Source organism: Tenrec ecaudatus, chromosome 2, assembly GCF_050624435.1.
Source record: "Tenrec ecaudatus isolate mTenEca1 chromosome 2, mTenEca1.hap1, whole genome shotgun sequence".
Taxonomy (NCBI): Eukaryota; Metazoa; Chordata; class Mammalia; order Afrosoricida; family Tenrecidae; genus Tenrec; species Tenrec ecaudatus.
In genome coordinates, this window is record NC_134531.1 from 13,171,450 (window position 1) to 13,458,464 (window position 287,015).

The 287,015-nt window shown below is 50.9% G+C and overlaps 2 protein-coding genes and 1 non-coding gene across 9 annotated transcripts; 1 reads left to right on the top strand and 2 right to left on the bottom strand.

Annotated features, from left to right (window-relative positions):
- The first annotated feature begins 17,329 nt into the window (after window positions 1-17,329).
- Window positions 17,330-65,634, top strand: OTULIN (OTU deubiquitinase with linear linkage specificity). 7 transcript variants are annotated; one of them, XR_012782817.1, is made up of 10 exons: window positions 17,330-17,564; window positions 27,825-27,901; window positions 30,555-30,649; window positions 33,271-33,435; window positions 45,728-45,853; window positions 47,862-48,131; window positions 49,247-49,417; window positions 56,942-58,300; window positions 63,691-63,829; window positions 64,532-65,634. XR_012782817.1 is itself a non-coding variant. In XM_075540876.1 (8 exons), the coding sequence occupies exons 1-8, from the start codon at window positions 17,434-17,436 to the stop codon at window positions 56,996-56,998; spliced, it is 1,092 nt and encodes a 363-aa protein (XP_075396991.1). In that variant the 5' UTR covers window positions 17,330-17,433; the 3' UTR covers window positions 56,999-59,497. The 7 variants fall into 7 exon arrangements, 6 of the variants coding, with proteins under 6 accessions (XP_075396991.1, XP_075396989.1, XP_075396990.1 ...); XM_075540876.1 differs by lacking the exons at window positions 63,691-63,829; window positions 64,532-65,634 and having other exon boundaries at window positions 56,942-59,497; XM_075540874.1 differs by lacking the exons at window positions 56,942-58,300; window positions 63,691-63,829; window positions 64,532-65,634 and adding an exon at window positions 56,671-56,931.
- A 412-nt stretch (window positions 65,635-66,046) lies between these two features.
- ANKH (ANKH inorganic pyrophosphate transport regulator) lies at window positions 66,047-173,686 on the bottom strand. The gene is made up of 12 exons (XM_075540873.1): window positions 173,215-173,686; window positions 103,445-103,661; window positions 94,876-94,994; window positions 90,073-90,156; window positions 85,715-85,885; window positions 84,300-84,434; window positions 82,037-82,129; window positions 79,997-80,092; window positions 70,179-70,308; window positions 68,780-68,903; window positions 67,423-67,522; window positions 66,047-67,222 (listed from the first exon to the last, which is right to left on the bottom strand). The coding sequence occupies exons 1-12, from the start codon at window positions 173,308-173,310 to the stop codon at window positions 67,109-67,111; spliced, it is 1,479 nt and encodes a 492-aa protein (XP_075396988.1). The 5' UTR covers window positions 173,311-173,686; the 3' UTR covers window positions 66,047-67,108.
- Window positions 173,687-276,746: 103,060 nt separating this feature from the next.
- Window positions 276,747-276,910, bottom strand: LOC142441853 (U1 spliceosomal RNA). The gene has a single exon (XR_012783166.1). It is a non-coding gene; the product is annotated as a U1 spliceosomal RNA (small nuclear RNA).
- Between the last annotated feature and the right edge of the window lie 10,105 nt (window positions 276,911-287,015).

Consider the following 287,015-nt stretch of genomic DNA (forward strand, 5'->3'; position numbering starts at 1 on the left):
CCTCAGGGGATGATGCCCTGACCTCGGTCTATGTGTCCCTTCTTGCAGGAGCTTAGCACACTCCTTCCTCCCTGCGCCTCCATCACCAACCAAGTACTGCCTGACCCCTCCTGTCTGCCCTGAACCCACATCTGAGAGGTCTCTCAGCCTTCCCCTGTCCTCACCTCCCGTCACTTACACACCTTTTGATCTCTCCAACTGTCACCCCCCACACTGGGGCATACTCCGGCCCTTCCTTCCACCTCTTCGCCAGCTCCCTGGCATTTACCATGAAGTCAGTCAATCAACAGGCATCACATGCAGGCTCACAGCACCACCGTTCAGATGAGTCAAAAAGTGGAAACAACGCAGATGTCCACAAATAAAGCAACGGGTACTCAGAAGGTGGTCCGTCCATATCGTGAGGTCATCTCTGGCCATGAAAGGGAATGAGATACTGACGCCTGAGACACCTGGGGTGAACCTCCAACACACTGAGAACAAAGGGCCACAGAGCACAGGTTCTGCTGAGAGGAAACGTCCAAGGGAGAACATAGAAAGTGAAACTTTATTTGTGTTAAACCTAATCTTCCACATTATGTGCATAAGAAAGTAAATGTGGAACAAGAAACAAAATCGCCCAACTGACAAAGGAATTCCTGCACCCCACCCCCCTCAATAAGGGGCAGGAACCGTCTGGGCTGTGAAAATGCCAGCCTTGTGTGCTCTCCTTGGGGGGGGGGGGGGGAGGCGTTGTGAGGCTCCGCCTCCAGAGAGGATTCTGGGAGAGAGGATGGAGGGAGGTCGGGACAGGGTTCTGAAGACAAGGCTGGTGTGTGATCTGCAGCTGAGGGGGGACGTGGATCTGAGGTGGATTCCGGAAGGATCTCTCTGCTGCTGGCGCTGGAGTGGGCTGTGCAGGGAGATCTCCAGGCGAGTCTGGGAATGGCTCCTGACGGGATGTCCTGCCTGGGGAAGCAGGAGGAGAAGAGTTCACTCGCACGCTGTCCTTTTCTTGTGACTTTCCAAAGGACAGCAGGGTCTCCCGGCCACAAGCCCAACCCCAAGAGCTCCTCCCCAGGGACTTTCCCAGTCCACACTCCACGTGCCCGTAGGAGGTCTGCGGTCCCTCTGAGCTCAGCCCACAGCAGCGTCCGGTCCCTGTGTCCCTGTGCAGCCCAGCCATGCCCAGCACTCGGGCTCACGTGCACCCACCCAGTCCTCTCACCCTCTGACTCTGGCGCCCTAGGCTCCGGGTGCTCCAGCCGGGAGAGGAGCTGTCTGGCTTGGTGTGCCAGATGGGAGGCTGGTCTGTTCAGCCACACCCAGGTGGTCAGCACCTTCAGGGAGATGAAGCCTGGAGGGCCCTGGACACCCTCCCAGTCCTTCTCTAACCAGATGGCCAGGATGTAGGTGGTGGCCTGAGGTGGGCGAGAGCACAGCAGCAGGAGGGGTCTGCCCTTCCTTCCACACTGCCCACCACAGCCCCCCTGCAGAGATTGGGCCTCTCTGCCTGCCCTACACTTCTGGGGGTCAAACCCCTACCACCCTAGCCTTCCCTGGCTGCCCTGCACCTCTGGGGGCTAACCTCCCCTCCTGCCCTAGCCTTCTCTGTCTGCCCTGTACTTGTGGGGGCCAACCTCCCCCCCACTACCCTAGCCTTCTCTGGCTGCCCTGGCTGGAGCAAGGTGGTCACCCAGCAGTAGGCCAGCAGGTAGCTTTCATCCAAGGAACTTGCCTTCAATGGTCTGACCAGTGCCATAACCAGGAATACTTGCCCAGCTGAATGCCCTTCCCTTCCCACTGGAAAGAAATCCCTGGGCAGGGACAGATGTGTGTGTGTGTGTGTGTGTGTGTGTGTGTGTGTATGTTCACTGCAGGGCTGGCACACAGTAGGTGCTCTGTGGATTACTGACAGGAGTCAAGTGGAACCTGGAGGGCACTTTGAGAGATGGGTTCTTTTCAGAGTAGTTCTTAAGCTCCAGCCCCCCCCCCCCCAAGCAGAAAGATTTCTCCCAAGTCTTCTCCCACAAATATATGTTAGACTTAGGCCACTGCTTCCAGCTAATGGTAAATGATTGTCAAGTTACCTCCCTGGAGTCAGTCAATTGCCAGACTACTGTCTGGTCCACCACAAGGACAATGGGCTACTTCTCCCTAAAGGCTTGCTGCCATCAGTTTGGTCCCTGGAGGGTGGGTTTTCACCCTACTGATAATGGTCTTTATAGTGAGCCAGAGAACAGGTCAAACCGGCTCAGTGACATCCAAAGTTAGGCTGCCAGCCTGAATCTAGGATCCACCCATCTTGCCACATGTATACCCCCATCCCCTCCTATTACATGGATACCGCTAGATCATCCCTCCCATTACTGTATTACCTATAGCACAACCCTTGCCTTTGATGTATTGGGGGGCTTGCATGTCCCCAGAGAATATAAAAGCCTTGGTTAGCAATAAATCAATCTCTCTCTCTCTCTCTCTCTCTCTCTCTCTCTCTCTCTCTCTCTCTCTCTCTCTCTCTCTCTCTCCATGTGGACCACCAAGTGAGGCTGAGGTGAGCATGCTACCATGAAATGTGTCTGACTCCATTATTTCAATCTCTTCTCTCTCTCATGCTCTTTATGACTCTACTATAATCTTTACACTTGTGCCTACCGGACCCATGATGATGTGTTAAGGGCTGACTTCCTTCACACACCCCAAGTCCCCTCTGCTCCCCAGGACATCCAAGTTCTCTCTGGCTGCATCTAAGCTCTCTCTGCCTTCTTCTCTCCTTCCTGGGGAAGCCCTGAATTCCTTCCTCCAGGGAGAATGAGTGTGGGGAGATGGCGGTTGGCCTGCCCCTCCTGACCAAAGTCCCTGTGACTGTCCCCCCCCCCACCCCATCTACGGAGGCAAGAGCCCTCCTTCTCTAACAAAGCCTGCTCACTCACTCTTTCAGCTGGTCCTGGGCTCCAGAGACACACCCCCCCCCCCCAGCATAGGGAAGGATGCAGACACACGTAGAGGAGGCAGGAGGGCGTCACGTCGAATGTGGGGACCCTGCTCACTCCCCTGTCCGCTGTTTCTTTCTGGCTGCAGGCCCAGGAGGTCAGGGGCTGTGTTCGCTGTGTTCACTGAATGACATTAGTTCTTAGAAAGAACGCTATGTCTACGTGCCAGTCCTCCTAGGATCAGATGTGCCTCCTTCCACGGTCCTGCTCCCTACCCCCCAAGGTCACTCTCTCTCATCCTAACAGCGCTTGTCCCCATCATTTCTGTCCTCCTTCCTCCCTGACCCACACTGGGCCCCACGAGGACCTGGTACTGGATGAGGGTGAGCAGTGCTTGAACACAGATCCTTTGGGGCTTGGCCTCAACCCACCTCCCTGGCCCCCCCTGTATTACCTTCTGGTTCTTTTTGTCAAATGGTGGCCAGAGTCTTCAGGGTGCAGGGCTACACCGTGTTCTGACAATTTTTTGAAAGGGAGAGGGTCCTGGATTTCTGAGACAACACACAAACATCCTTTACATTGAGGGTATCTGTCCTAGCGAGCCTGGTATAGGATGCGGGTACCTGGTAACAAGGGTTCCATGTTCTGTTGTAGCCGTAGCCAAGGACGTGAGGTCACGTCCTGTGACCCCTGACCTCAGTCCCTTCCTCGGGTCACATTTCAAAGCTCCCTCTGGTTTGCTGAATGCTCACCTCTCCACCATGCCATCTGCAAAGGGGGACACACTGAGCCTGCGATGCTTTGGTTCTGTGTAAAAAGTGCCGTCCCTTCTCCTGATCCTGACTCTCAGCCCCTGATCCGCCTGCCTCCTCTTGTAGAAGTCAGCACCAGGCCCTGGGGTTCATACTCGATCCCAGACTACAAGCTGACAGAGGACTCAAAGGAGGACACCTGAGATCTCACAGCCTGTTGGTGTGGGGGCCCCACCTAGTCTTCAGGGTCTCGCTCGCAGAGCTGTCACACTGAGGACACCTACTGGGCCCAGAGGAAGCGAAGGGCCACTAGCCCAGAGTAGGATGAGCTCAGGTGGGGTCCTGGCCTCAGCCAGGTGTGGGGTTTCAGGGAGCCTTCTTGCGGCCAATGTCACCACAGGGCTCCACCTGTGGTGACTGCTGTGCGCAGGCAAAATGGCTCCAGGTGTCTTTGAGAAGGCATCGGAGGTCAAGTTTTATGATGATCTGAGGCTGAGGTTGCCAGCGATGCTCAGTGATGGTCAGTAGAGAATTCTGGAGCTGGATCTTCATTGGCCCTTCGAGCATGTTCCACGGGTGATGAGTAACTTGAACCTGGGGCCCAACTTGATGACCCACAGACCGTGAGCCAAATAAATGGCCGTTTTCTCTAAACCACTTTTTGTAAGCTTTTGGCTTACAAGTCAATGTAAAGAAAGCCCAGATCCTCACAAGCGGACAGCTAGGGGGACATCATGGGAAACAGAAAAGCTTGAAGTTGTTAAGGATTTCAACTTGCTTGGATCCACAAGCGGTGCTCATGGAAGCTGCAGTCAAGAGACCAAAAGATGTGTTGCATTAGGAAAATCTACTGCACAGGAGCTCCTTAACGTGCTGAAAAGCAAGGATATGGTTTCGGAGACTAAGGAATGCCTGGCATAGGTATGAGTATCTTCAGCCACCTCATGTGCATGTGAGCGTTGGGTATTAAATAAGGAAGACAAAGAGAATGGATGCATTCGATTTGTGTGCTGGAGAAGACTATTCAAAGTACCAGGGGCTGCCGAAAGAACCAGCAAACCTGTCTCGGAGCAAGCACAACGGAAAGCTCCTTAGAGGCCAGGATGGTGAGACTTCGTCTCGTATGCTTTGGCCACGTTATCAGGAGAGACTAGTCCTTGGAGAAAGGCTGCTCAGTAGCGGATCCTCATAGATGGGGAAGGCTCTCAGGAGATGAGCTGGCAGATTGGCTGCAGCAGTGGACTCCAGAAGCATTGTGAGCATGGTACATAAGAGGTGGGGTTTCTTCGTGTCCCCCCACAGCCCATCAAGTGTTCAGTGTGTCAAATCTGCCCCTGGGGTATCTCAGAATTTAGGTGGGATAGACTCCAGGTTGACTTTTGGCTCTCGTGGACTTGTTCTTTGTTTTGGACAGGGATCATGCTTTTATATTACTTTTTCTGTAACAAGAAAAATCTCCTTTGAGATTTTTTTTTATCATTTTTCTTCTTCTTTTTCTTAAAAAACAAAAGGCACCCAGAACTTTGCCACAGACCCAAAGCATGAAGCTGGTGTCGGGTAAGTGGTGCTGGCTGGTCCCCTCCTGATGCTCTCTGGCCCAGCCCCACAGCCTGCCCCTGCAGGCACCCAGGCTGCTGACGGCCCCCCGAGGCTCTCCTGTCGGACCTCCAGTGGGGTGCCAGCAGAGGAGCACTCCTCAGAATGGAAGCCTCTAGCAGCCCGACAGGGGGTGGGGGGGACAGGCAGCTATCCCAAAGGTTCTCATTCGCAAGGGGGGAAGGGGAGACAAAAGCCAGCTTTTGTGAGTCCCAGAGGGCGGCAGGCACCTGACCCCAAAGTCAAGAGTACAGAGGTCACCTGGTGTCTTCTCCAGGGGACGGATGGACAGAGGGACGGGGCAGAGGGTGAGCTTGTTGCAGACACTTCCGGCTGAGGACGAGGCATTTGTCCATGGGAACGGGTGCATGTGTGTGCTCCAGGACGGCCAGGAGGGACTCAGGATAGCAGGAGGCGTGTGCGTGTAGCAGCGCCCGCGAGTGTCTGGGTAGCGACCCGCTGCAGGAGGGGGCGGGTGTGTTCAGCCTGCATCTGTAGGGACGCCCCTGGGTGCAGCACCCGTACATCTGATGGCATCTGTGAGGGTCGCCAACAAAGGGCTCCCCAAGCACGTGGCTCACTGCAGAGGAGTCCTGCGGTCCTCTGTCCTGGGTCAGATCCATGTCATCTTGTCACTATCTCGATCATCTTCCTCCTCCTCCTCTTGTTTTCATTTGCTTTATCCTGAACTTACCAATGAGCACTGGGTGGTCTGTTCCGCAGCCAGCCCGTGGCCTGGTTTCAGTTGCTGATATGGAGCTCCTCCCCCTGTCTCCCCACAGATGTCGTCCGTTTCACTCTGGATAGTCCATCTTAGACGTCCTGTGTGTAGCCAGCTTTTTTGTTGTTGAATATGGTATTATCAGTGAATGGATCGTTGGTTTTGAAAAATTCGATCACTGGATATCCAACTTCACTCCTCTCACCAAGACCTTATTTTCAAACTATTGTTTCTATTTTGGCATTCCAGCCGACAATCATTATCGATCCTTGTCTGGAATTCCCATTTTTCTCAATGTTATCCGTAACCTGCTATCGTTCCCATAGTTGAAGGTCATTGCATAGTCAACAAAGCACACATAAACATCTTACTTTCAGCCACGATCCATCTGACGTCACTTGCTCCACGTCCTCTTCTGAGTCGGAGAGCTCAGGACAGAGCCATAGAAGGAACGGCAGGCTTGAGAGCCAGTGAGGGCTTCCGTTTGAGGCATGATGAGATGCCACTGGGAATGCCCAGTCCAGAACCCGATGAAGAGGATGGAGTTGACGGCTGACATTTGAAAGCATGACCACTTAGAAGAGCAACTTTCTCATCAAAAGGATGTCATGCACAGCGTCCACACAAGGTGGTGAAGGTCACCATTCGCTGTGACCTGTTAGGACTTCTGTCCATTAGAACCGTCTTCTTCATGATCGGCCTCCAGTCCCTGCATTTGTGGGTAAGGCTTTAAAGCCTTAACGAAGCTCGTGCAACAGGGCCTAAGCCATGCACACCAGCGCTCCCCATCTAGTCTCTCGAAGTCTCCAGGTTAGTTCAGAAGTGAGAAGTTAACGTGCACACTCTCAGTCCTCTGAATGGCCTTCAGAGTGTCTGCTGAGCAGCTCTACCCTTCCACAAGCCACTTGAAACTACGGCTTCCCAGCCCAGAGCGCCTGCACACACCTCTGGCATCATCAACTCTGAGAGTAGCAATGGAGGCGGCAGGAATAGGTGATTTGGAATCTCAGGAGATCTGCAGTGGAAACAAGATGTCCCGCAGTTCAATATTTGAGACTCTTAGCAAGCAGCCACAAGTTCCTTGTTATGGACTGGGAACTAACAGAGTGCATGCATTTTCTTTCTTTATGATGCAAGGATGCAATAGACTCCTCGCCACCTTCGGGCCGTTCCCAATGTCGCGCTTAGTGATACATTGCGTGGAAATGATAAACTCTCCCCCGATGTGATTGCCACGGTGAGTAAGTATTGGGCTCTCACTCTTCCCACAGTGACTGGATAGGTCTTACACGTCACGATGGGGGGACATGACTGACGTTGTCAAGGGTGTCCTGCAGCTTGAGTCTGCAATCAGGTCGACTGTGGCACTTAGTCAATGCTCACTCAAGCCATGGTCTTTTCCGTAGTTTCAGATACATGAAAAACATACATGGGCAGTGCATAATGAAACTGAAGGAGAATCGATGCCTGTGAGTTATGGTATTGGCGAAGGATGTTGACTCTACCGTGGACCACCAGAAGAATAAACAAATCTCTCTTGGAGGAAGTACAGCCAGACTACTTCTCAGGAATGAGGAGGGTGAGACTTTGAACATTTTCCAGGTTTCCAGTTCCTGGAGAAAGACATCTTGTGCTGGTGAAGTAGCGGGTCAACCCCAGAGGCAGACCCTCAATCAGATCACGGTGCTGACAGTGAGCCCAGCAACGGCTCAGACACAGGGTGACGGCAAGGAGGGCACGGGACTGGACCCTGCTTTGTTCTGTTTACACAGGGGTCACCAGGAGTCCGACTGGCTCGATGGCACCTCATCACCAGTAGGTCTTGTTAGAAAAATAAACAATAGCATCATCCAACCACTTGATTTCAAAAGCAGATCAGAGTCTCAGTGACACTGTGTATGTAGTGACAGTGAAAGCTGAACCAGTGGGTCTTTGAAATCATACTTGTCATAGGCCATCGTGCTTGGTCCAGTAGAGTCCGTGAAGAAGAGGACGGTCTTCATCAAGATGGATGGACACAGGGGCCCTCCACAATGGGCTCAAATTTAGCAACGACAGGAGGATGGGCAGGACCGGCAGTGCTTTCTTCTACTGCACGCAGGGTTGCTTTCTGTCAGACCAGCTTGACGGTGCCCAACAGCGACAAGAACAAGATTCACAGTAAATCACCTGTTGAGGTTCCGGTGTGGATGAATGCGGTTAATTGGTTATTCAAGAATTTCCAGTGCTTATGTGGCTGCTAAAATATAGGCTCTCGGTAGGCTTTTTTGGTTCTGTTCTTTCAGGAAATATCGCAGAGACCAGTCCCTGGAGAAGGACTTCATGCTCGGTGATGGAGAGGCACAGCCAGAGAGGAAGGCCCTGGAGGAGAGGGATTGACACAGTGGCTGCAACAATAGAGTCAAGCAGAGGAACAATTGTGCGGATGGAGCAGGACCCGCCGCGGCTCCTTTGACGAGCAGGGCAGACTGATGACGTCTGTACTGGTTGGTGCCTCACTGCTGAACTTGGGTGGAACTTCACACCATTTTCAGGAGACTGCGGCTGCCCTCGTGGCCACTGGAGACTTGAGGTTGTCACCCTTGGGTGGGAGTGAGTTATCCGGCCTTCAGGTGAAGGAACAGGAAGGAGAGGTCAGAAGGAGTCGGTCGGGCAGGCGGAGTCTTCTCCCAGAGTAGTCTCAAACGCAGTTCCTTGTTGGGTCCCGCCCCGCTGGAGAAGTCCTACACACCAGGCAACACACCCGGCTGGGTGGCGTTTGGTGGGTTTGTCTTTGGAAAGGATAAAGAAGCGATCCTATGACCTACAACCCATGGTCCTTAAGTTCAGTCCTACTCAGAGAGGCGAGAAGGCAGAGCAGACCTGCCCCCATGGCGTTTCCAAGGCTGTCCCCTTTACTGAAGAAGCCCTGGAGGCCTGCGGATTAGGGGTTGAGACAGGGGGTGCCAAACTGCAAGGTCAGCTGTTCAACCCTCCGAGCCACTTCATAATAGAAGGAGGAGGCTGCTGCTCCCATTAAGATTTACAGTCTCAGAAACCCTCCCTGGGCCTGCTCTGGCTCAGAACGGGTTGAGGGTTGTTTTCATCTGTACAGACGCAGACAGCCACATCCTTCTCCCACCGAGAAGTTTGTGGGTTTGAACCTCTGACCTTTCCTTCAGTTATGAGTCAGGCGCTATCACCTTCTTTCTTCACCAGTAAAATGGGGCTAAATAATAAATCTTGGGGTGACGTTTTGAACCCTGGTGGCGTATCGACTGCTAATCACAGACTCAACTGTTCAAAACCACACCTGTGCTCTGTGGGGACTAGACAAGGCTAATGCCACGAAGAGTGACAGTCTAGGAAACCCACAGGGACGGTCCGGCCCCATCCTATAGGGTCGCTATGTGCGGGCATCTACTCAATTAAGGTGAGTTTGGTTTGAGTTGATCTTGTCTCAGAAACCCACGGGGCAGCTCTACCCTGTCCTGTCGGGCTCCTATGAGTTGGAATCAATTTGATGAGTTTGAAGGTTTTGGGTTTTTTGTTTGTTTGGATGGGGATAGTCATTGTTTTGTGGAGTGGTTTTGAGGCAGAAATAACACTATAGACTACTGTTTTATCTTCCCCACCCCCACCATTGAGGGTCAAGGGATCCACCTTTGTTTCATGGGCATAGGTGAGTACAGGACCCTTGATAGGGTTCACAGCCAGGGCCTCGCCCCAGCGACGGCTTTCCCCACCCATTTCCCCCGGAAGCAGGTCCATCAGTCTCCTCTTCCTTGGCCCCACCTTCTCTGAACGTGAAACGCTCCCAAGGGCCCAGTGCTCCCGTCTCTCCACACCATCTGTGGGCATCTCCTCTCAACCTCCTCTCCTCAGTCCTGTTGAATTTCTTCTCAGCAGTCTGTTCAAGCGGTAAGACCTAGGTCCTGACTCCATTGGCCTCTTCCCTCCAATAACCCCAATTCACCCACTCGTTCTCTCACCCTCGGCCTGGGTACCTTGAATTCTCTCACAGACGCGGGGGCCTGGATAAAGGCTGCAGGAAAGTGGACTAGCAAGAGAATGGAATATTTGCCCAAGAACTTTGTGAGATGCCCCTTGTGAGTGGGAGGTGTCAGTAATAAAACTAAAAGCTACAGTGAGCCCTGACAGGGCTGCCTCGCCTCCCAGGAGCCCAGAACTTCCTGCTTTGACAGGGTGCGGTCTTACCCCTTCTCTAACTCTAGTTTTGGAATATTTTCCAAAATATTCGAGCTTTCCTTCTTCTCTGCCAGGTTTCTACCTTACACAGGTTCATGAGTTCCAGCTTGGGAGGGTTTTACTGTACTTCAAAAGGCCTATCTCTTTTTTTAAAATCATTTTATTGGGGGCTCTTACAATTCTTACACAATCCATACATACATCCATAGTGTCAAGAACATATGTACATTTGTTGCCATCATCATTCTCAAAACATTTGCCTTCTACTTGAGCCTTAATATCTGCTGCTCATTTTCCCCTCCGTCCCCACTCCCCTCTACCTCATGAACCCTTCATCATTCATAAATTATTATTGTTTTGTTATATATTACACTGTCTGACATCTCCCCCTGCCCTCTTCTCTGCTGTCCCTCCCCCAGGGAGGAGGCTATATGTAGATTCTTGTAATCAGTCCCCCCTTTCCACCCTACATTCTCTCCACCCTCCAGGCATCGCCACTCTCACCACTGGTTCTGAAGGAGTCATCTGTCCTGGATTCCCTGTGTTTCTATTTGCTATCTATACCAATGTACATCCTCTGATCTAGTCAGATTTGTAAGGTAGAATTGGGATCATGGTAGTAGGGGGCGGAGGAAGCATTTAAGAACTAGAGGAAGTTATATGTTTCTTCGTTGCTACCCTGCACCCTGCCTGGTTCATCTCCTCCCCACAACTCTTCAGTAAGGGGTGTCCCGTTGGCTACTGATGGGCTTTGAGTCTCCACTCTGCACTCACCCACCTTTTCAATGCAAAAGGCCTCTTTCCAATTATGACCTCATCTCATTTTCTTGGTGATGTTCTTGCCCCAAACATGATGCCGTCAAGTGGATCCCACCTTAAAGCAACCCCCTAGGACTGAGTCGAACTGCCCCAGGGGTTTCTGAGACTGTAAACCTGAAGCAGACTGTCACGTCAGTCTCCCTCAGAGCGGCTGGTGGATTCGAACCACCAGCCCTGGGATGAGCAGTCCAATGCTTTAACTGAGGCTTGCTTGTGATGTCTCTGTGGACGGAGTGGTTGATAAGTGTGCAGGCTTCCACAGCTGCTGGGAGTCAATCCAGGTGTCCTCTGCCCCACAGGGCTCTGCTTTGCCCATGCAGGTGTCTGGACTGGTCCAAAGTGGGGGCTGCGAGAGGTGACACAGAGGACAAGGGATGGGGGGGGCGTTGTAAGTCTTGGCAGGGTAGCAATTTCTTCTTGTAAGCGGCCTAGGTAACAGGGGAACGTGACTCTAGAGAAAGGCACCTGTGTTAGATAGATGCTCCTTTGTCAGTTTGAGGATTAAGAGTGTGGTGGGGGGGAATCTAGCTTGTCAATCAGAGAGAGCCAATGAGATCTCTGTGTGGGCATGGCCTTCTCCTGGGAATTCTGGGAAATCCGGTAATTCCTTCGTGGAGGTAAGAGACATGATCTTTCTCAGTTCACTCCCTTGGAGGTTCTCTCTGCTACTCTCTGGGAGACATTGCAGAAGACAAGCCACATGGACGCAACCAGACCTCGGAAGCCGGAGAAGCCACAGAGAGACCCCTGTCAGCACTGAGGTGCTTACAAGGCCACTGGACCCAAAGACTTTCTACCCACTGGCTTGTGATCGTCCTGCATTTGGCTTCATTGCATGTGTTTCGTGAGTCTGAAGAGGACTTTATAGATTGGCATCGGACATATGGACTAATATCAGACTTATGGACTTGCTCTGGACTGGGTTGGGATGTTTTCTCAATGTTCTATTCCTCTTGTATAGAAATCTTTCTTATACACCTATGTGTGTCCGTGGATTTGTTTCTCTAGTCCACCCAGACTAACGCAACACCTAATGAGCAGGTGGGAAGTGGGGGAGCGAAGGCAGAGTCCATGTCGACTCACAGCAACCCTGTAGGGCAGGGTGGAGCTGCCTCCCGGGGTCTCTGACTCTGACTCTTCTTGCCCCATCTTTCTCCCACGGAGCGGCTGGTGGTTTTGAGCTGCTGGCTCTGAAGTTAACAGACCACCGTGGAGCCACTATGCCCCCAGGGCTCTCTGAAATTGATGCACACATGGGGAGAAGGGACGGGAGAGGACTGTGACCAAGGATGCCCATGGGGCTCCTTCGTGGGTGAGAACAAGGCCTAGAGTGTAGCCACTGGTTGTGCTCAGTTGTAGCCGAGCAGCAGTGATGGGTCTCAGCTGGCCTTTCCAAGCAGGTGGAGAAAGAGCTAGACCTGGTGCCAAGCCCCTTACAAGTATCTGACAGCGATCTTGAAACTGGTAGAGAGTCAGGGAAGCAGAGAGGCCCGGAGCCTCCTAGGAAACAAGGCATCTGAAAGTGGCCAGGGCCTTGTTGTTTTTCCAACTGGCATGAGGCCGTTTTCACACAACTTGCCTGGTCTTCCCAGCAGGCTGCTGAAAGGCACACAGGATAGAGCATGGACAGACAGGCCTCCCTCCTCAGGGCAGGCTCAGTGTCTGCTGTAGCTTTGCTTTGGGTCAGGTGAAAGGGGGGGTCTCTACATTAGCGGGCAAGGCAGAGCCCTGTCGGGGAGAGGACAGCTGGACTGACTCACGGCTTCCAGCCGGGGAAGCCTGAGCCAGGGAAGCAGGCACCTGTGCCTTATCCTGGATGTTGGGCTAGAGCACAGGAGGATTTCATGGTCAGGGGCACGGAGTAATTTATTTTCTGCAGGGGTGGGGGTGGTAGGCCACACAAGTGTGGGAACCTGTGCTGCACATCACAGAAGCCCAGCCCCTTAAAAGGAACCAGGTTTTGTGGAGTTCACAGGCAGATTGCGTGCTAAAAACCGTGAGACTGGGAAAGGTGCCAAGTGCTTTGGGCCAGTCAGGAGAGGTTCTTCCGGTGCCACCTAGTGTCCACCGTTGGACTGACTTTTCTCCAAAACTGGCTGAAGCCAGTCTGGGGCGAAAATCATGTATTTAAGGAATAACAAGTCACTGATACATTTTGCCACAGAACTGTTTAAACACTTAATTATTTCCCCCTGGAAGTCACATTTCTTAACCTTGCCTCTTAATTACACCGTTGTCGTTAGGAGCGGCTCAGAGCGGGCCTATATAAAGCCAAAAGACATCCTGGGCCATCCTCACAACCTTGTCAATCCGTCTGCTTGAGGGCCTGCCTCTCGTGCCACCCCTCCCCCAAGCATGGTGCCCCTCTCCGGGAACTGGTCCCTCCTGATACCGTGTCCAAAGGACACCTTGCACGGGGCTCATTTCATGAACAGTTCCTGGGGACAAACCAGGCCTTTGGACCTCATGAACTCCAAGGTCATAGAAGAAGGGATGCGCCCTGGAAGGTCTTAGGTCACGTGCGTAGCGACAGGATCCCACGAGGCTTGTTGCCCGAGGTGTCTGAGGAGCCGGGTCTTGGCTGAACGATGTGGCAGGTGCAAAGGTGTGCCGTGCGCTCTAGAGAGCTATGCCAACGTGTTAGCTGTAACTATTTTGATTGCACAAGCACTAAGCCAGGCTGGGAGCCAGGCTGGCACAATGTTCTAAGCGGTCAGCTCCTAACCAACAGGTGGTCAATTTGGACTCTCCTTCCAGGGAAGAAAAGACCGTATTAAAGTAAATATCTTGGAAACGGACGGACCCCTGGTTGGTGGTGTAGTGGTTATGTGGTGGGCTGCTACCCATACAGTCAACAGTTCAAAACCACCAGTGGCTCTGAGAGAGAAAGGTGAGGTATTCTGCTTCCGTAAAGAGTTTCAGTCTTAGAAAAGCACAGGGGAAGTTCTACTCTGCTTACAGGGCTGTTGTTAGAATCGGCTCAACGGCAGAGTGTGGGGTTTGGGCCTTGGAAACCCTGAGGCAGCTTTCCTCCATCCTATAATATCTCTGGGAGTCGGAGCAGGCACATAACTGCTGTCACGCCAGAGCCTGCCGACCCCCTTTCTAATCCACAAGCCAGGACGCCAAGTGTTACAATCTCTGGTGTACATGTGGGGAAACAGAGGCTCAGCGAGGTGAAATGACTTCCCCCTGGTCACATACCCGGCTTTCTGTCTACATCGTACATTGCCACGGTAACACTGGTGTGAGAAATTGCTATTCTATCACCCAGTCAGAGGCAGCAGGGACCAGTGCGTGCCAGCCATTGGATGACGGAAGGCCTGCGCCCTGATTAGGGGTTTGCCGTTTGGTAAAGAAGGGTGAAGGCTGGTAAGTTACAATCCTACCAGCTGAGATGGTTAGCTGTGCAAAGAGCCACACCCTCCTCCTCTCTGCCTGGAGTTGACTTTGACCTTCTAGGTTAGAGTAGAACTACCCTGTGGGATGCCAAGGCTGTAGACCTTTACCGGAGCAGAACGCCTCATCTTTCTCCCAGCCTCCTCCCAAGTGGTCGCTCCGTCATGTTACCTGCAGTACCTATGCTGCCATGGATTCTGGACTGTAACTCTCTACTTGAAGCGCTAAGATGTGGTGCTAGTTATATAATCTGATGTGCCAACTTGAGACTATTAAGAAGGGGTGGAGTTTAGCCTGTCAATCAGGTCACAGCTTGATGACCTCATTTAGAGCCTCTATGGAGATAAATAGCTCGCTGGAAGCAGGACACACTCTCTGCTTGACATTCCTGCTGACAAGACGCGTGGAGCTACACTGATGGCAGCCAGAGCCTTGGAGCTGGAAAGCTACGTGGAGACCCCTGCCAGAGCTGAGATGCTTCTACCACCACTAGATCCACAAGGCTTTCCACCAACTGGCCTGTGATCTTCCTGCACTTTAATGCTTTTCCACACCCCGCTCAACTCCACTGTCATGATCCCAATTCTACCTTACAAATCCAGCTAAACCAGAGGATGTACACTGGTACAGATAGGAACTGAAAACACAGGGAATCCAGGACAGATGATCCCTTCAGCACCAGTGGTGAGAGTGGTGATACCGGGAGGGTGCAGTGGAAAGGGGGAACAGATTACAAGGGTCTATATATAACCTCCTCCCTGGGGGGCAGACAACAGAAAAGTGGGTGAAGAGAGACATCTGGCAATGTAAGATATGACAAAATAATTTATAAATTATCAAGGGTTAATGAGGGAAGGGGAGCAGGGAGGCAGGGGAAAATGAGGAGCTGATATCAAGGGCTCAAGTAGAAAGCAAATGTTTTGAGAATGATGAGGTCAACAAAGGTACAGATGTGCTTTACACAATTGATGTATGTATGGATTGTGATAAGAGTTGTATGAGCCCCCAATAAGATGAATTTTTTTTTAAAAGAGTGGGCTGGTAACCACAAGGTCAGCATTTGAAACAAACAGTTGCTCTCCAGGAGAAAGATGAGGCTCTCTGCCCTCATAAAGATTTACAGCCTAGGAACCCACACAGGGAGTTCTGCTCGTCTTTGGCTGGATATGCGTTAGGATCGACTTAATGGCAGTGAGATTCCTAAACGTGCTTTAATACAACTTCCATGCGGCATGGTTCAACCACAGTAGATTCGGTAGGACACACATATTACAAATTTTATTACAGGTAATCAATTTATGTGATTGTGGGGGCTGGCCAGGAAAGTCATACCTCCACATAATACATCCTTCAAACAGTCATACTGATCAATCTCCTCAGAGCTGCAAAGTCCTTGTATGATATTATTCCTCAGCCTTTAATATCCTGCAGCTTAAATTTTAAGATATAATGTTAGCAATTATTCACACGTCCTATGTGCAATAGGGATTAAGAAAGAAAAAGAAACTTTGGTTAATATAAACCACAGGATCAGTGCATTGTTTAATGTGGCTTTTCTAGCAGAATCTCCCAGTTCCCACCAAATGATCTTTTCCTGCGTGAGTTTGGGTAAGAAAGTGGGTGGGAAGACACTGATGGGATTCACCTGCGAGTATTTGGCCATCCTGCTGTCTATTAAACTAGTCCTCTGAGAAGCCGGAGGAGGGAAATCTCACTACCAGCAAGAGCCAGCAGTGGTAGTGCATCTTCTGGACCCCAAGATCCCTACACAGTGAACCTCCAAGATCCATGAGACAGTTGTGAAATCAGAGGTGCAACTGCAGCAGAACCAAGAGACAGAGCAGGAAACAGAGTGGTAGGATTCCAGCCCACAGAGCAAGGACACTCTACTGCTTTGGGGCAGGAGGCGAGCTTGTGACACATAACTGGGGAAGCTGGGCTTGCTGATCCATGTAGTGGAGCTGAATATCTGCAGGCTAAGGCTTACTGGAGTGGGGAGCCTCTGGGCACTTCATTCAGGGAGCTGTGCTCCCTGTCCCATGGAACTTAAAACTAAATGAATGCCTTTCGCTTGAGGGTTTCAGCAGAGTGGCATGCTTTTTGTGCATTTGTTAGCAGCCCTGAAATAACTTTTTAACATGTTCAGATGAACAACGGTATATATGCTGAGCATTTCTTACTTCCATTGTAACTGCCTTAATACACTCTTTAATCATGAATATTATGATTTCTATGTGGCCATTGCAATCAGTTGTCGAATCTATATTAAAAAGGCAGCGTGCACTCGCTCTGTACGTTGGGTCCTCGTGATCTGGTCTCCACATTGCTCTTCCACTTTCACCTCTCAACGCCTTGCTACTTGCAACAATAGGCTCAAACATAGGAAGTCGTGTGAGGAGGGTGCAGGACGGGTAGGGGTTCATTCCTTCGTAGTGTTGCTGAGTCAAGGGCACCGACCTGAACCCCTGCCGGTGCCATCACCTGCAACCCGTGCCTGCAAGTGCCATTTTGAACTACTTGCAGGTTCCCGAACTGGCACCTTGCCAACTCATTCCTCCTTTCGTTCCTAGCTTGAGGCACGTCCTCTTCATCCACCAATCACTATCTTTAGAGCGTCACGTCCAGAGACAAATTATTTCTCCTTCTGATCTCTGATGTTTCTTCAAATTCCCCCTTCACATTTGCTCTACTAAACCATTGCAGGCTCCGAGAGAGGAACCATCAGCCCTCTCCCGCCGCTGCGCGTACATCCCGGCCGGCGCCGGGCCTGTCTGCAAAGTTCAGGAGAGAGCGCGCGCGCGCGGGCGGCGGTGCCGGGCGGAGCATGCGCAGTGGAGGGCGGCTCTACCGCGCAGGCGTTGGCGCCGCGCCGCGGCTTCGCTGCCCCCTGGCTCCGCCCCCTGGGTCGGGCCCGGCGCGCCGCGGTGACGTACGCGGAAGCGCCCTGCGGACGTCGGGAAGGCACTGGGAGCCTAGTGGTGGCTGCCGGTGACGGGCGCGGGGCAGGAGGGCTGGGACCGCTCGGAGCCCGTGCGGCGGCGGCCGCATGAGTCGGGGGGCCATGCCTCAGCCCGGAGCGTGGCCGGGCACAAGCTGCGCCGAGAAGTCGGCGCGGGAGGCGGGCGCCGTGGCAGCCAGCGGGCAACCCCGGCCCGCGACGCGGTGCCCGGCGGAGCAGTGAGTGCCCGGGGCGGGAGGGCGGCGAGCGGGGTCCCCTGGAGACCTGGGGCGGGCGACCACCGAGGACCGCAGGGGTGGGGCGCCTCGGTCCCGGGCATCCTCAGGTTCAAGTTCCGTCGTCCACGACTCAGAGAAGGTGGAAGACACATAGCAGAACTCGGGTACTAACGTCTTCCGGAGGGCCCCTCAGTTCGGGGGACACAGTGACATCTGCCCATCTGTGAAGTTACAGAACGCCCCGGACAAACCCGAGAGAGGAGCGTTTTAGTTCAACGCTTACTCCCAGTCGAGCTATCCCCCAAACCAGTTTGGGAAGAAAATAGGGTCGCCTCTGTGGCAGTCACATGAAAACTGAGCCACATACGTAGCGCTGGTTCTGGGAAGGCAAGTCAGTGCATGATGACAGCCCCCACCTGTCAGAGACTTCACATCCTCCAACCCCCTGTAATTTTTAAATAGGAACGTCCGTGCTGGCTAAGTCAATGGACTGGGTGGGTGGGGGAAGGGTGGATTGTAGAAAGCTGGAGCTGTGGGAATTCCCCTGAGGCGCCAGGCACACTTAGAATACCAAGATAGACAAGATCGCTTATAAGCAGCTTGACTCCAAAATCAAGTCAAACTCACCGCCCCTGTGGGTTCTTGACAGGAGTAGAAAGCTGCACCACTCTCCTGCACTGCTGGTGGTTTTGAACTCACATTGCGCTTAGCTGCCCCGTGCATAACCACTACACCGCCAGGACTCCTTAAATGGCTTGACAGGTGCCTTCGAGTGAAAATTGGCTTGTAAGGCATGTTCCATATCCCAAGGAGGAGTTTAGAGGCCTCAGATACAGTTTTATTTCATAACAGATACAATGTAGTAACCCTTGTGTGCGTAGTTCTTTTGTAGTTGCCTTTTATTGAAGATGGTATTGTTCACAGGGGGTGGGCTAACAGTCACCTGGAGAGTGAGGCAGGTCATCTCTGAGTGCAGCTGGGTGGGAGTGGTGGGGGGTGGGGGTAGGGGCTGAATAGAGCTTGTGCCCCTGTAGTCCAGCCTGTCTTTGCTAGAGCTTCAATATTTAAATAATCCAGATATCTCAACTTTGTATACTGTCACCAGTCGTTTAAATAACCACAAAACAGCACCCCAAGGACAGTTGTTGTTGATTCCATTCAGTGTTGGGACCCCATGGGCATCTGAGGAGAACTTAGCACCACAGGGTGTTCAAGGCAGTGACCTTTGGGAAGGAGATCACCGGGACTTTGTTCTTAGGAGGTGGGTTCTAACCTGAGACCTACCCCAGCCCCTTGTCTGGACTAAGTTGGAGAGTCTGCACTTCCGCCCCAGCCACACGCTGATTGCTGGCATCTTCCTCTAGCCTTGGTGGTTGGTGATGACCCTGTCTGTCCATGCCTGCTTCCTCACTCCCTGCATACCCTACACCCCCCCCCCCCCTTAGATGCTGTCCCTGTGCCTTGGCTGAACAGTGCCAAGAGAGGCAGAAACATTGACACCAAACTGTGCTTCCAGAAGCCTGCAGGTGGAATCATGGCAAACTTTGCTACTCGTTTTGCTTCCAGGGGAGAGCCCGGTGGTATAGTGGGTTATGCATTGGGCTGCTAACCCAAAGGTCAGTGGTTCAAAACCATGAGCCGTTCTGTGGGAGAAAGGTGAGGTTTTTACTCTGGCAAAGATTTGTAGCCTCAGAAACTCACAGGGGCAGGTTTACCCTCTCCTATAGGGTTGGTATGAGTCGGGATCGACTTGGCGGCAGTGTTTTTGGTTTGATGCTTCCCAGAGTCAGAGCTCTTGGGGATGTGGGACCAGGTGGGAAGGAGCGCTCTTTCCTGATGAAGTTTGTGTGGCAGTAAAACTATAGACTTAGATCTGAGAGGGTTGAAAACTCCCACCCAGCTGCTCGTCCTCCACACCCAACAACTCTTAAGCTCATGAGTACAGCCCCATGCCCTGTGGTCTGCAGGGAGTCTTCACCGGCCCCTCTCGCTTCCTCAGCCATACTACTTAGGATCATGCTTTTTCATGAGGACAAACGTCACGCGTTTGTCCCCCTGCCCTCCCCCCCATAGATACTTGAGTTTGTGGTGTATTTAAATAGCAGCCCCATGCCTTTTTCTTCCTGCCTTTGTTGCCTTTGGTTATCTCATTCCCTGCTGAGCTCCTAAAGTGGGTGAAACCAGACAAGAACAGTGAGAACAGATCCGATACTGACGGATCGCTTTGTGCATCAATCTTTGACCTTGGATTTTCTCATCTATTATCTCCATTTTTCCTGGCTCAGCAGCATGTGGGCCGTGAAGCGTGTTCACTTTGTGATTTTTTTCTCGGTGCTGTACTTCCCTGTGGAAACATTGCTGGCATCGTCTCAGTGTAATGCATGCATGACCCTTCCATGTCAGTCTGTGCAGTCTCATGCCCCCACGAACACCTCTTCTACGGTCACTGAGTCAATCCCTACTCATAGCGGCCCTATAGGGCGGAGCAGAGCTGCCCCTGTGTATTCCTGAGATTGCAGCTCTTTATGAGAGTAGACCGCTTCATCTTTCTCCTGTGGGACAGCTAGTGAATTTGAACCGCTGATCTTGCAGTTAGTAGCCATCCCTTTACCCGAAAGTGCTGCCTGAATTCCAAAACAGCCTAACAGGTAAGAGTAAATTCAGATACTAATGTCATCCCTCAGCTGAGGCCTTAGCGCACTGCTTCATCTTTTTGTTTCTGCTGTTGGCATCAAGGCCCTCCTTCCCACCCAGAGAGCTGTGTTTGTCTCAGGTGGGAGTTGAATGAAGTACACAGGGGAGTTTGTAAAGAAATTCCATGATCTCGTAGTCCCTTTTTTTCCAGAAACTCTTCGAAGCCCCCATTGTATTTGTGCCTGGAAATAGGCAGCACTGTACGATTGAGACATTTTATTCCAAGGAGTCATCTTTAATTCCGTGGGCAGTGACCGGCATTGGGATCAGAGCCAGCTTTTCAGCCGGTTTGCATTTTGGGATGCGGCTCTTTGTTTGAAGGGTGAGGTGATGGGTATGGGAAGGGATGGCTCATTTCCTAGGGAGTACAATAAGAGCCTGGGTGACGCAGTGGGTTACACTCAGTTTGAACCCACCGGTTGCTCTGAAGGAGAAAAATGAGACTGTCTGCTGCCTTAAAGGTATGCGGGCTCAGACTGTGCACCCCTCCCCCCAGGGAGCAGTTCTACTCTGTCTTATAAGGCTGATATGAGTCAGAAACAACGTGATGGCAGTCAGTTTGATTTGGACAATCAGAGGCTAGTTCTTTGGGACTCAGCTCACCCCATTTTCTTGAGGAAGAAAGCTGGGGGGAAGAGAGCCATAAACATCACACAGACACGCTGCTTTCTAAATCTCCTGAGGATACCAGCCTCCTTTGGACAGCCCTGAGGATGACTCATAAAGTGACTTAGGGTTCCCTTTGAAGAAATCTTAGGTCAGATGTAATTGACTCTGCTTAACACGCTGTCCTGGCAGGAGGTCTACACTGTCGGTCCCTGTCCACCCTGCCCCAACGTGTGACACGTGTGCTGTGCTCGCATCTTGCTGTCAGCTCAGCTAATTCTTACTGAGCCCCTTGAGGACCAAGATAATCCTCCTCTGCCATTGGTGTCCTGACCAGAAATCTTAGTGACGAGAACCTACCCCTTGGTCCTTCCCGTGTGTCCGATGGTGGGGCAGGGCTTGGATCTAGGGTCCAGGACAAAGCTTGAGTGTGAGCATATGTCTCTGAGCCCCTTTGAAATTGAAGGCAGCCTCGTTGTTACTTTTGTTTAGAGATGAATTTCTGATAAAAGCTGTGGCTTCTCACAGTGCCTGTGAATAAAAATTCTGGCACCTTCTTCCTGGACGTTGCTGTCCCACTGCACATCACGAGGTGCCTGGAGGATGCGGTGAAGGATGCTGGATGTGAGAGTAGTAGCTGGTCCCTCCAGAGGAGCTGGAGAGCCTGTTCCCGAGGTCTTGAGACTCTGACCTCATTGTTGCAGGTGACTAGATTGTCCCCAGGGACCTCTGGAAGACACACATCATAGCAAGAGTCAGTCATGGGGAAGAAGGGTGGAATTTTGGCCAGCATGCTGGTACTTTCCCACCTCTGGTGTGTTGTTCACCCATCTCCACGACCGCTGAGTGGTGGAGGAACGTGGAGCTGAGTGCCCTCTGCCCTTCCTGTGGCTGTGTGGGCAGGTCCATTGGTGTCACCCCACTTGGCACTGCCTTGCCACTCTTTAGGCCGTAGTTTTTCCGGACAGGCCAAGTCTGAATGGCAGGATTTAAATCACGGAGCTAAACAAAACCATTATCCGTTTAGCTTGTTAGGGGACTAAGGGGAGTTTGGATAAGCCCTGGTGGTTAGTAGTGGTTACTCATTGGGCTGTTAGCCACAAGTCAGCAGTTTGAAACCACCAGTTGCTCCAAAGGAGAAAGACGAGGCTTCCAATGGAAACTCACAGTGAGTCAATTCCAACACACAGTGACGCCATTAGAACAGGGTAGAACTGCCCCTGTGACTTTCTGAGACTGGAACTACTCTATGGGGATAGAAAGCCTTTGGAGATAATTAGTGGTCATTGAAATGGGAAAGTTAGAACCAAGCATGAAACAAACAAAATCTGCCATTATGTCAATTCTGACTCATCGTGACCCTGTTGTAGGACAGAGTAGAACTGCACCTTTGAGTTTCTGAGACTAACTACAGGAGTAGTAGGCCTCAACTTTCTCCTATGGAGCAGCTGTGGTTTTTAACTGATGACCTTGTGGGTTGCAGCTTAACTTGTAACCAACCACACCACCGGGACACCAAACCAAGATTTGGTAGTTGGAAATTACAGCCTTGGTGATAGCAACAACGTTAGCTAATGCATGAAAGAACTTTTGTAAAGCCAGTGACTCGGTCACTGGATATACTCGGGGAACTTGCTAGATAGAATACCCAGTCTTACATCTGTAGGAAGAGAGGATGGAGAGGTTCAGTATTACCAGTCAGAACAAGGCCACAGACTGATTATGGAACAGAACATCAATGTTCATGTAAGTTCAAGTTGGATCTGAAGAAAGTTCAGACAGATCCCTGAGAGGCAAGTGTGGCCTGCAGCCTATCCCACTTGAATTTAGAGACTATCTGAAGAATGGAGCGGCTGCGTCAAACAGTAACGATTGAAGACCAGATGAATTGTAGGAAGACATCACAGGTAAAGAAAGAAAAAGGTTAAAAAAAAAGACAAGGAAAGTAAAGATCAATATGTATGTCAAGAGAACCTGAAACTTGCTGTTGAATGTAGAGTAAGCAAGCCAAGTGGAAGACGTGACGTAAAACAGCTGCACAGAAGATTTTGAAGGGCAACTTGAGAAGACAACTTTTATGATGAAATGGGCACACCTGGAGTCAGCAGATCAGAAGGGAAGAACACACTTAGTGTTTCTCCAGCTGCAAGAACCGAGGCATAAGCCAAGTCTCTAGCTGCAATACTGGGAGATTCTGTACACAAACTATTGATACAGGAAGGGTCAAAAGGAAATAGGAGAAGTACACAGTCATGGTACCAAAATAACTGATTGATGTGCAAGCATTTTGGGAGGTAGCATTTAGTCAAGAACCAGTAGTGTCGAAGGAAGAAATCTAAGCTGCATTAAGTCATTCGTGGAAAAGAAGACTGGGAATTGACAGGATATCCCCTGAGCTGTGTTCATAAGCATACAGTGCTGAAAGTGCTCACTGGTCAAAGCTGAGGAACTTGTAAGACAACTATCCAGCCAGTCAGATCCATATTCATGCCCTTTCTAACAGGATATGTAAATTATGGGATGATATAAAAATATCACATGCAAGTAACTGATGTTGACGATAATCGAGAAGCTTTTGCAGCAGTACATGCAGGACCTGTGCATGGGCCAAGGGGCAGTTGTGTGGACTGAACAAGGGCACACTGTTTGGCTTAAAATCAGGAAAGGTGTGCATCCGGCTTGTCTCCTCTCACCACTCTTAGTCTGTGTGCTGTGCGCATAATCTGAGAGCTGGGCTACACGAAGAAGGTGGCATCAGAATTCAAGGAGGACTCATTAACAACGTAACGATGTGCAGATGACACAGCCTTGCTTGCTGAAGGCCAGGAGGACTTGAAACACTTCAAATACTGTAGTATTCAGTAGGCAGGACGTCTCACAATGAAGAAAATGAAAATCTTCATAACTGGTCCAGTCAGCAACTTCATGAGAATCAGATCCACAACCAGCAACACCCGGGGAAGCGGCCGTCAAGGGGATCAAAGGCCACGTTACATCAGGCAAATCTGTTGTAAAAGATCTCGTTAGAGTTTGTTTTTAAAGATACCCAAGCACGATATTTGCCGTCACTTCATATGTACGCAACAGCTGGTGAATGAACAAGGAAGACGGGAGAAGAGTGGATGCGTGTGCAGGAGGCGGTTGATGAAGAACACTGAGTGTGCCACAGACGGCCAGAAGATTGACCACACCTGCCACGGAAGAAGTACCCCCCCAAGTGTTCCTTAGAAGTGTGGCTGGCAAGACTTTATCTCACTTGCTTTGAACATGTTATCAGGTAAAGACCTACCTGTGGAAGGACAAGGACCTCAGATTTGGGAAATCATGCGGTCAGTGAGAGAGGAAGGACCTCAGCGAGTGGGTTGACCCAGTGGCTGCCACTCAGCTGAACGTGGCAGTGGTGAGGATGGCACAGAGTGGGCAGTGGCCTATCTGTTGTACAAGGGCTGCCGGACAGCAGACATTTGCTGTGTCGGTCTTCGGAGCAGATAGTATCCGCTGTAATTTAGTGTGTGCATCACATAACTCATTTAGCCTCATGTGTGACCTGCTTAAAGAAGAAGGAAGGACTTGCTAGCTGAAGAGTAAAGGAGTGAATCTTGTTTGTGAGAATTCTTAAATGGATATTTTGAAACAAATTGTCCTAAATTTACTTATTTTTCCTAAGGTGTTAGCATTGCTTGCGTTCTTCATTCTGTTTCAAGCCTCCTTTACTGTTTGTGGAAGGACATTTTGCTTTGAAGAGCAGCAAGACTGTGGACCTCTGATGTGCCGGAGTGGACATGCCCCCCGCCCCCCTTGTCCAGTGCCTGGATGGCTCAGTGAGGGTGGCTTTCCCTTATCATGGGAATATCCCCTTTACCCTGTGTGCTCCACTGCCTCCCTTTCCGTAAACATCCTGAGCCTGTAATTCTTTCTGAGCCTTAACCGTACATGTCATTTCATTCAGTCTTTTCAGCTTTCTTGATAATATTTATCGCTGTGTCTTCTGACACGCAAAATGCTAACTCAAAAGTTGATTGGGGAAATCGTTTGGGAAGAATTGCATCATTTTGTGTCCCCCCCCTTTTTTTCTCTTAAAAACTGCCCATGTGCGCGCATACACCTGAGTGTGTGTGTGAGTGCTTGCCTTTTGGTTAGCTGCATCTTCGGGTTGTTTAGCGGCTTCCTGTGCAATCAGACTGCCTGACCTTCCTTCACCTCTTAAAGACTTCTCACCGGGGTTGTTCTCAGAGTGGCCTTGCAAGGCCAGAGGACAATGTCCGCTGGTGTCTGTTGACCAAGGCAGTTAGTTGGTGGATACTCTTGCCCAAATCTGAGCAGAGACTGTATGTGGCCCCCATTGCTGGGACCTGCTCGGGGCTTTGGTCAGGTTCCATTTGGTGTGCTCTGAGCGCTACTCTTTGTGTCTGATCATCTCCCCTCTGCCGAGCTCTGCTGTTGGTTCTGCTGATTTCTTTCCTTTTTGCCTCCTGTCCTTCTGCCATTTGCTGAAATGGGTGGCTGTACCGAGAGCCTGCTCAACGTGAAAGATTAGGACATTAGAACCCTGTGTGGGTGGGGCAACCTTGGAGTCTCCCGAAGGGCCTCTATAAGAACATAGATTGGTGGACGGCTGGATCCCACAATTGGAAGGGGAACCACATAGGTCACATCCATCTTCTCCACTGTGACTCCAAAGACACAGGCTGGAAGGGTGAGGGGGGTGGAGTTGCTTGCCTGGAGACTTGCTTCTGATCAGCATGTTAGGGAAGGCGGGCTCCATTGACAAGTCTGTGGGGGAGGCATTGGACTCGCCCTCTTGCTCTGAGCTGGGCTTGGGGAGGCAGACTGAGTACAAGGTGGCAGGGCGATATCACTAAGCTGGCCAGGAGGAACTGCCATGCACGCCAGTCACCCTTTATTTTAGGTATCTGAGCCATGGCTGCTGTGAATCGGGTTTCTGTATGTTTCAGCCCTGGCACTGTGCCCAGGTGACATCACACCTTTTACTTGCAATCTCCCTGGAGTCAGGGCCCGCAGAAAGTCCGGCTCCCTGAGGTTGTCCCTTCATACCCTGGTGCTCACACCCTCTGGGGCAGCGGGAGAGGCTGCACATCGGGTGGACCGGGGCATTTGAGACCGGCAGTGCGGACAATACCTGCCTTGAGTGCTGTGTCCCATGGGTGTGAGTGCCCTGGAATGAACGCTTTTGCTAGCCTTTTTATGGGGGCGGGAGGTGTCAGTACTTTAGCTCCGAGGCCCCAGTCCAGTTGGTCAGGGCTGAGTGGAGGAGAGGGATAGCTGAGCCCAGCTCTCGCCGTCACACCAGCCACACCTGTGCAGGGTTGTGCAGGCAGCGTGCCGCGTTCAGGTTAGGTGTGAGCAGGCTGGGCCTGAGCTGTCCGGGCAGAGGGCATGGCCAGCTGCAGGGTTGGGTTCTGCACTGTTGGGTGATGTGGGGAAAACCGGTGGTGGTCCGGCTGGTGCTGTGGGCGACGGCCTGGGCTAGGCTCCTGCCCAGTCTGACTGTCCGCACCCCGCTTCCCCAAACCCTGCTGTGTGCGTCCTACACCAGTTGCTAGTGGGACGTGTCCTGTTCCATGTTCTCAGTCTGGCACCTTCTCTTTGTGGTCCTGCATCTGGAGCCCCAAGGCCTGACGGGGTGGGGTGGAAGGTGGTACGGGATGGGCGCATCATGGGAACTGCGACTGCGTAGCCAGTTCCTTGTGTTCAGCTCTGCTCTGCATGTAATCTGTGATGGCAGAGAGCGTCCAGCCCCTGAACTTTTCTGGAGCTTGTCTTCCAGTTTATCTCCCCGTCCCCATTGTGGGGCCCATCCTGCTCCTCCCGCCCCCTCCCTCGGTTGGCGCTCTGTGGCAGGCACAGCGCAGCAGCAAGAGCTGGTGTTTTTGTCCCTGTCGTTGTCATCATGGGAGAAGGGGGCCATCCTATTTTCCACCTTGGCTGCATCCAGCCCGTTCTCACGCACAGTGACCCTAGAAGTAGAACTGCTCCTTCAGGTTTCCTTAAGGTTTCCGAGTGGACATCTTTCTTCCGATGAGCAGTTGGTAGGTGTGAACCATTGACCTCGCTCACAGTTAGCCGCCCACTGCTTAACCCACCACACCACCAGGGCTCCTTTGGCACCTAGGGGTCCAAATTCGTTTGAGGCAGGGACAGAGCGCTGCTCCAGAGACAAGCCTGTGGAATATGAAAAGCAACGGTGACTTCGACATCTATAACCCGTTTGCTGTCTGCTGGCCAGCCCTCCCCCAGCTCCCCCAACAGCCCTGGGTAACTGCTTGTCTCTGCTTCTGCTTGCTGGCTCACCAACCAACCACAGACAAAGTGCTCCCCGACAGGAGAATGGGCTCAGCCACTGAGTAAGAACGCACGGGGCCGCATGTCTACACAATAGAGTCCTTCCTTGTGCTCTAACCTGCTTAGTGTTGGCAGTTCCTTCAGAGCAACTCTGCTAACATTTCCACCCCTAGTTATTTATCTTAATACTTGAGAGTTAATACATATATCATTCCATAGATCCCATTCCCATCTTTAGATGGCTCTTGTAATGAGTGAGAGCCATGAGCAGCCGTGGCAGCTGTTGAAACTGCTGGACGTGTGGGGTGGGGGGTCCAGTGTGACTTGGAAAAACTGGTGATCTCCTGGCCTGTTACCTCCAGTCGTTGCTATGAAATGGGCTTCTGGCCACACAGAGGGCTGGCAGGCGCCTGCGTCCCCAGGGAGCGTGTAGTGGACTGTGTGTCCCTGGGGACCTGTTCAGGAGGTGGCAGTAGACCTGGGAAAGAGGCCATGGGACTGAGTCAAGTTGAAGTCATAGACAGGCTCACTTAGGGAGACCCTGGAAGTGGAAAAGAGCCACAGACAGCCGGCGTGTCTCATAAATCCCATCTGTGGTGGGAGGAGGGATGGCAGTGCGGTGCGCTGTCGACTTGTCTGATTTCGGTGTGATTTCAGCGAGGAGGACCTGTACCGAGCTGCGGATGAAATCGAGAAGGAGAAGGAACTACTCATCCATGAAAGCGGGCCGTCAGGTACGTTCGGCAGTTTCATTGATAGCGCCTTTACTGGTTACTGTGGCCACTGCTCTTCCACCGGGGTGCACTTCCCAGAGCTCCTTAAGCAGCTGGTCCTCCTCGCCCAGCTGGGCCCTGTCACCGGAGTCTGCTGGGGGACAGAGGGGTGTCCTGAGGTTCTGGAACCTTCCTGCCACTCTTCTCCCACCTTCTTCCTGTCCACCTCTCGTCTGCAGCTGTGAGGGGGTTCTGTGTGGTGTCTGGGTACCACCCTTCTCCATGTGGACTTCCTTCTCTGCTCAGAGCCAGCGGTGGTGCTTGAAGCCCATCTCATTTCCGACTGAAGGGCTTGTTGAGAAACTGGCTTGCACCTCCGTGTGCTGATGGCCACAGGGCTCCCATGACAAGAAAGAGTGAGACCTTGTGCTCAGGGACACTTGTTTGTTCCCTCTCGGTTTCCTGACCCAGGGTCTGTGTTCTTCTCCCCACCCACCACGCCCTGTCACACACGGTTTGCCTGGCCTCATGCAGGAGCCAGGTCGGGCTGTCCCAATTTGGAGTTGATTTTGTACTGTGGAGTCGATGCCCATTCATAGCCACCTCAACAGGTGGAGAAGAGCTCTCCTGTAGGATTTCTCAGACTGCAGTCTCTATAGACATGAGCCCTGGTGCCCTTGTGGGTTAAGTGTTGGGCTTTGAAATGCAAGGTTGGCAGTTCAAGCCCCCTGGCCTTGCAAACCCCTGTGGAGTGGTTTGACTCTGCCCGGTAGGGTTGCTATGGGTGGAAATTGACTCAGTGACTTAAGTGACTCCTTTGGTGTTTTGGCTTCCTCTTTACAGAGGTTGAATTCTAGGTCTTTCTCCTCCCGAGCTGCTGGGTGGGTCTGAATTGCCAGCCTCTCAGTCGGCCGGGTCGGCCTTCGTGATGGGTGTGGCTGCTGTCCCTGAGAAGCCGCTCTGTTCCCTTTCCTATGACTCTGACCGTGCTGCCAGGTGCTCAGCCGGCTCTTTGGAGATTGCTGCCTGTCTGTGTTTTCCTCTCCTTTCTATCCATTCAGAGGGTCTATTTTCCCTCCAGATTGGCCTGGCCTTTTTTGTGGCTGTGAATTGCTAGGATCCTGGTGGCACAGTGGCTGAGGCTCTTGGCAGCCGAGAGAGGTGGGCAGTTCTTACTCACCACGACTCTGGCAGAGAGCAGAGGCTGTCTGCTTCCATAGGGTGCACAGCCGTGCCGGTGGGACAGTTCAGCGTCCTACAGGGTCCCTGCAAGTTGGAGTGGGGCTTTTCCTTGGATCTTCCTCTTCTGCAGGGGTGACCCCAGGCTGATAGGACGTGTGCTTGTTTACTAATCTATAGCGAACAGGTTCTATCTGCTGATCTTCCTAACCTACAAAGAGGGGTCTCTGTGTGCCCTGCCCCTCAGCTGCCGCTGCTGCTGCCTCCTCCTCCAGCCATTGCCAGAGCCACTAAGGACAGACCATGCCCCCTGTCTCAGCTGCGAGTCCCCAGCCTCCAGTTCATCAGCTGGCACCGATTAGCCATTCAGTAATGCTTGTTGAATGTGCTTAAAGATAACATTTTCCTTTTATGAACCTCTTCCTCAGTAATAAATCATCGTATGTTATTTCTGTGTGTCTAGTTTAATTTCCGGGCGGCCATATACATCTTTTGGAAAAGGAAGTCAGGCTGGGTCCACTAGTTCACCCCACTCTCTTCCTAAAACTCATGTGCTCCTTTTCACATGCCCTAGCTAGCGCGCATGCAAGTGCACACACACGCACACACACACACTTCATGGCTGTGCATGCGACTCAGCCTTGCTCCTCACCTCCAACCTTGCAGGTTCAGCAGGCACAACCTGGCAGCCCCTCTTCACTGTGTCCTTTGTCTGGTCATACGTCGACTCTGATTTCGAGGATGTGTGACTAGTTGAATGACTGGCTAGCGCTCCAAGCATTTCATTCACAGGTAGTGCCCTGTGGGACCGGGGCTGGATAGACAGGTGTTGTCTTTGTGTAATGGAGGCACAAAATCTTAAATGTGTTTTCTCGTACCTTAGACGATTCCGTCTTTGATTAGGTAAAGGAAGTTTTCACAGACACCTGTAGGCCGGGCACTTGTAAGTAGCTGAGAGTAGCCAAACAAGCCCCTGCCCTCAAGGAGCTGAAGCCTCACTGAGGGGTGGAGGGTGAAGGGAGCACTGTAGATGAGAAACAGAGATAAGCTCTAAGAAGAAAACCAAGGCATCGCGAGGGGAACAGAGAATGCAGGCCTGTGTGCACGTGAGATGTTAGGATCGAGGGCTTGGGAACTCGGGCAGAGACCCGCTCGGAGTGAGGGAGCAGCCCTCCGGGGAAGGCCTGGGAGGGCTCCGGGTGGGGCTGGAGCAGTGTCAGTCCCCGTGTGGGCAGTCCCCGTGTGGAAGCTGAGGCCAGGCGGGCCTTGTAGGTGAGGACCTCACTCCGTGCCTGGGCATGATGGAGGTAGCTGACCTGTGGGGTCATTCCTCTCCCATGGGATCCAGGACAGAGGCGGTGGTGTCCGGCCCAGGGTGTGGTTGGTGGGCGAGTCTGCCTTGGCGGCAGTGAGGCAGGAAGGGAGATCCGGGGAAGCTGGGCTGGTGTCCTGGCGGTGCTTTACGTTCCTGTCTTTCGTTTGGATTCCTTGGCAGAGCTCCGGCCGAGTGTGGCTCCAGAAATGGCCATCATGGACTACTGCCAGAAAGAATGGAGGGGAAAGACGCAGAAAGCGACCTGCATGAAAAAGGTACTGCAAGTGCGTCCGCACACATGTCAGACGCCTGTCCTCTGCTCTTTCAGAAGCTAGCTAAGATGGCCGTCACTAGACGACTTAAGTGTTGCTGTTCTAACTTTAGACATGAGGCAACAGACCCCACGGGTAAGGGACTTGTTTCGAGTCCCAGTGCTGGCAGTCCTGGGTGTAGGATGGGCTTGCATTCGGATGGCTGTGTCGTGAGTCATTTCCTACTTAACCTGAGCATGTGTGCGTACACCTACTCCTCACTTATCTATCTGATATCTGATATGTCAGACTTACAACAGTAGTGGGGGAAATCCAACTATTGAGAGCATTGACGATGGATGGCTGGCAGAAACGCCAAGCCACAAGGTTGGAGTGACTTTGACTGTGATGGTTACATGTCACCTTGTCTGGGCTTTAAGTCCCAGCAGTCTGGCACTTACATAATGAAGCATGTCGGCAGTCGTGTACTGGTAATGGTCTTCCTCCATTTTTGTATAGCACTGATATTTGCATAACAAAACCTGGTCTTTGGAACCATGTGGATAAGTGGGAAGTAGCTGTGTGTGGCGTGTGTCCATTATTAATGCCTTTTATTTCCAGTATCATCTTTGAACATCTGAGAATGTCACCTCAGCAAATGACACGCTGCCACGTAGTACACACTTACTACGAGACATACCACCTACAACAGCTGGTCAGAGTGTGGCTGGCCACAGCTCAGAAAGCAGCACCCTGTAAGTGGGGCCGGCCTGTACTGATGGTCAGCATAAGTTAGTGGGAGCTGAAGTTCCGTGTGCCATGGGCATGACTCCCCGTCTGCACTGGGCTAGCTGTTGCTCCTCTTGACCTGCTGTCAGCAGAACCACAGGGCAGCAGGGGCGGGCCGAGTCATCCTCCACTGTCCCACTGTCCCTCCGGGTTTGGGTTTTAGCCCTTGAGTCCTAGGGGCCTTCCTAACCCGCACCCCGTGACATACACTGGGCCTCCTGCACTGTGGTGCTGCTGTACTCGTTGGGGCCGATGGGGCCAGTCCCCATGCTTAAGCCAACTCCCGGACCAGCCTGCTCAGACCGCAGGCCTCCCAGTGCCCCACAGGTGTGTGTCCTGCCCTCATTCCTCAGTGTAGGGTCAGTGTGGCACGCTGCTGCTGGCTTTCCAGCCTTCTACTTGGCCGTGTTTGGGAACAGCTAAACCATATCTTTGGTTCACTCCCCTGTTGGAATTATTTAAAGTTTGAATTTACTTGTACCTGTCATTTTGAGAGAAATATTTTCAGCCTTTGTTTTTAAGTGTTTGTTAATATTTACAATCCCCGCCCCCTTTCCATGTTTGAATGCACTTGCCCATGTTTACCAAAACTGGTGCATGCTTCAGCAGGGGTCTCGCATCCTCATGCCTGTGTGGAACGCCACTGGCTTGCCACCTTCATGGCTCTGAGAGCAGGTGGCAACTCAGACCCTGAAGGTCTGGGGGGCAGGCATGCTGTGCCAGGCTGCCCCCATAGGGACTCAGCATGAAGAATGTGGGCCTCTCCTTCTCCAGAGCACTCTCTTGCCGTGGCCATGTGCTGACTGTGCCGGCCAACCTCTCTGTCGGCTGGGCCTGCCTCATGTCGCTCTCCTGGCAGATAACCTGGAAGCCAGCGTCTCAGCTGTGCTTCCTCGGCCGTGTCCTCAGCAAGTTCACTGCCTCGGCCTCCCTGGTGGATGGCTTTTAGCCAGCAGACTCTTGAAAACTGTCCCTCAGGATGTCTTCTGGGCCATCCCACCCTTCCACACGCAGGCACCTGTGCTAACACCAGGTTCCGCTCTGTCGGTTTCGCTCCAGGACAGGCCTGACTGCAGGCCCGTCTGCAAAGTGTCCCTTTGTGCCTCCTCCCACCTGCCCCTGTGGGGGCCAGTGCTGATGACAGCTGCGGGTGCGGGTGGGGTTAAAAGGCCATGCTTGTCTACAAGCAGACCTTGGATTTGGGGCAGTCTTTGAAAAGTCAGTGTATAAACCCTGATTTACTTCTCAAAGTTGACTCTCCCCAGTTTGGGGAAATGCTGTGTCCAAGGTCCTCTGGGCTGGGGGCATCTTGGGGAAGCGTGCACCTGGTGGGTGGGGTGGGCCCACGTATGCTCAGGGCTGGACATGCCCTGCTGGAGAAGTTAGCCCATCAGTGCCTGGGCACCAGCCACGGGGGTTCCCGTGGTCTTTCTCTGCGTGCTTCAGAACCGTCCAGGGGGAGGGCGGTCTCCTGTGATGGCATGTGTCACAGCCCATGTTCAATTCTCCATCTCACCTCCAGCCTGAGCAAAAATGGCACCCAGTCTCCCTGTCTTAGGGTTAACAGCCCCCACACGCAGACATCCTTTAAGTACCTAGCACCCTGGCCTTTGACCTGCCTCCTTAGGACGGAGGTAGGAAGGAGTATGTCCTCCGTCCCTCTGCCTCTTCATTACAGAGGAGGGTCGGCAAGCCCTCAGTGTTACCTTGCTCAGTGAGTGGTGGTAATGATTGCTTTGAAGTGGCTGCAGTGCCCCACGCGCACGGCCTGGCCATTCTCCCCACAGGACAGCCACGCGTCCCTGCATCTGCAGGCAACAGTGACCCACTGTGGACTCTCTGACACTCTCCCTCAGGGCTACGAGGAAGTCGCTCAGAAATTCACCTCCATCCGGCGTGTCCGTGGTGATAATTACTGTGCACTGAGGGCGACACTGTTCCAGGCTATGAGCCAGCCGGCCGAGCTGCCCCCCTGGCTGCAGGACCCCGAGCTCACACTGGTACGTGAGCTGCCGCCGCAGGTTTGAGTCTGAGTATCTCATGTGGCTGTGTGAAAGACGTGCCCGTCTTGTCTGTGCTGCTGCTGGGGGGTCCTGGGACCTGGTGCTGGTGACTGCCCTGGGCTGTGAGGGGCCGGGATGGCTCAGTGCAGGGGGCCTGCATCCCAGAGCAGGAAGGGATCCACAGAGAGGCTCTGCCTCGTGTGGCCTAGCCACGTTACGGTTGTGTGACTTCAAGTGGGTGATAGGTTTTAGGCTCCAGACCCTGCCGGGGTTAGAAAGCATGTGTCTTACTGGGTCCAGGAAATGAGTAGACCCCTCTGCCAAGTCTGGCTTTGGGGGCAACTGAGCTGCCACTCTGGAGGAGGTATAGTCATGTGACCTCGGGAGGTGGCCCTTGTTGGCTCTGGCAGTCTGAGCCCTGTGGGGGAGGGTGGCTATCAGTCAGCAGTGTGCCCATGCTGCAGGTCACCAGGGTCCCATCACACCAGGCGGCGGTGGCACCCCACAGCTGATTCTGGACTGGCTGTGCAGAACGGGCAATGCGACAGTAACTAGAGGAAAATCTGTAGTCTCTGCTTAGTTAAAGGCAAGAATTGGCTTAACTTTCCATGCTGCTAAAGCAGCAGTTCTCAACCTGTGGGTCATGACCTCTTTGGGGGGGGGGTGTGTGTCGAACGACTCTTTCACAGGGGTCGCATAAAATCATCAAACACCATAAATAATTCACAATATATATTTACATATTATTTTGTGATTAATCACTATGCTTTAATTACCGTATATACTTGAATATAAGCTGACCCGAGTATAAGCCAAGGTACCTAATTATTACCTGAGAAACCAGAAAAACTGATTGACTCGAGTGTAAGCCTAGGGTGGAAAATGCAGAAGATATTGGTGAGTTTCAATAATCAAAACAAATGAAAATAAAATTACTAAAACTTGAGACATCAGTGGGATAATGTATTTAAATATTTATTTTAAATAAAAAACAGAAGTAAAAGGACAAGTCATTTAACTTTAGTAAACCAGCACAGTAAGTGTAAAATAGGTTCAACAAAAGCAATAAAGTATCAACAATGGGGGGGAGTGGGGAGGGAGCGGAAAAAAGAGGACTTGATGCAAAGGGCTTAAGTGAAGAGCAAACACTTTGAAAATGATTAGGGCAAAGAATGTACAGATATGTTTTACACAATTGATGTATGTATATGTATGGATTGTGATAAGAGTTGTATGAGCCCCTAATAAAATGTTAAAAAAAGTAATAAGTACTAAACTTTGAATAAAAGAGCCATAAATGAAAAAAAAGGTATCAACAATGATATTTTTTTATTAGGGGCTCATACATCTCTTATCACAATCCATACATATACATACATCAATTGTATAAAGCACATCTGTACATTCTTTGCCCTAATCATTTTCAAAGCTTTTCCTCTCCACTTAAGCCCTTTGCATCAGGTCCTCTTTTTTCCCCTCCCTCCCTGCTCCCCCTTCCCTCATGAGCCCTTGATAATTTATAATTTATTATTTTGTCATATCTTGCCCTATCCGGAGTCTCCCTTCAACCCCTTTCTGTTGTCCGTCTCCTAGGGAGGAGGTCACATGTAGATCCTTGTAATTGGCTCCCCCTTTCCAACCCACTCACCCTTCTACTCTCCCAGTATCGCCCCTCACACCCTTGGTCCTGAAGGGATCATCCACCCTGGATTCCCTGTGCCTCCAGCTCCTATATGCACCAGTGTACAACCTCTGCTCTATCTAGTCTTGCAAGGTAGAATTCGGATCATGGTAGTTGGGGGGGAGGAAGCATCCAGGATCTGGGGGAAAGCTATATTCTTCGTCGGTGCTACATCGCACCCTGACTGACTCATCTCCTCCCCTAGACCCCTCTGTGAGGGGATCTCCAGTGGCCGACAAATGAGCTTTGGGTCTCCACCCTGCACTTCCCCCTTCATTCACTATGGTATTTTTTTTTTTTTTGGATGATGCCTTATACCCGGTGCCTTTGGCACCTCGTGATCGCACAGGCTGGTGTGCTTCTTGCATGTGGGCTTTGTTGCTTTTGAGCTAGATGGCCGCTTGTTCACCTTCAAGCTTTTAAGACCCCAGACACTATATTGATAGCCAGGCACCATCAGCTTTCTTCACCACATTTGCTTATGCACCCATTTGTCTTCGGCGATTGTATCATGGAGGTGTGCAGCCAATGATATGATTTTTTGTTCTTTGATGACTGATAACTGATCCCTTCGGGACCACTCGATCACACAGGCTGGTGTGTTCTTCCATGTGGGCTTTGTTGCTTCTGAGCTAGATGGCCGCTTGTTTATCTTCAAGCCTTTAAGACCCCAGACACTATATCTTTTGATAGCCGGGCACCATCAGCTTTCTTCACCACATTTACTTGTTCACCCACTTTGGCTTCAGCAGTTGTGTCGGGAAGGTGAGCATCGTAGAGTGCCAATATAATAAAAGAAAATATTCATGCACTGAGGGAGTGCTTGAGTAGAGGCCCAAGGTCCTTCCGCCACCTTAATACTAAACCTATAAATATAGACACATAGATCTATTTCCCCATCCTCATATATATATTTGCATGTACATGTCTTTGTCTAGGCCTCTATAAATGCCCTTTGACTCCTAGCTCTTTCCTCCATCTCCCTTGACTTTCCTCCTGCCCTACTATCATGCTCCGTCCCCATCTGGGTTACAGCTGTACCTCTTCTTTACGTTACCTTACCCTTGATCATTCCCTATCAGGCCTGCCACTCCCCCCTCACCACCAATTTAGGTCCCATGTTGTTCCCTTATCCCTGGGTTTGTTAACACCACTTCCTTACCCCCTCCCCCTCCCCCACCCCAAGTCCCCCCAGAACGGTTGGTCCCGTTGTTTTTCCTCCAGATAGTTCAACCAACCTGTCTTAAATTTAGACCCGTGGAGATAATAACATGCACGAAAACAAGACAGAGGAAAACAAAGCAACAGTAAACAACCAGACAACAAAACAACAAAAAACCACTGACAAAAGAACAAAACAAAACACATCAAGAAAGAAAAGCTTGTAGCTAGTTCAAGGATCGTTTGTTGGCCCTTAGGAGCATTTTCCAGTCCAGTCTGTTGGGGCACCACACCCTGGCCCCAAAGTCCACTTTCAGCATTCCCTGGGGACCTTGCCACTTCATTCCCTTGCTGTTCTGCTGCACTCCCCCAGTGATTTGCCTCGGTGTGGTGGGATCAGGTCAGGTGCAATTCCCACACTGTCTCCGGTGCTGTCCCCTGTATCGCCCTTAGTCACTGATTGGCATCATTTCTCATAGTGGGGCCAGCCATGTTGTTCTCTCTGTGGACTGGTTGCTCTACTCAGGAACATCATCCTCACGGCCTTGTGGGCCAGGCTGTGCTCCACTCTCTCCTCCTGCCCCTTCATCTGCTCCCGTGTGCTCTGATCAGATATGTCCCTCTCCCGGAGCTGTAGAATCAATGTCGTCCTTTGAAACAAATTTTTCTCGGGGGAGGGGCAGGAATCTACTTAATTTTTGGTGCTGGGGCCAGCCTCCCAGACCTCTCCACTGGTTCCCTACACCTTGCGGCACTGGGTTGAAGTCTGGTCCCACTTTCCCTGTGGAGATATAAACAATACCCTCCCCTTGGGTGGATTAGTGCCCCATGCCCCCACTCCCCTTTTCTTCCTTATATTCATCCTTTTATTTTCCTTTCCTCACCTCCTCCACCATTGTCTACCATGTGCATCCCTGGTTTTGATCTGGTCTCTGCCATACTACACAGTCTTCACCCCAAAAATGTTTGTATACAGTAGCTTTTTCCCCTATGCCACTTTTGCTTTTTAAAAAAATTTTTAATTCTTACCTCAGCGGGCTCATGTTGTACTTGTCCTTTTGTGCCTGACTTACCTCGCTTAGCATGATTTCCTCCAGTTCTTCCCATGCCGCTATGTGCCTCATACGTTCATCACTGCTTTTTAGTGATGCGTAGTACTCCATTGTATGTATATACCACAGTTTTTTAATCCACTCGTCAGTTGATGGAAATTTGGGTTGCTTCCAGCTCCTTGCAGTTGTGAACTGTGCCACAATGAACATTGGAGCACAGATGTCTGGTCTTGGTTTGTTTCTTGCCTCTTCTGGGTATATGCCCAGTAGGGGGATTGCTGGGTCATATGGTAACTATTTCCATCTGTTTTAGGTGTCGCCAGATTGATTTCCATAGTGGCTGTACGTACTTACAGTCCCACCAGGAGTGGATGAGAGCTCCTGTCTCCCCACAGCCCCTCCAACACTTGTTGCTGTCTGATTTTTTGAATTGGGCTACCTTTGAGGGTGTCAGGTGGTACCTCATTGTTGTTTTAATTTGCATTTCTCTTATGGCTAAAGATCGGGAACATTTTCTCATATGTCTGTTGGCCATTCGGATTTCTGCCCCTGTGAAACTTCTGTTCAAGTCCTTTGCCCACCTCTCAAGTGGGCTATTAGTTTTTTTCTTTTTGGAAGCTAGCAGAGTACTGGAGATTTTAGTAATAAGGCCTTTGTCTGATGTGTCATTGCTAAAGATGTTTTCCCATCCCTTATTACTCTCTTGGTGACTCTCTTATTACTCTCTTGGTGAATTATTTAGATGTACACAAGTGTTTTATCTTCAGTATATCCCATTTGTCAATTTGTGCCTCCTCTGTGTTTGTGTCCTTCCCTATTTCTGATAGACTGTGTATTCCCTGCGCCAAAGTTCTCAAGTTGGTCCCAATTCCCTCATTGATGGCCCTGATAGTTTGGGGTTTAACTTCAAGGTCTGTGATCCACCTTGAGTTTATTCTTGTGCATGGAGTGAGATAAGGGTTGTGCTTCATTTTTCTGCATGTTGATATCCATTTTTTCCTGCACCACTTGTTAAAGAGGGCATATACTTCCCATTGGATATTTTTGGGGCCCTTATCAAAGATCAGCTGTCTGTATGCTGATGCCTTTATTTCTGGGTTTTTCAGTTCTTTTCCATTGGTCTGAGTATCTGTCATTGTACCAATACCATGCAGTTTTGAGAACTGTGGCTGCATAGTATGAGCCAAAGTCAGGTAAGCAAGCCCTCCCACGGTGTCCTTCTTCTTGAGGAGTTCTCTGCTAATTCTGGGCTTCTTCCCTCTCCATATGAAGTTGGTAATCAGTTTTTCCATTTCTTTGAAGAAAGATGATGGAAATTGTTTCAGGATGGCATTAAACTTATATAGTGCTTTTGGCAGAACTGACATCTTAACTATATTAAGTCTTCCAATCCAAGAGCATGGGATATTCTTCCATTTGTTGAGGTTGCTCTTGGTTTCTTGTAATAGTGTTCTGTAATTTTCCCTATATAGATCTTTTGTTTTTTCAGTCAGGTGTATCCCTAGATATTTCAGTTTGTGTTTGGCTATTGTGAAGGGTACCACCTTTTTGATCTCTTCTTCTGTGGTCTTATCTGATGTGTATAACAGTCTGATGGACTTCTGTTCAACAATGATATCATAAGAGTACTATTCCCTGAGCTCAATCAGCAACCAAGCTAAAATGTAGAGTTAAAATCCTTCAAAACTGGATTCCTCATCATCATCCGTAACCCAATGCAGAGCTTCAGCTGGTGTGAGGTCATCATAGACGCTGTCCTCACTGAGATCGCCGTCATCACCATCACTGCTGTCATTTTCATACAAAGCGCAGTCTTCACTGCCATCCATAGCATTACTAATACTATATTTCTGGACGGCCCGTCGCACCATGTCTTCTGGAATGCCTTCCCATGGATCTCGAACCCACTTTGCTATTAACTCTATGTCAGGCTTCATGAGATTTCCTCCTTTTGTCAGCCGGCCTTGACCAGATGACATCCATTCATGCCACATCCTTCGCACACGGTCTTTAAATGGCTTATTCAAAGATACATGTCATAGGACGGCTCTGATTGGTTAGATGTGAGTAAACAAACATTCAAAGCCCTGCAGTGTCAGTGGGGCTTTGTATGAACAGCGGAGAAATGGCAATCACCCACGAGATAACGGGCGCTCGTCCTATAACTTTGGGGGGAGGGTCCCCAGTGAGATGTTACACCTCGCTGGGGTACCACTGACCCGTGTATAAGCCGAACTCCAGTTTTCCAGCACATTTTTGTGCTGAAAACCTCGGCATATACACGAGTATATATGGTATATTTAATTATGTTCAATTTGGAACAATGAAAATACGCCCTGCATAGCAGATATTTACATTACGATTCATAACAGTAGAGAAATTACAGTGATGAAGTAGCAATGAAAATAATTTATGATTTGGGGTCCCCACCACAGGAGGAACTATATGAAAGGGCCACGGCCTTGGGAAGGCTGAGAACCGCTGTGCTAAAGGAAAACTAGTGTTGCCGGGGAGAGCGCTGTCCTACCAGCCCTTCACACCGGAAACCGGCCCTAGGGCAGTCTGGGACCCCAGCCTGCAGTGAGGTGCTTCCATGCAAACGGATCGCGAAGGCCCAGCAGGAGCCGTCCGGGTGCAAGCAGGACAGGCTGAGCCCAGCTCCCTGCCTGGGCTCTTCGCTAGTAGCTGGGCCTGGGAGAAGCATAACCAAGGTGCTTTAGCCAGTCATAGCAGTAGTTCAAACAGCAGGGGGTGTTTGCCCCGGAACAAGATGACTTGGAGAGGAAATCTCTCAGTGTAGGGAGACTCCCTTAGCCCCAGGAGGCACAGCGGGGCCAGTGGGACACCAGTTGTTTGTCCGATGGTTAACCAGTTGACAAAGCCGTAGAAAAGCATCCGCTCCTCGCCTGAGAGCTGCTCCATTCCCAGCAATGACTGTGCAAAGCTCCAGGGACAGCATGCCGTCTGTCTCTAGAGTAGAAGCGGTCGCTGCTCCAGGCTCGTGCACACCACGGCATTCTTAGTAATGGCGCATGGCTAGGCAGTCAGTGACCCAGCGCCGTGGGCCTGAGGGCTGAGAAGCCTGCCAGTTGCTGCCATTGCAGTGTTCCCACCTGCACACAGACAGCATCCCTCACTGGCTGGCCTGTAGCAGACAGCCCTTCTTTGGGAGGGCAGGCATTGCCGCCGAGCCTTCCTGCTGAGGAGCTATTCACGTGCACTTGGGTGGTATCCCAAAGTAAAATTTCTATGCTTTCCCAGAAACTCTAGGTAAGCACTCCTAAGGGAAGACACAGGTGATATTTCCCATGGGCAGGAAGCACGGCGCCCTTCTTTTCCACAGTCGGGACACATTTGGGGACAACTGCCTGCTGATGAATAACATGACAAATCCAGTCTGGCCGCCGTAGGAACGTGTTGTGCACAGATTGCCTGCCTGCCCGGCCAATATGCGAATGAGGTTGACTTTCCCAGGGGTGCCTTCTAACTCCTTCCCTGTTCTCTGCGTATTAGGCAATAGCCACTTCTTCTTAGGGGGCTCAGACGTCCTGGTCTCAGTTATTTTGGGTCATCTAAACATTCCTGAAGGCCAAGAGGCCCAGGAAGATGCTTCAGACCTGTGTTAGTTACATAATCTCATGTCGACTTGATCAATAGAGTGAAGGGGTAGAGTTAGCCTATCAATCAGGTCACAGCCTGATGTTGCCTCCTGGTGGGCATGACCTTCTCATGAGAATTCTGGGGACCTCCTCTCTTTCTCACTGGGTGAAGGTCGTGCTCTCTCTGCCTCACCTTCCTGTGGAGGAGCCACGTGGGGACCCACGCCAGTGCTGAGATGCTTCCTCCGCCACTGGATCCACAAGACTCTCCACCCACTGGCCTGTGATCTTCCTGCATTATTGCATGTGCTGCGTGGGTCTGAGGGATCTATGGACTCGTATTGGACATGTGGGCTAATATCGGATTTGAGGACTTGATCTGGACTGGGCTGGAATGTTTTCTCAACATCTAATTGCTCTTTGATATAAAGCTCTTTATACATAATTGAGTGTCCCTGGTCTCTAGTAAACAAGGTCTGACACAAGACCTGCTTGTGAGTTCCACCTTTAAGTACATAGAACTGGTTTGGCCACATGTCAGCTGAAGAAGCCACTTGGCTCTTTACTGTCTCATCCAACAGATGACTTGGTCCCTTGCCTTTCCATCCCCACCATGTGCCATGAACGACTCACTAGGGGAAGATTCATCAGTAATCTGCTGAAGATGAAGAGGACTTGAACCACTTCCTCATGCAGGTCAAACCTCAACATAAAACAAAAGCAAAAATCCTCACATCTGGTCTGATAATATCATGATAAATGGAGAAAAAATGTGGTATGCCTGAGTTTTCTAGAGAAACCAAACCAGACATACTCATGTCGGTGTGAAAGAAAACCCCGTGTCAAGACAGCAGTTTCTGTCTAAGAAGCTGACACACAGCTGCTGGCCGAGGGAGGAAGCCGGAAGCTGGAAGATCACAGTCACGTGGATCCAAGGTCTGTAGGAACATGGCGGGACTCCTAGGGTTGGCAGGCCACATGGACCACCAGCCCCAGAGCGAGACACATAATCGAAACCAGGAGGGCAAAGGGGGCAGGAGAGGAGGCAGCTCTCAGTGTCTTATAAAAAGGCTTCTCCCCCAAGTAGGCATCATCAGGCTGTGGCGTGATTGACAGGCCGGACTCCACCCCTACCCTCCCACAGGTACAAGTTGCCATAAACCCTATCACATGATTGAAGTCGGGGTTTCATTTTACTAGGACCTGCAGTCTTTGTTCAAGGAAGCAGCAATCATGGAAAGAAAATAATGTATTGCACTTGGCAAATCTGCAAAAGATCTCTTTAAAATATCGAAGAGTAAACATGGCACTTTGGGGACGAGAGTAGACCTGACCCAAACCATGATATTTTCATTTGCCTTGTATGCATGCCAACGCTGGACACGAGTGACAAGTTGGAAGACCACAGACTGATGGCTTTGAATTGTGCTGGCAAAGAATACTGACTGTACCAGAGTCGCTGGAAAAGCAAACAAAGCCTGTCTCAGACGAAACAGAGCCAGAGTGCTCCCTGGAAGCAAGGGTGGTGATATTTGGTCTCCCGTACTTTGGACGTGTTATCAGGAGAAACCAGTACCTAACAAAAGACATCGTGCTGGGTAAAGTTAGGGGGGCAGCGAAACTGAGGACCCTCAAGGAGATGGTGACACCCTAGCTACAGCACCGGGTGCCAACGCAGCAGCAATTGTAAGGATGGCGCCAGACACCAGTCAGTGTGTTGCTTTCTCCGACGTAGGGTCGCTGTGGTCTGGTAGCAGATTCCCCGGGTGCTTTGCATTCAAGGCCCCTGCACCAAACTCCCCACCTCCCTCTTGCTCTCCCTTAGATGTCCCTCCCGTCTTCCCCTCATAGTGTGCTCTTTGGAAGAGGAGCGGCATGGTGGGTGGGTGGGCGGGATCCTGTGGTGGGTGCAGTGCCTGGTCCCCTGTCCTCTGAGGGAGGGAAACCCTATCTCCAGCTATAACCTAGAAATGCAAGAGCGCTTCAGAAGGGTTATGGGAACTTTCCATGATCTCTTCCCTCCACTTTCCACGAGCTTTTAGAAGCCCCTCGTGGGGCTTCAGGCGCATTGTTCAGATGGGCAGTCTCAGGAACTGTTGCTATGGTAATGGTCCTCTCGGAGTTCACCTACAAGGCTTGTGCCCCTCCTGCCTGTCTCCCTGGTGCGCCGGAATCCTTGTGCCCTGGCAATTACTTATGTTAAAGCAAGGGTCTACTTGCCGTTATAAAAGCTTGAAGCCAAACGCCAGCCTAAACCTGCTGCTGTCGAGCTGATGCTTGCCGGTGGTGGCCGCGTGGTTGCCCAGTGGAGCCGCTCCAGGGGGTGTTCCTGGGGGCCTTCTTTGCAGAAGTGGATTGACAGGTCTTTCTTCCGTGGGTTCCCCAGGGGTCTCACAGGCCCACAGCAGCCCTCCTGGGAATGGATCTGTGCCCGTTGACCTTGTTCCTTGGCCCTAAGGCAATGGTGATGGCCTCCTTTACCACCGTCCCAGGTCCCCAGGCATCCTAGGTCCCGGTCGAGGGATAGGTGTGCTGTAGGAGCCATGGAAAGGCCACAGTCAGAGGTGGATGGAGGGAATAGAGGTTCCAACCCAGTCCTGTGCAGCTCTGGGAACCGACAGGTTATGGGGGGTCCAAGGGAGTTGGGGCTCTGTAGACCCAGGGGCAGCCTTGGCCTGCTGTACTGGCCAGACGCGGCTGGGCGGCCCAGAGCAGCCATGCTTGTCTCTGGTGTGCAGCAGGTGCCCTGGGGTAGCTGCACCTGCTTCCCTTGGCAGGTTGGGAGGTGAGGCCATCTCTGCTGTCAGAGAATGCCCCTTTCAATGGGAACCGATGGGAGAGCCCCACCCCCGCCCCCGAGTCCCTCTGTGGCTGCCCAGCCCTGGCCTTCCTTCAGAGGGTTCATCTGCCACCTCCCCTCCTACCGTGGTCTTTCTGGCATCTGTGTCTGCTGGCTGGGCTCACCGGAGACACATGGTCTGACTGGCCCTCACTGGACCTCTGCTTCCTGCGAGGGTGATGTGTGAGCAGGCCCCTGTGCGCACATGCATGCACATAGTGTGTAGGATGTGGTTTCTTACGAGGGAGCAGACACCTTACTTGTCAGTGCTGTGTTCGCAGTGGTGGGTTCAAGAGCGATGGGTATTTGCTAGAGAAAGCAGACTGCTGTCATTCTGTCACAAATGAAGTTACTCTAAAATGACGGCTTTAGCTTGAAGTCCGTCCTATAGAAAATGAGTGCCTTGTTTCTCGCATAGGGCCCTGGGTGACTCTGTAGGCTGCTGTGGGGCTGCTCCCCACAAAGTCAGTAGTTCAAAACCACCAGCCACTCCCAAGGAGATGGCTGCAGTCGGGCACCCTGTGGGGCAGCTCTTCTTGGGCCAAGAGACTTGCTGTGAGTTCAGATCCCCTCGGTAGCCACAAGTCTATGTTGTGGCTCCTGAAAGCATTTCAAGGTATATTTGTAACTTCAGCACCCCGGCTCTCTCCTGATGGTTTGTTTTTTGATTCCTTATTTCCCAAAGACAGGCCACCAGCACCATGTGACCCAGAGGCAGCAAGGTTCCTGTGCCCCCAGAGTCCACTGCGGGCCGCCTGCTTCCTGACCTCCCCTCCCCTGCGCCCCTGGGGCTGCCTTTCTGCTCACTGTGGGACTTTGTACAGCTGTGACTCCCAAGCACTGCCACCTGTGGGCATGCGAGGGGCTGCTGGTGGCCCTGGGACCTGGGTCAGGCTTTGAAGCTTCTATGGTACTGTGACAAGCCGGACAGTGTGGTGGCCTGCCAGCCCCATGCTCTGGGCTTGGCCATCGTCCCCCTAAAGTGAGCCATGGGCCACTGGAAATTGTCCTGAGCAGCCCTGCTGGGGCTCAGGGTTGGTGCATAGCCAAAGCTCCTTCCCTTTTCCAATACTACTTTAGCAGGACCTGAGAGATCTGCAGTGGCTGCCACGGAATTCAGCACCCCCAGCAGTGCGAGGACCCAGCCCAGGACTGTTGGCAGTTCAGCCAGCTCAGCTGTGCCCCTGACGCTGGTAGAGTTACTGATGGTCCTTGATGGACTTTCCACCTGGAGGTGGATGGCTTTCTCTGCATTTCCCAACAGTCAAGTCACCTGCCGCCCAGCCTGGCAGGGGGATTGTGCTCCTGAAAGCCTCATTGCTGTGCCGTCATGCTCAAGTTCCGTTTTGGCTTGTGTTTCCCAGCCCCATGCCCTGGCTCCACTGACAATTAGGGGAAGACAAAGCAGGAAAAATCACTAGAAACCAGAAACAGCCTGCGCTCAGCTGTTCTCTGAGCGCGTCTCCCCACTGCCCGGCTCTCAGGCTCAGCTGTCTGTCCCACTCTGCTTGCTGCCACTGCGTCACTGAAGATGGGTTGGTATTTCCAGAGATTGTCTCTACTTTGATTTGAAAGTGTGGGTGTGTTTCAGTCAGAAGTTGTGTTTTCCCTTTACCTGGGACCTTCTCCCAGGCCGCCACTGGCGGCCAGAGTCGGGCTGTAGGTCACACGCCGTGATGGTGGTGGGATGTGGATGTAAAGATGGTGTGCCAGTGTGGCCTCAGTTTATAGTCTCGCGGTGCTGGTGGGTGTCTGACTGTGGACGGGGTGTCCCATAGTAGTTAGTTCCTGTGGATCTCAGCTAGAAACCTCTGCTCACTCCAGCAGCCCCCCTCAGAGTCTGAGCTTCTGATGGCCCAGTTCAGCCCCCCCACCTCTGGAAAGGGGGCAGGTGTGGCAGGTCACTGTGTGTTGGGTTCTGCGGTGGGCTTCCTGGAATTCTAACACCCGTCTTTCTCTCTGTGTCCTGCCACGACAGTTACCTGAGAAACTCCTCAGCAGGCACAGCTGGATCCAGCAGTGGAAGCTTGGTCTGCAGTTTGCTGGGCGGCGCGAGGACCTGGCTGAGAGGATTAAGGAGTCCCTCACTCTGCTCAGGAAGAAGGTCTGGTCCTGTGGAGGGTCTGCCCAGTGGGAGCGCCCCCCAGACTGGTTCTTGGGCTCGGCCCAGCCACAGAGCCTCGCTCTGAGCCAGGTTCTAGGCACATGGTTTAAAATGAGCGCAGTCTATGGTCACGTGGACAGCGGCACTGTGTGTCTTCTTGTCATGCTAGGAGATGGTGAAACAGCGACCTAGTTCTGGAACGGAGCCTCAGCACTTAGAGTCTTGGTTTTAAGCAACATTTAAAAGACTCCAGTATGTTTCTTACAGCCTCATCAAGTGGGCTGTGATCCTTAAGGTCAGTGGTTTGAAACCACCAGCAGCTTCAAGGAAAAAAGATGGAGCTTTCTATTTCTGTAAAGAGTTATAGTCTCGGAAACCCTGTCCAGTACAGTTGTTAAAGCTGGTATCGGTGCCATGGCAGTGAATGTGGTGTTTTGGTACCATATTGAATATTCCTGATCATGTTTATGTCAAGAATCCATATTTATTGGCTGTCTTTTCCTTAGGGTGTCCTGGAGACAAAGTGAGTGACGTGTACCATGAGAACCTTCAGGAGGATTTCTCAGGAACAAGTGGAGGGAGGATTGGTTCTGCTAGCTCACGTGGGTGTGAGTGTAGCAGCAAGAGTGTTGCTCTCCTGGGTGTTCCCTCCTGTGGTGCCTTGGACCCACCCTGGCCCTGGGGGCTTACCTCAACAGCTGCCAGAGCCTGCATTGAGGACTGGGCGATTGTGCCAGACTGGGCAGAGGGCAAGTAAGGAGGTATCAGCCCTGCCTTTCAGGGTTCCGTCCCTGCACTCCCCATTCAACGTCCATCTCCACAGGCCCCGGCCTGCTGATTCCGGCACCCCCAGAGCTGGCCATGGTGGGAGTCAGCAGGTTGATGGCCAAGTGCAGGCTCATGGCCCCTGGGCCCCTGGACGTCCGGTTTGTGTACAGGCTTTTCTCCTGTCCCATATGGAGAGAAGACAGAGAGACGAGGTGGAAGCAGGCTGTGGGGTACAGACAGGCCCCGGGCTCTTGCACTCAGTCCAGTGATTGTCCCCCCAGCCCCTTGCCTCCCTCCGAAGGGCTTGTGAAGCGGCTTATGTGGATGTGTGTGTTGGAACAAGCCTCTCGTCTGGGGCAGTGTCCCCATTCTGCCAGATTTGCACAGCGTTGAAGCAGTAGTTCATCCTCAGAGCGGCCGGACACGGCACTTCCTGGGACGTGGTTCTCTCTGAGCTGCTGGGCTTATCCCCGGTGCACAGACGGGGAAGTGAGACTCGGAGCTGAGTCCGTGCCCCACAGGAGCCACAGCTCCTCCGGGCTGCAGGCATGAGCCTGTCCAGCCTGGTCTCCTTCAGACACGCCCAGTGATGCCAGCCGGCTCCAGCTCCCCACCTGCCGGGGCTCCTGGGGGGAGGCCCGTGGCCAGGAGCTGCTCCTTCACACTTGTTTGTGAGCAGCGCCCTTAGTGGCCATTCGTAACGGCGTGTGTGTACCGTCACGCAGGAGCATGTACTGGGCAGGGCTCTCTGGGTCAGGTGAAGAGCGCCCATCTGGCATGCATAAGCATGTCCTCAGGGGATGTATTTGCTTGGCGCTCATGCATGTGCCTGAGAGGTTAGAGGGATACGCTCAGTAGACTTCCTCTTCAGGAAACCTCAGCAGCCTCCTGGCCCGTCACCCCTTCGATGGTGGGCTTTGTTTTCGGGAAGTTGCGGCTCCTGGAAGCCCTTGGCGGGGGAAGAGGCCTTTTAACATCCCTTTTTAAAAAAACATAGCACAGGGGCCTTGCCCCAGCCCGTGGTGCTTCCAGGGGACTGGCAGTGACTGTGATGTCGGGGCGGACAAGGTCCTGACCTCTGATCCCAGTGCTTCTCTGCAGTGCAGTGCACTTTTCTTTCAAATGACGGAGCAGAGAAAGCAGTGCCATTAAGCTAACACTTAGAATGTAAGCGTGTTGGCCAGGATCGTGTGGATCCAAAGAACAAAATGGTAACGCCGATGCCCCTCTGTCACCGCAGTGGGCAGGCTTGGTGGAAATGCGAACCGCGGAAGCGAGGCAGATGGCTTGTGATGAGCTGTTCAGCAGTCAGGAGGAGGAGTACGGCCTCTACGAGGCGGTCAAATTCCTCATGCTCAACAGAGCCATCGAGCTCTATGAAGACAGAGAGAAGGGGCGGGACGTCCCGTTCTTCGCGGTGCTCCTGTTTGCCAGGGACACATCCCGCGACCCCGGACAGCTGCTGCAGAACCACCTAAACCAAGTCGGACACACCGGTGGCCTTGAACAGGTAAAGTGTGCCTTAGCGGGCGCTTTTTTGTCCAGACCATTTTCTTACCCCCAGCGGGAATGCTGTGCCTGCTAACCGTCACCCTAACCCTAGACAGCCACTTTCTGTCTCTGGTTAGATGTTGTTAGCATCTGTTGCAGCTCCTGGTGATGTGCCGGGCCCTCCACCACACTCGCCATCTCTCCTGTGTTGGTGCTCCATGCGGTAGCTGCTGAGTCAGCCCATCTGGTGAGGGCCTTACGCTCTCTCAGTGACACTCCTGCCGTACCACGCACCGTGACCTTTCCCAGGGGCTGGTCTCTCCTGATGGCATGTCCCAACACGGAAGACAAAAGTCTAGCTGTCCATTCTTCCCAGGAGCATCCTGTCTGTGCTTCCTCCAAGACAGATTTGCTCCTCCTCGGGGCATTCCGTGGGGCAGTGCATCTCCGCCGACCCTGGAGTTGAGAGACATCAGATCTGTGGTCTTCCTGGTCGATCGCCCAGCTTCCACGTGCGCCTGAGGCTTTGTTTGTAGATTCTGGATATTTCATATTCTGGATAATCCATATTTCTGAATATTTCATATTCTGGATAATCCATATTTCTGGATATGGATTTATTATCATATGGGTGGTCTTTGGGACTGCTTTAGCATTAGCTTGGGACCCATGCAGATGCTTTTAACTTGGGTCAGCACCTTCTGTCTTTCTGTGTTATTACCAATATCCCACTGTGTACTGACTCGTGTCGTTCACCCTTTCACGTGGGGCTGTGGTCGTGTCCACTTTTTGAGTAATGGAACGGTGTGCCTGTGTGGGCGGACAGGTGTCGGGTCAGAGTGTACTGCCCGAGAGTAGAATTGCTACATGGAATGACAGCTCGTTGCGAAGCGCTGACAACTGTCCCGCTCCTCCCAGCGCACCGCCAGTCTCCATCCACAGCAGTGCAGGAGAGGCCCGCTTCCCCACTGCCTCTTTTAAAAATGGACATGGAATTCACCGTCAGTGTGAAGTTCACAGTTCAGTGGCATGAAGCACACTCCCTCCAGCCGCCATTGGGGAGCCTCTCCTCGTCACCCTGCCTCTTCACCGCAGCCTCGGTCCCCGAATGCCCGTGTGCTCCTCTCCCCGCAGGTTGAGATGTTCCTCCTTGCCTATGCTGTGCGTCACACCATCCGGGTGTACCGGCTCTCCAAGTACAACACGGAGGAGTTCATCACCGTCTACCCCACCGACGCCCCCGAGGACTGGCCAGTGGTGACGCTGATCGCCGAGGATGACCGGCACTACAACGTCCCTGTCAGGGTATGTGAGGAGACGAGCGTGTGAGCGCCACAGCGCCTGGACGCCTGGCAGGCCCGTGGAGGCACAGCGCTTCCTTGGCTTGGACTCGCTGCTCGTCAGGGTCTCTTCGACTATCCGAGAACTCTCCACATCCTTCCAGAATGGGCCCTGGGTCTCCTGCCTCTCTCTCAGCCAGGCTGCACTGGGACGAGCTGAGGACTGTTTAATCTAAGACTTTCCCAGTCCTCCGCCCTCCTGTACCGCCAGAGATCTCGCTAGGACTGCTGAGCTCACCGTGGGCGGCCAACTTCGTTTTTTCCACAGAGCTCCTGCTTCCTGCCAAAGGGGCCGCCCCCTGAAGAGAAGTAGGCTTTTTCTTTCTCGAGCTAAGCTCTCTCGGGTGGTAAACTGGCTGTGTAAATTTTTAAAGGCAGTATTTCAGAAGGCCCTGGGTCTCTGACATGGCGGTCCCTGGTCGTCGGCTGCAGTGTGTCACCCAGGAATCGCGGGTGCAGTCAGCCCCTTCCCCAGTCCTCGCGCCCGCTGTCTCCTGTGGAGGGAAGAGCAGGGGGGCGACACCGAGCATCTCAGAAGGTTCCGAGCAGGGCCCACCGTGGGTCATTGAAGGCATCTGGGGAGACTGGAAAAGGGGCTGTGGACCAGGGGCTGTGAACAGCGGCAATGCTTGCTCTCGGCGGCAGGGCGGGCCTGCTGTCCCCATGGAATCTGGGGTTGGCCGTCAGAGACGTTATTCCGATGTCCACAGATTGGTTTTGCAGCTGGAAGGGAGTTTTTAGCCATCTGTTGTGTTGGTTTTTGTGTTTGTTTGGGGGTTTTTTTGAGGATACTGAGGGGAAAGATTTCAGTTCCCTGCCCAGGCCAAGTTGGGGCTGCAGCCTGGGCCTCCTGATCTCTCGTCACGCTGTTCCAGGGCGTTTCTGTTACCACAGCCGCGTTCCTCACCTGGTGGCAGGGGCTCAAAAGCAGCAAGCTGAAATTTCATGAATAAGTTCAAGCACAAAGGCAGACTGCGTACAACGGTTAAGGTTCACTGTGCGGCCCAGCCCCTTGACTTGGTTTGGGAAGCCTGAATTCCCTCTGCTTCAGCTTGGACTTTTCCCAGGACCAGGGTCACCCCACCCCCACCCCCCAGTGCTCCCAGGACATCCAAGTGGGTACCGCGCTTGTGAAGGTGCCGGTTCCCTGGGTCCCCAGCTTGATTTCACCATCCTTGAGACCTGTATTTGGTCCCATCAAGTATAGTCTATTAAGCTACCTGTTGTTTGGGGCGGGCAAAGGGGAACCGTTGGGGAAAAGGTTAAGTTTGGCTTTTAAAAATGAAATCCTTAGTTAAGAGAGCAGAGAGGATGCTCAGAACTATGCAAACTGTTACCTCCTTCTCCGGTTACCTCATCAGTGCTGCTGGGCCCCATGGCTGGCTGGACGCTCCAGGTGGGCTCATTTGGGCCCCGGGCCGCCCTGCAGGTGCGTGAAGTCTTGGGAGAGGCTGGCCTTTTTCACTGTGAGATGCAGCGGTGCCTTGGAAATGGAGGTGCTCAAAAGCCAAATTAAAGTCATAATGAATTCCTTTTGCCTTTGATGTTTCATTTCCGGCTTTGTAATTGTCCACCAGGAAATGCCCCCACGTCAGTCTGCCCTGTGTGCCGAGCACAGCTCTGCGTGGGAAAGACAGTGGGGAGCAGGGTCCCCACTGCGAACAGACGCTCTGGACTCGAATAGCTGTCATGAGCGTATCCTTTTGCTGTGCGAGATGTCTGTCACTGAAGTCAGCCTGGACTCAGAGCAGCCGAATGACTTGCACCCTGTGCATTGGTCCTGCTCCTCTGTGACCAGGCATGGCACCTCCCCCATGCTGCTTGCCGGAGCCCACGGGCTGCGTCTCGTTTGGGTGGCTTTGCGTCTCCAGCCTTGTCAGACTCCGAGTTCAGACTGCTGCTCAGCTTGGCAGTGCAGGAACCCTCTGACCAACTGACCCACGGGCGTTTCTTTTTCGGAGTGTGCAGCCTCACTGGCACAGATGGAATCTCCTTGCTTCTTCCCGGGCTTGAGTCTGTCGGGTGACGCCAGCAGGAGCGAAACTGGAGTGAGAGCAGAATGGAGACAGGCTGATGACCCGGGTCCAGCGAGCCCAGTGTTAGTTGCTGTGGTGCTGACAGGAAAGCCACTCCTCAAGCAGACTAACCTTTGAGGGACCTTGACACCGGGAGGGATCTGCTGCAGCACTTCCTTTCTGCTGAATTGCGATCGCTCTTGAGAGCATTTCCTGGGCTCCCGTGCACCTACCTGCACTACGCTCAGTAACCATGCACACACGCCGCTGCTTCCGCTCATGCACGAGGATCACGAAGTGAGTCTGCAGCCAGGGGTCCTCAGACTTTTTAAACTGGGCCAGTTCACTGTCCCTCAGACCCGTTGGAGGGCCGGAGTAATAGTTTTCTTAAAAAAAACTATGAACAAATTCCTATGCACACTGTGCATATCTTATTTTGAAGTGAAAAAACAAACGGGGCAAAAACACCCGGCGGCTGGATGAATGTCCTCTGCAGGCCATATGTGGCCCGCGGGCCGTAGTCTGAGGACGCCTGTACAGCCTTTCACTTTGGATCTAGAGATGTGATCTGGAAATGTCGACAGCTCCTCTTCTTTCCCCTTTACTGCAGAATGCTTTAAATGCACCGACCAGCATTGAACTTTATGCATCAACTCCTTACTTTATCATCGACATGGTTAGGTTCCAGAGACCAGGTTGACAAATGAAATCATGTAAAACTAGAGGATGACCACAAATTGGAAGATGGCTGTATCAACATATAACTGCCAAATTAATACATAACTGTTAAACTACTAAGAACCTTGGCCCAACCTAGCCCTCACAGCTAGCAAACTCTCGCCTGGCTGTTTTTCTCTTATGATCAGACGTCTGTCGTTAGATCGTAAATGAGAAACGTTGGCTAACAGTCACCGGTGAGCAGGTAGATAGCCATGGACATTGGTGCACTAGTGAAGATTCAGTCCACGGTTTGAGGGCTTCCAGGCCTGACTGAGTGCTCTATCCGCACAGCTCCTCCCTGCTTCCCTCTCCACATGACTCCAGGTGGCCTCCCCTCTGCCTTTGCTTAAGAGCCTCTTTGCTACACGCCCCTAAGAAAGCCGGAAATGATTTTCAGAAGCAAAAACCATGCGGGATGCTTGCCTGTGAAACTCAAACCCTGGCTGCCCTGGAGCCAGCTTCCACTCTCAGTAACCCTGTGGGTTTCTGTGCCCACTTAGAAGACGAAAAGTCTCGCTGTGACAGGACTCTGGGATGTGTGAAGCATCTGAATTCCTCAAATAGTTTCAGAAAGACCTGGTCCGGTATCAGTTTTATCTAGTAACTTGATAATGATGTATCAGGCTGTCTAATAACCTAAACACGGTGTAAGACTGAGTGAACGTAGGAACACAGACTGCTTTGATGTCAGAGTCTCAGGTGGCCTTAAATCCAGGCAGCAGACACTGTGCCTGGGCCTCGCTTCTGAACGAAGGGCTCAATGAGTGGAAGGTCTTCAGTCTGCAAATTCATGTTTCTAAAACTCCATCCTCAGCCCACCTAGGGGCTCCCCCACTTGTGGAGTCCATTCCAAGTCCGAGCAGCCCTGTATGGACAGTGGATGTGCCCCAGCAGGGGTTTTCCAGGCTCTAAGCTTCCCTTGAGTGGCCAGCAACAGCTGTGCCCCACAGAGCAGCTGGCGGGCTGAAACTGCTGCTCTCCCCTGGCGGCTTTCGCAGAATTCTAATACTTAAAGCTGAACAGTTTGGAAAATGTCCTGAGCCAGCCCTTGTCAGGGGCAAGAGGCCAGAGACTCCGCTGACAGATATGTGCAGTGAATGATATGTGCCTGATGTAGCTTATAACTTAGAGTCATGGAAACACACAAACCAAGAATCCTGGTTCAACCTGGGCCCTTTCCCCTGGACGTCAGGGCCATGACTCGAGACTGGGCTCTGTGTGTGTCCATGAAAGTGGGCAGTGGAGGGGGTTAGTTGGAGGGATTTCTTAAGCTTTCACAATGGACTTAGCAAAATCCCATTTGATTGATTTTTTTATGATAAATTGGAATTTATTACTGGGAGTGGGGTAGTAAATACAGTATAATTTATGCGAATCATCATTTTATATAAATTATAGGGTGACTATGGAGTCCAAACACATTGTGCTGAAATGAAGCGTCAAGAAACCATTTCCTCTGCATGCCTGTACCCAGACCTTGAGTAAACACCTGCTGATTCACTGCCCTGGAGTCAATGTCTACTCATGGTGGCCCTGGAGAACAGAGTGGAACTGCTCTGGGTTGCCGAGACTAACTCTTCACAGGAGTAGAAAGCCCTGTCTTTCTCCCGAGGCATGCAGGTGGTTTCAGATCGCTGACCTTGCGGATCGTGGGCCCGGTGCGGAACCACTGTGCCACCGGGGCTCCTCCACGCTTGCTTGAGCAAGCGCTGTACTCATCGGTAGTCAGGGCCATTATTCCATCAGATAACCTATTAATTTCTTGGGTGTTAATTTGGACCTGGGTAACAGAAGAACAGGAAGGGATGAGGGGCTTAGGGTTCGGTTTCCCAGGAACTTGGGTGGGGGTAGGAGCTTGAGCTTAATTCTGAACGCCCAAATCATTATTTTGTTACTAATTTTAGGAACCTTCTTAGGTATCACTGAAAACTCGGAATCCGTTTGCACATACATGATGCTTGGAATCTAGTACTTCTCTTTTTGGCCCTGGCAGTATAAACCATTGACACATTTGGCTGCTAACAGGAAGTCTGAGTCTACCCAGAGGAAAGGCCTGGCAATCTGCATCCCCAAAATTGGTCCCCCCAATGAAGGTATAACGTAATAGTGGGGCAAAATAGAGGAAAGAACTAAGAGGAAAATGGGCATTTATAGAGGTCTAAATATAGGCATGTACGTATGTAAATGTATGCAATAGGGAAATATTTCTATGCCTATTTATATGTTGGGTATTAAGGTAGCAGACGGACACTGGGTCTCTACTCAAGTACTCCCTCAATGCAGGAACACTTTGTTCTACTAACCGGGCATTCTGTGATGCTCACCTTCCCGGTAAGATCGCTGAAGATAAAATGGGTGCATAGGCAAATGTGGCAAAGAAAGCTGACGGTGCCCAGCTATCAAAAGATACAGTGTCTGTGATCTTAAAGGCTTGAAGATACACTAGAGGCCATCTAGCGGAGAAGCAACAAAGTCTATATGGAAGATGCACACCAGCCTGTGTGATCATGAGGTGTCGGGATCAGGCATCAGGCATCAAAGACCCAGAACAAAAGAGTCCTATCAATGTGAATGAGAGGTAGTGTGAAGTGGAGACCCAAAGCCCATCTGTAGACAATTGGACATTCCTTACAGAAGGGTCACAAGGAAGAGACGAGCCAGTCAGGGTGCAGTATAGCACGGATGAAACATAAAACTTCCCTCTAGTTCTTTAATGCCCCCCCCCACCATTGTGACCCCAATTCTACCTTACAAATCTGGCTAGATCGTAGCATGTACACAGTTTAGATAAGAACTGGAAACAGAATTCGGGAAAGATAGAGCCCTCAGGACCAATAATGAGAGTAGCAATACCAGGAGGGGAAGGGGAAGGTGGGTGGAGAAAGGGAACTGATCACAATGATCTACATATAACCCTCTCCCAGGGAGACAGATAACAGAAAAGTGGGTGAAGGTCAGTGTAGGACATGAAAAAAGGTGATAAATTGTCAAGGGTTCATGACTGCCGGGGTGGGAGGAGGGAGAAAAAGGGATGAGGAGCAGACGCCAAGGGCTCAGGTAGAAAGTGTTTTGAAAACGATGATGGCAACAAATGTACAAATGTGCGATACGAGCTGTAAGAGCCCCCAGTGAAATGATTTTTATAAAAACCCCTAAAACCCTTCTGAGCACTGCTTTACTCTGATGCGCGCGGGGTTGCCTTGAGTTGTGGTCATCTGGAGCCCAGGACTGGCTTCCTGGCTTATTCAGTTTCAGGAAGTGCCGCCATCACAGAAACGTTGGTCATTTGAGTATGATGGGGTGAGAACAAAGCTGAAGTGAGTGCTTTCCCTGCGCTCCCCGCCTATTTCTGCTACTTTCGTTTGGTGCTGCCCCTGCGTCTTAGCCCATCTCTTCTTGCTGTGAACTGGGCCTTGGCCAAGGAGGTTCTGTCTTCCCGGGAGGAAGGCTGTGGGGGGAGTGGGGGCATGGGGTGACAAGCTCTGTGAATCGGACCAGCTCCTTTCGGTTCGTTCAGCAAGGACCCGTCTACAAGGCAGGATATTGGCATTTGTCCAAAAGTCCACCTGCTCTGTAGAACATGTCCCGGGACTCCCAGCCGCTGGGACCTTGCTTTCAACTTTGCCACAGACCGAGCTGTTTCCAGTGCCCGCTGCTGCGGCTGTTCATCAGACACCTGGCTGTGGGTGACTTAATAAGAACATGGGAAAACAAACTCCGAGGCTGGGACTCAGAAGCCTGGCTGTGGCTACATGCCTGCGATTGGAGGACTGCAAGTGGATTTGAGTTGGTTGCATCCTCTCCCACCAGCACTCCCAAGGCAGGCCCTCGGAGCCTGCCTCCCCATGCCTGCTCGGACTGAAAACCCAGGATGGGAGGCAGTGCCCAAGAGTGAGAGCACCCAGGAAGCAACGCACTTGAACCTGGACCAAAGCAAGGGCTCTGAGAGCTAAACCTACCGCCATTTTCCATGAGGGTTTCCCACGGAAAGACAATTAACTTACTCGCCAAGCCTACCTCCCCAAATGGGGGTAGAAGCTTAGAAATGTTAAGTGCTTTAGCCCTGGGGGAGTAGTGGTTACGAGTTGGGCTGCAGTCCACATGGTCAGCAGTTTGAAACCATGCGGGAGAAAGACTGGGCTTTCTGCTCCAGTAAAGTTTCAGCCTCAGAAACCCCCTGGGAGGGGTGCCCCAAGTCAGCATTGACTGGATCGCAGTGAGTTTGGTGTTTTGGTGTTGTGACCCTCAGGCTGATACACTGCCCAGGTCGGCATCGGCCTCTCAGGTGTTTGCGCTCAGCCTCACAGCCTGGGTTCAGCCAGCGACCGGAGGGGGTGGTGGCTCAGGACTGTGCAGACTCAAGGCTCCTGATTAGGGGTGGGGCCAAGCCTGTCTGCTGACACCATGGAGGTGTGCCGTTTTGTAGGAGAGGGAGGGGCTCTGGGAGGGACTGCCTCTCCCACTTCACCTTTCTCCTCCCCAGGACTTCACTGAGACTGTCTGCCCCCAGAATGGTCTCCTGGGCCACCCACCCGAGAGCTATCGGCGCCCTGCCATGCTTACAGGACCTTTGGATCCAAGGGACTGCCACCTCCAGGCCTGTGATCGCCGGTCCCCGCTCCACCCACTGGGAAGAGGGACTTGAGTTGGGCTGGGCTGCCTTCTTGATAGCTAGAAAGCTCTCACACAAACTGTCACTGGATCTGTTTCTCTAGACCACTGAGCCTGACACAGAGGGTCTTCCTCTTTTCCAGACTTTCCACCAAGCATGCTGGCCTTCTGATAACATAGCTCATCATCCTGACCTCTAAGGCGTGTCCTCGCCGATAGCCCCCAGACAGCCCGCAGTCTCCCCAGCATCACGCTTTGAAGACGAAGCCCTTCCTCATCCGCCATCCTCGTTCCTAAGCTGTCGGGGTGACGGGGAATGCCGCGGCTTGAGCCCCCTGCTCCTCCAAGGACATCCTCGCTTTTGGTAACACTTGGAGTTAGTCTGAGCATTTGATGTGCCGGCAGACCCGCCGCCCCAGTCCCGCTGGCCTGGTTCCAGTGGGAGGTGCTGGAGGCCCACCGCGAACCAGGGGCCTCCTTCGGATGTGGGTGTCAGCTCTACCCCACCCTCCGTCACTGTCACCAGGGCTCCCTCTGGGGAGCAGTGGCCGCCCTGCAAGCCACCCTCTCCCACGAGGGCCCCTCAAAGTGCGGTACTGCGCACAAACCAGAGAAGGTGCCGAGAGCGGGTCCTGGGTGCAAACACGAAGGTCGTGCCGGCAGAGATCTGCCAGCCTGAGATACTACCCCCCCCCCCCCCCGCGCAGAGACTGCGCATGTGCGTGTGCACCCCCAACTGGGAAGGGGCCTAAGGGCAATCTAGGGATGAACCCCATGACAGACCAGTCCTTCCTGCGTCACATGCGCGTGTGAAGAAACCACCCTCTGCCTCAGTGGCCGCCCCCTCTGCCTCAGTGGCCGCCCAGTGGCTGACTCCCTGGCTACGAACCGCAAGGTCGGCAGTTCGGATCCACCCCAGGCTCCGCGGTAGAAAGAGGAGGCTGACCGCTCCCGGAAATATGACCATGTTAGAACCCCCTAAGGCAGCTTTCTGCGCCTCCCTATGAGGTCACTGGGAATCACCAACTCACAGGGACCCTAGAGGACAGGGTAAGCAGGGGTTCTCAACATGTGGGTGGTGACCCCTTTGAGGGTCAAATGACCCTTTCACAGGGGTCACCCGATTCATAACAGTAGCAAATTTATAGTTATGAAGTAGCAACGAAAATCATTCTATGGTTGGGAGGTCACCACGACATGAGGAACTGTATGAAAGGGTCTTGGCGTCAGGAAGGCTGAGAACCGCTGGTTTACCGGGAAGAGGGCCGTGAACAAGAAGAAAGCCTGCATCGAGACGGACGCGCAGGGGCCGTAACAATGGGCTCGGGCACAGGAACAATTGTGAGGTCGGCACCAGACGGGCAGTGTGTCCTTCTGCTGTATGTAGGTCGGCCACGATGAGTTGGACCCGACTCGATGGCACTGAACAACTCTTCACAGGAGTAGAAGGCCTCATCTTTCTCCAGTGGGGTCACTGGTGGATTCGAACTACTGACCTTGCGGTAAGCAGCCCAGTGTGAAACCCACCATGCCACTAGGGCTCCTGGTTCGCTTTGGGGTGGGATCGCTTCTGTGCGCTCCCACACACCAGCTCCAGCTTGCTTTAGGCATTCCGCCTGCAGTTTCTAGACATGGCTGCCCCCTCCCCATCTTGGCTTTGCTCCAAGTGGCCCCAACAAAGGCGCTTCAGATTTTCTGGGTCTCAAAGTTGATTCCAGACGTCCAGCCCTGGTGGGAACCTGGAGAGGCGGGCTGGATTTGGGGGAAACCTTAGGTGATGTAGATGCATCCTAGGGACTCATAGTGACCCTGTGCACAATCGAACAAGACACCGCCCGGACCTGTGCCACTCTCAACGGTTCTAAGTTTGAGCCCATTGCTGCAGCTACTGTCCACTCATGTCCAGGGCCTTCGCCCCTCCACCAAGCGTGATGTCTTTCTCTGGGGACTGGTCTCTCCCAATATCATGTTCAAAGTACATGAGATGACGTCTCGCCATCCTTGAGCCTGTAGAGCCTGGCCTCCAGGGTGGGAGCAAGGGGAGGGAGACATCTGTCCTGCTGACTCCTGCTCAGAGCAGCCCACCTGAGCAGGGCTGTTTGCCAGACAGGGCTCCCAGGCCTTCTGTGGCGGCACCCCTGGGTGGTTTGGCCACCAGCCTTTCAGCTAGTGTGTGAGAGCTTCATGGGAGCCCCAGCCACAGACCCCCGAGGCGAGGTGAGGGGCAGAGCAGGTACGCTGGACAGCCACTGGGCTGAGCCAGCCACTCCCGGCCTGGCCTCGGCCCACAGAGCTGTCGTTCTCTCCCGGACGCCCTTCCTCTTGTGAGGGCCTCTCATGGACCCCTAGAGGAGAGGCAGGGCCTGCTTGGAAACAAGGGGGCTCACCAAACCACATGTTCAAGGATAATTTATGCAGCATATCAGGTGGTACTGGTGCTGGGGATAGCTGTGAGGGTTGGGCCCTGCAGACTGAAGGAGGTCACACTGAGGCTGTGGTTCGCATGGGAGGCTTCTCTAGCAGCCAGGCCCAGGGCGACCAGGCGCATGGTCCTAAGGGAGCAAGGAGCGGATACGCTGATGGAGAGGAGAAAGTGGACAGGTGTGCGTGGGAGAGAGGAGGTGGGTGAGAGACAGAGGTGGGTGTGAGCTGAACAAAGAGGTGGGCATGAAGGTGGATGGGCCTTAACAGGGTGGGTGTGAGGGGGGCAGTGGGCGTGAGATGGAGGCGTGGTAGAACAGATGAGATCAGCGACATTGTGATAGTGGAGATGGGTCCGGAGACAGTGGAGGAGGGGGGGAAGAGTGTCACCACTCAGAGGGCTGAGTCCACAGTTGGAAGGGGACTGGAGATTGGCCTGAAGCTGAGGACAAGTCTGCACTGGTCAGACCATGGGGCCACTGGTGCTATTTGGAGCTGGGGGCAGGCCCGATGAGGTCACCGGGAGCATATAGACCAGGAGCACCTGGCCTGGGAGGAGGTGGAGTTGGGCCATACTGGGAAGCGCAGTGGCAGGTGAGAAAGGCTGCTGGAATGCCAGAGGAAGCAGCCAGTGGGGGAGGCTGCGGTGCTGTAGGAGGTCCTGCTGGGCCTGGGAGGCAGAGGAGGGTGGAGCGACCCAACCAGCAATCCTCAGCCCTTGTCCTCTGCAGCCAGACCCAATGGATGGCAGGGCTGGCAGGGGACCTGGGATTGCTAACCGAACGGTTGTCAGTTCAAAACCATCCAGGGGCTGTGCAGGAAAAAGACTGGGTAGTCTGCTCCCATAAAGATCCCAGAATCCCAACTCCCTGCCTTCGAGTGGATTCTGACACGTAGTGACCCTACAGGACGGGGGCGAACCGCCCCTGTGGGTTTCCAAGACTGTAACCCGTTTTTGTTTACTAATGGTTTTATTGGGGGCTCTTATGGATATAACAATCCATCATTCAATTAGATCCAGCATTATTTTACAGTTGCTTTCACCATCATTTTCAAAACACATTCTTTATTCTTGAACTCTTTGATATCGACTGCTCTTTATTCCCCCCATCCCTTATTATATTATATTATATATAAAACTCTTTTTGAAAATAAATAATTTTATTGGGGGCTCTTACAGCTCTTAGAACAACCCATACATCAATTGTGTCAAGCACATTTGTACTTATGTTGCCACTGTCATTTTCAAAACTTTCTACTTGAACCTTGGTATCCGCTCCTCTTTTCCCCTCCCCTCCATGCTCATGAACCCTTGATAAATTATAAATTATTTTCATATTTTACACCATCTGCTATTTTCCTTCACCCACGTTTGTTGTTTGTCCCTCTCAGGGGAGTGAGTGGGTTATATATCAATCATTGTGATCGGTTCACCCTTTCTCCCCCATCTCCCTCACCTCTCCCCTATCCTCATGGTATCTCTACTCCCATTATAGTTCCTGAGGGGTTTGTCTGTCCTGGGTTCTGTGTGTCAGGAACTCTTATCTGTTCCAGTGTACATGCCCTGGCCTAGTCGGATTTGTAAGGTGGAACTGGGGTCATGATAGTGGTGGGGAGGAAACATTCAAGAACTAGAGGAATGTTGTGTGTTTCATTTGTACTATACTGCACCCTGGCTGGCTAGGCCCTTCCTTGTGACCCTTCTGTGTGGGGATGTTTAATTATCTACAGAAGGGCTTTGGGTCTCCACTCCGACCCCCTTTGTTCACATAGGTATGATTTTGGGGGTCTTCTGGTGCCTGATACCTGATCCCATTGACACCTGTGAGCACACAGGTTGATGTGCTTCTTCGCCCTGCAAGATGGCCACTTTGTAACTTCAAGCCTTTAAGATCCCAGATGCTATATCTTGGAATAACCAGGCACCATCAGTTTTTCTTCACCATGTTTGCTTATGCACTCATTTTGTCTTCAGCAATATTGTTGGGAAGGTGAGCCTCATAGAATCCCAGGTTATTAGAGCAAAGTGTTCTTGCATTGAAAGAGTACTTGAGTAGAGGCCCAGTGTCCATCTGCTACCTTCATAGACCTATATCCCTATCATTATATATTAGTATATTTCCATATATGCATGCCTATATTTATACATCTATGTATGTCCTTTGCCTCCTAGTTCTTTCCTCTATTTCCTTCTACTTTCCTGTTGTCCCACTATCATGTTCAACTTCTTTTGGCTCTCAGTGATTCCTCTCATACATTGCACTTGATTATATGTCTTTATGGGATGAAAAAACCTTGTCTTCCTTTCCCAGAGTGGCTGGTGGTTTTGAACGGCTAACCTTGTGGTTAGCAGCCCAGTGCATAAGCACCGTGTGGCCAAGGCTTCTCATGGTGGAAAATGCAGTAAAGCCATCGCACCATGGTCGAAACCAGTGTTTCCCAAAGTGGGTGACACCCGTGGAGGGGCGGGGTGCTGGGCTCATCCGGGGCCTGCCATAGCAGACACTAACACTGTCCTTGACTACGTGTACGTACCTGGGACCCATGTTCCCTCTCTCTGGAGAAGGGGAAGCAGACCAAGTCAATTTGGGAACCTATGACCGAAACCCCGGACCCTCCAGGGAACATTAGACCAGGAAGATGGTGGGCAGTGAACAGCCTCCTCCTCTCATTGGGGGAAGCTGGAGGGGGATGGGCGACTTGTGGGAGCCTGGTGTGGACCCCAGGCTTCTAGCTGAGAAGGGCTCTTCAGAGAAGGAGCAGAGGCATGCTCTCTGCAGGCTGCTCTGTCCCATGGTTTTCCCCTTGGCCTAATAGCAGCTTCCATCATTCAGCAAACGCACCCCTCCTCCCCCCCGAATCCAAGGAGCAAGGTCCTCGCTGGCTGCATCAGCCTGGGATCTGCAGTACTTCTGGGGGAGCCGCTATGGAGGGCAGAGAGTCCCTGTGACCAGTGAGCGGGGACATGGGTAGCCTTGCTGCGCCACACTGCAGCGTGGGTAAGGTTAAAATTGAGCACCTAATCTTCTGTCTCTTCTGACCCAGCTTAAGTTTATCCTAGCTTTTATTATTGTGTGTTTTGTATTGAGGTTTTTCCGGGTTTTATTTTGTTGGTTTTATTTTATTTTTGAAATATATGTATGTGAAATTCAGGACAGATAAGTCAATTGAGCAGCGGTTCTCAACTTGTGGGTCACAAACCCTCTGGGGGTCAAGCAACCCTTTCACAGGGGCCGTCCAATTCATAACAGTAGCAACATTTCAGTTATGAAGTAGCAGTGAAATAATTTTATGGTTGGAGGGTCGCCACTGTATTGAAGGGTCACGGCATTAGGAAGGCTGAGAATCAACCACTCAACCCTGTCACATAGAGGCTAGTCATTTCTTAGGGTTATGGCTGGGGAAGTTTGGGGGAGATGGGGAGCTAGTTACATTGAATATATGATGAATAAATTATCTAAAATTAATGTGGTGATGGTGTCACAACTCTTTTCATATGTTTAATCCACTGAATTGTATGATGTGAATTATATGTCAATAAAAACATCAAAATTAAAATCAGTTTTATAAAGGCAGGCAAGAGGGCTTCATCTTAAAGTTCTTCTTCTGACATCCTGTTTTGTGTGTGGTTGGGTCAGCTGATGTTTTGCTGCTTCGCAGGCCAGAAATAGAGATCCAAAATAACCACAGAAGCCAGACAGGGGCCCCTCAGTTCTGTGCTGCTCACACGCCTGCAGGGATGGTGGCTGTCGACAGAATGAGCCGGGAGTTGGGAGTGGGCTGTCTCCAAGGCACTGGGTCTCCACCTCACACAGAGCCCCGGTCATGTCCTGCACCATCACACTGGCTAAAATAGGCAATCTATGTAACTGCCAGGAGAGACATGGCTCTGGAAAAGACCATCATGGTTGATAAGGTAGAGGGGCAGCCAAAAAGGGGCAGGCCCTCGGTGCGATGGACCAACAGTGGCCGCAGCAGTGGGCTCAAACTTAGAAGCAGTAGTGAGGGCAGTGAGACTGGGCAGGGTTTCCTTCTGTCGTGCTGTGGGTCACCTGTAACACCCGATCCTCCCATCTCTTTTCACACTCAAAATTTGTTCCAGTTAAAAAAATACTTTCTACTTTCTTTTCTATTGAGGTTTTAATTTTAATTTGTTATCATTGGTGTTTTTGGTATGCTTTTCTATATATGAATTCCAAGATAGGGCAATCTATAGAGATGGTAACTGGATGAAGCGTCCATCCGTGGGGCATGGCAGGGGAGGCTGGGGAAAATGGGGAGCAAGTAACAGGGCAAGGAAGAGTAACATTTTCTAAAATTGATTGTGGTGATGGTACAATTCTCTTTAATATGCTCGAACTATTGAATTGTATATATGAATCAAATGCTAATGAGTGTTAAATATATTTTAAGTATTTATTTATAATAGCACTGTGTAGATATTTGTGTGTTTATATATATATATTCTCAGCACATCAAGGAGCCTTCGTTGCCATGTCCAGGCTGGACGGAGGAGGTTTAGAGATCATCTTGCGGGCAAAGAAACAGACCAGAATCTCAGCGAATTGGTACTGACCAGCACACACTGGCCTGCTGGAAAGCTCCCTCAGGTAGAACGACTTGGTTGTTAATTTATTTTTAAGAGCGACTTCTAAATCCCCGAAAACATGTCTCCAGGTGATAGAATGGCAACGTAGAAATACTCCCGTTTTTCAACACAGGTCTCCCCTCCCCTCCTCCATTCTCTTTGGCAGGAAGTGCGTGGGGAGAAAGTGCAACTAGGGAGTCTCTAAGTCATGGAGTTGCTGGGGACCAAGGGTGTGACAGGAGTCCCTCTGACCCCTGAGCCCCGCCCTGCAGTGGGAAATGATGGAGAGGGGAACATTGATGCTCCCCATCCTTGACTGTCCCCTCGCACCGCCATTGAGTTGGACAGGGTACTGGGCAGGGTAGACGGCCCTTGTGGGCTTCTGAGACCAACTGTTTAAAGAGAAGCCTTACCTTTCCTCTGTGGGGCAGCTGGTGGTTTTGATTGTTGGCCTTGTGGTGAGCCACTTAATGAGTTGCCACCAGGGCTCTGCAGCTTACTTTCCAAACAACCCCAAACCACTCACGGCCAGTCCGTGACTCGAGAGCAGGGTAGAACTGCCCGTGAGCTTCTGAGACTGCACCTCCCCACGGGAGCCGAGCGCCTGGCTCTCCAGGAACAGCTGCTGGGGGTGCCCACCTGCTGACCGTGCATCTGCAGTGCGATGAATAGTCATCATGTTCAGTGACCTTGGTGATGTCAGGAACCACGACTGTCCTTACAGGCCTGGGTAGTGCCGTGTGTCAAGCACTGGGCCCCTGAGATGTTGGATGGAGCTGCCCAGAAGCGACCAGCTTCCTAAAGACCTCAGCCCAGCACCATTAGACTGCAGCCTGGATGTCCAGGAGCCGGAATTGACTCAGTACCAGTTGGCTGACGGATGAACGAGGCTTCTGGGATCTGGCAAGGCGGATGGTGGGACCCCGCGTGGTTATGTGTTGACTATGAACTGTAGGGTCAGTTCCAACTGCCCAGCCCCGAGGTAGGAAGAAGAGGATTTCTACCCTGGTCAAGCACTAGCCTCGGAAACCCACAGGGGCAGTTCTACCCAGTCCTAGAGGGTGGCCGAGTCGTAATCGACTCTGGCAGTGTGTTTTCTGGCTCAGGGAGCCCTGAGCTTGTCTTGGTGGGAAGAGGCGCCTCATTGACCTTCCTTCCCCATGGACCTCATCCGACCTGCTCCTGAGGTCACCGTGAGGGGTACGGGGCAGGGAATCAAGTGCTCCCCTTCTGGCCCTTCCTGACATGTCCTAAAGCATCAGAGACGAATGGGTCCCTTTCTGAGGGGCGTGGTGCTCACAGCTTCAACCCTGCCCACCGTGTCCCCTCTAGGCAGGGGTGGACTGCCCACTACTGGAGCCCCCAAGGAACCTGGAGAAGAGATGCTGGGCCTAAGCCTGGGCAGGGGACACGCTCACAGGCAGCTGTACCCTTTACTGTGGGTCTGACCTCCCCCATGCCCAGAGGCCCCTTGAGACATGCCAACCAGCTAGCCCACTGTCCAGGAAAAGCCATGCTGGGGATGCTGGGGGTGAGGGCCATCTTTCTGGATGGCAATCCCTCCTGGCCCCAGGGTGGGAGGGGATGTGTGCTTCAGGAGGGAGGGCAGGAAAGGCGGTTTCAAGGGCAGAAGTCCGAGTAGTCTGCTGGGGTCTGCCTCAGTGCCCCCGCCCCCAGGTCTCTGGAGCCATGATTCCCCAGACCTCTCCTCCAGGTAGAGGGCGCTTTAAACACCCACCCCACAAGCACCAGATAGCCACACAAGTTAGAAAATACGGCTGTTTAATTTTCTGTTCGTGAACTTTGAAAAAGCCAACACAATTAGATTCTCTCCCCTGCCCCCCCCCCCCCCCCCCCCCCCCCGCATCTGTGGAAGAAGAGCTGCGAGGGAGCCGGGGTGCAGGCCTGGGGCAGGCACGCCCGGCCCCGGGGGCACATGGGACCCTGTTAGGACCACCGCCGGCTCAGGGCTGCCCAGTCTGTAGCCGGTGGGCTGACAAGGAGGCTTACTGGGTCTCTTCTTGGCCTTCCAGCGTATAATCCACCCCTTGGCCTTCGACACCCGCTGACCAGTAGGGCTCCAAGGGGGGAGGGGCTCGTGTCACCTGTGGGCCAGCTGAGCGCATCAGCACCCACCCATATCGTAGAGACATTTTATTGAAAATGTGAAGATAGGAAATGTGTTGTCTCTTAAAATAAATTACATAACATACATAGTATATATCTTTAAAATATCTTCTTTTTAAAAATGTGTGTTTAGGTTTTCTCAGTGTAGGAATTTTGGCTAAGTCAAGAATTCCGTGACCTGTATCCATCATTTTTAAGGGGGGAGGGGGACAAGACATAAAGAAAACCCAACCAAACCAAGAAGCAAACCTAGCCAACCAAAAATCCCACTTCCCAAAACATAGAAAAATAGACCACACTGAATGGATTTCCAATGCTTCATTGCTAGGGACTATCACATAGTGACTTCAATACCGCTTATAAAATCTCTTTATTATCGTGTGACGTTGAGACCGCTCCTGGAAGTTAGGGCACGGAGGGGCGGAGCCAGGAGGTGAAGCGACTTGGGCAGCGACAGGCCGCAGCCTGGCATTAGAGGGCGACATCGGGGCTCAAAGCTTCGTCCATTTGACCAGGGCGTCTGCGACCCTGGCTCCGTCCGGCGCCCCCGCCCCGCCCGCCCGCCCGGCAGGCCTGGGGAAAGGCACACCGCGGGGCCGCGCCGGCATGGGGCTGCAGGTTAGCTCAAGCTTGCAGCGGGGAGGCGCGGCGGGGGCTCGCGCATCTTCCCCAGTGGAAAATGAAAAACGCGAAGTTGACCTTTGATCACCAGCCAGCGACCCCCCCCCCGTGGGCCCCCGGGCTTGCAGGTGTTGGCAGGGGGCGGGATGGCAGGCCCCAGGCCTCCCTGTCTGGACAGCCACGTGGTCACAGCCGCGGCCATCCAGCCATCCCGACTGGCAGCGATGCCCCCGCGCAGAGCAGAGCTGCTCCTCGGGGCACTGGGGGGGGGGACGGGGGGGGGCTGCACCCCCCACCAGCGTAACCGGCCTGGGTCCCGGCGCCGGTTGCACGAGGAGGGGCGAGGTGGCGGGAGGCGGGGCGTCGGTGGGCTCCCAGAAGCGGGCGGAGTTGTGGGAGGGCTTGTTTCGCAGAGCCGCCCCCTGGCTCTCAGTCTGTGAGCACACCCGGGATGCCAGGGCTCCCACGAGGCCCAAACGAAACCAAAGCCCAAACCAAAGGAGAGCAGGGCTGGAGCCCAGGGCTGTCCTGTCCCGCGGTCACCGCAGGCGCCTCACTCGCTCTCTTCTCGCATCTCCACAATGTCCGTCACCTCCTCCGCCGGCGGCATGTCCGTCATGGCCGAGTCCTCTCCCTCCACGCCCGACTCGTTCTCCATCTTCTTTTTCTAGAACGGGCACGCCCTGTCAGCGGGGGCTGTGGCCGGGGCGCGGCACAGCGGGGCGAGGGCATGGGGAGTCGCCTGGGTGCGGCGGTGGTGGTGTCACTGCAGACTCGGGTGCCCTGGCTCCATTCCAGATCACCCTGCCACCCTCCGCGGCGCCCATATGCGCACCACGGGCAACGTGCCAGGGGCCCTGGCCTCACCTGTTTCCGGTAGACGTAGCAGGCGGCGATGGCGACCATGGTGGACTCGCCCACGAAGCCTGCGAGCAGGGACCCCACGCCCAGGGTGGCCCCGTGGACCCTGGGGATGAGAAGGGGAGTGATCATCAGCCACGCAGTCAGTCGCCCTAAAGCCTGACTGCTCCACTCTGCGTGGTCTCGCTCCTCTGGCTCGGCAGGCAGCTGCACCTGACACCCCCTCCCCAGCACTTGTGGGGTGGGGTTCTCTCTCCAGGACTAGAGGCTGGTGCCCCCACCCAACCCCATCTCAGCTCCGCCCCTCTTTTCATGGATCTGGGCTTATGTCCATGATGATTCAAGTGCATTACAAAGAGAGTTCACGGAGTAGAATTTGATGCTTGGTCAATTGACCTCCCTCCTGACCCAACTTAAATTTTTAGGCTTAAATATTTCTTCTTGCTTGTTTTATGAGAAATTTCTTCTCTGGATTTTAAAATATTGGTGGTGGTCTTTTATTTTTTACTCTTTATTGTAATCTTTATAGCAGTGTTTTTTTTAAAAATTGTTTGGTAGGTCTCCCAGTTCATGAAGCAGAGACAGCTGGTGCTCTGGTTCCCTAGGGAGAGGGCGTGGGGAGGGGCGCTAACAGTGAATGCCGGTGGGAGGATGGAGCACCAGGACTGAGTGTGAGGGTGTATGTAACAACTCTTCTTCAAAGTGGGTTTTTGTGTCAAGAAAAGTACTAAAAAAAAAAAATACCAAACCCCAATCAAAGTTGACCCGTGGCCACCTTAGGCGAAGCAGGAAGAATCTTTGTGGCACTGAGTTGATGCTCATGGTGGTGGTATAATTTGGAAAAGGATGATCAACAATGGCTGCACAACACAGCATAAGCAATGGCACTGGATTATTCACGTAGAAGGTACTGAATTTCAGGGTGTTCTGTTGTGTCTGCTTTTGCCACAATTAAAACAATGCCCTGGTAACAACAGGCACAAGGACAAGCTGGGTGGTATTACATGTGGAAGTGCCAATAAAACTGTTAACGCAGACACATGCCATTAATTATAAATTCTACTTTTCCGTTGCAGAAGCGCCGCTGCTGGCTCTCGAATTGGCACACCCACTGGTTTTGCTCTCAGAGCTTGCCCCCTGCTCTCCCCGCCCCCTGGACTGTGAGAATGGCGCATGCCCCCCCCCTTCCCGGGCCTCCCTCGTGGGTGCTGGGTGGGGTTCAAAGTCAGTGTCCAGGGTCCTGCAGGCCCCTGACAGCCACTGCGAATTTCCGACTACACACGCTTGGGGGTTGGACCGGAAGTGCATTTATTCCAGCCGGGGTCCTTCAGCGGCCAGGCCACAGCCCCGCCGGCCGACTTACCCCATGTAGGGCAGGACCAGGAGGCTGGTGATGAGGACGATGATGCGCAGCACGGAGCTGGGGGCCAGCACGAAGGTCTTCTTCAGCGTCATCAGCCACCCAGTCAGGTGGGCCCTCACCGTGACTGGGCGGGGGGGGGGAGGTGGGGTGAGGGGGGAGAAGCAGACACATGTGTAATGCAGCCCGACTCCCTCTTCAGCTTCCCTGCTTCTGGATCAGGGGGTCTTCACGGCCATATTCAGCCAGCCATTTCCTGGCCCCCACAGCACTCCCACTGTAGCCCAGCCTCAAATTCTGGCCCTTCACATCTAAAGGGGCACGGAGGCTCAGAGAGAGCCAATATAGTGGGCCTGTGTTGGGAGAGCGCCCCGTGGTAGTGTGTGGGCCATGTGTCGGGCTGCTACCTGCAAGGTCAGCAGTTTGAAACCAGCAGCCGCTCCACAGGGGAAAGATGAAGCTTTCTAGTCCTAGAACGAGTTAGTGTCAGAAAGCCATGGGACCCTAGAGTCACCCTGAGTCACAACTGGCTCAAGACAGGGAGTTTGGAGTTTGCTGCTGGCCGAGTAGAAGAGCCAGAACCATCTCCTAGCCCCAGCCCGAAGCAGCTCCCCAGGCATAGTCATTTGGGGGGTACAGGGGCCTTTTGGCAATCAATTTCCAAACAGGTCAGTAAATCATGCCCTTGGTAAGTTTAAAGGGTACAAAAGTAGAAGAGCTTCTTTGTACCAGGTCCCCCTTTGCACCTTTAAAATCTCAAGTGGAGGCCACCATCCTTTCTGGTTTCAGAAGCTCCTTCGAGAGATGGGGTGCAGATGGAAGCCCTCAGCACACACGCACTAGTGCGCAGGTGCAGGCGCATCGGCTCTACAAGCGGCAGCATGCTGGTTAACCGGCCTGCACGCTGCCTCTCTCTCATTCACCGAAAGCCGCCTCCTCCTTGTGGCCACGGGCATCCTCTGGGGATTCCCCACCCGGCGTGGAGCCCGGCTGTTAGCGTCTCGGGGCTGCTCCCGGATTCGCTTTCCCAGCAGCCCCCTCCGTGTGTGTCTCCAGGAGGGAGCCCGAAGCCGCTCTGCCCTTGGCCTGCGCGCACTGAGTTGTGTCGCTGCCCCCATCACAGGCGACTGCTGTTCAAACTCCCGGGCCTATTGATCTCCCTTTGATTCAATGTTCCTTCCACTACGCCTGACACCTCGGCACTTAGGAACCAAAACCCCCACCGCCGCCCCAAGGATTCCAGTTGAAGCATTCATTCCTGGGCCGGTCAACCACTTGGGGACTGTGGCTAATCCTTTTGCACGAGCTTACTTTGGGGTAGGTGTTCAGGAAGCGGGGTGAGCTGGCTGGGCGGGAGGGCTGCTCGGAATGGCCCCTTGGCCCTCTTCTCGCTCCTCCTTACCTGGGACGGGGAAGAAGGAGAAGATCCGCAGGGGGATGACGCAGAGCTCGGCGAAGGCGAAGTCCACGCCAATGATGTCGATCAGGATTTTCTCGGAGACGTTGGGGGTCCAGAACATCACAAAACAGAGCTGGGCGGGTGGGAAACAGACCCTGATTGAGACCGCCAGCAAAGGGCTGAAAGGATCGTGATGGATGCCACGAGACGGGCACTCTGCAGAGCGCTTCAACAGGGTGCCCCTCAGTCCAGAGCTGCCCCTGCGGCTCGGCTCACCCGCCAGCTGAAGCCCAGGCACAGGGCCGTTTGCACACCGGCCTCCATAAAGCCAGCATGCTCCTAACAGTGCCAGGTACCCAGAGAGAGGACTCTGGCAAAGGACCTGAACCTTGCTCAGTACAGCGTCAACGCAAAAGAGGAAGTACTTCAAGGAGCGAGGCTGATACAGCGGCGCGGAATTGGCGCAAACATCACAATCGTGAAGACGGCACAGGGCCGGGCAGCATTTTCTTGTTGTACACGGGATTGTGGTCAGTCGGAACCACCACCACAACCACCATGATGCTGAGAACAAGCCAGAGGCATTCCAGATACAAGCAGGGCGACCCCTGGGGGGCAGGTTCCAGCAGAACTCCCACAGGAAGACAGATGAGGAAGGCTTGCCCACTGGCTTCCAGAAACTAGCCAACAAACACAAAGTTGCCAGAGACGTCCACTCAGGGGATCAGCCCTGGAGGCCATCCTGTTTAGTAAAGCGGAGGGTCAGCAAAGATGAGGGAAACCTCAAAGAGAGGGCCTGCTGGCCTCAACCATCCGATGGCCACGGAGATAGTGCAGACTGGGCACCGTTTCCTTCTGCCTCACTAGGGGGCCATCTCGAGGAAGAGCTGACTGGACAGCAACGACAGCACACAAGCTACAACCGGCAACGGCACCCTGTTCCCTGGTTTGTTGGAACCACGGCTCCAAAAGGGCCCATCCCCGGTTCAATTCCCCGCTGAGCATGTGCCAGTTATACTGATTCAGGTTAGTTTAACAAGATCCCTAGGCGATCTTGTACGAATCCCCTGAGGGTCTGGGAAGGAGCCCCTGAGCACTGTGGGTTAGGTTGCTAAGCCTACGGAGGACGGTTCAAACCCACTCCTGGTGAGAACGAAGGGGTGGGGCTCCTGCAAGAAGTCACACACAGAATCCTTTACAGGGTTGGAGTTGGAATCAATTTGATGACAGGGGCCTTTTGTTATTTGGGATCTTGAAAGGACGGCAAAGGAGGGAGGATTTGGGGGTGGAGAGGGGATGGCCTCGGCAGTGGCAGACAAGCAGGCAGTTTTCCTGCAGGCCTCTGTAGGAACCGTGCTTCCCTGAAGCCCCCGTCTCGTAGGAGGGCATGATGACTGGGATCCTTTAATAGTCACCAAAGAATGAATACAATTAAAATTGAAGGGAGGTGGGGGCGAGCTCTCACAGCCTTAAAAGCCCCCCGGAACCTTACACATCAGAACTGAGCCGTTAACACTGGTCTTAGCGGCAGTAAAAGGAAAGTAATGTGGAGGCTGACTTAAAGTCCTTTGTGACACACAGCTAGTTTTAAAAAACACCCTTTGACACATCTGCAGTATAAGCTCCAAGCTTCGTTTATCTGGTTCAAGGCACCACAACCTTGAGTCAGCTGTGGCCAGAACCTCGGGTGGAGGGTCTTCCCTACGACCTGCTTCCTCACCCACTGGGGTGGGCCTGGGGCCTTGTCCAAGTCTCCCAATCCCAACCGGAGTTGCATGAGGGCAGGTCCCTGACTGGCACTGGGATAAATAACTCGTCTCCCTCCAAGAATCTGGAGCTGGGCTTGGGAGAAGGCAGTGGTGTCTACTGGCTGCTGAACTCAAAACCCTGGAGTGTTCTGCAGAGTTCTGGATGACCCCGCTCGGCGGAGTTTATTTCCATACGCCGTTGACCTTGCTTTTGAGGAACTCGCTGTCGTTCTCCACCAGCCTGATGAGGGCTGGCAGGTGAGAGTGCTCACGGAGAGGAAACCACCCGCAGCTGTTTGGAATCAGAACGGAAGCGGGCAAAGCAACCTGTCAAAGGCACAGTAGGAGAAAGCCCGGTCTGTCTGCCGAGGGGCAGCTGGTGGTTTTGAACGGCTGACCTTGAGGTCCGTCCCTGACACTCGATGAGCAGCTGTGGTCCTGCAGGAAGGTGCTGTGGAGAGAGGCAGATGCCAGCCACAGCCACAAGCAGAACCTTCATTGGTGAACATGTATGACCATGTCCACCCCCGAGTAGTGAGTCAGCACAGGTCAGCCCCTGCTCACCTTGCTTCTTGGGTGGCCCGGCAGGGATGGGGGTGGGGGTGGGGGTGGGGGTGGTTGTGTAGGGTCAGGCAGGCTCCTTCTCTCTCTGGGTGTGGGATGAAGGGCAGGAATGACAGCATTGCAACAGAACCCGGCTGGGTTTTCTGTGGACCAGAGAGCTTGGGCAAGCCTCTACGTGGGGCTCACTCACCGCCAGTTATTATCACACCTCCATCAAGTCGTCCCCTAAGAGACCATTGAACTACCACTGTTCTAACAAAAACCAAAAAAACATTTTTTTTAAGGTCGTTTAAATCTGGGGCCTTTTTAAAACTAAAAAAAAACAAAAACATGAAAGCACACTCATTCATTCCTGCTATCAGATGAATTCCCACGAAACGACACCACAAACACACATACCTCCTGAGGGAGCATCTTTCAGGTCTCAGCAGAGTGACTTCTCAGTGGGGTGCAAACGGTCAATTGAGGGCAGGAAAAGCGATCACCCACTATCACTCCCGACAGCAGGGGGCGCCATGCACCCGGGCGTTTAATTTGTGTAATTCATTCCTGGGTCTGAGGATGGCTTAGAAAGCCCCACCCTCCTGCCTCCTGCTCTGTGTAGCTCTGGCTTCTCCTTGGGCCGGAGGAGCGAATTTGTACTGGCTGGTGCCCCTAACCCAGCCAACCACCTCCCCAATGGAAGCATGCCAGCAAGGTCCTCAGGAGTGAGCCCCAGCTTCTGGGGAGGGGGCTGGAAGGCGGCAGAGGTCCAGGGGGAAGGAGCTGCCGCTTCCCCAGGTCCCTCCTCGCAGTCCCAGATGGAGGCGTGGGGACACCAGAGGGCTGGGGCCTTTCCCAGGCACCTTCTCCTGAAAGGCCTACTGTTAGTCCTGGAGCTGGTGTGCACCCCAGAACAGAGCGCTTGCTGCCTGGGCCTGCGGCCAACTCTGGCCATACTTGAGCCCTGTGGTGTAGCCAGAGGGGCTTCCTTTCTTCAAGGGGGGAGCCCGGATCTCACCTCAGGCCTGGGAGGCCTCCCTCTCTCCATATTTCCACGGTGCCTTAAGCGGCTGAATTGTCTCGGCCCTCTGGTACCCAGCACTTTGGTTCTGCGAGGGCCACAAATCAGAGAGTTTTGAATTTGGTGTATTTACCTTTGTGCCCCCCTAGACAAGAGAGTCATTTTCTTCCACTGGCTGAGGGGAACAATGAGCCAGTAGTCTCCACCTCCTGGAGCGGGGGTGGGGGAACCCCAACCCAGCCCGAAACAAAGCCTCAAACAGGCTGTCCTTGTTCTGAGACAAAGGGCTAACATGGTACCACGGCTGGAGGCAGGATGACAGTGATGGATTGTGGGTAAGTTTAGCAACAGGAAGGTGAGACTGGGTCATTCTTATGAACTGAACTTTTAACTCTGAAAACATGGGTGACCGGACAGGCCCTACTCATTATATATAGATAGCACTTAACATAAATGGAGTACACATTAGGAACTACTTGCTACAGAAGGTGCCCTGGTGGTGTAGTGGTCAAGTGCTGGGCTGCGATCCACAGAGGCAGCAGCTTCTCGTGAGAAAGCCAAGTCTCTGAAACCCCCAGCAGGTTGCTGTGCGTCAGGCACTGACTCCATGGAGATGCTGCCGGGTGAGTGTTAAGAGTGATAACCACAAGGTCAGCAGTTCAAGCCCAGCAACTTCTCTGTGAGAGAAAGCAGAGGCTATCTGCTCCTGTCAAGGTTTACAGCCTTGGAAACACTGTACAGGGTTGTTATGAGTTGGAGATGACGATGTCGGTGAGGTTCCTTCCATGTGGATAATTTATAATGGTGGATGCATAGCATGAAGGAGCCCTGGCAGCGCTAAGCATTGAACTGCTAAGCTAGTGGAAAAGTTGGCAGTTCAAGCCCACCAGCTGCTGTGAAGGAGAAAGCTGAGGCTGTCTGCTTCGGTGAAGATTTACATCCTTGGAAACACTACACAGCTTGAAACCCTCGGCCTCGGCTTGGCGGCCAGGGGCACACAGTGTAATGTACAGGGCATCTATTACACATTGCGATAGAAGTATAGATCAGGCACACGTGTTCTAGGTGGACATGTATAACGTTATCATCATCTCATAGCGATCCCACAGGGCAGAGTAGGACTGAGACAGTAACTCTCTATGGGAGCAGAAAGCCTGTCCGGTGGTAAACAGCCCAATGTGCAACCCACTGACTGGCTGGCAGTGCAGCTGTGACATTATGTGGAGTGGATCTGCCGGACAGTTTGTTAAGTAAGGACAGTGTATCCATTATATGGGTACTGCGTGCCTAGATGCTGCTCGTGATCTATGGAGAGTGGATAATGCTGCACGTACATCTTGTTAGTAGCACGCGTCATTATGCAAGCGGGCTTCAAGAAGCTGCTGGAAAAAATTCCGTGTGTCCTCAACTTTTTGGTGGTCCCACATATACGGATGGGCAACATGAGCAAACGGCAGCAGAGCGCATCTTAATCTTCATGGTGGAAAATGGGCCCCTTGATTCTGGAGCAAACCCTCGCGCTGAGGAAACGGCTGAGTGAGGTAGAGGGGGCACCAATCAGGTCTGGAGTCTGGCTGCCTCTGCCCTCATCTGTCAGCGTGCCCTAGACCTTCATGGGGAACAGGTGTGGCGGCCTCAGGGATTAAGGGCGCTATAAATACCAGAAACCTTGCTTTGCTGTCCCCTTCCCCGGAAAGGCAGGCCAGTGGGGGGGGGGTATGCTGCTCCCCCTTAATCTGGGGGTTTGGCGGACTGATCTAGGGGCCATAGCACAAGCAGCCTTTGTAGTTGAGCTTCATGTGTCACCTGTTGAGGGGTGAGTGGCCAGGGCGGATCTTCCCTGCACAGCAGCATGGCCTCTGGCTCTCCCTTTCTCTCCTGGGACTGTCTCTGGGCTGGAGTTCTGAAGCTTCAGGGTTGAGAGTTTAAACACCAGTACCTGAGCTTATACTTACAGGGGCCTCCCTCCACTCCTGGGTGACCTCGGGACACTGTCTGGAAGGCTCTGGAAGGTGACCAAGTGTCTCAGAAAGTAACCAAGCACGGGTGCAGCCCAGCCTGGATTTCTCCAGAAGTGGATGGCTGGGGAGGGGCGGCACTCAGCAGATCTCCTGGTCACCTGCTTCTCTCAGCAGGCTCTAGCTCCACCCAACCCCCCAACTGTCCTGAAACACAGGCACTGTCACCGCCTAGCCCAGGAGGCAGGGAGCTGACCAAACAGCTGACTCACTGGATAAAATTATAAAATTCTGACAGCCATGAGGACGCCCCTGTGGGAGAACGCGAACAGCCACCTGAGTTCACAGTTAAAGGAAAGGACAACACAAAGGGGGTGAGGAGTTGGGGGAGTGGTGCCCTCGTCACCCACTGCCAGGTCTCCTGCCCGCCAGCGCTGGAGCTCCTTCCGAGAACAGCCACCCGCACAGAGAATCAACAATGGGCACGCAGTGAGCTGGCCATGGGCAGCACGGGCAGGATGCTGGTGTGTGGGCTGCACCTGCGCAGAGCAGCACCTCCCAGCAGCCAGGAGGCGTGGCTGCGGGGCGAGGGGCGGGGCGGAGAAGCACCAGCGGGTTCTTTCTGGGCAGGTTGAGTTGCCGGAGCCCATGGGAAGCCAGTCGGCGGTCAGATGGCCAGGCCTGACGCTGGGGGCGACCTGGGTCAGATCGTGGTCTGGACACCGGCCCAGGATGGCGACAGGAGCCCAAGACCACCAGTGAGCCGAGCACGGAAGGCGGGCAGTGCGGGCCACGCACAAGACACAGGCTCAGCAGAGCGGCGCCTACGCACACTGTGCCACCCACGTGGCCTTTGCCCGGGTGACAACCTCCGTTTCATTAATTTCCCAACATTGGATATTTTATAAGTTCTCCAAAATAAAACAAAACCCCAAACTCAATGCCACCGACTTGACACCGAGTTGACACCGACTCACAGCGACCCTGTAGGAGAGGGCAGAACTGCCTCTGAGTTTCTGAGACAGCGATGCTTCACGGGAGTAGAAAGCTGTCTCTCCCTCTGAGTGGCTGGTGGTTTCCAACTGTTGACCTTGTAATTAGTGACCCAGTATGTAACCACGCTGCTGCCAGGACTCCTATTTAAGAGGTTAAATAAAGAAAGCAGACCTAAGGGTCCAGCCCCCCTCCTTAGCAGCTTGCCACGTGGGATCAACACAAAGGTGAAGCCCGTCCCTCTGAGGGGTGGGCCGGGTCTTCTCTGACCTTCACCTCAGAGTTAAGTCTCGGGCGTCGGAGAAAGTTACTGCCTCGTTCAGGTACCAAGCAGCGGCTAGGCTCTGTGGTACAGAGGCCCATGCCAGGTCTGCCCTGCCCTGGCAGAACCACAGAGGAGAAATGGGTGCTAAGGAGCGACTGAGTATGTGCTATAAAGAGGCGCGTCCCAGCTTTCGGGTGAAGCGTGCGGAAAAGACCGCGCACAGCCTCAGGAGGACCAATCACCGTCAGAGAACGCAACTGAGTGCTCCCTGGAGTCGAGGAGCCGCCTCGACCAGGAAGGGCCTGCCCATGGCTGGCCGCGGCTCGTGTACTCAGTACAGTACCACGAAACGACACTCTGCCCGGCACAGGACGCAGGCAGCCCGGCGATCAGGGAGCGAGGGCAGGACCAGGGGATGCTTTCTCAGACCTACGCACGAGACCCAACTCAACTAGTGACACTGTTGTCGTGAGGCGAGTTCCAACATTTCCATGTTGAAAAGAATCCCACGACTCTGGGTCGGTCTTTTCTTAAAGTGGCCAGCCCTTCAGCCTGGCTGAACAGTACAGACCAGAACCGACGGGAGGCGTGCACAAGCCGTGTGCCCTGATGGTGCTGAGGGCGAAGCACCCCGCTGCGAACTTTAGGGCCAGAGGGTCAAACGCAGCAGCTGCTCCACGGGAGAAAGAAGACGGTGTCTGCCCCAGTGAAGACGTACAGGCTCCACCGCCCTAAGGATCAGCTCGGCTCTGTCCTACAGGGTCACCGGGGTCAAAATGAACCTGGTGGTGGCGGCTGTGTACTAGGTACAGGTACCAGGTATCTGTCTTGGCTGTCTGGAAATGGCGTGGCCCAGAACAAAGGGCACCAGAGAGTGAGGCCAGCGTGCCGGGGACCAGCTGGTTCTACCACCTGTTACTTGGAAGTTACCTGGCCCCTCCCGTTATTTCCTTTACTGAAAAACTGTGTTCTGTGCCTGGCTCCTCTCCAAGGCCCTCTCTAATAAGGGTCGCTGGGCCTCCCAGGGGAGCCCCTACCAGAACCCTTCTTTTTAGAGATGGTTTTACCTCTCATCACTGATAAAATCTCAACACGAGCAAACGAGGCATTTTCCAGGCCTCCAGCTGTTACTGCTCCAAAACCTGTTGCCGACAGACCGCCAAGCGGACAGAAATAGCTGCCGGCACACCGAGGAGGTTAGGAACGTCCTGCCCCGCGCCCCCCACCCCACCCCACCGGGCAGGCCAGGCCTCCACATGGGCAGATGCCTGACGGGGCTGAGAAGATGGGGTGAGTTCTCTAAGGAGGGCGGAGCAGCTTCCTGCGTGGCGGAACCTGGCATCCACCTGCAGGCCTGTCACACAGGCTCCAAGAGCTGAGGTCTGTTCCTGGAATGGACCCCGTCTCTGACGGGGGGTCACGGTGGCCCCCGGGTTGTTAGTGTTTTAGGAAGCCTGGGAAAAGCTTGTACAGGAGGACGGAGGAGTGGGGTGCGGGTTAGCCTGGGGCAGCCTGTCCCGGCTCACACAGTGGCAGCGGCGGCCCCACCCTTCAGCCAGAGGCAGGGTGGGGAGGGGGGCCTCCGTGGGCAGGGGAATCGATGGGCCGAATGTGAAGCTCTGGGATGGAAAGAAAACAGCCATCCAAGGCTGATCTCACTGAGTGCTCACCAAGTGGCAGGGCCCCTCCTTTGATGGAGGTCAGACAGACAGGCAGAGGGGCCCCGTCATTGGCAGAGCTCGATTCTGGAGGAGGCTGCACCCCAGGCACTGCTGCCACAGCCGGGCGTCCTCCTGCAGCAGTGCAGACTTTCCGAGGCGCAGGCGGGAGTATCAGACCACACAGAGCCAGCTGGGCTGACCCCTGTACCACCTTCCAAGCAGGGTGCACCCCAACTCAAAGCCTGGAGGGTTGAGGGCACCCACGGGTGCTCAGAAGTAAGCCTGGACAACCCACACCCCTCGGAGACAAGTTCTCGAGCGTGTACAGAGACACACAGAGATGCAGACACACACACACAGAGTTGCCAGGAGTCAAAGTCCACTGGATGGCAGTGGGCTGGCATAAAGGCTATGCTTTCTGCTGTAAGCCCACCTCAGCTGTGCACCGGGTGCCATGGATGAGAGATGGGGTGGAGGAAGGATGGGAGGGCATAGGTTGGTGGCTGTGCAGAGCCGCTGACAGGCGCTAGGACTCTCCAGGCTGGTTCCCTGCTGTGCCCGGGGAGCATGGTGGTTGCTAGGTGCTGGCGGGCCGGTTCCGACTCATAGCAGCCCTGTACCACAGAAGAGAGCAGAGCTGGGCCTGGGCCGCCCTCACAATCCTTCTACGGGGACCCCCCCTTCTACTTTGCTGCCCCTCCACTTTACTGGGCCTGGCGACCTTCTCCAGGGACTGGTCTCTCCCGACAACAGGTCCAAAGTACGTGAGACAAAGTCTCATCACCCTGGCCTCTAAGGAGCCCGCTGGCTGTATTTCTTCCTAGATTTGTTTGTCCTTTTAGCATTCCACGGGGCTTTCAAAAGCAGGGTTAATCCCTGTACACGTGAGTCAGTCACGAAGGAACATTTCAATAGGGAAACAGATATGAAGCCAGTCACACGGGCAAAATGGACACAGAAGATAGTGGGTGTCTGAAATGGGCTGGGGATTCGTCAGCCAGATAAGGTGGCGATTCACCCACTGGCAGCCTGCCTGCCGTCAGCATGTAAATCCTGAGAACGGTCTGAAGGCGGGGCTTTGTTCCAAATGACAACCGTTCCTATTTTGGGAAGGAAATGTTTTGAGGAAGTTGTTGATGAATTTAAAATCACATCATGTTACAGAATACGAGATTGCTCCTATTTAGAATAAAACTTAAAAATCATAGACGTGACCAGGCTTATGCGTCACCCCCGGGCCCACAGCCCTCAGTCTCTTCAAGTCTGGAAGGGAACCCATCCCCATGGCTCAATTGTCAGCCCAACGATAGGCTGGTGTCTGAGAGGCAAGAGGACCCTGGAGAGGTGGACACGCCTGGCGTAACCCCCCTGTCGGAGGCCCAAGGGCAGCTCTCCCCCAAGGACGCAGCTCTGAAGGGTTTGGAAAGGAGGCAGTGAGGAAGGGCTGTGACGAGGAGGGATTGCCACGACGATGGGAAGGAAACATGGACGAGGGGACAAGCGAGGACCTGGTCTGTCAACAGTCAATGCACAATAAAAACTTGACCCATAGGTCATAAAACACCTCTGGATGTTAAAAAACAATCTCCTCTCAAGCAGTCAAACAGCAGCCCCACCCCGTGTCCTTACCGTCAGCGACAAGGCCATGCAGACGAAAGTGAACTTCTTGATGTGGGCGGCCGTGACCGTGTTGCTGGCGCTCACCATCTTGTTGCTGGGGTTGTTCTGGGGAGGAGAAGACAGTGTGAGTGGGATGTTCAGGGAGGAGAGAGGGCAGATGTTCTGGAATGAAAGGCCTGTTACGACAGCGAGGACACCCCTGGCCCTTGGAAGGCAGAGTTCCTATGCAGGTGACTGCTCACCAGAGGGGACTCGGTACTGAATGAATGCCTGGAAGCTGGTACAGCTGCTCTCATGGGGGCCAAGTGGTTTTGGGGAGAAGCCCCTCCACACCATGGCCCTGCCAGTGATCTCGGGCCTTGCCTCTCTTCCTATGACCGAGCCTGCTGCTAGGCACTCAGGCCTGCCTCACTCTCCTGTCATTGTGCTCCGCCCCACCAGTCCCTGCCACACAGCCATCATGCTGCTTCTTGGGGCATGCTGGGTCCCCTGCTGGGTCTGGCACCTCATACCACCTCTCCTCCACACCTACCTGGTCAGTGTCCCTGACCTCGGAGGCCAGGCATCCCCCCCCCTGCATTCAGTAGGCTCCGAGTGTTGTGTCTTCAGTCCTGAAAACACAGCCTTCTTCTGGGGACCTGGAGGGATGCTAAGCAGTAACTGCCCATGGGCGAGGGGTCTCTGTGTCTCCCACAGGCTGTGTGCTGCTCTCTGGGCTGGAGCGTTCTAGGTTCTGGCAGTGGGTTTAGGAGCCTACGGCTACCCGGCCAGCTCCTTCCCTGACCAGTGCCGCTGGCTCAGACTTCTGAATGAGCCCATTTCTCCTTAACTTAATAAGATTCATCCCCATCCATGAACCTTGGGAAGAACATTTGAACAGGGCAACCGGGGTGGTCAGAAAGGAGTCTTCAACCCTAGTCTCTAGGGCAGAGAGGGGTCCTGGTGGCACAGTGGGTAACTCTTGGGGCTGCTAGCCACACACATGGTCAGCAGTTCGAAACACCAGACAGGGGCTTTCCACTCCTGTGAAGAGTTACAGTCTTGGGAATCCACGCTGTCCTACAGGGTCACAGCGAGTCAGGATGACTCGACGGCAGGGAGTGCTGGCTTGGTAGTTGTCCAAACCGGTGGCCCAGGAGGGTCTAACGCTTCCAAATCCACGTATTTTCTGTGTTTTACTATGTAGGCAGTCCCTGGTTACGCACGTCTGACTTGCCAACAGCCCCAACCCCATGGGGCCGACGTCAAGGAACATGTACGGTGGCTCTAGCCACCACCAGCCTGGCTTCGTGACACTCATCACACTGGGTGGCTGTTGTCCGTCGTATGACTGTGCGCACCCGGAGTGCTCTCCGTATCAAGTCCTGAGACACGTCAGACTGACATTCGCGGGGAGCAGACCTGGCTGTTCAGAGCTACACCCCACCAGGGCTGCAGGGGGATGGAACCTGCTCGTGCCCCCAGGACTGCCTACACCTCCACCCTTCGAAAGCTGAACTGAAATCTACCAGGAAAACCCATATCCGACCAGATTTCCCAGGGTTCTCTTCAATCCTCATGGGCCGGGCGGGATGCCGTGGTGCCCAGCCTGCTGGCCAGACAAGCTGTGTGAGCTCGCACCCCCAGGACCCCGCGTCAGGGCACATGGCCCTCACCAACAGCATTAGGCATGAAGCCGGTACACTAGATGGCCCCTTTAAGGTCCACCCGCACCCCCAAAACCAAGCTCACTGCCGTAGAGTCAGCTCCGACTCAGCGACCCCGCAGGACAGGGAAGAACTGCCTCTGTGGGTTGACGGAAGTAGAAAGCTTCGTCTTGCTCCCGAGGAGCAGCTGGTGGTTTCAAACTGCTGACCTTATGGCCACCAGGGCTCCCCACGGACACAAAGCCCAACATCCATTAAAGGCCATGTTTTGCGGGGGCACCCTGAAAGACGCGAGGGCAACATTGAATTTATCTCTGGGGGCAAACAGCCAGCTTCTACCTCCACAGCGGTCGAGGGAACGACACGGTGCCCCTGGAGCCGTCACCGCACACGGGCTGCTCACCTTGTCGAAAGCAGGATAGACGGCGCGGATTTCTGTCAGCCAGCCGTACGGCATGTGGCCCACGGGGTACGTCGCTGTCAGGATCGCCACCGCCTGCAACAGGAAGCAGCCAGGGAGTCAGTGGTGGGGGCGGTGGGCGGCAGGCCCCTCACTAGCTGCCAGACAGCCAGGGTCCCTGGGTGTAGCCACGGCTGACAGCTCCGAGCCTGGGTACCAGCAGGCCAGTCCCAGGATGGGTGGCAGCTGGGTGGACCTCAGAGGAGGGAGGACAGGTCTTGCTTTATAAGAAGGCAACGAGAAGTAGGCTCAGAAACGAAGACATCCACCAGGTCCACCGGACCCCAGCGTCCTGCTCCTTCCACGGAGCAGACCCCAGATGTCCAGCCTCAAAGTCAGCCCTGGAGTCCTCTCCACTCTGTGGGTGCTTGGCCCAGGGCCCACCTCCCCACAACTACATCCTGTCCCCAGGCTTCGGGGTGCTCCCAACCCAACTCCCTTCCAAATGGTCCCAGCAGAACAGCCCACTGACTTTTAAGTGAAGACAATGAAATATTTCTTCCAGGCAGATATTTAGGGCTCCACCCCGACCCCCATGGAAATCAGGAGTTTCTTTTCTTATGTGAATGAAAACAACCGAAACTTCAAAGTTCCACTTCAGCAGCAATCAGCTCTGTCACTAGTTAAGAAAGGGGGGCCGGTGGCCTTGCTGATTTTAATTAGCATGACGGTGCTGCCCGTTGGTGCCAGGAACGTGGTGAGGTGAGTCAGCAGCTGGGTGGAGAACTGGCTGGCGTGGTGCGGTACAGTATGGCGGGACAGGGTGTGGGGTGAAGAGAGGAGAGGTGGGGTGTGGTGTGGCCTGCTGGAGGAGAGAGGGCGGTGGAACCAGGCTGGGTTCAAACCTCCCCCCAGCCCTTCCTAAGTGTGTGAGCGTGACACATGGTGGAGGGGGAAGAGAACCAACAGCGCCCACAGGAAGGAGTTGTTGGGCGCGTGCGTGCACCTGGCCACAGGAGGAGGCCATCCCTCCAAGCCGGCTGGCTCGCCCCAACATGCCTCTGCCCTGAGCTCGCCCAGGAAGCTGCTTTAGCGGACAAGGCACACCAGCTTTTGCACTCTTTGTGGGGTCAGGACGGAATCCCAGCGCAGACAACATGGCCACACATTCCTTCAACTCAAGTCCCCCGGGAAAGCAGTGCCGGGCTGCAGAAGCCACCCAAGATGACATCCAGAGTCAAAACCCCAAACCCAGGCAAGAGCCAGCCTTCTGCTTCTGATGTGTGCACTTCTCCTTCCACACGGGTGTTCGAGGCTTCCCGGGACACGGTCACTGGCAGGGGACCCAGGGGGAGCTGAGGGGCGGGGCGGCCACGGCTCCTGGCTGCTCCTCCGCAGAGCGCCATGGAGACAGAAGGCCGAGCGAGCTGGACCAGCCATTGCAGGCACAGGGACCCCTCCAGTGGATGGGCGGGAGGTGGCAGAGGGAGGCCATCCCGCCTGTCCCTGCCCCACTGTATGTAGGGAAGAGCCGATCCGGCTGGCCGGCTTTCGGAGAGGCGCCTTGTGCTTGCAGGGGGAGAAGTGAGGGAGAGTTCTCCCGGATGAAGGCCGGCTGCGACGGTGCAGGTGAAGTCTCGGTGGGTCAGGGCGGTGTGCACAAGGTGTGTGGAGGGGTCTGGCCCAGCCCTCCAACTGCTGGGTGTTTCTATCCTGTCTCCTGCCCAGCGGTGTGGCTGACTGCCCCCGTAACTGCTGTCTGGTGGTGACAGGCTGAGCCCATGGACACAGTGCAGGGTTAGGACTGGGTGGGAGTCAGACGACCTGGAGCCTCACGTTAGCTCAGCTTCTAGCCAGTCTTGGCTTCGTCGGGTAAATAACGTGGGACAGCTAACTGGGAGGTCGGTGGTTCAACCCCCTCAGCTGCTCGGAAGGAGAAAGATGAGGCTCACTGATCCCTCAATAGGAATGTCTTGGACACTGTGTGGGGGGTTGCCGTGAGTCAGGATCCACTTGAAAGCTGTGGGCTTGGTAGCTGTGGTTTGACTTTGTTCTACCTCAGCTTCCCTTCTGACCAGTTATTTCTGAACGAACGTCTAAGTTATGTACGAGACACTGAGGCACTCTGTGAGAGCCACATGTACTTTACATCATGGAACGACCGGAACTCTAAGACGAACTGGAAACCCGTTTGTGAAGCCTGTACCCCCGACCCCCACCCCTCCAAGTGACTACAAAACGCCCGCGCCCCCAGAAGCCCCCCTACCTCTGTGGCTGCGGAGCTGCCACCAAGGTCACGGGACACGAAGAGATTGACGATGGGCCTGCTGATCCTCTGTGTGGCCAGGATGAGGGCCAGGGGCCACCAGAAGCTCAGCATCTTCCTGATGGTGGCGTCTCCCTGCACCAAGGAGGGTCGTGTGGGCGCATGCCAACTCGCGAGGCAGCGTAGGGGGAACGGCCCACACAGTGAGCCAATGCCTCCCTCCTCTTGTCAACCGCTACCGGCCCTCAAAGAAATCTAAGGAACAGCTCTATACATGGGCTGAGCGGACCCGAACTGTCGGCCGGTCTCGCTACAAACAGACACTGGCAGCCCTGGCGGCCGGCGGACGACCTCGACATCCAAATAGAGTGGCTTGATGATCCACATGCTGATCAATGGGTCTTGGTTTAAATATCAGGGGCGCCCATGCTCATTTGGTCCCCTTTTCAGGAATAAAAACACTACTCAGTGCCCCTGGCAGTGAACCACTGCTGTGATGCAGCCCATCGTCCACAAAGGGCGGCCCCTGCGTCCGCAGCACTCTGGGGCCTGCAGTGAGGCCGGCACCACCTGCTTACATCGTCACACTGTGAGGCCACTAGGCCTGAAGCGACCCCGGGGCTCAGGGGAGGGAGCCAACACGGGCGCACACAGCACACCAGCAGAGGGAACACCATGCCAAGGGGCTCGCTTATCCGGAGGGGAAGCCCCTCCTGGTGGTTCACTCAGCCTCCGAGGACCAATCTTGGCCCCTCCTCCGGGCAGCCCCCTAAGACTGCAGTGGACAGTGGCGCCTGCGCTCTCTCACCGGCAGCACGCGTCCCCACTGCACAGGACGAGCGGTCTCGCGCTCTCCCCGTGGCCTTGGTCTGAGGTGTCTGCCGAGACTGGGAACTGCGCGGAGGGCGGGTCTGTGTGCTCCCAGGACACGGAATGTGCTCTTGACTCGGCGCTCTGAAGGCACCTGAGTAAGGGCTCAGGTTGCACAGGACACCACTGCAAACTAACGCTCTGCCACTGGGTCGATGCTGCCTCTTAACGACCCTGCAGCACAGGCTAGAACTGCCCCCTGGGATTCCGAGCCTGTAACTCTTCATGGGAATAGAAAGCCTGGTCTTTCTCCTGTGGAGTGGCTGGTGGATTCAAACTGCCGACCTCACGGCTAGCAGCCCAATGCATAACTCACTACGCCACCAGGGCTCCTTGCAAATCTAGTGTAAAGCACCTAAAACATAAACTACATCAGGGGTAGGGTCCTGAGGTCTTTGATAGCAACAGAAGCGCTTTCTCTGGAGCAGAGAGGCAGCGGCCTTCCCTGACTGCTTGGCCTGGTGTCACGCACCATCTGAGCCTCCTCCCCTGAGGATCTGGAAGCCGAACGGGAACCTTGGCCCGGCCCCCTGGCGCAGACGTACCCCGAGCTCCGGGCCGCTGTGGTCGGGGATGATGTCGTGGATGTTCCTGTAGTACCCCAGGCACAGGGTGGTGCAGCGCACAAGGGCGCCCATGTACAGCGACAGGATGGGGATGAGCAGGGGCTCCCTGCACTCCAGGTGACTGTGCAGCAAGATGGCCACGAACACAACCTGCGGACGAGACAGGGACAGGTCACAGGGCCGCGGGGAGGGGAGAAGGCTGCTGTTCGCAACCCCGACTCAAATGCAGAGAGGACCCCGCCCATCATACAGGTCAGACGAACGTCACACGAGGCCCCGACGCGGGGAGCCCGACGGAGACGACAGGGGCATGCCCGGCGCGTGTGAGGCAGGACCCCTCGTCTTGTCAGACTCGCCCTCACGAATCTTCTCAGGTGACTGCCGTCTGGGAAAGGCATCCCTGAAGAAGTAGACTCCCCTCCACCCAAAATGTGGGAGAGCTGTGTTCTATCCAGGCCATTGAGGTGCTCCTGTATTCGCCCCCGAGGACAAACATCACTTTTCATCAAGAAAAAAAATCAGTGCTGACCAAGGATGACAGAAAATACCGGACAGCTGCGATGCTAAGGTCCACTTTCTAGAGAGGTCACGTGCACCCCAACATCACTAGAGTCCAGCCGGAGTCGCAATGTAAACCCACGAAAGGGTCATTTGCTGGAATAACCAGCTAACACCGGGAGAGGCTGAGATGGTGATCAAGGTCAGTCTCTCTGGTCTAGGGCGTGACACCAGGTAGAATGGTTCCGGGCTGAAGGCCCTACACACCATGCCCCCAAACGTGCCCACAAGGCGGGCAGTGATTCTCAGGTATGTGACCCCTCCCTATCATGCGCTCTGATGGGAAAAGCCCGCTGGCTGTTAGAGAAGGTGGGTGGGACACAGCCCTGACCTGACAAAAGGGGTGTGGCAGGGGCACTTTAATCCTACAGCTAAGGGAGCGGAGAACAGGGACCTGCCACCACCCAGAAAGACGAGCTCTGTCTCTGAACCCGGGGCTCCTGTAGGGGGACCCCCTAGAACCAGGAGACAGGGTGCACCTTCCCCTGGAGGTGGGGCTCTGGATTTGGACCTCGGACCTGTGAGAGCCTGCTGCTTACGGGGCAGGCCAGCTACCTGAGCTCCTTGTTGCTCCTCGGGAGGAAGATGAGGCCGTCTTACCCCCAGGGAGAGTTTCACAAGGGTAGTTCTACCCGGTTCCGTGGGTGGATTGGAGTTGGAATTGCTCGCGGGCATTGAGTTGTGCTGCTTTTTTAACAGTGAAGATGAATTTCTGTTCGTGAAAACCGGCCTCTTGTGGGGACTTGTTGCCGGCATAAATTGACGCTTGGGCCCAGTGAGCCTGACCTGGACGGCCAGCGAGGCAGCTTTGCTGAGCGGGCACAAGGCTGCCAGAAGCAAAGTGCAGCGAGAGGACACTCTCCGGCCAACGCACACCTCCTACCAGGCTTGCTGCCGTGCAGAGGAATCACCAGGTATCCGTCAACTCTAAGTGGCAAGGTCACTGGGGGCTGGCCGGCCGAGCAGGAGCGGCAGACCGAGGCTTCTGTGACAGGGTCCAGCCAGCCCGTCCCACTCAGGGGAGGCTCCGAGCATGTGTGTCTGCAGCGGGCATGACAGCCCCCAGACACAGGCGGACCACGAAAGGCTAAGGCGGCCACGGGGAGGGACTGCACTCTAGCCGTGTGGGAAATGAACCCGAGGTTCCAGCTGGGGCCCTGGAGTGGCGGCCTGACTGGCAGACCAGGAGGGGAACTGGGGCCTGAGGGGCGTGGGAGGCGCAGACACAGGGCATTCGGAGATGATGAGACAAAGGCCGGAGAACAGAGCAAACCCTCCTGCTGCTGCCGGCACCATCCTCACAACTGTTACGCTTGAGCCCATCACTGTGGGCACTGTGTGGTCCAGCTTGTTGAAAGTCCTTGTCGCTGCCCCCTCCACTTTACCACGCTCTTCTGATCACACACGTGAGACCAAGTCTTGCCACCCTTGTCTCTAAGGCTGTACTTCTTCCCAGACAGATCTGCTGGCTCTGTTGGCAGTCCATGGCACTTTCAATATTCTCCTGCAGCACTGCAATTCGAGTGTGTTGATGCTTCTGTCTTCTTCATTCAGTGCCCGACTTTCGCCTGCACAGAGGGTGAATGAAACACTATGGCCGGGGTCGCTGCACCTCAGTCCTCAAAGAAGTACCACGTCAAAGAGGTCCTGTGCAGCAGATTGGCTGCAGACAGCATGGCGTGCGGATTTATAACGGCACCAGGGCACCCGCGCTCCAATCCAGAGTTAGGATTTCGAATCTGACATCACTGTGGCAAATAGGCTGGATTCTTTTCTGAAGGAACCTCCCGTATTGGGGTTTTCCCAGTGAGCCGGGGATGGGCCAGGCTCCGTCCCAGGTAGTAGCGATTCCATGAGCAGCAGTCGACTCCAACTCCATGTGCTTGGTGCTGGGAGTCATGAAGGAGGCGGAAGTGCCCATCAAACCAATGACAGTTACGTGTGTATGTGTGTGTGTGTGTGTGTATGGGTATGTGTGTCATGGTGGCCCTCAAAAAGCCATGCCCAAACCCTCGCCCCCAGAACCTGGGGATGGGATCTTATTTGGAAAAGGTGGTCTCTACAGAGGCAAAGAAGGATCTTGAGGTTTGGTTCCCCAGATTTGGGCCGGCCCTAAATTCAGCAGAAGGCGCCCTTGGATGAGCACGGCAGAGGGCGGGTGGAGACACCGGCACACAGGGAGGCAGCCATTCGAAGACGGAGGCTAAGGCACCTGTGACCCGAGCTCAGCTCGGGCCTGTCTGTGCTCCTCCTCCCTCTGCAGGGAACACTCCACGTGCTCCCATGACACTAGGATTGTACTCGCAGGACTGCCTCTCTGCCCCGCCCACGGCACCTTCCTCCAGGTCAAAGCCTCATTTCACGTCTACTCTCCCTGGCGGCACGGAGAGCCCGGCGGGCAAGGGACGCGCGGCTCCCTTGTGCTGACTTTCTCATCTGAAGTGCATTCTTTCACCTGGGCTTCATTGCGTCCTTGACTCTGCTCCCTAGCAGTTTGCGTGCACTTCCCTTGCTTGTTGGACCTGTGCCTGATCAGAGTCCTGGTCAACAGCCCCAGCCTGGCCTCCAGAGGTTCAAGGCATTGGAAACGATTTCCCATCTTCTGTCGATGGCCGTGTTGCCGCTCAGGCCCCGGCCGCTGACCCACTTACTATTAGTGACAAACAGGTGCTCCCAGGCACACAGGTGCGTGGCAGAGATAACCACCAACTGAGTGACGGCAGGCGAATGCACAGTGGCGATTACAGAACCGAGCCGACCGGAGCTCGGTGGAGAGAAAGGGTGAAGAAGGAGAAGACGAACAGAATGTCTACCCCCACCAAACTGTGGAGGGGAGTCCAGTGATGTGGGTTTAAAATATCCGCTCCGCCAGCAACAGCCAGAGGCAGATGGCACGAGAAGCCTCCACTAACTCGGTCTACTTATTTTGAGGCCGCAGGCAGGGCCAGGCGTGGTCTTCAGCGGAGCAGGGAGGTGGCTGCGGCGCCCTGGCATCAGCGGTCGGTTTCAGCAGGATGTGCTTGCTCCTACCCCAGGGTGCCTATTATCTTTCTCTTCGGCACAGCTCTCTCCTTTTCCCTTGTTAGAGCACACATCCACACACGCTTCCTGGCTCAGCGATGGCGAGCTTCTCCGCAATCAAGGTGCACAGATGTGGCACAAGGCCATGTGCCACGGCCACCTTTCATGTCCAAGTCAGTACATTCATCCTGCTGCAGACACCGCCTGAGACCCGTGAAAGCAGCCCCTTGGCTTAGCCACTGTGACCCCAGAATGGAGTGCCAGGCTGCCGAGGGGGAGGGCGCTGGCCCAAAACACGTGAGGTATGACTACAGGCCGCCAGTCCACATGCAGGTCTTTAAGAACTAAGGCTAGACTCTCCGATAGATTTAAATCCATCTAACTCTCCTTCCAGAGGAGCCTGGTGACATAGTGGGCTCCCCACTGGGCTGCTGACCACAGGCTGAGCCACTCTGCCGCTCTTCACAGGAAGATGAGGCTCCTGACTTCCAGGAAGAGTCATTCTCCGAAACGGGGCGGTTCCACCGGGCCCACAGGGTGGGCAGCGACTTGGTGGCAGTGAGTGAACTCCCATCCAGCAAGATGAGCCGTACTTTGATGGGGTCTCGTGGGCTCACTCGATCAGCAGACGGTCACAATAATCTGAAACGATCTGGGAAGGCCAGGGAGGCCGGGCGCACGGGGCAGGGGGAAAGAGGTGGGAAGGCATGTTCGAAGTGCTGTCTGGAGGGGGGCTCTGCCCGCCCCTGCCCCCTTACCTGAGCTATGACGTCCGAAATGGAGGCACACCCCACCAGGAAACTGTATTTGTGTTTCAGCAGGATGCCAGCGTGGGTCCACGCCTGCCGGAGAGAAGAGTCAGGGTGAGAGCTGGTACTTTTCTGGTTTCTGTCGTTTCTGGGTGGTGGGGAGGTCCTGAGCACGTTTTATACAGCACCCGTCCCCACACTCCCCGCCCCAGCACAGCAGGGGCAGATCTGGTGAGCCTTTGGCTGATAAATGCCTGCTCTAGGCTCACTATCTGAGTGGCCGGGTCCCTACTTGGGCTTAGTTAGCAGCAATTACAGGCAGGAGGCAGGTGCAAGTCCGCGTGAGGTCTGTATATCTGGCAGTAAAGGTGGGTGAAAACCCAGAGTGGGGCTGGTCAGCAGGCAAATGAGGCTGCCCCATGAGGGCGCTCAGCTTCTTCAGAGCGACGAGCACCATTAAGCGTACTAAGTTACAGACGGTGCTTCTGCTCGTGTCTGGTCTGAGCTAGAGCAGGATGGAATCTGACACCTGCTGTCTCTCTGAGTGGAAGGTGAGGCTGGAGTGGGTCTAATCATCATGGTAACAGCTTCTCTCTCTCTCTCTCTTTTTTCCCAGGACAATCAAATTTATTCAGATAATTTAGTATGCTCACATTTTGTTTTAGGAGCAAATGAGAAGAGAGGGGGTCGGTAAAAAAATGAATAAATTTCCTACTGGGTAGTTCAACTGAGTAGGTCATTATCGTTTATGTGATACCTATCAGGATTTGAGATTACAATCTTCACCTCGCTTTCTCCTTAGGAAAGGCATTGGCGTTGAGGAGGATGTAAGTCAGGCGTGGCATCTGTACTCACTAGCACTTCACAGTCATCATCAGCTTGATTCATTTGGTTTCAGCCTCAATTTTTATCTTTTTTGAAAAATCAACTGGGCTTTAGGAGCCACAGCAGCACATCATTCCATATTTCAATCTCGTCAGGTAGAATGCTTCAGTTGTTACTACAATCGGTTTCCAACCATTTCCACATGGACTCCTTGACATTGTCTCCCTTTACCCCACTGCCACTCCGGTACCCCCTCCTCCCGAAACCCTTATCCTGCCTGCTGTCCCCGTAGGCTCATCAATCCTGGGCTTTATATACCGAAAAACAGGAAAGCATAGAACACGTTTACAGAGGGTGACTTTCAATGACTTAACATCATATCTCTGAGATACACCCCAATATGAACAAACAAAACAAACAAAACTACAATTCTGGAAACCAGATCAAGTCCAGCTAAAGTTTTAACTGTCCAGGTCAGACGTATGCCTTTGATCTTCAAGAGTACTTCCCCTCCCCCAAGCACTCTATTTAATGAATCACTTTCCTCCCACCCCTGGAGTCTGGTTTCCTATGTAGACCCACAAATGGATCCTGAGCTCCCACTGCAAGAAGGCTCTGGTCCTGATCCCTCCTTCGACTTCGGGATCATGGGTCCTTCGATGACCGATGATGGGGTGCCTTTTCCACGTGGACCTGGCTGACTTTTCACTTAGGTGACTGCTTGTGTGGAGACAAGCCTTTCAGACCCCAGGCGCTATTTTCTCTGCTAACCGTCTAAACTCCGGAGCATGCCGGGTGCCCCAAGGATCTGGGATTCAGTGTCCCAGTGTTCCATAGCACCCAGCCTGGGTTCCTGGCATGCCCCGATGGCAGAGTTCATTGTTGCCTACCCACTACATGCCACTAAAGAGACTCCCTACCCATAAAGAGACTCCCTACCCAATGTCCCCCAAAGCATCCTCAGTCACTGCCCCATCACCCCCGGAGGTCAGCCCGCCCCTCCCCACAGTCGTCTCTTTTGTAAAACCTCTGAAGATCTCACATAAGAAATAAGAGGGGGCTTCAAAAAATGAAAAGATGGAAATTCTCCATGAACTTTCTAGAACCCCCTAGTAACTGTTAATCTAAGCAAGATATAATTACACAAGTACCATTTACTGCCCTGTCTCAGAGAAATCACACGATCCCCCCCCCCCCCCCGTGGAATAAAGCGAGTACCACAATCGAGTGAGGCGTGCCGCGTTTGGGGTTTCCTAGTGCCCCTGCAAGCTTATACTGCACTGACCTTCTCGTGCTCACCGCCCACGCCGTCCTTCTCCAGGAGCATGCTCCTCCGGACAGCATGCCTGAAGGAGGCACGACATCTCCCCGTCCACACCTTCAAGGAGCATTCTGGCTGTACTTCTTCCAAGACAGAGGTGGTTTGTTTTTCTGGCAACCCACAACATGTTCAGCATTCTTCTCCAGCACCGGAGCTCAAGTGCATGGATTCTTCTTTGGTCTTCCTTATTCCATGTCCAGCTTTCTCGTGCATAAGAGGTGAATGCACACACCATGGAGCTTGGGTCAGGTGCGTCTTGGTAACATCCTGGCTTTGCAACCCATTTAAAGAGTTCTTATGCAGCACATTTACCCAGTGCAACGCCTCGCTTGATCCCTTAACTGCTGCTTCTCCCATGGGTCCTGACTGTGGATCCAAGCAAACACAATACTTGACCTTCTTCAATCTTTTCTCTGTTGGTCATCATGCTCCTTACGGCTTCTCTCATGAGAACTCTGGTCTTCTTCACACTGAGCTGCCATCCTCACCGACGGCTGCAACCCTCCATCTTCACCAGCAAGTGCTTCAAGCCCCCCATACTTTACGCAAGGACAGCTGTCCCAGCTGCGATCTCAGGTTGTTAATCCGCCTTCCTCCCATCACTGGTGATCTCACTGCCGACGACTGAAGGCGTGAGACCATTTCCGAAGCTGAGCCCCAAATATTTCTGCCTTGCCTCACTCCTCCAGGGAGTTGAGGCTGCTTGACTCGACTTGGACTTACATGTCTACTGACCTACTGTGACTAACGCTGACACCACTTGGGCCTACAGGGTGTAAAATACTGCACAGGCCCCTCCCTAACTGCGACTCAAGACAAAACCAGGCAGCTGCGGAACATGGCAAGTAAGAGTAAGCGTCTCGGGAGACTGGAGGTGGTCAAAGGGGGCACTGCAAGGCCGATCTTGCGGACCCTGTGCTGAAGCGTGCAGGAGCATCCTGGCCGGCGCGGTGTGCATGCGGTGGCTTCCACACCGGGCTCGACCGCAAGGACTGAGGGCTGGTGCAGTTGCATGCAGGGTCGTGGTGGGTCAGAGCCGCTGGACGGCACCCAACCACAGCCCGATGAAAAAGTTTGCAACAGGTCGCACGGACAGGAAGTGAGCATGTGCTGTTGGAAAAAAAGGCCAGGTCGATACGACGTTTCCGTTCGTTAATAAAACAGAACACAACACCAAAATCTCCTGGCAACATCTGCAATAAAAAACAGAGCACACCCTGCCCACGGCCACGGAGTCCGAGTGGGCTCTGACTCACAGGGGCCCTGTGCACGGCTCTCCAGGATTTGTCCGGCTCTGCTGGAGCAGCCAGCCGCCTTTTGCCTGTGCAGTGGCTGGTGGGTTTGAACTGCTGGCCAGGCCAAAAATGAGGCGTGCTTGCCTTCCCTCGACCATGCATGGTGGAGCTTTGTCCACCACGTTTCCCTTATGGGCCCACGGTGCCGTGTTAGAATGTGAGAAGGAACACAAACCGCAGATACTGTGTGCGCACGGTGGCCTGCAGACTGCCCTTTGCTGGTGGGAAGCCATCACCATGGCAGGTCTTTAGGGAGCCTTTAGATGAAAGACGGACAGGGGACCAGCCACACATGTGATGTTTAGGGGAATCGATATTGCAGGAGGGGAGCAGAGCAGAGTGGGGGTGCCTAGTCTATGATTCACTCTTACTACAAGTTGCAAGCAAACCCCAAACCCCAACTAGACCCACTTGTAGAGAGTCCGTTCCGACGCATCTCAGCCGCACAGGACTGAGTGGATCGGCCTCCACAGGGCTTCCGGGGGTAGCACCTTCACGGGAACAGATGGCCTGGCCGCAGCTTGCCGGCCCCCCTGCCCCCCGGCCCCGGGGTGGCTGGTGGGTTTGAATCGCTGACCTTACCCAGGGCGTGCCCAGCTGCACTAGCAGGGCTCCTTGAAAGGGCTGAAACCACCAAACCCACTGGCATCGAGTCAAGTCTGACTCCTTGCAACCCAGGCAGGACAGCGTGGAACTGCGACTGTAGGGTTTCTGAGGCCTGAGGGGGCCAGTTCCACCCGGTCCCGTAGGGTCGTGATGAGGGCGGATGAACTTGATGGCAGTGAGTTTGGCTTGGTTGGTTTGGCGGCAACCTGGGTGGAGTCACAGGGCTGCTAACTGCAGGGTTGCCGTGGAAACCACCACTACTCCCAAGGCCACCTGCTCCCGTAAAGATGTAGTCTCGGAAACCCTAGAACCCACCAGCTGGTGGGTGGTCATCATTAGGAGGATCCCACTCCCGCAAACAGTCTCAATCCCACCGAGGCAGTTCTGCCCTGTTGCACAGGGTCACTGTGAGTCGGCATTGACACGATGGGTAAGGAGCTCTCTAAGTAGAAAGACCAGAACACCGATCAAAAGACAACAGTACTTGCTGAGCAGCTCTGAGCTACGGCAGCAAAGCTAGTTCCGAGAGTAATACAATCCTATCAGGACATTCTGGAAAGCCATGGCTCTACCGCAGAAGCAATGCACGTATGGAGAAAAAGCCTGATCCCGATCCCTTGATCCTGAATGGATTAGAAAGGCCTTTCTCTGTGAATCACATTTTTTTTTAAGACAGGTCCTCAGGCCGCCCGCCAGACCCTTGGCAAACTGGGACAAATCTCAGACGCTCGCCATGCACGGTGCCCTGCGGCCGGCCCCGCTCACCATGGCGTCCATGAAGGGGAAGGCAGCAAGATACAGGAAGGCCTTTCTCGTTTTGCTCCCCACAGACTCGTCCACGTGGTGCAGTTTGTTGATGATGTAGTAGCCGAGGTCGCTGTAAGCTGCGGAGAGAAGACAATTACACATGGGATCTCTTTATGGGCTGTCACAGCGGATGTTTAACAATTTAAAAGGCAGTCCTTGGATGTGGGAAGTGCTGGTAGCTCAGCAGGTTTCCGGGTTGGGCTTTGAACCAGAAGTCAACAGTTAGAAATCACCAGGCTCTCCAAGGGAGAAAGGCCAGCTTTCCGCTCTCAGAACCCCCTGGGGGCACTTCTATCCTGCCCTATGCGGTCTCTCTGAGTCGGCATCCACTGGAAGGCAGGGAGTTTGGCTTCTGGTTGGGGTCCTCCTAAGTGTACAGCCCGCTGTCCCCAGGGGTGTCACGGTAGAACCATGCTCAGCAGGCCTTTTCCCCAGCAGGATCTCACCCAACCTCACGGTGGGCAGAGGAGCGGTCAGCCATCTGCCCAGCAGGGGCTCCGTCTAGCACGCGGTGCTCTGCTTCGTGACGCTCTCTCAGGAGGCTTCTACACCTGGATGGCTGCCTACACTTCTCATTATTGTACATGTAGGCGGCTTCGATTATTCTGATGTTACATTAAAGAGCCTTTCACAAGCAGGTCTGAAGCTTAATGGTCACATATACTTTTAGTTACTTGCAGGGTCGCAATAAGCAGCGTCAACTCGATGGCGGTGAGTTTATTTTTGGGTTGACTGGGAGGAAAATCTTAGGTTCTAAGATGCCTCTTACCGCCAGCAAGGCGAGGCGACTCGTAAGGACCCGTGGGCCAGGGCAGGAGTGCTCTGGAGGGCTTCCGAGCCTGTGACTCTTCAAGGGACAACAAAGCCCGTCTCTCTCCCAGGGACAGCCTGGTGGTTTCTAACTGCTGACCTGGTGGGTTATCTGCTGGCGTGTGCCTCACTACCACCAGGCCGCTTAGTTCATAAGACTCTTCAACCTCGCTCGGTTTGCCCCATTTGTCATTCCTTCTTTTCTGCGGAGGTGGGGGAGCTGCTGGAACCCCCCCAAAGAAAAGCACACACGCCCGGATGCCAGGGGCAGTCACCCTCCCAGACTGGCCGGATGAGTAGGGGGGCACAGAGAGAAGAGGCGACCCAGCCGCCGCCACCAGCAAGAATGAATACAATCGCAAGCCAAGCTCCACCCCCTTGGTGGGTCCTTGAGGGAGCCTTAAAAACTTCTTGGAAAAGTGGAATGAAAAGACAAGGGATTCTGAGGTGCCCCCTTGAGGATGAAATCAGCGCTTCCTGAGTTCCTCACCCTGGTCTTAGGGGCTTCGGCCGTGAGTGGTCCCTGTTCTGCACTCGACAACCATGAGCACCAGGAAGTCAGGCAGGAGTTGGGGGGTCTCACTACAGGAGAAATCTTCCCCATCCCATCTTTTGGTATTCTAGGGGTGACCTGTTACCATACCAACTGGTGACGAGGAGTGAGCCCCATGCTTGGTGGGGCAAGTCGGACTGTGGGAGGCAGGTCTTGGGCGACATCAAGGATGATGCCATGCACCGCGCCCAGGGTTGCTCAAACAGGTGATACAGGAGCAAGGGTTTCAGCCTGTCCCAAAGGGTGCCACCAGGGGTGGAGGGGCCTTCAGAGCCCGGGAAGGTGGGATTAGTTACGGGATGGGTTGGGGTGGGTGGGTCTCTGGGAGTTCCGGTATCCTCTGGTTGTGACCCGAAGCCTGCCGAGATGCAAAGTGGACTCGAGAGGCAGAGTGGACCCTAGAGGCAGAGGGAGAGTCACCGTGCACTCACTAGGGTCCTAGGCATCCAGACTGAAGGCGCAAGGCCAGGGCCTGGGGTGGCTGACTCAGGGCCCTTTATGGACTTGCAGTCACGACGGGTTCCCCGTGCTGGGGTGGCATGGAGCTGTTGGCACAGGTGGCCAGGCGGGCAGGGACCTGGTGGGCAACAGTCACCAGCAAGAACGCATGGTGGCCACTGGGATGAGGGAGGTCCCCAAGCACTAGATCACTAGATCAGAGTGGCAGAAAGGGATCGTGGGAGGCTGGGACCAGGCGGTCATGCAGTGAGGACAAAGCAGCCTCAGGTTAGACGCTTGGGCCCTTGTGAGAAGGCTGGACGGACATGGTGTTCCAGCCTTCAAGAGTGGGGTATGCAGGGTTGCTGTGGATTGAATTTTGACCCGTGCCCCTCATTTAAAGAAATAGTTGATACGCTAACCTCTGGTGGTGCTGTCAGGTAAGTGTTCGGCTGCTGAGCACAAGGTCAGCAGGTCGAACCTGCCAGCTGCTTGCTCCACAGGAGAAAGATGAGGCTGTTTCTGCAAGACTTAGTCTTGGAAACCAACAGGGGGCGCTGGCCTTCGGGTGCTTTTACCACGGCACTGGGTTTTTGGGGCCTCTTCTTGAAAGCAGTCCGTGTATGAGACACCAAGACCATGCAGAAGTGTCAAGGTCAACGGACCCTTTGCTGATAGATCTCCTGATGGCAGTGCTTTCAACGGAAACCTAACAAACTGACCTTGAGAAAGTCGGAGGGTCAGAAGGACATGGAGTTGGCTTTCTGGTGGTGAAACTGGACATACCCTCTCCCTTTGCCCTCCTCTAGAGCTGGCTCTTGCCGCTGCCAGCCACCCATGTCCCTCGCTTGCCTTGGTTTACCTCAAGCTTTCTTACTTGCTGAGAAGAGGGGGAGGGGGCAGAATCTGGTGGTAATTCAGGGAGCTCCTTTCTGCCCTGCTGGGTGTGGGACCCAGCAGTCTCCCCTCCCCCATGCCCAAGAGCTATTCCTAGCTGGGGCTGGAGGCTGGGCCTAATTTGTTTAAAGTGCTTTGCGTGGAGTCCGTAATTACCTGGCTAGCTGCCTTAACAACATTCTGTAACCTTCCCTGGATCCAAATTGCAGCACCAAGACTGGTCTGAAACAGCTTGTGTTCCTGAAGAGCGGATTTCTTTTTTCACGTGAGCAGTAAACGTGGTTTCGGCAGATGCTCCTGGAATCCAGGAGGGAGGGATGGGATGAAGGGGCACGCCCATGGCCAACCTCACCGGCTGTTTTGGAGCAGGCTCTTAGACCTGCTTCCAGGCAGGCACTGACCTCCAGTGCTAAGCACTGCGGCACCACTGGGGTTCAGCCCTAGGGGCACTGCTTCCTGAACCAGGGCTTCTCAACCCTCCCAGCCTGGCCACCAGCAGGGGAGGGCCTGCTGCACACTGCCCTGAGGGGCTAATGGAGCCGGTCCTATAGACGTGTGTTTGCATGAGGTCCGAGGAAAGGTTTCGTTTTCCTTTTACGGGCATTTCAGAAATGGACAACCTGTGTGTCCCTACAAGGCATCTTGGACAGACTTTATTTCAAGGAGCCCTGGGTGGCACAAATGGTTAGCGTGCGGCCGCTAATCAAGTGAAGTCCAAGTCCACCCACAGTGCCTCAGCAGAAAGACCTGGCAGTCTGCTGGTGATAACTGGGCCCCTGGCGCATACGCCCCTTCTGATGCACATGGGTCACCCTGAGTCAGCATCAGCTCCACAGTAACTTGTTCATTTAGTGACTGGCTTTATTCTAACGAAAATTCCCAAGCTGCCGGTGCCTGAAGGTCCCAAACAAACAGGACTTCCTGGCTGAGCTGTAATTGGTTAAGATGGCCCCTCTAGCAGTAGTTCAAGTCCCCTAGGTGATGTATTTTGCATTCAGGCTTCCTGTCATTTTTGAGCACCCTCTGTGATGGAAATTGACAGGATTAAGGTGGGGTTAAATTCATTGGTAGAAGTGAACCCAGTCTGGGAAAGACAAACCCCACCCCCATCAAAGTCATTCCTCGGTGTATAGGAATCATCTCAGAAACACGGAGGACTCCCGGGACCATCAGAAGGAGAGCCAGGTGGTAGAGAGTGTCTGAAGTGGTGGAGGCTGAGAGCAGGGCCACCAGAGGCAGCGAGCAGCAGGGAGACCACGGGACAGGGTTACTGGCTGAGGAGAGGTGTTGCTGTGGACTAGTGACTATCCTTACTGATCGATCCCCACAACTGCCGGTGCGTTCGGTGTGGTCACTGCAATGACTTATCACACCCGCCACAGAAGCAGAGCGGGGTCTGGACAGACAGAGGTAGAGGCAGGTCTGACCTCTGCCTCGTGGTGAAGGAGAAGCCAGGAGGTCAGCTCTGTCCAGCTCCATCGTGGCTTCCTCACTGATCCATTCTACTGTCTCTCAGATTTTCCACACAAGCAGATCATGCCACACCAGGAAATGAACCCGTTCCCAAGCATGTGTGCTTACATGGGGCTGAGAGGTCAGGATTCATTCACTTCTGCAAATATGTGTGGGATGGCATCAGGCAGTGTGGCAGTGAGCCCCACAGGGGGCAGGGGCACGGACTCATGCTGCCACTCAGCTGCACTGCGCATCTAGCCTCTGTCGGCTGGACTCTCCCGGGAAGGGCTGTGGCACACAAGGCTCCCAGCCCGCAGACATGTGCGGGAGAAGATGTGTGACGAACCCCCACAGGAGTGCAAATCCAGCCCTTGCAGGCGGGGGGTGTGTGTGAGGGGGTTACTGGTAATGTTTCACTGCCTGTTACCTGCTTCTCACAGGGGCACGCAGTCACGCTGGAGCACCAGGCCCAGCTGGCAGGGGTGCTCTCGGCGTTGACCGAATTCCCTGCTGCAGCCACCCGGGCGGACTGGTCTTCCTTCCTCCCTGCTCTCTAACTGCCCCTCCAAGCAGGAGTGGGCATCTCTTTCTGTTCTCTGGAAGCCAGCTGGCCGCTGATTTGTTTTGGTCAGTGGTGTGTGCGGAACTGCTGGTGGACCACTGAGAACTCAGACTCCTCCACTGTCTTTGCTGGGCGGGCACAGCGTTACGAGATGGATGAGAGGATGAGAGACTGTGGGGAAGGGATGGGAGCGGGGCTCGGTGGTGCTGGCCATGCCAGGGCTGCCCAGCTAGCCAGGTAAGCACGGGCTGCTCTGTGCTTCCGTACCAATGTGTGTAGGAGACCCTTTCACATGCCTGGAAGATGTGGTGAAAAAAGTGAGACTGTTCATTATAATTAGGTAAGGAAGCAGAAGCAACCTGTGCTTACCTGCTTTACTGGGGTCTCTGCCTGTCAAGAGATTGTAAGTGTGAAAAGAGGCTGGAAGAGAGACAGACCTCGAGATGGAATCTTTGATGTAATGGGAAAATGGAAATGGTTCACTCCGGGTTAGCAAGCACAAGTAAGCCCGTGCTTACCTTGCTGACTGGGTAATCTCATCTGGGCAATGGCCAAACAGACCAGCCTACAGTCAGCCGACAGCAGCCACCAAGAGCCCTCCAAGATTGGCACAACCACCTCCTGATCCCCAGCTGACCCCACAGTCAGGAACCCGGCCAATTTCCACAGAGGCACCCGGCTGGCCCCTGATGTGGTGCAAAAGAAATGCCTGTTGTCTGAAATCACCAGTCCTGGGGGGCTTTCTTACCCAGCAACAAGCTGAGATTATACTGGAAAGCTGCCTCTTCGTGGCCTACATCCTTGTTGGTTTAAATTCTATCCAATGAAGGGTGCTTTGTCATCCGTGAATAATGGAAACGTTTGTTGAGGAGAGTGGCAAACAGAAAAACTCCAGTGATGACTTCTACTGTGCCCTCTAAGCGCTTGGGAACCCACAAAAGGTTTGTGTGCTGGGCCCTGTGGGTGGACGGCCAGCCTGCTGACGGACAGGGAAGGGTGTTGGAGATGACTGGCTCGTGGAAATGTAAAGTCCACAGCTATGGTTTCAGTACCTGAGAAGATGCCCTGGGGCCACACCTGAGCAACTTGGGATCCATTGGGGAGAAGAGAAGACATTTCTTGGCCAGGCAAGGCCTTTGCCATCAGGCAGCACATGCCACCTTTCTTGACCTCCCTCGACACGCTACTTTTTCTGCTGGGTTTCCTATTTCATTGCAAGGGCTACACAGAACTCACAGATCATGTTTAAGGTGATGGGGGTTTAGGAGGGAAGGTAGCAGATCAGTAAGGACACTGTCGTCTCCTTGGCCATAACCAACTCTCTCTCCAGCCCTCAGCCTGCCTCTGGGTCTCTGCCTCTGGGTCTCAGCATCCGCGCCCCCACCCCCCCATCCTGTAGAGGCACACACACAGACACGCTCTCTCTCTCTCTCTCAGTGCAGCCATTGGTTTTGCTCCTCTGCTGACCGGGGCTAAGGTAACGGGACACACACAATGGACGAGACCAGCACATAGGGCACGCACACCCCAAGCAAACCTGCTGCCATTGAGTCGACCCCCACAGAGGGGACCCCATCGGTGACAGGGTAGAAATGCCTCTCGGGGTCCGTATGGAAGCAGCGAGGCAGGCCTTTCTTGGGTAGGTTTGGACTGTGAATCATTACACTAGTGGTTGAGTGCAACCTGCCTGCATCACCCAGGGACTTCAGACAAGCTCCCAGGGCAGATTGGGGGCCGGGAGTCCACACGAGACAACAGGCGCCAGAAAGCAAGAAAGGGTTAAAGAGCAGTGGAAAATGGAAAAGACATCGACAAATGCTTAGAGGAGAATTACTAAAATTTTAGTTTTCCATGCTCAACAGAAAGGGTACGTGCTTTTTCTGTAATTGTAGGGGAATTAAAAAAAAAACCCCAAATACCCAAAAACCTTTTTACGGGAACTATAGAAGAAAAGACAATATAATGAAAGAAATGTAAAAATGGATCAAAACTGTGTGTGTGTGTGTGTGTGTGTGTGTGTGTGTCTATAGATCAAAATCTAGCTGGGTAGTAAAACCTTTGTGGAGAAAAATGAGATTGCTCTTGTGAGATGATGATGGATTCTGGCTGAGCAGCCCTTTCCTCACGACAGGCTCAAGGACACAGGATACTCGGCTTGTCTCATGTGATGACCAGCCGCCCGGGATCGGGTATAATCTCAAAGCCGCAATCCAGCACAGCTGAGATGGGGAACGCCGGATGGGTGTGGAAGTCCAGAAACATAGGGAAACTCATTTACCTATCTAGACGAGCCCCTAGTTTTACACATATGAGATGTGTGTGTGTATAAATATCAAATCTATATTAAGTGTACAACTAACATATCGTATGTATATAACATGTTATATAGTATACATGCTATATTCATAATACATACATGCACACAGACAATATATATGGCATTTTCTCTCTTTGAAAATGGCCCAAATCAAACCCAGTCGCAGAAGTTTCCTTCAAATAGTGGCTACTTTCACAGACCTCGGTCCCTAAGTTACCACTCAGGGCAGATACCCAGGGCAGGGCTGGCATCTCTCCCCGATCCCTGCCCTCATCCCCACTCCCTTCAGAAGGTCTCAGCACCAATTAAATGATCAATACTCACACTTGGGTGGAGTATGTGGCTATCGGAAAGCACGGTCCAGCCCACAGTGTCCTTGGCACAGAATTCCATGCTACATGAAAAGGCTGAACCGCAAAGGCCATGCCCTGTTGACTTTTGGATTGCGCTGGGTAAGCACACGCAGGCTGGCATTGGCTGGCAGGCAGCCAGGGTGACGCTGTCTGTGGGCTCCGGTCCTCACCCAGGACATTCAGGGGCCCCACAGACAGCGTCACTCTTAGGTGGGGTTTGCAGTGTTCCGCATCACTAGGGTGGGCAGAACTGAGCCCCCTTATAATGCCCGGGAGGCAGAGCCAAGGAAAGCAGGCTCTGGGGTTTTTCTCCCCCTCAGGAAGGTGGAGGCCCGACAGAGACTAGCAGGGACGTGCTTCTGTAAGGCTCCTACCCGCTAGCCTGCAGCTCTGGCACCCAAGACTGACAGGCCCCTGCTGTTCCCTGGAAATCCCGTCACAGCAAGGTCTCCTCTCGGGATGAATTGTGACACTGAGGCCTTGGGGAGAGGGAAAGCGCCAAAGGCAAGGGTTTGGCTACAAACCGGAAGGTGGGTGGGTGTGAACCCACCGAGAGGGGCCTCAGGAGGCCGGATGGCATAATGGATTAGGAGTTGGGCTTCAAGGCCAGCAGTTCATGGGCCACCCCGAGAGAAAACAATGAGGTGCTCTACTCCTGTAAAGAGTCACCACCTCATAAACCCGCAGGGGCAGTTCTGCCCTGTCCCCGAGGGTCGTTGAGTCAGCATGGCCTCGATGGCAGTGGGCTTGCATATTTTGCAAGGGGGTCCCTGGTGATCTGCTCTGAAAGGTCCCAGCCATGAAAACCCTGGGGTCTCATCCGCACGCACATCTGGAGTCTCAGGTACTGAACTAGCTCTGTTCCAGCTGAGCTCCCTGGAAGTGACTGAATGCAAACCCCATTGCTCGTTAATGAAACCAGCCCCTTGGGCATCTGCGACACTGTGCTCCAGCTGCCCAGAGGGTTTTCTTGAGTGAGGACCCCAAAGTCCCTGCTTTCCATCCAGAGCTTTCGTGGGGGATGTCTGATAGTGATGAACAACCCACACACTGAGGGGGCTTTGAGAAGTGTGTGCAAACGGTTCGTGATCTTTCTACTCCCCTGGTGCGGTAAGCAAGCTGCAGGCACGTGCCGGCCTCACCTATCAGTGTGTGGAAGACTGCGGCGATGGCTCCGGCCACCACCATGCACAGCACGGCCTTGGTCCTGTCGCGCTTGCTGTTCACGAACACCAGGCCCACGTTCTTAAAGTCGCTCATGGGCCCCGTGAAGAACTTCATCAGGGAGTAGGCCAGCCCATAGCTGGCCAGCATCTCCACGGCATCTTCCTTTACAGCAGCAATGCCCCGGTTCAAGGCCTGCGGAGGGAGAAAGACACAGCGTCAGACAGGCCAGGTCACTTCAGGGGACGTCGCACACCTCGGCTACGGGGCATATTTCCACAGAAACGCTAAGCAGCGTACTAGGGAATTATCCCCATGACTTGATGAAAGGTACTGGTTTCCATTTTCAACCCTATTAGCTTCCCAAGAGATCACCTGTGTGTTGGGGGCTTAAAGTAACAGGAAAACAAAAACAAGCAGGCGTCTTATGTTACAAAACATCTTTCTCTGGCAGAGCGGCTAGTGGTTTTGAACTGCTGACCTTGCAGTGAGCAGCCCAACGTGTAACCACTATACCACCAAACCAAAAATTCCCAAACTCACTGCTATGGAGTTGATGCCGACCTACAGGGACCCTGTGAGTTTCTAAGACTTTAACTCTTTATGTATAGAAAACCCCATCTTTCTCCTATGGAGCAGCTGGCGGCTTTGAACTACTGACCTTGCAGGTCACAGCCGAATGAGTAACCACTATCTACCAGAGCTCCTACTAAGCATGCCATCAGGGCTCCTGAATCCACATAAGGATAGCAGGCATTCTAGAAAGGAGAGAATGCTGGGGTGAGAAAAGGTTAAAAGTCATGTATGCATGTGTGTGCAAACACACGCATCCTTCCTTACTGTGTATGGTAGGGTGTGTGTGTGTGTGTGTGTGTTTGTGTGTATGTGTGCGCATGAGCGGTGTATAAGACTATGTTGTATGCTATGGAAGGAACTTCTACCCCAAAGCTTGTGGAGAAGGTACCCAAGGATACGACACACCCAATTCTTACTGTATTTAAACTAGAACCACACTCCAGAGCGCTGTGCAGGCAACCAAGAAAATGCTTACATCAGATGCAACCCTTTCAGAGGGGGCTTGCTTCAGGAAGACACGGCCATCGGTGGTCTCACACTTTAACCATCTGCCGAGAGAGACCGAGAACCCTGCAAATGCCTGGCTGGCACTGCCAAAGGAGCCGTCCCACCTACTCTGACCCTAATACATGGCCTCTGGAAAGGTTAACCTGGGGCCGCCTCAGTCTTAAGGCTGCGGTGTTGGATGACTGCTAACTGCAAGGTCAGTGGTTCGAGCTACTCCAGGGGAGAAAGTTGAAGAGTCTGCACCCATAAATATATACAGCCTGGAGAAGTGATACTAGAGAAACACTTGCATTTTTAAAGATACTCCGCCCACACATACAGCCTGAGCTCCCACATCTTAGAGAAGAAAGGCGTTTTCTGCAAGCAGAGGTCTTGTAGCCCCTGGCTGTGACTAGTGAGGGCGGATCTGAACAACCCTACCGTTCACTGGGCGCCGGGTAAGAATGACCAAGGAAGAATCGATCACTTGAACTCTGGTCTGGTGAAGAGTATTACAATGACATGATCTGTCCAAAGAGCCAGCAAATCTGTCTTGGAAAAAGTACAGCCGCAAGGATGGCAAGACTCTGGGGCAAGTATTTCAAATATACCATCATGGGAGACCAGTCCCGTGGAGGAGTACTGAAAAGACTCTTGATGAAACGGGACATGGGGGCTGCAGCAATGGGCTCAGAAATGACAATTGTGAGGACGGCACAGGCCCTGGCGGTGTTTGGTTCTGGTCCTGTTGTGCACAAGGTCACTATGAGCCAGAACGGACGTGAGGGCACCTAACCACAGAACCAGCTCTGGTAGGTACTGTGGAGGGGCGGAGGGACGTTAGGCTGCGAACCACCAAGGTAAACCAAGAAGAAAACCCAAACCCGCTGCCATGAGTTGACTCCGACTCTCACAGAGCCCAGCGGAGCTGCCCGCCCCTGTGGGTTTTCCAAGAGTATCAATTTCTGCGGTGCAGACAGCCTCGTCTTTCCCCTCAGGAGCGGATAATGATTTCAAACCGTTAAACAGAGTGCTGGTTAGCAGCCTAAGTTCAAACACTCCAGCAGGCAAAGATGAGGCTGCCTGCTCCCCTCGGGATTTAGCCTCAGACACTCTGGATAGGGTCCCTGTGAGTCAGCACTGAGGTAAAGGTAGTGGGTTTAGTTGTGGTTGCTGCCTCTGACTCTGGGTTGGTTAAGCACGGCCTCTCCCTATAGGTGACACATGGCAGTGAGAGACTGCACCAGCTCCCTCACCAGTTTGGGCCTGCACCCACGCCGAGGCTCCCCGTGGCATCTGTGGATGTCCAGCAGTGACCAGCATCTCTATTGGCCTGCTCCACCTCCCTCCCCCTCCCGCAGGCTCTCCCTGGGTCCAGCAGACTTGGACTTCCCGTTGGATTCTCTGTTTGAACGGGCATCTACAGGCTCCCCACCCGAGCACCTTGGAGGGTGCCTGGTCATCCTCCAGACCCCAACCCTCCCTCAGCCACTGTGGAAACGTGTGTGGGGTCAGGGCACCAGGCCCTCGCCAGTCTGCCCCACTCGTCAGATCACAAAGACAGAAGGAGCCCAAACCTCCTCAGGATAGACCCATGTGCGGCCCTTCAGGAAAAGTCCAGACCAGGGCCCCCATCGCCGTCACCCTCAGCAACCAGAAGGCTGCCTGGCTCTAGGCCAGCTGGCAGTCAGGGACGGTTCGGGGCGCTGCTGCACACACCCTTTGTGGGTGGTCCCAGCTCTGCCTCTGCTCTCTGCTCCTCTCCTGGTACTCTCTGTCCTGTGGGCCCAGAGCAGCCCGGTTCTCCGGACAGGCCACGCTCCCTCTCACCCAAGCTCTTTCCTCCTCCTGGAACTACCCTGATGCCATCCCCACCCTATACGTGTGCCCCATTACCACCCTGCCCTGCAGCAGCCTGCATGGACCCATGACCGCCTGCTTCCACTGTCCACCTCTGTTAATCTGCTAAGCCCTGGAAGCAGCACTTGGACTGACCGGCCACAGGCGCTCCTACATCTGCTGCTCAGGTTCCCTGACACACCTGGCTAAGTACGGGACCCAAGGACGAGTCAATATGTATGTGTGGGCGTCCCCACAGCTCTAACTGCAGGGTGGTGTCCTAGGCAGACTCTGCTCTCTACATAGGTGCCCATCTACAAAGCAGCGATGAGCACAGGAAGCACTTCTCTCATGGGAAGAGTAGGAGGAAATTGTGCTAAGTGAAGTTAGCCAAGCACAAAAGGACCAGTACAATACGAGTCCACTGAGGTAAGTCCAAAACAGCACAATGGGCAGAGGAAATGCTACTTCATGTATAATTTCTGGGTTGAGGTCCAAGCACCTGGCAGACCTAACCCAGGGATGCATAGGGTATCCATCTAAAAAGGAGAAAAACAACACAAAACAATAAGAAGATGATGCAGATAGCATCGGGGTTGAGGGACATCTTTCCCACCTCTCCCAGGCCGTTAAGGACCACAGAGGGAGGAGGGCTGGGAAAAAAAGACAATGGTAGTGGGGGAACACGCCACAAATCCACCCACAGGGAAGGTACTGTCCCTGTCTCCACAGGAAAGGGAGAGACCAGACCTCACTGTGGTGCGCCAAGCCTGGAGGGCAACACACCCATACAGAGCGGCGCATTAATAGAGAGGACTGCAGGAAACAGAGTGGACTGCAGGGCCACGCTGATCTGAGCTATGTAGACCCCTCCCGAGGAGGAGGGGGAGGAGGGAGAGGGGGAGGGGGAGGAGGAGGAGGAAAGAGAGCGAGCTCGCTCCTCATTCTGGCCCACCAAGGCTCGAGGACGCCATTCCTGCTCAGAGAAGCCAATGCAGAGAGGACCGAAGGTATGGTCCCAACACAAGACATGGTATCCCCTTACTGGCTCATAGAGCTCCGAGGGACAACACTGGAGACAAGTGCGGGAATTCTGTCTGGCCTGACACACAACACCTCCTGCCCCCATGGGTTGAATCACGCAGGGAGTGCAACAGAGCAGCAAAGGGAGCAGAGTCACAAAGTCCCCGAGGAACCCTGAAAATAGACTTCCGGCTTGGGGCGCGGTACTTAGTAGGCCCATTATCACACCTGGCTGGGGAACATTCATAAAAGTCAGCAGAACACTTTGTTCTAATAACCTGGCACTGTGTAACACTCAACTTCCTGACAGGATATGGGTGCATGAGCAAATGTGGTGAAGAAAGATTATGGTGTCTGGCTATTAAAAGAGAGTGTCTGGGGAGTTAAAGGTTTGAAGTTAAACAAGTGGCCATCCGGGAGGAAAGCAACAAAGGCCATAGGGAGGTAGCACACTAACCTGTGTGATCACAAGGTGTTGACGGGATCAGGTATCAGAATATCAAAAACAATTATTTTGATGTGAAGGAAAGGGGTCAGAGTGGAGATGCAGAACCCATCTGTAGACAATTGGATATCCCCTCACAGAAGGGTCACGTGGGAGGCACGAGTCATCCAGGGTGCGTTCCTCTGGTTGTTTAATGCCCCCCCCCCACTCCCACGGCAACATCATGACCGCAGTTCTACCTTACAAATCCTGTGATATCAGAATATGTACATTGGGACAAATAAGTGCTTTTGACACACGATTCCACGACAGATAAACCCCTCAGAAAGAATAACAAGAGTAGTGATACCATGAGGGTAGGGAGAGGGTGGAGGAGGGAGAGAAGAAAAGGGGAACTGACAGCAATGATGTACCCCCCGCCCCGGCCAGGAACAGAAATAACAGAAATGTAGGTAAAGGGATACAGCAGACGGTATAAGGTATGAGCATATATATAAATATATATATAATTTATTAAGGGTTCACGAGGGTGGGAGGGAGGGAAAAGAGAGGAGCTGATATCAAGGGGCTTAAGAAGAAAGATAATGCTTTGAAAATAATGAAGGCACCATATGTAAAGTTTGCTTGATGTAACTGATTTAAGGATTGTTATAATTTCTGTAAGAACCCCTAATAAAATGATTTCAAAAAATCCTTATTGTGCTGAACTGAGTGTCACTCTGTTGCTGATATTTCTTCTCTGCCACATGCTGTGGGGGCAAGGACATAAATAGAACTCAGCACCGAGCCACCCCATTCGCCTTGTGCAGGTAGGGCGCGGGCGGAGACTCCAACTCCCTTGTTTCCATCGCTTCCTTTAGATGCTAACTCTGGATACAGGACACACTGTCCTGCAGGACTCTCGTAACAGAAGGCAGCTGCTTCAAGGAAAAGGCTAAGAGGTCTTCTCTGACCAGACGCTGGAGGAACCAAGAGAGCCCTGTTGAGAACCAAGGAGGAGTCCACTGACAAAGAGGCAGGCAGGCTCCCGATTCTGAGAGATGGGCCCTGGGAATGGCCATGGGGCGGGCAGACGAAGGCGGTCAGGTTCTGATGGCCTCACTGCCAGTCACTCCATGTGAATGGAAGGTGGATTTCTCAATGCTTCCAGCACAAAGTGCTGAGCTGAACACCGGTCCTGTTCCCTGAGACAGCAAGAGATTCCTACATGAAATTTTGGGGAAATCTATTGTTACTTTTTTTTTTTTTTTTTTTGCCTTTTAGTAAGATGAATACTTCTTTCACCTGCCTCACCCAGGATTAGAAGCCCCAGTGGCATGAAAGGGCTATGGGATCATTTGTTATCTGATTCTTATGATGAAAGAACTCGGCACACAGCTGCGAGGACGGCGGAGGCAGAACAAATGGAGTTGAGAAATCTGTCTGTAACCTCGGGTCCCAAGAAGGTCTCCAGCTGTGGAAAGGCCAAGACGCCTGCCTGCCTGCCTGTCCGTGGCACAGCCACCTCCACTGGAGGGAGCGGCATCTTGCAGCAACACGTCTGATCCCCACGTTCAGATTTCCATCACCGTCCCGGCTGTCTGGGCTCCTGTAATTTTCCACTGTTGTTGTTCTGTGTGTGTGTCCGTCACAAAGTGGCGTGTGTTAAATTAGATCCTTTGCCTTCCCGGTAGTTTTCCAGCTGTGTTTTTTTTCCCCCCTAAGGATCCACGCCCCTTGAAGGGGCCCCTTCGCTCACCCGCCTCACACCCACACACGAGGTCATTGCTTTGGGGGAGCATCACGGAGGTGAAGCTGGTCTCCGTGGGGGTCAAGCCACTGCCAGGCGCAGAGCTGTTTGCATTTAGAACTTTCTGAGATGGCCAAGGCTGCTCAGGTCTTTCCCTGTCACTCCGGAAGTGCCTGGCGAGGAACTTCTATTGCAGCCTGGGGGCAGATGAGCAGACGGAACTGGGAAGCCAGCTGGCTGCCCTAGGATTTTCTCTGTGGGTCCCTTCAAGAGGCCGGAGGAGTTCACTCCCTCATCCAGGACTGCGTTAGCTCATTAAGGGCTGCACCCTAGGGTCCAAGTACCATCCTCAAATCCTCCTGGTCTTGACTTCCACCTGATGCTTAGCCCTTCGGCTGAATCTGTCAAGGTCAGGGAAGACTTGACAGGGAGAGAGATGACTCTGCAGACGTGAATATGTGTTGTAACCCAAGGCTTTCCCACAACCCACTGTCTTCAACAACGATGAAAACTGGCTCTGGAGCTCCTTGGATAAATCACCCACGAGACCCTGATGGCCGCCAATTACCTCAAGACCCAGCCAGGGCTGGGAAATGAGACTCACCAGATGGAAACGGCCAGGTCTCCGGCACACTGTGAAGGAGGAGGGCAACCTGTGTCGAAGTGGCTGCACCAGAACCTAAATGCTATCCAGACCCACCCCGGAAACCCAATAAAGTCTGACTCAAAGAAGCTCCCAGAGCCCACGGGCCACTGGCCAAACCTGAGCCTGACCTGGTCAGGGCGCTCGGTCTTTACTTTCACAGACCCCCCTGCCCCGACCATGGTTCCCTTGTTCGTACAAAGACACAGGATCACAGAATGGCAGGTACTCCCGGGGTAGTGTCTGATGCTCACCCTGCTTCAGAACCAAGTTTACAGTGATGTTCCATTGAAAGGCGTGTGCGCTCCAGAGCCACAGTGGATGGACCCTCTGCCCCGAGGGCGGCTGGGAAGATCCACGGGGCTGCACAAGCTTTATCCAGGATGATGGGCTAGACTACAAAGGTTGCTAATTGCCGGGGGGTGGGGGAAGGGGAGCTCTGAGTACTCTCACCCGCCATATCCCCCTGGAAAAGGAGGTGGCAGGCCACGTAAGTGTGGGGTCGTATGATTGAGAATAACAGATGAACTCTGGAGTCCTGGGTGCTGCTTCACAGTTCTGTTCCAGCACATGAACGTGGCTCAGAAGGGCCATTCCTCTCCAGACGCGCCGCCTACTGCCTCCACGGACACTCACTCAAGGGCGGGTGCCAGCAGAAGGAGCCCTGTGCTCATGTGCGAGGGGGCCCGAGGGAGTCCACTGGCCGCTCACAGTTACTGAGTAGTATTCCCAGAGACGCATCGGGGATACCAGCTCTTGACGTCTCTGAGGGACATGGAGTGGGGAGAGGCCAGACGGTTTGCCCACGGTGACCCAGAAAAGCTGGTGGCCTTGCCTGTCACTCAATTACACAGAAACCCAGCCCACCTTTCATGCTGAATTGGGCGTTGCGGGTGGCCAGTGGCCCTTTATGTTAAAGGGTGAGACATGCTGATCAGATCAGAAAGCACTTTGGGCTAAAGACGGTTCTTTTTAAAAAAATTTCTCAGAAAAAAAAATTTCTCGGACCACGACAAGTAGAGCTTCCCTTTTTTAAACAGGCATGTTAGCGGAGCACCATCACGCAGATGTGCAGAACGGCCTGAGCACATGAGTGAGGCGGCTGCAGACACCTCATTTCTGAGCCAAGAAAATAGGGATCACAGAAAGCAGGTCAGTAGATCCTACAGGTATGACAACAAGCCAACCACCCATAGCCTGGGACCTTGGGGTCAGGCTGGACGATGTCCTGGAAACCTCAGGCGCCTGCTCAGCCATCACCAGCTTGGCTCCCACGATGCTAATACACTTCGTGCTCGGCTGCCTCCAGAGCAGCTGGAACATTCAGGAGCGCACCGGCGCACTCACTGCCTGTGTGCGAATCCCAGACGGTGGAAGCATCGTTTATTTCTGCGTGGGGCTCAGGTGGGAATCACTGCTGGTCTTTCCGGGGCTGGCACACGGAGTGAGTGGTTTCCAAGGGTCTGGGGCTTTTGCTCTGCTTGTTTACAGGTGTTTGAGGGAGGTGGGGTTACAATCAGCCACCGTGCAAATGACTCCCTTCAGCCCGCCCGGGAGCCAGGTTGCTCGGTTGCTAAGGAAGAAGGGGCACAGAGATAGGGCATCACAAAACAATACCATGTGTTTACACACGCATACATCTACACACCCACGCACGAATGTACGCAGAGCCAGGAATCTCACCAAATCCCATGCGGACAATATTCAATTGTGGCAAAGCTGTCATCAGTGTTTGCTTTGCTGGGTGCACCCCAACAGTTCAGAAAATGATTGACCCAAGTTATAGTAATTTAGGCTGAGTAAAAGGAGCCCTAGTAGATCGTGGGTTAAGTGTGGGTTTGCTCACCAAAACGTTGGGGGTTCGAATCCGCCACAAGAGAAAGATGAAGCTGTTTGCCTTCTATAAAGACTTACCGCCTCTGGAACGCTAAGGAGCCCTGCACCCCTGACCGACAGGGTGTGGCCGGACTCACTTTGCCGAATAAAACTGCTTATAGGGCAGCACACGAGAGAACAAAGATTCCCCCTGGGGTGTGGATTTAGGAAGGGGATCCTGAGAGGGGTCTGACTTTACAACCATGACCATGGTTGATGCCTCTGGTTTTCCCCCTACGAAGAGTGACAGGAGAGAGGAATATGCTAGGAACAGGCTGGGGAGACCCAAGTGCCTTAATCGCTGGACTTCGGAGAGAGGCACGAGCCCGTCTTCTTCAGACTTGCGGTGTCCTTTGTCCGTAGACTCGGCAGCCAGGAGGAGCAGGAGCCGGTGCTGCGTTCTGCAGACACAGGCTCAGGGAGACTCGGGCTCAGGGCAGCCCGGTGAGCAACACTCACCTCCACGGGCAAGGGGACAGCGGGGGCCTGGTGAAAGGGGACAGCTGAGTGGGGGCTTCTCTGAGCCCTGGCAGGATGTGGCTACACAGAAGGCACACTTGCTGGAGAACAATGGATACATTCAGGACACAGCCCCTGTACCATCAGATACAGAACCACCCCTCACTCTACGCAGGCAGCCCTGCAGAATCAGAAACGTGCCTTTGCACGCTGTCCTGCTCGTGTGAGCCAACAACACTACAAGGGCTGGGTAGGTGGGGCTCACTGAGGTCTTGGTATGGTTCTCTGACTTGCCCAAGGTTAATATAGGGTGTCAGCCCGCTGGCAGTTGGCTCTGTCTCCTCCCTCGAGCGCTACCTGATGATGGCGGGGACCGGGTTGTGAGGGAAGGGCCGGGTGAACACCAATCACCATCTGATAACAGGGCAGACTTTGAGGACATGCCCAGACACTGAAAGAGTCGCCAGAAAGTGCTGATGATCAGGTAAGGGCTGCCGAGTGGAGGGGCGGTGTGCGCTTATGGAAACACACTGAGCCTGAGCTTGGGAGGCCATTCCCCGGGCTGCGAGTAAGGGGCTGACCCACAGCATTGGACGCTGCTGCTGCTGTACCTGTGAAGTGAGGACAGGCCTGCTCGAGACTCTGCGGATCTGGGCAGCAGAAGGTGCTCAGGAAAGCTTCCAGAGAGGTGACCGAAACGATTTAAATTGTCTGTCACTCCCGTCTTTCTCCTAATTCTCTCCGACCTACAGTGGGGGAAGGGGTCGCTGGAGAGGGCCATCGGCTCAGGGGAGCACAACCTGATCAAAGGGCATCGTGATTCCAAAGTAGTGGCATGGGGACTCTGCAATCACCCGAGCCTTTTGTGGACACGCCCATGTCGGTCTTCATCACCCCAGAGCTGCTTCGGTGGACCCAGAATGCCACATTAAACGTCTGGAGGCTCCAAGTCCCTCTTTGTGTACCGTTCAATTTTCCGACAGTTGAAGGCGACTCTTGGTCTCAACAGAGAGCAGGCAGTAATGCTCACAAAATGCCCAGACGAGGTCATTCAAGGCTGACAATCCCTTCAACTTGAAGCCCTTCCCGGGGAAGCTCCAAGACAGCAGCCTTGGATGGATGACAGCTCAGTGTCAAGAAAGCAGAAGCCCTCCCACCTGGACCAATAGACAGGCAAGCTAGTGATCAATGGAGACTGGAGCGGAGGGGGGTTCCATTCCCCAATCAACTCCATGGCAGCAGCAGTCAGGGAATCCCACTACAGGTCACACCACGCAAATCCGCAGCACAGACCTCCTGAGTGAAGTTGTTCGTTTGAGGACACGTGCCCCTCACTCAAGTGCCAGGGTTTTCAGCAGCGTCATAAGCCTGTGTAAGTTAGTCGATTAAAAAAGGGCAGGCTGGAGAGGCAATTAGTCACTTGAATTATGGTACAGACGAAGGGTGCGAAATATACCCCGGGTTCCGCCAGCATCAGAATGCTCCTTGGAAGTGAGGACGGGCAGACGTCTCACCTACTTTAAACATTATCACCGGGCGGGACCAGTCCCCGGAGCAGGACATTTTTAAAGAGGCAGAGGCCTTCGATGAGGCAGATTGACACACTAGCTGCATCCACAGGCTCAACGGAGCAGTGACTGGTAGGATTGCGAAGGAGCAGGCAGTGCTTCCTGCTATTGAAGATGAGTTCGAATCAACTTGAAGCCACCAATTCCGGAGGTTTCCACGCAGAATAGAGACCTCAAAGAAAAAGGCTGTATCACACCAGAAGTCCTACATCTCATCAGCACGTCAAAGCACCAACTCACTACACCTGAGCCCATGCCAACTCACAGGGACTGTCCAGGGGAAGGGAGGCTCCCCAATGGTTCCTCACTTCTGATCTTGTGTCACCACTGGGCCACCAGAGCTCCTGGTATGTAGAACAGGAAGGACTACATTCTATCAGAAATTTTACCTTGAGGCATTATTTAAGAAAATGCTAACACAAGTGTGTTAAGAAAAAAGGAATCATTCTCTTGGTCTTCTCATAAAATTTCTTAGTAGGAGAGGGCTCCAGAAAGAAAGTCTCTGGGGAATCACATGATCTTTTGATTCCATCTTTCCACGAACTTCCTAAAGCCCCTTCATATGAATTTATGATTTCAAAGTAGCCTGAGACAAGGAAAGAAAGAAAAACCTGTTCTCATGGTCTCTGAAGACACAGTCTGACTTGTGCTACAGTCTCTAAACTGCCTCTCTCCGTGATAATGAGACAGGACTGTAAAATTCCTGGGCATAAATCCAGCAAGAAGTATAATGATTAGGTGACAAAGGCCGTAGGATTTTACTGACGTTCATAAAACCCGAACTGAACAAACGAAGAGGCAAACTTGAGGAATGACAGACTGTCACAAGCACATCAGTGATCTTTCTGAATTCACTGGTAACTTAATCGAGTTCCCATCAGCATCTCAGTGCTTTAGGTCTTCAGCTGGATCTGGGCAAGTGATTTTAAACTTCCCGTGGAAGAACAGACTGAGACAACTTTGACAAGGAGAGCCTGCTCCACCAGAGGGGAAGGCCGCCCTTAGAGACAGGCCAAGCAGAAGAAGCACGCAGGAGAAGGCACTCTACTCTCTAGGAGACAGGAAAATAACAATGCAAACACTGAGAGTCCCACTGGGCTAGCGACATGAAAACAAAGGATACAATCCAGAACTGGTGAGGGTCAGGGGCAAGGGGAAATCCCGCACAGTGCTGGGCAAGAGTCTTGGGGAAAGGAATTCACAAGTAGGTGTTGAAAGGATATGTTCACCAGACCCGCCCTGGGTCTACCCTTTTAGAAATATAGCCACCGCCCGCCCAATTAAAGAAGTAGCACTTACCAAAGAAATGTTCATTAAAGCATTCTTTGTACCTGCAGAGACACCCAGGGCCAGAATGATGGGAGAGGGACGCTGACAGCACAGCCGCACAGGGCGATGTCACACAGCAACCTCAGAGTGCCGCGTGGAACCAAATTCGCTGAAGTAGCACCTGGACGCCCAGCAGAGTGAGTAGCACGTAGGGACGCGGCAGCGCACGGCACAGAGCATGTTTTGAAAGCAAGGGAGGGTGGAAGAATACGGGCATTGAAGTTCTAATTGTTATTTCAAAGCTCCAATTAGAAACATGCCCATATACAATCCATGCACATGGGAAAGAAGGAAAAGGAAACAAAATGAAATGGCATAAAATAGAACAGTGTCTGTACATCTGCGTGAGCAGAGGGGAAGAAGGTGACATCGAGGAGGGGCTTCATTCAAAACCTTGTGGATTTGGAACTCATTGTGGTAGTGATTGCACGATTCTGTCTGCTGAGCGTGAACTATGGAATGATTTGATATATGGATTGACGCCCCATTAATAATAATTTTTTACTCCCCACCCCCACAGTTTCTGAAGCCCCATTATGTATAGCACACTATTCTGACACACAGAAGCCCTAAAGGACAGCAGAGAACTGCCCCATAGGGTTTCCAAAGCATCGAATTGCTACAGAATTACAATTCACATCTTTCTTCCATGAAGCAGCCAGTAGGTTTGAACCACTGGCCTTTTGATTAGCAGCTGTGAACTTCAACCACCACGCTACCAGTACTCCTTGAAGCAGAGGGAAATCGAACCAAACCCACTGCAGTGACTGAGGTGATGGCCACTCACGTCTGCACTATAGAGGCCCACTGAGGCTGCAAATACGGCAGCAGATAGCGTCATCTTCCTCCTGAGGAAGGGCTAGTAGGTTCGAACTGCTGACCTTGCAGTTCGCAGCACAGCGTGTAAGCTGCTATGCCACTAGGGCTCCCCCAAAAAATACAAAATACAAAAACCCAACTCGCTGCCATTTGGTTGATTCCGACTCATAGTAAAATTATAGGATCACGCAGAACTGCCCCCGTGGGTTTCCAAGACTTTTCCAGGAGTAGGACGCCTATCTTTCTCCCTTGGAGCTGCTGGTGGTTTCCAACGGTTGGCCTTGAGTTAGCAGCCCCAGGAGTGACCCACTAGAACAGCCCCAGGACTCCTCGAGAGCTCCTTAGGAAGGTGAAAGCCATGAACTCTTCCTTTACACACATTGTTTTAATCACTACCAGCTGTGCGGGTTACGGTGACAGTCTTGTGGCAGTCTTGTAGCCTTCACGGCGACCCTGTGTCCAACAGAATGAAATAGTTGGGTCTTGCACCATCCTCACAATCGCAGCCCCTGTGTCGATCCATTTTGCCCAAGGGCTTTCTTTCCTCTCTTTTCACCATGGCCTGCACTTCAGCCAGCATGATGACCGTCTCCAGGGACTGGTCGCTCCTGAGAACATGTGAGATGGAGGCTTGCCAGCCTTGCTTCCCAGGAGCATCCTGTCTGCAGTTCTTCTAGGACGGATCTGTTTTCTCACTTGACAGTCTGTGGGAGTGGCACGATGCTTCTCCAGCAGCATCATTCAGATGCACCGACTCTTCTCCGGTCCTCCTTATTCCATGTCTGACTTTCACGTGCATCTGAGGCGACTGAAAACATCATGGCTGGGATCGGGTGCCCCTCAGTCCTCCGAGTGACATCCTGGTACAGCAGATGTTGGCTAGCAGCTGAGCACGCTGACCACCGCATTCCCAGGATACTCACGTTAGGTAGAATGCAGCCAGACCACGCCATCGAGTGAATCCAATTAAAGTTAAAAAGCCAGCTGACCCCTCACAAGCCAGTGCTGAGATGTACTTGGCAAGCTCTCTAGCGATCACCCCGGAAGGACACCTCTCAACACTACAGCCTGTAATCTGTCTCTAGAAAAGCCTCGTACTTTCCAGTAGTTTCAGACTACTTATGTGGTGAAGAGACAGCTGTGAGGCCCCAAGACCTGGCCCCAATCCTGCTGGCACTCCTTTTGGGCCTTCATGAAGGGTTTCTACCTTGCCACACCCACCCACCCCCTTTATTTGACGTCACTCTGAATCCCTGGTGGCATTGGGCTGCTAACCAGCGGCCCCTCTCGGAGACAGAGGAGGCTTTGTGCTTCTGTCAACCACTGCAGCCTCAGCCCCCCCTCCCGCCCCCATGGCGAGCGGTTCTGCTCTGTGCTACAGGGTGGCTATGTGTTGAAACTCAGTGGCAGTGGGCACGACGAGCTTGGGGTTCGATTTCCACACCTGACTTGTGATGTGTTGCCCAACAGGTCAAAGGGCAATGGTAGCAGAGTCTGTGCAGAGCAAGAGGGCACTGAGGCTGGTCTGTCTTCGCAACAAGATGACGGAGGGTGAGGGCAGGCTCACAGCGCTGAGAAGACCCATCTCAGGGTGGTGACTTGGAACAGATGTCAACACGGGAAAACAGTGGAGTCTAGGCACGCAGAGCAGGGACAAGCAGGATGCACAGAAAAGGGGGTTCAGAGCAAAAACTCAACTCACGGGCACGTCAACGCTGACGCAGAGCCACCCTACCCTACGGGACGGGGAGAACTGGCCCTGTGGGTTTCCCAGACTGTAACTCTCTGTGGGAATAGAAGTCTTTCTCCCACTGTTCATAGTACAGAGAGAAAAGACATTTTAAAGTTACCAAGACTTTCAATTTGCTTGTATCTACAATCAATGTTCATGGAAGCAGAGGTCAAGAAATGAGACGACGCATTGCACTGGGCAAATCTGTGACTTGGAGGACTGCGGTGCTCTGAACCCGGGCCGTAGTACTCTCTATCACCTCACACACAGGTTAAAGGTGGGCAGAGAGTGATTCAGGCGCCTCACGGGCTGTCAGAGTGTCACAAACACCACGGACAGCCATAAGAACAAACACATCTGTCTTAGGAGAACGTCCTTCTCTCCTAAGACACCTGCAGTACCAGAATGCTCCTTAGAAGCAAGTATGGTGAGACTTCAAGCACTTCAGCCAAGTCATCAAGAAAGACCAGTCCCTGGAAGAAGACATGCTTGGTAAAGGAGAGGGTCAGCGGAGAGGAAGGCCCTCGACCAGATGGACTGACACAAGGCTATAATCATGAGCTCAAACACTGCAACAGTTGTGAGGATGGCCCCAGACCGGGAAACGTTGTTCTATGATACACAGGGGTGCTAGGATTCAGAACCAACTCCCAGCACCTAACACGCCAGCTGCCTCATTGCAAATCTCAAGGTCAGAATGGTCCTCACCAAGTCTCATCCCTGCGCTCACTAACAAATGGGGCTCAGAGCGTGCATGCACCACCCGCTGTACGCCAGGTCTAGTCCACTGACCTCCACTCATCTTGGCCTGTTGGCATGGAGGTGGTGAAAAGACTGAGTTCTCTGCACACACTGGCTCATCGAGAAATCTTTGGAAGTCACCCCGAGTTGGACTCGGTAGCCTCTCCTTAGCAGGAAGGAATAAATCAAAATAAACAGTTCGCCTTATGGGTACAAGGGGCTTTCCAAAGGTACATGTTAACTGTCAAAATGTCCAAGTGCGGCTGACTCTTCTTGGATGTTAGGATGTATAAACCCTGGTAATTGGAGCCTGTGAGGCACTAACAGAATACCTCCTTGTGTAAAATCCATAGCGGACAGCATCTTTTACTCTGCTTTAAACTTTCAGTTCCTCCACACAGAACACGAGGTTCCCTCCCAAGTTTAAATAGAGGTGTAAAATAACAACGGGGGGAAAATGAAGACGTTGAAAGGCATTTTGGGATGGATTACTCCTCTCCACCCCACCCCCAAGTCTTTCTAAAGGAACTAAAAGCCCTGCTCTGCTCATTACTGGCCTTCCCTGAAGATGAACGTTTACTAGACAGGTAAGTGAAATACAACACAAAATATTATGTAAACTCGGCGCTTCTGGGCCTCCGGTGCACACAGGACTCGGAACCAGCCCCTACTGCATGTTTGCTCGGTTTATGTAAAAACTGAGGAATTCAAAGAGAGAAAACACAGATGAGGGAAAAACAGGAAGTCCCAATTTCGAGAAAACACTGGATCTGTCTTCTCCACAAACCACAGAGAGATTAGAGGAATGAGGTGTTTGTTGACCCTGGCTGCTTGCTTTGAAAAGGGACAGAGTCTTAAAACATCACTGGAACGAGACGCCAATCATTTGTTCGTAGGGCCCCTTTTGATTGGGGGGTGGGGGTGGCAGAGAGGAAACAGATCAACCAAGTAGAAACATAGTTATTTACCCCCTCACCCCACCCATACAAGGAGGCAACGTTGCGTGAGGGCATTTCCACGTGGTGCCCCGGGAGGGTCTGCTCTTGAGAAAGATGGGGAGAAGGAGGCTCACCGGGGATGGTTTCCCCGGGTTTGGAACACTGCTGGGTGGCAGGGTGCAGCTCTGGTCTTGACATAAGCAAGGTGAAGCTGCAAAGCAGGAGGCCTGCTGGTGTGGACTTGGTCCCAACAGCAAGGCTGAGTCCGCTCTCTCTCCAGTTGGGCATATTTTAGGACCAGCTGAGATCGGGTGTGCGTGCGCACGTGTGTGTGTGTGTGTGTGTGTGTGTGTGAGAGAGAGAGAGGGGGTGGGGGTAGGTCAGTCCCATGAACCCTCCTTCCAGCAGGCGCACTGGACATGGGCAGTGGGAGGGAGCCCCAAAATGAAACCAGAAGGGCAAACCAGAAACCTACTGATCTCCCGGTGCTGAATACTAGCCCTGAGGAGGGCCTCTAACAAGCCCAAGAGTGAGCACTCTAGAACTCATTGCCTTTGGGAGATGGCCTGTGGGTAGACTCAGGCCCCAAATGGCTTTCTGGATCAACCAGGGTTCTCGGTGTGGTCTGTCTGGTGAGGGATACAGGCTACCACACACGTCGCTGGCAGGTTGACCCTGACTCAGAGAAGCAACTAGAATCCCTCGGCGGCACTGAGTCTCTGGCAGCACATTGTCACAGATGGGTCTGCAGGCCCTTTTTCTGAGTCACCTCTGGGCAGACTTGAACCTCTGACCTTCCAGTTCTCGGTCAAACGGGTTAACCATATGCACCGCCCGGGACTCACTCTGGGGGGACTGGTGAGCTCTGCCTTCCAGGCTTGCCTGACCCTGGCTGAACATCAGGGATACAGGTGTGGGGGGGGGGGGGGCGGTAGGGGGCATCTCTACAGTGTTGTGATGACTCGCGTGGCAGCACATCTAGCAATTATTTTTCGGTCCGGGGTGGACAGATCAGTCTTCAGGGGCCTCGAAAGGATGAAAAGAAGACAGCGAGAACATGCTATAAATGGCTGCTGCCGGCCCCAGAGAAGTGCCGACCCTGTTGGGGGCACCCAGGGCTGAGGAACCGGCGTACTCCACTTGGAGCAGACTCGTGGATTCTCTGAGTTCAAGCAGGGCCGCCTCGCAGGCCTAGTCTGAATCTCGCTCTTTCTCTGATACCAGTGGCCCTGGGCTATTGGCATGCCTTACACTGACTGCTGTCTCCCTTCACCCACTTTTCTGTTGTCCACCCCCCTTAGAGGGGGTTATATGTAGATCACTGTGATTGGCTCCCCCTTGCCCTCCCCCAGAATCTTCCCCTTACCCTCCTGGTATTGCTACTCTCATTACTGGTCCTGAGGAGTTTCTCTGTCCTGTATTCCCTGTGTTTTCAGCTCTCATCTGCAGCAGTGTGCATGTACATGCTCTGGAAGTACTAAAGAACTAGAGGAAAGTTGTATGTTTCATCAGTGCTATACTGCATCGACTGACTCATCTCCTCCTTGTGACCCTTCTGTAAGCTTATGTCCAATTTTCTATAGATGGACTTTGGGTCTCCACTCTGTTCTCCCACCCCCGCCCCCCATTCACATTGGTATGATTTTGTTCTGGGTCTTTGATGTCTGATACCTGATCCCATTGACACCTCATGATCGCACAGGCTGCTGTGCTTCTTCCATGTGGGCTTTGTTGCTTCTCAGCTAGATGGCTACTTGCTTATCTTCAAGCCTTTAAAACCCCAGATGCTATATCATTTTAATACCCGGGCACCATCAGCTTTCTTCACCACATTTGCTTGTGCACCTGCTTTTGTCTTCAAGCTATCTATCATCGGGAAGCTCATGAGCACCACACAATGCATCCAGGCCTTTCTGACTCACAGTGACCCGGCAGGGCTGTGTACAGCGGCCTCTGTGGGTCTCCGGGACTGTGAGTCCTCATGGGAGGAGAAAGCCTCACTTTCCTCCCTGGAGCGGCTGGAAGGTTCTAACTGCTGACCCAGCTCATAACCACTGTGTCACCAGGGCTCCTCGTGGCACAGATCACCAACATCCGACATGTTGTCCGCAAGGATTTCCGAGGCCGTGAACCTTTACAGAAAGCAGAGTGCCACCTTTCTCCTCTGGAGTGCCAGCAAGCACTTTCCCACTGCACCACTATTACCCTGTGCATGCCAGTAAGGTGGCACACGCCAGAGGAGGTGCTTTGAGGGGAAGTGCATGAACCCCCCAGCCGGCTGACTTCTCCCTGACAACAGCCCTCTGTGGAGTGTGCCATGTAGCCCTCCCGAGCAGTGAGGTACCCCTTCCCGAGTTCCCCAGACCATCTGGGCTGAGGCCAGAGACCACCAGAATGGGACTGGGCCAAAGAAAACGCCAGACCTGCAGGAAGTGGGTGACTCAGGAGGACGCCTGCCTCTGAGTCAGCCGGGGAGTGGGCGCTGGACTCCCAACGCCCAAACCCAGTGAAGGATCTGAAACCAAGAGTCTCTCTCATCAAGAAGCCTCCACAGGAAGCGAGTGCCTGGCTGCCGTTCAGCTTCCAGCCACAGACAGGGATGGACTCGGGCTACTTCCTGCTTGGGTGGCAGCAGGGTCCCAGGGCTGAATCCCAGGCCAAGGAAGGGCCTGCTCAGGGTTGAGGACAGCAAGGCTTGTGGAAGCAGGAAGATGGTGAACTTTCCAAGGGTCACGTGCAAGGATAGTCACGCTTGTTAGCAGTTGTCCTGACATGTCACTCTGGGATGAACCGTCACTGATTCAGGTCTAAAGGAATCAAATGAAGAAAACGAACGAAAGGAACTGTGGCCTTGGAGCCTGTCTTTCCCCAGTTTCAGGCATCTCTCCTAAGGGGAAGAAACTACAGAGACCACACAAAACAAAACGCCTATCACTCCTTGAAAGGAAAGCCCATCTTTTTTCTCTGTGACCCTGCCCCCTGATTCACACAAAAAGTTAAAGGGAAGAAACTAGACACCTGCCTGCTTAACTTCTTCCCACCCCTCAGAAGCTATTAGCCCTCTTTAGCCCCCTGGTGGTTATCCCACAATGGATTCTGAATTTGAAAATTTGCAACAGGGAAAAAAACTGAAACATGAGTGGTCCGGCCACGCCACGGGTCTTTGTCAAGGTGAGGGGTTCTAATCTCTTCTCTCCCCGCCCTCGCCCACCTGTCCTCACTGCTGCATTTCTAAATTCCAGAGTTGGAGCTCTCGTTTCCATAGCGACAAGATGCCACCTTACAGGGAATTATGATTTCACTAGGGCATGGCGGGGTGAGGAAGGTAGGAGGGAAATAAATGAACTATAAAAAACAGGAGATAAATCCTGTCTGCAAGCACGGCTCTGGATCCTTCTGGAACAGCCCCCACTGCCCCGAGCACATGTGAACATTTCACAGTGCAGCGAGAAGGGGAAAGAGAGGCTGTCTTCTCCCATAAAGAGTGACAGCTCAGAGAAACCCTTCATAAGGCCACTGAGTCAGGGTCGACTTGGTGGCAGTGGGGTTTGGTAGCAAAATGGCCACTCTTGACTTTTGAGTCTTGGCTCTGCCAGCAGAGCTAACTCCTCTCCCCCAACTCACAATCCATGAGACAAAGTCAAGGCTGAGCGAGCACCATGATGCCAAGACCCAGAAACCTGGGCAGGCGCACCCTGTGCATTTCTGAGATTAGAAGTCTGCGGGAGCAGAAAGCTTCCTCTGGATGGGCTGGCGGTATCACACTCAGACTTTAAGGATTGAAGCCCAGTGCGTCACTGAGATAGTTTACTGTGCCAGCCTGGCTGATAAACACACGTGGGATTAATTGAAGGGCGGAGAGAGAAATGGATTGGAATCTACATCTCTTGAGGTGGGGACTGACAGTTGGTGACCTGCCTTGCTGTTTGCTGCCTGTGCCGGGATAGCCTAGCTCTGTCTACAGAGGACTACCTGGCGGCTCTCAAGACTTGAAGGACGGCGAGTGTCTCACAACTCTCTCACAGGAGTGAGTTGCACTGAGCTATTTCTACTGCTTTATAATTTAACTGTTCATTTCTTGTATTATCTATGTATCTATCTGTATATAATTTAACAGTTCATTTCTTGTGTTATATATCTATCTTTATAGATAGATAGATATAAAATTATCAGCAATCTGGTTTTATCTCTCTGGATAACCCTGTCTAACACAGTCACCTCTACGCCACCAGACAAGGGAAGGGGCCAGAGAAGGGAGGCCGGTGTGTCTGAGGTGCTGGGACACTGCGGGGACGGCTCCTCTGCCATGTGTGCAGCCGGTGGGAGGTGGGGCTGCTGATCAGGCTCCATGGCTGTGGAATTGCCTCGTGGGCGGGCGCACGGCTGGAACTACGGCTGAGGAGCATTCTGCGTCCATTGTCCTCCCCATTGGGACAAACCATCTGACTTGTGTGGTTGAGGCTGCAACAAACAGGGCTGACAGAAACTGCCCGACCTGCAGGGCTTGTCCTTGACTATGGTTTTCAGCCCCTGAGATGCAACTGTCCCTTCCGTGGTGGTGGGGTGGGGGTGGTGGTGGGGGTGAGGGAATTCTAGGGCTAAAAAGGAACACTCCTTATTCACCCAAGTCCTCATTTTTGAGCCAGTTCTTGATAGCTATTAACCCCTTTCCATGACCAGCAGGGCCCTTGGAGCCCCCTCCCCTTCAGGTTGAACACAGACCATCAGCTTCTTCTGTCCCCTCTGTGGCACCCTCATGGACCATCTCCCTGGGTGGTCAGCAGGGCTCCAGAAAATGCCGCACTAGATCCTTTTCGTCAGTTGGGGCCCCCAAGGGAGTGTTTGGCTTGTTAAACTAAAGCATAGAAAACCGGCAAAGTCAGAGAACATCTCACAATAGAACTGTAATGGGGCAGTCACTGGCTTCCCAAATGTTAGTTACATGGTCACATCTGGGGACAATGTTTCTCACGTGACCTATGCTTTCCAGACCCTGCAGCCTCTGTCCACTCAGATGCGGTGTCCCTCAACTGTCACACTGGGTCTCTCATGGTGCTTCCTGTCACCGAGACATCCCAGAGACTCGGACATACATGCACACACCACACAACGCTTCCCTGTGCCTTCCCGACTTAACACATCGGACAAAAAGTCTGAGGGTTCTTTGAGGAAGGGTTCTTTGATGAAGTCCAGTGCAGTCTCCACCCCGAAGTCATGGGCCAGCTAAATATGGAAACAGACCGATCTGGCCAACCTCAGCCTGGGCCGGCGGAACGAAGCCAGTGCTGTGTGCAGGGCAGCTCGGGGTGGGCGCTCAGCATTAGTGCTCAGTGGACCCCTCCTTCACACCCGGCTCGAAGAAATACAACCAGCATGCTCTTGAGCACCGAGGCTGGCGAGACACTGGTAGGACGAGGAGGGCTGGTCCCTAGGAAGAGCATCGTGACTTGGTAAAGCAGAGGGCCAGTGAAAAAGAGGAAGATAGTTAGTCTGGGTGGACTAGAGAAACAAATGCGGATATTCATATGTGTATGGGGAAGAGCTTTATATAAAGAGTAATTGTATATTAAGAAAACATTCCAAGTGGAGAGCAAATGCCTTGAGAATGATTGTGGCAGGGAATGTATGGATGTGCTTTATACAATTGATGTATGTATATGTATGGATGGTGATAAGAGTTGTATGAGTCCCTAATAAAATGTAAAAAAAGAAAAGAGGAGAAAAAAATGATTAGGGCAAAGACTGTACAGATGTGCTTTATACAATTGATGTATGAATATGTATGAACTGTGATAAGAATTGTATGAGCCCCTAATAAATTGTTAAAATTAAAAAAAAACATTCCAGTCCAGTTCAGATCAAGTCCATAAGTCCAATATTAGCCCATATGCCTGATACTAGTCTGTAAATTCCTCTTCCAACTCATGCAACACATGCAATGACACCAAATGCAGGAAGATCGCAGGCCAATGGGTGGAAGGTCTTGTGCATCCAGTGGCAGTGGAAGCATCTCCACGCTGGTGTGGGTCTCCACGTGGCTCCTTCAGCTCCAGGGCTCTGGCTGCATCAGTGTAGCTCCATCTGGCTAGTCGTCAGTAATGTCTCCCAGGGAGTAAGCGAGTGTCCCACCTCCAGTGAGCTATTTAACTCCTTAGCACCTCCAAATGAGGTCATCAAGCTGCGGCCTGATTGACAGTAAACCCCACCCCCTCACTCTTCATCCCTGACAAGGGATTATGTGAAGATCAGAGGGAGCTCAGTGAGATGAAGGGCATGAGCTCCAGCAGCACTGAGGATGGGTTCATTCGGTTGCTCACAGGATTGCTATGAGTCAGAACAGCAGCAAACCTGCCCGTATGTAAACCCCCCACCCCACTGCCCCGCCCAACCCACTGCCATCCAGCTGACTCAGTAAGCTTCATTCTTATCCAGTGGGGAGGCCGGTAGGTTAGAGCTGCTGATCTTCTTGTTACCAGCCTAACACACAACTCACCACACCAGCAGGGTGTCTGGTTAGACAGGAGTCCTGGTGGTGCTGTCACTCAGGCTTCTGACTGCTCCCTAAAGCTAAGTGGTTCAGGCCCACCAGCCACTTGGCAGGAGAAAGAAGAAGCTGTTTGGTCCCTGTATAAATTTGCAGCCTCAGAAACCCCGAACAGAGTTGTTCTGCGTCAGAATCTACTCGACGGCAGGGGATATATAGGTCAGTATCAACTTAACCCACTTTTCAGAACATGGGAAGGTTTTGAAGTATTACGGGATGCTATTGTTAAAAATAGGTCCATTGAAGCTCAGAGGGGGCAATAACCCTGAACCGATGAGTGGCTGAAACAGTCAGGTATTGGAGTTCCCCAGGGAAATGTAAAGACCAGGTGTACTTTGGCCAACATGTAAATTCAGAAGAATCCCAAGAGAAAAAGGGTCAACATAGTAAATGACAATGTGTCACCGTGGAACCTTGGAAAAAGACATCGTGCTTGTCAAAGTGGAAGGGCGACAAAAACGAGGAAACCCTTGGATGGATAGACTGGCATCGTGACTGCAACAGTGGGCTCAGCCACAGCAACAATCGGAGGATGGGGCAGGACCGGGTGGTGTTGTACTCGGGTTGGGTCCCCGAGTTGGAACTGATTCAACAGCACCGAACCACTACCGCGGCAAGGTACCTCCTGAAGGTTATTCTCCATGGCTCTGTCTTGTCAGCATGCGGGGGCGGGCAGGGCATCTGCACTGTAGCCATCTCAACAGGTACCACTCCCAGAGATGACCACAAAATGGTGAATGACCTCGAGGCCCTACAGAATTGTTAGGAAACACACACACACACACACACACACACACACACTCCTACAGTTCCCTAGAGACCAACTTGTTCTTTATTTCTTATGGATAGGCCACTTTTCCGGGAGGAAAAGGTCTTCCAAGGGGACTGGGAGAGCCTCGCTCTGTGAACAGTCCACCCACCTGCCACTCCACTCTGAAGCTTGGCCTGCTCAGCCTCTTCGGGTCAAAAAGGGCTCTGGCCAGTGGGCCAGCCATGACCCCAGGGGAAGGGCCGCCTCTGCATCCTGCATTTTCCGGCTGGGGGCCCAATCACGCCCAGGCCCCTCAGTAGGGCAAGCTGGTGACTGAGTTTGCCGAGACGTGCCTGGTCTTCTCAGCACCCCTGGTTGTCACTGTGATGTGGACAACACGCTGTGCGCCACATGTCTCTCGAGCATTTTCTGTTACTTGGTCACCCGAGAGCCGCTGAAGAAACGAGGGTGTTGGTCGCGGGGAGGACATTGCGCTTTTGGAGTGCCGCATCGCCCAGCCATCCTCCTCCGGCCTCAGTTTCCTCATACACGGGGGACAGGCGGGCTGCTCTCAGAACTCTTCTCTCCCTGGCCTTCACTTAACTGCTCCGGAAGCTCAACAGCTGAGAGTGCTTCCCCTTCACAACGTCACCCCCGCTACCGCGTCAGCATCTGAGAGCCGCTGGGCGGGAGGGGAAGACGATGGTCCAGCTCAGAAGCACTCAGACTTGCTCTGAGACTAGATCCGGCCCCGAGAGGGCCACGGCCGGCAGGAGAACAAAGAGATCGGTCTAGAGAGAAGTATGGACAGAACGTTCCCTGGAAATGCGAATGGTGTGTACCCTGGGATGTGTTCTCGGGAGAGACCTGTCCTGAGAAAAGACATGCTTGGTAGAGTAGGTGGGCAGCCAGGACGACGGAGACCCTCTGTGAGATGTACAGGCAGGGCTCTCAGTTTCTGTTGTTTATGCCAGCAGGCAGAGGGTGTGTCATGTGTGATCAGTCTCCGGCTGGGCACCACTGGGGAGAAAAGTTAATCAAGGTGTGCTGCTTCCCCGGTGATCTCAGAGGCTGTCTGTCCATCTGTCTGTCTGTCTGCCTGTGACACTAAACCCGAGGGAAGGGGAAGGTGGATGCCAACATGGGTGGGCACTGGTGAGGTGGGAGGAAGACAGGAAGAAGGGCTGAGGCAAGAGGGGAGGATACAACCATTGTTCAGAGAACATTTCTGAGGGACCAGGGGCTGGCATGCCCCAGCTCTTTCTCACAGTCACTCATACAAGTACTTAGTACTGGCCGCCATGACCCTTCCTCCCCAAGTCCAAGTGCTGTGTGTGTGCAGCAGACTGCCCGGCCATCTTCCCCCTTACTCCCCCAACTTTCTAGCCAGATGGGTCGCCTCCGGTTACACACGTTCCAGTGCAGGGCAGCTCTGACATCCAGGTGGAGGTGGGCTGCCCTCAGAAGCCCAGGCCTGCTCACTGTGGCCACGGAGCTGAGGGTTTGGAAGTCAGATTTTGATAATCTTTTGTCGTGTGTTTCCAGTGAGCATTTACACAGGACTCCCACTGGACGAGCGCTGCACATGCTGACTGCGGCCGATGTTACGCTCGCTATCAGGTGCTGGCGTGCCCCTGACGGTGTCCCTGCCTGTTTCCTTTCTAGCCTTCTAGCTTCCCGGCCCCTCTCTCCTCATCTCTGCTGTGGGTTAACTGCTGACCCTTTCTGGACACCCACCACTGCCGTCTGAACGCACAGGCTTCCTGGGCCCTGGTGGCACAGCAGTGAAGTGTGCTTCTGCCCTCCCGCAACGTCGAACCCACCAGCCGTGCCGCTCCGCTGGCACCCACCAGTCGGTTCCTGTCTCGGCTGCTGGCCTGGAAAGCCCTCTGGGGCAGCTCCACTCGGTCTCGGGATCCACATGAGTGCCACGGCTTTAGTTCTTGCCACATGTGGACGGGTCCTGCCGCAGGCTAGATGGTGGACTTCCACAGCACGCAGGGCTGTGTAAAGAGCCGGGCGTGGTAAGGACGCTGGCAGATACGTCCCAATGTGAACTCCAAAAGCCCAAGCACCTACTATGCCCCCTCGAGGGTGAAAACAAACCAAATCTGCCCTCTCTCTGCCCATCAACAGCAATCAACTCCAAAGGCCACACGCGGCTTTTTACAAGCAAGGACCACCTGGCTTGACCCTCGCTGGATTTACAACCAACGCAACCAAACAAGCTGGCATCGCGCCCACTCGGACTCTGAACGGCCCCATCCGACAGGGTCGAACTGCGCCTATGGGTTTCCGAGGCTCTGACTCTTTATGGGAGTAGAAAGCCTCCTCTTTCTCCCGCAGAGCTAGGTGGTGGCTTTGAACTGCTGACTGCGAAGGAACCACGACGCCAGCAGGGCTCCCTGACAACGGCAGGCGTCGACACGCGAGCGAAGAAGGAGCACTTTCCATGACGTTCTCTGGTGCTCGCTCGCTGACGGTTTCTTCTGTTGTTGCTGGTCTCCCCCCCTCCCCACCCCCCTGAAGTGTAGTGGACTCTGTGTATGGAGCCCGACTTGACCCGGGAAAAGCAGCGACTTGGAAGAAGTTCCCGTTTTCCACGACGGCCAACGTTTTCCTTTTCAAGAACTGCGGTGCAGCTCTGCAAGGGAGCAGACATTCGCCAGGGTCCTCCTCTCCTTTCCATCTGAGGCGTCCATCAGACCAGGAGCGGAGCGGGCGGATCTGGCTTTTCCCGCTCGCCACCCCTTGATTCTGAAGGGCCACCGTGCACTCAGAAACCCTTGACTGGCTCCGTTATTGAGGTTCCCGCGTGCCCAGGGCCAGGCCCTGGCTGCAGCAGCGTGGATCAGTGCGCTGCATGGGCCCAAGGGCCTCTAAGTACAGCTGCAGCAGCATCAGGCTCCGACCTTACTGAGCGGTTTGAACGTGGCAAGTCTGAACTGCGACCTGCTCTACGGCTCGAGACAGCACACGGCGACAGAAGCACTCCCTCATGCACAGTTCTGTTGGGCGCACGCTCCAACGCCAGCCCCCCACACTGGGTGAAGTGAAATTCTCCTGCTTGTTTACCCTTGTTTAGTTATGCCCTTCCCCCCAGGCTACGAGAGCACTCACAAGTGCGTCTGTGGCGAGCGCGCTGTGTACTGGACAGCTACACGCTTCCAACATAGCGCGCGACGATGACCACGGCCGGCCCACTGCTTGCCGGCGTCCTTTCTCAGGGCGCCCTCCCGCGTTCAGAAGCAATGGCACCGGAGAAGCCTGCCAGAGAACAAAATGCTCACGCACAGGAGACACATGAAACCCATTTTGCCCTGTGTGGGTCCGTCCTCTAAGGAGCAGCCATGGGTTCTAAACAAATCCTGTCCTGTGCGGTCATGGGGCTGGCAGATACTAAACACAGCACTGAGTACTCCCGGCCAGTGTCCACCTCCACCTCTGACACCAGCTAGACCTATCCCGAGGGGCGAGGAAGCCACACTACGTGCATGTGTGTGAAGAGGAGCGTCTTTCGGGGACAGATGCTGCTTCTGAGATGAACCATGCGCCCGCACGCTGACAGGGGGTTGCGCGGTCCACTGTGGGCAGGGGGAGCCTGACCGGACAACAGGGCAGAGGATGGCCTCTGAGAGCCGGCTGCTGATCAAGGCCGACAAACACTTGGCTGCACAGCCTCTGACGTACCCAAAGCCGGAGTCATCGCCACATTTAAACCCGTTCTTCCTGTGCCACTCCTGCCCAGAAAAACAGGCCGCAGACAGAAACCCACCGAACGAGTAGGTGGTGTGCAAGAATATCGGCGTGTCTGCGGCCCTCAGACAGTCCTGGCAGACGGGAAGAATAGAGCCGGACACTCTCCTCGCCACAAATAGAAAGGCAGGCTCTGCTTCCTGCAGGACCGCCCTCTCGTGAGAGAGGGGAGCAGTCAAGTCGGAAGCATTTTAAATGTGATGAAAAGCTAGAAAGCTGGTGTGTGTGTGTGTGTGTGAGTGTGTGTGTGTGTGTGTGTGTGTGTGTGTGTTTAAGAGAGAGAGAGAGAGAGAATGCTAGCTAGCTTGTCGGTTGCACAGAAGCCAATTCCTATTTGCAAATCAAAACCAGAACTGGGCTGGGGCCCTAGCAGGCAAGAAGGCCTTTCAAAAGGGGCAGAACCAGCTCTTTCTTCTTAAATGGTAAGGCTGAGCTGCAGTGGATGACAGGGGAATGACAACAGCGACTGCTCGGAGCATCCCAACTCACAGGGCCCCATAGCTAGAGCAGATGTGCTCCTAGGGACCCCCAGGCTGTTACCTGGAGGGGAGCAGACAGCCCCACCTTTCTCTGACAAAGCAGCTGATGGGCTAGAACTCCCAACCTTTTGTCTGCACTACAGGGCTCCTCAGTGCGCTGTGGACCCAGACATGGCCCTCAACAACAACAGCTCGTGGGATGAGCTTAACACCACTAGTCACTCCCACAGTGCAAGCTAATACGCACAGGGAAACCCACGGATGAGACTGGGGAGCCTGGATCCTGGTGTGCCACGAATGGTTCCTGGACTGCAAGGACATGGCCCCTAAGTCCCATGTCCCCTCCTACTGAATGACCCAGTGACTCAAGGAGTCGGCTCTGGCTGCTCCCCATTTCTGCCTTGGCCCCACCCCTACCTCAGCTCTGCAGCTCTATGGTTTCAGACCTAACCACTTCATAAAGGGGGAGAGTCACTTTCGGAACCTACTCACGGAGTGACCTTGAAGAACACATGCCCGAATGAACAGTTTAACCTTACATAGTAAACATGTTTTGAGATCCAGGGTGGAAGCAACTAGCTAGGTGGTGGACTACGCTAGGTGCTGAGCTGCTAACTGCAAGGCCAGCAGTTCAAACCCACCAGCTCTGCTCTGGCAAAGGATGTGGCTGTCAGTCCCAAGTAAAGATTGACGGTGTGGGGAACCCTCAGGAGCAGTTCTACACTGGATTACAGGGCTATTTTTATGAGTCTGAACTGAGTCACGGGCATGGTTGTACGGTTAGTTTGGGGGAGTGAGGGCAGAGGTGGGGGCTGGTAAAGGTAGAGGTATGACCCTGCCCGGTGCCTCTGTAAGAGGAAGGAAGACCGGAGACCTGTCTCCATCGGATCACAGCCCAGGAAATGTGCTGGAGCTGTTCTCCGTGGGCGGCACACGCATGGGACTGCCATGAGCCAGCATCACTGGATGGTGTTGAACAACCAACCAGAAGCAATGGAGAGTCAGGTGGCCTGCCGGTAGTTTCTCAGGTTTTTCTAAAAGCAGAACAAAGAAGAAGCGGGGCCTCCATGCCAAATATTTAGGCCGAGGCGCTTTCTTCCTCACCCTGCTGCCTGCTCTGGACACTTTCCAAGAACAGAGGAGGCCACAACTCCCAAAGTGTCCAAGTGGATCTGCTGGCACACAGAAATGCTGACCACTCAGCAATTCTGCAGCCCATCAAGCCCCATTGTCCAATTGCACATCTGCTCTGCTGCCGTGCTAGCTGACATCTGTTTGGGCTACCGAGAGCGTGCCCCAGGCTCCCCAGTGGCACCAGAAAATCCAGAGCTGACAGAGACGGGAAGGAGCTGACTGCCCTCACCTGATCCCACAGAAGCCAGCCATCAGTCACAGATAACCCACAGTCGTCCTTCCCCGAGACGGGTATACGCCAGAGACAGGCACACATCCGAGATGTCGATAGCTTCTACGGATCCTAGCCCACTCAGGGGAGGTGAAGGCACGGTGGGAGTTTTCAGATGAAGGCTGTTGTGTATGTCTGGCTAACCTAATGAAAACCTCAGCCTGGCCGGCCAACCAAATAAAGTCAATCCAAGGATAAACTGGTGTGTGTTCTTTCCAGCCCAGGAACATTAGGCTTCTCTTGGCAACCCACCCAGCGGGCGATATATTAGGGGGTGCTGCAGCAGGTACTGGGGCACCCTGTATATTCTGTTACATGTGTGGACTGGTTCTTCTGAACTAGACAAACAGTTAGGGCTCTGAATTCTCTCTCCCAGAGTCTGTCCAGTTATGGAACTGCAAATCCTGTCTGTGATCCTTCACCACCCCGGGGCTGTTCAGGCGGATTAATGACTCCTCTGTAATCCTTTTTCCGTTAATTCAGCAAATGACTATCATTTGGGTACCTGCCTTACAAGGGCTGCGGTGGGAATTAAATAAATGTTTCATTGTATTAAATAAGATTAAAAGAAACCAAGGGCTTAAGTAGACAGAAAATGTCTTGAAAATGACGATGGCAACAAAAGTACAAATGTGCTTGACACAATGGATGGGTGTATGCATTGTGATGAGTTGTATGAGCTCCCAATAAAATGATTTTAAAAAAAAGATTAACAAAGAAACAAAGTACTTAGTATTTTGGTACTACATGCTCCACATATGCTAGCTTTGTCTTTTTCTGAACTAATAATGTGCCTGAACTGCCACATGAACACTAGAATTTGAGTGCTGCATGCCATAAAGCCCATTTTAATATTTATTCTTAAACAAAAAAAACATGTTCGATGCATAATCAAACCAGAAACTAAAGTCCAAATCACTCATTTGTACTTTCGCTGCCACACAGCACTCAGACCCACTGCTACGGAGTTAATTCTGGCTCACAGTGACCCGAGAAGACAGGAAGACCTGCTCCTGGAGCTTTCTGAGACTGTACCGCTTGTCTTTCTGCCGTGGAGGGTTGATGGTTTGAACGGTTGATTTGGCAGTTGGGAGCCCAAAGCGTAACCCATGAAGGCACCAGGGTTCCTTGGCACACAATTAGAACTCCCCAATATCTTGGATCTCTTCTACTTCCGTCACAATCAACACCCGAGCAGTGGGTTTGGGCCTCCTCTTCTTGGGTACACAGCTGAACTACATTTCCCAGGTGCCCCTGGAGTTAGGTAGAATCATGTGACTGATTCTGGCCAATGAAATGTGGGGGAATGCTGGGTGCCATTTCGGGTCTGACCATTAAGAACTCCTGAACAAAATTTCTTTTTCCTCACCTGCCTGCCAGGTGCCAAAAACCCAGTGAGAACATGAAGGGCAGCAGGGCCTGTGCTGTGGCCCAGGCAAGGACCATTGTGCCAGGTGGCTGGGGTGTTGGCCCCACTGCTCCCTAGGTGATGCGGCTTTGGTGCATTTAGGACCAAGAACAAATCCCTCCGTCACATGCAGGCATTGCTCTAAATAGTCTCTCAACAAATAGACATTTTATACTCGCTGTTCAGAGGAGCAAACTCTGGAGTAAAGAGCTTAACGTGTCCACGCCGAGGCCATCTGATGACACAGGAGAAAGACTGGGTTTTCTGTTCCCCTAACCAGGGTTCTCAACCTTCCCAACGCCGCGGGGCCCTTCCCTACAGCTCAGGTGGTGGTGACCCCCAACCATAAAATGATTTTCGTTGCTACTCATCACTGTCCTTTTGCTACTGTTATGAATCGTCATGTAAAGATCTGATATGCAGGATGTATTTTCATTGTTACAAATTGAACATAAATATAACTACAGTATAGTGATGAATATGAAACAATATATGTAATTCTATACTGTGAAATATTCATGTGTTTTCCAATGGTCTTAGGTGTCCCCCCCCAAAGGGGTCATTTGACCCCCCCAAAGGGGTCACGACTCACAGGCTGAGAACTGCTGCCCTAAGCATTTAGTCTCGGAAACCCACAGGTGGTCACTACGAGTCAGCATGGACTGCTGGCAGTGAGTCAGCTGGTGGATGAAGTGGGGTGCACACTGCCACCTAGCTCTTGGCATTCTCAGCCTTTCACCTATCCGCACCACGACCGTGGAGTCCATCTGGACTCGTGGCGGGCCTTTAGGGCTGAGTAGAACTCCAGTAGGTTTCTGAGGCTGTCAGTCTTCAGCCTCGTCTTTCTCCCTCACCTACTGTATGTTGCTGTATGGGTGCCATCGAGTGGGTGCCAACTCTGCACAACAGAACGAAACACTGCTGGGTGTTGCGCCACCCTCCCAATGGCCGTCCTATTCGAGCTTTTGTTGCAACCACTGGGTCAATCCACCTTGTCTAGGGTCTTCCTCCTTCTCACTGCCTCTTTACCAGGCATGTAGTTTTCTAGGGGCTGTGCTGTCTGATCACATGTCCAAAGTATGTGAGGCAAGGTCTCCCCCTCTAATGAGCTTTGTGGCTGTACTTCTTCCTAGACAGATGTGTTTGTTCTTTTGGCAGTCCATGGTACTTTCACTATTCTTTGCCAGAGCCATAATTCAAATGCATCGATTTTTCTGTCTTCCTTATTCAAAGTCCAACTTCCACATGCATGAGGCAAGTGGAAATATAATGGCTTGGGCAGGCACACCTCAGTCCATAAAGTAACACCCTTGCTTCTCCATACTTTAAAGAGGTCTTGTGCATCAGATGACCCAATGCAATACATCTTTTGATTTCCAAAGCAGTGATTGTGAATCCAAGCAGCAGGGGCAGTTCTACCCTGTGAACTGTCACCTATATGGCCTTCTAAATAGAGGCGCGCACACGTATCGTTACCCAGGTTTCTGTGGGATCATTAACATGAGAAGTCTGTAAGGCTAGACCAGGCACAGTTGGGAAGAAGGCATCCCAACATCCCCTGGGGCTTCCCAGGGCTCCTGACTGAAGCATCTTTCCTGGGGTGGCATTAAGGGACCTGGACCTGTGTGGGATCCTTCTGGGTATCAAAACATTCCTGGCCTGGACCTACTTTTCTTGGGATTCTCTTCAATCAGAGCTGGCTGCCTGGTAATTTGAGACACTGCACCAATAGTCTCTTCTCTGATGATCTGTTTTCTACCCCAATAGAAGAAGACTACCCAGTAAGCTCCAAAGGTGATTTTGTTTGCTAGTGGTTGTCAACCCTGCCAGGAAGATGTACTGGCTAGAGGAGTATTTGGACATGAGCTACAGACAAACTACAGAACACATGGCACTTGCTCCTAGGCTTAGTGAGGCTGTAACTTCCTTCAACCATACCCTGTCCATCACGCCACGCCACGCAGGGAAAGTAGCCATAGTAACCCCAGCATCCAATTAGACACAGGAGCTGCCTGGTAAGCTCGGGTACCACCCAAGTGCATACTTCACCATTAAACACAAGCTTGCCTTTACCCTCAATGAGGTCTGTGGACCCAGGCTCTAGACCCACCATCAGTAATATGTCTTCTAGTGAGGTTGTTGTACAAAAATACAGGAGGTTGAGGCCAACTATTCCCGTAAAGAGTTATAGTCACAGAAACCCACAAGGGCAGTTCTACTCTGGCCTAAGTCGCAATCAACTCCATGGCGGTGAGTTATATGAAAATCCACTTGCGAAATCGTTTCCTGGCCTGGCCTCTGCATGTGGAAGAATGAAGCACCCGCCTATCAACAGCCCCCTGGGACGTAAAAGAAGGTGATGATAAGTGACTCCACCCAAGCCAAATAGGTATCACTGATGGGCCAGGGATCCCAGAGACGCAACGTCAGAGCGTGGGCCCTCTGACCACCGCTTGAGCTAGCGGATGCTGCTGGGAGCTTGCTGTCCGTGACAATAAAAGGGAAACAGTACGGTGCCAAAGGACTCCTTTCGTGCCAGGCTCTGTGCTAAGCATGCCACACACTTGATGTGATCAAACGGTCACAAATACCTGCGTCCCCTTGACGACAAAGAAGGGGACCGGCCAGAAGAAAGGAAGCTACCTGCCTGAGCCACGTGGCCAGTAAGCGGCAAAGCTAGAACTTAACCGCTGGTTAAATCTTCAGTGTCATCTGTCACAGGCACACTGTGCTTACCCAAACCCATTGCCCTTGGGTCAATTCCGACCCACAGTGACTTTACGGGATGAGGGGCGAGGGGGTGCTGCCCAGGGTTTCCCGGGCTGCCAACCACAGTGAGCAGTTTGAAAGCACCAGCTGCTGGGTGGGCGAAAGGTGTGGCCCTCTACTCCCATCAAGAGGACCGTCCGGAAACCCAGGGGCCGTCAGTCAGAGCACACTCCATGGCAGGGAGCTTAGTCTTGGTTGAAAATCTTTCGGGGGGCAGATTGCCGCATCATTCTCTAGCTAGTGGGTTCGCACTGCCGGCCTGTCAGCAGTGCTCAACCCGAGTCACCAAGGCTCCTGGTATAGAACCAGAAACGCATCCTTCTCATTGGCCCCACTGGTGCTGGAGGGCCGTTTCCCTCCCTCTCTTCCTCCCTGTGGTCACCTTTTCAGAAGCAATCCAATCAACCCATCAGTCAAAAGCTGAACATACTTTGCAGCTAGCAGATGGTTTCTACAGAGAAGACAGGCTCCTCTCCGAGATAGGGAAGAAGTGTCGAGTCCTATTTTATAAATAAACTACCACATGCTTAGGAAGTCTGTGCGCCGACACGCTGCCTGTCCTTGTGCCGCCAGCCACAGGGATGCCCGCCATGGGCGCAGACCCCTCGCTGCCAGGCTCGTGCGCCAGGCCCTCACACAGCACACCCTCCTGCCGCCCCAGTCCGTCTCTGCTGAAACCTCCTCCTCTGCCAACCACGCCCAGAGAACAGCCCACATGCTGCCGGGCTGCAGAAGAAACTCGGACTCGCGGAAGCCAGCCTGCCAGAGCGGCCGCCCCTCCCTCAACAGGCCCCGCCTTTGTGCAGGGTCCAGCCCCCAGACGACTCTGAAGGAATCCTGATCCCAGCCCGGGCCATCAGCCAGCCCGAGCCTCGTGCTCTTTCGAGAGCCCTCCGTACGGGGCAAACTGACAGTGGCCCCTTGGAAGAGTGCTCCCATGGCATGGAACTGGGCACGGAGGCCCTCTTGGACCCGCGTGTCTTGCTCTGTGCGTCCTCAACAACAACAACACACACACACACACACAGAACTACCAATTGGTAGACAGAGCTGTCTTATAGCAGTGCAATGGGTTATGTGAGGGGCAGCTAACCACTGGGCCACACTACTCTCTACTCCGGTGAAGAGTTACAGTTTCGAACACTCATAGGGGGTTTTGGAGTGTGTGATTATTCGCAGTTCATGCCGTGACAAGGAATAATTAAAGAATCCACAGAGACAGGAACCAGACCGACAGTTTCTTTGGGTTACAGCAAGGGAGGTTGGGGGCTAATGGTGAGCTAATAACAGGGGGTGCAAGAATGAGGGAAATGCTCTAACATGGATCGACAACTCTTTTTAATAGATTTAATCCACTGAATTGCATGTGAGTGAATTATACGTCAAGGACACGGGTTGTTACGATAAAGCTGGTGTGGAGCTGGTGGTCTCGAACCACAGTTGGGAGTTTCTGGATTTGGGTAGAGCCAGAGAGAGCACCTCTGCTGACCTGTGAGATGGCTGAAGAGAGAGTTCAGAATTACCAGTGGGGCCACGGCTCCTTAAAGCCTGTGGCAGCAGAGGAGTATGTACCTAAGGATTACTACTGAGCAGGGTTCTTAACAGAGGTTCAAACCAGAGGTCTGGTGGCGCAGTTCTTGTGCACCAACTGCCAACTGCAAAGTTGGCCGTTCAAAGTCACCAGCCGGCTGCTCCGCCCATGTCTGGGAAGATGTCAGCCTCAGACTCCCTGTAGGTAGCTCTCCTCTGTCCCACAGGGTCGCTGTGAGGCAGACTGACTCAAGGGCCAGGGGTGGTGAGCAGAATTGCCATCCGTAAGTTGTCCTGTGCTTTGGATGTCCATAGAGTGGGGTCTCTCTCCCACGCCAGGGCATCCTGATAGAGCCCCCATTTACAACCTCCCGTCCCCGACGCACACACCCACGCGGGCCAGAACAACCAAAGGCGGGCAGGCATGAATGGGAATGTGGGGAGAGGCTGCCCTCGGAAACACAGAGGTGGCCAAAGCCAACAAACCTCAGGCCTGGGCGGGGAAGGAAGTGGCCTTCAGGGGGCATTTAAATGATGTGGCCTGGAGAGAGGCAGGAGTGTGTCTCCCTGTCTGTGTGAGCAAAACATACTCGGACAAACAGCGGGTCCTAAGTGAAAAGTCAGGGAAAGGGCAAGCCCAAACCCATTAGCAGAGCAGACTAGAACTGAGGCCGTCAGCCTGATGCCCCAGTGCCTCTCCCTGTGACCTCCCCAGCAGAGCCGGGGATGCCCTCCTGCCCAGGGCTGCACTTGCTTCCCCAGTCTCAAGTGCCTCTGGGGGGCACTGGGTGTTGGGAGGCCCCCAGCTCCAAGCTCACAGCTGGGCCTCTCCTCGGTGCCCTATTGAAGACAGGCAGTGTGGAACCCACTCCTCGGGAGGCCTCCCCTAGTGGGGAGGCTGCAATCATTCTCGCTCCTTCTTAAAACAGACAGGCCTTTTACGTCAGGGGTTGTCCGTCTTCCTACGGACAAAAACCAATCCATATGGAAGCCGTAACTTCGAAGGACTCTCCCTCCTGTATGAGAGGTCCAGGTTCGATCCCTGGCCAGCACACTCCCTGTGCAGTCTCCACCCACCAGCCTGTTGGTGGAGGCTTGCTTGCTGCTGGTGATGCGGAGCAGATTTCAAGACTTTTAAGATAGACTAGGAAGAAGAGCCTGGTGATTTACTCTTGAAAACCGGCCAAGGAAAGTCCTGTGGGCCACAGGTCCCCCCGTTCAGGGGTATGGGGTATTAGTTGGGGGGTAACTAACACAATCACCATTTGAAGTACGTTCAAAAGCACTATTCTTTGCATTCAAAGGTGCACAAACTTTTATACACCGGTGCTTTGCCTGTACTCTCCCCATGGAGTGGTAACTTAGGGAGCTTTGGGGCCAGGGCATGGCGCCCTGTGGAACCTGGCCCCGAGGGGAGAAGAGGGAAAGTACAGTCTCTTACCACCACCGAGACCATGTGACCCTATAGGAAGGGGCAGAACTGCCCCTAGGGGGTTCCGAGACCGTAACTCTTTACCAGAGCAGATGGCCCCCTCTTTCACTGCAGAGACTGATGGTTTCCAACTGCTGACTTGCCGGCAAGCAGCCCAACCCATGAGGCGTACACCGGCCCACTCTTACCAACCGGTGGGTGCCAGCATCCCTGCTCCTCCCCATCTACTTCCTTCTGTGTTTCCTTTCGCGACCAGCACCAGTGGTAAATCACAGGCCCCCACTCCCATGTGGCAGGACCTGACGCAACCAAACGCCTGGGTCTCCCAGGAGCAGCAGCAGCAGACGGTCGGAAGCTTCCTACGCTGCCACAGCGCCACCACCCAGGCCGGGAGACCCGAAGCCCCGAGAGCTTGCGGACTCTGAAGTCATGCTGGAGCAAGGCCTTGCCCGCTCACAGACGAAGGGTCAGGCAGGGACTTGTCCTCAGTGATCTGTAAATGCTGAAGACACCGAAAACCTGTTTGAAGCTGCTCGTACCTACGCTGAGTTTTAGCACAAGGTGCGTCCCCTAGAGTTGGCTGGACAGGGGCAGGGACAGACATGACTTCCCCTAGAGGTGCCGTGGGGCCTACTTCCGAGACATTGGAAAGACAGGGCTGATCGGCGACACAGAACCACAACCCCACTGTGTGTTGTCACACTTTGCTATTTATTCAATCCTGTTGAAACAGCGCTGCCACAGACTCTAAAGAGCTGCCTAAAGCAGGGGTGGCAATGTTAGGAGCCCGTGTCGGCTCCGTGCACGACAGGTAGAAACTCTGCCAGGGCCTGGGCCGTGCTCACGTGGAGGGCCCTTTTGTAGCCGCTGACTTTAACATCAAGTCTGCGGGTGAGACCTGGGCACAAGCCCCAGAGGGTGCTCCGAGTTGCAGAGGGATGTATTCTGGAAGACATTTAACGTCTGCCACGGGAGCAAGTGGCACCTTGGAACGGCCATGGATGGGCCCTCGGAGTGTGTGTTGCCACTGAAGGAGGGAATTGGCCAACAGGGAAGTTGCTGTGTGTGAAAATCAGCTTAAACTTTAACTGACTGCCATCGAGTTGATTCCGGCTCGCAGAGAGACCCTACAGGACAGGACAGAAATGCCCCTGTTTGCTCCCCTAATGAACCCCCCTAGTCACGGGTCCTGCCTGTGTTCTGTGTGGGCAGTGCACAGGGCCAGCCAGCCCAGCAGAAGAGCAGAGCACCGGGGAGGATCGGCTGCTGTCACGCTGAGGCATAGCCGACCTGTCTTCTGACCATCGGCTGTGGGCTGGTGTGGCGATGGATTGACCACCTCCCTACGGAAGCTTAGGGAGGTCATAGGTGGTCTCCAAGCCAGTTTCTCAACCCCCATGTAAAGATGTGGCCCTGGGGACTTGCTGCACGGCCCCCAGCACAGACGCCAAGTGCAGGGAGCAGCCGTTGACCTTGCACGGGAAGCTGGGGGTCATCCAGCCCACGGCCATCTCTCTGGACCTGGCTAACTGAGCGTCTGAAAACGGCCAGGCCATCTGTGAGGGGGCACCGATTCCTTACGCGGACTGCTATTGCCTTGTCTCCCCCAGATCAGAAGCGATTCAGGTTTTCCATGGAGTGGCCTGTTCCCGCAGCGCTGTGGTGCTCACCCAGCCTGTGGCTGCCTGGGGGACACACACACACAGGGCTGCAGATGCAACCATGAAAAATGGAAAACACAAACGGATCTAAGCTTTCTTTGTGGGGGAGGGGGTAGGTAATGGGGGAGGGACATGATGCTTGTAAAGTTGACCCACTGCCTCGAATTATGACTCACAGGAACCCCACAGAGGGTTTCCGAGGTGGTCAATCTTTGGGGAGCAGACAGCCTCAGTGTTCTTTCTTATAGCAGCTAGTAGGTTTGAACCGCCAGTCTTGCAGTTAGCAGCCCAACGCTTACCTGGCAGAGCCAACCTGACTCCTGGCAAAGGCGAGGGTCTGTGAACCAGAAGCCCCTCAAAGATTCCCTGCCTTCCAGTATTATTATTTTTGCCTCTCTTAAATCAGTTACCAAGTGGCTATGAAAAATGCCACTCCTTGCTGCTCAGGTCTGGGTACCCTGGTGTGGCCGGGGTGATCTCTGACAGAGGCACTGAGGGTTGTTGACCAAGATGGGCACGGGCCACCAACATACTGCTGCTCACCATGAAAAGAAAAAACAAAAACCTGGACGATTTGTTTACCCACACGGCTGAGCCTTTGAGGGCCAAAGGGTAAATAGGATGGGATGTCGGAGGCCAGCAGGAGATGCCTGGTCCCTCTGGGAGAGCAGTCCTACCAGGCCACTGGTCCCTGAAGTCAACTCCACAGCAGTGTTATTGTTATTACTAAGACCCTGAAGAACACACCAGGAGCTAATCTTTCTCAGAAGTAGAAATTTAACTAGTCAACAACTGACTTGCAGCTGATAATTAAAACATGTTACTTAAGCACCTTAGCGACTGTGAGCAGGAACATAGAAGACACAGGCGCTATATATAGCACAGTGTGGTGAAGAATCTAGATGGTGCCCGGCTGTTGGATAAAACGGCACCTGGGGTCTGAAAGGCTTGTCTCCACACAGGCAGCCATCTAAGTGAGATGTCAACCAAGTCCACCTGGAAGAAGCACACCATCATCAGTCACCGAAGGATTGTGATCTACATAACCCGAAGTTGAAGGAGGGGCCGGTGTCAGAGGTTAACTTGTGCGAGAATCCGGTGTGCAGAAGGCGATGGATGACAGTGGGAGGCCAAGATTCATTTGAGAAAGCAAGCCTCTGGAGAACTCCCCCATCTACAACAGCGAGATGGAGGAAAGCGGCCACTGGACAGCGTGCTTGGGAGAGACACGTATCGAAACCAGAGGCTTAAATCTGACTTGAAGAGTCAAAACTTTGTCAGTAGATCACCTCTATGATGCAGGCTGGACCTGATCTGCATTCCAAACTTTCCTATATTTTTGGTTTGTATTGCTTTGCTTGTTCACATTAAGGTGCATCTCAGAGGTGTTAAGTCATTGAACGTCACCCTGTTGGAGTTGTGCTATATACTTATAGGGGCAGCAAGCAGAATAAGGGTTTTGGGGGTGGGGGTGGGGTACAGTGGTGGCAGTGGAATAAACGGGAGATGATGTTAAGTAGTCTGTGTAGAAAAAGAATGTCTGGAAACGGTGGTAGCAATTGTACAATTCTATTTGATGCAACTGAACAATGGAATGGTGTCTGTATTAAATCCCAATCAATAAAATAAATAAATAAGAAAGTGTGAGTAGCCAGAGACCATTTCTGTTGTTTAATTTGTTTTTCTGGGGCTCTGGGGGTGTTGTGGGTTACTTGCTGGGCTAATTGCAAGGCCGGCAGTTTGAACCCACCAGTTGCTCTGTAGGGAAAAGATGAGGCAGTCTGCTCCCAGGAGGATTGACAGCCTTGAACCCACCCCCCATCCCCGTGGTAGCTCCTCGGTCCTACAGGGTCACTGTGAGACAGAGTCAACGCGATGGCAGTTGGTCTGCTGGGTTTTGTAATTTGTTCTCAACCTCTTGCAGCAACGGCAGTGCTTCTTTGGAAGGCCATAAGCTTGCCCGGCTCCACTTTTGGGGGCTCTGCCCGCTTGCCTATCATTCCTGCTGCCTCAGATGCACCAAGGAGACAGCGGGAAGAGCTCGTTAGAGTTTGAGACGGATGTCACCCTGGCAGATGTTCCAGAGGCAAGACAACGCTCCATCTGTGTGCACGGCATCGCACGGCCATACGTGTCAGAAGTTCTACCTGAGAATTACCACGTGCGGCCAGTTCAGTCAGTGTCTACCTCAAAGGACTGAGAGCCCTGCCAAAGACAGAGACGCGTATCCTGCTGCTCACGTCTGTGTTCACAGCAGCCGGAAGATGGAAACCACCTTATGGCCCGCCAGCAGATGAATACACCAAACTCAGTGCACACACCAGGAAAGTCATCAGCCGGCTAGGGAGAGAGGAGAGAGAGAAGACAAGGCTCTCTACTCCCGCAGACAGTTTCAATTCCAGAAGCCCACGAGGCAGTTCTGCCCTCTCCTACGGGGTTGCTCTGAGCAAAAACTGACCCAGTGGCAGTGCCAGGGAGAGGAGGGGAGGGAGAGAGCAAGAGGAAGAGGGGGAGAGAGAGCACTAAGTCCTGATACCTGCCAAAACACAGCGGACCTTAGACATCACACAGAGGGGCTAAGCCATTCACAAAAGGTCAAATATTCTATCTGTGGTAATAATTTCTTTCATAAGAAATCCAACACTTGCAAGATGAGGGTGTGTAGTGTATTCCGTCCCGTCCCTGGGTTCTTCAAATCTGCTGTATCCCACAGAACTCACCAAAGTTTGAGGAAATGTCTCACTCGGTGGTGGGTACAGTTCAGTCCAAAGTTCGAAGGTCAGACAGGGGTAAGGCATATGCTGGGACCAGAGCATAGGCTACACTCCAGGCTCTGGCTGGTAATCAGATCACAGCCCCTGCTTCTCAGAGGGCTCATTTGATATGCAGCAGGATGGCACTGCAGGGAATCCTGTCCACAGTATCTTCCCCTACCTTCTTGCCAGACGCATGCAGATAAAGGTCATTTGGTGGGTATTGCATGGTGCATTCAAATTTCACTAAAATATAATAATCTACTCCCCACCCCTGACTGTTATCATATTTATGCACATAAGACCTGCGGGCTCTTAGATGTTTCCAGTAGGCGTTGGTCTCCTATTAATCAATCAGGTAGGCTTCTTCTCAGTCCACTCCTAAAACAGTTTTCTTTCTCCTCTCAGCTGTAGCACATAATTCCTTAAACCCATTATCAATAGCAATAACCAGGATAACCATCAACGAAAGAGAGTGGTCCAATCCATACCCTCTACTAAGAGCAGATCTTAATCTCATCCTATTCCTGATTGTTAGCAGACAATGTCCTCCACAATGGGACTGTAGCCACAAGTGTATGACATCTAGAATTACGCATCACCTAAGAGGTTATGGCTACAAGGGCACTCCTAATTGAGTACAACTTGGTCTCCTTTCACGTACATGAAATACCTACATCAGTGTGCAGACCTAAGTTTAGTGGGACTGACAAAAGAACACACCTCTGTCTTGGAAGAAGTCCAGTCAAAATGTTCCCTAGCGGCAAGGAAGGTGCCTCACAGACTTTGGACATGTTACTAGGAGAGACCAGCCCCTGGACAAGGACATGCTTGGTGAAGTGGAAGGGCAGCAAAGAGTAAGGTCCTCGGCCTGACACATTGACATGGTGATCACGACAATGGGCTGGGGCATAGGAACTGTGGTGACGGCCCGGGACTTAGCGGTGTTTCCTTCTACTGTCCACAGTGTCACTAAGAGTTGGACCCAACTTGACAGCGGCACGGGTGGACAGGAAGGTCCCCTGCTTAGGGGGCAGAGACTCTGAGGCTGACATGTGGTTTTGGAGGCAGAGGGTGGTGCCAGTTTAACAACACGGACGTGATGCCAGGGGAGTGCACACATGTAGAGTGTAGACAAAGCAATGGTTCTGTGACATGTGCTGTGATTTACCCCAGAGTAACAGCTGCTTCAAAAGCGCTGAGTTGACACCCTCACGCCCTGAGCTCTCTGAAGCTCAACTCAGCCTGCAGGGCAGGACTTCTTCACACACAAGCCATGGAGGTCCCGGGGATTGGGTGCTGGGCTGCCAAGGGTCTTGGAGACCCCAAGAAGCAGTTTGCATAAAGACTCGCACTCCCGAAACCTCAAGTTCTAAGTGCTACTCTGGGGTGACCTGGCTTGGAAGTCACTGGTCGGCAGTGGGTTTCTCAGGCACACACAAAGGTGTTTGTTAGCTGTTCATGGTTGGGAATAAAAGACTGGTAGAAACCCTCACTGACTGCCCCTGACTATTGGTCTTAGTAGGAGCAGGGGTGGCCGGCACAGAGTCTCCCTTGCTCCCCCCTTCCACCCCCGGCCTGGGATTTGCTGTGCCGAGCAGTGAAATGACGGGGGTGCCTCTTCCACCCACAGTCTCTGCTGTTCCCACCTAAGGACTGGTGTAGAGGGTGCTACTTTGGGACTGGCCAGTTTGACCATCCGGCTGGGTATAAAGTGAGTTGGCTCCAACGCAGAACAGAGAATCTCACCACAACCAAGCATGAAGAGCCCCAGACGGAGTGCTTCCAAGATGCCGTGTGAGAAGCGGCAGTGGCCTGTGGTGGCAGGAGCATGGCGGGAGCATTTTCAGCACCAGAGGAATTCTGTCCTACTTGTCCAGGTAGGCCAGAGGCTAACGGATCATGTGGCTGAGAGGCCGAGACCAGCATGGCTGAGAAGACAGTGTGGACAGGTGAACTGTGCCCTTCACATTTCTGTAACCCGTTAGCTCGCCTACAGGGAGTTCTGTGTGGCCATGGCAGTGAATGATGGCAGCAGCAGAGGCGTGGCACGCCATGGAAGGGACAGCTGGTGTCGGAATAGCGTCAGGGAGAGCGGAGAATGGAGTCTCGTCACATTTCAGCTTCGGGGGAACCATACTTGGGCTGGGACGGAGTGAAGCTGCAGGTCAGATGCACCCCCCTACCCTCCACCCTCCACATTGCAGGCTTGGTTCCCAAAGCTCTAGGAGTCTAGAGGGGGTGCAGGTGACAGGAAGCGTGCTGGAGTGCCACGGCTGTGGTGCAACTTGACCTTGATGGAGTAGACAGCCGCATCTCTCTCCCATCGAGTGGCTGGGGGTTTGGAACAGCAGCCCCACGTGCCACCACCACCGCCAGCCCCCAGGGCTCCTCCAGACACAGAAAAGTCTCCCGAACTGCTGGTCATTGTCATCGAGACAAGGAAAGCTACTGTTCTCCAACCAGACAGCCTCAGCGGGCGAGAGAGGGTTACTAATGATCCGAGCAGGGCTGAGCACTGCTCCCGACGCCAGGACTGCACCGCTCACGTGAAGGTGGGTTTGCTTGTTACCACTGCCCACAGAGACAGGCGCTGCTGCTCCGGTTCATCTGAGAATCACGCTCTGGAAATGTGAGCGGGAACCTGCGATGGTCGGCGCCCACAGCCAACTCCGCACACGGTGAAATGCTTCCCAGGTTCCACTCTTTCTTCCCTTTGACCAGTGGGCTGTTGCTCCCCCCAACCTCCACCTCTCTCCCCTGTCTAGTGGTCAGCAGCAGCAGAGCTCCTGACTCTATTGCGACCCATCTCATCCTGTTTACCATGATTCCACACCCCAGGCCTGCGAAGGCCCAGACCCCCTGCTTGGACCCGGTCTTGGCTTGGGAGTTCCTGGCGGGTGCCTCTGCTGACCGCTCAGGGCATTTCCTGTTTGTCTTTCTGCGTGTCTGGCCACCTCTCCTGCCTCTTGCCAGAACCACGCTCGGGGGCAGTCATCCCTGTACTCAGGCAGCCACACGCAGCCTGTGACCTGGGGTTCGGCCCGTACTCTGTGATCCTGATGTCAGAAAGCTCAGCTCACGGGAGATGGAGGGGGCCGAGGGACTGGGGGCCATGCCACTGTTCCGCGGGGCGCAGGGGAGGCTGTGGCACAACAGCTGGTCCCTCGGGGGAAGACTGTGGACACCAGCTGCCTAGATTATTTTATTTGGCAGGTAACTGTCGGTACACTTTCTGATAAAGGGAAGTTTAAAAAAGTTTGTTTTTCCAATAAATCACTTAATGAGCAGAACACAACACGCTGTGGTAGGACATCTTCTGCCAGTATATACAAACTGCAGGTGTGCCCGGGCAAGACCCAGCCAAGGCCTCCCTGCCTCCGAGGTCCAAGAGGGGGGTGGGGGTGGGGTGGGGTGTGTGTGTGTGTGTGTGTGTGTGTGTGTGTGTGTGTGTGTACCAGAGGGGCAGAATGGCTATCACGTGAAGGCGACGAATACCACAGGCTGAGTGCCGGGGACTCAGGGCTGGTAAACAGCCTCAGAGCCTCCGGGGGCTGGAGCCCAAGTGGAAAACCATACACCAAGGCCTCACGCAACACCCTTCCAGTGAACTTGATCTCGTGTATCCAAGTAGATCTTTACTCACCCTGAGCCATGCTAGTGTAGCATGGGGGAAAGTTTTTAAAGCCAAAGGTGAGATGTATGAGTTGCCACGGTGACTATAGCAAAAAGCACACAAGGAATAACAACAACAAAACCAACCTACTGCAGTTGAGCCAATTCCGACACAGGGCAAGCCCATGTGTTGTATGAGTCGTGGAGCCTGCTCCATGGGGTCTCTGGCCTGGAACCTTTCAGAAGCCAGGCCTTTCTTCCATGATGCAGCTGGGTGGGCTCAACCTTCTGGTCTTGATGTTCGTCATCAGAGCAATTTCAGAACCTGCATGCTTGGCTTCCTCACCAGCATCCTTAGGCTTATAGCTAAGTGTTCAATTGGGTAATACACGGGGGCTTCAAAATGCCCCCAGGGAAACGCCATTATCTTTGCGCCCCATTTTCCCTACCAACTTTTGGAAGCCTCTCTGTTTGTGGAAAGGGAAAGCGGGCTTTGATCAAGACCTTAATGAGGGAGAGGAGTCCGCTAGCTGACTTACAGCTCTGTGGCTTGATAAAACACTCAAGGCTTTGGCTGGCCGGCTGGCCTGGTCCTCTTAAAGAACACTACACTTGCTGCTCCAATCAAGGTCAAGTCCTTAGCCTCAATTCTTAGTTTCATCAGCTGGGAACAAAAACCAAAGAGAGACCTCGCTCCACCCACCTCCAGCCCTCCCCACTTCCCTTTAGAACACAAAAAGGGTTTTGTGCTGTTTTCGGGGCTGACGTAGATTTTGATCACCTCCAGGTTCACATTACCTGCGGGCTGAAATCAAGACCTGGAAACACCAAGCCCTCGATCTCCTTTCCTATTCCTGGAAGCAGCTATGCAGCACCAGACAACGGGACAAGCAACTCCATGTTCTAACCCTATTCCCAACGCCCTGCTTCTGTGCCACAAACCAGAGCCCGTAGGATGGGTCAACTGACTCAAGACCTGTGCAGTGATGTGAAGGTGGAGAGCGCACCCTTGTAAGGTGACCAGACGTCCCGGTTTCTAACAATTTTTCCCGTGTCCCGCAGCGTTTTTAAAAAGTCCCACTTTTTGGAAAGAATACATGACAAGCTAGGGTATATGGTTTTCGGCTGCCATGTGGCTATTTCACCAGGATAGGAGTTTTATCAATGGTGTCCTGCTTTACTGATGTTAAAATCTGGTCACCTTACCCTTGGGTGAACCATGGAAGGGACGGAGCTGACCTTTCTTCTTTTAAAAAAAAAAGATTATTGTGAATTGGATGAATGTAACGGCATCCGTCCCACTTTCTCATGTCCCTTCCTGCCTCTGAACTTCATCTTTGGACAAGTGCTGCCCTTTTGCTCTCAAAGGGTTGCTGGTCCCCAGGTGTGTGGCCCCTCCCTGAGCTACTGCTCGCCTGACAGGTCTGTGCACTGTATGGCTAAGGGTGAGTTCAGTGCCCAGGCTGAAGGGTTCCAACAGTCTATGTCAGACCTGTAAGCTACATCTTTTCTTTTAAGTATTTTGAGGTTTAAGCCACATTTTGCTCCTAAATTTATCCAGGCTATTCTAATGTGGTCCCTTTCAGAGCAATTTATAGTGGTAGCTGGTTACTGTCTAGCTCTTCTGGTCTCTGTGTTGTGGAAAATATCTGACTTTTCTGTGGTCTCAAATAAAAAATGCCCAGACTGGCTCTCTGTGGGAAGCAGAGCCAAACTTTTCTATGAATGTCAAGGGAATCTTCTGATTCCCGCATGGCCTACTCTTCTGGATTCTGACCTCGACCAAACTCTGATGGTTCCAGTTTGGTTTCTACCATATTAAAGTTGGAGTCCAAAATTTAAAAAATATTTGTGACAGGTCATCGGAATATTTTTTCTTTGTCAAACTTGCTGTTTGTTCGCTTGGTTGGTTGGGTTTGGTTTTAATGACTAAGAGTTGTTTATGCATTTGTCCAAGAAGGTTTTCATATATGATCACTGGCTTCTATAAATGGCAAGTGTTTTCTATAAATTGAAGATATTTGGATTTAGGCGACACTGAATTTTCAAATGACAGTTTAACACGCCCTACAATTCCAAAGCTCAGTGTCCACATCAAAGCCCTAAGGCAAATGAATGAAGGAGGTAGTACAAAGGTGTACGGAGCTTTGGGCACTCCCCAACGCCCAGAGGTTAGCAAATGTGAACTAAAAGTAGATGGATCCCTAAGGAACAAGTGTTCACCCACACCAAGCCCACTGTCACCAAGTCCCTATCAAATCACAGCGACCCTATGAGGGCAGAAGACACCTGCCCTGGGCCTGGGTTTTGAAGGCCATGCACATTCTATAGAAATAGACTAGTCTGTCTCTCCCCTGGAGAGCCAATGGGACTGCACTGCTCACCTTCTCATGAGCATTGTAACTACTGTACCACCAGGGATCTTGATAAGTACATAGAGGGTTATTTACTACAGGGGGAAACTTTGCCTTTCTTTCCGGTGGGGAATGTAAACAGGCAGCCGCGTCCCGAGACGGGCTGCACAGTGCAGCTGGTTGGCTACAAGGATGCTTCAGCCTCTTCGAGGCCCTTCCTTAGAAGCAGCTATGCCTCACGCTTTCTTATTCCACGGAAGACGGATAAGGAAGACTGAGGAAGAAGTGATGCACTTGAACTATGGGCTGGTGAAGAATATTGAAAATACTGTGCAGTACCAGGAGAACCAACAAAGCGGTCTTGGAAGAAGTACAATCAGAGTGCTCCTTAGAGGCAGGATGGTGAGACTTGTCTCGTGCCCTTTCAACGTGTTATCAGATGGCCGCAGCCCCTGGAAAAGGACACCGTACTGGGCAAGTGTACAGCTCTAGCAAAAAGAGAAAGCACCTCCGTGAGATGGATGGACACATGGACTCAAACATAACAATTGTGAAGCTGGCGCAGGGCTGGGCGTGGGGTGGCAATGGGTCGGAACCAACTTGTATCTACCCAGCACCAGTCTAGGCTGGCAACGTATCACGCCCCTACTCACTAGGTGCTCAGAGCCACAGCAGAGTAATGGAGAGGCCCTGGAGAGCAAATGCCCGCCATCCTTCAGAACACCCAGAGCAGCATGCTTCGGGCTGTGCAAGGCAGAACACAGAATGCACACCTTAAGATTCCTAGGCAGAAGATTGGTTTCCCGCCTGCTGCCGCCTCCTTCACTCTGAGTGCTCGGCTCTGTGTGGGGGAGCGGGGTCTGTCTTGAGAGCGTCCCTGTCTGGACGGGCCACTACCATTAGAAGGTTCCCAGACACCACTCCCTATGTAGGCTGCCTCGGGGGCAGCAGATGGTTCATCTGAGCCATTCAGTGAAGTCTTTCCGGGGTTTCTGGAGCTCTCAGGTCCTGTAAGGCACCAGACGTGAGGCCCCACCCCGACAAGTACCGAGGGGCTGGCCACAAAGAACAAAGACCCCGCCTGACGGCTGCAGAACTGACGGTCGGAGCAGCAGCTGGATTATGGCAGATGGCAAGGGGCCCAAGGAAGGAGGAGAAAGGAGGAAACTTGGGGGCTGTCAAGTTGGTGTGCCCCCACCCCTGCCTCAGTGTCTAAGGTGGGCCTGTGGCTTCCACTTCAGGCTGGGGAGGACACCAACCAACCAAGGTCACTGCCATTGAGTTGATTCCGACTCATAGCGACTTCCCAGGGCAGAGAGGAACTGCCCTGGCGGTTTCTAAGACTGTAAATCTTTAAAGGAGTCTTTCTCCAGAAGGACAGCCTGTGGTTTGAATTGCTGACCCTGCAGCTAGCAGCCAAACCACTATGCCACCAGTGTTCTCTGGGTTAGCACCACTGCCAATACAAGGCCATCGAGGGCAAGCAACTATGGGACAGAGTGACACAGAGTGCCCTCACTGGGCAGCCTTGGGGCACCTGATAGTGGGGGGACTCTTCCTCCTATCCATGTAGGAGGCAGAAGAATGATCCTGAATCTTCTGCAAGATCCTGACCAAGGGTCAAGTTCACACCTACAGCAGACCTCCTCCAGCCTCCATTTCCCTGAAGGTGGGAACAGCCTTTCTAAAAACACCACCTGCAGGTGGTGGTCCAGAGCAGCAGGGCCATGGTTGGGTGACCCTGCATTGAGAGGTCTTTCTCTGTACAGTAGGCAGACAGGCTGGCCGGCCTTCTAAAAGCACAACTGTGTGTTGCTGGCCAAGTGTCCCTGACCTTACTTTTGGCCTAAGGTTCTTCTAGGAGCTACGCAGAAGTGTTTCAGGGCTTCCTTGAAAATCTGTGTCCTGGAGGGCAGCAGTAACATTCAAAAGGGGCCTTACTAAAGGCGGGTCGGGGCTGCTCCTCCCTAACCAGTGGCCTCTTACCTCTCAGACTGGACTCTGGCTGAGCTTTGTTTTGCCTTGTAGACTTGGACTTCACGTGCTAGGTGGGGCAGTGGTCAATGCACCTGCATGATAACCTGAGGGTTGGCAGTTCAGGCCCCTCGGAGGGAGAAAGATGTGACAGTCTGCCTCCGTGAAGGTGACAGCCCTGGAAACCCTAGAGGTGCCACCAACCCTGTTGTTGGGACAATCTTCTTTGACACCCCTCTCCTCTCCCCATATTCTCTCTGAAGCTTTGTATCTCCTCAGCAGACACCTTGTGCTAATGGCCTCCCACGTCCAATGACATGTCTCTGCAATGATCTTGCCTCTGCTGCAATGTGCATTCTCTGTCTTCAAGCAGAGAAAGTCCTGGAGGGCTGCTAGGCGTGGGTTTGGGTGCCTTAGCTCCAACTGAGATCCAGAGAACAGGAGCGCGGTCCGTGTCCCTTCGTGGTCTCTATGCTTCAAATCAGCCACCTGGACACACGCAGCGCCAGACAAACGGAGGCAAGTCCCGCCCAGGCGAGGAGCTTCCACTGAGCTGTGAGTGTTGGCGGGCCTTGCACTTGAGATTGTTCCCCTGGTGCCTGAGCTATTTCTGTCTTCCCTGCTTTGTTCCTCCCCCTTTTCTGTGTACACAACCAGCCCTTTGTCTCCGTCCCGAGAATCCTGGGGTGTCTTGGACGATCTTCCAGGCAGGCTGGAAGCCAAAAGGGTTGGTATCAATTTTCTACTTAAAAGCGTTCCCCTCAGGGGGGAGAAATTACCTACAGCCTACCATATTATCAACTTCTTCCGGTCCTCTGTGCCTGTTTGCTGAGGTTAGCAAGGGGGGGGGGGGAGGCGGGGAGAAGGCCCCTTCACCACAGTGGAGGTTTCAGAGAAGTCCTTCCGTGAGCTACGTACCACCTAGATCCCTGGTGCAGACAGACCCACTTTCTAGGTACTCCTCTGCTTGGCCAATCAGAAAACAGCAGCGGGGATTAGTTTACCTTTTCATCAAGGTAGCGAACACGGTCAGAGCCCTGTGGTTGATTGGGATGCAGAAGTACTTGTCTCTCTTCCATGTTCCATGCCCAAATGAAAACTCTCTGCCACGGGGTCCATATGACTCACAGAGACCCCATAGGACAGTGTAGAACTGCCCCAGGGGGTTTCTCAGACGGGAACTCTTTTCAGGAATAGAAAGCCTCATCTTTCTCTCAAGGGGCAGCTGGTGGTTTCGAACTGCTGACTGTCCGGATGCACAACGACTGCACCCTCAGGGCTCTAGTCCGCCCCCACAACCACTGTTTGAAGAGTTGGCGGCTGCGCTGAGGCAGAGAAACCTCTGCTGGGCTTTGGCTTATTTTTTCTTGACCCTTGTGATTTCATTAGGGATCATACAGATGAAAACAGCAGGCGGGGCGGGGTGGGGTGGAGAAGTAAGCGCAGGAAAAATTGTCTGGGGGGTTCACGGATGTCTGCACCTCCTACATTAGAGAGAGCCCCGGTTGGCACTGCAGCTCAACAAAGAGCTGTGAACCCGCCAGCCCCAAAGAGGGAGATGAGGTGGCCGCCTACTTCCATGGAGACCCTTGGAAACCCTGTGGGCAACCCATTCTGCCCAGCAAGAGCGACTTTTAATGTCAGTGACTCCACCCTTACTGCAGGCCTCTGGGAGGTTCTGTCTAAGAGTCTGGGGCTCAGAGGAAAGGCCTGGCGATGAGGCTACCGCTGATAGAGGTGACAGCCCAGGGGTCCAGTCTTGTGGGATTGCGGTTCCTTCACAAAAGCAGCATGCAGTTCTTAGGGCAGAAAAACCAAACTCACCCTCAAATCCAGTGACCTACACAGAAATCCCAAGCCTAGACAGTCTAGGAGCAGACAGCCTCCCTCATCGGTGGATTTGAACTTCCATCCTTGTGGTGATGTGCAGCCTCACACCTAACTCAACACTCACCAAGCACCTGAGGAAGGCAAAGGGCCACGGGAAACCAAACGACAGTCAGACAGACAGCAGCAACTCAAAGGGTTAGACAGCAACCTGAGAGGGTATGGGATTAGGTTTACGTCGATGTGGGGGGTGGAGTGGCGTACAGTTCCCAAAGGGAGGCTAATGACAGTGGCACAATTTGAAGGACACCAGAGGGACAGCTGGAAGACCACTGATGAGACACGTTGACATTGTTGAATTGACGTACACGGGGGGGGGGGGAGGGGGAAGAGGGCCTTCAAGTTTGTGGGAATTGAGAGATCATGGAATTTTCCCCACAGATTTATTTGAAGAACCCCCTCATCTGTTCTGCTGTGTCCATCTCACCAACTACAAAGTAAAATAAACTAAGTACAAAAAGATAGGATACCAAGGGTGAGACCCCCACAAGAATCATGGTACCCCCTTTCTCAGGGACTTCTTGTTTTCTGTGTTGGGGGTGGCAGTGTCCGACAGAGAAGGGAATGCCATGCGCCACCACCACCCCTCTCTGAGATAAGGCAGCACTATTAAAGACCAGCATGTTTTATTAGGATAGGCAAGATCTGCGGACAGAGCGTAAACTCTGTCCTATAGCACAGAGCAGAACTTCCCTGGCGGGTTTCTGAGGATGAAAATCTTTAGGGGAGCAGAGAGCCTCATTTTCCTCCTGAGGAGCAGCTGGTAGATTAGAACTGCTGACCTTGTAGTTAGTAGCCCAATGTTCCACCACGTCCATAGTCACTAGGAGTCGGAATTGACTTGATGGCAGGCGAATTGGGTCTTGGGTTTGGTGGAAAGAAAAGGTGACTGAGTCCACACTCCACCCTCAGACACTACTCCCCCAAACCCCTCCTCAATCTGAAAGAAAATGCTTCCTTGCGCAGGAGCTGCCTGCTCCTGGAAAGAAATACCGTATACCTTGCTACCTTTGAGGAAACCACCGTGTGCCACTAAGAGGCTCCCCCGCCCCCCACCCCTTTCCCTGGGCTAAGACCTGGCCAGAGTCCCACAGGTGCACACCTGTCAGTGGACGCCGCCATGTGCTGTGGGGCTGAACAGGTTCAGTGGGGCTTTCCGGCAGAGACAGACTAGGAAGAAAGGCCTGGCGTCTGCTTCTGAACACTGGTCAATGAAAAACCCTAACTTCCTGGGGGAGACAGGGGTGCAGACATTGGAACAGGGCAGGGCTGAGGTAGCATAGGATGAGGGGTAGGGGTCTCCGTGAGAGTTGGGGGACGACTTGCTGGTGGTTAAGGGTGACAGGGTCAGGTGGCAGTGGCTGGGGTGTGTGTGTGGGGTGGTGGTTTAGAAGTCACACTACCAGCATCGTGGCATGCCCACGCTTTGCTTTCTAAGGTCTTTGTTTTAAATTAAATGCCATCCTATTAAAAAAAAATCAGGCTTGTTCCAAGAAATCCCATAAAAATGAAAGAAATCCTTGAACAATTTTCACCATGTTAAGGGAAGCCTCAAATAACAGAGGTTTGTTATATCACCAATTACTTAATAGCCTCAAAAGAGAAACTGGGTTTTTTAAATAACCCAAAACCAGTATGTATCAATGCTCTGGGCATTGCTATTTACAAAACACCTGTAGGTTTTGCAAACATCCCAGCGGGCTCTTCCCTCCCCCTCCCCCCAGCCTCAGTTGCTAAGAGACTGGGATCCGCCTCAAGACTGTGTTTCTTTTTCACAAGTGTCTCCGGGTAGGAAACTTCCAAAGACATCTTCCGCCTATCTTCTCATGTGGGTCTTAGGGAGGGAAAAGGTTCCACTTCTATTTTTGATCCTATTCTGGCACTTCCGTGCACGGAGACTCCCTACAGCAAAGAGTGTTTGTCCCCGGCTGTGTTAGTGATGGCAGTTAACATCAGTCACGGCTATTAGGATGGAAGGCTGCACCACTGGTCTAGGGCCTGGGGTACCGGGGTGGCGTGTGTGTTGCTGTGTTGCTGGAAGCTCTGTCACTGGTATTTCAATGGTGGCAGGGTCACCCACAGTGAACAGGTGTCAGCGGAGCTTCCAGACTAAGAACAGACTAGGAAGAAGGAACAGACTGTCCACTTCTGAAGGACCAGCCACTGAAAACCTTATTAGGAATCACAGCGACACACTACCAAATCTCCTGAAAACCTTCAGGAGAAGATTCTGAGGGTGGCGCTGGCAGTGTTTCGGTGTTTTGAGCATGGTCGCTGTGCGTCAGGACAGACTTGATGGCTTGGTACAACAACACTAACAATGCTCCTAGATAAAGAGAGGGAGGGAATGAGGAAAGGGGAGGTGAGCTTAACGAGCGATTTTCTGAGCTGGCAATTTCGAACTGCCCACGATGCAGACGGCAGCCCAATGCATTACCACTACACCACCAGACCAAAACCCCCAGCCAAACTCGCTGCCGCCCAGTCATTCTGACTCATGGTGCCCCGACAGGACACTGCAGAAAGGGCCTCTGGGTTTCTAAGCCTGCCACTGTCAGGAGCAGCTGCCAGTACTGAGCTGCTAGTCTGTGGTTGGCAGCTCCACCAGTAACTGCTGCAAGGCCAGGCGTGGTTACCAGGCGTGGCTAGTAGAAGCGCAGCTTCTTACTCTCAGTCTCAGTCCAGCCCTAGCTGTGCAGTGGTCCACCCACTCCCACGAGTCCATTCTCCAAGCACAGGAACATACTGCGCCCACAGTCTTGGCAGTCACCTCATAGGAGGGTGAAAGTGGGACCCTGAAGACAGAAGAAAGGATGGATACACTTGACTGGTGGTGCTGGAGAAGACTCCTGACCGTCCCCTGGACTATCAAAAGACCAAACAGATCTGTCTAGAAAGACATCTAGCCAGAGTGCTCCTTAGGGGCCAGGGCGGTAAGCCTTTCTCTGACACACTTTGCACGTGCTGTCAGGATAGATCAGCCCCTGGAGAAGGACATCATGCTTGGGAAAGGAGGGAGGCCCTGGATGAGCTGGACTGACACTTTCATAGCACCAGTGGAGTCAAGAGTAACAACTTGTACGCTGTCACAGGACTGGGCAGTGTTGAGGCGGCTATGGTTCGGAGCAGACTAGAATCGCGTGTGTCAGAATAGAACTGTGCAGCTTGGAGTTTCCACTGCTAAGCCATTCTCCCAGGCCGCCTGTGGGCTGGCTCGAACCTCAGTCTCTCACTTTGGAGCTGATACACACTCAGGGCTCCTGGCATTGGCTGACCACAAGCTTTTCCACAAGACCAGTCTTTGGTCATAGTCTAGTTCGTGCCAGCACAGGGTGGTCTTCCGGTGACCTTCCCAGGCTGTGGGTGGGGGGAGGGGGGCTATAAGGGCTTCTCCATGCGGCTCTAGGTACAAACCTTCCCTGAGGGCCAGCCTTGACCTTGCACTCACCTCCTGCTCACAGCAACCCAACCTTCCTGAGACCATCAGGCCTGGTTCCACTCCCCGGGAAAGGATTTCCCACCCAGGCACAGGACTGGAGGTTTTCCCAAATCTGGCTGGCCCGTGACCAGGTGATACTCTTTCCCCACCCAGGGCCCCCATTGCAGCACCCGAGACGAGTCCTGGTGCTGTGGTGGTGGTGCCCTGGCTGCTAATCACAAAATCGGCAGTTCGAAACACCAGCGGCTCTGCAGGAGAATGGGGAGGCCTTCTACTCCCCTGAAGACTGACAGTCTCAGAACCACTCACCCCCTGCCCCAGGGGCAGTTCTACCCTGTCCTAGAGGGTCGCCGTGGGAACCGGCAGTGAGTTTGGTTTGGAGCCCTCCTCAAAGTGGGAAGAACCTGGGGGGCCGCCTCTTCCCCTCCCACATGCCACCTGTTCAGGAAGATGCCTCCACCCGAGTGGGTCCCTCCAGGTTGATCAGCTGTCCACTCCGCTAACGGAAGACGTGGGTGAGAGGGAGGCTGATCAGCACCCACCTGGAGCAGATCCCATCAGGTTGAGTTATTGTCAGGCACTCCTGGCTTTAAGCAATCCCCCATCTTTTCCCTCCAGTGCCCCACACAACTGTTTGTCCCTACTGCCATGGAGGGCGGAGGTAAACTGCACTGCAGGGTGCCTGGGACTGTCCGTCTTTAAGGGGACAGAGAGCCACATCTCTCTCAGAGTGACTGGGGGTTTGAACTGCCCACCGTACCCTTAGCAGCCCAATGCTTAACCCACTAGGCCGCTGAGTATTTTAGTTCATTTCGCTGTTCCTGGTTTCTGCACTCTGATGAGAGGCCCTGGTGGAACGTGGTTAAGAGCTTGGGGGCCAACCTGCCAGAAGATGGGCGGTTTGCACCCACTGGGATGCACCTCGAAAGAAGAAATCATGGCGATTTGCTCCTGTAAAATAAAACACCCAAACCCATGGCCGTCAAGTCGATTCCGACTCACAGCAACCCTCTAGTACAGGGCCGAAGTACCCCTATGGGTTTCTGAGCCAGCAAACGCATTTTGAGAGTAGAAAGCCTCACCTTTCTCCCAAAGAGCAGTTGGGGGATTTGAACTGTGGTCCTTGCGGTTAGTCACCAGGGCTGAAAAATCAGCCAGTGGAAAAGCCTGTGGGGTGCAGTTCCACTGTGGCCCAAATGAAGCCCCGAGTCAGTACTGTGGGGAAGTGTGGGGAGGGCAGGGGGCTCAGGGTTCAATGGAGGACATTAGAGGCCATGGGAGTTGGGGGATAGCCCCCGGGACTTCAGGGAAGAGTGGCTTCTGGAAGAAGACGACTGTCTGCAGCTGCTGGGCAATAGCCAGACAAGAGCCAACTCTGAAAGAAAGCGTCTTCTGTCACCTGGCTGATGAACAGGTGCTGAAAAGCAAGGGGGACTGTGTGTCTGCCTCAGGCTGGGCAGCCACAGCCAAGAGATGCTGGGCTTCCCCCCTCCCTCGTCCCCTCCCCTGCCGCCCGTTGATTGGGTTTGATGAAATGGACCCTCTGCAGAGCACAGGTAAGAGACTTTGTGGGGAGTCCCCCTAGTTTAGCAGGGACGAGGCAGGGTGAAACCTGAACCCTGCGAATGTTCCAGAAAGAAGAGTGATGCTGGTCAGGAGAGGAGTAGGGAGAGAGGGTGGGGGTGGGGGCAAAACCAGGACGTGCCCCTGACTCCTGCTGAGACTCAGCCAGGAGCTGTCCTGGGGGCTTCCAGGGCACAGAAACCCCAGAGGGAGGAGAGAGAGAAGGAAGCGACCAGGGGAGAAGTGGGGAGACTTTTGGGGAGGGGAAGGGAGCCCAGGGCCTGCCTGTCCCTGCTCCTGAGGCCATCTACGAAGCTACAGCATGCCGGGAGCAGAGAAAGGTGTGAACCTCTCAGGAGACCAACCACTGGACGCAGAGGAGCAGAGTCTGCACACCAGCTGTGACACCAAACCAAGCCCACTGCCGCCAGTTCTGGCTCTCAGCAACCCCAGGGAGCATTTCTGAGACAGACATCTCCCCGGGAGCAGGCAGCCTCATCTTTCTCCCGAGTGGCTAGTGGGCTCGACTCCCTGACTCTGTTAGTCTGAATACTTTAGAGAAACCAATCCACAGAAACTCATGGAGAAGAGAGAGTTTTATATAAAGGGTAAGTGCACATCAAGAAAACATCCCAACCCAGGCCTGCCCAAGCCCACAAGTCCAACACCAATCCACAAAGTCCTCCTCCATCTCAGGTTGGCATAAAAAACTTTTACTATCGCACTGACCTAGTGACTAGCAGCCCCAGGGATCCTGACAAACTGTGAAAAAGCCCCCGGGTTAGAGAAAGGGTCGGGTTCATGAGGCTCTGCTATTTATGACGGTTCACGTGTGCTAAACTAGAAGTAGCCCTGCAAATGTAGGTTGAGCAGGTTTGCCAGCTCCTCCATTAAAGTGGGGGAGACGCGCCTCAAAGGAAGGGTGCCAGTGTGCAGACACACGGGCCTCCGTAGAGACAGCACGTGCACGACAGGGATGTATAATCCAAACTGTCCCTCAGAGCTGGGCTCCCCGGCAGGTTATCGGCCTGTGCTGATCACAGGTAGTTTGCACTGTTTTTCAACAAGTGGACAATTGAATGGAGGTGCCCACAAATGTAAATCAGCAGGTATGGGCGGGGTGGGGGTTCTGGATTTCACCCATTATGGAAACAGCAGTGGTGAAATACAGGAACACTTCAGGAAGCGCCCTGGTTTACGTGCTGGGCTGCTCTCAGCAAGACGGGCAGCTGGAAACTACCAGTCCCTTGGGGAGACAGGGCTCTCTGCTCCAGAGTGAGTTTCCATCTCGGAAACATGTCTTCATCATATGCATCCTGAGAACACCTCACTCACTTTACTAGCAAACTCACGGGGTGGAAATGGACCAACTCTTTTCTTCTTCCAAACCTGCTCTTCTGCAGTAGGGTACTCTGTCAGCATCCTCTGCCCCTCCCACCCCCTTGGTGAATTCTAAATTGTCCTGTCGGCCCTGCCCCCTCCCATCAGTCCCCCTCCCTGCTCGGAATGACCACACCAAGGACCCTCGTAACCTTGCCTAACCTCCCTGTCTTTCATGGCCACACTGACAGTCTCCCATGTGCACACCACGCTCCACTAGGCAAACCCCGTCCCCTGACTGGCGGAGGCCCGGGCCTGTCTGGGGTCTGCTCACTGCCCCTCCTCACTTCTCAGTGCCCATCACATTCAAATGGACTTTGATCTTCCCTGGAGCCCGGGAGGGGCCCCCCACTTCAGGACCCCAGGGAGGGCAGCTTTCCCCCAGGTGAGCACCAAGGCCACGCTTGCTCTTCCCCTCCCCTAGCCGCTATCGCTGTCCGGGCCTGGAGGGGCTGGCTCTCCTGTGTGCTCCGCCACCTGAGCAGAGAAGCACTGTGACCAGGAGACAGTCAACACGCTGCCCTGCTAGGATGGAGCAGAACTGCCCCTTTGGGCTCCGAGAATATGACTCTTGATGGGAAAGGACTGCCTCACCTTGCTCCCGCAGGGCGGCTGACCCTGAGGTAGGTCAGCTGCTACTGGATCTACAGCTTACCGTCCAGAAAAGGCTGATAGTGCAGAATGCAGAACGAAGCAGAAACAACTCCCCGGTGAAAACCATCACTGACTGGTCAGCACAGAAATGGGTTGACTGGAAAATGACGCGAAGGCCACGCAGCCTGGAGGTTTGGGGACAAAGGGCTGCGGTGACTGCACAGCAGGGATGACGGGGTGACTTCCAGCGGAATTAAAGAGGTGGGCTCTCCCCACTATGCCACACGCCCACCACCTGGAGCCCCAACAGCATGTGGCGGCTGAGGGCAGGAGACTGGAGCTGAAGAGGTTTCCTGGCTTTGTCTGTCCAGGGAAAGTAACAAAGGCAACGGGTCAATTTAATCTCCAAAGACAGCACAGCCACACGACACTACGAATAACCCGATGGAGATGAAATCCAGGGGAAGAAACAGCCTGGGACAGAAAGTGAAAACCGACGACAATTTTAAAATACGTGCGTACAAAGAGAGATGAGGAACAGAACAGGCGGTAAAGTAAGACACAGGAGTCATTTCTGGGTGGGAGACTTGGCAGGAGCAGTGGTGGTGGAGTGGTTACATGTTGAGAGACCAACCACAAGGTCCAGTGTGAAGCCAGCAGCCCCTGCTTGGGAGAAAGAGGAGGTTTCCTACTCTGGTCAGGAGTTCCCACCTCAGAAACCCACGGAGGGGCAGTCCCACCCTGTCTCACAGGGTCACTGTGAGTTGGAATCAACTCGATGGCCGAGTTTGACTGAGTGACTAGATTTTATATGATTCTGCTTTTTTAACAGTACGAGAATGAATGATGGTCACTGATCACTGGAATAAAATCAACGTTGTGCTGGTTTTTATGAAGACGAGGGGTGGTCCTGTTTTAAAACCACAATCTTTTTCCCTGGAGTACACGGTCATGTATCGTTAAACACTGGAAGCATGTCTGAACACCAGAGTGACCTGCAGTTCATAGAATCCAATAGAGTAAAAAACCAAAATCAACACCCGAGTACAATGTAAGTTCTTTAAGGGAGAAAATCAAATCCTCCACCTGTGTGTGGGTCACCAAATGTTCAGTGCTAAGCTATAGTTTCAACAAGGTACAGGGTCAACGGAAGGGAGGAAGACCTTCAGAGTGATGGACTGACCACCTCAGTGGGCTCTAACACGTAGCTACAGTTCTCAGGATGGCGCAGGGCTGGGCAGCGCTTCATTCTGTCCATAGGGTCACTGTGAGGCGGAACTGACTCAAGGACACCGAACAAGGCATAACTGCTCCACCTGATGGTAACAGCGAAGGCTCCCAAACTCTGTCACCCAGGAAAAACACATGTTGTCATTTTATGCGAGCTCATCCCGAGAGCAGAATGGGGCAGTGTCAAGATGCCTGGCAGAGGGGCGGAGAACGTTCTGGGCTAAAGGAAATGTCCTACATCTTGAATAGGGTTTGGGCTACACATGGGAAGACATCTGCCATCTATCACAACCTGGGGAGGGATCTGTGCCGGGCAACTGTGCAGTGGGTAATAGTGAGGGGCAGCATGACGGGCGGCATGTGTGCAAGTGTTGAAATGGCAATGTGTGTGCATGTGTTTATAGACGAGGCTGAATAGTGGGCCACTGACCGACCACCTGGGCAGCAGTTCAAACCCACCAGCCATTCCTCAGGAGAAAGATGAGGCTATCAGCCCCCATGAAGATTACAGGCTGTAAACCCTAGCAAGCTGTTCTTTGTCGTGTGGGGTCGCTGTGAGTCAGAGACAAGGCTAGTGGCTTGGGTTTCTGTGTATGCACACACACAGGCTGTACTTTTGTTGCAGTAAATACATGTATGTGTGTTCACATACAGGAGACCTGGTTGCACATCGGGCTGCTAACCTCAAGGTCAGCAGTTCTAACCTACCAGCCATTCCATGGGAGAAAGTTGAGCTTTCTGCTCCCATGACTTACACCTATGGAAACTCACAAGAGCAATTTTATTCTGTCCTATTGAGTTGCTATTAAGCAATGAATATTTTGAATTTGGGCATGTATATGTGATACATACAACACATAAGTGATATATATTTACCAAAATAAAAAAACCTCATCGTTAATGTTCTCAGTAGAGGAGAACATTGCGAGTACCATGGACTGTCAAAAGAACAAGCGTGTGTCTTGGAAGAAGCTCACCCAGGATGTCCCTGAGAGGAATGGGGGAAACATGGCTCGTCTCATGTACTCCGGACACACTATCAGGGGAGACCAGTTTCTGGAGAAGGACATCATGCTTAATATAAAGAAGAGGGGCAGCGGAAAAAGAGGAAGGGCTGGACAAGATGGATGGACAGAGTGGCTGTAACAGCGGGCTTGGTGCCGGGCCGGGCGGTGTTCTGCTCTGGCGCACACAGGGTCACCACAGGCTGGGGCAGACTTGATGGCACCTAACATCTCGTTGTAAAATGAGTGCCTCATGCCCGTGTTTACTTCAGAAGTGTGTGCTTCCACGTATGTAAATCTTATCTTCATCTTTTTCACAACAAGGAATGAGCTCAGGCTCTCCAGTCCCGTCTCGGAAGTTGGATGGAGTTGATGAGCATTTAGGAAATGCTCCGTGGGGGTTCATGGGTCTCCCCTGTTCACATTCTTTGGCCATCACTGCTTTTCAAAGTCCGGAAACATTCGGCAGTGAGTGTGCTCCCATGCCACTAGGCAGTGTCTTTGCTGCGAGGCACACCCCACGTGCCTGGTCCATCCAGCTGCTGCTGCCAGGTGAAACGGCTGCAGAGAAGGGCGGGGCGGCCATCATGGCCACCCCACTCGGGCAGGCCACGGTGTGGGAATGGACCACAATGGACTGTTGTGGGGGAGTCTAGGCTGGGGGCAGCTTCCCTTGGACCCCAGGTGCCAGGTCACAGGCCAGCTCCAGGCCTTTCTGGTTACCTCAGCCTGTCCCTGGGCTGGGATCATGGAGGTGACAGCCACCCAGCAGCTGTTTGTCACCAGCATCTGGGTCATGTGTCTCTCTGAAATGTCAAGTTCAGGCCAGGGTATGAAGCCTACTGTCCTCGCTGAGGTTCTCCTGCTGCCAGGCCATGGAGGCACTCGGGAATCAGGGGACTCTTTTGTCATCTGCTATTTCTGTTGCTTGACACCACTGTCCTACTACTAAAATGCACGAGCCAATGGCCAGCAGACCTCTGGGCAGTCTGGCAGCAGTACTAAAAACTGCTTTCAAAACAGTATGAAATGGAGCCCTGGTAGTGTAGTGGTTATACCTTCGGCTGCTAACCTCAAGGTCAGCATTTCGAAACCACTTGCCACTCCTTAGGCGAAAGATGAGGCCTTTTCTACTCACGCGGACAGCTATAGTCCCACAACCCACAGGGGCAGATTTACTCTGCCCTATAAGGTCTTTATAAGTTAATTCAATGTCAGTGAACTTGGTGGGGTGTTTTTGTTTTGAAGCCAAATGGCAAGGTAGAAAACGACAGAGCTCATCCCTCACACCCCAGCAGAGCCACCGGGAGATGCCCCCTTGCCTTCCATGCACAAGACCCAGGTTCCATTTTCCGGAAGCCTGGCACACAGCTACTCCCCACCCCCACCCCACCAGCAAAGGTTTACAGGTTCTGGTCACCTGGCACACAGCCACCCACCTCTCAGCAGAGGCCTGCGCGGTCCCATGAGGTAGACCGGGTCTCAGTGGAGTGTCTCCTCTCAGGTAGGCCAGGAGGAAAGGCTTGCAGAGCAACGAAAGGTCTGGAATGTTCCCCTATAAACTCGGTGAAGCCCCTGGGTCCTTTCGAACATCAGCCCAGGAGAGCCCGGGGTCAAAACCGTAGAGCAGGGTTTCAAATGCTCACGGAGGCTCAGACTTGTTAGGCCACTGACGCAGAGGAACTCCTGAACTTGCTGCCTTGGGACCATCACTGCACCTGAGGCTGACTATCCGCCAGTCTTCTTAAAGGAGAAGGTTTGAGCTAACTACTCAACAAACAAGAGTGTCCATGTCAGCAGGGTGCTGGATGTATGCTAAGGAGGGGCAATGCAGAAAAGAGGGTGAGGTCTGTTCTCACAATGCCCCCACGGTCACCCAATGCAGCACTGCGGGCCTACTGGATGGCTAAACATTCTCTGTGTGTATATTCTCAACAGTAACAAATACATAACATTTAGTGCAGAAAGAACCAGAAGGCACCTGGGGGATCCCAAAGGTCTGGTCCAGCTGGCCCAGGGCCATCTCTATGTGGCTGATAAAAGCCAGATTGCGAAGCCCTGGAGAAGCTGCCTCTATCAGTAGATAGCTGAATTGGACTGCTAGTCTCGAGGCCAGCAGTTCAGAACCACCTGCTGCTCCGGGGGAGAAAGATGAGTTAGTCTCAGAAACACACAGCGGCAGTTCTGCCCTGCCCTCCAGGGTCGCTCTAACTGGGCACTGACTCCCTGGCAGTGAGGTGCGAGTGAGCTTGGGAGGCCTAGGAGGTCGTGCCCTGCCCTCTGGGGTCTCTATCAGGGGGGTGACTTGAGGGCAGTGCGGAACTTCTTTGATGTGAAGTCAACTAAGGCTCCTATCGCTACAGACAGAGGGCGGGTGTCAGCGAGGGGACGGCCGTCACAGGATACACCATCCAGATGAACAGACCACATCGACCATCTCGTGGTGGCATCCTCCTGCCCAGACACTGCCCCTACCCTAGGTTTCACATGTTCTACACCAGTGGGTTGGGAGTTTTCCAACCGAGGATGGAGGTGACCAGGTGGCAGAGACCAAACTGCTCAGGTCAGTCTCCAGAGAGGCCTCTAGGGGACCCAACACACCCCTCATTTCTCTGAGTGTCGATGTATTCTCATCTCCCAGCCCCAGGGTGGAGGGAGTGGAAAGTGAAAAACAGAGAAATCCTGGATGTGTACTGGCCACGTTGGCCGTTGCTCCATCACGAGAACGGCGGAGACTAAGCAGCTAGGCAACCCGGCAGAAGGAAGAGGAAACCAACCACCAGCAAGCGAGCCCACTCAGTGTCTGAGAGTCCCAGGGTGCCCACAGGATGGTGGTCAGTGGGCACCGGGGCTCAGGTGGCAGGCCAGCCTGTTCTGAATGGCGAGGCCCAGCTGGACTTGCAGGATCATCAGTGTTGCCTGGCAGCGGCTCTCACCAACAGTCCACCACGATCAAATCACATTTTCCATACTCGATTTATCTAGCAGGTAGAGAAATGGCAAAATATGGGTTTTTGGTTTGTAGTGTTCATTCTTGGGAGTGGGGAGGAAGCAGAGAACCGTGCTGAATGGAAAGATTCCATTGTTCGTATGGGGCCTAGTCCAGTTGCTGCTGTGGGAGCAGGGGGCTCCCCAATGTTTCCAGTGCATCTCCACCGCAGAGCACGGGCAGTCACAGGTGAGCTCACCCAATGCCCGACTGTTGGACGCTTACTGACGACAACAACGGCGTCACTGATGAGACCCAACCGGTACCCGTCGCTGCCTGCAAGTCTGTCTGACAGGGAGCAGAGCTCCGCTCCGGGGGCTTCGAGATCGCTGAGAGCTTCCCAAAGCGGCTGCCAGGCTTCCTCTTGGAATTGGAACCACCCATCTGGGTTGGAGCCGGGTGCTTAACCATGTGTGCCACCAAGGGCCTCCTCTGCCAGTTTAATGTGGCGCTGTGCTCACACACTGTGCTGCGATGCACAAGGTCAGCAGTTGCAAAGCCCCGGCCCCTCCACAGGGATGGAGGGCTTCCTTCCGCAAAAAGCCGGCGTCCTGGAAACCCCAGGGGCACACAGCTCTTCCTTGTCCTCCGGGGTCGTGGCATTGTCCGGCCAGCAAGGGGTTGGTTTTTCTTTCCTCACTGACGGAGGACGACATTAAGGTACTGATGCCTTGTTTGCCTGGACTTTTCATTGGCAGCTGGGTGCAGCTTTACAGAGCAGATGGTCAGTTTTCCATTCCCCAGTTCCCTGCCCCGGGATACCCCGCATCCCACCTTCTTCCGCTGGACTCCTGGCCCCTGGATGGTGGATGGCAGAGCGTTCCCAGGTGAGTGCCCCTCCCCCTGTTTCCGTCACCCTTGGTGACGGGCCTGCTGCCTGGCTGAAAACCAAGCTTCAGGGGTGAGCTTAGGTCTAGATCTGAAGGGTGACCTACCAAAGGGCCTGGTCTGGCGGGCTCCACCAGTCTCTAGCCAACCTGCTCTCCCTGATGATTCTGAGTTGGGGCCCACGTTATTCTCCTGCTCTACCCAGGCAGGACCTTCCACGGAGATCTTAAAAGAATGGTTTTACGACTCTGGCCAGTCTCTCCCCCTTCCACCTCCCTAACCCACTCTACCTCCCAAATCAAACAAGAGATGGCAAGGAAACAAAGTCAGTGACCACAAACGACCACAGAGCTTCCCACAAGACGGATGGGCATGGCAGCGGCTGCGGCAGGGGCTCAGGCATAAGAACTGTGCGGCTGGCGCAGGACCAGGCAGCCAAAGCACGACGACGACAACAACCACGGCTCGCCACCTTTACAGGGCTACGGTACGACAGCTTGCACCACACGGCCTGAACAGCTTCTCTTTATACAGAATGTTCTGACTTGATTTCAAGAGTCGAGCTGTGGTCTCCACTTGGGAACTATTTTGAGGAATACTACGCCCTCACGGAAAGAGATTTAAATTTTGTCTCAATATATGAAGGGTCCCACCTGGTTCCCTTTCCAAGGATGGGTCTGGACTGGATGGAGAGAGGGGGTGTGACGGAGCAGGTCACTTCACTAAATAAATAAGGGACAGACTGCCCATAGCGTTTTACCCAGGTGGGTCCAGAACCCGGCTGCTCACCTACAGGGAAGCATGCAGTGCTAATGGGGCAACGGAGGTCAGCGTGTTCATGACCACATATGGCCTGCAAGCAACCGGTGGCTTCACTTTCTATGTGAGAATGAGAAACCCAAACAGGCGGCAGGCCCCAGCCCGGGGCAGGCAGAAGAGCAGCATCCACCTCTGCCACAAAGAACCCTCAGCCTCAGAGTGCGGCAGGGCTGCTGTTGTCAGGTGCTGTCTCACAGCACAGCGACCCTGTGTGCCAGAAGGAAACACCACCCAGGTACAGTGCCAGCCTCACCGTTGCTACCACGCATGAGCCCCACCATGGAAGCCACTGTGTCAGGCCACCGTGCTTGGGTCTCCCTCTTTCCCGGTGCCCCTCTATGTTTACCGAGCCAGCTGCACACACAGCCACAAGGTAGCAGAGGCCGTGACGGTGTGCGTATGTCACCGAGGATGCTGCCATGGAAATGCACATAGACACGGTTAGACCATAGAGGAGAGGCTGCTGCCTGCTGATGGGAGTTTGTGTGCACAATGACTTTGAGGGTGCCCACACAACACAAAGGCCGGCAGCAGACAGGCTGGTACAGGGAGTGATGCCAGCAGCAGGGACTGCACCTCTCAAAGGAAGGGGAGTAGAACAGAACCCAGGGCGGAATGGGGAAGCATGCTGTTCACCGCGGTAACACATGGGACGCTAGTCCACCAGGAGTCGGGGCCTGACTAAGAAGAGTAAGGTGGAGCAGGGGCGGACAGAGGCTCCTCCACAAGAAATCATCAGGGCTGTGTGCATGGCAGAGGAGCCCCAGTGGCATAGTGGCTGAGTTGGGCTGTGACCTGCAAGGTCAGCAGTTTGAAACCACCAGCAGCTTTTCAGAAGAAAGATGGGGCTTTCTGCTCCCATGAAAAATCCCAGTCTTGGACACTCACAGGGGCAGTTCTACCCTATCCTATAGGGTCACTATGAGTCAGTATCAAATCGTGTTTTTTTGGTTTGGTGGCTGATGAGAGGCACTGACTCACTAACCACCAGCTGTTTAGTACTTGGTTTGCTCAGACACCATCAGCGACAGTTACTTAGAAACTCAGTTTTGGGGGTTTGCCTTTCTGTCTTCAAGTGCTTTAAAAGTGTACCAAACTTACCTGTATGCAACTGGACACCCCCTTACAGAAGGGTCGTGGGGAGGAGCCAGTCAGGGTGCTGTGTAGCAATGATGAAACATACAACTTTCCTTTAGTTCTTCAGTGCTTCCTCGCCCCACCATCATGATCCCAATTCTGCCTTACAAATTCGGCTAGACCAGAGAATGTAACTGACACAGGTAGGAACTGGAAATACACAGAATCCAGGACAGATGATCCCTTCAGGACAAGTGGTGAGAGTGGTGATACAGGGAGGGTGGAGAGAGGGTGGAGTAGAAAGGAGGAACCGATTACAAGGATCTACATATAACCCCCTCCCTGGGGGAGGGACAACAGAAAAGTAGGTGAAGGAAGATGTCAGAGACAGTGTTAAGACATGACAAAATAATAATTTATAAATTATCAAAGGTAGCATAACCATTATGCTACCGGACTTATGAGGGAGGAGGGAGTGAGGAGGGAGGGGAAAAATAATGAGCTGATACCAAGGGCTCAAGTAGAAAGCAAATGACTTGAGAATGATGATGGCAACAAATGTACAAATGTGCTTGACACAATGGATGGATGGAGAGTGATAAGAGTTGTACGAGCCCCAATAAAATGATTTTACAAAAAAGTGGACCAACCAAGGGGTAGTTGGATTCATAAGGAAGCTCTCCCCTGACGTTTGAGGGGTTCCTAGTGCCATAGTGCTTACGAGTTGGGCCACGAAGCACAAGATCAGCAGTTCAAAACCACCAGCTGCTCCGAAGAAGACAGTGGGGCCTTTCTACTTCTATAAAGAGTTCAATTCTGGAAAACCCAGAGGGGCGGTGCTACCCCGTCCTATAGTGTCGCTAGGAGTTGGCATCGGCTTGATGGCAGTGAGTTCTTTTTCTTCTACTGTTTAGTGACCTTAGCGGATGTCCCCTTCTCAGGAGCAGCCAGTACCATATTCACACACACACCCTCTCTTTTATTTTTCTTTTTACTTTACATTCCTCTCTCTTCTCTAGAGTACAAATTGTGTGCGTTGGGGACAGGAACCTTTCCCTACTCGGTAGGATAGCTGACCCTCTTCCGTGCGTGCGTGTTGTGACAGGCACCCCTCCCTTGAGACCCCTCTCAGACTGTGGACACTAACTCAAGCACAAAGTTAGACGAGCCCTCGGGGCCAATGACCGGCTTCCAATGCTTACTCCGGGAGCTGTGCCAGCCCACTGGGCCCAACCAAATCAGAAGGGCAGCCTGAAACACCTGCAGATAGCACTCGGGGGCCCTGGCAGTTCATGGGTAAGTTGTTGGACAGCTCACCCTGAGCTGGGCAGCTCAAACCCACCAGCCTCTTATGGGGGAAAGAGGAAGCTTTCTGCTTCCCTATGACTGGAGGGCAGGGGGGTGGGGTTGGAAAGTTATCTCAACTTCAAAGAGTCCGTGACAAAGTGGCTCCTGGCCAAAGGCATTTCTTCCTAAGGGGCCTGAATTTCTTTTCGCCTTCCAAGTCTCCACAGGGAAGTTGTCTTGAACATTTCAAATGTCACTAAGCACTCTTAAGAGAGTCTCCTGGTGGTGCAGTGGTTTTGTGTTGGTCAGCGGTTCGAAATCACCAGTTGCCCCAGGGAAGAAAGACAAGGCCGTCTATTATGGTAAAGAGTTATAATCTCAGAACTGGGCTCACTGGATGGCAGGGAGAGAAGTCCCTTAAAAGGCCCCAGCTGCCCCTCCCAGCAGTTTGTATCCAGCCTCCACTCTCAGGTGAGAGAAGTGGCAGTCTATTTCTGTAAAGACTAACCCCTCGGGGCAGCTCTCCTCTGTCCTTAAAAACAAACATCAAGTCAATTCTGACGCATAGCAACCTACAGGTCAGGACAGAATTGCCCCTGTGAGCTCTTTAAAGTAGAAAGCCCTGACTTTCTCCAATATGGATCGGCTGGTGCTTTCAAACTACTGGCCTTACAGGCAACCCCCATGCTGCCCAGACTCATGCGGGTTACTGGTTTGGTTTGATAGCGTCCAGGTGGCCCTGCGACTCTGCCCCAGCCAATGACTGTGGGAGCAGTGCTTCATGAGGGCCACCGCAGGCCAAAGCTCCTGGGCAGCCTGCGGGGGGGCCCCTCGGGCTGCTATGAGGCCAAGAAGGCATCAGGGCACACAGCAGCACCAACTGCAGCAAGTTCAGCAACAACTTCAGCCTGAGAACAAGTCAGTCCCGTTCCTCCCGCCTGGTTCTATTTTGCAAGGCGTTTATCATTTGGCACCAGGAGGGCGAGTCAGGTTCTGGAAACCTCTCTATCGTCCCCATCTCTGCACCCGACCCCTGAGGTGCAATATCGCCACCACCAGGCGGCCTGTGACCTCAGAGCTAAGCCAGCGTCCCCGGATCAGGACCTCAAACCAATACGGGCCTGAGGAAAAGAGCGGTTCCTATGCAAACTGGGAAGCCCGTAGAATACTGTGCTGCTCTGGTTGGCAGGTGAGCTTCGCTCCAAGGACAAGCTGGACGGACTAGTGCTGCCGGGACCAACCACCTAGCTCAGGAGCTCTTTCCCCTGACATTGCAACCCAGCCCTCGGCACTGGATGCTCGGGATGGCTAACCACAAGGTCGGTGATTCAGACCCATGAGAGGCTGGTTGGCTGCTCCTGCAAAGACTGACAGCCTTGGAAACCCTATCAGGGTTGAAATGAGTTGGCAGTGGAGGTTGGGGAGTGGGGGCAGGGGCATTCATGATCAATCACAAAGCACATGGGAAGCCAGACAATGGTAGCTTCAGGTCATTTAATTATGACCTGATGTCTCTTATTCCCATGGGCCATTTTTCTCTCTGTCTCACTCACACACACACTGTTCAGATGCAGCACACTGGCTTGCTGGCCAACCTTTGGAACAAGCTCCCAAAGATAAGCCTTAAAGAGTCCCCACCCTGGATCTACTAAAAACTGCAAGGTGAAAATTCCCCCCGCCCCTCCCACCACACCTCGGAGTGTCCGGCCCCGCCCAAGGTCTCCTGTGAATTATGAAAGCGTAGAGTGGGGGTGGGGTGTAGAAACAGGGAGGGGAAGACAGGGGCCATTACCGGCAGGGTATTCTAGCGAGGCTACTCTGGGGAGGTAAGAAGCCCAATCAGCAGCAGGGTGTTTTCACCAGGATACCAGATTTCACCAAAGATCTCAGGCGCCGGTGCCAGGCTGCGAACGCGCCATGTGCGTGCAAGCTCAAAGTCAAAAAGGTGCCTACGACCTGCGCTGCGCATTAGGCAGCGGGGAGCTCGGCGGAGTTGCAATCAATCAAAAGTTCCAGGCAGACACCCATCAGGGGAGGACGCAAACACACCTCTGGGTCGGGAACACGGGTGTGGGGGGTGACGTATACAGAGTCCTTGCACCTTTACGGGGCACCAGAGGAGGCACACAGACCACAGAAACTGCCTGGAAGTCTCCGGCCTCGGAGGGGGTTCGTGGGCACTAGAGCAGCCCGGCTTGCTCCTCCCGCTGGCCCACTCATGCTCACACCCTCGCCCAGCTCGGGGGGCATGTTACTGTCCCCCGCAGACCTGGCCCCCACTTAGAAGCAGCTGCATTCCGGTAGCGGCCCTGCTAGCCCGGTCCCAAGGGGCCCGCCGGGCGGGCGGGCTAAACCCGGGGTACCATTTCCCGCGGCGGTGGGACCCACAGCTAGATTTGCGATGACGCCACAGGGAGAAAAATGAGTGAACCCCCCAAAGAAACCACGAGGTGGGGGGGGAGGGCAGCACCGCGCCAAGATGTGCTCCCCTCCTTCTCCGTCACCTGGGGGTGGGGGAGAAAAATGCCCAAGGTGAGCGGGCTAGAGATGGGCTCATCAAGGCCCAACTGGGGCGCCCCTAATGCATACCTGGGCGGCAAAACAAATTCACAATTAAAATAAAAAGTACTTAGGAAACCAACTTGGCCGCATCATCTCATGCAATCTCTCGGCCCACCCAGCCCTGCGGCCCGCCACCCACCTAAACCAAATCCCCCAGCAACAGCCGCAGCGGGGGGGGGGGGACTACATTTTAGTTACAGACCTGAGGTTTACATAATCATAAATTACATAAGCTCCCCTCCCGTGCACTCAACACCCCCCCCCCGCCCCTCTGGAGGGACAGCTCCGCCACCAGCCCAGGTTTCCAGAGAGCTGGGAAAGTCTGCGGGATCCCGGGGGTGGCCAGAGATGGGGTGCCGGAAAAGTCACCGGGGCTCGGGGCAGGTGGCTCTGTCCCCCCCCCCCCCGGCGCCCGAGGTCCAGGCAGGCAGGGCGCGCGGGGCGCGGCGGGCTTACCTGCTCCCCGAAGTCGATGGCGATGTTGGTGATGCCCAGGGGCACGAGGAAGCGGATGAGCGGCCAGTAGTGCGTGAGCGCCGGGAATTTCACCATAGTCCCGGCCGGGGCCGACCCCACGCTCACGGGCCGCCGCGCGGGCTCGGTGAGGGGCGCGGGCTCGGTGAGGGGCGCGGGCGCGGGGCCTCGGCGGGCGGAGGAGGCCGCGGGCGCGGGGCCTCGGGAGGCGGCGGCTCGCGGGGGCGCCCTGGGCGAGCGCGGCGGCTCTAGCAGGCGAGCCGCAAGCTCAAGTCCATGCCCGCGGCCCTCCCACACGACCAAGATCCGCCGGGAACGCCGAGAGGAGGGACGGCGGCGGCCGCGGCGGCGTCGGAAGCACAGCGCTCGGCTGACAGCGGCTCCATTATAAACGCTCCGGGGCCCGGAAATAAATAAATACCCGTGCGCACGAGGCGCCGCCGCCGCCGCCGCCGCCGCCGCCGCCGCAGCCGCGCGGAGGAAACCAGGGCGGCGCGGGGGCCGGGCCGCGGGGCGCGCGGGGCGGGCGGGGAGGGGCCGGGCCGGCGGCTCCGCCCCGCCTCCGCCCGGCCGCGGGGGGCGCTGCGCTCGCTCAGGCCGCGCCGGGCCGCGAGGGGTCGCCCTCTCCGCGGGCGGCGGGCCGGGGGTCGGAGGGCGCGGCGGGGGCGCGGGGAGCAGCCCCGCCCGGGCCGCTGAGGGGGCGGCGGGGCGCGCCCGGGCCCGGGACCTGCGGGCGCGGCCTGGGACGACCTCGCGGTCGGTGCAGGGCCGCCCCGCCTCCCCGGCCGCGCCGGTCGCCCCAGTCGCGTGGGAGCCGGGCTCGGGCTCCGGGCCCTGGGCCCGCACGGGGACGCGCAGGGCCGGGAGGGCGCGGCCCTGGCCCGCCGAGCCTGGGGACCGCGGGGAGGGATGGAGGAGCCGCGAAGGGAGCACCCCTCCCAGGGTTGCCAGGGATGACGACGAGGACTCGGTCCCGGAGGAGAAAATGCATCCAGGGCAGCGGGGAGCGGCCCCCGAGGGCCCCCGGCTCGGGCGGAGTGGGGGAGGGCGCCGACCTGCCTCCAGCCCACGGTCACGGTCACCGTCCCTTGGGTGCACTGCTCTCGTGGGCTGCCGGCCGCCTCTCAGTGCAGAACGAAGCTGCTCTTCTGCTTGCCAGCGCCGAGCCCCGGCGGGTTCTGGCGATTCCCCGCGGAGTCCACTGGTGTTACCTAAACTTGAGAACCAGGCGATGAGGAGGCAGCTTCCATCAGGCACCTGCACTAGGGCTGGGGGTGCGGGGTGGTCGGCGACTGTCACCCTCTTGGAATTCTTCGCCCATTTTAAACGAGAGCCTCTGTCCGCGTTCTCTTCCTGGGTCCGCGCGTTTTTATCCAGCCCAGCCTCTCTCAGTTCACTTTGCGCCCCTTCCCTCTGCCCTTCCTTCTCAGTTTAATAAAGCCTAATGAATTCAAATGGTTCATCGTGGAGAGGCAGGCAGTACGCCCGCACCTAGGCGTGAGCCCGTAATCGCCTCCGATGGCTTTTTTGTAAAGGGTCTGGTAACCCTGAGCCAGGGAGCCCTGGAAGGTGGAAGGTTTTTCACAATTGCTCTGAAAGTCGCCAGTGTTTCCCTAATTTGTGCCCCTTTTCAGATTACCTTTGAAAATTTCACACTGGCCTGAACCAGGCCTGGAGAAGTGGAACGTTAATTTGCCATGTAGCTGGGAGGGACCCGCAAATGGGACCCCCTGTAATTAGAATGGTGGAAAAGGTGTTTCCCACCCGAGTGCTCACCCCAGAAGGCTGATGTTCCCCAGTCCTCTAGTGATTATCATATTAAGTATGTCAGCTGGTAATATTGAACGTATTGCCCAACAAAGCCGGAAGTTTTTGCTTACACCAGGTCCTGCAAAGCGAGTTTGATGGACAGATACACCTCCTTGTGTTGCACTTTGCTTTTTTGCCTCCTCTCAGGTGCTGCTGCTGCTTTTTAACCATTGGTGAGTTTATGGCAACTCTACCTGGGGCAAGTCTGGGGCCTTTTGTTTCCAGCAGTGAGTGCTCACCTTTTTGCCCTGTGGCACAATTTGGTCCTTCTCACTGCTTCTACTTTTCCATCCTGTTGCTAGGTGCCTTCAAGGTGGTCCTGACTCATAGCCACCGTGTGGACAACGGAACAAAACAGCACCGGGTCCTGTGCTGTCCTCATAATGATAGTTCTGTTGGAGCCCATGAGGGCAGCTGCGGCGTCAATCCATCCTGTGGAGGGCCTTCCTCTTTTTCAGGGTGCTGCCCCTTCACTGTACCAAGCGTGGTGCCCTTCTCTGAGACCCGGATAACACTGCCGAAGGAGCACATCTCACAATGCTGCCTCATTACCCCTGTGGGTGTCCGAGACTAGGAAGCCCAGTTGTTCTCCTGCAGAGCTGCTGGTGGTTTCAAACTGCTGAGCATGCGAATTGCAACCCAATGCGTAAGCACTACACCACCAGGGCGCCTTTAGAGTGCTCAACACACAACCACTTCATCGTCCACCAAAACCCCGGCCAACCTCCCTGCCATGGAGTCCATTCTGACAGTAAGTATAGCTTTGGGACAGAGTGGTCTGAAGTCAACCCCGCAGTATCTCTGAGGGTTTCCTGTAAGGGAATCTGATTTTAGATACCCTGAGGGAGCTTGTGGGGGAAGAGGAGGATTTCCATTCCCGTCAAGAGTCGCTGGCTTGGAGACCCAGGGGCAGTTCTACCCTGACCTACATGAGTTGGAATGGACTCTATGGTAATGAGTTTGATTTGAGTTTTAAGGAAACTGGCTCTTCAAAGAATTTCCTGGAAAAGAAGTCTTTGAAAAGCAAACTTCACCTCCTGGTTTGCCTGGTTTGTTATCCTCGGTTTCATAGGCTCTTTTACTTAAAGCAATCTGGCGGCACTGACCTTTGACTAGACAGTGGCCTTGATGAGGCCTTTGATCGATCCTCATCGTGTTCAGTTTGCTTTACTTGCTCCCTTGGCAGAGTAGAGCCTCATCCCAGACACTGGCTAATGCAAATGTAGACCTTCAGTCTTAAGGGGGGGGGGCGGCGGGAAGAGAAAATCAGTGGCTCTGAAAGGATCTTCTTTAATGAGCGTCTTGGTACTTTCATCTCTGACAGTGGAAACCAGATGCCTTTGAATTGGTAAAGGTCTATGGACTTCCACAGCACTCTGGCTTTGGTGGAGCAGTGGGTTAAGATGTTTGGGCTGGTAACCCCAGAGGCAGCAGTTCAAGCCCACCAGCTACTCCTTTGGAGAAAGATGAGGCGATCCGCTCCAGGGATGATTTATAGTCTCAGATACTCTACAGTGCATCCACAGGAACCGGAATCCACTCCATGGCAGGGGCCTATTGTGTAGCTCCCTAGAAGTGATCGGAATATTTAATAAGTTTTTCTTCTGTCAAAGACGCAAACATCGAAGGTGACTAATGGCGACCCTATAGGAACCCCCCGGCAGTGTAGCCGGGCTGCTAATGGCAAGGTCAGCAGTTCAACATCTCCAGCTGCTCAGTGGGACAGAGATGAGGCGTTCAACTTCTGTAAAGAGTTCACCGTCTCAGAAACCCACAGGGGCAGTTCCACTGTGTCCCATCAGGTGACTGCAAATCAGAATGGAGTCAACGGCAGTGAAAGACTTTGTTTCACTGCTTTTCCTGTAAAAGAAGCAAGCTCCAACAGCAGATTTTCACCTTTAAACATATACACACACAACTTTTATTTTCGAAAAGTTCACTCCAGAACGTGATCATCATGAGTAGTAGATGTGATGATCGTCAGTTGTCGAGAAGAGATTCCAAAAGTCATTGTGGATTCTGAGTCTGTTATCTTATGGGGAGGCGCTTCTCTATTGTCTTTAGACCAAGAATTTAGGTTAGACTGCGTTGCTTTTGGTCAAAGATCATTGTATGATCTGTGTACCCTACACTCAACGAGGAGGTGTGGTGGGCCACGCTCTGGGCTCATCCCTGCAAGGTCAGCAGTTTAAACTAGCAGTTCCACGGGAGGAAAGGAGACTTTCTACTCTCCTAATCCCAGAAACCCACAGGGGCAGTTCTACCCTGGTCTGCAGGCAATAAACTCCGTGGCAGTGAGTGATTGACGCTCAACAGTGTGAGACAAAGTTGTACATGGATGGGACCAACTCCTAGAAGAAAATATGCCCAGCTATTAACAATGATTAGGTATTGGTAGGTATGCATGTGAGGGAGCCCTGGTGGTGTGGTGGTTCAAACTCAGGAGACCCTCTGAGGCAGAAAGCTGAGGCTGTCTGCTTCTATGACGATTTAACGCTTTGAAACCCAAGCGGGCAGTTTTGTCTTGTCCCTGAGGGTTGCTGTGAATCAGAATCGACTCCATAACTGTGAGAGGTATAAATGTGAATGATTATTAGTGTATATTTAAGCTTTTCTAGGAATGGGGACCTACAGATTTGTAAGAAGGGTTTTTAAAGTAGGAAGAGGTGCCCCAAAGTTCACAAATTCTGTTTCCATGTTCCACGAACTCTGTAAAGTCCCACCCCTCACCACCACCCAAGAAAGCCCTCCAGCTCTGCTCAAGCAGTGAAGGAGTCTGTATCTGCAAAGACCAGGGAAAGAGTTTAGGATGGTGATGGAGCAGATTCACAGGCAAGTTCTCCGACGGATAAAGGTCGCAGGCCAGGGTGGAGAGATGGGCCGTCCAAGGGAGCCAGCCACTCCATTATATCTGATTACAGGCCTGAGCATTCCTTTCCAGAAAAGAACACACCATTCAAAGCATGGGATGCCTTTCCCTGTACTCATGGTTTACATCAGGACCTTCTACCCCCTGGGGATCCATTTGGGCCATCACCCTTGCTTCTGACACAAGTGCCTCCAGTTTGATGCGTTTCTGTTGACACTTCTTGGCCCACCCCTGCAGCGCATGGTGGGAGGTAAGTAAAGCAAAGAACTAAACTCTGCCATTGAGTCAAAGTCAACTAAGGGGGGAACTGCCTCTGTGGGTTTCTGAGGCTGTCCATTTTAATGGCAGCAGGAAGCCTCATCTTTCTCCCAGAGAGCAGCTGGTGGGCTCGAACTGTTAACTTTGTATTAGCAGCTCAGTGTTTAACCCACTACACCCCCAGGGCTCCATAGGAGGCAAGTGGCATGGGCAAAATATCCTGAAACAACATTTGCTACAGATAACTGAAGCTAGCTAGGTGACTAGCTACTGGTGATATTCTGGGCTGCTCAACAGAAAGGCCGACAGTTCGAAACCACCAGCCACTCCACAGGAGAAAGAGGAGGCTTTCTACTCCAGTAAAGAGCCACAGTCTCATAAATCCACAGGGACAGTTCTGCCCTGTCCTATAGGGTCGCCATGGGTCAGCATCAACTTGACAGCGGTGGCTTTTTTTTTTCGGCGAGAGTTACGGTGTTGCTTTAGTAACACTTTGAAGAATCACACAGACACGGCTTTGGTGGGAAAAAAAGACCTCAAATTAAAATATAATTGATGCTGCGTCAACGTTGACCCATAGTGGCCCTATGCACAACAGACTAAAACACTGCCAGTACAGCTCCATCATCCCACTCGCTCCTGGGCCTGCGTTCATGGTCAAGCACTGTGTCAATCCATCTCTTGGAGGGGTTTTCCTCTCCTTGCTGCCCCTCTGCCAAGCATGCTGTCCTCCTCCAGGGACTGATCTCTCCTGACAACACGCCCAACACACGGAAGATGAAGTCTTGCATCCCTGCCTCGGAGGAGCCCCCTGGCCCTACTTTTTCCAGCACAGATTTGTTTCTCCTGCCAGTCAATGCCAATATAATTAATGAATCAATAGATAGAGACCCGTTCATTACGTTTGAAACAGGACGAAGACAAGACAAACCTAAAGTCACATCACCTGCACGAGGGAGAGTCCCAGCGCAGCGTCATCACGGTGTCCAAGGATGAACAGAAATGTTAATGTTATTGGTAGACATCTTCACATCTGCTCCAGCTGCCAGCAACCACGCCTGAGCACAGGAGCACAAAGCACTGCCTGGTGCTGTGCCGTCCTCACCATCCTTGCTACGGTTGAGCTCCCTGGTGCAGCCACTGTGTCCATCCAGCTTCTTCTTTTTCAATGACCGTCTGCTTTGCCAAGCCGGCTTTCCCTTCTGCAGGGACTGGTCTCTCCTGCTCATACGTTCGAAGTATGTGAGACAGAGTCTTGTCATCTGGCTTTGAAGGAGCATTCTGGCTGCACTTCTTCTAAGACAGGTTCTTCTCGTAGTCCGCGGTACGTTCAATGTTGTTGCCAATGCCATAATTCAGATGCATTTTAAATGCATTAAATACCACTTAAATCGGACTTGGAAAACAAAAGAGACTCACAAAATCACGATTGGCAGCAGTCCATCGCTGTGGCAGGTAGGGCTCTGTGGTTGTTATGGTTAGGGGCCATCGGGGTGAGTCGGCTCTGACTCATAGCAACCCTACACACTACAGAAGGAAACCCTGCCCAGACCTGTGCCACCTTCACCTTGGTTTCTATGTGTGGGCCCATTGATGCAGCAACTGCCAGGGAAAAGTCACCACAGGATTGCAATAGTGGGGAGGAAACAACAGTTTTGTTCTCAGAGAAGGGAAGGGTGGGAAGGAATGGACACACCATCAATCTCTGACCAAACCCGGAAAGCCAGACACATTTTGTTCTTTGTGTACATCATTGACAACAGCTCGCTGGGTTCTTACCACAGATGAGATCAACATGAACCATTACTTGATGAGAGAGGCAATCAGAAGGGGGGGCCTTCGGCTGGCCTACCTGGACAGAATGGATTTGCCTCTCTTGGTCTTCAGGGGGAACTACCTTCTGTCTCCCCTTCGCCTTCGCATATGTCCCTCCTTTGCCTCACTGTACTTTCTCTATGACCCTGTCTAGTCCATGTTTACGCTCCTCCTCCGTCTATCTTTCCCAGAAGTAGCCTGCTCCTTCCTGCCTCCTCAGATTACCAGACATTGCTCAGGGCTACTGTCCTTTCTTGTCTCCTTGGATTTCGTTTTCGCCGCTGGGCAGTCAGAAAGTGAAGGTGGGGGGCTCTAGATGGCATTTGGATGAGTTCTAGGGCTTAGGGTGAAACCAGGCTCTGTCAGGGATGCCTTTGCTTTTAGGCAGTAACTCAGCAGAGAGAAAGGCTTACAAGATTGGTTCAGGGCCCTCTGACCTAGGTAGTCAAGGTATGACTCAGGACTATATGACCCCAGTGCCCCAACTTTCATCAAAGGCACACCCCATCAAGTCCCTGAGGGCAAGGCTGCCTGCCCCTCCCCGCACTGGTACGGGGAGTGGTAGTAATCCACTTTCAAACACTCTGCCTGAAGAGAAAGCTTTTCACATCCTTGGTCAATGGTCAGAAAGAACTGTGTCTACGTGGATGTAGGCCTCCATGGCAAGGTATAAAACCCCCAAATCAAACTCACAGCCATCCAATGAGGCTACAGTGCCCCTGTAGGACAGGGTAGCACTACCCCTGTGAGCTTCTGAGACGGTAGCACTTTACAGGGGGAGAGAGCCCAGTCTTTCTCCCGAAGAACAAGCTGCTGGTTTTCGTAAGTGCTGGCTTTGGCAGCCCAATGAGTACGCACCACAGCACCAGGGCTCCGTGCAAAGTAGAGGCTCCTGCAAGCCCAGTGCTCCAAACTGAAGTTGAAAACGGACAGCAGAAAGGACGGGGACGATTTCTTCATACCAAGAGGGGATGATCTGCAGAAGAGTTTGCTAAGGAAGAAAAAAAGTGCCACCTAATAAAATGGTTTGCTCTTTTTAGAGCAAAAAGACAGCCATGAATGTGTGTGTGTGTGTGTGTGTTTTGTATGTTCAAAAGGCACATTGGAAAGATAAGCCACAAATCAACGAAGAGGTTCATCTGTGGGCATAGAGGAACCAACCAGAACAGAGATGGAAGCAAGACTTTGCCCGAATTGACCTGATCATCCAACTTTGGCTGTGGAAGCACATGTGCTTTACATGATAAAAACAAAGCAAAAGAAATTAACTCCCAATGAAAGAAAGATATAAGGACAGCAGATATCAAAACATCCTGAAAGTTTATTTTTTAATTTTAAATGGTTTTATTAGCATTTCATCCACATGTTATACAATCCAATAATTCCATCATATCAAGAAGAGTTATACCATTGTAAGCATATTCAATTCTAGAACATTTTCTTCTTCCTTGTACTCAGTTAATTCATGTAATTATTTTTTTCTAATTGTGGCAAAAATTATACACAACAAAGCATTCTCCAATTCCACAACGTCTGCACATGTAATTCAGTGCCATTGATTATACTCTTTGAGTTGTACAACCATTATTGATGCCCTTGTCCATAAACTCAATGCCTGCTAAGCAACAACTCTTTCTCCTTCACCCTTGGTAACCATCGGTCAAGTTTGATTTCTTGCTGTCTTTTTTTAAACTAGTTTTCTTGGTGTAATATTCACATATCATACACTTCCATAGTTAAATAGTTTTTTAAAAATAAATCATTTTATTGGAGGATCTTAAAGCTCTTTTATTTTGACATTGAAATTTTAAAAATCATTTTATTGGGGGCTTGTACAACTTATCACAATCCATAAATCCATCCAATGTATGTCAAGGACATCTGTACATTTGTTGCCCTCATCATTCTCAAAACATTGGCTTTCTACTTGAGTCCTTGGAATCAGCTCCTCATTTCCCCTCTCCCTCACGAACCCTTGATAACTTATAAATTATTATTCTTGTGTCAAGTCTTACACTATCCAATATATCCCTTCACCCACTTTTCTGTTGTCCATCCCCCGGGGAGGAGGTGATATGCAGATCCTTATAATCAGCTCCCCCTTTCTACCCTACCTTCCCTCCACCCTCCAGGTATTGTCACTTTCACCACTGGCCCTAAAGGGATCATCTGACCTGGATTCCCTGTGTTTCTGGTTCCTATCTGTACCAGTGTACAACCTCTGGTCTAGCCGGATTTGTAAGGTAGAGTTGGGATCATGATAGTAGGGGGTGGGGTGGGCGGTGGTGAGGAAGCATTTAGGAACTACAGGAAAGTTGTATGTTTCATTGTTGCTACACTGCACCCTGACTGGCTCATCTCCTCCTCTTGGCCCTTCTGTAAGGGGATGTCCAGTTGCCTACAGATGGGATTTGGGTCTCCAGTCTGCACTCCCCCTCATTCACAATCATATGATTTTTTTTGTACTTTGATGCCTGATCCCTTTGACACCTTGTGGTCATACAGGCTGGTGCGCTTCCATGTGGGTTTTGTTGCTTCTGAGCTAGATGGCCACTTGTTTGCCTTCAAGTCCTTAAGACCCTAGATGCTGCTATATCTTTTGATAGCTGCGCACCATCAGCTTTCTTCACCACATTTGCTTAGGCACATATTTGTCTTCAGTGACCGTGTGGGGAAGGTGAGCATTGTGGAGTGCCAATTTAATAGAACAAAGTGTTCTTGCCTTGAGGGAGTACTTGAGTGGAGGCACAATGTCTATCTGCTACCTTAATATTAAACCTATAAATATATGCACATAGATCTATTTCCCATTCTCATCTATAAATATGTTTACTTATGCATGTCTTTATTTAGACTTCTATAAATGCCTTTTTCCTCCTAGCTCTTTCCTCTATGTCTTTTTACTTTCCTCTTGTTCCACAATATGCTAAGCCTTCCTTTGGGTTTCAGTAATTCCTCTTGGTTACATTACCCTTGATGACGCCCTACCAGGCCTCTTACACCCTCCTCACCACCGATTTGGATCACTTGTTCCCTTGTCCCTGGGTTTGTTCCTTCCCCCCACCTGAAAGTTTACTCTTGTGTTTTCTCTTTTGTTCTTTGAAAAGGCAACTGCAACTTCCAGACTTTTAATACATCTTAAATTTTACTATAATTGATACAGATTAAAATATTCTAGAGGCTTCTTGCTGTGATGATGTAAGCTGGATGGCACTTTGATAAAAACCAAACTCCCTTTTGATGTAACCATGAACCAGTTTGTTAAAATTGCTGTTTTACCCTGCAACGATTCCTAACCCTAAAGAATAGTAACATTAATTTTGCTTTCTGCTTCTGTTCACACTTTCTTAAGCCTTAGACAAAGGATAAATGAGGTTTTTGCCTTAAAATCGACTGAATGTCAAATCTGGACTGCAAGCAAAGAGTCGCTTTTAGATTCTAGCAGTCTAGTTATAACCGAATAAAGACTCTTCTAAAGTATTGAGGAAAAGGATAGGGGAGGGAGGGTAAAAAATGAGGAGCTGATACCAAGGGCTCAAGTAGAAAGAAAATGTTTTGGGAATGATGATGACAACAAATGTACAAATGTGCTTGACATAATGGATGGATGAATGGATTGTGATAAGAGTTGTACAAGCCACCAATAAAATGATTTTTTAAATTATCAAGAAAAAAACCCCACAAAACTCACTGCCATTGGTTGAGTTCAACTCCCAGACACCCTATAGGGCAGAGTAGAAATGGTTTTTGTTGTTGTTGTTGTCGTTGAGTTTTTCAGACAGTACTCTTTACAGGGGCAGGAAATCCCATTTTTCTCATACAGAATACCAGGCGAGTGAGCTCAGACTACTAGCCTTGCAGTGATCAGCCCATCACCTACTGCACAATGCCACGAAGGCTCTGTGCATCAGTAACTATTAATTCATTCATACTTCTGAAAAGTCAAGTACGTGCCCAACAACCTCAAAAATAAAAGTGAGTCATGCAGTGGATTCTGCCCACCTCACTCAGACATACCGCTGGTACTGATGGACTCTAAGGATTCTCAAAGAAATCTTACAATAAAATCCACTGTCACTGAAGACACGGTAGACCTGCCCCCATAGGTTTCCAGGACTGTAATTCTTTAGGGTGTGGAAGGTCTTTTTTTCTCCCCTGGAGCAGCTGGTGCTTTTGAACCACTGACTTTGCAGTTAGCAGCCCACTATGTCACCAGGGATCCTCGCGTGGTTCTTCAGAGATTTCAAGCCACCATCTAAGGCTTAACACTTTGAGAACAGGGAAGGTGTGACTAATTATGCCATGGACACTGCCATCCTTGTCTTGAAACCATAAAACCTGGAGCGAGCTTGGCTACCACGACTTCTAGATAGAATCTAAATCAAAGGGTGGAAAATGCTGAAAGGAATTTCAGATTCTTGTAGAATCCAGAATTTCTGGACCCCTCGAGGTTGGAATGAACCACCCCCAAACCATTACCCCTAAAATGATCTTTAAACCTTAACCTGAAATTAGCCCCTGAAATCTTCTTTAAAACACAGTCATCGAGTGAATGGGTGAAGGATGTCTGCCTTGGACATTGCGTGCTTCAGCTGAGAAGACTCGAAGGATTAGATAGGCCACTCGGGGCAGTGAGTCTAGGTTAATGGGAGGAGAATTGTACATGTGGCTGTTGTTGAACTGGTATTTGCGCTCCTGTATCATCATGATAAACATAAGTAAATTTAGTTTTAATCTCATGACTTCCCAAACGACTTTCTGTACAATACGAAATCATTTTGACGGAGTTTTCTTTAATATTGACAGTCAGAATCAGAGCTGTGTTTGGCTCTATTTGTTCTAAGTCTTGAGTGGACCTTCAAATAGTAGGTTCCCCGAGGACAGACTTACTCAGCACATTATCTGCTGTGGTTGTTCAGTGCCATTGAGTTGCTTCTGACTCACAGAGACCGAGGTACAACAGACACACTGCCCAGCCCCGTGCCATCCTCACGATGGTTCTTGTGTCTCAGCCCGTTGTTGCAGCCACTCTGTCGATCCATCTCCTTGGGGGCTTTCCACTTTTTCCACTGCCCCTCTAATCTCCTAAGCATGAGATCCTTCTCCAGGGACCAGTCTCTACTGACATGTTCCAAATACATGACACGAAGTCTCGGCATCCTTGCCTCTCAGGAGTATCCCGGCTGTACTTCTTCCCAGGCCGGTGTATTTGTTCTTCCTGCAGTCCATGGTACTTCCCACAGTTTTCTCCAGACCATCATTCAAATGCATCGATGGTTCTTCCATTTGGCTTATTCGATGTCCAACTTTCACAGGCATATGAAGCACCGATGAGCTTTCCTTTTGTGCCCCATTTTCACCTCTACTCGGTGACAATAATAGTCCGACACCAAATCACACCTTTCAAATTGTGATTTCTATAAGTTTTTATGATTCGATTGTTACCTCTACATTGACAAGTGTTTTATCCTTCTCAGTTCGCAAGGGAGCCTCAAAAAATTCCTGGAAATCTCCATTCTCTTTTCATTACATTTCCCCCCCCCCCCCCCCGTGAACTTTTTGGAGTCCCCCTGTACAGTTGACACTGACTGGACATCCTGAGCATTTTGATAATATGCAGAAATCAGATTCTCCAGTTACTCAGAGTTGGCAGAAAGAAGAGGCAGAGAAACAATGGTTCTTTTTGTCCTTACTGTGTTTCAATCCAACTCATTTCCCTTTCAGTGCAACTAATTAGGTGAGTGGAGAGACAAGGTAGAGGCAACAATGGGCTCAAACGTTGTCTGAGCATAGTGCTGGCTTGGGCGAGTGTTTCTGACTATGATGCATAAGGTCCCAATGGGCACCGAACACAACAAATTAGGTTACTGTAGGTGTCAATTCATCAGACAAACAACTAGTGCAATATCACCTTCGGCCTAAACCAAATTTTCTTGAAGTGGGTGATACATCCCTTGGGGAACACTGGAACTGTCCAGAAGGACTGCAAAAGCACAGAACTTAAACATTTTACCCTGGATTATGGGCGAGAGCGCAAAAGTTTTTCATTGCCAGGGGTGGGGTGGGGCACCGAGCATCCCCCCCAAATCGTTATCACGACTTTCACTCTTCTTCATGGGTTGCTGTTGCTTTTCCTGGGCCACTTCCAGCGCTTGGTAGCTCTCGTGTGATTGTGCTTTGTCTCTCCTTCTGTTGCAGTTCTTCCAAGAAACGCTTCAGGATCCGGTTCCACTGTTGAGCGTTTCCATTGAAAGCTCTGCTTGTCTGGCTGCGAAGGTTTGGCACCTGAGGAGGGGACAATTTGCTCGACTTTAAGTTTCAAGCAGGATTGTGTAAGCAGAACCAATGGAGGTGGCTATTGTCTCCACTGGTAGTAGTGGATCTTCTTCAATTAGGGCATGGAGACGGTACATTTTTAATCTTCCCTTGCAAATCGATGTGGATGGTCGGACAGGGATGGCTTCCTTCGCCGGCATAACCGTGTCCCTTCTTCAAGTGCCACATCCATTTGTCAACTGCTCATCCATTCAGGGCATTGTCTTTTTGTGTGTGTGGCATCGATGAGCTCACCTTTCTGCTAGTCAAAAATGCACCCTAAGTTTGGCGTTCCTTTTTGCTTCAAGTTCAGTAGCATTGATGTTTCTCAGACAGGGACTGTGGTAGTTACGTAATCTCATGTCAACTCGAGAGTATTCAGAGTGAAAGGGTGGAGTTTAGCCTGTCAATCAGGTCACAGCCAGCCTCTTCCTCTTTCTCCCTGGAGGCGGGCTCTCTCTCTCTCTCTCTCTGTGTCACCTTCCTGTTGGCAAGCCACATGGCAGAGACCTGCCAGAGCCTTGTGATGCTCCCACCACCATTGGATCCACAAGACACTGCACCCCACCCCACTGGCCTGTGGTCTTCCTGCATTCTCAATCATTGCTTGTGGTGAGTGAGTCTGAAGAGGTATTTGTGACTAGCATTGGATTTATGGACTTGCTTTGGACTGGGCTGGGATGTTTTCTTAACATCCAATTACTCCTTGATCTAAATCTCTTTCTTATGCATGTATGAGTGTCTCTGGGTTTATCTCTTTGGTCAACCTTGCCTGACACAGGGGCTCATTTCAAACCAATGCCTTGTCCTTCTCAGTGCCTGTGGATCAGTGATTGACTTGACTTGACTTTCTAGTCCTAGTCTTTGTAACTCCCACCAAACTACTAGGCGAGACCATGCAGATTGGGTGTATTTCATTGTTTCCTAATGCCTCTGGGTAAGGGAAGATGCTGATAGAATCACATTCTGACAAGGTTAGCTCTGATGGCAAAAACCCGAAACATGAGAATTGGTCCATTGTGCTGTTCTGCTGGGCATAAAGAGACCCTCTCAGAAGCAGGAAGGTGGGGGTGGGGGACTACTATTAAAGAGAAGAGTCACGAGTGGAGCCCTGAGATTCCTGAACACGGAATCTCCTTCCTCCAGGGACGCTGGAGAGGAGTGGAGAGGGGAAGCAGCAGCGGAGCCAAGAGCCAGAGCACTAGCCTCCTGTCACCTGAAATGAGCAAGACTGAGTGCCTTTAGGCAGGAGACTTTTGCCTGTGGAGTGACTTGCCTCCGCGCACCTAAATGGGGAAGCTAGAGCTGAAGGCCTCCAGGCTAAGGTTTATGGGGAAGTGGTGTGTCTTTGGGGGATTCATTGGCAGTCTTTAAAATGCTCTGCACACTTGCCCAGTCATCTAAGATGCAACTATTGTTCTCATCCTGTCCAGAGGGAAGAAGAGTTATGAAAATCAAAAAGGCACGTGGGAATAGTGGGTGCAATGGACCGCATAAGCACCAGTCGCCATAACCCTGAGACCAGGAGAACTCCATGGTGCCCGGCTGCCACGGCCAACTGCTCTGAAATGAGTCCCGTTAGAAGGTCCTGGATAGAGTGGGAGTGAAATGGGGACACACCTCACAATCATAAAAGAGAGAGATTGGTGGGCCCCTCCTCCAAACCATGGCCCTTAATCATCCTTCAGGTCTGAAATGGAACTCACCCCATGTGTTAGTCTGGGTAGACCAGAAAAACAAATCCATAGACACACATTTGTGTATAAGGAAGAGGTTTCTGTACAAGATTAATTTGTACATTAAGAAAACATCCAAACCCAATCCAGTCCAAGGCCATTAGTCTGATATTAGCCCACATGTCTGATACCAATCTATAAAGTCCTCTTCAGACTCACGAAACACATGCAATGAAGCCAAATGCAGGACGCTCACAAGCCAGTGGGTAGAAAGTCTTTGGGTGCAGTGGCACTGTAAGCATCTCAGTTCTGACCGGGGTTTCTCTGTGGCTTCTCCAGTTTCCGAGATCTGGTTGTGTCCATGTGGCTTGTTTTCTGCAATGTCTCCCAGGGAGTAGTAGAGAGAGAGTGGTGTCTTCTGCCTCCAAGGAGGAAGTCCCAAATTTCCCAGGAGAAGGCCATGCCCACACAGAAATCTCATTGGCTATCTCCAGATTGACAGCCTAGACTCCACCCCTACACTCTCAATCCTTAAATTCATACCAGATCAGGTGACTAAAATACCCCATGTTAGAATAATTAACCATTTAAGATCAAAATGGCAGTATTTACCTAAGGAGAAAGTTCACAGGGCTGGGGGCAAAAAGAAGGGATGGAAACAGAAAACAGGGAGGGAGCAGGGTAAGTGATGGTTCCTGAAGGCCTTGCAATGAATGAGTTGAAACAAAAGGTGTATGAATTCTTGAATGTCAAACTGGTGATCTACTCTATAAACCTTTACTTAATTCACTATATATGTATACACACACACACACAATTGAAAAAAACTGCTGGGCAGAGCTTTCACAGTACACCTTGTTCCTGCTAAGCGAGCATCAAACAACTCACTCTGACTTAGTGAACCCAGTGGCACAGCCTGGGAAGGTTCTCTGGTCACAGTGAGTTTTTTTCATAAAAAGCAGTTTTCCTCAAACCTTGTTTTTGTGGTGGCCGATTTAAGAGAACAGTGTGGCTGTGAAATTTTGTTTCTTGCTCAGGACACATGCCCCAGAAACTGTTGTGATGTTGAACACAGCTTACAAGGACGGCACTATGGGAAAAACTCAAGTGTACGAGTGGTTTTCTTGTTTCCAAATAAGTGAAACGTCAATTGATGACAAACCTCATTCTGGACGTCCATCATCTTCCTGAAGGGACAACAATGCTGACAACATCCATGCACTTGTGCTCAAAGATGGACAACGATGGACACTGAGGAGATGGGGAAGTTACCTGGACTATCTTGGGGCTCGGTTCGGTGAATTTTAACAGATTTGGGAATGAGAAGGGTCGCTGTGAAATGTGTGCCTCGGATTCTGACTGACCAGGAAATAGAGCGTTGACCCAGACTTTTTTTCCAATGTCATTCCTGGTGACGAGACATGGATTCTTACAACCCCGAAACCAAACATCAGTCAAGCCAGTGGAAGATGCCAGCGTCACCTTGCTCCCCCAAAGCTCATCTAGTGAAATCACAGTTCAAGATGATGTTCATTTGTTTTTCTGATGTGAAGGGGATAGTGCATTTGGAGTTCGTTCCACCAGGTCGGACTGTTAATCAATCTTTCTATTTAGAGGTTCTGAAAAGATTTTGTAACAGGGTGTGACAAAAAAGGCCTGATTTGTGGCAGGCGGGGCACTGGTTTTGCCACCATGACAATGCACCTGCTCACACAGCCATCTCAGTGCGTCTGTTTTTGGCAAAAACAAAAGAAAAAACACCCTTCAAAACTAGCGTGTCTCTCTTGCCCCACACACCTGACTCATGTGACCTTCTCATTGAGACTTCTTTTTGTTTCCACGAATGAAGAGGGACATGAAAGAACAGTGATCTGACGACCTAGAAGAGGCGAAGAAACAACGAGGGAGCTGCCGTGAACCATCCAGACAGATGAGTTTGAAGAAATGTTTCCAAGAATGGAACCGCAGATTTGACAAGTGCAGTAAGTGTAGAGGAGAGTGTTTTGAGGGTGACAAGGTTGTTTTGTTAAAAAATTTTTTAAATACCTAGCTTTGAACATTGCAGTTTGGGGGAGTACCCCCTCAGGTAGATATTACTGCCCATGTTTGTGCCCAGGTTCTCAGCGGCATACACAGTGGACCTATGCTCCAGGAGCGGGAACACACACACACACACACACACACACACACACACACACACACACACACCTCTCCCGGTCTGATCCCTCTTGAGGGAAATGGTGGCTTTGTCCGAAGCAATAAACACTGAGGCTCAGCTGGGCTTAGGTGGCAGCTGCTTAGGGGAGGGTTGGGAAGGGCCAGCCGTCTGGCACTTGGCGGCCTCAAACGTTCCTTGTTCCACGGAAAGTTCAATTCATGTTCAGTTCCTCCCTCTGGAAATTGTGTGTGGCAGGGGATGACCTGGTAGGATGAGTCTTTGGCTCTCCCTACTACCTTGCTCCCTGGAGACCCAAAAGTGGACCTGCAGTGGGTCGAACGATGACCCCTCCAAAGAAGACCTGTCTACTCCCCAGAACCCGGGACTGGGGTGCGACTCGCAGACGTAATGCAGGGACGGCGCTCTAGTCGAGACCATCCTGGGGTAGAAAGAGACAGACACAAACAAGAACCCTGCTGCTTGCTGTGGAGTTGATTCCAACTCACGGGGACTTATTCTACTCACGTCAGAATGGAAGTGGGCTCCGTGAGGCATTCGAAGGCTGTTCTTTTTTTTTTTTAACAAGCATTTTATTAGGGGCGCTTTCATAGATGATTACAATCCACAGTTCCACTAGATCAAGTACAGTTGTGCATTTGCTGCCACCATCATTTTCAAAACCTTTTCTTCTTGAACTCCTTGATATCGGCTCCCCTTTATCCATTCCCGCCTCTCCCCTGCCACTCCCCTGAACCCTTAATATATTATTTTGTTGTTGTTGTTGCTGCTATAACTTACACCATCCCATGTATCCATTCACCTAAAATTCGGATGTTTCTTCCCCTTGAGTAGGATTATAATACGCCCATCATTCCTATCAGTTCTCCCTCCCCACCCCCTTCCCATACCTCGGAGAATCATTGCTCCCATGAATGCTTCTGACAGGTTTCTCTATCTTGGATTTCCTGTATAGAAAGACCTTAATTGTACCAATGTACATATGCAGGTTTAGCAAGATTAGAGATGGAAAGCTAAGACCACACTACTGGGCGGAGAAAATGTTAAAGAGCTCGAGGATAGTTAGGTGTTTTATCGGTGCTCTACTGCACCTGAATAGATCATCCCTTCCATGTGGTCCTTCTGTGAGGGGCTGTCCAATTATCTTGCAGGTGGGCTTTGGGTCTCCAAGACAGATGATGGTGTAGGTGGGATTGCTTTGCATTTCCTTGGGCCGACCGAACTTTTTCCGGGACGTCATCAGAAACGAGGCGGTTCCCTCCCAGAGCTCGCAGAAAGCGGCAGCCCTGTCGACAGCATCTTGATGGAAAACCTCTGGAAATATGAGAGAAGTAATTTCTGATGCCTTAAAACACCACCATCCCTCCCCCCTCCTCCCCCCCACATACACACTATCCACCCCGCAGCTCATGGTAATTTGTATGGCGGCCCCAGGAAACAACACAACACTTGGGGTTGTTCATCTGATAGGCTTGCTTGAGCTGGAAAGGATGGAAATATTTAGTCCATCTGCCCCACCCACGCCACTCCCCCCAAGCTGGTGCTGTTCCCTGCTCCACACTCTTCCTGCTCCTTCGGACTTGCCCCAACCCGTGTGGGCTTCAGCCTGAGGTGGGGTTTGCTTTGGAGGTCTATTCTTCCGATAGGCCTACCACAGTAGGGCGGCAGCAGGCCGGGGCAGGATCAGCGTAGGTGAGGAATTGGGACACTCCAGGGTGTGGTCTCCTGGCCAAAGACCGGGGTGTCAGGAGAAGCCCGTGTGGCCAGCCCTGGGTCTGAGGCAATGGTTGGGGCTGCTCACAGAGACTTGTTTTGGATGGAGAAGAACTGCTCGGTTGTTTGTTTTCCAGTGTGGTGCCCCACCCAAGAATGTTCCAGTCCTGTCTTTAAAGGCTTAGCCCCTTCGAAAGGAACGGGCTTCCCTGAGTCAGTGGTTCTGTCTTCTTCTGTCTACAAATTGTCTCCACACTATGTTTTCCCCTCAGGGGCGGACGAAGCCCAGGCAGCTCTGACCCGACCCCGGGTACCCTCAGCCTTCGCTGCAGTAACGTTCCCGTCAGCACTGGGGCCACCTGACTGCCCCCGTCAGCTCCAGGCACCGTGGGAGGCTTTAAGGGATATTGTTGATGGACTGGCCTTATCTCGAGTGGCTTGGCTGCCTACCAGCCTAGGGAAGCCGCCTTCTGGAGGCCCACCCCAGAAGTCAAGACAAGCATCTGGTCTTGGTAGGGTGCGTCCCAAGGACTCCGCTAAGTGGCTTTGAAGCATGTTCATGGGGAGTGTGTTGCATGTGTGTCATGCATCCACCCGGAACCTGAAGGACACAGCTTAAAGAGCTGGGTAGAGCCGTCACTAATTAGACGTGCTTTAGGTCTATTGTCTAACAGCTCCCAAGGCACACAACACTGCAAGTGGGTTTGGTTTATTTTTCTCTGGGTTCACCTAACCTTTTCCCACAAGGGGTCACGGGCCACATTTGCGCAATCTCCCTAATAACCCCACAACAGTCTCAGGAAAGATGGGTGGGTCGCAGAGCTCCAAAGTACCATTTCTGTCTACTTTTCCAAGTCCTTGTGGAGCAATGTATTTTGAAGGAGCCCTGAACGCGTATTGGGTTACGCCTTGGGCTGCATAGCCAGGAGTTCAAAACCACCAGCTGCTCCATGGGAGAAAGAGGAGGCTTTCTACTCCAATGAAGATTTAAGGTCTCAGAATCCCACAGGGGACGTTTGCCCTGTCCTTAGGGGAGGCAGATATACGATAGCACGGAGAGAGAACACATCCTTTGAATTGAGGTGATCCCAAGAAAACATGGATAACTTGACAGAAATGCAATTTGCTCCTGTGTGGAAATGGCGTGATCAGATCCATGACAAGAAAAGGGTTGGCCAGTAAGCTCCACCCGTCCCACCCGCAGGCTCCCCGTGGAGAGGCCTGGGTATGGTAGTGAAGGTCGAAGGAGCTGAGGGTCCAGAGGAGTGTCGAGCCCCGAGGAGCCTGGACAGTACAAGCCATTTTCGATTAGCTGCCTACCTGGTGGTACTGCTAGGGGTTGTCGGGTCAGTTCTGATGTGTAGCAACTCTCTATTCAACAGAACAAAATGCAACTGGGTTCTGCTCCATCCTCACAATTGTTGCTCTGTGAGAGCCCGTTGTTGCAGGCCCTGTGTAGACCCATCTCTTTGAGAGTCTTCTTTTTTGCTGACTCTGTCTTCTTCTTCCTCCTCTTGCTAACCACACAGTCCAAAAACTTCAACTCAGTACCATTGCGATCCTCTTCGACAGAGTAGATTGACCCCTTGGGTGTCTGAAGCTGTACAGATCTTGGCTGGAGCAGAAAGGCTCCTCTTTGGCTAACCTTGCTGTTAGCAGCTTCATGCCAAAGCCTCCACCCCACCAGGGCTCCTTTCCCTGGCTAGCCTAGAGTTGCCAACTTGAATGTACCCGGCAGCTCTTGGCAAAAAGGCGTGGTGATCTGCCTTGGTAAAGATGACAGTCAAGGGAGCCCCGTGGAGTGGTTGCATTTGCTAACACCCAGGGGTGCCACCTGTCAAAATTGGTTAGATTGGATCAGGCTTGGATTTTGTGGTTTGGTAAAGTCCTTGGGCAAATAATACTTAATACCAATAAGAAAAGCACCGCAGTAGGTGATTGCTGTCATTGTGAGCGGTTGTTAGGTGCCGTGAGTGGCCTCTGACCCGTAGCAACCTTAGGAATAACCAGAGGAGACACTGTGCCAGCCTCACAATTGTCCTTTCGGTCAAGCCCGTTGTTGCAGCCACTGGGCCAACCTATCTCATCGAGGGCCGCCTTCTTTTCCACCAGGCATGCTGTCCTTCTCCAGCGACTGGTCTCTCCTGACAACACGCCAAAGTATGTAAGGTGAAGGCTCACCATTCTTGCCCCTATACATTCTGGCTATATTCTTCCAAGACAGATTTGTTCGTTCGTTTAGCGACCCATGGTACGTTCAATCTTCTTCACCAGCACCACAGTACAAATTTAGTGATTCTTCCTTGCTCTTTCCTTCTTCAATGTCCAACTTCCACATGCACAGGAGGCAATTGAAAAACACCATGGCTTGGGTCGGGTGCACCTTGTCCTCAAAGTAATTCACTTGCTTTTCAACTTGCGCAGCAGATTCACTCAGTGCAGTGCTAGATCTCTCGACTGCTGCTCCCATGAATACCGATAGTGGATCCAAGCAAGATGAAATCCTGACACTTTCAATCTTTTCAATCAGTTACATACTACTGGCATATTATGCTTCTTACATGGATGATCTCACTCACTCACTCACTCACATATTTGACAATAACTCCGTAAGGAACCACATGCTAGGTCCTGAGGATACTGTAGAGGATGAAGCAGGAAACGCAGGGAGGACGTAGGATGAGTGATGGCATATTGAGGGGTGACAGTGGATGAGTTGAAACAGTTGTGGAACACAAGACTGTCGATGCCTGTAAACCTTCATCTGATTCACAATCAAGTCCTCGGGGATGATATGCTGGGCTGTGAAGCACAAAACCAGCAGTTTGAGGCATTAGATCAACACTACAGCCCTGCTGACATAGTGGTTACGAGTAAGGCTGTCATCTAAAAGTTCGGTAGTTCCAAACCACCAGCCGCTCTGTGGAAGAAAGATGGGGCTTTCTACTCCCACAAAGAGTCACAGTCTCAGAAACCCAGAGAGGCAGTTCGATCCCATCCTATAGGGTTGCTATGAGGCAGCATCGACTCAATGGCTGTGAGTTTGATTTTTTTTCCCCCTGATAACTGGTGGATTATAAGTTGGGCTGCTAATCAAGAGGCCAGCAGTTCGAGCCCACCAGCTGCTCCTTGGGAGAAATATGAAGCATTCTGCTCCTGTAAAGATGTCCAGTCTCTGAAACGCAAGTAGAGTGGCTGTGTATCCGAATCGACTCCATGGAAGTTTGGTTTTGTTTTCAGTTCACAATAGAACTTTAAGAAGTTTCATACAGGAAAACAGAGGAGGAGGAAGGGAACCCCAACAGGGAATGAAACAGTTCCTGCTCTCGTGGGGGGCCCGGTCTCTCAAAGGAGGCAGAGGCGAAGCGATCGCAGGGAGAAGGTGAACTTGCGGCATGCCGAGAAGTAAAACAAAGCTGAGCATGTGCACAGAGAGGGACAGAGGGCGGCTGCTCTGGTGAGTGGGGATCTGCCTAATTTCCAGGCAGAGGGAACATAGGAGACCCTATGTTTCGCTTGCTGGAGAGGAGCAAGGTGGGTCAGGCGGATCAGACCCGAGGGGGAACCAGGGACCCGAATGGAGTGGGAAGTCGTTGGAGGCTGAGGGACAGATGGGAGATGTTCTGACACAGGCTTTCAATGCTGAGTGGAAACGGGCTGAGGCAGGAGCGAGGGTGGAAGGGTTAGACCCGGGATGAGGTTATTGCGACAGCTGAGAGCGGGGGATGTTCTACTGCATTGGGCAAATCTGCTGCATAAGAGCTCTTTAAGGTGTTGAAAGCAGGCATGCCACTATCATAACCAGGATACTGTCATTGGAACCAATCCCTTCCATTAAGGTTACACACGCCCTGTTTGCACAGTGCCACCCAATCATTTGGTAGGAGTTACAGAGACATAAACAGAAGAGCCATATTAATGCACATAGGGGGGTGCACAGAAGAGAAGCTCTATCCAGGGGCCAGTTTAGCACCGACAAAACACACAACCCTACTCTAGATCTTTAATCCTTCCTCCTCCCTACCCCTATTATTATGATCTCAGTCCTATCTTGCAAATCCTGATAGACCAGTGTACAGATGAAAGCTTTCAATATACAGAATTCAGGATAGACAAACCCCTCAGACACAGTAATGGGAGAAATGATTCCAGGAGGGTAGGGGAAGGGAAGGTGGGCTGGGGTAAAAGGGGGAATGGATACAATGATGGTGGAATAACCCCCTTCAAAGGGAACGGATGCCAGGATAGTAGGTGTAGGCATAGAATGGCCCCAATAAAATGATTTATTTAAAGAAAGAAAGAAATTTCATTCCACCACAACATGCCAACATTTACCCACAGGCAAACCAGAGGGAGCTCAAGAGATTAGATGAAATCCAGAGAGCAGGCTACTCTTGAAGGTAAACTGAGAGATGACCAACCACACAAGCACATGGAGTTATCAGGTGAAGACCCAGATTTGACCATGAGGCTTAGCCACCTGGATTCTTGTCTCAAAGCCTTATGAAATGGGCATTAACACGAATCCAATTGGTGGCCTCACGGTTAGCAGCCTTACATGTAACCACGATACCATGTGGACTAGTTGGACATTGAATAAGGAAGACCAAAAAGAACCAATGCATTTGACTTGAGGTACTGGTGAATAATGCTGATAGGGAAATGGATCTATGTGCATATATTTATATATTAAGTATCAAGGTAGCAGACGGACTTTGGGCCTCCACTCAAGTACTCCCTCAACACAAAAATACTTTGTTCTAGTAACCTGGCATTCCGTGATGCTCACCTTCCTGACACTATTGCTGGAGACAAAAATGGGTGCATAGCAAATGTGAAGAAAGCTGATGGTGCCTGGCTATCCAAAGATATAGCATCTGGGGGCTTAAAGGCTTGAAGGTAAACAAGCAGCCATCTAGCTGAGAAGCAACAAAGACCACATGGAGGAAGCACACCAGCCTGTACGTTCATGAGGTGTCAATGAGATCAGGTATCACTATCAGGCATCGAAGACCCAGAACAAAAAAAATCATGTCAATGTGAATGACGGGGAGTGTGGAGTGGAGATCCAAAGCCCTTCTGTAGGCAATTGGACATCCCTTACAGAAAGGTCACAAGGAAATGATGAGCCAGTCAGGGTACAGCGAAGCACCAATGAAACACACAACTTTCCTCTAGTTCTTTAATGCTCCTGCCCCCCCATTATCATGACCCCAATTCTGCCTTTCAAATCTGGCTAGACCAGAGCATGTACCCAGGTACAGGTAAGAGCTGGAAACACAGGGAATCCAGGACAGAGAAACCCCTCAGGACCAATAATAAAGTAGCGATACCAGGAGGATAAGGGGAAGGTGGGGGGAGGGGGGAGGAGAAAAGGGGAACTGATCAGAATGATCTACGTATAATCCCTTCCAGAGAGAAAGAAAATAGAAAAGTGGGTGAAGGGAGAGATCGGTTAGTGTAAGAATTGAAAAAATAATAACAATTTATAAATTATCAAGGGTTGCTGAGGGAAAGAGGGTGAGGGAAGGAGGGGAAAAACAGAGACCCCCATACCAAGGGTTCCAGTAGAAAGAAAATGTTTTAAAAATGATGATGACAAGAAATGTACCAATGTGCTTGACACAATGGATGGATGGATTTTGATAAGAGCTGCAAGAGCCCCAGTAAAATGATTAATAAATAAACATCTTAAACAATAAAAAGACAACCCAAAACAGAAAGTCCCACAGACTGCCAATTAGACAAACAAATCTGTCTTGGAAGAAGTACAGCCAGAACGGTCCTTAGAAGCAAGGATGGAGAAACGTCAGTGGTCCCCGGAGAAGGGGAGGAGCCGTGACAAAGGGGAAGGGACTCGAGGAGATGGACTGATGCGGTGGCTGCAGCAATGAGCTCAAACACAGAGCGATTGTGAGGACGGGGCAGGGCTGGGCATTGCTTTGTTCTGTTGCACATGGAGTTGCTACCTGAGACTCGATGGCACCCACCAAACACCCCCTGTCCCCCTAGGTAAGCAGCTACTGTGTTCCCAGAAAGAAGCTGATCTCAGCTCCACCTGGAGGACTGCACATTGTGCCAGCACTTTCTGAGAGAGGAAGGATGAAGAATGAAGGGCTTCTAAGAGGCCGACCTTGCCCCTTCTCATCCGTTGAGTCTCAGGATTGCTTTAGAACTTCCTCAGGAGCCCGAGGTGGGCTAACAAATCCTCAAAATAAAAATGGTTCCTCCCAAGGAGGGAGGTGGGTGGTTTGCCCGCTCCTGCACTGTTGGGTCTGAGCCCCTGGTAGCAGCCACTGTGTCCATCCTCTTCCTCTACTTTCCCAATCATGACGTCCTTCTTCAGGGGCTGCTCTTCCTGATAACATGTCCACCGCACGTAAGACCAGCTCCATCCATCCTCCCTCCGAAGGAGCATCCTGGCTGTACTTCTTTGATGACAGATTTGCATGCTCTACTGGCCGTTCGTGGTGCTTTCAGTAATGTGTAGCAGCCCCAGAATCAATTGCAGCCTTCCTGGTCCGAATTCAAGGTGCCACTCCAGGGGAAGGCTTGCTCTCTTGGTTGGCTCTGGAGGAAGCCTCTGGTATCGCCGAGCTTCTGGCCCCTCGGCAATCTTCATGCCACGTGTGTCTTTCCTTGTCTCTCCTTATCTCTTCTATACCTTAAAAGCGGTGGGCAATTGTTCCTATGCTTGAGCCCATTGTTGCAGGCCTGGTGTCCTGGATTAGGGAGGCCATAAATCCAAGGTCTGGGGTCATTGTCAGAAGAGTAGACAGAGAAGAAAGTGGTCCTGTGAAGACAGAGAAGGTAATGTAGGAATGCCAAGATTACTGGAAGCCACAGGAAGCTGGAAGAGGCAGGGGAGTCTCCCCTTCCAGGTCCTCCAGTGTGTGTGCGCGTGTGTGGGTGGGTGGGTGGGTGGGTGGGGTGGGGGTCACAACCCCCCAGACTAGCTGGTCACAGACCCAGCTTCCAGAGCCATGAAAAAGTCCATGTCTGTGATTTCAAGTCAACCTGTTATGGTCAAGATGCGTTCTGTGACAACAGCATATTCTAGAAGCTGTAACACCTGTGTGTGAAGGGACCCCAGTGGGCGCTATATTGGTTCCACATTGGGCTGCTCACTGCAAGGTCAACAGTTTGAAACCTGTAGCTGCTCTGCCAGAGAAAGATGAGGCTGTCTACTCCTGTACGGAGAGACACTCTCAGAAACCCACAGGGGCAGTTCTACCCGGTCCTGTAGGGTCGCCATGGGTTGGCATGGACGGGATGGCAGTGACTTTTTAACACAGGTGCCCAAGTAGTGTACAGGAAGGTGTTTCTGGGTGTTGCCACTGGAGAAGGCCCTGGGCTGCTAGCCCACCGGCTGAAGGTTTGAGCTTACCCTGCTCGGAAGAAAGGCCTGACAGTCTCTTTCCGAGAAAAACAAAACAAAACAACCAAACCAAAACCAGACCCTGAATACCCCGAGAGGCACGCTCTCCTCTGACACACGGGAGGTCACACGGTCACACGGTGACCTCCAGTCTGAGTCCTCGGACTCGAGATAAACTGGCCAGATGAAGCAGGCTGAGGAAGGCCAGGGGCTAGGGCAGGGCTGGACAGAGGCAGTGAGGCTAGAGCGAACCAGGGGCATAGCGGAAAAGCTCAGAGGGTATAAAGGCCAAGAAAATCAGATCGGATCCATTCATTTACCTCGAAACAACTGAAGCAAAACGCAGAAAGGAACTCCCCACGGCGGCATCAGGAATGAGGCAGCTTCCGCACAGAGGCGCGGCTGAGCTGGTGGGGTTTCCCCCCTCCTTTTTATTTTTTAACAAGTCCTGTCTGTTTAAGAAAGGGGGCTCGTTGTCAGGCGATGACGGTGACCGACAAAATGCACACCCTGCGCTCCTCAGCGTTTCACAAGGCTCCGCCCATGCTACCGAATGGACCTGGTGGCCCTGACTGAAACCGATACCTTTGTTCTGAGCGGGCCGATCACAAAATCAGGTGCAGGGTTATGCAGGTGGCCTGACCCCAGAGAGGCCTTGGAGTGCACACGACCTCATCTTTATTGTCCCCGCTGTGAGACATGAGTCACTGCACCCAATAAACCCTTGCCACACTTTCGAGGGCACTGGAACGGGTCCTGACGGTAGCAGAACGAGGCTTTATTGCTAAGTAGCCGAAAAGTGAAAAAGCCACCGGTCTGAGTACGGAGCATTAGCGCAGTCTCAGAAAGGCTGAGGTGACTTGAACAAGTGAAACTATCGAGCCATGTCAGGGACTTAGGAGGTCTCTTGTCGCGTTGCTTTTTCTGAATCAGATAATGTTGAAGTCAGCAATGGGCAAGTCCCAAACCTGGTGTCGCTGTTCTTATCATTTATTCATCTGCATTAACAGAGGATGATTCTTATGAAAAAACACCTTTTATTGTGAATCTGGTTGGGGTTTCTATAACAAGTCATCATTTTGGCATCCAACAACTAGAACATCTTATCCACGTCCTCCAGCCCCATCCATGATCCATGGCTTTGCCTATTCCCTCATGGCCCCCCACTATCTTGTCTTCCTATTCACCCCAATTGCCACCTATCTACCCTCTAGCCCGTTCCTTCCCCTCCCCACTTATCTTTTTAGCCTGATAACGTCCAAAGTCTGTTTCTTTTTTCTCCATTTGAATCAGTGATCTCACAGGATATTTGTCCTTTTGTGACGGACTTCAGTCCGCATAATGTCCTCTGACGCCATCCACTCCATGATGTGTTTCCTCATCAGCATTTCATAGTCCCCCGTGTCTCGGTACCAAGGTGCAGGTACCCATCCTCCCACGGATGGGCATTTAAAACCTGATGCCATTCCCAACTGCATAGCTAGTTAAGAGCAACTATGAGATAAGGACTCAAACCTACTCGTGATCGTGGAGATGAGATGGTGTAGGCATGGGCACCGTTGCCCTCTGTTACACTTTAGGCCATGAGTTGGAGACACCTTGGAGGCAACTAACAACCCCAACGAGAATTTTCAGTTGGTCAAATGGAGACTCGACAATCAATGCTCATGGAGGCAGCAGTCAAGAGACGCCATTAGGTAAAGCTGCTGCACAGACTTCTGTGAGTGTTGAAAAGCAAGGATGTTACTTATGGGACTAAGGTGCACCTGGTTCACGCCATGGTCTCTTCCACGGCCTCGTCTGCACTTGAGTGTTGGACACAGATGAAGGAAAGGCCGAGGAAGAATGGCTGCATGTAAATTGTGGCGCTGGAGAAGAATGCAGAAACCACTGTGGAAGGACTGTCCCATCAGGGTGAAATTAGGCGGAATCAACTCAATGGCAGTGGGCCTCTTTGCCACATCTCTTCTCTCATAGAGCCCCTGGTGGGTTTGAGCCCCCAATCTTTTGACCTTTCAGATCAGCAGCGGAGAGTTTAAGCACAACCAGGACTTTCAGAGTCGGACAGCCTAATTCTACCACCGAACTAACCAAGGGCGTGCTCTGGATCTTCATTCCACTGTCCTGAGTGTGACTTGTCACCAAGCAAAGGGGCCAGCCAAGCACTTCACACTAAGTGCGTCCACCTGTGCTGTTGGCAGGAATGGTTCACCCACAAGAGGCTCAGCAGGTACAGGAGCTGTCCGCAAACAGTTGTGGGTTGAATTGGAGGGGACAGGCGGGGTATTCGCCGCTGTTATCAGAGGGCTCTGGACGGAAAGGAAAGACTAGCAGGCAGAGGTTTAGTTGTGTTTGAGTGAACATGCACAAGGATTCCGGTAGGTGGGTCAACAAATTATGGAGCATCTTTCTAAGGGTGGGAACTGTGCTCATGTGGAGCCCATCCACAGACCAAGAGGCAGCACTAGGTAGGGCAGAATGAGGGGGTTTCTTAGGGGTTCTACTCACTGCCCTGGAGTCAGTGCGGAGTCAGAGTGACCCCCTGTGGGTTTCTGAGATGGTGACTGTTGATGGGAGTGGAAAGCCTGCTCCTTCTCCCGAGGAGCTGGTGGTGATGTCCAACTGCTGGCCATGTGGATTGCAGCCTCCAGGGAGTCGATAGGCTACCACAAATCAGAAGCAGTAAGCATGCAGTCATTGGCCCACCTCCCCTCAGCCAGCAGCCAAGTCTCTCTCTGGTCTTTAGCTTCTCAGCCACGTCAGCCTCCGTCTCCTTGGCCCAGGAATCCCACATGTTGATCCACAGTCCTGTCCATTATCATAGTAGAGAACTCCCCCCAACATGGGATTATAGCCACAGGCCAACAGTCCAGAATTGTAACGAATCGTCTGTGGAGTTACGGCTAGAAAGGCCGTATTAATTGACTACATCTCAGATGGCCTCTCTTATACCAACAAAATAACAGGAAACTAATGTATAGACCAACCAAAAACAGCCAACCAATATCGACTCATAGCGCCCCTATAGGACAGGGTAGAACTTGCCCTGTGTAAGCTTCCAAGACTGTAACTCTTCACAGAAATAGAAAGCCCTTCTTTCTCCCTTGGAGAGGCTGGTGGTTTTGAATTGCTGGCCTTCAGATCACAACCCAATGCAGAACCACTGTGCCACAAGGGTTCCTTAATGCACCGACCACAGTATGCATTCAATTTAAAAACAAAGTCAAAGATAAGTTGTCATAGTGGGAAAAAACCGCTGCTTTCACTATAAGGACCCAGGCAGGTGGATTGCAAAAGTCTGGAGGAAAAGGTAGCATGTGAACAATAGGCCAGGGACTATCAGAACCAGTAGACTTTAAGATAAGATTTTACTAGAGGACACACCTCACTGCCATTGAGTCGATGCCCAGTCATCGTAGAACCACCCCCTACCCCCGCCACCCCGTGACTTCTGAGACTGTATCCCTTTATGGGAATAGAAAGCCCTGTCTTTCTTCTGAGGAGCAGCTGGTGGTTTCGAGCTGCTGACCTTGTGGATTGCAGCCCAACAGGTAAACACTACACCACCTGGGCTCTTTTACTAGGAAGGAAGGATGATTTCCGCGCCCCCCCCCCCTTGCTGGGCTTTATTTATTTTATTTTAAAAAATCATTTTACTGGGGGCTCGTACAGCAATTATCACACTCCATCCATCCATCCATCCATCCATCCATCCATCCATCCATCCATCCATCCATCCATCCATCCATCCATTGTGTCAAGCACATTTGCACATATGTCGCCATCATCATTTTCAAAACATTCTCTTTCTACTTGAGCCCTGGGTATCAGCTCATTTCCCCCCTTCCCCTCCCTCCCTCATGAATCCTTGATAATTTACAGATCATTATTTTTCTTTCATGGGGAAGGATGATTCTTACTAATGAAACCCGCTCTTTGGCAAGAGCACAGAACAACTCCACACGGCATCCAGCTAGCAACCTAGCCCTAAACTCTGAAGAACGAACGAGCAGAGCTAAATAAAAGGCACAGCAAACAGGCTGCAGTCATTGGTATGAACTACACACCTTTCCCAGTAGCTAGTAGACTAAGAAGAAAAAGAAGACTTTTCAGTGCACGTCAGGAAATACCGGAGCAACAGAAAGCACCTGCTTGACTCTGTGCCATTACTTGCTGCCATGGACTGAGTTCCGCTGGCGGAGAAGCCATGTGGGTGGAGTACAACAGCTGGGGGGTGGGGGGGAGTCTTCAAGGCTGGGATAATTCAGTGGTAGATTGCCACCCCTTTCTTCCGAGGTGCCTCTGTGGGAGTTGAAACTCCTACTCGTTCAACTAGTAGGCTAGTGCCTCACCACCTGCACCACTCCGGGACTGACAGAGCAACAACACGGTCACAAAGTCACGCCAGCCCACTGCTGGGCAGATGGCCGTCATGGTGCACGCTGTCTCCTGTTTGGTCTTTTTTATAGCCCGGAAGGTTCTTCCCTGTACTAGTTGCACAGATTTTATATAAAGATAGAGCAGGAGGGGCTGGACTTTCTCAGTTTATTCCCCTCCCCACCCCCCAAGTGCTTTTGTGGTGCAACCTTTGTGCCAGAAGAAGAAGAAGGGGACCGGCCCATTAAGAGGTGAGGCGCTCAAGAAATCTATCCATAATCCTGTGACCAGAATGATAAACACAAAGCTCTTGGGGTGGGATGGGGAGTGGTGGTTAACAGGCCAAAGCAATGTGTTTCTATTTAAAGGAAGAAGTCAGAGTCCAGAGCCAGGGAAGCCGGGCAGTCTTTCTTCTCTCTCCACCAGGGGTGGGGGTGGGGTTGTAAAAAAAAGAAGAAAAGCGACCAGCAGAGGCTGGGGAAGGCGGTACTGTCCTGAGTTTAAGAGTGTGGCCTTTGGAGTCCCTGTGTCTGGGTTGGACTTCTAGCTCCACCTCCTGCTCCCTAGGTGATCTTGAGGTCAACTGGCCTCTCTCCCATATCCCTACCCTCCCCCTACCCCCAGCTGTTAACTGGGAACACATTTCTCTGTCTAGGGGACCCAGATACCCATCAGCTTTTCTACAAGGGAGATAAGATGGTCCTGTTCCTGGAACACCATTCAGGCGTTCCCTACTTTGGAGAAGAGGTGTTTTCAGGGACACTGCTCTAGATATGAGGGCCCTGGTCGTGCAGTGGGTTAAGCACTTGGCCACTTACTGAAGGGTGAACAATATGGCGCATCTACTTCCACAAATAGTACAGCCTTGGACACCTACAGGGCACTTCTCCTCGGTGCTCCAAGGTCCCCAAGAGTCCCCATGGACTGGGTGGCAGTGGTTGGGCTGTTGTTGTCGAGATTGCAAGTTGAAGGTGTAAGGTAAGAACACAGGGTGTCAACTACTCCTCACTGCCATCAACTCAATGCCTACAAGATGGGGCAGAACTGTTCCTGTGGGTTTCTGAGACTGTGCCTCTTTTCAAAGTAGAAAGCCTCTTTTCACCAAGGAGCAGCGGGTGATTTTGAACTGCTGACCTTGTGGTTAGCAGCCCAGTGCGTCACCCACTGTACCTGAGGCTCCTTGGCTAGAGGGTAGAGGGTAGACAGGTGTTAACTTGGGTGAAGGGCGAGACAATATCCAACAAGAGGGAGATGGACAAAAAATGATGGAGACAGGCAAGGTTTGACAAATTGCCAAATACAAAAATGAATTTACTTTAAATCATTATCTAATTCACAATATACAGTGAGAGAGAGAGAAGGAAATATGGAAGGAAGACAGGAAGGACTACACTGTGATATGGCAGACAATAGTTAACAATTGGAAACCACTTGTCAATAGAGAATAAATGAATGAGATGATATATTTGTTTGGTGGAATACGCTATAGCAGTCAAAATGAATAAACTAACTCTTTGTACAGCCATATGAGAGCTGTATAAATTTTGGAAATCTAAAATTAGTGAAGACAGTACCCCTCCTAGTAATAAAATTCATGTCAGTTTTGAAGAACATAGAGAGAAACACACCAGGTGTTTTTGAAAGCAGGAGTCTGTACTGTAGAATGTGGACAGAGGTGGACAGGATGGATGTCCTTGCATACTTGCAAATTCAAGGAGAGGAGGCAGAACTGGGAGCAAAGAGGGGCTCAAATTTCATAATCTATTAGTCCTCTAAAAGGTCAAATTGCATTAGGTAAATCTGCTACCCAAGACCTCTCTGGTGTATTGAAAAGCAAGGATGTTACTTTGAGGACTAAGATGTGCCTGACACAAGCTGTGACATTTTCTTTCTTCTTTCTTTTTCTTTAATCAACAACCTCATTTATTTCTCATAATTTTCCTCATAATATTTACTACATCATGCTTTTACTTGGTTATTCTGTGTATTTTCTTTTCTTTTTTATTAAATACTTTTATTGGGGACTCTTACATCTCTTATCACAATTCATATGAGATAGTTAAAGATTATTGTGCCAACCGGGTCCATAAACACATGTGGGGTTAATCGAAGGGCAGAGAGATAAATGGCTCAGTGAGCCTCGCCTTACGAGTTCTCAGTCTCTTGCTTTGTGATGGTCAGACCAGTGTGCAGCTGCCTTAAGTTGGCAAGGCTTACTTCCTACAAGACATCACTGAGGAGAAGCCACATGGACCTACCCCGATGCAGCCCTGAGTGCTGGAGCAGCCGTGTGGAGACCCCTGCCAGCGCTGAGATGCTTACACATTCACTGATTCAGCTTTCCTCCTGCAGTTGGCTTCACTGTGTGTGCTTTGTGAGATGGAGGACTTTGTAGATTGGTGTCAGACATATGGGCTAATGTTGGCCTTGTGGACTTGGAAAGCACTGGGTTGGGATGTTTTGTTGGTGTGCACTTACCCTTTATATAAAACTCTCTCTCATATATATGAGTTTCTATGGATTTGTTTCTCTTAAATACGCAGACTAACACACCATACATTCATCACCTTTGTGTCAAGCACCTTTGTACTTATGTTGCTAGCTTCATTTTCAAAGTATTTTCTTTCTAGTTGAGCCCTTGATATCAGTTCCTCATATTAAACAATTCAGAGATGAAAACAATGGGACCAACAGTTCTAGGGGGACATGGGAGAAAGGGAGGGGGGGGAAAGGAAGTGGGGGGATCAACCAACCCAGGGACAAGGGAACAACAAGTGAACTAAAATCAATGGAGAGAAAGGTGTAGGATGCCTAGTGGGGCTTAATCAAGGGCAATGTAACAGTGAGGAATCACTAAACCTGAATGAAGGCTGAACATGATAGTGGGACAAAAGGAAAGTAAAATGAAATAGAGGAAAGAACTAGTAAGTAAATGACATTTATAGAGGTCTAGATACAAGCACGCACATATGTAAATATATTTATATATCGCGATAGGGAAATAGATCTATGTACTTATATCTATATTTTAAAAATTAAGGTAGCAGATGGACATTGGGCCTCCACTCAAGTACTCCCTCAACACAAGGACACTTTGTTCTAATAATCTAGCATTCCATGATGCTCACTTTCCTGACATGAACAAAGTGGGTGCGTAAGCAAATGTGGTGAAGAAAGCTGATGGTGCCCGGCTATCAAAAGATATAGCATCTGGGGTCTTAAAGACTTGAAGACAAACAAGTGACCATCTAGCTGAGAAGCAACAAAGCCCACATGAAAGAAGCACACCAGCCCATGTGATCACGAGGTATCGGTAGGATCAGGTACAGGCATCTAAGACCCAGAACAAAATCATACCAATGTGAATGGGTGTGGGCGTGGAGTGGAGCCCCAAAGCCCGTCTGTAGGCAGTTGGACATCCCTTCACAGAAGGGTCACAAGGAAGAGAGGATCCAGTCAGGGTGTAGTATAGCACCAATGAAACATCCATCTTTCCATTAGTTCTTTAATACTTCCTTCTCCTGCTGTCATGGTATTTTCAATATGGATGTGAACGGTGGATATTGAAGAAGGAAGACCAAAGAAGAATCTATGCATTTCAATGGCGGTGCTGGGGAAGAATATTGACGCACCCTGGACTGCTAAAAGGATAAATTGGTCGGCCTTGAAAGAAGTAAAGCCAGAGTGATCCTATGAAGCAATGTTAACAAGGTTTCTATTAGCATACTTTGGATATATTCTCAAGAGCGGCTGGTCCCTGGAGCAAGACATCATGCTTGGTGAAGGGAAGGGGCAGTGAACGAGAGGAAGACCCCCCAGGAGACAGATTGACCCAGTGGCTGCAACAGTGGATGCAGGCATGAGAACCGCCGTGAAGACTGGGCAGTGCTCGCTCTGTTTTGCACAGCATCACTATTGGTCTGAGACAACTCGATAACATTAGACAACAACCTTAGAACTTCAATTCTCAGTTCTGGGCGTGTGGATGGCTGTAGTTTAAAGGACATCGCCCTTGGTAGAGTACAAGGCCAGCAAGTAAGAGGAAGACTGTCCGGAGAGGGATCGAGACAGTGGCTGCAACAGCGGGCTCAGATGGAACAATGCTTGTGGGGATGGTGCAGGACTGCACAGGGTTTCGCTGTTGTGAGCATAGAGTCACCATCTAGGGGTACAAAAGAGAACCCCAAACGCAAATATAATTTAAGGAGGGCTTCTACTAAGTCTTCCAAAGGGACAGAGACAAGACAAAGATGCAGACACAGGATCCGGATGAGGAATGCCATTGACAAGAGGTCATAATGGTGTCTGAGGATTGACAGGTAAAGGCACGAGAAACAGAGGAAGCCATTCCAAACTCATGCCTGGGGGCAGATTAACAATGCATCACAATTACGGGGTGGGGGTGGGGTGGGGAAAGGCAGCAGCAGGAATGGGACCTTGATGGCAGGAGAAAGACAAGGCTTTCTTTACTGGCTCCTAAAGAGGGACAGTCTCAGAGCCTTCTGCAGTCCCGCCTGCAGCTGTGACTCATTGATCTCCTGCCAGTCAAGACTCACAGCCTTGTTGTGTCCCACGTCCTTTCAAGTAGCCAAGTGACTGTGAAGTCTTAGACGTCAGGATGGCCTTGTGGCCATGGCTTGCACGTGTTCCTTGTTTTGAGTTTGCCCCATTTAAGACTTACTGAATGTATCTCTAGAAATAATATCTGAAGTGGGGCTCTCTTTTCTCCTCTGGGATAGTCTTTTTTAAATTAAATATCTGAAGTATAAATAACAGTTAGTTCTAGACAGACACCATTATTTTCCTGTACCTGCCTCTATATTTAAAAAGACCTGGCCCTGGTAGTATAGTGGCTACATGTTGGTCTGCAATCTGAATGGTCAGTAGTTCGAACCCACCAGCAGCTCAGAGGGGGAAAGACTGGGCTTTCTACTTCCCTAAACAGTTACAGCCTCAGAAACCCACAGGGCATTGCTGTGAGTCAGCATCGGCTCGATGGCAATTAATTAGAGTTTGGGTAGAAAATTTAGACAATCATTAGAAAGTCTTCCAGTGAAAGGTAACTTGTACCCTCAGCCAGGCCTGTGGCTGTGTCTGCAGGTACGTGTTTGAAATTGTACCACTTTGTAAAATGCCTTTTAAACTTCCTGTTCTTTGCTTCTTCCCTCTGTCAAGAACGGTTCTTTAAGAACCCCAATTTCAGTGGCTGAAAAGGAGTTCATCCTGTGCACATACAAAAGTGTATTCACTGTTTTTAAAAAAAAATCATTTTATGAGGGACTCATACAGCTTTTCTCACAATCCATACACACATCAATTGTGTAAAGCACATCTGTACATTCTTTGCCCTCATCATTCTCAAAGCATTTATAAACTACTTCTGACTCTTCACCATTATGAATAATAGGGCGGAGATCATGGTGCAGTATCAGTTCCTCCCCTCAGATGGGGGGAAAAAGAGAATTCTGCATTCAAAACGGATGAGCCTTTGTTTACAAGTCTGTTGATATCCACTATCAAGTTGGTTTTCTGAAAAAAAATACTGGACGGACAACAGTTGCAGACAACAGTGTATTGGACACTTGCCGGCTGTAGGTCTCTCCTTGTCTATTAGGACGGTAAACTCACTCTACCTCTATTGCAAATTTATTTTTCGGAGTCTTCCAGGCTGTTTGCGTTTGGATTCCCTCTGGCGGTTGTTGCAGCCTCAGGAAGGGAGGGATTCTGGCTGGAGGACAGGAGAGTGGGCGAGTTCCCTAATATTTGCTCCTGTGGGAACTTCAGAGCCAAGCCTGAAGTTGAGGTGTCCAGCCCAGTCACTTCCGGTCCTGCTTCTGCTCCCACCTCCTCCTCGGGGGCTCACACATGTCCTACAGTCTGCAGGCCTACTCCTTGCAGGAAGGACAGCCCTTTGTACTTGCTGCTGGTTTAGAACAACAGGAACAAACCCCCACCAGCCTACCAACCACCCCCCACTTAGTGCCGTTGAGTGAATGCCTATTCACTGCAAGCCTACAGGACAGAGTGGAACTGTCCTGACCTGCCTCTCTCTGCTGGGGCCACTGTTGGTTTCAGTCTGCGGCTGTGGTTAGCAGCCCCACATGTAACCCGGGTGTCACCATGGCTCCTGAGACGATAGGAAGCTGAGGGTGAGGATCTTAGCCCGTGTCCAGGCTCCCTGGAAGAGGCTGTTCTTCCCAAGTGTGCTATCTATCACTGAGCCAGGGGTCGTCTGGGCCCTGGGGCTGACTTTTCCTAAAGAGGGAATTCCAGGCTCATCTGCAGGATTCCAGAAGATCCAGGCAAAGGAAGTTGTGCTTCTGTAGGAGCTGCTGAAGAGGGAGCAATGACCAGGAGGAAGCAGAGTATCCCAGGTCCAGGAAGCATCAGGTGCAAAGGCCCGGTGGCGGGGGATACCATGATGTGTTTCAGGTCTTAGAAGAAACTCAAGGAGACCTTGTGAGTTGGAGCCAAGTGTGAATACATGTAGGAGCAGTAAGCAGCAGCTACTTTGGAGCTTCAAAATATTAGAGGAGATGCAAAAAGGTGAACTGGGAAGCAGAAAGCTCACAGACCAGTGGTGCAGAGTTTCGTGGATCTATGGTTGGTAGAAACGTGGCAGGGCACCAACAGCTCTCAGAGTTGGTCCACTCCTTCAGGGTCACCCCTGGAGGCAGGCAGGGTATCAACAGGCAGGAAGGTGGAAGGACAGAAAGAGGGGAGGTTCCCAGTTTTTTTCCTTATAAGAATGCCACATCCCCAAGGAGGCGTGATCAGACTGTGACCTGATTGACAGGTTGGACTCCACACTATATTTTCATAAACATTAAGGTCAACATGAAATCATCCAGCCATCACCCTTGGTAAAGTAGAGGGTCCGTGAAAAAGAGGAAGGCGCTGGACAGGATGGATTGACCCAGTGGCTGGCTGTCACAGTGGGCTCAAGCATAAGAACAGTTGTGAGGATGACACAGGGTGGGGCCAGCTCTCGTGGTGTTGTGCATAGGGCTGCTGTGAGTGGCGACAGAGTCCAGGCACCGAACAACAGCAATGATGACAACTCAAAGGACGGGTAGGGAGTGAAAGAGATTCATGTATGTTGGGTGTTTTGCTAAAGTGCCTGGCCTGTTATGGACATACCATTAATTATGTTGACGATGACAACTAGTTGCCTGGCAGTTAGTAACCAATCCAAACCAAACCAAGTAGGTTATGACTCATGCTGGTAGGTGCCATCCAGCCACTCCAGACCCATAGCCCCCCAGGGTACGAAACAATGCAACACTGCTTGGTGCTGCACCATGCTAGTAATTGCGAGCCTGTTGTTACAACTATCATGTCACTCCATCTTGCTTGTTGTTGTTGTTGTTGACACCAAGCATAATGTCCTTCTCCAGGGCCTGGTCGCTCCTGAGAACAGGCCCGCAGTATGTGAGACACTCTTTTTATTCTCTTTTCTAAGGACACTTCTGGGGGTGCTTCTCCCCAGAGAGACCTGTTTTTTTCTCAGGTTTTTTTCAGTCTTTTCAATAGGCTTTGGCAACACCATCAGTCAGAAGCACTGATTCGTGGTCAGTCTTCCCAAGTCAGTCTTCAGCTCTCAAATGCATATGTGGTGATTGAAAACTCCATGGCCAGGTTCAGGTGCACCTTAGTCCTCAGAGTGAGATCTTTGCTCTTCAACGCTTTAAAGTGAAGCAATGCAGCAGATGGATCCGATGCAGTACATCCTTCTTTGTGTGTGTGTGTGTGTGTGTGTGTGTGCTCCTTTTCTGGGCAATTGTGAATCCAAATAAAATCCTTGACAACTTCAATCTTTTCTCAACTTGTCATGATGTTGCTGGTTGGTATTGGTTTACATGTAGTAGGTGAACTGTTGGTTGTCAACTAGTTGAGCTGGCTCTGACTCTTGGAGATCTATGTGTGCAGAATAGGGTTTTCAAGACTACGGGTGACATTTCAGAAGCAGATGGCCAGCCCTTTCTTTGGGGTGCCTCTCGGTGGGGTAAGATGGTAGTTGAGAGCTCAAGAAACCAAAAGTCAATTACTTTGTGATTATTGAAACATCACAAAGAAGTTGTATAGGATTTTAACTCAGGGCCCCAAAGTCAGTGATCCAAGAAAACCTGTTGTCCTGAAGTTACTTCTGAAGCATGGTGTGGCAGTTACATAATCTTCTGTCAACTTGCAAAGGGGTAGAGTGTAGCCTGTCAATCAGGTTGCAACTGTATGACCTCATTTGGAGGCAACACGGAAATAAATAGTTCAGTGGAGGCCAGATACACAGGGACTCTCTGCTTCGTCTTCCTGCGGACAAGACACATGGAGCTACACTAGAACCCTGGAGCTGGAGAAGTCATGTGGAGACCCCTGCCAGCATTGAGATGATTCCACTGCCACTGGATCCACAAGACTTTCCACCCACTGGCCCGTGATCTTCCTGCATTCGATGTCCTTGCATGTGTTGTGTGAGTCTGAAGAGGAATATATAGATTTGTATCAGACATATGGGCTAATATCAGACTTATGGACTTGATCTGGACTGGGCTGGGATGTTTTCTCAATATACAATTGCTCTGTATATATAAAATTGCTGCATCTGTACACATGAGTGTCTATGAATTTGTTTCTCTAGTCCACCCAGACCAACACACATGGTAATGTCCTATGTTGCAGAATTAGAATGACTCCATAGGATTTTCTTGACTGTAATCTTTACGGCAAAGGATCACCAGGTCTTTCTTCCACAACAAGGCTGGGTCTGGTCAAGCTGCCAACTATTCAGTTAGTGTTATTGTTAGGTACTGTTGAGTCAGTTCCAACTCACAATAACCTCTTGTACACCCAAAGGAAGTTTGGCCCATAGAAATGATTGTGAGGATGCCACAGGGCTGGGCGGGGCTTTGTTCTGTTGTACACTGGGTCATTGTGAATCAGAATGGACTTTAGGGCACCTACATCCTCACAATCATTGTTATGTTTCAGGCCATTGTTGCAGCTGCTGTGTCCACTCATCATCTCTATAGTTTCCTCTTTTTCGCTGACCCTCTACTTTACTAAGCATGATGTCCCCTTTCAGCGACTGGTCTCTAATGATAACCCATCTAAAGTTCTTGAGATGAGGTCCTTCCATCTTGATCCCAAGAAGCATTCTGGCTGTACTACTTCCAAGACAGATGTGTTTGTCCTTCTGGTAGTGAATGATACTGCCATATTCCTCACCAGTATCATAATTCAAATGGACCAATTCTTTTTTGGTCTTCTTTATTCATTTCACATGCATATAAAATCTTGTGCAGCAGATTTACCCAATGCAAGATGTCTTGGCTGCTGCTTCCATGAGCATTATTAGGGTATCGTCCAGCGAGACCCTCACGCAGTGACCTGGAGGGGCAACGAACCTGGATGGGAAAAAGAAAGAGAGACATGGGGCAAGACAAGTGCTGATCAAGCCCGTTTATTTTGCCAAAACCCTGGGTATATATTCACAAAAGAGAAGGAAGTGGGAGGCACATATTCCAATGAAGCACACTGTGTAACAACCGCACACTATACAACAACCAATCAGCCACATGTTCCCAATAAGGTACAAAGGGTGCGCAACAGTACTCAAAGACGTCCGTGGTGACGTCCGCATGCAAATCAAGGCTTACCGAGTGAACTTATCATGATGTTCCTAACATGGTATATCTGCAGTTCAATGGGTGCTCAGTACTTTGACTAATGGCAACAAGGTCAGTTATCGGAACTGCCCATACTACTGAGCACGTAGTTTGGAATGTGGGGGCGAAGTTGGGCAGGAAACAAAGCCTTGCTATTAGAAAGCGGCCAAGTTTCTGCTACGTGTCTGAGGCTAGGGTCTTAATGGCTATCGGCTCCCAACAGAGCATTGCCTGTGGATTCAAGCAAAATGAAATTCTCGACAACTTCGATATCTTCCACCTTTATCATGATGCTGCCTCCCAGTCCAATTGTGAGGGTGTTTGTTTTCTTTACATTGCATTGTAATCCATACCGAAGGCTGCAGTTCTTGATCTTCATTAACGAGTGCTTCAAATCCTCCTCACTTCTAGAAAGCAAACTTGTGTCATCTAGATAGTGCAGGCTGTTCATAAACTTTCCTCCAATTCTGATGCTGGATTCATCTTCATATAATTCAGCTTCTTGGATTACTTGCTCAGGATACAGATCAAATAAATATGGTGAAAGGATACAACCCTGACACACACCTTCCCTGATTTGAAACCAAGTATGCCCTTGTTCTGTTCGAACAACTACCTCTTGATTCCATATGAGCACAATGAAGTGTTCTGGAATTCCCATTTCTTCTCAATGTCATCCATTGCTTGCTGTGACTCCCATAATAGAGCTAGTAGTTTGCATTTTGTTAGCAGTTGAGAGGAAACCAGTGACCTAACCAGAAGTCACCCAGAGACCTCAACTGCAATCTGTAGCCCCCACCATTTGTCACGCAAATTAAATTGAAGAAAGAAAGAAGGCCCAGAGTGGTGGAGTCCTTCTGCAGCAGCAGCCATCTCTTCTGTGAGACGCTTTTCTTCCTTGAAAGAATATGGCAATGCAAAGGCTCTGCTGCCTGCAAAGGGCAGGGAGAGGTGGGTGCATGCGCTTCGAGGAGATGCTGTGCTAACTTGGCGCCTATGCCATTCAATAGCCAGTGCTCAGCATGCAATCCAATCCACGTTTCCAAGCTTGACGACGTGAAGAGTGGGTGGGAAACCTAGGCTTGGATTTGGATGTGGGATGAAGACAGTTGAGGCTGGGCCAGCTTTGGTTCAGTGTCCCAGACTCAGGTAATGTTTGGATGAGGTCGGGCCACAGTGACGCAACAATGGACTCAAACATAGCAATGATTGTGAGGATGCCACAGGGCTGGGTGGGGCTTTGTTCTGTTGTACACTGGGTCACTGTGAATCAGAATGGACTCTGGGGCACCTCCTGACAACAACAACAACAACACCGTGCCTTCCCTGGGATCCTCTTGTCAGTTCAGTTCCGGAGGCACACAGGGTCTCCTTGGCCACCCCAGCTTTCAGAATGGGGCCGATTCTACTAGCTTTCAGGCCAATCGCTGGCACCAGTCCTTGACTGTGTGCTATCTGGCAGTTAAAATGCATGGTACTTTAGAATGCCCTCCACGAATGATCCTGTGAGCACCATAACCTATTGGGTCTCCATACTGCATTTTATGCACTGCCTCACATTTTAGATTTTTTAAGAAAAAAAATCATGATTGAAGAAATGTTGTGGGAGGCCATGGAAAACCCAATTCCGCATCTGCCCAAAGATATTCCTATGGGTAGAGGTCCAACACGCCTTCACCTTTCAACCTTCTCTAGCCTATTTTTGACAGCAATGCCGCCCCCCACCCCGCCCCCCTTCACAGCACTCTACTTTTCTATCAGGTTCAATAATCTCTTGCCATGGCCAGACAGAACCACAGACAATATTCATGATGGTGGGAACTTTTCACATTCTAAGTGCTTCTGAATTTTTCATTTTCAGTGACCAAATTACACTCCTATTGCTATCTTATAGCAGAAGTGTTTCCAAGTATCAACGGGCTGAACCACCACAAGCCTTTCACTACTTGGTCTTACCACTAGATAGATGATTTTCAGTATATATATATATATATATATATATATATATATATATATATATATACAAAAAAAACCACCATAAGAGTAGTAAATTTTAATTTAGAAAGAAAACTCATAAGCCAAGAGTTATGGTCCATGCTGCTCATAGACCAAGCAGAGAAGCAGAGGTCCTTGGGTTCCAACCTGACTAGAGCTGGTGGGACTTAGCGAGCTGCAGCCAGTTCCTGACCCTTCTCCCTCTCTGCTCCTCCAGCTGTACGTCCAAGAGAAAAACGGCAGCTCTGACTTCCTCCAACCATGTGAAATTCAAAAATAAAAGTGTGGAACACAGTCCAAGAATAAAGGTCATGCATGACTATGAATGAGTACTAGGAGCCCTCGTGGTGCAGATGGTAGAGTCCTTGGTTGCTAGCAGAGTGTGGGCAGGTCAAAGCCGCTTGGTGACTTCACAGGATAAAATGCTGATGTTCTGCTCCCAGGAAGATGACACCCTCACAACCCCTATAGGGCCAATTCCACTCTGCCATCTGTAGCCATTTTGAGTCAAAAAGGAACTTGACAGCACCCAGCCAGAGCAGCAATGATTTGAACTAAATAGTGAGTCTAAAAGAGAAGAGTGTTGGCATCAGGATTGGAGGAAGGCTTATGAGGAATTGGCGTTATGCAGATGACGCAACTTTGCAAGGGAGGAGGACTTGAAGCACTTGCTGATGAAGATCAAGGATCACCGCCTTCCATGTGGATTACAACTCAAAAAAGACCCAAATCCTAACAACTGGACCAATAGGTAACATCGTGATCAATGGAGAGAAGGTTGACGTTATCAAAGATTTTGTCTTGCTTGGATCCACAATCAATGCTCATGGACGCAGCAGTTGAGATCAAAAGAGATATTACATTAGGTAACTCTACTGCACAAGACCTCTTTAGGGTACTTAAAAGCAAGGATGCTACTTTGAGGACTAACAGTGCCTGACTCAACCGTAATATTTTCAATGGCCCCTTACGCATGTGAAAGTTGGCCCTTGATAAGGAAGATGGAAGGAAAAGCAATGCATTTGCATTGTGCCGATGAAGAATATTGAAAGTACCATTGACTGGAAAAAGGACAAGCCAATCAGAATTGGAAGAAGTAAGGCCAGAGCGCTCCTGGCAGGCCAGCGTGGTGAGACTTGTCTTGCATACTTCGGACATGCTGTCAGGAGAGACCGTTCCTGGAGAAGGACATCCACCATGCATGATCAAGTGGAGGGGAAAAGGAGGGCCTGAAAAAGGCCCTTCGGGAGCTGGACTGACGCCGCGGCTGCAACAATGGGCTCAAGCAGAGGAACAATTGTGAGGATGGCCAGGACCAAAGGCAGTGCTTCGTTCTGCTGTGCACAAGGTCATTATTGGTTTGGAACCAGCTTGATGGCACCTAACAGCACCAGCAATACAGGAGACTGGGTCAAACAGTGGTTATAGCTCTCTGTTGTTGGCAGGTGCCACTGGATCGGGTCCGACCCTAAGAGCCCTTTGGCATCACAGAAGGCAACTGCCGGGTTCTGCACGGTTCTCATAAATGCTTCTATAAAGCTCTCCGCTGCTACTGAGCTCCCAGGCCCCTCCCTAAGAAAAAGGTGCTTTCTTAACTAGTGACAGTCTTGGACACCCTGTGGGGCAGTCCTTCTCCATCCTGTATGGTTGCTGTGAATCAAAACCAACTTGATGGTAGTGGATTTAAGATAGTGGTTAGAGTGCTTGGCTGCTAACTGAAAGGTCTGTGGTTTGAACCCAACAGCTGCTCTGTGGGAGAAAGCCGAGGCATTCATTTCCCATAAAGATGCCAGCCTTAGCAACACCACGGGGCTGTCTGCTCTGGCCCACAGGGTCGCTGGGAGTTGGCATCCACTTGATGGTGAGTCAGTGAGTCTAAGTGGTTTTGAGGGCTCTGTAGATTCCTTTTAAATCTTTCCATCTCAGCGGCAGGTGATACATGGCTCATCTCTCATAAGCGGCTCATTAGAAATCAATCCTCTTTCCCTCCTTCTCTGCATCATCCCCTTCATTTTCAGGAGCTGCCACAATGGCTTTATTTACACATCAACAGGTCGTTTGAGCCTTCCACATTCCCTCCCAAGCTGGTCCTCAGTGTGGGCGGAAGCGTATCTTCATGCCCTTTCCCCAGTGCTGACCCCTCAGGTCACACCAACCCAACAACAGGCTTCAGGGCCAGAGGTGTTAGGTCCCTCCCTCCTCCCCCCACCCCTCCCACACCAGTTACTTCCACTGATGTTAATAGAAATGGGCAGGTTCACGATCACTCATCCAGCTTTGGGAAATGGCTATTGGGCTTCTCAGGTAAAAAAATTCTCAACAAGAACTGTCTTTGACCTGCTCTTTTTCAGTCCTGACATTTTTCACAGACGAGAGCTATTTGCCTGAAGGGTTTTCTGAAATCCATCACTTTCCAATAAAAGATTCTCCATGGAAGCAACACAGGTCTCATTATGTAGTTACTTTCATTGCCGGAGACTCAAAAGTGATTTCAGACTCCTGCTCAAGGCCCATTTCCTCCAGTATAAGATTCAGGTAGGCTGAGAGACAGCGATGACTTTCATACCTGGCTGCCATATTAATAAACTCCAGAGGTCATCAGCAATGACAGAATCCTGTGTCTTCATTATAGGGCTGCTCTTTGTGAGACGGACTGAACCATCCCTTTGGCTAGAGTCAGGTAGGGGTGGACATTCCATTGTTGGAAGACACCGACCATCCTCTCTTAGTAGAAAGAGACCTCTCCTTTAGGACTGCTTTGTGAAGGACACTGCTTCCCAAGGCCACGTTGTCCCATTTATTGCCCTAGGAAACGTACAAGTAAGACCTCAGCTGTGGGGTGGACCTCCAATGATCACTGGTGCAGGATTGCATGTCCACCTGGGTTAGGCCGGGTTGTCTAGAGAAACAAGTCCAGGAACACTCATATATGTATGAGAAAGAGCCTTATATCAAGAAGCCAGCCCAGTCCAGTCCACCTCGAGACCATCACTCCGCTACAAGCCAGAGCCTTCAGACCCATGTCGCTGCAGGCTGGCACAGAACGGCGAGGCATGCAGCAAGCATTATGGGCCAGCGGGGGCAGAGTGGCATGCATCCAAAATTGATGAAAACATGGTGGGGCACCGACAGCTCTCACGTGGGGTCCCCCTAGAGCAGGTAGACTCCCAGCAAGGAGGAAGGCATAGGGGCTGATAGAGAGAGGGGTTCCCAGTTTCTTCCTGATAAGAAAGCCACACCCCCAAGGAAGGCGTCATCAGGCTGTGACCTGGTTGATGGATTGGATTCCACCCCTATACTTTCATATAGAATCACGTTGACATAAAGTCTAACTGTCATACCCCCCCTTTCCTCTGATGAGATAGTTGAGGTTTATTGTGCCCACCTGGCCAATGAACACATGTGGGATTAATTGAAGGACAGAGAGCTAAATGGCTTGGTGAGCCTCGCTTTTCAAGTTCTCGGGTCTCTTGCTCTCTGATGGTTGGACCAGGGCACAGCTGCCTTAGCCAGTTCCCTGCTTCAGCTTGCAAGGTTCACTTCCTGTGAGCCATCCTTGAGGAGACCACATGGACCTACCTTGATGCACCCCGGGTGCTGGGGCAGCCCTGTGGAGACCTCTGCCAGCTGAGATGCTTACATGCTCACTGGTTTGACTTTCCTCCTGCAGTTGGCATCATTGCGTGTGTTTTGTATGTTTGAAGAGGACTCTGTGGATGGGTGCTGGACATATGGGCTAATGTCGGACTTATGGATTTGGGCAGCACTGGGTTGGGATGCTTTCTTAATGTAAACGTACTCTTTATATAAAACTCTCATATATATATGAGTTTCTGTGGATTTGTTTCTGTAGTTTACCCAGGCTAACACATCTAGATTGCCAAGTTTTTCTTTGAAGGCCTGAAACCTTATCTACTCACCAAATCACAAACCAAGCCCACTGCTATTGAGTCCATTTGGACTCTTAGTGGCCCTATAGGACAGAGCAGGACTAGTCCACCAGAGAGAGGGTTTCCGATGGCCTCGTCCCCTGTGGAGTGGGCGGTGGGTCGGAACTACTGACCTGGTTAGCACCTGAGGGCATAGCCACTATGCAAACAGGGCTCCTTTGTCTACTCACCCAAACCCCAAACCCAAACCCTTTGCCATCAATTCCACTGTGACTCACATGAATTTCTAGGGCAGCATAGAACTGCTCCTGTGGGTTTCTGAGACTGTAAATCTTCACAGGATTTGAAGGCCCGTCTTTGTCCTACAGAGTAACTAGTGGGTTCACACTGCGGGCCTGGTGGTTAGTAGTCCCATTACTACTCACAGGTCTACTCAATTCATTGGGACTGGTGTCAGATTACCCACGCAGCCAGGTAAGCACAGGGTTACTCATGTTTATTTACTAATCTGTGGTGAGCAATTTCATATGTTTTCACGACATCAAAGAATTTGCTTCTACCCCTGACTGGCGTCTGTCTCTCTCCCAAGCCCAGAACATCTTCATCCAGAATCAAAGCTTCTTTTCACGCCTACTCTCCCTGAGGGGATGGGTGATCCAGTCATCCAAGAAAGCATGGACTTACTTGTGTTTACTGACTAATTTGTAGTGGCCATTTTCCCATTTTCCTATTATCTCACCATATGAAATGTGAAACTGTTTATTACAGATTAGCAAGTGTGTTAGTCTGGGTAGACTAGAGAAACAAATCCACAGAAAATCATGTGTATAAGAGAGAGTTTTATATAAAGGGCAAGTGTACATTAAGAAAGCATCTCAACCCAGTCCAGTCCAAACCCTTAAGTCTGATATTAACCCACATGTCCGACACTGATCTACAAAGTCCTGCTCAAATTCACAAAACACACACAATGACGTCGAATGCAGGAGGAAAGCCGAATCAGTGTGCATGTAAGCATCTCAGTGTTGGCAGGGGTCTCTATGTGACTTCTCCAGCACCCAGGGCTGCATCAGGGTAGGTCCATGTGGCTTCTCAGGGATGTCTGGCAGGAAGTGAGCCTTGCCAGCTGAGCCAGAGGACTAGCTGAGACAGCTGCACACCGGTCCGACCGTCAGAGAGCAAGAGAGCCCAAAGCGAGGCGCATTGAGCCAGTCCTCTCTCTGCCCTTCAATCAATGCCACATGTGTTCATTGGCCAGGTTGCATAATAAATCTAACTATACAGCAAGTAAGCACAAGTAAGCTTATGCTTACCTAGTTTACTGGATAATCTACTCCCGATTTGCACTTACCTTGGGAGCCATTTGAAGGCTTGGTTAGCTTTGCTCTGTACCAGACCAAAAAACCCAAACTTACTGCCATCGAGTCAATGTCAACTCCTAGTGACCCTGTAAGACAAGATAGACCTGCCCCTGTGGGCTTCCGAGGCTGTAACTCTTTACAGGAGTAGAAAGCCTTGCCTTTCTCCCACCTGAGTGGCTGGTGGTTTCAAACTACTGACCTTGCAACCCAACAGGGAACCACCACGCTGCCAGGGCTCCTCCTTGTTCTGTACACGACACCAAACCCAGAAAATGAAGCAGTTGCCACCGAGTTGAATTTGACTCACGGCAATGCCATGTGCTTCTGCAGGGTTTTCAATGGCTGCGACCATGCTGAAGAAGATCGCCAGGCCTTTCTGCTGAGGTGCCGTGGGAGAATTCAAACTGCCCATGTTTTGGTTAGTAGCTGAGTGCCTAACTGTTTGCCCCAGCCAGGGACTCTGTGGTTGGTAGGTGCCTCTGAGTCAGTCCTAACTCCTAGTGACGCTGGGTACAACAGAATGAAACACTGCCCCGTGCTGTGTCAGCCCTCCAGGATTCCTGTGTGTCAGCCCACCTTTGTAGAGACCATGTCAGGGAATCTCACCAAGGATCTTCCTTCCTCATTTTTGGTGCCAACCTGATGTCCTTTTCTCGGGACTGGTCTCTCCTGATAACATGTCCAACGGACTTAAACCTGACTGAAATGCTCCCATCATTTAAAGCAATGCTTTGTAGAATGTCGACACCTTTTATCTAAAACATGTGAAATCATTTTGTAGCGGGTGATTGTTTGAGTCACGGTTGCCAAGAGAGGCACTGCAAGGTCTAGGTACACACCAGCTGTATCGTTAGAGACAGACGCGCCATTAGGAGTTCAGATTTTAACAAATGGAGTTTTCTAAAATTGATGTCTTTACTCAACATTGAAGGATAAGTCCATGTCTAACACCCCCCCCCCCCAAGAGAAGAGCTGCCTGGGTGTTAATAATACAGGCGCATCTCTAAGACATTGTGGATTCTGTGCCAGACATTGCACTGCAGCGAAGACTGCGATTCAGTGAATCACCTGAATAGGTTGGCTTCCCAGTGCAAATGCATGCCTGGTTCGCTTTATACTGCAGCCTATTAAAGAGTCTTGGCGGTGCCGTGGGTTAAACGTTGGATTACTAATCTCAAGGTCAGGGATTTGGACTCTCCTGTGGTTCCCTGGAAGAAAGATGGGGCTGGCTTCTGTCTAAAGCTCCCCATGAGGCAGCTCTACTCTGTCCTCTAGGGTTTCTATGAGTCAGAGTCAACTCGATGGCAGTGGCTTTGGGTTTTATGGTCTCCCAAGTCTGTAAGAGCCATGTGGAACCATTTACAGGCCTGCAGGAGCTACAAAACGTGACCCAGAGGCAGTATGTGATCACCTGCAGCTGGAAAAATGGGGACAACAGACTTCTGGACATGGTTGTCACACACCTTCAGTATCTGTGAAGCGTCATTGAGCCAAGTGCATTCGAGAGAGGTATGCCTGTAATGTTATCTTAATCTTACAGCATCATTTTCCTCCGAAGAGCTCCGTGTCTAAGACTACTATCACAGCAGTCAGGGAATGCTTCCTGCCAACTGTAGAGAAAAAGAGCGAAGCTATTCGCCTGAGATAGTAATAAAATTCACGGGAACTGTGTCACTGAAGTGCCGGGAGTCCTTGATGTTTAAATCATGCGTTTCAGCAGAGATAGCAGATTCGTCTCAGTATTCTTGCCACACCGGTATAGCTACTAGAATATTAGTGGCTGGTGGGTAAAGAGGGCGCCTTATGATTCAGGCACACAGGGAGCACCCATGGACAAAGGAGTCTGATATGCTGAAATGGACTGCCCGTCAGCATCGGTGAGGTCACAGATGGGCCTCTCACGACTCCTGCACATGAAGGCTCACAGGGAGACCGTGCTGCGGGTCTCCTGGACCACCTTGCTGGAAGTTGCTCTTGAGTGGGTTCCCAGTCATGCGTGATCTCGTGGAGATTAGGACACGAAGATGCCCAGGCCTATGTCAGCTTCCCAAGCACTCGTCTGTTTAAGGAGTCTTGGTGGCACAGCCTAAGCACCGCGTTACTAACTGCAAAACCAGCAGGTCCAACCCACCAGCTGCTCCAAGGAGAAAGACGAGACCACCTGCTTCCATAACGATCCAAAGCCTTGGAAACAGTTCTGCTCTGTTCTCTCGGGACTCTGGGACACTAAGTCAACTCCACGGAATTGAGTTTTTTGGAGGTTTTATGCCTGGGGTGATTGCTTGTCTGTCAGTCCATTCTGCTAGCCTCTATTTTACCAAACATAATGGAATATAATTGTGTCCATTTTTTTAAAAGCTTCTAAGTCTTGAGGTTATATTTATACTTGTGTTATATTTTTATAGTGTTATATATTTTTTGTTATATTTTAGGGACACAGATGAGTGAGCAACCCCTTAATAAAATAATAATGATCCCATGAACCCCAAATTATGAAAGCTTGGCAGCCACTGGTGATTGCTATGGGATTCTTCACTTCTCCTGAACCCCTTCTTACCAGCATTTGACACATGTGAGATGGCAAATCGTTCAGAAGGCTACAGCATTTCCCAAACGGATTATTATTTGAAAAGCCAGCATCTCACACAACACTAATAGTTATCTCACGGGAAAAGGATTTTCCTGGTCCACCCGAAAGGGGGAAACATAACATGTGTAGGCCTCTAATAGAGGATGGATCCACTACGATGGACATAAAGGCCCAGAGAGAGAAGTCCTACGCATCATGCAGATGCTTTCCTATACCTATGTACATACCTCTGCCTTTCCACACTTATTTGCTTATGGAAACTTCTTCCCACCCTTAACTATTCCCCCCACCCCCTCAAGTCAAATCTTTTCATCATCTTGCTGGATACCAGTTTGGGGTGTCACTGTTAGCCGGCGTTGAATGAGTTCTGACTCACAGTGACCTTGTATGCAGCAGAATGCAACACACAATTACTGATATGTTTGTGTCCAATTTTTGCAGCCACTCTGGCAATCCGTCTCATTGGGATGTGTCTTTCGCTGACCCTGTGCTTTACGAAGCGTGGCATTCTTCTCCTCTCTCCCGATAACTTGCCTCTGATCCTTACGTTTTGGGTCAACTTGACGGGGCCAGGATTTCTCAATGGTTGGCAGCTGAGGACTTGTAAACCCCCACACATGTGGTAGTTACATAATTTAGTGTCATCTTGATAAATAAGTCTGGGAGTGGAGTCTAGCTTGTCATTCAGGTCACAGCCTGATGATGCCTCCTTCTGGGCATGGCTTCCTCATGGGGATTCTGGGAACTTCCTCTCTTTCTCCTGAGAGGCGGGCCACACGCTCTCTCTGCCTACATCTGATTTGCTGAGTGCTGCGAGAGTCTCTCTCTCTCTCTCTCTCTCTCTCTCTCTCTCTCTCTCTCTCTCTCTCTCTCTCTCTCTCTCTCTCTCTCTTTCAGCTTCACTTTTTTGATGTTGAGACACCTGGAGAGCTGGAGGAGCCGTGTGGATGAGCCAAGTGCTGAGATGCTTCTACTGGGGTTGGGTCCACAAGACTTTTCACCCACCAGCCTTTGATCTTCCTGCATTTGACACCATTAACACAATAGCCTCAGCTCCATAATGAGATCCGCTGTGACACGACAATCATTTGTTTTAATTTACATCAGCAGTTCTCAAGTTGTGGGTCATGACCCCTCTGGGGGTCAAACAACCCTTTCATAGAGGTTGCCTGATTCATAAAGGTAGCAAAATTGCAGTGATGAAGCAGCAACGAAAATAATTTTATGGTGGGGGATGTCAGCACAACATGAGGAAGTGTATTAAAGGGTCACAGCATTAAGAAGGTCGAGAACCGCTGATTTATATCATCTTATTGTAGGCTCTTACAGCTCATATCACAATCCATGCATCCATCCATTTGTCCATATGTTGCCATCATCATTTTCAAAACATTTTCTTTCTACCTGAGCCCTCGATATCAGCTCGTTTTTCTCCCTCCCTCACCCTCCCTCTCTCATGAATCCTAGATAATTTATAAATTATTATTATTTTTCATGTCTTACACCGACCACTGTCTCCCTTCACCTACTTTTCTGTTGTCTGTCCCCCTGAAAGGGGGTTATATGGAGATCATTGTGATTGGTTCCCCCTTTCTCCCCACACCTTCCCCCACTTCCCCTCCTAGAATCGCTATTCTCTTTATTGGTCCCGAGGGGTTTCTCTGTCCTGTATTCTCTGTGTTTCCAGCTCTTATCTGTACCAGAGTGCATCCTCTAGTCTAGCTGGATTTGTAAGGTGGAATTAGGGTCATGATAGTGGGGGAGGAAGCATTAAAGAACTAGAGGAAAGTTGTATGTTTTATCAGTGCTCTACTGCACCCTGACTGGCTCGTCTCTTCCTTGTGACCCTTCTGTAAGAGGATGTCCAATTGTCTACAGAAGTACTTTGGGTCTCCACTCTGTGCTCCCCCTCGTTCACATTGATATGCTTTTTTGTTTTGAGTCTTTGATGCCTGCTACCTGATACCATTGACACTTCATGATCACACAGGCTGGTGTGCTTCTTTCATGTGGGCTTTGTTGCTTCTGAGCTAGATGGCTGCTTGTTTATCTTCAAGCCTAAGATCCTGGACGCTGTATCTTTTGATAGCTCGGCACCATCAATTTTCTTCACCACATTTGCTTATGCACCCATTTGTCTTCAGCGATCATATGAAGGTGAGCATCACAGAATGCTGGGACTTTAGAACAGAGTGTTCTTGCGTCGAAGGAGTACTTGAGTAGAAGCCCAATGTCTGTCTGTGACCTGAATACGTAACATAGAAATACATGCACATAGATCTATTTCCCTATCATTATATAGAAATATATTTGCATATGTACATGCCTGTATTTAGACATCTATAAATGTCCTTTGCCTCCTAGGTCTTTCCTCTATTTCTTTTTACTTTCCTCTTGTCTCACTATCACGTTCAGCCTTCATTTGGGTTTCAGTAATTCCTCTTGGCTACATGCCCTCCTTGCCATTGATTTTCGATCAATCACTTGTTGTTCTCTTTCCCCTGGGTTTGTTGAAAGTCCCTTCCCTTTCCACCATGTGAATCATTTGTAAGAAGATTGACATGGGATGAAACCTCTTTACTCAGGTCACGGCCCTGATGTAATTGAAAAAATATTTCTTCAGGGTTGTGACCTACTTCTTATGTAAGTGGACACTGTGGACACGCTCACTTGCTCTTTGCTAAGCCCTGGATGCTTTATTTGGATTCTTTTCTTTGGACTTGAGCCAATGCCTGCCATATTGGCTACTGGACCTGGGAGCCATCAGCAGCCTGCCATCTGATCTGCCAACCTTGAATTCATTCCCATGTTCAGTCACAAGGCTGACCTGTCCACCTTGGGTTTGTCTGCTATCTCCTTGCCAATCTTGAGATCACCAGTCTCTGAAGGTACAAGTCAAGAGAAGCTTCTAGCTTTTTAACATTTGACCCACAGACTTAGAATCTGTCCAAACTTACCTGCTACAACAACTGTTAGCTGTTTTCTGAATATAAATTTCTCTTTTTCCTTCTCTCTCTATAACACCACTGGTTTTGCTTCTCTAGAGAACCCAGCCTAATATATGTCCAAAGACCATGGGACCAAGTCTCACTGTCCTTAAAGGAGCACTCTGGTGGTACTTCTTCCAAGATACATTTGTTCATTAATTTGGCTGTCCATGGATTGGCACAGTGGCTGAAGCAATAGATTCAAGCGTGGGAACAATTGGGAGGATGGCACGGGACCATGCAATGTTTCCTTCTGTTGTGCATCAGGTCACTTTTTGTTGGAACTGACACAATGGCACCCAACAACATCTTATATTGAATATTCTTTGTTGACACAATAATTCGAAGACATCAGCTCTTTGTCAGTCTTGTCCATTGTCAAGCTTCTGCATGCATATGAGACAATGAAAAATGCAAAGGCTAGGCACCCCTTAGTCCTCAAAGGGACATATTGGCTTTTTAATGCTTTGCAGAGATCTTTTACAGTGGGATTTGTCCAATCAAGTGATTGCAGCCTTGGAAGCCCCATAGGACAGTCTTACTCTGTCCTATTGGGTTATTATGGGTTGGAATGAACTCACAGGCTACAAGCATTTTCTTTAAATGTCTATTTAATCAACTTAGTAATTTTTAATAGATCTGATTCCATTGCTGCGGCATTCTGTCAGTTCATCTCATTCTTGGATTTCTCTCATCTTTGCTGCTCTTCCACTTTACCAAACCCGATGTCCTTCTCCAGCAATCGGTCTCTCTTGGTGACATATCCAAAGTAAGCAAGCTGATATCTTAGGAAATATCCTGTGAATTGTAGTGTTTGAGTTGTCTAGTTTCCAGAATTAGATTGGTGAGCTTTTCTTCCTAGTCTGTCTGCATTTGGAAACGTCAGCGAAGCCAGCCCTTCTGGTGGTATTTGGAACACCACGGGCAGAGCTCCCAACAGCTCAGCAGTCCACCGGCCACCAAAGGCGGGCCCATGGGCAGGTGGTGGAGGAGACAAGACAGCCACTCTGATTTTCCACTTGAGTATTCATAGACATATGATTTTGTTTAACTTAAGGAAATTATGAAGTGTCTTTAATTCTATTATTCTGGAAAACTACATGAGTAAGTGTCTGAGGGCAGAGTGCCAGGAAATGCCATATTATTCCCTAGGGTCTATATTCAGACATAGGATATTATGAAGTTTCATAAATTTATATGAACTAAAATAAACCTCATTGTCATTAAGTCGATTCTGACTCAGAGAGATCCTATAGAGGATTTTCCAAAGCTGTAAATCTTTATGGGCACAAGATGCATCATCCTTGTCCAGTGCAATGGGTGAGGGATGCGAGCTGCTGACTTCGTGGTTAGCAGTGCAACGTTCACCTGACAGTGCCACCAGTGCATACAAGATGCAGTGTTCAGGTCAAAGCCACATTGAAATTGTAATCCCATCACGTGCTTGTCTGGGTGGACTAGAGAAAGAAATCCAGAGACACTCATATGTGTCTGAGAGAGAGCTTTATATAAAGGAGCAATTGTATATTGAGAAAACAGCCCAGCCCAGTCCAGATCAAGTCCATAAGTCTGATATTAACCCATATGTCTAATAGCAATCTATACATTCTCCTTCAGACTCATGCAGCCATGCAGTAACGCTGAATGCAGGAAGTTCATGGGCAATTGGGTGGAAAGTCTTGTGGATTCAGTGGCAGTGGAAGCATCTCCACGCTGGCATGGGTCTCCACGTGGCTTCCCCAGCCCCAAGGCTCTGGCTGCCATCAGCATAGCTCCATGTGGCTTGTCAACAGGAATGTCTCACAGGGAGACAAGCAGAGAGTGCGTATATGGCCTTCAGTGAGCTATTTATCTCCTTCATGCCTCCAAATGAAGTCATTAAGCTGAGAACTGATTGACAGACTAGACTCCACCCCTTTGCAAGTTGACAGGAGATTACATAACTGCCACACATCATCACAGATAGATAGATCCCTAGTCTTTCCTGAGATACAGTTGAATCCTGAGGACCTCTTTTGGAGAAATTCCATATGATCAAGCACCCAGAGGTCTCCTCTAAGGAGGAACCCACTGCTGTGGAGTGATTCTGACTCACAGCCACCCGATAGAGGAGTTCACAGATGGTAAATCTTTATGGGAGCAGCCAGCCCCGTCTTTCCCTACAGAATGGCCAGTGGATTTCAGCCGATTACCTCGCCGTTAGCAGCACCACGTGTAACCTCCACTGATACTAGGGCTCTTTCCTATAAAGATTAAACCAAAAGACCCAAAGCAGAAACAACCCACCCTTGGTACCAGCAAGTCAATTCTGATTCATAGTGACCCTAGAGAACAGAATAGAACTGCCCCTGTGGATGCCTGAGTCTGTATGGGGCAGAGAGCCTCATCTTTTTCCTGGGGAGCTGCTAGTGGGTTTGAACAGCTTACCTTTAGGTTAGCAGGTCAATGCATAGCATACTACACCACCAAAGCTCTACTGAGGGCACCGGGAGGCAGTTCTACCCTGTCACAGGAGGTGGCTGTGCATCAGAATGGGCTCCAAGGCACCTGACAGCAGTGACATTGGTAACACGCAATCTTGAATGGCTTCCCTCTTTCCCTGGCTTCAATCCCACCTCTCCTTACTTCCAAAGCAGAGTAGATCTTGTCTCAGTCTCTGGTTCTAGGGAGGTGGGAAACGATGGAATTGAGTCCCACCCGCTGCCCCACTCCCTACTGCCTAGATCAGTACTGGGACTGTCAAGGGGAGAAATGGGTGGCAGACAGCTTGCTTTGTTTTTGAGGTTTTCTTACCCACAACCCAAATGTTCACTTTGAAGAAATCCCTGACCAAGAGGAAGCCTGCCAGCGGTTTTTCTCTCACCCAAAGTTGCAAATCTTTTCTTTCCGGCTGGAATATAAATTTCAAAAGATATGGCTGGCGAAAAGCCAGGGACCACTTCAGTCTCCAAAATCAGTGACATTGATTGAGCCAATTCGGACGCGTGGTCACCCTGTAGGACAGAGTAGAACTGTCTTAGTGAGTTTCCAAGACTGTCACTCCTTATGGGAGTGGAAAACCTCATCTTTCTCCCAGGGAGGGGCCGGCAGTTTCAAACTGTCAATCTTTGGCCACTAGCCCAACGTGGAACTCACTTCACCACCAAGGCTCCTTTTAGGGAACACTTGGTAGGTGGTGTTGATTTGGTTCAATTCACAGTGGCCCTATCTATGTACAACAGCATGAAACACTGCCTGGTCCTGCCCCATCCTCACAATTGTTCTTATCACTTAGCGACCTCATAGCAGTTGATCTCAGTAAAAGGAAGGGGAGCCCATTGCTGCAGCCGCCGTGTCAGCACATCCCTTGAGGGTCTTCTGCTTTATGGAGTCCTGGTGGCCTCATGGTTATGAGTTGGGCTGCCATCCCAAAGGGCAACAGTTTGAAGCCAATGGCTGCTCCTCAGTAGCAGAGTTACGGCCGCCCCTGTTAAGAGGTAGTCTCAGAAACTCACGGGGGGGGGGAGGGGGCAATTCGACTCTGTCCTATAGGGTTGCTATGAATCAGTATCAACTCAGTGAGTGAGGATGGTATTTTTTTTCTTGTGAGTCTACTCTATCAAACATGATATCCTTCTCCAGGGACTGATGACATGTCCACAGTATGTAAGACAAAGTCTCACCATCATTGTCTTCTAGGATCTTCCCCGCAAGGCCAAAGCTGGAGAGAGCTGCCCGAGAGCTGGAGCCCTGAATTCAGACAGCTAGCTTCCTGCAGCATGCGCTTCAGTGCTTTAAAGCCACCAACTGTCCCAGCAGCTCTAGCAAACGAGGGCCAGACCCAGCACAACAGCTTGGAAGTCGTGCGGGCTCCCACGTGGGCGCTTGAACACTAAGTACCCAGTCAGTGTCCTTCATCTGAGTGGAACGGAACCATCACCTGGGAAGGAAACCGAGCCATGGAGCACCGGCTGCACTTTCAGGGGATGAAACCGAGGTTTCTGAGGCCCCTCCCTGGAGGGACCCAGAGCAGTGGGTGGCTCATCACGTCCTCCATCTTCTGGGCCGCCACCGCATGGCTCAGCCCCCACCCCCGCTCAGCTCCAAGGAGAGTTGCTCACAGTTCCCGGCAGTGCTGGCTCTCTGTGTGTTCTCAGCAGCACGGGTCAGCCTCTGGGCTGACAGCTTGAGCTCTTTCCTCTGAACCAACAGCTGTTTTTGCTACTCCCAGCATTACCATGTGTGTGTGTGTGTGTGTGTGTGTGTGTGTGTGTGTGTGTGTGTGTTCCCTCTACCCCATCTTCTCCTAAGTGCTGTCCTGGCAGTGCGTGGTTCATGAGAATGTGAGGCTCGTTCAGGTCTGGCTGTGTTGCAATCAGGCGGAAATGCCTGCATCTCTTTGCCAAGCATGAGTTAAATACTTGCAGAGTGAGTGAGATGCCGTTTCTGGGGCTATGGAAATGATTGATCCCTCTAATCCCATGAGGATTTCTTAGCCTCCTGTTCATAACCCCCCAGTTGCCATACAGCAGACGGTGACTCAGGTCCACCCGGTTGTGTCACAGGGTTCCTGTCCTCCTCCCCCTTTCGGTGTTCTCCCTATGAGGATGTTTAGACCTGGTTCGGTTTTGTTGCTGCTGCTCTGGAACTTCAATTTTATCTCTTTTGCTCACTTGTCATGGTGACTCTGGGTGGAGCTTTGTAGAGTAGGCCAGCTTTCCATTTATCAATTTCTATCCACTGTTTTCACCTCATTGGTTGCAATCCCCACAATGTACAAGTCTGTCTTGGGAGAAGTACAGCCAGAATGCTCCTTACAAGGCAGCATGGGGAGACTTCATCTCACATACTTAGGATAGATATACTACCAGGAGAGACCGGTCCCTGGAGAAGGACGCCATGCTTGGTAAAGTAGAGGGGCAGCAAAGAAGAGGAAGACCCTGAAAGAGATGGACTGATATGGTGGCAGTAGCAGTGGGCTCACACATAGCAGTGATTGTGAGGGTGGGGACGGACTGGACAGGGCTCTGTGGCGTACGGGGAGCTGGAAGTGACCCCACAGAATCTCGCCACACCAGCAACAATGGTAACGTCTCATTCCACCTCTTACGGTGTTTTCTGTTTCCATTTCCCCTTCTTCCAGAATGCTCTTGAACTTTGTCCTCGGGTAAATGCTGCCCTTTTGATCTCAAATGGCTGATCGTTCTAAGGTGTGAACAGCTCCCCAGGGTGACTGTTCCCCTTAGAGGTCTGTCTGATAGTTAAAAATTGAGCCATGGGGTCAGTTCCCTTCTAGATCCGTGGCTCTGGGCTCTTCAGAGGTCCCACCAGTCTCTAATCAATCAGCCTGTTCGCTTGTATAATTTGGGGTTTTGTTCTTCACTCTTAGCCTACTCCCTATCCAGGACAAGGAAGCCTGGTGGTATGGGGGGAGGGTTACATATTGAGCTTCAACCCACAAGGACAGTGGTTCAAAGCCACTACATGCTCTGATGGAAAAAGACAAGGCCATCGGCTTTGGTAAAGATTTAAGAGACTTGGAAAACCCAAAGGGGGCAGTTCCACTCTGTCCTGCAGGCTCAGTATGAGCCAGAGTTTACTGGATGGTAGTCTGTTTTGCTGTTGTTTCCTTTTCCCTTTTGCTTCTTTCTAGGACCTTCTAATGTGGTCCTTTCTGGAGTACTAGGTCGTGGTAGCAGGGCACTATCTAGTTCTCCTGGTCTCAGGGACACGGAGGCTGACAGCCGAGCCCATTGGACTAATTGTTCCGATGCGTCGTCTTTGGTTTTCTTCACTCTTCTTCCCTCCGGACAGGGAGAGACTGCCGATTGCACATCAGCTGACTACTCTTGATCTAAGGCGTTCCTAGTGGCTGGTTATTTGGAAGTAGATTGCTAGGCCTTTCTTCTAAGACGCCCCGCCCCCTTGGTAGAGCTGAGCCTCCAACTTTTCAGTTAGCCATCCAGTGGGTTAGCTATTTCTACCACCAAGGACTAGAATTCAGAGGCCTCAAAGCATAGGCAATTAAAAAACCAGCCACCAAACAAAGGAATTCCCACTGTAGTAGTTAGTGCATGAGAGAAACTGACTGGGCTGAATTTCTTTCTTTCTTTTTTTTTTGCTCCTGCCAGTTCACTTGCCACCCTCACCAGACTCTGTGTCTTAGAGGGTGGGGCTTAGTGAGCTACATAAATGACCACTCTCAGGTTCTCAGGGCTTCCATTGGACACAGCCAGTGGTAGGCACCCAAAGGGATCTCAGGGCGGGCTAAGAGTGAGATGAGGGTGTAGCTACTTCTGCTCAGGTCACAGGTGCTGTCTGATTCCTTTGCGACTCTATCTTTCTTGTTTGATACCATTGAGCAGTTTCCAACTTGAAGCGACGCTGTCCATCAGAAGGAAACGCTGCCTGGTCCTGCACCATCCTCACACTCTCTGTTATGTTTGTTCCCATTGCTGCAGCCCCAGTGTCCGTCCCTCTTGCTGCCTCTTTTCAGCTGCCCCTCTACTCTGTGCAGCATGATTCTCTTCCCCAGGGACCGGTCCCCCTGGTCACATGTCCTGAGGACATGAGACAAAGCCTCACCATTCTTGTCCCTGAGGAGCATGCTGGCTGGGCCCCTGCTGACTGATCACTTTCCTTTGAAAGCTCGTGTGTTTTCCAACTATCCATAGGCGAAGGAGCGAGCCAACTTCATGAACTCTCCTTATTGTCGTTCTCCACAAAGGGACAGGTCAGAAGAAGGGGGGGGGGGCAGTCACGAAGTTTCACTCTAGTTTCCTGATATAAGCAAAGATAACTCTTCCTTGGCAGATGTGTTTCCCTGAAAATAATACGATGCAATATGTTTGAAAAGGCACCACTTATATCGCGTCATCCGATGTGTGTGTGTGTGTGTGTGTGTGTGTGTGTGTGTGTGATGACAACGATGATTCAGGACACTCAACGGAGGGTTGTCACTGGAGTCACGCACTGAGTAACAATTATACTCAAGATGTGCGCGTGATGTGGTTCAGACTCTTCTACATGCTGGTGTAAATAATCTCACAGGTCTCCCATAAAAATCTCCCATGAGCACGGCTTACCTGCTCATTAAACACAGACGGTGGACAATGACCCTATCCGACATTTTGTGCTTATTAAAAAAAGAAGAGGGAACCATTTGGTGAATGTCTCCCACGATCCAGACACGTCGGTGGCTCATTTTCTTCACTTCCTTTCCTCGTTGAGGGGCCGGCACCCTGTGGGTGGTGGCCTGGCTGTTTCCTGGAGGCCACAGCTCAAAGAGGGGAAGTCAGGGGCTCCAGGTCACACGTGGTCAGGGCCAACCCCTGGGTTAGAAGCCCGTTTGGTTGGATTTCAAGGTCCATACTCTCTCACTAACCCAACTGCCTTTTCTGTTCTAGAATGATTGATTATTATATTACTTAGTGGGGGAGGGGTACAGAATAGGGTGGATACAGCCACCACCTTCCTCATGGCAGCCAGGACAGGACTCAGCTTCTGTCTCCCCTGGAGCACACATGCGTCCCCATCTTTTTCCCGATGAACTTGAAGACCCTGTTGTCCTTGGACATGTTGAGAAGCCTGTGCCCTGGGTGAGCAGGGCTGCTTGGTGAGGCATCCCGGGAGGCTGTGCCTTGGTTTGTGGTCACCTGGTGGAGACCCATGGTGCTTCAACGGCTGTCGTGGAGGAAGACTCAGCTAGGCCTTCCGCAAGGATGGTCAACTGCGAGGGGAGGTCCTGGTGGCACAGTGGTTACACGCTGGACCGCTAACCAAGTGGTCAGTAGTTCAAAATGACCAGCAGCTCCTTGTGAAGAAGATGAGACTTTCTACTCCCGTAAAGAGTTACTGGCTCAGAAGTCCTCAGGGACAGTTCTGCCCCGTCCTACAGGGGCACTAGGAGTCAGCACTGACTTGATGGATGGCAGTGAGTTTTTTTTGATTTTTTGGGGGGGGGGTTGGAGGGTGGGGGTCAACTGTGAAGTGAAGAGGTGCTTAACTTCCTGGTTTTCTGAGCGTTTGTGCTTCTGGGTCAGCCTCGGGAACGTCTTCCTGTTGGCTCTGGCAGCTGGCTCGATCTCTTTTTCCCTTCCTGCCAGGTGGCTCTCACTGCTTACGTGTGTCATCACAGATAGCCACAGGCCCTGCCAACCTTGACTGTCACTGCCGCAGGGCTAGACGGTACATCCCAGGCCTGAACTTTTCACCCAAGGTCATGACGTTCTCCCCGGCCACCTCTCCGCCGAAGTGAGTGGGATCCCAAAGGGGCAGGCTGGGGGGAGCATGAAGCAAGGAGGGTGTCATTTTCCACTGACTGCCAAAGAGGCATCTCAGAAGGACAGGCTGCACTTAGCAGGCCAAAAAAAAAAAAAAAAAAAAGAAAGAAAGAAAGAAAAGAAAAAGCCATCTTTAGTTTCCACACTCTGTAAACAAGCAACAAGGAACTGTGAGAGCTGGTAGAAGACAGCCTGCTTTTTCATAGTCTTCTGTTTAGTCTTTCATGTTAGACTGTGTGCTAACCCCTGCTGGGCTGAGCCAGATTTGGGAACTCATTCCGGTGGGCCTGGTAGATCTAATGAGTAGTGCTGGCGTGCGGGCGGTGCTCAGTAGCCGGGCTGTAGTGGTGAGCTATGGTCAATTAATATGGCCCTTCTAGCCACAATTCCTTATGCGATATCTTATAATTCTGTACTCTATGCCTGTGGCCATAATCCCATTGTTGAGGGAGCTCTCCCCTGCGCTAAGGGACAGGGTGAAGATGGCGTGAAGTCCTGCCTTTAGTAGAGGTTGTGAACCAATTCATACCCTTTGTTTACTTGGAGGTATGGTCTGCTGAAAGACAGAAACCACACCCCCTTCACCAAAGCTATCCGGACCAAGAACCACATTGAACACAGAGAGAAATCCCAGGACCATCCGGAGAGCACGGTCCAGACCTCTCTGAAGTGGCAGAGGCTGAGACTAGAGGCACGGAGCCCCTGGGACAGAACAAAGGAGCCAGGCTGAAACCAGAGGCCGAGGCAAGGAAATGGTGAGACAGAGCAGAGTAGCCGCGCTGAGACACCGGGCTGTGAGGCAGAGTGCCAGGTGAGTTTCCTGGTCCTGGAGAAGAGGCCAAGTGACCACAGGGCCGACAGGCTAAGGACCAGAGAGCGATTTGGCTGCTAGTGGAGGAGAGGGGTTGCTGTGGACCAAGGACAGCATCCTCACTGCTTGCTGATCCTGACTCACGGTGACCCACTAACTTCCCTAATAAAACTTCCTAACTGTGGGTATCGTCTGTGAGTTCTGTGTGGCCATTACAATGGAATATGGAACCCAATTCAGAAGTAGAGTGCTGTGGGAGAAACGGGTGGTGGCAGGATAGATAAAGCAAGATGGGGTGTGCAGGCTTGTCTGACCCCTGCCTCATGGCACGAGTGTAGCCAGGGGACACCAGATCCAGGCCCATCCTCACCATTTCCACAAGTGTGCACTCTGGACAAACCAGCGAAGTAGCTGTGTTTCTGAGAATGAGAGCTCCTGAGAGTGACTTTCTGAGCTCTGTGCTGTCTGTTACACTTATTTCTCTGTACCTTGTTTCTTCAGTGCTGTTATACATGGAATTGTGTCTCCCTTAAAACACAACAAAACAACCCAAACCTGCTGTAATACTAACCTTTATAACCATGAGTGTAATCTAATGCAATCACAACCCTCAAGGTAATCTAATATGATGTAATCAATGCATGCAAAGTGACCTCATCAGGATGGGTACCTACTGCTATTGAATGGATTTGGCCTCATGGAGACAGGCTAGAACTGGCCCCACGGGGCTTCCAAGGCTGTAAGTCTTAACAAGACCAGCCTCCTCTTGCTCCTCCAGGGTGGCTCTAGGAGGCTTTACCAGGGAGCAAAGTCCTTGGGACCTTCGTCTGCTGAGGGAGCATTTTTCTCAAAATGAGAAAAAACAGCTGCAAACATCAATAAATAGTTGAACTTGAACAATTGTGAAGATGGAGCAGGACTGGGCACTGGTTTGTTCTGTTGTACATGAACTGACTCAACGGCATCTAACAAGACTAACAGTACATCATAAGAAAGGACTAGTATCTGCTTCCCTGAAGATTTTAGCTATATGACAAAACAATAACAATTTCTGAATGATGAAGGGTTCATGAGGTAGGGGGGAGTGGGGAGGGAAGGGGAAAAGGAGCAGCAAATATTAAGGGCTCAAGCAGAAGGCAAATGTTTTGAGAATGATGATGGCAACAAATGTACATATGTTCTTGACACAATGGATGTATGTATGGATTGCGATAAGAATTGCACGAGCCCCCAATAAAATGATTAAAATTCAAAAAAGATTTTAGCTGAGAGAAGTAGAGTGGACTCACTCCAGGGCCAGTGGGCTTTTGGCTTCAGAGGTAGAGAGACACGGAGATGCCAGGTGCTAGAGGAAGAATTGCCAGCTACTAGAAGCACCAAACTCAAACTCACTGCCATTGAGTCTATGCCAACTCATAGCAACCCTACAGGACAGGGTAGAAGCACAAGAAGATGTCACTTTGACAAGGAAGGTGTGCCTGACCCAAGTCCTGGTGTTTCCAACTGCCTCAGATGCCCACAAGAGCTGGACAATCAATAGGAAGACCAAAGAAGAATCAATACCTTGGAATTACTGGTGTTAGTGAAGGATGCTAAGTGTGCAATGGATTTACAGAAGAACAGGGCGAAGTGCAGGCAGGCGGTGAGATCAAGCCTCACCATAGAAGAGAGGCTGGAGAGGCTTGATCTCACATACTTTGAACATGTTGTCAGGAGGAACCAGTCTCTGGAGAAAGACATCATACTTCGTAAAGTAGAGGGTCAGTGAAAAAGAGAAACAAATGTGGTGAAGAAAGCTGATGGTGCCCGGCTATCAAAAGAGATAGTGTCTGGGGTCTTAAAGACTTGAAGGTGAACACGCGGCCATCTAGCTCAGAAGCAACAAAGCCCACATGGAAGAAGCACACCAGCCTGTGCGATCACGAGGTGCCAAAGGGATCAGGTATAAGGCATCATCCAAAAAAAAAAATACCATAGTGAATGAAGGGGGAAGTGCAGGGTGGAGACCCAAAGCTCATTTGTCGGCCACTGGAGATCCCCTCACAGAGGGGTCTAGGGGAGGAGATGAGTCAGTCAGGGTGCGATGTAGCACCGATGAAGAATATAGCTTTCCCCCAGATCCTGGATGCTTCCTCCCCCCCAACTACCATGATCCGAATTCTACCTTGCAGGACTGGATAGGGCAGAGATTGTACACTAGTGCATATAGGAGCTGGAGGCACAGGGAATCCAGGGTGGATGATACCTTCAGGACCAGGGGTGTGAGGGGCGATACTGGGAGAGTAGAGGGTTGGAAAGGGGGAACCCATTAAAGGATCTACATGTGACCTCCTCCCTGGGGGATGAACAACAGGGAAGGGAGATACCAGATAGGGAAAGATATGACAAAATAATAATCTGTAAATTATCAAGGGCTCATGAGGGAGGGAGGTGCGGGGAGGGAGGGAAAAAAAAAGAGGACCCGATGCAAAGGGCTTAAGTGGAGAGCAAATGCTTTGAAAATGATTAGGGCAAAGAATGTACAAATGTGCTTTATACAATTGATGTATGTATATGTATGGGTTGTGATAAGAGTTGTATGAGCCCCTAATAAAATGTTTAAAAAAAAAGAAAATGATTAGGGCATCGAATGTACAGATGTGATTTATACAATTGATGTATGTATATGTATGGATTGTGTTAAGAGTTGTATGAGCCCCTAATAAAATGTTTTTTAAAAAAAGATCTTCGATGAGATGGATTGACACAGCTGCACCTATGAGTTCAAACATGGTAATTGGTGGTGATAAGACAGGACAGTGTTTTGTTCTGTTGTGCACTGGGTCACTATGAGTCAGAACCTAACACCAACAACCATAGAAATAGACAAAAAGCATCTCCCCTCTGGAGCCGCATGCTGGATTTGGACTTGTGGGCTACTGAATGGGGAAAATATGCAGAACTTTCAAGCAACTTACTTGCAGCAGTGATGGCTTTGAATTGTGTTCTACATTTTTTTCTCAAACTCTGTTCAGGACCTTCTAATGTGATCCTTTTCTGAGCAGATGGTAGTGGTGGTCGGGCACCATCTAGCTCTTCCAGTCTCGGTCCTAGAGACTGGTGTTTCCATTGGACTAATTGCATCCTTGTGTGTTTCGAGGTTCATCCCTCTGCCTTTCTCCTCATGGGGGGAGACCAGTGGTTGCTCCTTAGATGGCTGCTCAAGAACTCTCAAGGAGGTAGGCCCTTCTCATCAGAGTGGGACAGGCGCGTGGTCTGTGGACTGCACTAAGCCAGTGACCTTGGTGTCCCCCAAGTCTAGAGGACCCTTGACTTTGCATCACCACCACAGCTTTATCATGGGAAAGAACTAGCAGCAAGAGAAGTGTTTATTCTCCAAAGTTATAGACCAGGTTTCCAGCCAGAGGAAAATGAGGGAAGAATCCATGTATCGCATGTTCGCCCACTCCAGTTTAGTTACACGTTATTTTCTAGAGTGGCCTGTTCTTATGAACGAGGTTAGTCAACGCACGTCTATCTGGACTGAATGTGGCTAAGAGATAGCTGCCCGGTGAGTTAGGTAGGAGTCCCTGGGTGGGACAAATGTCTCAGCCCTTGGCTACGAGTTGAAAGCTTGCCTGCTTGAATTCTCCCAGAGGTGCCTCAGGAGATCTACTTTAGAAATATCCCAACCATGGAAAACCTTACAGAGCACAGTTCTACTTGGACACACATGAGGTTGCCATGAGCCAGAATCAACTTAGTTCCAACTGGTTGGTTTGCTTTCATAAGGACAAAAGCGAAGAGGAGCTATTTCAGTTCAGATTGTTTGAACTATTTTTCTCTTCCATTCAGATGTCATACTCACTCAAAAACCACTGCTATTGAGTCGATTCTAACTGCTAGCAAGTCTACAGGACAGGTTAGAGTCGCTCTGTGGGTTTCTGAGACTAACTCTTCATAGGATTTGAATGCCTCATCTCTCTCCCGAGGAGCAGCTAGTGGTTTTGAACTGCTAACCCTGTGGTTATCTGCACAATCAGTCACCACTGTGCCACCAGGCCTCCCTCAGACATCATACAATCTGGAATTCTGGGGCCAGTCCGCTTTTACCAGGATCCGTGGAATCCTGTGAGACGCTTAAGCTTGGGCTGCACCTGGGTTGGGTTCCAGGAATTAGCAGGGCACGGCTGTGATAACCCTTCCTGTGAAGCACTTACTCCCTGGTATTTTATTGATAAGTTATTTTTACTTTAAAGCAACTTTCTGCAATGATGAAATCACTAAGAGCCATTAATAACATACTTAATGTACGTGATACAACATACTTAATCATGTGAATGTCATTTATGATTCCAAGGGCTAAAGGTAATGATGGTGAAAAATCAGGGATAACTTAGGCCATTATTATAAAGGTTACCTGTCTGACTTCACCACTATCTTGCCTTAATAATCATTTTCTAATAAGGAAGAAAGACCAAAGAAGTTATGCCTTTGAATTGTGGCCAAGAATATTGAAAGTACCATGGACTCGCAGAAGAACAAACCAGTTTGTCTTGGAAGAAGGACAACCTGAATGCTCCTTGGAAGTGAGAATAAGGAGACTTCGCCTGATGGACTTTGGACCTGTTGTCAGGAGGGCCCCGTCTCTGGAGCAGGAGCTCCTGCCTGGTGAAGGAGAGGGTTAGCAGAACGGGGGAGGCTTTCAACGAGATGAACTGACACTCGGGCTATGGGCTGTAAGGCTGATGGTCGGAACCCACTCAGAGGGGCCTCATGGCCATGGCCTTGGAAACTCTGCCGAGCAGTTCTAGCTGTGGGTTCACCATCGACTGGACAGCAACTAGCAACAACACGGCTAATGAGTAAATGTTAGTAGCAGAGCTGGTATAGAAAGTTCATAACCTTGAACTCTGCTGCCCACAGACCTTGCAGGCAATGGAAAAGGCACCGAGACACCAACCAGGGAGGTTGAGTCCTCACCAGAGGTGTTAAAGGACCTCTCTGGATCACGGTTTCCTCATTTTTTAGAGGAAGGGAGCACGGGTCCCACCGGAAACCCCGATGGAGGCAGAGATCAAACAGGATACATCAGGAATGATTTTGAGAATCCTCTTCACCGCACGAAGCCGAGGAAAGAATGGGTAGACATATTCTGTCTCAAACACATGGGTATTATGACCATTAGGAATCATTCTCTTGGCCTTTTTCTTGGATTCTCTTCTGTCTTCTTAGATGAGGACACGACAAAGACAAGGAATCTACAGTAAAGCCTGCGGTGTAGATAAAGAATGCTGAGAGCCCCGTGGGCTGCCCTGTGGGGAGGACTGCTGAGAAGGAGGGCTGGCACAGGGCTTGTGACAATGGGCTCCAACATGACAATGAGGGTGAGGATGCCGCAGGGCTGGCAGTGCTTCATTCTGTCGGGATATCGCTGGGCGAGGGAACTTACTTGATGGCATCTAACAACAACAACAACAACAGCAACAACGTTGTCTTCACTTGTCTAGGGCACTCCCCAGCCACACTTTCAAAATTAGTTACGAATGTGGTACTTTTGGCTGGTGGCTTTATTAGTCCCCACGGGGACTGATTTCTCTGTGGGTCAGCACAATCCTAAATGCGCCCCATCGTCCTTGTGGGTATAATGAGTTCCGGAGAGTTTAAATGCTAAGCGGAGCAATTAGGATAGCTCTGGATTTAAGTAGCAGAAATCTCCAATTAGTCAATCTCCATGACCGCGGTAATACGGCAGACTGGAAGGACCGAACCATCTGGACGCTATGTGGCCTCCAGGCAAACTCTTCAGAGCGGGCTTTCTCTGTACGCAGCTGCTTAGTTCATGGAAGGAGCCTTGGAGGGTACGTGCTCGACTCCAACCCAAAGGTCACAGGTTGAAAGCCACCTTTCACTCGATGGAAGTCTGCTTCCACATACAGATAATATGGCCTTGGAACCCCTATGGGGGCAGTTTTACTCTGTCCTGTCGGGTGACTAGGAATTGGAATCGACTCTCTCTCCCACAGCGGGTTTGGTTTTCGGTTTTCTAGAGAGGGGAGCAGGGCCCAGAGGAGAAGAAGTTCTAAAGACTTCAAGACTGTAGAATGGCGAGACAATAAATCTCTGCTCTTATAAACTTCCTAGCTTGTGGCATTTTGTATGTAGGGCAGCCCTAAGAAGCACGCACACACCCTACACAAAAGTATTTCTTATCACAGCTCGGCACACAAAGTCTAATACAGGCCTTGGGGGAGATTTTTTATTAGCTTCCCAAAGCTGGTGGATTCGAACCACCAAACTTTAGGTTAGCAGCCCAACTCTTAACCAACTGCACCACCAGGGCCCCTTTTCAAGTATGGGCAATATATCGGTAACACTGGTCTCCTGGAAACTTAAAGAAGATTGACACTAACAACCAGCTCCTTGAGAATGGCACCTTGTCACTTCCCCTTTCTTTTCATTGGTTGCTTTGTTCGGGACAGTGCACCAACGCCTTTCGAAGTGGGGTGCTCTGGAGTTATTCTTTATTGCTGGGAGCCACTGAGTCAATTCCAACTCAGTTACCCAGATGACACATCAGAACTGGCCCCTAGAGGGTTTCCTTTTCTGGGGAGTGCTCGATGGTTTTAGGTGAAAGATTACACAGCAAATTCATTTTCCAATCAATAATTCATACACAAATTGTTCGGTGACACTGGCTGCAGTCCCCTCAATACGTCAGCAGCCTCCTCAATTTCTCCTTGAGTTCCATGTTTCCATTCATCAGATTTTTATATTCCTCCTTTCTTTCTCCAATGCACTGAATGATGATGCCGGTGAAAATCTCAAACGAACCATGGACGGCCAAAAGAACAAACCAATCGGTCCTGGAAGAAGTACAACCAGAATGCTCCTGAGAGGCAAGGATGGCGAGATTTGGGACATGTTGTCAGGAGAGACCGGTCCTTGGAGAAGGACATCATCCTTGGTAAGTTAGCAGCAAAAGATGAAGCCCCTCAATGAGATGGACTGAAACTGACTGCAACAATGGGGTAAAAACTAGCAATCATGAGGATGGCACAGGACCAGGTGATGTTTTGTTCTGTTGTTATATGTGTCACTATGAGTAGGAACTGACTCAATGCACCTATCAACACCACAACAGCCTTGCCTTACCAGCTTTTATTTTGGGCAAATGTTGCGCATTGGGTCTTGTAGAGTTGAGAAGTCTAAGGAACATGTTCTCTAGGGGTTTTATTTTTTGGTTATTAGGCCTATTACTTGACTGAGAAGTGACCCCTGGGAACGTCGTGAGTTTCAACTTAGAAGGATGTCTCAGGACACTACACCTTGAGGGTTCCTTTATTCTTAGACTAGTAAATCTGGTCTTCTAAAACAATTGGAATTGTCTACATTTGTACCCCTTATAGCAGGATCCTGGTTCTGGATAGCATGGGTGGTAGAGGGAGCTGGCCGCCATACAGATCTTCTCATCTCAGGTTAGAGGAAGCTGGGCTTATGTGGGCGGTGAGTCCTTTGGACGAATCGCTTCCTTGAGCCTTTGGTTTTCTTGCCACTCCTTTGGTGCCAGTGGAAAAAGACTAATAGCGGCTGCTTGAATGGAACTCTAAGACCCCATATCTAAGCACCAGACACTGTTTTCATGGACTGTGTTTTACCAACTCACGTTGATGCTCCCACCCAAGACCTATAGGGCTTTCCTGGCTGTAATCTTTACAGGAGCACATCGATCAGGCCTTTCTCTCCTGGAGGTGCTCGGTGTGTCCAATTGGACAACCTTTTGGTTAGAAACCAGCTGCTTAAATGTTGGATCATGGCGGCTCCTTGGATTGTGTCTGCTTGGATTCAAATCCTGGTGTTCCATCACTTACCAGCCACGGGTATGTGAGTTACTTAGCTTCCCCATGCCTCAGGGTTCATATTAATAAAGTAAGTGTAATAATGATAATATCTGGGGTTTTTAAAAGTTGTTGTGAGGATTCAATTAGTGTATGGTTGTGATGGTTAGGGGTTATGTCAACTAGACACTCGGGGTGGAGCTCAACCAATCAATTGTGCAGCAGCCTGATGAGACCTCCTTGGGTGTCATGAGCCTTTTCATATAAGAGAGACCTAGGAGAGTTGAATTTTATTTGGTCCTTGGCCTTCTGCTGGAGTGAGAGCATTAGTATGGTTCCTAGACCGTCACCTGTTGATCCCATCAGAGGTTGTCAGTGAACTATTGCCAGTGGATTCATTCTGTAGACTTCGGACCTTTGCATCCACCAGCCTGTGCCCTTGCTGTCTCTGCTTTATTATCCTGCTTCCTGTTTATCAGGAGAAGCCCAACTTGAATGGGATTTGACTTAACCTATGCCTACAACTGTGTCAGCCATTTCTTTCTATTTTTCTTAAAAAAATCATTTTACTGGAGGCTCTTACAGCTCACCACAATCCATCCATCCATCCATTGTGTCAAGCACATTTGAACATATGTTGCCATCATAATTTTCAAAACATTTTATTTTTGAGCCCTTGGTATCAGCTCATTTTCCCCTCCACCACCTTCCCTCTCTCATGAACCCTTGATAATTTATAAATTTTTGTATCATGTCTTACACAGACCACTGTATCCCTTCACCCACTTTTCTGTTGTCTGTCCCCCTGGGGTTATATGTTGATCATTGTGATCAGTAACCCTTCCCACCCCCTTCCACCTTCTCCTTCCCCTCCTGGTATTGCTACTCTCGTTATTGGTCCTGAGGGGTTTATCTGTCCTGGATTCCCTGTGTTTTGGGCTCTTATCTGTACCAGTGTACGTGCTCTTGGTTGAATTTGTAAGCTAGAATTGGGGTCATGGTAGTGAGGTGAGGGGGAGCATTAAAGAACTAGAGGGAAGTTGTCTGTTTTGTTGGTGTTATACTGCACCCTGAACGACTTGCCTCACCAGGCATTTCATAATATGAATCACTTTCCAGATACGAAAGATACATTCACCACTGGTTTTGTTAGGTTGTTAACCCAACCTAACACAGTGATTGGCATATTGAAGCTGGCTAAGTCATGTGAATTGCCGTTACCACGGCCACCATGCTTACTGTGTGGCACGCACAAGGTGTGTGACCACAGCATTGTGATCCTGTGACTTGGTGGGGCAGACGTGGCAGAGACAGAAGTGCTAATTAGCACTGCATCATGATCAAAGCTATTACGTTCTCCGTTCTCCGGGGAAGGAAGCCCCAGCACATAAAGTGGAACCAGGGAAAATAAGCTTGACTCTCATTTAGCAGCAGACACGGTGTGGTTTGTCTTAAGCCACAGGCCCATTTCCTGCTTTAATTCAACGAATCTCAGTGGCAGATTGTGGAATAGAAGACAACTTCAGCTCTCGTTGGGGTTGCTAGTGAAAGCTACAGCTGAAGATTCCAAGAGGTGATTCCTGTGCCTTAAGAGGATTTTTTCCCTCTCGGAAAAAAATAAGCTTCAAAGTCTTGACAAGAGAGAAATGACACGCTGTGTCATGAACCACATCCTGTGGTTCTTTCCTGGGCCATTTGTCGAATCTGAGCTGCCAATCTCTCCCTGGTCCGCAGTCCAACCAGACTAGAAGACCAATATTTTTTATCAGGCGCTGTCCGGGTGATTCAGACTCCTGGTGACTCCATGTGTGCCAGGGTGGAGCTGTGACCCACAGGATCTTCAATGCAGACCACCAGACGTCTCTCCATGAGATCTTTGGGTAAATTCAAACCGCCCACAGTTTAGTGAGTGGTTAAGCAGTTAACCTTGGCGTCACCCAGAGACGTCTAGAACACCCGTATAGAATAGTATTGCTGGTGTTGGATGGCATCAAGTTGGTTCCGATTCATAGGCACCCTATGTGTGACTGAAAGAAACACTGCCCGGCCCTGCGCCAGCCTCACCATGGTTGCTACGCTTGAGCCCACGGGTGCAGTCACTATGCCAATCCGGCTCCTTGGGGACCGTCCCCTTTTCATTGGCTCTTTACTTGACCAAGAATCAATGGTCTGTGCCTGAAACTGGCCTCTCCTGATAACACGTTCAAAGTGTGTGAGATGAAGTCTCACCATCTTTGCTTCTAAGGAACATTCTGATTGTACTTCTTCTGACACAGATTTGTCTGTTCTTGGTACTCCCTGGTATATTTAATAGTGACCTACTCTACAATTCAATACCGTCATTAGGATATTATTACTCAGTGTCTGGAGGACAATGGACAACTTATGGGGCGTCACGTTCTGCCTTTGGTCAAGAACACAAGCCTGGTCTGGGTGAAAAAGCAATTAGCCAGAAGCTGTGTGTGTGTGTGTGTGTGTATTTTGATGCAATGGAAAGTGCTCTTGCTGATGAAATCTTGCTGGATTCAGACAAGGCCCTATTTATTTTATGTCTCCTTCTCCCCATCCATGGTGGCAGCTGTTTATTATGCTTGTAATTAAAGCCAAGCCCACATGAAGAGCCATTTCCATTGCTCAATCTCTGGAAGGAAATATTTGAGAACTCAAAGCTTCCAATATCAATTGAAATGATCTGGTAAATTCCTGCTCTGGCCAACCGACCTAACTGTTCTCTAACTTGCTTGCCTGGATGGGTGGAATTCGTTGACCATGTCATCTGGAGTTCAGCCCCGCGCTCAGTATTCCACCTCTGCGTCCTCCTCTGCCGACTCCTGTCCTTTATCTAAACACCCGTAAGAGCATTTGATGTTGCGGCAGGGAGAACTCATTACAGTTATGACGAATCACTAGAAAAATATCTGCTGACCATTTAACCATAAACCCTGACTAATAGAGATCTCAGCGGAATTCAGGGTAATGACTCCAGGAGGTGCAGAGGAAAAAAGTACTCGGCATTTCCTATCTGGAAAAATGAACTAGCTTCTTCCTCTTTCTTTAATAGAAACTTTTACCCTTGACTCTCAAAATTCATAGCATGAACCCTCTTACATACCCTGGACTCTGTCCCCTTTTAAAAGCCGCGTGATACTGTCCCCAGAGAGTTTACAGAAAGAGATGGAAATAATAAGTTAGAGGGTGACCAAATCAGGAAAGAAAAAGAGATTATTTTAAAAATGTACCTAACTTTGTTTAGAAGGAGCCTTGGTGGGGTAGTGGTTATGTGTTGGCTTGAGATCCTCATGGCCACTAGTTCAAAACCACTGGTGGCTCTGGGGGAGAATGAGGCTTTCTATGAGTGAAAGAGTTACAGTCTCAGAAACCCACAGGGGAAGTTCTACCCTGTCCAGTTGGGTCACCATGAGTTGAAATGGGCTCCATGGCAGCCAGCGGAATGAGTTAACGTTGTTTGAGCAGGCTTAGTGGCACAGTGGTTAAGTGCTTGCCCATGAGGACGGAGGGGTAGGCAATTGGAACCCACAAGTCCCTCTGAGAAAGAAAGACGCGGCAGTGGACTTCTGTAGGACGAAGATGACAGTCTTGAAAATTCTACCGGGCACTTTGACTGTGCCCTCCGGGGACACTCTGTGTTAAATTCACTAGAGGGCACTGTGCTTTGTTTGGTTTTCCTCTTGAGGGAGCCATGGCTACTCCTCAGATGCTAGCTGAAGGTGGCCTGTCTGATCCCACGCAGCAGCTGTGCGGAGAAAGTCCTGCTAATTTGCTTCCATCACCATTAAAACGCTCGATGCTGCTGACTCAAGTTTGAGTCATAGTGACTGGATGGGACAGAGTAGATCAGCTGTTGCGGGTTGAGAGACTCTAAAGCCTTACGAGAGTAGAAAGCCTCATCTGTCTCCCATGGAGCAGCTGGTGGTTTCAAACTGCTGGCCTTGTGGTTAGTTAGTAGCCCGAGGAAACCATATGGAGCAGATTCACTCTGTCACTCAGGGTTACTAGGAGTCGAAAGGGACTCGCTGGCACACAAAACTGCTGACCAGTGATGTCATTCTCTTTTCCCACTCTGCAAGGAACAGGTGCTGCCTTGGTGAAAACATTTTCTGAACATTCAATTTCAGGGTAGGTTTCTCGCCTTTTATTTTTGTTTTTAATATAATTAGAGGAAGCAGAGATCGCTGATAGAGAGCAGGCCTCCATTATGTTTTGGAATGAAGCAAGATAGGAGCAGTAGATAGGTCTCTCATGGACTGCCTCTGTTGCTTGGACTTTATCTTGAGCTTCGGGGGCCAAATGAATTCTTCACGAAGCTGGCCTGGCCTCGGCGGAAACCAGGAAGTGAAGCACCTGGTGTAATATCCTGAGAGGCAGTCAGGGAGCTGCTTCAGCCCAGCACCTCTGTGCCTTGATGAGGAGCCTGCATCTAGTAGGAGCACCCTCTTCCTGGGCTACAGAGGGGAGTCCGGGGGTGGTGAAAATGGTTGCTGAGATGGATGTCTAATTGCAAGGTTGGAGGTTCAAGTCCTCTCCGAGGCTCCTTGGAAGAAAGTCTTGGCAAGCGATTTCAGAAGAACCGGTCCTTGAAGACCTGGTGGAGCACAGCCTGACTGTGTCACATCTGGCGTCGCTGTGAGTCGGCATCCACTGGCTGGTCACAGGTTGGTATTTGGAGCTTACAGATGGCAGTTGGAAGGGGACGGGAACCATGGCATGGCTTTTCTTCTTTTGCTTAGGAAGACGACCTATCACATCACATCACATCAAATGTACTTTTTATCTTGGGCCATCCCTCCCACCCCCACAACTGGGTTATCTTTTCCACTTGTGAACATAAATGACGGCTCAGCAAGTCAGAAGCTGTGACATCAGCTGGGTTTAAAAATAACCCTCCAGATTCATTAACCAGCTGCTCTTCGACAAGCAGGCTTTGAGAACAAGGCCGTTCGATATCTTGCTGCTCTCGGCTGTAACTGTGCTCTGCTCCAAGGAAAAAGCAAAGCAACGGTGGTTACTTAATGCGAACCCAAAGCTAAAGTCTGCTCGACGGCAGACTTCCAGCCCCCCCTATTCACAGGGTTGGGTCTTCCTGATGTCCTGGCCTCTAGAGAATGATGTATCACTAGGGACGCGTGGGCGCAGGAGATAAAAGAGCGCTGGAGAGCTACTTGCATCTGTCACCATAACTGCAGTTTGCCCTCTTTTCTCAAGTTTTACGTATTTTGTTGAGAATATACACAGCAAAAACCAAACTAAACTCACTGCAGGGATGCCTACTCATAGCCCCCCGAAAGGACAGGGTAGAACTACTCCTGTGACTGTCTGAGGCTGTCACTCTATGGGAGTAAAAGGCCATCTTTCTCTTTCTCCCACAGAGTAGCCGGTGGTTTTCAACTACTTACCTTGCAGTTAGCAGCCCGATGCGTAACCACTATTCACCAAGGCTCCTTATGGACAGCCACACCTAGGCCCATTCCACAGTTTCCAAATACAATTGAGTGGCATTGACTATATCCTGCCAGTTGTGCAACTGTGTCAGGCTGGGTGACCTAGAGAAGCAAGTCCAGTGACACTCGTCTCAGTGTAAGGAAGAGTTTTATGTAAAGAGGTAATTGTATGTTAAGAAGGCATCTCAGCCCAGTCCAACTCAAGTCCACAAGTCCAAGGCTAGTCCGTCAATTCCTCTTCAGATTCACGTGGCTGCGTGCCAGGGACACAGTATGGTGCACGGGGAAGCAGGAGGCTCACAGGCTGGTGTGCAGTCATGTGGAGACAAAGTTGGTGGAAACATGGCAGGGTACTGGCAGCGCTCAGAGTTGGGGTCAGAATCCCAGCAAGTAGGGAAATGAAGTTGGAGAGAGAAGAGAGAGAGAGAGAGAGAGAGAGAGAGAGAGAGAGAGAGAGAGAGGAGGTTCCCAGGTTGCCCCACCCCCCTCCCCAATTGCAAGAAGGCCACACCCCCAAGGAGGCATCATCAGACTGTTCTCTCATTGACAGGTTGGATTCTAGCCTTACCCTTTCCTACAAATTCAAGTTGACATAAAACCACTTAGCCTCTAATAAACATGATTTAAAAAGCAAACAAACAACAACAATAAAAATCATTGAACTACCAGCAACCATTCTCACCTCCCTTCCTGAGTTGTTCCTCCCTCTTTAACATCAAATCACTGCCCCCAAGGTTCCTTAATCAACCTTTTGAGTGGCTATTGTCAATTTGATCCCAGACAGACAGTCTTAAGAGAGCGTAATGCTCAAGGCAGATTACTGCTATTACTTTGAAACTAGTTAATTATCGTTCGACTTAGCTAGTTCACCATTGGTTGATTTTAAAAAGACCCCAAGCGATCTATTTGGTATAAGATTTAAAGATGATCTTTGGACAATAGTTTCAGAGACTCATCCAGCCTCCACAGACCTAGAACGTCTAGAGTCCCTAAGAATCTGAAATTGTCTCATGCACATCCCCCATCTTTAAATTTTGTTTTATTAAAATAATTTTATTTGGGGCTCTTACAGCTCTTATAACAATCCGTACATCAATTGCATGAAGCATATTTGTGCATATGGTATGCTGCCATCATCGTTTCCAAAACATTTTCTTTCTACTTGAGCCCTTGGAAAAAGCTTCCCTCTTTGGCCCCTCCCTCTCCCATCCTCCCATCGTCTCAAATCCTTGATAATTTATAATTTATTTTTTATCTCCACGTCTTACACCATTCTCTGTCTCCCTTCACCCATGTTTCTGTTGTTCATCCCCTGGTGGTGGTGGGGGGGGGGGTTGTATGTTGATCATTATGATCAGTTTCCCCTTTCTCGCCTTTCTCCCCTTCCTTCCCCCTACCATCATGGTATTGCTACTCTCTTTATTGGCCCTGAGGGGTTTATCTGTCCTGCATTCTGTTCAACAAGAGCTCTTAACTGTACTAGTGTACATGCTCTGGTCTAAACAGATTTGTAAGATAGAACTGGGGTCATGATAGTGGGGGTGGGGTGGGCCGGATGCATGAAAGAACTAGAGAAATGTTGTGTGCTTCATCGGTGCTTTACTGCACCCTGCCTCTCTCATCCTTTCCTTGTGACCCTTCTGTGAGGGGATGTCAAATTGTCTACAGATGGGCATTGGGTCTCTACTCTGATCCCCATCATTTGCATCAATATATTTGTTTGTTTTGGGTCTTATGGTGCCTGTTACCTGATTCAGTTGACACCTCATGATCCCACAGGCTGGTGTGCTTCTTCCATGTAGGCTTTGTTGTTTCCCTGCTAGATGGCCGCTTGTTTAACTTCAAGCCTTTAAGATCCCAGATGCTATATCTTTTGATAGCTTGTCACCACCCGCTTTCTTCACCACATTTGCTTACAAACCCATTTTATCTTCAGCGATCGTGTCAGAAAGGTGAGCATTACAGAATGACAGGTTATTAGAACAAAGTATTCTTGTGTTGAGGAGGACTTAAGTAGAGGCCCAGTGTCCATCTGCTACCTTAATATTTAACCAATAAATATATGTACACAGGCCTATATCCCTATCATTATATAGTAATATATTTACACATGTATATGCCTATGTTTATACCTCTACAAATGTCTTTTGTCTCCTAGTTCTTTCCTCTACTTCCTTTTACTTTCCTCCTGTCCCACTATCATGTCCAAACTTCATCCGGCTCTTTGTACTTTCTCTCAGCTACCTTGCACTTAATTGAACCCCACCCCACCAAGCATTCTATGCCCTCCTCGCCATTGATTTTAGCTCTCTTGTTGTTTCCTTGTTCCTGGGCTTGTTGGCTCCCCTCTCTGTTTCTTCCACATCCACCATTCCCCTGTACCCCCAGAACTGTTGGTCCTATTATTTTCTCCTTGGAATTGTTCATCCTGCCTATCTTGTATAGATAGACATGAAAACAAACAAACAAACAACCCTATGAATAATTCCAGGTCTGTCTGCTGACCTTTATGAATGTTTTCTGATGAGGTCTGATGCAGTGCCAAACTCTGCCCCCTCCACCCTCCAGTCTGAAGTGTATTTTCAGAATTCCTCAGGAACCTTATTGTTTTGCTCCCCTTGCTGCTTTGTTGCACCCCTTCGTGTTACACCCTGGTGTGGGAGGTTCAGACTGGGCAAAATTTCTCTACTGGGTCTCCTTTGCTGCCCCCCATAGTGCTGTAGGTCAGTAAGGAGACATCGTGTCTCGAGGTGAGGCTGACCCTATGGGCCTCTCTGACCGCACTTCCCCCTCTTGATCAGGATTCTGCCATAGGATCTTGGATTAAAATGCTCAGCCATGGCAGCCAGGCACCTTCCAGTTCTGTTCTCATGGCCAAGGAGACAGCTGCTCCTGGAGGCAATTAGCCACACATTCTGTATCCTCCTTCTATTCCTGACTCTTGGTACTCTATTGTTCCAGGTGGACAGAGACCACTTATTATGCGCTGGATGACTGCTTGTAAGCTTTGAAGATCCCAAGCACTACGCAACAAATTAGGAGGTAGAACTAAAGCACTCAACATGTTATTAGGCCAATTAACTTTGATGTCCCATGAAACCATGACCCTAAACCTAGAAACCAAAGCTCATGAGGTGTCTAATTTTCCATAGGCAGCCTCAGCAGCCACTCTTATTTGTGTGTGTGTCATTGTTGTAAATGTAGGCACTCTGCTTTTATGGCCAATTCAGCTTCTTATATGTGTGCAACTTACTGACAGCAATTACATGATGGTCATGCTATCCTTCCCTTAATCTGTGTGATTTCTTCCCCGCCCCCCCCCAGCACCCTTAGCTCCCTTCCCTCACCTCCCTCTGCCCCTGATAACTACAGATGAACTTTGATATCTATCATTTGTCTTTTCATGTAAGTGAGATCATATAACAATTATCCTTTTGAGATGGATGTATTTCACTCAGCATGATGTCTTCAACTAAGACACTCGACTGCTAATTGCAAGGTTGTCACTTCAAACACACCAGTTTCTCTTTGGGGGGGTGGGGTGGGTGGGGAGGGGGAAGACGCTGTCTGCGTCCATCGAGATTTACTACTCCTTGGACATCCTGTGTAGCATCACTACAAGTTGGAACGGACTCGATGGCAGTGCATTGAGGTCTCCCAGGTCCATCAGGGCTGATCTACAGTCATGACCTCATTCCCCCACTGGCTGCGGAGCAGTCCATTGTATGTATGGGCCACACTGTGTGTATCTACTCTTGTATTGGCTGCTGTGAATAGTGCTGCAGTGTGCATTGGTATACAAGTAAGTCTCTTTTGAATATAGTTTAGTCTCGTTACCTTACTGATGAATGTGACATTTATCAAATTACTACATGAAGGAGTAGGTTGAGTAGAATAATAAGAGAGTGTATTTTAACAGATTCCTTACATCTACTAGAAATAATGAAATTTCACTTTAGACATCTTTTTTCTTTCCCCTTTTCGTTTAGGGCCCACATGTGCATTCACCAATGAGTACCTGTGCACCATTTATAGGGTTACCTTTCAGGTAAGGGGTCACGGTCTGAAGCTAGTTATAGTTTTGAAATATTAGCAGGGGAGGTGTGTTAGTCTGGATAGACTAGAGAAACAAATTCATAGACATGCATATGTTTATAAGAAAGAGCTCTATATACAAGAGCAATTGAATATTGAGAAAACATCCCAGCCCAGTCCAGATCAAGTCCATAAGTCTTATATTAGCCTATATGTCTGATATCAATCTATAAAGTCCTCTTCAGACTCATGAAACACATGCAATGACGATGAATGCAGGAAGATCACAGGCTAGTGGGTGGGAAGTCTTGTGGATCCAGTGACATTGTAAGCATCTCAGTGCTGGCAGGGTTCTCCATGTGGCTTTTCCAGCTCACAGGGCATGGGCTGTATCAGCATAGTGCTATGTGTCTTGTCAGTAGAGCATCTCTCAGGGAGTGAGTCAAGAGGGAGAGTGTCTCCCGCCTCCAGGGAGGAATACTGGAGTTCCCAGAATCCTCAGGAGAAGGCCATGCCTACACAGAGGCTGGTTTGCTATGACCTGATTGACAGCTTAGACTCCACCCTTTCACTCTGAATCCTCAAATTGACACTAGATTATGTAAGTACCACCAGAGGGAATCGTGTCAGTGCTCAGTTTCTCATAGAAATGACTACAACCTTTTGAAATTGTATTTAAAAAATAATTGTTTATAGCCAGATATATTTTGTATGTGGTAGAATATATATTAATTAAAAATATATTTCATCCAGTGTGAACTGTATGTACCTTAGTGACTTTCATAAGCTTGTGCAACTTTGGCTACTCTCCATTTCTAAAACCAAGAAAATTACCACTCCCAAAGAACCACAATACTCCTTGAGAGATGACTCCCCACTTACCTCACTTCCCATCCCCTGGAAACCACTGGGGTACTTGTCAGTATGCATTTACTGTTCTAGGTGTTTCACATTCGGGGAGTCACAAATGTTTTTTGCTCTTTTGAGATAAGACACTCTGTCCATCAGTTATAAATAGTCCATCGTAAGTTGAACACCACAGCCCTTAAACCATTTGCACACCAGAAAACAATACCATCAACAATTGGCATACAAAAGATGAAATACTTAGCAATAAATCTAACCAGAGAAACAAAAGAGTTTTCCAAAAGAAGCTACAGAACACCCTACAAGAAACTAAAAGAGACTTACTAAATGGATGAATATTCCACATTCCGTGACTTAACATGGGGAAAATGTCAACACTGCCCAGAACAACCTATACATGTGGTACACTTCTGATCCAGGTCCCAACGTCATTCTTTAAGAAATGGAAAAATTAATTACTATCTTTATAAGGAGAGGGATGAGACCCAGGAACTTCTTAAGAGAAACAAAGGAGGGAGGGAGGGAAAAAAAAGAGGACCTGATGCAAAGGGCTTGGGTAGAGAGCAGATGCTTTGAAAATGATTAGGGCAAAGAATGTACGGATGTGCTTTATACAATCGATGTATGCATATGTATGGATTGTGATAAGAGTTGTATGAGCCCCTAATAAAACGTAAAAAAAACAAAGAGAAAATATATATTAAAGACAGAAAAATTTGTGTAAAAAAAAAAGAGAAACAAAGGAACTTCGTAAGAAGGGCAAAGCAGGAGACTACTCATTATGTGACCTAAAAGCCACAATAATTAAAACAGCCTAGTATTGGTCCAGTTATAGCTACATAGACTAATGGAACAGAATATATAAAGACTACAGAAATAAGCTTATTGATCTATAGATGACTGAGCTTGGACAAAGGACCAAAAAACAACAAAAAACCCCAAGTGTTTCTTCAACATTCAAGATGGCAAAATTGGATGTCCAGCTGTAGAAGACTGAATCAGGACCCATATTTCACACCACAGAGCCAAACAAACCCAAGGTGGATCAAAGACCTAAATGTAAACCAAGAGCTATGAAGACCATCAATGAGAAAAGAGGAACAAACTTACGGGCCTTACTTCAGGGCACAGACATACTATCAAAGATAATGGAGGAGACACACACAACAGAAGATAAAACAGATGTCTCGGACCTACTCAAACTAAGGCACATGTGCATAAAAAGAGTAAAAGGAGACCCTATACACTGGGAGAAATCATTGGCAATGACACAATGGACAAGGGATTAATCTCTACCATCTGTAGAATACTGCAGCACCGCAATAAGAAAAAAAAATAACCCAATTAAATAGTGGGCGAAGGACATGAGCAGAAAGTTCATTAAAAAATAACAGCCAAGTGCCTAACAAACATATGAAAATAATCCTCCTGGTCGTTGGCCATCTGGAAGATGAAAATCAGAACAATGCTGAGATGTTACCTTACACCAACAACCAGAGTCCAATTCCGTAAAACAGAAATAACAGATGCTGGAGGGGGCAGCGCGAGGGGAGCTCTTACACACTGCTGGTGGGACAGTACATATGCACAACATGCTGGAGAGTGTTAGGGGGCTGCCTCAAACAGCGACACAGAAATCCCATATCAGCTAGCAATACCCTGAAGAAGTAGGAGACATAGCACCCCCATGTTCCTTACTGTGTGCTTCAGAATGGCAAGAAGCTGGAAACTGCCCAAATACTCAACATTAGAAGAATGTATTGTTCTTGTTCAATCAGCAGAAGAATGCATTGTTCTTGTTCAGCCTGTACGCTGAGAAAATCACCAGAGAAACTGGATTAAAGGAAGAATGTGGCATCAGGATTGGAAGAAGGCTTATTAATAACCTGGTATGCAGATGACACAACCTTGCTCTCTGAAAGTGAGAAGGAACTGAACCACTTGCTGATGAAGGTTAAGGATTACAGCCTTCACTATAGATCACAACTCACTGTCAGGAAAACCAGAATCCTTACCACTGGGCCACTGGGGCCCATCATGACCCATGGCGAAAAGATCGAATTGTCAAGGATTTTGCCTTGCCTGGATTCACAATCAGAGCTCATGTGTTTGGTCTCTTGACTGATCGTCAAGAGATCAAAAGATGTATAAACGTATTGCTTTAGGTAAACCTGCTGCACCAGCTCTCTTTAGAGTTTTCAAATGCAAGGACATGACCTTGAAGACTAAGACGAGCCTGAACCAAGTCATGATATTCTTTCTCCATTGCCTCACATGCATGTGAAAGTTGAACTTTCAGTAAGGAAGAGGGAAGAAGAGTTGATGCGTTTGAATTGTGGTGCTGGAGAAGAATATTGAAACTACCATGGACCGCTGAAAGGACTAACCATTTTGTGTTGGAAGAAGTCAGTCCAGAGTGGCAAGACTGTGTCTTGAATATGTTGGACATGCTGTTCGGAGAGACCAGCCCCTGGAGAAGGACATGATGTTTGGGGAAGTGGAAGGGCAGCGAAAGAGAAGAAGGCCCTCAACTAGATGGGTTGACACTGTGGCTGCATTACTGGGCTCAGGTATAGGAATAATTATCGGGGCGGCACAGGACTGTGCAGTGTTTGGTTTTGTTGTGCATAGGGCCACTATGGGTCACAGTCAACTTGTTGGCACCTAACAATAACAACAACAACATCCAAAGAATGAATGAAGAAACATTGGTATACATCAATAGAATACTACGCATCAGTTAAAAACAATGAGGAAACCATGAGGCACTCAGGACAGGGACTGACCTGGAGAACATTATACTGAGTGAAGTTAGTCCGTCACAAAAGGATACATACTGGGTGAGACCGCTGCTCCGAGGACAAAAGCCAAGGCAAAGACCTTGCAGGTTACCCAGATGGTGGGGAGAGAAGGCAAGGACGGGAAGTGAAGCAACAGAACCAGAAAGTTGACAGCTATTGGCTCAGATGGAAGGAGGATGGAGGAACACAAGAGGGAGGAGAGGAATCAGAGGAGGTGGGGTGGGGGGCTATGGGGTGGTCGTCTCATGAGTGGTTTGAACTGTCAAATGCAGAACTGATGGTCTGAAATGCAAGCCTCCCAGTGACTCAAACGTTGGCGGGTGGTTTGAACCCATGAAACGCTCTCGACAGATGGCTTGCTGCAGAAGCACGAAGAGGGACTCTGCTCTTTCCTCTAAGGGGTGCTACGAGTCTGAAGCAGCCGGACAGCGGTGGATTTGGGCGTGTTTAAGGCAGGAAAGGAGCTCTGGTGGTGACCAGGGTTAAGTGTTCGGTGCTAAGGGCAAGGCTGGAAGGTTGAACTCATCCAGCTGCTCTGCGGAGAAAGATTGATGGGGCGGCAGGATCACAGCCAGGGAAACCCTCTAGGGCAGTTCTGCTGTGTCAACACAGAGGGCTGCGGAGAATGGAAAACTGAAGTCAACAGGAAAGGAACACAGACCAAAGGCCAACAGTGATTACCAGGGGTGGGCGGGAGGGCAAAAGAGGGATTTACAGCTGAGGAGACACCGAGCTTCTGTTAATCAAGATGGAAACATTTGGACGTGGAGAGCGTTGATGGTCCGGCAACGTGGTGAACAAAGCTGCCACTGAGTTGTAAAGTCAACGATGTTGAAAAGGCAACTGATCTGTTACATATATGTCCTGCCCCAAACTCAAAAATCCCCTCCAGGCATTTATGAATTATACCCTCAACAAACAAACAGAATATCCCAAAGTCCTAGGAACCAATTTATAGCAACCCTTTAAAAACAAACTCACTGCCATCCAGTCAGTGCTGACTCATGTGACTGTCTGTGCCTTTCCGACATTGTAACTGTTTCCAGGAGTAGAAAGCCCAGTTTTTCTCTCATGTTGCTGCTGGTGGTTTCGAACTGCTAATCATGAAGATCACAGCCCAGCTTATAACTACTACAGCACCAGGGCTCCTAGCAACCCTATCGTACAGCAAAACAAACAAGCAAAACTTCCAGACAAACCAAAAGGGAAGACCTTTGATGGATGGACCAACACAACAGCTGCATCAATGGGTTCAAACATAGCAACAATTTTCAGCGTGGCACAAGACCAGGAAGTGTTTCTTTTTGTTGTGTATAGGGTTGGAATCAACTTGACGTCACCTAACAACAAAACAATATTGTGGAGCTGAACTGCCTCCACGGATTTCCGAGGCTGTAAATCTTTATAAGAGTAATGAAGCCTCATCTTTCTCACTCTGAGTGACTGGTGGTTTCGAACTGCTAGCCTCGTGGTTAGAAGCCCAAGGTGCAACCCTCTATAGGACCAGGACTCCGAATGCACCCTATGACCAAGCATCGAGAGTTGCATTTAAAGTATAGAGTGCAATGCATGGAGTCCTGGCTATGTGGGTGGTTAATGTGCTTGTCTTTGAATTGAAAGGGCAGCTATGCCAACCACTCACCAGCCATTCAGTGGGACAAAGATGGGCAGTCGGCGTTCGTAAAGATGGCAGCCCTATGGGACATTCCTACGCTGTCCTATATTTGTCATTTTGATCAACAAATCGGATGGATTCAGCATCCACGGGTTTGGGTTCTTGTACAAAGCATTCTTCAAAACTCTCATTTTCACACGCCCCGCCCTCCATCACGGCCAGAATTAACTAGAGGAATAAATGGATACACCCCATTCATGGAGCTGACGAAGATTTTCTTGGGCAAAGTTCTTCTAACAGGTTCAATTCTTCAAGTTGACACTACTGGTAGCTTTCCCCTGTGATTATACAAAGGGAAGCTGTTATTTACACAGACTTGTTGATCCTCAGGGACCCTGATGGCTTAGGGGTTAGACATTGGGATGCTAACTGCCAGGTGGGCAGTTCAAAACCATCAGTCACTCCTTGGGAGAAAGTCGAGGCTCTCTATTCCCATAGTTACAGTCTGGGGAACCCACAATGGTCATTCTAGCCTGTCCTGTAGGGTTGCACTGAGTTAGAACTGACTGATGGCAGTGGGCTTGATTCGTCTCCAGATCGCTCTGGAAGCTGGCTCTGCTAAAAGTCACCACAGACGGTCTACTTCAATGACGGCTTTAAGGCGCACGGCCCTGAAGGTGGTCCCACACCTCAGAGCCAGTCTTTCTACCCAACTCTCAATCCCAGGGCTGGGCTTTGCCTTTATCAGCGCACAGCTGGTGCTAAAGCTGTGACTTCTTCTGCTATCTCTTCGGAGAGAAATATGGGGCTGAAACCCGGGACTGAGTTTTAAGTAAACAGAGCAATGTCCACCCTCACAGTGGGCTTTGTGTGTGCTCAGAGAAAAAACCCCTCTTGGGGAGTTGATTGCCCACACGAGGGAATGACTCATCCCTTCTGACAGACGCTTGCCCTCCTCCCCTTTCCTGTGCCTCTCGGTTGGACTTCAGCCTGATTTTCCCGGCTCTCTGCCTCTGGAGTTGACTGCTCATGAGTCTATGAGCAGACCAACCCTCTCTCTGGACACCTCTGATCGACAAACAAAAGCTTCCTGGAAGCGAGATTTGCCTTTTTCCTGCCCCTCAGCCTTTGGGCATGTTGTGAGGAGAGACCAGTCCCCGGGGAAGGGCATCGTGCTTGATAAAGCAGAGGGGCAGTGAAGCAGAGGAGGGTCTTCTACAAGATGGACGGAGCTAGTGGCAGCAGTGATGGTTCAAACACAAGAACAACTGTGCAGGACCAGGCGGTGTTTCCATCTTGGGAACCAGGAGGACACCTGACAACACCAACATGGCCACAAGATTGCGCAGGAGACACAGACCGGTCTTCTGAGCTTCGTTTCAATGCAAGTCCTCCTGTTGGTACTGTTTGCTGCTGCGTGGACTCGCCTCATGGTGACCCTACATGTTACAGTGGAGATTGGCTTCAAAGGTGTTCTTGGCTGTAATCCTCAAGGAAGCCGATCACCAGTCTTTTCTTCCTGCGTGTAGCAGGATGGGTTTAAACAAACGCTAGCCGTTAGGTTAGCAGGACAGTGCAAACTGTTTTCAGAGATTTCCCACCTCCCCTTCCCCTGACCCACGGCCGGGACCCAGGACTCATGTTCTTTCTGTCTGTTCTTTTTTGTCTTCTCAAGGACAAGAGCCGAGTTTCTAACTCTGGACTGGAATTGCTCCAGGAGAAGCAAAATTGGGATCATTCAGAACTCACATACAACCGTGCTGTGTGATTAGCTTATTCTTCACCATACTTTAAATATTATATTCCAGGTCTGAGTAGCATACAGAGCCCACCATCAGTGTCAGTAATAAATACTGGGTCTTCGTGATCTAGTGCTGCTAGAACCGAAATGCCACAAGGGAGTGGCTTTCACAAACAGAAATGTATTTTCTCACAATTCAGGAAGGAAAGAAAGTCTGAATGCAGCACCCTGGCTCTCAGGGAAAGGTTTTTTCTCTCTGTTGGCTCTGGGGAAAGGCCCTCATCTCTTCTCAGCCTCTTTTTTTCTTGGTTCCTTGGTGGTCTTCATGTGGCACGGCTTCTATCTTCCCCCATTTCCACTTTGGGCTGTTCATGTTGTGGGGCTGTGGGATAGGCATTGGGCTGCTAACCACGAGGTTGGCGGTTCAAACCCACCAGCTGCTCCGAGGGAAACAAACGAGGTTATCAACTCCTGTAGAGATGGACAGCCTTGGAAATCTATACAGGGTTGCCTTGAGTTGGAATCTGCTCTTTGGCAGAGGGTTGGGTTTTGATTCTGGTTGGTATTTCAAATGGAACTCTGGTGGTGTGATGGATTACACAGACTCATCAGATGCTTTGCAGGAGAAAAATTAGTCTGCTCCCCATCAAGATGTGAAGCCCCAAAGGGGCAGCTTGACTCCGTTCTATAGGCTTTCTATGAGTCAGAATGGATTGGATGGCAGGGAGTGCTCTGTACCTCAAAGAAATGGATTCGAGACACATTCTGCCCTACTCTGGCCTTGTGAACATAGGAAAGAAAACAATTCTGCACGTGAGTCCAGGGTTTAGGATTGACTACGCACCTTGTTTAGCACCCTCCCCACGTCCAAGTTCTACCCCTGTGTCGAAAGTGAATGAGACCCGTTCAAACTGAAAATGGGCAAGGGGCTTTCTGTTAGGCAGCATGGTCTTCGAGTGCTGTTTCCACAAAGTCAGCAGAATTGCTTCTTTTGTTTCGCAATTGCCTTTCCTGTGCTTAGAATGATCTATCCCATGTTGGTGTCATCGAGCAGGTTCTGACTCCTAACGGCCCTCTAGGACATGGTAGAACTGCCCTTGTGAGCTTGTGAGCCTGTAACTCTTTACAGGAGTAGAAAGCCCATCTTTCTCCAGAGAAGCGGCTGGTAGTTTCAAACTGCTGATGTTGCAGCGAGTACCCTGTGTGTAACCACTACACCACCTGGGCTTTTGAAACTGTAGATCTTTACCTGAGCAGGTCGCCTCATCTTTCTTCCTCAGAGAGGCAGGTGGGTTTGAACCACAGACCTTGCAGTTCATAGTCCAAAGCTTACCCAACAGCCAGCAGGGCTATATTAGTAAGCTCTGCCGGACTGCAGCAGAAGGCCTGCTGACGTAGTAAGTTACACATTGGTCTGTTATTGCCAGCTGCTCCGAGGGAGAAAGACAGGCTTTCTACTGCTGCAAAGAGCTACAGTCTTAGGAAACCCACAGGGCCGGCTCTGTTCTACAGGGTCGAGGGGTGGGCGTGAGCTTGGTTTGCTTTGGTTCATTTGCCCTAGGGCCGTTTTGAGGAGGTCAGAGATGGTGGTATTGGTGGTGTTTTCTGAGTGTGGCAATGTTTGGTGGCTCTGGGCACTCGCTCACCCCACACCTGGCCTCACCCCACACCTGGTGCTTACTAAGCGGGAACTTGCTATTCTGTTGGCTACCTCTTCAAAATGACCCAGGCCGGAGGCTGGCTAATGTGTTCGTACCATGAGAAAGAGACAGGGAGACTCCAATTCCCGTAACATGCTAATTGGATACAGGTTTTCGATTTTACTTTTCCCCAGAACAATTTTAAATATCTCCACTGGAAATCACATCCTGTCCAAACATTTGGGAAAATGCAAGTGAAAATTCCCTTCCTGTGGATGACAGTGTGACCGGTTGTGTTAAAAGAGTTGAAAGCATTTTTTTGTTTTTGTTTGGTTGGTTTCTGGCTCCCTTTGAAATTTGTTTGCCCTGATGCAGTGTGTCAGTCCCTGGCCTGTGCAGATCAGAGTGGCAGAAGCCGTGGCTTGAACAGGCATGATTGATCGTGGCTTGAGGCACTAGGAGGGAAACCCAAAGCTAGGTTCTCAGCACACCAACTGCTTTTCTTTTTAAAAATCATTTTACTGGAGGCTCATACAGCTCTTATCACAACCCATCCATCCATCCATCCATTGTGTCAAGCACATTTGTACAGGTGTTGCCCTCATCATTCTCAAGTCATTTAACACAACTGCTTTTCAACTTGCCCAGTGTAGACAGCAGAGCCTTGTCAGAGGCCAGCCAGAAGAGGGCACCCATACCCAGACCCGCTTTAGAGCACAGGTAGGGCTTAAGAAATCACCTGAAAGGAGCTACCAGCGTCTATGAACCCCAAACACCCCAACTCACTGCCATTGAGTCGATCCCGACTCATAGGACCAGATAGACCTGCCCCTGTGGGTCTCTGGGACGAACTCTTCACCAAGGGGTTGGTGGTTTCAAACTGCTGACCTTGCAGTCAGGAGCCCAACTTAGTCACCAGTGTGCCACCAGGGCTCCTGTGAGGATGTTTATTTCCACTGTAAACTGTGTAAGGATCATCCAGTCAAGTGCTCCAATTTACAGACAGAGACGCTGAGCTCGGGGCTGCTTCCGAAAGAGTCACCGTTCAAATTCAGTAGTGCTTTCCCACAGTGCTAGTGGTTCGAATCTGCCAGCCGCTCCAAGGGAGACATACATGGCTTTCTGCTCCCAAAAGACGCACAGCTCAGCGACCCACAGGGGCAGGCTCCTCTGTCCTCTTGGGTGACCATGCGTCCGGAGCGCATCAATGGCAGTGAGTGAACCGAGAGTTCTTTGTGACTCTCTTCTCAATAACATCTCTCCCTGATCCTGCAAGGACCAAGGCAGCAGGGTTGGTTCAGTGGAAGAATGGTTTACTTTTAAAGACTTCTACTATGAGCTGTTGTTAAGTGTGGTGGGGTCGGTTCCCACTCAGCGACCTTCTGCACCCCAGAACGGAAACAACGCCCGCTCCCTCATCATCCTCACAATTGTTCTTCTGTCTCAGCCCAGCAGGGCAGCCACTGGGTCAGCCCACCTGGGGGAAGGCCTTCCTGTGTGGACTAGGCGAAGGTTTACAGAGTAGACCACGGTGTTTACCTTCACCAATTCACGCAATTCTGTTTCAACAACTCCACCGCAGCCCCCTCAATGTAGCATGGCTTATCCCGCTTCCTCCCCCTGTTTCCAGCCCTCCTCCGCACGCTGTCTGTGGGTAAACGTTCCCCTTGGCATCTTACATGGTTGACCATTTTAACACTTCACTTCCAGACCTAATGGGTGATTCAGGATCAAAGTCTTGGGAGCGCCCCGGTCTCTATCCGACCCTGAAACCTAGTTTCTTTCCCGATCTTGAGTTCTGTTCCTCAGTGGTACAAGTCTTCCCTTCCAGGTGGGAAACCGCAGGAGGATTCCTGGCCACTGTACCTCCTGGTGGTGCACTAGTTAGCGAGTGCTCAGCTGCTAACCAGAACTTGGTGCTTCAAACCCACTAGCTGCTCTGCGGGAGAACGATGGGCAGTCTGCTTCTGGAAAGACTCACAGGATTGGAAACCCTAGTGGGGAGTTCTACTCTGTCCTACCGGGTCGCGCTGGGCCGGAACGGACTCCACAGCACTGGGTTGAGTACCACATGCGCAGTTACCACGTGTGTCTGTACAGTTTGCTTCTTGCTGTGATGCCGGGCAGGTTTCATCAGAACTTCCAGACTTAGACCTACGAGCAAGAAAGGCCTGGCAATGTGCTTCTGAAAATCAGTCAACAAAAACGTCTGGATCCCAGTGGTCAGGTGCCCAACCACGCACGGGGTGGCTGTATTTCGTTCCGTTGTGCCTGGGCCACCATGCACAGGGAAGGATTACAGGGAGATAGCTAGCAGCAAGTACCAGAAGAACTCATTTCTGCTAAGGGGAGCTACAGAGCTATATTGGAGCAAGGGCGTGAGGTGAAATTCTTCCTGTGGAGGGATTTTCCCAGGGAAGCCTCGCCCTTCACAAGACCACAATGAGCCTCTGTGGGGTTCTTCGGGGAAATGGTCAAGACACCCGCATCCATTTCGGGCCCTTGTGGGCTCTGGGTGGCACTGATGTTGTGAGGAGAGGAAGGATATCCGTGTCTAAGATTTAATTCCCTGTTCCTTGAACTTGCTGTGATGTTCGTGGGCTACTACAGTAGTTTGTTTATTACATGATGTAGATTTCCTCCGGGCATTTAGAAGACAGAGGGGGAAGAATGGAATGGGCAATGAAGTGATGACAGATGAAGATCCAGCTTTGTAAAGCGTCTTTGGAAGGGACTTGAACTTGGGTGTGGTTCGTTAGCCCCCTAAATGAAACCAACGCCTCACAGAAGCTTGAACCCATATATTTTCAAGGCCATCACCGTCTCTGATGGCATCGTGCTGCAGTTCTCAACCCTTTGGGGGTTGAACGACCCTTTCACAGGGGCCGCCTAATTGATAGCAGTAGCAAAATTACAGTGATGAAAATAATTTTTTGGTTGGGGGGGGGGTCACCACCAAATGAGAAACTGTTTTAAAGGGCTGCGGCATTAGGAAGGTTGGGAACCACTGGCATAGCATATTACACGTTGGGCTGCTAACCAGAATGTCAGTAGTTCAAACCCACCAGTTGCTCCGCAGGAAAGAGATGAGACTTTCTACTCCTGTGAAGATTGACAGCCTCGGAAATCCACTGGGAGCGGGTTTACCCTGTCCTAGCGTCTCTGTGAGTCAGAATTGACTGCATGGTAGGGAGAGTTTTCTCTACATGTGCTATTGTTTTCATGCCAGAGTCAACAGTAAAGGTAGTTTTGGTGTCTCAAAGGGAACCTTTCCATGGAGGGGTTCTGGTGCTACACCAGTTAAACGCTCAACCAAAGACCTGTGGTTTAAAGCCTCCCAGAGACTCTGAGTGCTGAGACCCGGTGGTCCCCACATGTAAAGATTACAGTTCAGGAAACCCTATGCAGCCACTCTACTTTGTCACACGGGGTCGACATGGGCTGGAATATCTCACAGTACCCAACAACAACGACGACAGCAACACGACACTATAGCAAAATGGGAGAGAAGTATATGAACACAAATGATAAATGCCGTCCAGCCTAAGATATAGAACCTTACTAGCAACTCAGAAACCCTTCCCAGGACCTCCTCCCAGATGCCCCTACCCTGACAAGGAACCGGCTTCCTGCCGCCAATGTGTTCGTTTTGGAAGTTTTAAAACGCCGTAGACATAAAATCTGTAGCATAATTCTTCCGTGTTCGTTTTCTGTTGCTCAGCATTTTGTCCGCGAGTTTCACGTTGGATATAGCACAACAGGCTTTGCCCATTCTCTCTGCCAGGGGACATTCTGTCATGCAAGTAGGCCAGGGTCTCCCCATGTAATGCTTAGGCACTTTTGCCTTGTTTCTGGTCTCGATGGAGAGTGCTCATAGAATCAACACCAGTGGTGCTTGCACGTGTTTGTATCTAAAAAGAGACTTATCGAGAATGGCTTGCCCAGTTGTAGAAGTACGTAAGTCCATTCCAGTTTAAACCAGGCCTCTCCTGACACATGTAGTGGTGGAGGCTGGTGAATATGGAGCTGGAGCTGATGACTATAGAATGCCATGGGCTGGTGGATGCAGAGGTAAATGATTCTGAGGTTGGCTGAATAAATCCACTGAGGGCTCCTGGGATTGGCAAGCGACACAACAGGAGGCCGAGGAACCAGAGGCAGGATCCAGCCACAGCAGCAGTAGAAGGACCAAAGAGCACTTGGCTTTGCTTAGGATCTCTCTCTTATGCAAAAGGTCACACCCCCAAGAAGGTGTCACCAGGCTGCAACCTGATAGACAGGTTGGGCTCTGCTCCTGCTTTCATGCCAGAGTGCGTAGGTGACCGAGTTTCTAACCATCACAGGAATATTCTTAGGAGTGGACTTGCTGGGTAGAAGGGAAGTACGTGTTCAGCTTTAGGGGGTACAGGTACACAGTGTCCCACATGGGTTGTACGAATTCACAGTGCATATAGCAGTCTGTGAAAAACACAGTTTGTTCCATATCCTCACCAAACTTGGGTTGGGGAAGCTTTTATTATTTATTTTTGGCCACTCCAGTGGGTACATAATGGCATTTTATTATAGCCGTGACTTGCATTTCTATATTACTAATGGCACGGAGTGGATTTTCATGTATTGATTGGCCATTTAGATATTCTTTATGTACATTGCATGTCATGTCTCTTGCCTAGTTTTTTAAATCACTTTATTGGTACTCGTACAACTCATCACAATCCATCCATCCATCCGTTGTGTCAAGTGCATTTGTTTCCATCATCACGTTCTTTCTACTTGAGCCCTTAGTGTCAGCTTCTCATTTCCCCCTCCCTCTCCCACCCTCTCTCCCTCATGAACCCTTGATCGTTTATGAATTATTATTATTTTTTCATCTTTTATACTGACCGATGTCTCCCTTTACCCACTTTTCTGTTGGCCATCCCCCTGGGAGGGGGTTGTACGTAGATCATTGTGATCAGTTCCCCCTATCTCCCCCCACCTTTCCCTTATTCTCCTGGTATGGCTACTCTCAATATTGGTCCTGAGGGGTTTATCTGTCCTGGACTCCCTGTGTTTCTAGCTCTCATCTGTATCCATGTACATGCTCTGCTCTAGCCAAATTTGTAAGGTAGAATTGGGATCATGAGAGTTATGAGGAGGAAACAGCAAAGAGTTAGAGGAAAGTTGTATGTTTCATCAGTGCTATACTGCACCCTGATTGGCTTGTCTCCTCCCTGTGACCCTTCTGTAAGGGGATGTCCAATTGTCCACAGATGGGTTTTGGGTCTCCACTCCACACTCCCCCTCACTCACAATGATACAATTTTTTGTTATGGTCTTTGATGCCTGGTACCCAATCCCACTGATACTTCATGATTACACAGGCTGATGTGCCTCTTCCATGTGGGCTTTTTTGCTTCTGTGCTAGATGGCCGCTTGTTTATCTTCAGGCCTTAAAGACCCCAGATGTTATATCTTCTAAAAGCCAGGCACCATCAGCTTTCTTCACCACATTTGCTTATGCACCCATTTTGTCTTCAACGACTGTGTCAGGAAGGTGAGCATCACAAAATGCCAGGTGAATAGAACAAAGTGTTCTTGTCTTGAGGGAGTACTTGAGTGGAGGCCCAATGTCCATCTGCTACTTTAATACTAAACCTATAAATATATGCACATAGATCTATTTCCCATAATCATATATACATGTATTTACATATGTACATGTCTGTATTTAGACCTCTATAAATGCTCTTTGCCTTCTTATTCTTTCCTCTATTTCCTTTGACTTTCCTCTTGTCCCACCATCATGTTCAGCCTTCATTTGGGATTCAGGAATTCCTCTCGGTTACATTCCCCCTGATCAACCCCTACCAGGCCTCCTATACCCTCCTTGCCATTGATTTTAGATCACTTGTCCCTAGTTTTGTTAACACCCACTTCCTTTCCCCTGTCTCCCTACTCCCATGTCCCCATTGGAACCGTCATTCCCATTGTATTTTCCTGCAAGTTGTTTATCCCGCCTATCTTATCTAGATAGACCTGCAGAGATTATAATACACAAACACGACAGAGCAAAACAGAGCAACAAAACAAAACAAAACACAACAATGAAAAAAACAACCACCAACAAAAAGAAAAGGCTATAAATAGTCCAAGATCTGTTTGTTGACCTTTAGGAGTGTTTTCCAGTCAAGTCTGAGGGGGTACCATGCCTTGGCCCCAAAGTTTATTTTTGGTATTCCCTTGGGATCTCATTGCTCTGCTCCCCTTGCTGTTCTGTTGCATATCCTTAGTGTTTTCCTCAGTGTAGTGGGGTCAGATTGGGCACAATTCCTGCACTGTGTCTTCAGTGTTGTCCTCTGTAGCACTATGGGTCAGTAAAGGATGTCGTGTCTTGTAGTGGGGCCAGCCCTATGGTCCTCTCTGTGCATTGGCTGCTCTGAGCAGGAATATCATCCTCAGGGCTTGGTGGGCCAAGGTGTGCTCCACTCTCTCTCCCTCTCCCTTCATTTGCTCCTGTGTGTTCTGATCAGACATGTCCCTCTCCCTAAGCTGTAGCTTCAGTGCTGTCCTCTGAAGTGAATTCTTTGGGGAGGTAGAGGGCAGTGGATTGCCTAGTATTCCTCAGGGAATACCAAAAAGACTTTGGGACCAATGCATGGCACCCCACCAGACTTGACTGATGGTCTGTCTTTTTTCATAGACTTTCAGGACTTTTTTTCTATTCTGAATATGAGTCCTTAATTGTTTTTTTAGCTTTAGCTTTAGTTGCATCCTTTGGATTATGATACATCATATTCTCATTATTAAATCAAAAATATTTTCTGATTTTCCCATGGGGTCCCCTCTTGGGCCTATGAGGACTGCCTTAGGCGGAGCTCATGGGACTCAAATTCTGAGATACAGAGTAGTGTGCAGGGTGCTGAATGGGGAAGTGCTTTCAAAGATCACTCTCTATAGTGTAGCCAGGGAGAGAAATGTTTAACTACCATCTCTTTACAACAGAGATTTGGAAAATCCAAAGGGCAGACGGGACCTGGAATCAGAGTCATTGTTCTGGAGGATAGAGAACCGGGCTTTGGTATCCCTTCATTGAGCACTCATTGGCTGAAGACTGTCCCTTGGGGCAGGGGAATGTAACTTCAGGCCAGATGGCTCCTTTCGGGAAATTGCTCAGACGAGTCCAGTGTTCCTAGTAGATGAGACATGAGTGCTTGTTTCCAGAAGGGAGAGCATCTGGACATACTATCACAGTGTTTTAGAAGCTTAATTTCCAAAAACTTGGCCATATTCAGACTATATTTTCATTATTAATTACTAATCCAGTTCCAGCATGGTAAGAAAACACATTCTCCAACTTTAGATCCTTTAAAATTGGCTGGAACTTGACTCATGACCCAGCTGATGACCCATGGCTATGAGCCTGTGGCTCTTTGACAATCAGATCGGTCTTGGAAGAAGTCCAGCCAGAATGGTCCTTTGAAGCAAGGATGGAGAGACTCGATTTCATCTACTCTGGACTTGTTGTCAGGAGGGACCAGTCCATCATGCTGGGTAAAGTAGCAGGCAGCAAAAGAGAGGAAGCTCCTTGACAAGATGGATGGGCACAGTGGCTGCAATAATGGGCTCAAAGATAAGAACAATGGTGGGCATGGCGCAGGACTGGTGTTTGGTTTTTGGTTCTGTGCTTTACAGGGTTTCTGTCTATGAATCAGAACAGACTCAACAGCACCTAAAAAATAACAACAACATGGTTCATTTTGGCAAACGTTCCAAGGGCACTTGGCAATAATGGGCATGCTACTACTGTTGGTTGTCATGCTCTGTGTATGTCAACCTCGTTACTTGAGATATTAACATCTTCCATGTTGGGGGTGTTGTTAGGTGCCTTTGAGTCTTCTTTCATAGCACAGGCATGTTTTCGCATGCCAGTTTTACCAGTGGGAGTTCTTAGGTCATGCAAATGGTAAAGCATCTGACTACTAACCGAAAGCTTGGTAGTTCAAATCCGCCACTCAACCTCCTGGTATGTTGGTATCACTACTCCCATTACTGTACCTGAAGGAATTGTCTGTCCTGGATTTGGAAAAAAAGGTGTGGCAATCTCTTTTTCAAGGTCACAGCCTTGAGGCGCATGTAGGTTCAGGTGTGCTCTGCACACGGGGATTGTCATGAGTTAAAATAGACTTGACTACAAATATTGTTTTAAAGGTTTTCAAAAAATTGGTAGCACAACAACTGAACCACTGGATAACATTGTGATCAATGGAAAATGTTAACATTGTCAATGATTTTGTCTTGCTTGGATGCACAATCAGTGTTCATGGAAGCAGCAGCCAAGAGATCAAAAGATGGGTTGCCTTAGGTTCATCTGTTGCACAAGACCTCTGTCTAGTATTGGAAAACAAAGGTGTTCCTTTGAGGACTGAAGAGTTCCTGACCCAATCATGGTGTTTTCCACAGACTCATATGCACGTGAAAGTTGAACATCGCATAAAGAACACCAAGAAAGAATCCATGTATGTAAATTGTGGTGCTGGGGAGAATATTGAAAGTGCCATAGACTGGTAAAAGGACAAACCAATCTGTGTTGGAAGAAATAAGGCCAGAGTGCTCCTTAGAGGCAAGGATGGGGAGACATTGTTTTACTTATTCTGAACAAACCTTATGGAGAGGCCAACCAGTCCCTGGAGAAGGACATCGTGTGTGGCAAAGTAGAGGGGCAGCGAAGGAAGGAAAGGACCCCAAGGTTATGGATTGACCCCAGGGCCGATGGATAGTTACAATTGCCAGGATGGCACAGGGCAGGCAGTGTTTTGTTCTGTTGTGCATAGGGTCAGAGCAGGCTCCATGGCACCCAACAACAACAACAATGACTACAACTACTATATAATACATGCCCTTTTTTCCCTTCTAGCTTAAAATGTTTTATTTTATGAATTTTGAAACTATGTTAATAAATGCAAAGAAATTTAGAATTGGTTCAATATCTTCTTGGCGGTGTAACTCTTTTGTTCTTATGGAATCTCTCTCTTTTACTCTAGTGCTGTTTCTTGCATTAAAGCTTCCCTCATGTGATGTTCGTCTGGCTACACAGCATCATCTTGGTAGTGACAGCACGGCATTCTTTACTTTGAGCCCCTTTGTGTTTTTATATTGAAGTTGTACATCGTATAAGCAGCATTAGTTGGGTCTCATTGTTTCTTGTAGACTATCTTTTTTCTTCCATACTTATTCTTGTTTTGATTAAATGTCATTGAATTGATTTCAACTCACAGCAACGCTAGGTGTAACAGAGCAAAATGCTGCCTCATTCTGTTCCATCTTCACCATTTTGACTGTGTCTGAGCCCATCTTTGCAGCCATTGTGCCAATCCATCTTGTGAGTGTCTTCCTCTTGTCCACTGACCCTCAGTCCTTCACGAAGCATGACATCCTTCTCCAGGGCCTGGTTGCTCCTGATAATGAATTTCCCTTGATAACATATCCTACAAAGAAAGACCAAGTTTTTCTTGAGTCTTTTTCTTATTTATTATCCAGCTTTTGCATGCTGGTGAGGTGATTGAAAATATCATGGCGCACGTCAGACCTTGGGAGAAAGACGGGGCTTTCTATAAAGAGTTCCAGTCTTGGAAACTCACAGGGCAGTTCCACCATGTCCTGTAGTGCCTATGAGTCAGTGTTGACTCAACGGCAGTGAGTTGTGTGTCAAGCCCTACCGTAGGACTTGAAGCGCTGTCTTTTCTGTTTAATAATTTTGGGGCAGTGGGTGGGGGGGGGGAGGGTGTCTTTTGTAGCAGGTTTGCCCGATGCTGTCTGAAGAGACCTCAAAAAGTTCATGGAATAAAATGTCCTTTTCCCAGAACCTTTTTGAAGTCCTCTTGTATGCCATTTGATTTTAGTCTTTAAATACAAAACAAAATGAAACACCATAGATTTGATGAGCCCATGAGAACACCACAATTTCTGCACACACAGTTTAGTGACGTGTCTCCCTTCCGTTCCGCTGCATGGGCTCTTCACCCTCCTTGTCTCACTGCCTCCCAAGGTGCCTCGCTCAACTTTTGGCTTGCTATTGTCAATTTCATCCCATAAACATAGTTCTTCAAAAAGCATAATGCTCCAGGTAGACTTTTTTAAAAATTTGTTAAGCCAAATGTTGTTTGGTTTCAGAAAGGCTTCAGGTGATATTTTTGGTGTAAGGATTTATTTTTTAACAGTTTTATTGGCATATAATTTATAATACATTTCAATAGTTTATAATAATGTATAATACATTTCAATAGTTCAGTCATATTAAGAAAAGTTGTAAAATTATTGCATAATCTATTTTTGAACATGTTCTTCTTCCTTGTACTCCTTATTAGCTCCTCAGTCATAACCCCAAGAAACCCTTAAGCCAATTAGTGACTTTACAGATTCATATATCCTGGATTTCATTTACAGAAAAACACACCAAAACAATGATCTACAATAACAAATTAAAAACAACAATTGAAAATAAAGCAGATAACACTGAAAACTGGAACAGATTTAAGACAGATCAAAAGAGATATCCGGTGATAGGTGTTGAGCCGCTTTCCAATGTATTCTGCAGGACAGCAAACTATTCACATCCGCAGTCTATAAGCACAGGGCCTCACTGTAGCTTAACCCACGGTTATTTCACCTTCATATTTTTAAATTGAAAAACTTTAAAATGGCTAAAAAGGAGACCAAATAACAGGATAGTACATTTTTAAACCTACTTACATCTGCCATTGGTTTAAGATTTTAATATAATGCGAGGGCCCAAGTTTTAGGGTTTTATTCGATCTAAAACCCTGAGTCTGGAGCCTATGAGAGTTGGAAATTCAGCCCTGCATTTCCTCCCTTGGATCAAGAGTTCTCTATTCGATCACCAAGTTCAGTGAGAGCGGCTGAGCTCTGTCCAGTTCTTCTGGCCCAGTGGCCAAGGCACTTTTAGCTACACATTCTGCCTCCTGCTCTTATTCCCAACATGCCCTTTTCCTCTCGGTTGTTCCAAGAGATTAGAAACTAATTGTTATGTCTTGGGTGGCAGCTTGCAAGCTTTCAAGATCCCAGGCCCTATGCAACAAAATAGAGGTATAATAGAAGCATCAAACATGTTATTAGGCCAATTAACTGGAAAAGCCCATGAACCCATGACTTTAAACTTCCAAACCAAGGGACCAAATCCCACGAGGTATTTAATTATGGATAAGCAATCTCAGCAGCTATTCTGATTTATTTATCTTTATTTTGCCACTTTTGTAAGTATATTTATCATTCAAATTTTCTACTCTAAGTTTTACAGGTGTACAATTTCTTTTTCTTGGGGGGGTGTTAAAAATAAATCATTTTATTGGGGGCTCTTATAATTCTTATAACAATCCATGCATCAATTGTATCAAGCACGTTTATACGTATGTTGCCATCATAATTTTCAAAACACTTTATTTCTACTTGAGCCCTTGATATAAGCTCCTCTTTCTTTTAAATAATTAAATCATTTTATTGGGGGCTTGTAAAACTCTTATCACAATCCACACATAGATCCATTATGTCAAGCACTTTTGTACATTTTTTCCCTCATCATCCTCGATATTAATTGCAATACCATGTTGTACAACTCTACTCATTGTTTGGTTCATTGAGAGCTGCTTGCATGGATATTATTGTGCTGTGGAATAAAATGAAGTCCTTGACATCTTCAAAACTTTCTACATTTATCGTGACATTGCTTATTAGAACAGTTGTGAGGATTTTTAGTCTTGACTATTTAGACCACTTATATTTAATGCTAATACTAATATAATCACTAATATAAACCCTACCACATCATTATATATATATTTTTCTTGTCCTACCTCTTTTATATTATTTTCTTTAAAAATTAATTGGCACTAATACATATATTAAATCATTTCTTAGTTCAGTCATGTCCAGCAACATTGTACATTTGCTACCACAATCATTTTCCAAACATTCTTTTGTTTTATGGACTTTTTGATGTCATCACCCCTTCATCCCATCACACCTCCTATCTCTCCTCACCTCAAACCCTATTCCATTTGCTGCCTCTATAGATCCATAGGTTCTGGTTTTCATAACCCCCAAAATGGAAAAATGGATGCCACAACTTCAAGAGGATGACCCCCCAATAACATTACACTCCCGAGATATCCCCTAATAGGTACAATCAAAAAACCAGATAAAGCAATACAACCCCCCAATACATAAGATTTTGGAAACCAGATCAGGCCCAGCATGCATCCTACGGGGAATCTGCTGACAACTTTTAACTGTTCACATCAGGCTTCTGCCTTTGACCGTCAAACTCAACTCTCCAATGCACTCCGTTTAGTGACCACTCCCCTCCTCCCTCAGTGTGGAGAGAGGGAGCTCACCGGGGTGATTTCCTGTCGAGTTCCACCAATGACTCTTGGGCTCCCACTGCCATCCACAGCCTTCCGCAACCAGATTCTCAGAATGTAAACTCTGATGCTAATCCCTCGCTGCAACTTCGGATTCTATGCTTCACAATCCTTCAGTGACTGATGACGGTGTGTTTCTTCCATGTGGACTTAGTTGACATCTCACTTAGATGGCTGCTTTTTCAGAGACAAGCCTCTATGACCCCAGATGCTATTTTATCTGATAGCTGGGCACCATCTAATGTCTTCACCACATTTTGCTGTAACACCGTCTCCTCTGTGTGCCCTTCCTGAGGGCGAGTATCGACCAGGTCCATGAGGCAAGAACCAATTGTTCTTAAGTTGGAGCTCTGATTTAGTGTGAGCCCCCAAACCATTCTTGGATCTATGTTTGTTTTGGTCTTTCAATTTATTCCTCCTTGGGAATTAACCCAAGTGACATGTCATTGCACCATTCAATCTCATCAAGCAGAATTGTACCATTGTTTCCATAATCAGTTCCCAAACATCCTGTTTCTTCCAGGGTACCTTGACACAATCTCTTTTCATTGTCCCCTCTTCCTTGCCCCTGACCCCCTTGTTCTAGTTGCCATCCTTATAGGTTCATCAATCCTGGGTTTCAATTACCGAAAACTAGAAAAACGTATTTCACAACTTCAAGGATGTAATCCTCCACTCCATAGTGCCTCTGAGATAGACCCTGATAGGAATAAACAAAACCCAATTACATCAGAATGAGTGGCACAGGTCTGCCAGAATAATACACATAGGGTATTGCTGTAGCTAGACTGTATTGGCTGCCTACCAACAGCTCTCCAGAATTGGTACAGCTGTCTTCTGCTTCCTCAGACACCTTGTACTTTCTAGCTTAAGTCCTCAAGTTCTAGGTGCAACTGAGGTATACTTCTCTATTAATCAACTATTTTCTTGCATTCAATTTCTCCCCTAGTAATTTTTCTTTTCTTTCAAATGTTCTTCTCTGATGTGCTTGTAGCATTCTTTTGAAAGTTACCCTACTTTACTTGGTAAAGTAGAGAAATTAAAACAATCATCATCGGCTTATTCAACCTTAATAAAAATGAATTTACTCACCATGTCTAAGAATGCTGGGACATTAGAGCACTGTATCGTCACATAGGCCCTCTTTCTTTGCTATTTGTTTGTGATCTTTTTCCACATGTGTTTAAAACTTCACAAGGTATTATTAATTTGCACTATGAGCCTCAATTTAAAATGTCCTCATTACATTGCTTATCCCTGCACATATATTTTGGGTTGATACTTTAGGGGAAAATCATTCAGTTTTCACTGCTGAGTATTGGGTTCATTCTTTCTCTTTGATACATTGGTTCCTCAGGATCTGGCCACACCTGTGCAGTCTTAAATCCAAATTTTTGTGTTCTCAGCTCCATTTGCCTAGTGGGGCCAGGTTGCCTAATGCTCTGCTGGCTTCTCTTGCTTCTTAGCAGCTGCCCTCTGCCAAGCTTCTCAGGCATTGTTTTGTGTGCCTAGTATCAAGGGTTGGCATATGCTCTGAAGGTGCAATTAAAATGTAGAATGTTGAGCTCACCTGTATAAGCTTCCCTCTTCCTGTGATGTGGTGCCCAAGTCCTGACTGCCTTGGTAGCTCTCCCATGCCTTTAAACACTTAAAAAAATTAGTTTGTTATTTTTAGTGTTTCTTAAGTGACTCCATGGCAACGATCATCAGAAGTCTAAGAACACTTTTAATACATCTATCTATACTGATTCAGGGGTGGGGGGGGACTCTCGCCTCCTCTGCTGGAGAGCCAGGTTGGATCCCCATTTAGTGCCTGTCATGTGCAGCCACCGCCCATCTCCAGTGGAGCGGGTGGGGGGGGGGAGGTTGCTGGGCTGCTGAGCTTCCAAACGAAGATGAACTAGGAAGAAAGGTCTGGCAACATCTTTCAAAATACCAGCCAATGACAAGCTACATGGATTGATCATAAGGGTCTGATTCTGAGTTGGGGGCCAACTTGATGGCAGGTAGCGACAATAGCAGCAATACATCTACCTCCTGCCCTACCAACCATTAGTCTTTCATCTATCTACCAACCCAGTGACCTCTTTATCTCTCGCTCTAATCTATCTACATACCTACCTATCCATCTCTCTCATCTATCCACTTTCTGTCCATCTATGCTTATCCCTGGGTGGCACGAACAGTTTGCACTGATGACCGAAAGAAAGGTTAGCAGTTTGAGCCCATGTGGGGCCACCATTGGAGAAGGGCACGGCATGGTGATCTGATGTGGTCAAGAGTACAGCGCGGATAACCTCATGGACAGTGATACCCTGCGATGCATGGAGTTGGAATCAACTTGATGGCAATGGATCTATCAATCATGCACCTCCTAGGTGACAAGACCCATTTGACCGACTGCCCCCCTTTCAGCAAAACAAAACACTTAGCACCCCTGGCAATTGAAAATGTTTGTACTACAGACCATAATTCAGGATAAGGTGTAGGCATCTACTTTTGCAGCTCCTCCTGGACTCCCCCAGCCCCCGCCAGGGGGTAGAATCATCCACCCATCTCTTCTCTGGCACAGGGCAGCCTTTCGCCGTGTAAGAAACCAGCTGGTAGTGTGGTGGCTAATGACGAAGAGAAGCGTGGTCATAGCTGAAGAGAAGTCTCCAGGTGGCAGAGAGGATACAGGTTCAGCTACTAACAGCAAGACTAGAGGTTCAAACCTTCTCAGGAGCTCTGAGGGAGAGAGATCTGGTGATCTGCTCCCGGGGAGATGATGGCAGAGAAATCCTCGGGGGCAATTGCGCTCGGTCCCGTGGGGCTGCTAGGGGTCAAGATTGACTGGGCAGTAGTACTTCATGACCCCAATATGCTCTTTGGAGCCTTGCCATTTTCTCTCAGCAGCAATTTGCCATCATGCTTGGTAAAGTAGAGAGAAGCAGCGGCCAAGAAGAAGGCTCTTGGTAAGAAATATGGACGCCGTGGCTGCAGCAATGGGTCGCATGAGACGCCCATTGTTTGGCTCCATTGGACATGGTTTGCGTGGGTTGGAACCAACTCCTAGGCACCCAACAACCACCATTCGTCAGGGGCTATGGGGTGCTTTTTTGCGTCTAAATAGACTTTCCTCATCTGTTGACTATTTGTGTAAGGTGTCCTAAAAATACATTAATTGGTGTTTTTTTTTTTCAGGGGAGAGCGCGAACGCAGTCCCCCACTACCACAAATTATGCAGTCGAGTTTCCCACATTTGGGGAAATCGCAGGGGTCAGCACATCCGGAGTGCAATGGATAAGCCTCGCCCTGGGAAAACCACCTTCGTGATCATGGTATCTCCCCTGCCAGGTAAGTATAATTGGTGTTGTTTTTAATTCAACTGTCACTTCTGTCTCTTTTCTTGACAAGCTTGTATTAAACTCTTGTAAGATGGAGTGAAATAAAACCACCCTGCCACAGGGGCCTATTTTGGCAAAAGAGGATTGTATGAGTGGGACGCAAAGTTGTATTTGTCCATGGTGAGGTGAGGTGGCGGAGAGACAAAGGGACCGTAAAGCTCATCCATGTTGGATTGTGTGTGAAATTTAGAATACACTTCTTAATGTGAAAAACACAAAGAAACAACCCCCCAATCCTCCCCCCCACAGGAAACTCCTGACATAACTTGGGCAAAGCAGGATCATCAGAGTAGTAGCAACTTAGGAAATGGATGGAAACCAATTTCAAGTTCATTTGAACATTCATCAAGTCTATTAATTTAAGATGGCAGGAGTTCTGGTGGTGTCGTAGTTGTGCGTTGGGCTTCAATCCACGAGGTCGGCAGTTCAAAATCACCCCCAGCTCCTTGGGAGAAAGATGGGGCTATCTACTCCCGTCAACAGTTACAGACTAGAAACCCAAGGGGTGTGTGTGTGGGGGGGAGGGGGAGTCACTATGAGTCAGCATTGACTAGACAGGTGACAGTTTTGGGTTTTGGTAGAGTTTCAGAAATCAGATTCCTTATGAGGGCCTTTCTGCCTTGAAGACGGTGTCCAAATGGCTACAAAGAAACCTTTTCAAGTGAAAATCTCAAAGTTTCTTTAAAACTTGATGGAAATTGGCGTCAACTAGTTGTACAGTAGAGTATGTTCTTACCAACTCCATTCCACGAGATGCCTCAGGACATGGTAATAAATAATTATAAAGTTCTGCTCCTCTGTGAAGGAATTCCAGTGGTACAGTGGGTAATGTGCGGGGTTGCAAGGTCAGCAGTTTGAAACCACCAGCCGCTCTGATGGAGAAAAAGCAGGCTTTTTACTCGGGTAAAGCCGAGGGGCAGTGAAAAAGAGGGAGGCTCTATGAGAGGTGGATGGAGGCTGGGGCACCGTGGGCTCCAGCTTAGCAACAGTTGAGAGGACGGCGCAGAAGTGGGCAGCGCTTTGTTCTGTTGCACATAGTGTCACTATGGGTCAGAACCGACTCAATGGCACCTACCAGCAAGGGCACGCTGTAAGGACTCACAGTCTGGGAAACCCACAGAGGTAGCTCTACCCGGTCCTACAGTGTCAGGATCGACTCCAGACAGCGAGGTTTCTTTGTTTGACGTCTCTGTGCTCTAGAGTTTCTTAAACCAGCCTTTGTCCAGGTTTGGCAGTGGATTAGAATTTATAGTTGGGTGAGGTTCTTGATTTCTAGATGAACTTGGATGACAGCATCTCGGGCCCATAGGTTGGCCATGGAAGCTACCTTATGGTTTAAAAGAAATTATCCAGGGGTGTCATTCAGTCTATTTGTGATATACGGAATCAGCCTTCAGAGGTCGCTACCTGCGAGCTGTGCTCTCAAACCCTACCCCATGGGCAACCACCTTACCATGGGCAGCCCCGACCTCACGAGGTGCGTGAAAAAGCCCAGATTCTGCGGGCCTTGTTTCATGCTTCCTAATGCTTTGAGAGGGGGCCTGCCTTCAGAATGCTTTCTTCTAAGGCAAGAACCCCAAACCTTTCCCCCTCCAAATCAGTCACCACCAAGTCTACTCTTCCTCATGGCGCTGTCATGTGGTTCAGGGAAGAACGGGGCTCTATAAGGGGTTTCAGGGGAGTGATCTTTTGGAAGTGGACCCTGCGGACTTTCCTTCGAGATTGAAGGTTCATGTCCATCCAGAGGCACCTTCCCCAAAGATCTGGTGATCTACTGCCAGAAAAATGGCCACTGAAGACATGCATGGAGCCTAGTTCTACTCCAACCATGATGGGGCTGCCGGCGTCAGAGTCAACTCAAGGACTTCTCTCTCGCCTCTCTTGCACAGCCTGTGTTTTAGAAAATGTAGTGTTAACATGCAAGTTCTGTTAACAAGAATATTTTGCATGTATGCTAAAACGCTCTGTGGTTCTTTGGGCAAGACAGACATTCCTTGTAAAACATTCTATTTTTTTTAAGGCTTCTGAATTCTCCTACTGTACATAGAAGGAAAGGGAAAGAGATATTTGCATATTTTAATTTCCTCAAGAAACTGATCTCAAGAAAGTCCTAAGAAAAAACAAGACAAAGTAAATCAAAAAGCAAACGTGCCTTAGCGGCAAACATGCCTCATCCAACATTTCCTGACTTGCTAAGCCAGCACAAGAAAACACTGGTGTTTATTTAGGTGCAAGAGTCTTCTTTCTGTATTAGAACTTAAATTCAAACAACCCATCTGCAGAACAACAGTGCCAAGCAGAATATTGAACGTAGTAGGACTGCTGAAAGAAGAAACAAATCTGTCTTGGACAAGGGACAGCCAGAATGACTCGGCATTAACAACAATGGATAAAGGGAGGGCCTGAAATCCATTCATGAGTACTGCATAAATTAAGCCTCCTGAATTCCTACTGATCCTTAACCAAGGATGTGAACTGTCTTGCCACAAGGCAGAGAGCACTGGAAAGTGGGTTACCTCCAATTTTCTAGTCTTGGGGAGGAGGAGGAGGAGGAGGAGGCAGCTTCTCTTAAGGTCCTTCTTGGGTGTGTCCTTGATGGAGATTACTATATTGGGTTTGCATAGTCGTGAGTCATGCCCTGAACCAATTGATGGCCAGGCCCTGGACAGATCTTGTAAGCAATTCCTTCTGTTTAACAATGTGCATGTCCCAATCATGGTCCTGTTCCCAGTTCTGTAGTCCTGCCTGTCACTGTGATGCATTCATCTGCCACCACCATGCTTGGCCCACTCATGTCCTCTTTAAGCCTGTGATTCCGGCAACTCTTTGGATGCTATTATGACCTCAGGCCACTGGTCTCTCTCATCTGGATGATATATCTCTGTCTTGTTCTTGTTCTGTTTGCTGTGACTAATTCCTCTGAGGTGAAGATGATTCCTTCTTTGTAGTCTGTTCTGAGTCTTGAGACTCTGCTGGGTGAACCGATTGGTACTTGAAATACCAGTGATAGAGCTTCCAGAATCACAGCAGCACACTCGCCACCCCAGCACGACAAACTGACAGACCAGACTGAATAAAGGTTCTCTTTCAAATATATTTGCTATTTGGGCTTGCTTTTGTACTCTAACGCATTTCGATTACAGTAGTTTTCAAGTTGCTTGCCCATAAACATCCCTTCATGTGTGGGGAGCATACATTTGTGCCTGCGCACATACATGCAGAAGGGATTTACAGTGAAGAGGCTGTTGGCTTTGCAAACTCAACTTGTGTTGTTTCTAACCCCAAGGCCATGTTCTCCCTCACCATTGCTTTCAACTTTTGCATGGCAATCACCAAGGATTATCGATGAATCCTGATCGCGTGTTTGGTCAAATTCAGATTCAATTTCCTCATCTTTGGCATGAGACTGAATCTGAATAATCCTCACGTTAGCCGGTCTTCCCTGTAGGCATACAGATAATATCCCAGTCCTGACAGCACAGTACTTCAGGGTAGATGGTGAAATTCTCTTTAGGTCCGTGTTTGGGATGCTATCCTTCTTCAAGTTGTCGTTCCCCGATGGCGTGATCGTCCAGTCGAACTGGCCAGTGTCAGTCCATTCAGCTCCCAAAGCAGGGTATCAACCTTCCAGCTTTTCTAGATGCATGTTTCTAGGTATCTTCTGCTCTGATTGTTAATGACGCTTGCACTTGTAGCTCCTCATTTTGAGTCATGAACCATCAGCAACATAAAGTCCCCAAAGCTCTGCTCCAACCTCATCGTGACGCTCGACTCTATTTTGAGGATGCAGCTCCTTGTCCAGCCTTGTTTGAGCACCTTCCAATTTGAGGGGCTCCTCTTCCGGCCCTAGAACAGACAGCGTTCTGCTGTTCTGCGTAAGGCTGTCTTCGGCCAGTTTCTTCAGAAGTGGATTGCCAGGCACCCCTTCCTAGTCTGTTTCAGTCTGGAAGCTCTGCCGCAGTCTGCTGCTATCATGGGTGATCCTGCCAAGATTCAGAAGATTGGTGGCACAGCTTCCAACACCAGCAGCAACCTGAAAGCCACCCAGCCGAGTAGAAGGAGCCTGTCCATCCCGATCAATCTGCTGCTCACAGCTACTGATTTCCGGCAGCGTGCCCTCTGCTTCTCCTCCCAAGGTGGGAGGAGCAGAAAGGAGACAAGGACGGGTGTTCTCGTTCAGTCTGCTACAACATGTAGGGTTTTTTCTTTCCTGAACCATTCACCATCTCCACCCCTGACTCTCTTTTTCCTGAAGTGGGCTGAAAAAGAAGAAAATCCAGTGTCTTTCAAATTGGACAGCACAGGGATTGGTGCTGGGAAAAGGGCGTCTTCGCACTCTCTCACAGGTCAGCCAAGCTGGTAAACAGCAGGTACGCCCAAGAGGACTTTGAGTGGGCTTCATCGGCTGGCTGGAGTCGTGCGTGCACGGGGGAGCCATTTGCTCTCCGTGGTTAGTTCGCGTCGACCTTTTCTGAAAGGAAATGAACTGCCTACCTTTTCTGTGATGTGGATGACGCTCCCCTGGATTTTCAGAAGCAACTTTCAAAGGAAAGTACGATGTGGTCTGTTGTTCTGTTTATTGTACTTTTCTCCCCAGGGTCTGGATTTCTTTATGAAAGGCTCTGCACCTGGGGCCAGGACCACAAGGACTTGGCTCCGTGATTTGAAGAAAAAGAAGGTCAAGATGGGGAGGTGGGGATCATGAAAGTGAGAAGGCTTTGCATCTCTCGGTTGGTTTTCTGTACCGTCACTTGTTTTGCAGCTGTCTCTCGCATGGGTGAGCCAGGTCTTGCCGACAAGCTCAACCGGAGGAAAAACAAAATTCACGCTACCCACAGTGGCTGTCATAACCAGCAGGCTCCTTCCACCCCCCTGGCCCCTACCAGACAAACCTCTCTCCCCCCACCCACCTTTAAAATTGTGTCTGTATTTGACATTTTGAATCATCCTGGAAGGTGGAGTAATGTTTCTGGTGAAGCCTCCTGCTTTGTCTGGAAAAAACTCCAGACATTTGCTTCTTATTAACCCCTGGACTTGGAAAATACTGCTCTTCATGGCCTCTCTGGGTCATGACACTGCAGCACGGGGAGCCTCATGCCTGGGGAAGATCCACTGGGCCGGCAGGCAGAGACCTTTACAGGGCAGGGGTGGAGTAGCTGCTTCCAACAGCCTCAAGCCCGGGGCTGGGCCAAGTGCTAAGCTGCCAGGAGGCTGCCAGGACTTGAAAGAGAAGATGAAGTGAGATGTCCCTGAAACCCTGAGGCTAGTCGTCACCCAATCCATTCAAATACAGGGACACAGGGACGCTTGCAGGGAGCAGGCAGGGGCTAGGGGCTGAGTGGCCACAGGGAGCAGGCAGGGGCTAGGGGCTGAGTGGCCACAGGGAGCAGGCAGGGGCAGCTGCTGTCTCTTCACATCTCGGAACACACACCACCTTCTTTCTGTTGCCCCGAGGAGTTGGCCCCATTAGGTTAAATTTTAACCTAACTGCATCCGCACTAAGCTCTTTTCTTTTCTTCCTTTTCACGAAGCATATTTAAACGTTTTAAATTTGATCGCTCGGATTCATAGATCATACAATTCAACGGTTTGAACATGTTAAACATGCAGCCGTCACCAAAACCTGTTGTGGAACATTGTCTTCATTCATGGCTCCATTTTTGTCACCTCCCCATTTCCCCCCAAGCGCCCCGTCACAATTCTAAGAAGCTATTAACCCACTCTATAAGTTTACCGATCCTGGGTTTCACATAAGAAAAAACATACCCAAACAAAAAATCTGATCAACATTCACAAAATAGAACAGAGAAAAACTTCAATCAAAAGGAAAGCCGAGAATAAGAATAATTCAGAAAAACTAGAACAAACTGAAAATGGGTCAAAAGGGAGAACAAACGATAAGCTGTTAAATTTTAACGGAACTGCATCAGCGTTAATCCACTTTCCAGTGTACTTGGTCTGATAGCAAGGCTGTTCTCATTCCTGGTCAATGGTCAGAGGAAATCCTCCAGGGGCTTAATCCATGTGCGGACTTTGCCAATGGATTTTGGGCTTCCACTATCCCCCATAGCCTTCTGCCAATGGCTCCTCCATCGTCGATCTCCTCACTTCGTCTGCCTCCAGTGTCTGTTCTATTTCTCACTCACACAAAACTCACTGCCATAGAGTTGACGCCAAGCCATGGCAATGCTCTAGGACAGGATAGAACTGGCCCCTGGGTTTCTGAGCTTCTAATTGTTCATGGGAATAGAAAACCCTGCCTTTCTTCTGAGGAGTAGTGGGTGGATTTGAACTGCTGGCCTTTTGGATCAAAGCCCAATGAGTAACAGCTTTGCTACTGGGGATCCCTGAAAATACTAAATCTCTCTGCTATTGTGGAAGACAGCCCCTCCCTTGACCCCTATCTTCTCCCTTGTACCAACATTTTCTTCTCTTTTGTTCCAGGTACAAATGTCTCCAGGTCTTCAGTGTGCAGCAGAAGCAACTAGAGGGCTTAGTCAAGCAGCGATCCCGGGCCTCACCCCCAGCCCTTCTAACAAGTCCCAGGTGGGGTGGATGGTTGGGAACCTACTGCAAGAACCACGTGCCTCAAGAACACTGAACTCAGTGGCTTCACTTGTTCTCTGTTCACTACCAACTTGCAAGTCCGTGTTGTTGTTAGGCGCCATAGAGTTAGTTCCGACCCCTAGCACTTATGCACAACAGACAACACACTGTGGTCCTGCCCTGTCCTCACAGTTGTCATGTTGGAGCCCACTGTTGCAGCCACTGTGTCAGGGCAGCTCCTTGAGGGCTTTCCTCTTTTCGCTGGCCCTCTGCTGCACTGAACATGATGCCATTCTCTAGGGACTGACTGGTCTCTTCTGACAACATGCCCAAAGAAGTCCTTGCTTCTAAGGAGCATTCTGGCCATGCCCTTCTTCTTCTAAGACAGATTTGTTGGTTCTTTTGGCACCCCTGGTACTTTCAGTACTCCTCACCAGCACCCACAGTTCCAATGCACCGAAGCTCCTTAGGCCTTCTTAATTCAGTGCCCAACTTTCGCATGCCTATGAGGCACTTGTCTGTCAGCTTGTCACCCTGTGGTGCTGGGATGCTGGAAGCTCTGTCACTGGTATTTCAATGTCGGCAGGGTCACCCACAGTGAACAGGTGTCAGCAGAGCTTCCAGACTAAGAACAGACTACGAAGAAGGAACTGGCCGCCCACTTCAGAGGAAATAGCTGCCGAAAAACCTCATGCACAGCCAATGGCACCAACAATAACAACACAGAGAAACCTCCCCACCCAACGTCCGACACGTGTCTCAAACGTACTCAAGGCTTCCCGTGGAGGGTTCTTCTCATCCCCACGGATGAGCTTCGCTTTTGGCTGGGGTGCCGTTCAAATCTCCTCCATCCTTAATCTGGATCTCTAGTTCATGTTCTAGGGTCAAAGTTTGAGTTCACAGCTGTTTGCCTGTATTACTGATATACCCTCCCCTGCACGCTGTTTCCTGGCTTGGAGAACATAGAATATAGAAACAACGAAGCAGAGACTAGGAATAATCTACGGCCCCCTCAAAGCTTGTAATATTTTTGCTGGACCATAAAGACAGTTTTACTAATAATTTCTCACATGTCTGAAGTACACATAGCACTTTTGTTCATTTGTGGCAAAGCTGTCATTTCTCTCTTACACAATGCACTTACTTACATCCAACCATTCATAGGTATTTGGCTTCATCTCATTCACTGGAATTCCCGCCCTTCCTACCTCCTCCCTGTGTTTACCACCTCTATTTCTCCTCTCCTAAATACCTCTCGTATCTTATCCTTGGGCAAATGCTTCCCCCTGGATCTCACTCGTGTTATTGTTCTCCCGTATAGTCTTGTCTGTTGTTTGGCTGAAAATTGAGCCATGCGGTGAATTCATTTCTAGACCTGAAAAGTGACTATGGGTCACAGTCTCAAGGGTTCCTCCAGTCTTTGTCCAACCAGTAAACCTAGTCATTTTTATGACTTTGAGTTTTGCTCCATAGTTTTCTCCCACTCTATCCAGGACCGTCTCATGTGATCCCTTTCAGAGCAGTTGCTGGTGGTAGCTGGGCACCATCTAGTTCTTCTGCTCTCAGAGGCCATTGGACTAGTTGAGTAGTAATCCTTCCTGGAAGTTGTAATCCTTGATGTTTATCAGCAAGTGCTTCAATTCTTCTTCATTTTGAGCAAGCAAGGTTGTGCCATCTACATATTTCAGGTTGTTAATAAGTTTTCCTCCAATTCTGATAGCACATTCTTCTTCATATAATCCCATTAGATCAGCACAAAGATTGAATAAATGTGGTGAGAGGATACAGTCCTGATACACATGCTTCTTGACATTAAGCCCTTATTCGGTTGGCACAAATGCCTCTTCACCCTTGTACATGAATAGAATTGTACATGATGTGATGTTTAGAGATTATTTAGCATACTTCTATTTTGCATGTTATTACATAATGGACATAGAGCTGGGTCTTTCTTTTTCATTTTCTCAAATTCACTCACTCTGCTAATCTCTGACTTTTGACTGGTGTATGTAACCCAGTATATATAATGTAATTATTGATATGCCGTAATTAAAGTCCACTATTTGCTTTTCTCTTTCATGTTTTGTCCCTTCTGTTTCTCAATTCTCTACTTTCTTTGGCTGCCTTCCTGTGGGCTACTTGAACATTTTAAATATTCCATTTTGATCCATCGATACTACTTTTGCCCTAAAAGAATGTGTTGGATTGTTACAGCACCAGGAGGAAGAGGGGGTCCTGTAAAGATTTACAGCCTTGGAAGCCCTATTTAGGGTCTCTATGAATTGGAATTGACTTGAAAACAGTCCGTTGGTTTATAGCACTTTTTGCATAGATATTTTCGTAGTTGATACATACATGCATGCATAACATTGTAAGCCACTGATGTTGAAAATGTGATTAAAATATAGAAAGCTAACCTTCTTTTCAGTCTCTTTGCCCTCCTTACTTGTAATTATCTTAGATATTTACTTTATGAACATGGAGAGCCATGGCTGATGTTGTACTTGCTGTTTCAATGATCAGATAATTTAGAAAATGCAAGAAGAGAAGTGTGGTAGCTACAATTACAACTTGAGGCTATTAAGCGTGAAGGGATGGGGTCTAGTCTGTCAATCAGGCCACAGCCTCATGCTTCCTTGTGGGCATGGCCTTTTCACGAGGATTCTGGGAATTTCCTCTCTGTCAACCTGGAGGTGGGACACACTCTCTCTGCTTCATCTTGCTGTTGAGGAACCACACTCAGGGAGTTGGAGGAGCCATGTGGAGACCCGCACCAGTGCTGAGATGCTTCCACTGTCGCTAGATTCACAAGCATTTTCACCCACTGGCCTGTGATCTTCCTGCATTTGGCATCATTGCATGTGCTGTGTGAATCTGAAGAGGAATTTATGGACTAGTATGGGACTTATGGGCTAATATTGGACTTATGAACTTGATTGGACTGGGCTGGGATGTTTTCTCAATGTACAATTGCTCTTTTATATCAATCTCTCTCTTACACACATATGGGCATCATTGGATTTGTTTCTCTAGTGAACCCTGTCCAACACAAAAGAAGGAAATGAAGGAAAGTCTACTGTACTGACTATAGTCTTTCTCTGTCTGTTGTTATTTCTTCTTCTCTGATGTTCCAATGTTTCATTTATTGCCTTTTCTGTTTCAATAGCTTACTTTTAGCAATGCTTTTCAAGGAAGTTGGCTAATGACAGCTTTTTGTCTGGCTTGTCATTACTTCTCCTTTGTTCCTTCCGTTGAGTTTTGCTGGGTAGAGAATTGGGGTTCTCTCCTTCAGGACTTGAATAGTGTTGGGCCACTTCCTTCTGGCCTCCAGGGTTTCTGATGAAAAATCCTCTGACATTCAAATGGTTTCTCCCCTGTAAGTAAGTACTGTTTCTTTCTTGATGCTCTCTATTATCTTTGTTTCTATCTTGATACTTTCTATATATATAAATATACAGATCTAGATAGCTAGATAGGTATTTAGATTTCAGAAGTTTGACTGTGATATGTGTCATGG

Coding starts and splice junctions, on each gene's coding strand:
- OTULIN (XM_075540874.1), top strand. CDS start 17,434: ATGAGTCGGGGGGCCATGCCTCAGCCCGGAGCGTGGCCGGGCACAAGC. Junction 17,565..27,824: donor ACGCGGTGCCCGGCGGAGCA/GTGAGTGCCCGG, acceptor GTGTGATTTCAG/CGAGGAGGACCTGTACCGAG. Junction 27,902..30,554: donor CCATGAAAGCGGGCCGTCAG/GTACGTTCGGCA, acceptor ATTCCTTGGCAG/AGCTCCGGCCGAGTGTGGCT.
- ANKH (XM_075540873.1), bottom strand. CDS start 173,310: ATGGTGAAATTCCCGGCGCTCACGCACTACTGGCCGCTCATCCGCTTC. Junction 70,309..79,996: donor GCATGGCCTTGTCGCTGACG/GTAAGGACACGG, acceptor CCACCCGCCCAG/CTCTGTTTTGTGATGTTCTG. Junction 67,523..68,779: donor CTGGTCCTGCCCTACATGGG/GTAAGTCGGCCG, acceptor TCTCATCCCCAG/GGTCCACGGGGCCACCCTGG.